The 261,490-nt window shown below is 42.8% G+C and overlaps 4 protein-coding genes across 9 annotated transcripts; 2 read left to right on the forward strand and 2 right to left on the reverse strand.

The window, feature by feature from the left end:
- Window positions 1-4,324: 4,324 nt before the first annotated feature.
- On the forward strand, window positions 4,325-6,816 carry LOC138413717 (outer dynein arm-docking complex subunit 3-like). The gene is made up of 2 exons (XM_069539287.1): window positions 4,325-4,481; window positions 4,733-6,816. Exons 1-2 carry the CDS (start codon window positions 4,448-4,450, stop codon window positions 6,265-6,267), a joined length of 1,569 nt encoding a protein of 522 aa, XP_069395388.1. The 5' UTR covers window positions 4,325-4,447; the 3' UTR covers window positions 6,268-6,816.
- Window positions 6,817-8,082: 1,266 nt separating this feature from the next.
- On the reverse strand, window positions 8,083-84,460 carry gfra1a (gdnf family receptor alpha 1a). 3 transcript variants are annotated; one of them, XM_069539288.1, is made up of 11 exons: window positions 84,341-84,460; window positions 80,767-81,060; window positions 79,816-79,896; window positions 68,161-68,316; window positions 28,048-28,226; window positions 26,899-27,071; window positions 25,534-25,643; window positions 23,751-23,885; window positions 17,209-17,390; window positions 12,358-12,405; window positions 8,083-10,990 (listed from the first exon to the last, which is right to left on the reverse strand). In XM_069539288.1, the coding sequence occupies exons 2-11, from the start codon at window positions 80,993-80,995 to the stop codon at window positions 10,838-10,840; spliced, it is 1,446 nt and encodes a 481-aa protein (XP_069395389.1). In that variant the 5' UTR covers window positions 80,996-81,060; window positions 84,341-84,460; the 3' UTR covers window positions 8,083-10,837. The 3 variants fall into 3 exon arrangements, with proteins under 3 accessions (XP_069395389.1, XP_019943125.1, XP_019943134.1); XM_020087566.2 differs by lacking the exon at window positions 84,341-84,460 and adding an exon at window positions 81,463-81,980; XM_020087575.2 differs by lacking the exons at window positions 68,161-68,316; window positions 84,341-84,460 and adding an exon at window positions 81,463-81,978.
- ccdc172 (coiled-coil domain containing 172) lies at window positions 84,455-221,088 on the forward strand. Of its 4 annotated transcripts, none has more exons than XR_011246142.1 (8): window positions 84,459-85,164; window positions 85,485-85,570; window positions 87,511-87,627; window positions 87,942-88,107; window positions 89,154-89,255; window positions 90,114-90,216; window positions 210,450-210,589; window positions 220,820-221,088. XR_011246142.1 is itself a non-coding variant. In XM_069539289.1 (8 exons), exons 1-8 carry the CDS (start codon window positions 85,086-85,088, stop codon window positions 95,331-95,333), a joined length of 777 nt encoding a protein of 258 aa, XP_069395390.1. In that variant the 5' UTR covers window positions 84,466-85,085; the 3' UTR covers window positions 95,334-95,751. The 4 variants fall into 4 exon arrangements, 3 of the variants coding, with proteins under 3 accessions (XP_069395391.1, XP_069395392.1, XP_069395390.1); XM_069539289.1 differs by lacking the exons at window positions 210,450-210,589; window positions 220,820-221,088 and adding exons at window positions 94,999-95,086; window positions 95,298-95,751 and having other exon boundaries at window positions 84,466-85,164; XM_069539290.1 differs by lacking the exon at window positions 210,450-210,589 and having other exon boundaries at window positions 84,455-85,164; window positions 220,820-221,082.
- Window positions 96,959-98,757, reverse strand: LOC109631857 (uncharacterized). Its single transcript, XM_020090886.2, has 6 exons — window positions 98,605-98,757; window positions 98,298-98,383; window positions 98,066-98,180; window positions 97,570-97,682; window positions 97,340-97,454; window positions 96,959-97,163 (listed from the first exon to the last, which is right to left on the reverse strand). Exons 1-6 carry the CDS (start codon window positions 98,651-98,653, stop codon window positions 96,994-96,996), a joined length of 648 nt encoding a protein of 215 aa, XP_019946445.2. The 5' UTR covers window positions 98,654-98,757; the 3' UTR covers window positions 96,959-96,993.
- Window positions 221,089-261,490: the final 40,402 nt, after the last annotated feature.

Genomic DNA, 261,490 nt, shown 5'->3' on the forward strand with positions numbered 1-261,490 from the left:
ATTTTTATTTTTGACGTGTTCACAGAGACGAGACGGATGTTTGTGATTCTGCAACTTCAGGACGAGATTTCCAGACATAAGCTCAACGTCTAGTCTGGAATCACTTTCATTAGTAAAATCAACCTCAGACACACACACACACACACACACACACACACACACTCAGTGCGTCCTTCTCAAGGACTGTTCAGTAATAAAACTGATTACGTCTCCTGGTTACAACTCGTCCTCTGTCCCTCTCCGTCCACCTCTCTCTCTCTCTCGTTCTCCTTCTCATCCTTCCCTCTTTCTCTTCTGTCTGCTCACTGTATCTCCCCCTCTCCTCCCCCTCTCCTCCCCCCTCCTCTCATGGAGGACTCAGGGTCAGCTGAACCACGTCCTTGTGATTGATGCCTCATCCAGGCCTCAATCTTTATGCCATTACGGGCCAATTACAGCGGGTTATTCGGGCCGTGGTCTGAGGACGAGTGACCGGGGGAGGGGGGATGGACATGGACACGCTGGATTACAAAGCACACTGGTGTCCTACACACACACACACACACACACATCCCAACAAACCACAAACCGCTCAGCGCCCTGTGACGCCGTGAAGAATGTCACCCCTGCCAGTATCGTCCTCTACTGTATCCCAGCATGCACTGCTCTGTCATAAGTGGCCTTCTGCCCCAACAATGAGTCTCTTTCTCTCCTCGGAGCTCAAAGTGAGGGATGACAGAGGAAGAGGAGTGAAGATACTGACGATCGATTATTAAACGTTAATTGTCATGGACGCTCGTAGGAGGGTCAGTCAGCTGACGGGCTGAGGTGACCAACTTCCTGTTTAGTCATAGTGTGTGTGTGTGTGTGTGTGTGTGTGTGTGTGTGTGTGTAAAACACCAAACATTTAACTCATCGGTCAAAATCAACAAGAACATGTTTATATATAATATAAGTTAAACACATTTGGTTTATATATTTGTATATATTGTGGTGTTGGAAAGTTTTTATACTTAATATTGGTATTGGCTTAATATATTTTTACGTATTATATATCATCTTATATTTATTTACTACAAATCCAAACGATAATGTCTGTGAGAGAAAAGTTTGACGCTGGAGGTAAAAGAGTTTCTGCTTCATGAAGCTGTGACGAGAAAACGATGTTGTTCATCGTAACGTTCACGTCAGAGTTCGCTTCTCTACAAAACAGCTGTTGTCATCAAACTACGATGTTTAGGAAAACTGAATAATAAACCTGAGTGTGTGAAATTCTTCAGATAAAATGAGCGAGATGGAAACTTCAGCAGCAGAGATTTAAAGAAAGATTTAATTTTCAGGTGAGACAAAGTTTCCTTCCTCCTCCTGAGTGAAGTCTTCAAGCTGCTGCAGGTGAAGATCAGTTCAAACATCCACTGACGCCAGCCTGAGAGGAAATAGCTCTTTAATGACTCTTGATAATCTGCAGCTCTGCAGGTTCACTCACTGACGGATGCAACGTCTGACTGACGTGTCTGTTGTTAAGCTCCGGGGGTTTGATTCCTCGGTTCTGTAAGTGACACTAAATCTTTTCTGGGGGGGGGGGTAAAAGAATTACTGTCTCATAAGAATCATTAAAATACTTCTGAGTGATTCTGACTGAATCTGAAGTTCCAGCTGTAAATCGTCTCTTATTAAAAACAGGAGTCTGCGTATGAGCCTCGGAGCTGCGGAGTTCTTAATTAAAACTTCCTTTGTTGGAGGTTTTCAAGATGGCGGCGTAGAGGACGGACGCAGTGAAACCAGCTCCTGTACATATTCCTACTTTTCGCTCCAGACCCGTGCTAATCTGCCATAGAAACGACCACCGTTTCGTTCTATAACTAAACTAACAACTAGAAATGCCGCCGAAAAAAGCTGATGTGGGGGCGAGGGAAGATAAAGCTGGAAAGTCCACTTTATCAGCAACACCTGTTGCTAACGCAGTTACTAGCGTTAGCTCCACCAACGTCAACGCCGAAGGACCGCCGACATGGTTTCATGAAGAAATGGCAAAAGGTTTCGACAAAATTCAAGTCCTGCTGGACCAAAAGCTAAACCCTTTAGCCGCCTCAGTGGAAACACTCATCAGCGACAACCGTGCTCTAGGTCTACGTGTCAAAGAGATTGAAGGCAAGCAGGCCGACTACACTAAAAGTCTCGACTTCCTACACAACGACCTCGGAGATCATAAAAAGAAGACGGAGGAAGAAATTAGCGATCTCAAAGATAAACTCGACGACCTGGAAAACAGAGCCAGAAGGCAGAACCTGCGACTGGTGGGCTTCCCAGAGGGAGTAGAGGGGAGCAACGCCACCACTTTCTTACAAGAATGGCTCCCGAAAATACTGGGGCTGGAGCCCGGGGTCCCTTTCGAGATCGAGCGGGCTCACCGTACACTCCAGCGCCGGCCTGATGAGGGCGGCCGCCCCCGGGCCATGGTTATTAGGCTGCTCCGCTTCACAGACGTGACGAGGATCCTTGACGCGGCACGGAAGAAAAGTTCGCTCCTGTATGGTAACTCCAATATAATGATATTCAGGGACATGTCCACAACTCTCTACAGAAAGAGGAAAGCCTTCGCACCGCTGAAGAAGAAGTTACACGACCGCAAAATATCCTTCAGGCTCCTCCATCCTACTAACTTGGTGATGGATCTCCCGGAAGGCAGACGCGCTTTCACCTCCCCGGTGTCAGCTGAGAACTACCTGGGAAAGCATCACCCCGACGTGCTGACTTGAGCCCCTGAACGCATCCAGCTGAGGTAACGAAAACAACCGAGGCTTCATGCACGAAATAAGACGTCATGGAAATCCAAGTAAGACGGACTCTCCTTTTTTCTTTTTTCTTTTACTGTTGTTATTTTGCTTTGCTCTCTCCTTACTCGCCCCTTTTAATTTTACTTACCTCATAAAGACTATCTACTGAACAGACAAACTGGCTGTGCCACAGTGCCGGATTGAACATGTGGGCAACAGGGGCGCTTGCCTGAGGGGCCCATGGCAATAAGAGTACAGGCTGAAAATCTGTATTCCTCTGATTTTACATGAACATACCCTCTCTAACGGCAGTAGAATACCGTCTCTTATTTTCATTAACCAAATTTTATTCAACATTCCTTTTTATTCCTTAAATTATTTTTTTTATTCTGACTTTTTGTTGTATTATTATTACTATCAATATCATTTGTAATCCTTTTATTTTGTCCTGCAACCTCTGATCTCTCGATGTCCAGTGCGTTGGGATACTTAAGGTCCGTCCGTTGGTTGGATTTCACTACTAAATCTGTTACCTACACCCATTACCTCTAACATGGTCTATGATAATTAGCCTCCTCAGATGTTAACTATAGAACTTTTTGAACCCTTTACTGTTCTGAATTTTTTAGTAATATGTTCTTTAGTTCCTCGCCCGTTAGCCCACTATCTGGGCTGTTTTGGTGGCATCTCACAATGGGGTTGTTTCTATCTGTAACCTTGGCACTTTACTTTAGATTAGGTAGTCTGGTTTCACCTGGCAGGGATGAAGGCAAGAGTTGGCCTATGGGGTCTGTTCTGGGAGGGGGGTGGGTTTGGGTGAAACCTGAAGTTCTACTGCTGTTATTGACGCTGTGAACTGTATATGAAAAATGCAAATAAATAAACTGTTTAAAAAAAACAAACATTACTAGGATGGCGAGCTAAACATTACATATCGTTCTCTAACTAACATGGTTGAGCTTACTCTCCAAACACACAGTCACCTTCAGTTTAAAAGTATTTTCACCATAAACTCGAACACTCTCATGTCAGTTTAATAATTGTAGTAAATTGTAGTGAACAATCAAACTCTTCTTTTAGCATTACCATTACAGGTGGTACCTTGCCTGGAGGCTAACCCAAGGCTTAGTCATTAGCTGGCTGATTAGCGGAGCTAAGCTAACAAGAAACTAATAGGACATCAGTACCTGTTCATCACTGCAGATTTAAAATAAAATACTCCATTTTACTTGCCACAGAAACTGGAGCAGACAGGTCTTTGACTTCTCTGTCAGGTCAATCAGCCGTACAACAAACTACATTATTCATCTGATATGTGAATGAAAACCTGTCATGTTCAGTGACAAGGATTAGCCGGTTAGCTCAGATAAAGCCAAGCAGTCAACAGGCTAGCAGCCAGAGAAACAACTAATGGTAAGATCCCCTTTCAATCAATTGATAATTATGCATAATTTCAAACCTCTGATTTATCTAAACAAGTAACAAAGGATGACATCAAAGAGAAAAGATCAAAACATTCCTATTGAGTTGGTCATTTGTCTTTGATGTTAGGTGATGTCTATGTCTAGTGCAAAGCTTTCTGTAAATAATGATCTCAAAATTCACTGAAGAGATTCAGAGACCCCCAAGAAAAGTTTAACTAAAAGTAAGAGAATTTGCCACAGAGTATCAATTTCAACATCCATACAACAATGGCAACTGTTAGCCAACAAGACAAGCCCTCAAGTGAGTGGAACAGGGGTTCATGAAACCCATACTTAACCTTTTATGTTGAAATTAGCATTGTTCATTAGGGCCCAAGCACGACACTGCATGGACCCTATTGAATCTGCTCTGATTATGTTATTTTGTTATTAGTGTGAATGCTGAGTCACCATTCACACTAAGAATAAAGAACAGGACAAGTTAGTTGACATCTGTAAATTAATTAATGATAACACTTATGTCTATGTATTGTTGATCTAATGGTTATTTAGATCCACCAGGGAGCACAAGCGCAAAGGTCTCTCAGGCCACCAGTGTCGTGAAGAAAGATCAGAACATCAGCAACACAACAAAAAAAACTGTTTGCGCAAAGTACATCTTGGAAGCAAAGATGCAGAGCTATCAGGCCACCATCAAGGCAAATGATGAGTGCGTACGCCAGCTGAGGGAGCAGAACCTAAGTCTATCCAGGAATCTGTCAGAGCGGAAAACTGCTGAGGAACGCATCTTCAAACAACCCTTTCCTAACAGGTGCTCGGACGATATTGGCTATCGCATGCCAGGAAAGAAAGCAGAGCCAACACTTAATAATAAATTGGATACTAAGACAAAGCATCTCAATGAGATGAAAAATACCACTCAGAGATACCAGCAGGACCTCGACCTGCTGTGGAAGGAGAGCCAGCGACTGAAACATGAGAGTGACCATTATCCAGCACCTCATAATTCTCACATTAAGGAGGATGAGGAAAGAGCTACGGAACTACGGACAATGGAGATCCAAATTGAGATGACCAAGTTTAAGTGCAGTCAGGCTGTGTTCAACATGAGGGATTACCAGAAACTCAAAAGTCTTATCAAGGAGGAGAGTTTGGCCTGCAAGCGCAAGTCAAAAAATCTGGATTCATTGATCCAGAACTACAACATGTCTCTTCCCCAGCTCCAAGCCAAGAACAATGAGACCCTGCTCGCCAACAAAGCTCTTCAGATCAAGACACAGCAGCTGGAGGAACTGTACAATAAGGAGGAACAAGAGAGGAAGCTCAACCTCATCGCCCACATAAAAAAAGCTCAGGCGGCTACTTGCAAAATAGTGCTCCCTGAGTCTGAATACGATGATCGAAAAATACAAATATTGAATCAGGAGGTCGAGGACATCAACAAGACCATCGCAGAAGTAGGGGATGCTACCTTCACTTTGGAGGAGACCTTGAGGAACAACAATGTTGAAGTCTCAGATGACCGGAAGATAGTGGGAACCTGGGTCACAAAAAGGGAACAACCCTCACAGCTGGAGAAGCTGAAGAAAGAGAATGACAAAGTCCTGCAGAAGTTGAGGAAACAGAGGAAGCTCCTGGTCTCGAAACTCGAGGAAGTTGATTTGTCCAACAGTATCAAACTCGACAGTGACCAACAGGAACTGGCAGAACATGTGCAACTCCTGCAGACTCAGCAGTCGAGGTGCTCTGCTGCTGCTGTGGAACTGCATTTGCATCTTGCTAAGTTCACCACTATTCAAGAGGCGACTGAGAACTTGGCACACAAACTGCAGCACATCACACTGAGCGAGGACACAGAGACAAGGGCGTCTACAGACTCATGTGGGCTTGTGTTGGAGCTGCTGTCCAATTGCGTGCAGAAGCTGCAGATACTCAAGGACAAACTTAAGGGGGAAGATCTGGCCACTATTAAGAGGGAGATGAAGCAGTACAGCATGGAGGAGACACTGCCATCCAACAGCAACCTTATCAAGCTCCCTGAGCAACAAAACCTGGACCACAGTGACATCATGGAGGAGGACTGCTGAGAACTGTTGATACCGAAAGAGAAAGAGAATTGAATGAGGAGTACAGAACAGATTCAACTTTTCTTTTCTAATAACATATAATTAAACTTAAACTTAAAAGCAGAGGTGGGACGTAACACAGTACAAATACTTTGTTACTGTGCATAAGTAGATTTTTCAGGTATCTGTATTTTTCTTGAGTATTTATTTTCCTGACGACTTTTTACTTTTACTTCCTACATTTGAACACAAATATCTATACTTTCTACTCCTTACTCTCTGCTCTACTATTCTCAAAACTGTTATGGGGGCAGGGACTTCCCTGTATAAAAATGATCCAGGTACTCATGGAGGACCTTGGTTCTGTTCAGCCTTTATTATTCTGTGGCAGCAAAACTAGACTTTGTCCATTTTTTCCCTCTGTACCAGCTCTTTGCAGGTTGTTAACAAAAAAGGAAAACTATCCAGTTTTGTTTGCCTACATCTTTTTCCATTTTTACTTTTGTACGTAAGTACATTTCAGAGCTTGTACTTTCTTACTTTTACTTGAGTAAAGGCATTGAATCAGTACTTTTTTTTTTGCCTTTAGTCTTTTTTTACACAAGTATCTGTACTTTTACTTAAGAAAAGATTGTGAGTACTTTTGCCACCTTTGTTAAAAATTAAGCTGTTGTCAATATTATTTTCTTACATGGACATTTTTCAAGTTAAAAATGTTTTTTATCTCAGCAGATTATATTTACTTTTATTTTATTTTTATCATTGGTATTTTGATATATTGCATGTTGCTGTTTTCTTGTTGTACCTTTTACTTTGTGAAGCACTTTGATTTAGGTTGTGTGTACTAAAAGAGTTCTACCCATTAAAAAAAAAAAAAAACTTCCTTTGTTAGAATTTCATGGGAAATTTCCATCAGGAGAATAGAAAAAAAAAAACGTGTGTTTGGCCTCCAGCTCCAGTTTCTTTGTTGATCGTCACCGACGCAGACGACTTTTTAACACGATGAATAAAACTTTCATGCAAAACAGAAAAAGGGGAAAATGGTGACATGTCCACATCATGGAGTTCCAGATGAGTGTGACGGTTCTCACAGTGGTCTCCATCATCCACCGACACGTTGCAGTGTGGGATTAGAGTCATGAGTCGAATATTACGCTGCAGCACAATAACAGAGAATCTGCTTTTAACAAGAGTCTGGAAAGTGGCTGTAAATACCACTTAACTTGTTGAGTCACTGTGAATAATGAGTACGTTATACTTTGTAGGATCACTGATTTGTCTATAAGTTGGAAGTTATTTTTATTTTCAGTGGTTTTTCTATTTCTTATATTCTTATGTTATTATATATAATAATGATATTTTATATTTTTCCTATAAAAACAAACAGATTCTACATTCTGTCTATTTTTTTAAATTATAAAACGAATAATAACAAAAAAGGTTAAAGTCTCAAGAGCTTGATCAAAACCATAGAGAGTAAATAAAGACGGACGACTGTGATTCATGTTTCAGTTCTGGACCAAGGCTGAGGTGAAAAAATGATTTTTCTAAAGGATGAACTTCAACGATTCTTCCTGTTTCTCTTCGTCCAAACATGAGAAACTTTCTTTATCTGCTCTCGTCTCTTCTCTCTTCATCTTTCTTCTCTCCGCTCTGTGACCTGAGGTCATTGACATTAACTCACGCCGTCTTATCGTCGTCTCAGGATCACGCCGCCTGACCTCGGACCCGCTCTCATCCTCGCCGCAGCCTGTCCGTCATCCCCCAGGCGTCTGCAGCTCATTTCTATTTGTCCCCTTTGTTCTGGGAAATAAACACCACGTGCAAACAGCGTCGGTGATTTGACAGTTTTTAATTATAACTTTTTGTACAATAGATTTTACATTTTCACAAGCTAAGAGGTTAATGAAGCCAGAGTGCTGAGGGAGTCTCCAGAGAAGCCATGTCTGGTGTTTTAAAACGACAGATGGGACGGACGAACATATCAACCATCTTTTTTTATTTTCCTAACATCAGGAGGAAGTGCCCCCGTTTGACCCGAGGAACTTTAAACCATCTCTTATATTCCAGCGCCTGTGAAGACACGACTCTGGGACTCAAATATAAAATCAACAGTTGCTTTTTAAGACACAAGAAGAGAAATTTGTCCTGAAGCGTCTCGTCTCTTTAGCTTCTCATCCACACATTCAGTCTGTGGGGTTGAACCCACTCGCCCACCTCTGGTCAAATACACCTTAAAAAACCTTTTGAATGTTATGGTATAGAATATATTTATCTTTCCTTCACAGTCACCATGCAACAACAATCGTCTCTCTTCTTCAAACCATCGTTATTTCAGCAGTAAAACCAAAGTAATCATTTCCGACGGCACAGTCTGTAAAAAAAAAACAACAAAAATCAGAGGAGCGATTTAAATCAGAGCAATCTGGGGCCGGTCCGTCTCGTTCCATTCATCCGCAGTAAACATTCGTAAAAGATAGAAAAATAAGTTCAAATCTCAGCCGAAAAAACCAAAAACAAGACTTTAGTTAAGCAGTGTGGTGAACGGGGCTATGGTACAAAAGTATAAGCTGAGGAAATACAGCCGTGTTTAACTAGAGTTACATTGATATCCTCGTTCTCAGATGCAGTAATATTCCATAATCATGTACATACCGGGAGAAATATACATATTATAGGTTGTTGTAAAAAACAATATTCTGGCGTATTCAACGTAGTATCTGAATGTCAAAATAGCTCACAATGCTCTGGAACAGAAAATCATCGGACATTTATTTGTCCGATTTATAGTTTCAGCCAAGTACATACAGTGCATATACGATGTTAACGCTCAGTAAATAACACAGAAGTTCTACGATACATTAACCGTGTTCTGAGAAGCTACGTAAACTGAAGCAGCGCGCCGCTAATGCTCAACGTCGACGTACGTTGACGTCCCGACCGCAAAGTTCGGATTTCCTCCGAGGGGGAGAGAAGCTGATGACAACAGACGATCGTCTTTGTCTGAGAATCAAACGTTGAACCGATGCTGTGGCGTTTATATATTTTTCCCAGAAGTCACCGGGAGCAGACGTACGATAAAAAACGAAAAACTGAAATCACGTGTTTTCGTAGTTTTCAGAACAAGAGAAAAGTTAATATTTGACCATTTGCTATAATAATAATAATAAAACAGCTCTAATGTTTTCACTTCGTACAATTCGACGGTCACGATGTAAAATTTAACTTCTGTCTCCTGAACTCTGCCGCAGGTTCAACGGTCAAACTGCGTTGGCGCTGCAGAGTGTCTGGACGGTGACTGAAGGAGGCGGAGCCCAGCAAACGGCCAACTCAACGCGATTGCTTCCAGAAAAAAAAACGTGTCGACGGTTTCGCAATTGAGGCAATGAGTCGTTACAAAGACGCGAAAAATGAAGAAGCTTCGTTTCCACTGAATTCACTCGACGACGGGAAGCGTCCGGGCGTCCTCGGCTCGTGTCTGGTTCGCGACTCGGCGCAGCGAGATACATCAAAACTCAATAAAAAAGACGACACAGGTTGAGGTGAAGTTGCAGCGGCAGCTTCACTTCTCATATAGAAACACTGAACATGGCTTTGACTTCTAACAGTTACACGTATGTACAATCACTAATGAGCAGAGCGGATTCAAACGTCCACAGCAGCGCGTGATCGCAGAGAGGAATCACTCTGCCGGCTAAACAGTGCGTTCAAAAAGAAGGAGGGCCCGGCGGTGTGCGTTCCTGTGTGTGTCTGAGTGTGTGAACGTGTGCGGTACGTGTGTGTGTGGGTCCTCGCCTGTGTGCTTTTGCCAGAGGCGACGTGTGTTCAGCTTGAGCTACGGTCTGGGCGCAGATGTTTCTCTGATGTTTCAGGTTCGTTGGCGTTCACCCTGGAAACTAAAAAAACTTTCGAGTGATATTTTTAAATTTCAGGTAAATATCGACGTCGACCTTTCGTTCGGCTCGTGGAGAATTTAAAACATCACGTCATTGACGAAAACAATCACGAACCACAGGAGAGAGAGAGAGAACAACACCTAACGAGTCGCCCGCGGGATGAAACGTAGCCGATACTGACGGACTGTGACTTTTAAGCGAAAGATCCCACCTATAGCCTCAACACACAAACAGACGGGGGGAGGGGGGGAGGGGCCGATTGGACGACTGTGAAGATCAATGTGAATTTACATCGTGTGAACCGATCCGAGAGCCACCAGCTGTGGTTTATTGGAATGTTAATCCTCGAGTACTTCGTCATTTCTGCCCGAGTGAGCAACACGAAAGCTCTGAATCCCTTTTTGTTTTTTTTTTCTCAACTAACCGAGAAGGGAACACACAGCCAAACCGAGTAGATATAGTAGATCACTGCTTCAGCACACAGCTGCGATGCAAAGAAACAAAACCCATAAAACAACGAAGCTTCTCAAAGATTCATAAAAAACAAACAAAAACAAGGTACGAATCAAAGTGGACACAGATTCCAGAGGGAAATAAAAGTACAACAGGTTTTACCGAGAAGAAAGCATCGAACTTCTTGTTTTGCTTTTTCTTTTGTACAAATGTGTGTTTGTCAGTTCGTTGGAGCGTCGAGGCTACAAGTCGCCCGGGGGGGAGCGTGACGGCAGGCTGCAGTACCACAGCCAGAGCAGCGGGGGCAGCAGAGAGGTCAGGGCCCCTGGCCGTCTGGAGGAGGCGGAGTCTTTCAGGATGGCGTTGGACGTACCCGGACTGTCGATCTGAGGATTCTGAGGGTCAGACACGGAGAGGACACGATGCTCCATTAATTAACAGATACAGGAAATGAAATCGTGTTTCATAGATCTTTGAGCTGCTGGGACAGAAGCTTAAGCCTCATTTCAAGTTTTATATTTTATACTTTGCATCAGTAAAGTTTATATTACATTGAATATGTAGTAAAATTGAACATGTATATATTTATTATTTATTATTATTATTTATTTCTGTTATTTGTCTTTTTCATTTCTGGAATAAATGTTAGTTGTGGTCGGGTCGTTGGATCCAGACTCTGAATCAAAGCCCTCGTTTTAAGACCTGGTCTGATTTTCCAGATTGTGACGTAATAAAGTTTCACAACCGTTTGATGAATAAAATCAACTGCCATTGTCATTCCTCCAAGTAATAGGTCAATTCAGTGGAACGGCCTGCAGGTCTCAATCACACGTAATTATTCAGTGCTTTCAGGACATGTCAGCATGATGTCTGCCGCAGAAGCTGAGTATCGAACCACTGATTAGTGGACCACCCGTCCAACCCCCGGTGCCACAGCCGCGTGAGAAGACATTAGGCCTCTTAATTGAATAATATCATCCATAAAATCTTTAATAAATTCATCTGCTGTGACACGGTGAAAAATCAAAAGGTTGTTTCTGTGGTAAAAGGCCACGGCGGGAAACTAAAAACCACATTTGTGAGTCTGTGTGTGTGTGTGTGTGTGTGTGTGTAGAGCCTCAGCCACGGTCTCTGGCTCGCTAATAAAGCAGCGAGCTCAGGGCTGGGTCATCTCCTCGAGACCTGTCGCTGCTTCTATTAAATGTCAGTCCAGTGCATAACGCTGCCTTATTATTGTACAATGACATTTGCAGTGAACTTTAAAAGCCAGCAGATAAGCAACAATCCCATTCCAGCCTCAAAGGAACTACAAAGACCAGGAGTTTACGAAGGAGGCAGGAGGGGCCGCGAGGAGACGCAGGATCAGGGTCTGTGATGATTTTATAACTCAGACAACAAGTCTTTTAATTTACAAGATTTTATGTTTTTCTGTGGGTGTCTTATTTTGGCGAAGGTCACACAATTTGAGATTTGAGTTGTGAGATACTTTTGTTGACTGGGATAAGACCATAAATGTGATTTAAGACCAAATTCACATCAATACTAGAAAACATAATTATAATCCAACAGTTTAAAGAGCTTTGAAATCATAATTATGACTTTTCAGGGCCTGAAATCAAGATAATTGTATTTCACAGTGAAGTGTTTTGTCCCCATAGTTTTAAATCAACCAGAATTTGTTCTCTTCATTTATACATGACCTTTTATTCAGTTATAAAATTCCCAAAATGTATTTACATCATACAATCAACAAAAAGCTTACCACGCAGAAGACGTCACCCACACTTGAGTTCGACTTCAATTTCTGAGCCTGAAACAGAAAATCAAAGAATCACGTGTTTGAACTCAGCGTCCACAGTGAATAAGTTCATTTCATCACAGATCATCTTTGTTTCAGGAACTGAACAGCAGCAGAGGTTTGGAGCTTCGGCCCGCGGAGACTGAACAGCGACTCGACAGTGATTCATTTGCTTTGATCAACAATCAATGGAGCAATTAACAGACTAATTACACTTAAAATATTCTGCCGACACATTTACACACCAGGTACAAACAACACACAGACACCAGCGTTCAAACGCTAAACGACTAAAATACCGATAACCATCAGTGTGTGTCTGTGTGAGTGTGTGTGTGTGTGTGTGTGTGTGATCGGATCACCGAGGCAGAAACCAGAGCTCGGCTGAAAAAACAACAACGGTAACTCTGGAGATTCTTTACCCAGAGAGCCTGTTCAACTTTTACACTCAGAGACGAAGCGAGAGGCTCAGCCCAGAGAGACAGAACCAGATTTATCATTCAGTCACTGTCACACACTCAAACACACACACACACACACACACACACACATAAACACACTTTATTTTTGTGGCCTAATAGAAGGTCTTTTTATTTCCCTTTGCTTCTGATGACCTGTGAAGGTCATCCATCATCCATCAACCCATTTGGTTCATGCTGTAAGTGAATGTAACTCCAGCTTTGGTTTCTGGGTATTCGTGTGTGTGTGTGTGTGTGTGTGCTCAGGCTCTAGGTGTGACAGAATAATAAATGGCTCCAGTGCACACTACAGTGATTCCAGACCTAAAACAGGGATGTGCAGGATGTAGCGGCCATGGAAATTCAACGAATAAGAAACCTTGCTCTGTTAATGCACCTCTGCTTCGTAGAAATCCAAAGCTTGTGTGGAACGATGTCTATAAATCATGGCCTCTGTACAAAAGACCCAAAGTGACGAACAAGCCAAGAATTCTAAGCGTGGAAGCAGAAAATATAAGTGGTCTGAGGAACATGATGACTAAACACATCAGTTTGTGTTTCAGGTTCCATCTGTGTTTGGAGTCATGGTTGGGATGAATTAAACATTTTCACCTCTCAGACACAAACACAGAGAGAAGATAACGATAATAAACTTTCACAGCTCGTTGCTGAAAGTCTGAAATCCCGAAGGCGCTCCTTGTTTGTGTTTCACAGCCAAAACATTCAGAAATTGAAATTACACAAATGTGATCGTTGAAACTGCGATTCCCATTCAGACTCCATCTGCCGCTGCAGCGAATTCATTTTGTTTTTAAAACTAATTCAGCGATCAAGAAGCAGGAACTTAGAAGTTGTTTCCTACTGAAATAACAAAAGATAATTAAAGCAACAATCTGTGACTCCACAGGACAAAAAAGTATCGCACAACTTTAAAAATACACAACATTCAAATAACAGGTCAAAAAGTTTATTTACAGTCGATGGTTGAAAGAAGTTCTAAAAACTGTTTACACTTTGTTCTGAGGATTATTCAGACTCATGCAGTCGCTGCCGGAATTCTGAAATGTTTTTCTTTCCAATCACCGCAGATAAGATTCCATTGACCTGCGTTATGTTGGGGTGGAATCTGAAATATTGCCTGAGACAGACGTTGACTCAAACCCTGGTAAATAAAGCAAAGACTACGTGCATGAGATCACAGGGAGAAATGACCCGTTAAATCACATCACGCCTCCTTCACTCGTGATTACATTAAATCTTCTAAGGATTCTATAGTATTTTAAACAAACCGATGCTTATTTCCACTTCAAAAAAGCATCTGGACAAATTTAAATGTGCATGTTTATTGCTGCTTTGTGTCCATTTGCTTCAGATTTGCCTAAAACCTGCCTGTTCTGAAAAGTCACATTAGCATGTGGTAGATTTCCATATTTGTCGCGGGCACTTCCTGCCTGCTTCTGGAGTCAACGATATTCATGAGAACAAGCCGACGGAGCCCCGGGCTTTGCAAATACATATAGATGTATAGAGCTGTGTACGAGTGCGTGTGTGTGTGTCTGCATTCATGCATATGTTTTTATCTGTGGCGGCTTTGCTGCGTGCCCAAGCTCAGCTTCACTCTGCACAACATTCACATCACAGAGCCACAACACGGCAGAAGAGACAGTGAGAGAATGAAAAGAAGAGTAAAGAACAAAAGAAGATGAAGTAGAAAATCTTCAAGTGTCAACCCATCGTGACGCCACCCGTTGATTTCTGAGCAGTTTGAAGCCTCAGTTTGACACTGTCTCCAGCGCCATCTTGTTTTTTATTAAAAGAGAAATAACCATATTTCAAAGAGAAGGGGGTGGAGCCCCGACTCGGAGCTCGAGGACGCTGCACGCCCACCTGCCGCCTGCAACTATTGGAGGACACTAGGCGTCAATCACACCGGTGTGGCTCGGTGCTTTCTGGTCTGTTTGACTCTAAATGATCAGAACTTGATAAATGAACATCAGCTGAGTTGAAGAAGACGTGAAACTAGAGACTGAGACAAAAACTCCTGAGGACAAAGTTAACTGACGTCATAAAGTGAGAAGTCTGAACACGGGTCTGAATCTGTTTCACCTCCAGTTCCTGAAGGGTTGAGGTGAGAGTTAGAAGATATTACGACAATGAGTGTCCTCACTGAGATACAAACATGCGTGTGTGTGTGTTTGTGTGTTTGCATGCATGCCGTTGCAATGACACTCTCAGGGGACAGGCATGTCAGAGGACTCCACTCTGCTCATTGATCTCTTTCTCTCTTTCACTCACTCACTCACACACACAGTAGAAAAGTGGTTCAACACAACCTCTCCCTCATTAACTTGTACTCGACGTGTTATCAGAGCAGAGCCAACAGCACACACACACGCACCAGTACACCAGCAAAGCTCATTATCAGTGCAAACTGTGTGTGTTTGACTAAGCGAGTGGGTGTAATCGCATGTATGTGTATTTGTGTGTGCAGGCATGAGTGTGTAATTGCATTTCTAGACATTATCAGACTGTGAGAACTCAACTTACAGTGTGTGTAGGTGTTTGTTGGAAAACTAATATTAAATTCTCATCTTGTTTTGATAAAAATAATCATGGACATGAAGTCAAAGTCACAATCTGTGATTCAGGTCTAAACAAGACTCGTAAGATGATTAAGTTGCTGTTAAAAATATAAGTACATTATTATAATAAGTAATAAGAAGTATTTCTCATGCTGTTCGCATTTTGCATCCTACAGTGTCACCTGTATATCAGTATTATATATGTTTAAATATATACATGCATCAATATGGAACTGATCTTTGCAACACATAACGATTTGCAATTTAATGACAAGTGAAGCATTTTAAGATTTGCAGTTTTAGTTTCAGGTGATCGGCTGATAAACAGTGAAAACTTTTATTCGGAGAAGTGAGTAAATTAGTTTCATATGTTTTTAATGTTTGCGTGAGTGGAGCTGCGGACAGTCTGTGGGTGTTCATGAACAATAACAAAATGAGCAGAAGACGTGGAGTTGATAGTAAAAACTGCTGTTTATCCGAAGGTGGATTTCAGCTTGAAGTTGCAGGAGGATTTTATGTGAGTGTCTGTAAACAATTAACAACTTCAGTGGTTTCATGATGCTGCATCAGGTTGCCGTAATATTATTGGGTGAAGCAGCTCTCGGAGTCTCGCTCCGCTGGTAATGACAGTATTATCTTCACTTCCTCCCAGACCCGGGAGCTTCCCCACACCAGTGTTCAGGATTGCTGTGGATAAGTTGAGTGTTTCATCATCCACACGGCTGTTTGTTCCTGTGGAGCAGCCGCGGAGGCTCCAACAGAGAAATGCACTTTAAGAGTCTTGCCAGGTGCAAAATATACTAATTATTATAAATTATGTTAAGGACGAATACCAGAGAAAAGGTTATGGAGAGTTATCGGGAAAATCTCTGTGCTGAACCACTTCAAAATAAACATTAAGAAATGTACCTTTGCTTTCATGACATTATGTTTTTAGTGTTGATGACCACAGTTTACAGATCCTGCTGTTCAAAGACACGAATAACATCTGGGAATATTTAAACACTATTATCACGAAGAAACCAAATTAGACTAAAATATGTTTTCAAATATTTACCAGAAGGTTTAATGTGGTTTTAATCGTTTATTACTGCAGCTCCTCTCTTCAGCCTCCGTCTGAAATACTTGGTTAAAGCTTTTTCAGCTTCTGACTTTGCAGAAGTTTTGCATTTACAATTGTTATTTAGTTTTTTTACAAACCAGTAAACCTGGAACCCGAAACCACAATTGTGAAATTTCCCACAGAACAGATATTGTCCTGTTCTATCAAACTGTTATTACTTGTATAGAATAATAGAGTAACAGTAACATTCCATTTAAGTTCAGTATTCACTTCCCATCGTCTCTGCTTTGCTGAATGTTTCACTGCTACGTTTTCCTCCCAACAACTCTCACTTTATTTGCAGCATTTAATTCACTGCTTTGACTGGACTGGATTTTGTATTGTGACAGCTCTGGAAAAAACAAATCAGTCTGCCTGAAAGCAAACAGAGATGGAGAGTGAACCCGAGGATGAAGAGGCAGCGAGGTATGCAAAAGAAAAAGAGAGCAGCAGCAGATGAACAGACACCGGAGACACATTATACAGATAGAGAGACGTATAGAAAAGGATGGAGAGGCGAGCAGCTCGGATAAAGAGCAGCGGAAACTCTGACACCTGAGTCGTGTGTGAAATCTTTTCTTTCTACAGAGAAAACAAACTTTCTGAAATGTTTCTTTCGGATCCGATCGTCCTCTGACAACAGAACCAGCCGGAGCCGGTGCGTGAGCCTCACCTGTAGGCTGCAGCCGAAGTGGTAAATCCCAGGGTCTGTGTTGATGTGGTTGTCAATAGTGTTGGGTTTGCGTTCGTGGTTCCTCTGGTAGTGAGTGGTGGTGGAGGTGGTGGTCTGGACGGGGGACATCGGCTGCCACACTCCCACGTCCGTCCCGTTCCCAAAGGCCTGAATGGCATTACCTACAGAGCGGGGGGGGGGGGAATCTGTCAGCTGTGGTACTCAAGTAAATTCTGAAATAAGTACAGAAATGAAAAGGGACAAAATACCTGTCTACCAAGAATGGTAAAAACTTTATGGATGTTTTAACAGGGGTTAGATGTGTGTGTGTGTGTGTATACTATGCTAGTGATCTTTTTTTGTGTGTAAATATTTTCATTGTAAAACTGTGACAGGGAAAATATGGTAAGTAGTAAATATAAATAGTGTTTACACAGTATAGTATAGTGTGCATGTTTCTCCCCCTCTGATACTTTTAATTGGTTCAAGTCTTTCTTACGATCCAGAAAAGTTACGATTCTAACGAGTCTCTCGCTGAGACAGGTTAAGCTTTTCTTTCCAACAACACAAATACTACGTCGTAATTTTCAAGCAGGTCCCTTTAGCACCAAACTGGATCCTATCGTGAATCATGCGCTTGTTAGTCCCCATGTTAAAATAAAGCTTTATATTGCAACGGCCTAAACCACAATTAAAGGTGAGTTAGAAGGTACTTAGGGTTTGTTATCACTTCCCTCCATTATAAATTCACCACACAGTCAAAAACCTGAGTGCTGATGTGGCTATTTACCATTAGAGTCCATTAGTGGCCCTATTAATAGCTTTCTATGGCTTTGATGTAAAACACACACACATACACGCACGCACGCACACACACACATCAGAGGGAAGCTGAGCTTAACAGAGATGCTTTGTGAACGTAATGATATTCTTCCCTCCAACAGTGAATTATGACCCTGATACTGTGAAGGGAGGAAGAGACCATCTGCATAATGGCTCCTTTGACCCCACATACGTGTGCAAAGACACATGGATCTGTCTCCATACAAGCAGAAATATTCACCCGTCTGTTGTTTTTCATTGAACCATTCGTCAAATCTGATACAAAATGTATTAAAAATCCAAAGTTATATGTTTAATCATATGAAAACCTGTGTTTAGGAATGACTGTGGACAGACGTGATCATAATACTGACAGACAGATCCTGAGGGAAATGTAGGCATCCAGTAAACACAAGAGCACAAGAATAATAACTTGGATTTATACGGCACCTTTCGAGGTATACCAAATTCTGCTTTACAGAGTCAGGTAATAAAGGAAATTAAATTAAAATAAACCAAGAACAGCAAATAACAATGAGAGTGTTTGCTGCAGGTAATTTACTCCAGGGATCAAAAGATTTTGTAAACAGGTGGGTTTTAAAGTCTTGCACAGATGCTGCAAAGCAAAATCTTTGTTTTTTTTGTCTTTTCCAGTTGTACTCTTGATATGAAGTCTTGGTGAGTAACTGCCAGTAACACTCAACACTGACTTGTCCGTCTCTTTGTTCTCTTTTGTCAGTCTGAAGTCAACAAATCTGCTGATTTAGGTCTGAACCTCAGCACTGTGACGTCCTCGAGCCATAAAGTTTCACCGCAGGGTCGAGGGAGCTGCTGTAGCACAACTGGAAACATAAAATCCCTCAAATGTTCTCAAAGGATGATTGATTGCTCTCTCGTCAGTGACCCTTTACTTACAGTCTTTTTTTTTTCCCTCTGCACATATGCCAGCGTTCCCTTATTCCTGCTGACCTAGTTCACGATGTTTCCTAACGAAAGAGGAACCGGGGTTTTCGGAGAGTGCACTTGGCATCTCCAAACTCAGTGTCAACAACAGCTTAGCGTCTGATTGCAGCTCTGATTGAAAGACATTAGAAGAACATGGATTTCCTCGAGGAGTAACTTAAGGTTGCCCGTCACTGGATTAGTGTTTTTTTAGACGAGACATCGTGTTAATTGGACTGAACTCAGTGGTGTTTGAAGACACTTAAACACATGTTGTTCAGAGCCACAGAACACAGCAGGGTCTCGTCCTCCTGCTTGTCTTTATTTTCCTTCCCCCTGCAGAAGTGGTTGTGGCTTAAACTTGTCCCGACCTAGAAACAACCTCTGAGTAAGGTTCACTTTGCACATTTAATAAACGTTACTCTTAATCTTAGACAAAGTGGAGTCCTGGTGTTGCTGAGTCCACCTCTGGAATGACCAGAACATATTTATTCACCAGGAGTTTGGTGAAAATGGGATCATCACTGACAAAGTTAGGACGGGAGCTCTTCGGTTTCACTGCTCTACACACAGATTAAACTTCAAGAAGGGAAGGACCTACTTTAAGTACATTGCACTAATCTTTAAAGTGTGTTTGGATAATAAACCCGAGCGCATACTGTGGAGTTAATGTCTTTTCACACTGGATTCAGTGCCGAGGACATGGCACCTCTGCTACTGTTAAATCAGAATTAATAAAAATGATTTTGCGGCCACTGCAGACGGAACGAACACACTATGCTGTACGAGGAATATTTAGTGTACTGAGGCTGTAATCTCCAGGATCACACAGAGGACGTTTTCACACCTGAGAGTCTGAACCACGCTTCGTGTGCTTGCTCCACAGTTCTGGTTAGTTCTGGTTTCACTTGTAATTTAGGGACTAAAGAATTTTGTCTGACATACCTACGTCCTGTCGTCATAATAAACATACTTGACACTGATCGGTTTGTAGAAGGGTCGTGACGTTGGCGTGTGGTCAGGTATAATACGCCAAAGTACAGTGATAACACCCACTTATATGATTGTACTTCTACACGCATGAAATCCTTGCCCACTGCATCTTCAGTATGAGTGTTTAAAATGAGGTCCATCAGTGGTTTAAAATCTGATCGGTGGTGTTTAAAGTTTAAAAAATGAAGACAAGGATCACACTCAAATCGTGAGGTTCTTTTTTTAAATGTCTCACTGAAGCCAGTAAACCAACGATGTAAGGTGATGCGATGCTCCTCTGGGAGCTGCATCATCGATTCTGAGAAAGGATGACATCAACACATTTCCCCTGAAAAGCATTTTAGTTGACTAGCAACAACAATCATAATGGACTGAGCTGGGGACATGAAACACAGACCTGTTAGCTGATGAGCTGTGGGCGACTGAACTTCCTGGATCAAGAGAAACCGAGAAGCCAAACCTCTGACTAATCCTAAATTCATAAAACCACCACGTGTCGACCCACGACTATCCTTGCTTTAAAACTCTGAAACTTGGTCGTTGAAAGATAAAAACTCCAACACACCTTTTTAAAGCTCCAAACCAAACATTAATTTATCCTTCACCAGTGCAAACAGCGTTTGAGCAAACATGATATCATCTTCCCACCGCTGCAGATATCTGGGTTAGCGGTATGAGTTTGCCTCACGCGGATGTCTACCACTTTATCTCACTTTACATGAACAAGGTTTTCTGTAATACTAGAATTATGATCCTGTTGGATGCTGTGACCTTTGCATAGTCAGTGTTATTCTAGAAACGAGGAGGCATAACACTGGACGAGCTTTGAATACATTAAATTATCGGAATACCAAATGTGTTCCTGAGAATATTAAAGCAGTGGGTTGAAACCTGGGGGTGGGGATGCCTCCGAGAAGTCACACGATGACAAGGAGACGCAGGAGGGGAACATTTGGTTCAAATGAACATAACCAATGTTTGGGGGTTTTAATTTCTGTTTGCATCATTGACTCCGAAGAAAGATGGACGAAATGACAGATGTGACGCCAAATCATCAGGATCACCCCCTGGTGGCTGGTTGCAGTATAGGTCACAAACCCTGCCTCCTCCAGGTTGGTAGATGGGATATGGAACAAACTAAAAGGTCAAAGTACTTTCCCACTATGTTCAAGTGTTTCTGATAAGGGTGCGTTCACACCTCTGCAGAAGAGGATGCTGATATCAATACGTTTCCATTCACAGTACGATCTGAAATGAAGCGCCAGCTATATCCACCCAGGAAAAATCTGTTAACAATGATAAAAAAAATATAACAGCCCTCTCTCTACTCGTCTTTTCTCATTCTCTCTCCTCGTCTTTTCTTTCTCTCTCGTAGGTTCTCTTTAGTCATGACCCTGTAGCCGGCATGTGTCAGGATCTTCAGAGTTGTCAGTTCCAGTTACTGCTGAGCAAGCTTAATGAGAGCAGAAAGAGGGGGGGGGGGGGGGGGGGCGTGAGAGGAGGGAGACAAAGAGATGGGATGAGCAGGAAGAGGTGAGGTGAAGCATGAGCGGGAGGAGAACGAGTAGAAGAAGGGATGGTGCTGGTGGTGAAGTAAGGAGGCGGTGAAAGAGAGAAAAGAAGTGAGGCTAATTATGAGAAGTCAGCGGAGGTGTATTCCTCTGCTCTGCCATTCGCTGGGCTCCCCACAGCGAATCAGAGCGGAGACCAGATATAAAGAGAGAACGTTTTAACCCACATTAACCCTCTTTGATCGACCACATCTCACACACACACACACACTCATATGCATAAAATCATCAGAACATTTCAACCCACTGAACACGTGTGTCAATAGAAAACCTCACAACTCGATTCATTAGTGAGGCGATTCAGCTGCTGCGAGTTTGTAAGTGGACGTATTGCAGTCGATATGTTCTAACACTTTCCTTCTCAGTCTATTTCCTCATCTCCCTGCCTCCTCATGCGAACATCACGGTTAGTATCGAACATGTGGGAAGCAAACAGATCACCTCGAGGCAGATGTTCACCTGGTTAATGTGAGACGTCCGCAGACAAAACATCACGCAGTGTGATTCTATTCTTAGGACACGGTTTGTATTTCAGCCTTGAGCTGCTGTTTGTGTGTCTGCGGAGAAGAAGAGTTTCTGTTGTGACTACTACTGCGCCTCGTTTCATTGAATCTGAATAGAGTATGAAATCTGCTCATAAATCCAAATCCATTATTATAATAATGAAAAAAATATAGGAATGAAGGTTTATCTGAGAGATTCCACACCCAGATAATTTTTCCTATCATTGGTGATGTTGAACTGAAAAACACGAACGTGCTGCTGAGGGGTTTGAGAGTGCTGATACACGATCGTTGGCTGACAACAGACGATGGGTTGCAGAAAGCTCATTAAGTCGACATCAGCCAAGTTTCATTTTGGCCTTTGGTCAAGTTGTTTATTGAATTAACAGTGTGCAACAGCTGATCAGTTTACCAATGTCACTGCAGCTAATGAAAGTGGCTAAAGTGCTGACTGCACAGCAGCCTCCAACCTGAATGATCGTGAGAGGGGATGTTAGGTTCGACACGAGGCTACTCCCTGTTTCATCCCTGGTTCCACTGACGTCTTTCTGTGTTGATGCTCTCAGCGATTCTGAGTTGGCTCTCACTGTTTTTACCCCTCTCTCAGTTTAAGAGCAGGATTTATTAATCTCACGTTCAGTTTTTGTAAAACTTTTAGACGCTCAAATTTTGGACAAACGCTTGGACACATTTTCTGTGCTTTGGCTTCAGCTCTTCTTCTCCTGCTCACGCTGCCTCTGTGCATGTGTGATATGCTCCCTCTCACAGTCCAAAGACAGAGACACTGTGATCAGGTCATGTCCTCATGTCTCCTGAGGACACTCAAAGCAGCGTAGATTGTCGATGATAATGAATTAATCATATCTAAATCCAACCACCACAGCGCCAATGAACCGTTTACTGACCCTCATACCTGTTATCAGCACGGTAGGATCACTTTTATATCTCGAGCTAAATCTTTAGTATCAACGTGGATTTTCAACCTGGAAAAAGATTTGTTGAAAAAGAACTTTGGTGCATCAAGATCCGACCTGGTAGTCGTCTGCGTGTCAGCAAACATTCTCAAACCAGATCCAAGCTCAGGTGATTTATTCAGCGTAGGTGTCCTTGAGCAAGATATTGTTTATATGACCCCGTGTTCTGACCTCCGTACGGGAATCAATGAGGAGTCATCTTACACCCGAACTCTGCTGTCGACGATTGCTAAACTGCGTGTAGCGTCAGAAGCAGCAAAGTTAGCTCTTATTACACAGCAACACTCACTCGCTGTGGCTCTTATCGCTGCAGCTCGGTAGGAATACCCTGAAACCCATTAATCTTGGCTGGAAATACAGTAGGTGTGTTTGTATGTGTGTGTGTGTGTGTGTGTGTGTGGGCTGTTAATTAAACAGTGCCGGATGAAAAAGAGGCTTTCTGCCCAAGTTACCACGCAGGAGATGTGCTGCAGCTTTCAGGCACGCACACATTCAGAGACTGTGGCGCAGTATGACTGGTTTCTTTATGATGCAGAGGGATAACAATGCCAGCACGGCAATGGGATATATTTGGTGCGAAGGGGAGACCGCGAGAGACAAGAAGAGAAAAGAGAGGATAAAAGAGCAAAACAGGAAAAGGGCCCGCTGAGCAGAGTGGGATGAGAATAAACAGAGGAGAACTCAGAAAGAGGGATAGAAAACAGAAAAGACAACAGCTGGTCAGGGGGATAACTTACGGAGGCAGGTGTTCTCAGTGAAAAACTCAGTTAACTTGTCACACTCATCCTTGTTGTTCCCACTACTGCTGCAGTCGCAGTACGGAGACACGCTGATCTTGGGTGAGCGCAGGTAGTTTGGAGTCATCACGGTTCCTGCAGCAGGTGGAGGGAAACAGTTTTTTCATTCATGCATTCATACGTCTTTGTCAAGGCAAAGAAATGTGATCCATAAACAAGGATCATCTGTGAATTGTTGCTGTCAAGAGCCCCAATGTGCTGCTGGAAAAAGAAGATTATTTAAATCCTCGAGGAGACAGTTATCATCCTGCATCTGTGTTAAATGATAACAAAGTTAAATCATTGCTGCATTTATTTTCTTATCTCCGCCCCGTGTGCACAAGTGGAGCAGTGTGCCGGAGTTTCTGCAGGAAGCAGAATGCAGAGAAGCCGGAGTGAAGAATAGGCTTTCTCTCTGCGAGGGAAAGTAAATAGCTTCAGTCAGTGATTTCTCACTCCCTCAATGGATTGTTCCCTTGTGCTGGCTGCGCTCCAGAACAGGCCTTTTTGTTTTGCAGTCGGCAGAATGAACTGGTGCTGTGTGGACAGAGTGTGTCTGTGTGGTCTGGTTCAGCGACTTGTGGGGACTAACTCCTCAGGGGTTGTTGTGGTGGCGAGGACGTGACGGGGACAAGGGTTACAGCCCGAGCTACATGACAGGAGATGAAACATGGGCCTTAGTTTCAGCCATTGTTTTGACGAGTAATGACCACAGACTGCAAATAAAGATGGATGTCTCCCACTCCAGAGATGAAGCAAAAATACCCCTGATACGAACACTGTCATATGAGGCCAATGACGTCATTCGGAGCCAGACTCTGCACAGTAGCGATCGGGGGATGGAGCTGCTGTATCATGTCCCACCATCATGGCGTCCATCTTTATACACAGTCTATGGCTGCAGCATTCGGATGATCAGATAAGTTTGAAATTACATTATGACTCACGATGTCTGTCGTCAGCACAGTTTACAGTCTCACTGCCTGCCTCCACTTTGTGCACATTCCGTTTTTTGCTGCTAAATGACAATTTAACCCGGGCGCTCCGAGGTTTGAGAACCCACTGAGATTGCCAGGCATCAAGAAGTGCTATGTTTACATCCATCCGGTATCAAACTTTGTGGTTGGTGCTAGATCGGATCAACTGGAGGGACAACGCGTCCACAAAGATGTTACGATAATGTTGAGTGGTGTAGTTTTGGGGGTTTTGCATTGGAATTGGACACTTAACTGTAAATCTGTGCTTCTACTCCAAATAAATTTCTTCATTAAACCTGGATGAACTGTTTGTCGGATCACGTGCCTGCTCATGGTCGGAGTCATGTCAGGCGACTCGTGCTACTGATGTCGCAGAATTGACGAACGTGGTGTGAGCTCCACTGCAGTTCTGTGGAAGTTTGCAAAGGGGAACTCTCCGCAGATGCTGAATTTTACATTTTACAAGCTGATACATTTCCCAAGCATTCCCTGAGTAGATTTCAAAATTGTTTTTGCTCGGAGACAAATATCAGAAGCTCCAGTACTCCATCTCAAGCACTGACCTAATTTCAGCAACAGCTTCTGGATTTGTAGCTCTCAGTTTTGTAGGTAGAAATATTTAGAAGCAACAGAAACAATTTGTAGAAATAAAATGCAACAGAATTATCTTTTAAATATGCAAACAAAAGAGAATTAACGACGATCCACAGAGACCTGGAGTAAACACAAAGCTGACCCATAATGATCGAGTGTCCGTGTGAACTCACCAATCAGACCGGAGTATGCCAGGAGGCAGTCTGCGTAGTTCTCCTTCAGACAGCCTGACAGCGAGCGAGGCTCCGGCTGGCAGTTGACAAAGAAGTCAGCCAGTCGTGACCTGCAACACATCCGAGAAATATGTCAGAGCCAAACATGATTAGAGCTCCAACAGATTCAAAAGGCCAACGTGACTCCAATGTGCATCGAAATGCCCGGGTCCAAACGAGCGTGCGCTGGAAGTCATTGCTCTCAATGCAATTAGCTCGTTAATGGTCGTCTTCAGTGGAGTAAGATGACCCTCTTACGTTGGCTGTGGCTGGTTTATATCCTGGAGTGAATGAGGCTGAAGGCAATTCTCCACCAAGTCTGCTCCATTTCATTTACTGCCTTCACAAATGTTTGTTTACACTTTGCCACAGGTGCAGCGGCATGTGAAATTGAAATGGGGTTCAGGTTCCAGAGAAATCCCCCGTTTGAGGAGATATTGAGTGTGATGTACCGGCTCTTTGACACAAAGCAGCAGATCCCTCTAATGTTTGGACTCCTTTATCTTCCTCTACATGCTTTGATAACCTGGATCTTACTCTGTGTGTCTGGATCCAGGTTATTTTCAAACCTGAACCCGGGGAAGACCTCATTCATTTTTGGAGCAGAGGCAAGATTTTCACTTTCTTTAAAACATTTTTGTTAATTCCTCAAGAGAGAAAGAAAGTCAATACATGCATTTGCCATATGTTGATGAAGTGGGTGTGTGTGTGTGTGTGTGGCTCCCTGGGATTAAATGGAAGCATTGAGCATCATAGATTAGCTCCATTTGCTCTGTGGCCTCAGGTTTCCCTCCCCCTCTTCTCCTCACCCCCTCTGTCGCCACTTAACAGCAGCGACGGTAAATTCACGCTACAAGTTTCTGTCCCTGCCTCCCCCCCCGTCGTTTTTCTCTTCCGTAGTGCACTCTATGCATCAGACATATGCTCAAGGCTGAACAACAGGTCTCAGTGCAGCGCCGCCTCCTCCCAGTCCATTTGTCAGTTAGCACAGATAGATTACAGCCGTGCTTTTTTCCACAAGCTCCCTCGCCATATGTCAGGTGGAGTCTAGTGGCTGCTGCTGACAACTCTCACTGCGCACCGCTCTGCACCAGCCTGCTGTGATTAGTCAGTGCATATACTTGAGAGTGAGGGCGTTTGTGTTTGTGACTGACACTGAAGTCTGCTCTCATTCAGCAGCCTGTGACGAAGGGTTTTAGACTTAAACTAGGAAAGCAGCAAAAACCTCATCTGTTTGTTCCCGTATTTCATCTCATCTTTACCGTCTAATAAAGTTATAAAAATGCATCACCGCAGTTTAAGGGTGAATCGCTCATTGTTTCCTACCTGCAGATGTAGTTGGTCTTGCACGAGGCCTGCAGCTCCAGACAGTTGGGTTTCTGCTTCTCTTCGTACGAGCAGACGGGGACGATGGTCTGACGCCTGCGCTCAGAGCAGGCCGTCTGGTCGCTGAGCGGACACGAGCAGAACAACATGCCGTAGCTGTACTTAGGTGGAACCTGTTCGGCAAAAGATTGAAAACGTCGTTAAACTGAAGTAACATGAAAGATTTTCTATTTTATCTTCAGCTCACATTCCTTCTATGGATTTTTTTCAGGTCTGTTGCATTTGCTTCAGAAAATTAAAATGTTTGAATACAATTTAAATTTCAATTCAATCATTTGGACAATTGTTATTGTCTGATGTCAGATCAGCCTTTATCTTTGCCTTTTGGCTAAACTGCACAACACTGAGCCTAAATTAGATTTCTTTCTTTCTGAAATAAGTGTGCGATACAAATGTTTCATGCAGACATTGGCTGATTTATCTGCATTACACGTTTTATATTCGAAAAAACCCACGTCGCTTTGACTCTACTCGACAGTTTAGCATTTATCATTCAGAATCTGATAAATCAAAATCTAAAGTTGACGTTAAGACAGTTCCAGTTGAAAGACAGTCGGGCGACAATAGAGGAATGTCATCATGGTTTTATCTCCAACACAAAGAAACTCACAGCTCAGAGCTGTTCCCTCATTTCTCTGCCGTGACAGAGAAACATCACACTAACATTAACAAGGCTGCGTGTTCTGTGTAGTTTCCTGTGTATTTGTATCACTGTGTACTTGAAGTGGTCCCAGTACAGGGGACATCACAGGAGCCGGGTTGTAATTACACTGTTTCACATCAGTTTTTATATGAAACGACGCCGAGAGTGAAAACATCTTCTGTGTTTGATGACGGAATCAATGTCAAAGTTAAGTGCTGCAGAATCCGACCCAGAGCAAAAAGGCCCACATGATTATTTATTGTGATTTTGACAACCCCTTTAACTCCACCACTTCAAATCCTTCTCCCCTCTGAAGCCAGTCCTTTGTGATATATATACGTTCAGCTTTTATCACACATCAGTTGTTTGTAAAACCTCCAGCGTCTGTTCTTTCTGATACATTTTTCTTCGGTTTCTTTGATAAGCCCGCGTCAGATGAGCCTTGCCTTGTCAAAGAACTGCCGCAGGGCCTTGTGACACTTCCTCTTGTTGCAGACTTCGGCGGTGGAGACGCGGCTGGTGCAGGGGCTGATGTAGGACGAGCGGTACTTCTTACACGTGTCATTCAGGTTGCAGGCTTTGGCAGCGTTCAGACAGTTGTTCTCTCTCGCTACCGCAGGCTCACCTACAGACGAGAGGAGGAGGGAAAGAGAGGGTGAGAGTGACGCAGAGTTTATCAGGATGGTGACGTGTCAGTCACGGTGAACAACAAGTAAATAAGTATTATATCAGATAAATAGGCACAATTTGGGAATTTCTAATATGCTTCAGAACAACTATGTCAGACATTTCATCAATCTGCAGCAAAGATCCTTAGACAGTTGTCAAAGCCTGAGTAGAGACATTACCGATGCAAATGGGAACTGTCAAGAAAGAAAAGGTATAATTGGTTATTATTTATTAATTACTGCGGTGCCAAAAGACGCAGTGAAAAAAATGTGGGTGCACCTAAATGAAAAAAGTTAGTCCGGAGCCCTGACACGAGAAGTTATGAATCACTATCAGTTATTTCCATGGACTCATTTCTCATAACAGAGGTAACTTCTTTACCCCAAGAAATAATAAAAAATACAGGTACAAATGTTAATAACGGGGGTTTTGCATGAAGAAGAATACAGGTGGGGCTTCGGCAGACAAGTTTGAAAACCACTGCTGCAGGCTAACCCGGCAGACGTGTGTGTGTGTGTGTGTGTGTGTGTGTGTGAGGAGCTCCTGCAGTCATCACTGTCTCCAGCGCAGTGTCTCATCTGTCAGCCTCCACTAATTGCCAAGGTTCTCCTCAATCCGCTATTAATTAACTTTTTCATAGACTTCAGCTCCATCTTGCCTTTTGGAGAAAAATTAGTCAAAAAATATATATATATTTTTTTTTTTCCCCTCAGTCTAACAAGCACCAATTTAAATGGGGGGCTGCCGGTGGGGGAGGCAGAGTAGATCGGCTGATGTGTTGTGCAAAGAAAACAGCATCGGAGAGATTCAACGCTTCGAGTGAAGGGAGGAGACGACGATTAAAAATGGACATGGAAGGGTAAGAAAGTGTGGGGGGAGTAGATTGTCCAGTGACGTATTAATCAGTGACAGAGACGATGCTGTTATTCTGCTAAGGAGGAGGAGATTCCTTCAGATGAATGTTTTCCAGAACCTCCATCGGCCCCTGAGGGAAACCTCGGCCGGCTCACATCGTCTATTTCATTTCTTAACTCCCCTTTGTTGTCCTCCAACCATTTCACCTCACTTTTCTCACATTTTCCCTCCAGCTGCTCTGCTTCCCTTCACTTGCCCCCCCCCCCCCCCCCCCCCCCCCCCCCCCCCCCTCTCCGCTCTCCGTTTGTCCCGCCTCCTTTGGTACACACTTCCCTTTCAGCAAACGCCGTGGTGGCGTGCAGAATCAAAGGAAAGCATAATTAAATCCTATGTAAACATGAAGCTATTCAAAAAAGAGAGTAATAACAATTCAAAATATTCTGTTTGTACAAACGGCTGGAATCCAAAGTTACAAATAAAACCAGGGTGAGTGCAAGTGTCTATTCTATGTTTTCATATTCATTAGGATGATCATATTTCATTAGAATAACAGTAAGAGCAGTTTCTCGTAAATGTATGTTTAAGACATTTGATCTGTTTTAATATCACAGAGCTGACACAAGGTAGGTTTTGCAACAGCTGTGATAGTCAAGTTGTTTCAGTGGTTTTAAGACACAGGAGCATCGTTCTTTAAATGTTGAGCTGTGGAAGCTTCTATTCATTCACTGATTTTGCTTTTTCTTTTAGCTTACACTTGATCTGCTGTCATTTTTACTGTGAGAGATTTAGAGGGAAGCTGTAAAGTTAATGCACTAACATTAGCATAATGACAACATTTCAACGCCATTTGTAATTTCATTGATGACAGTTTGTACGGGAGCACTAATGAGGTTTTTGAAAAGGGTTTTTCTGTTTATGACAGTCTGCAGTACAGAAACACACACAGAGAGAATTCTGGTGTTAAATCACGTTCCTTGAAATATTTGAAAAACTTGTCTGACAGCACAGCATTAAAACTTCAACACTTGTTTGGCCCATAGCTGGTTCCTCAGGCAACGCATGCCCATAGATGCTTGATAGAAAAATGAATTGCAGAGCCACAGAAATTAGGCCGACTGAAATGCATTGTAGAAAAAACATAACCACCGAAACTCATACAAACAAACAAACTTTTCTCATTCTTTCCTCGCATCAAAACCCTCTCAGACATTTCCAATCCCGACGCACCTCTCCAACTTTCCAGCCCTCATGTCTGCCTTCGATCTGTCTCTTCTTCTCTGGATCAGTTTATTCAGGGATCAGATTCGTAAACGAACGAATGAATAAAAAAGCTGCCTCAAGACTGACGGACTGACTCTCCTCTGTCGACCCCGCAGACCTCCTCTGAGCGGATGAACAAAGTTTGAAAGGAGTCGATCAATAAAGACACGAGACCGAATACAAGGTGTAAAATCTGCGGAGGAAAGCCGAGTGTCTTTGTTTGACAGCAGCGTCGGCCTTTATCGCCAGAAGTTGACGTCTCTGCCTGAGTCTTCTATATGTTCACGTTGGTCATGTGTCGCTGTGATCTCTCAAGAAAAAACATTCAATGCAGGAAGAAAAATGGACAAAGGAAAGAAAAACTTGGGGTTGGAGGAAGAGTATCGAGAGTTTTTGAAGGGGTCACAACAGGTAGACATTTTAAACCATAATGTCTGACTAAGGCTTTACTTTTTCTCCTTACTCTGCCTGAGTGCTTCGAGAACATCTTCTTTTCTGTGACCATTTATCTTCGCGAGCACCTAAAGGAGTCCTGGACTTAATGTACGTGAAGCTGATCGAGCACTTGGCCCCTCCATCCTTTTTATATCACGAGTTTTGCTATTATACACTGCACTCGCTCATCCCCGGCTGACAGCAGCTTGACACACAGCACATCAAGAAAGCGTTAAAACGGGTGATGTACAGTCTCCTTCACTCACACAGCAAACTGAAGCCTCCTGCCTGGATGTGAGCAGCACTCACTGAAATATGGCACCTGTTCAGAAAACATCACGTTTCTCCCAAACGGTTCTGAAAAGATCTGAGGTGAGAAACAGGTCGTACTTGTATAAATCAGCTTTAACATCTGTGAAACATTGTTTATTTGTCACTTTCAACTCTCAGCAAATTAAGCTGTCATCTGAAAACTGAACTCACAACCTACTGTGGCTTGTTGAGGCTTAATTTGAACTTAACTGAAGATGAACTCTTCACGTGGGAAAGCTTCTACAGATGAATACTGACGTCCACATCTCCTCTGTAGAGCCCAGTTCAATCTTATGATTCTTAAGATGTCCATATCAAACCTTATGACAAAGGAACACAACGGAGGCTTTTTACAATTTAACCATCGACCATCAACTTAGAAATAAAACGAAAAGAAACTCAAATATATAGAACTTGAATTACGAAGCGTTAACGAAGGTTCACATTTTATCTGCTTAGTTCATTCTGTGAATTATAAGTTTTCATATCGACAAACATAACTCTGTGAATTTGGGCCACTTAATCAAAACCGTAACAGAAGAGCTTGATGTGGTCGTGAAGCAGTGAGGGATCATGGGAGTTGTTGTCTTCACCATCATTGCCAATGAACATCTACCACCGAGATGTTTTTAAACGGATGAGGTGAAGTATTAACGTCTTATTCGTGTGACGCAGCCAACGACACTGAATAATCGTGATCCGTTACGAGTGACCAAAACATTTTGGATAACACGGCGTCTTTACTCAGCCGTGGTGGGAGTTCCCCCTCCCACTGGCGTGCACACACACAAACACGTTTACAGTATGTTGTCTATACACTACTGCGCCACCTAGTGTCAGCTAATACATCTGCTGAACTCCCTTTGCACTCTTGGCAGATGGCATTGTATCTCAAACACACACACACACACACACACACACACACACACACACACACACACACACTGCTCTGACAGGACACACACAGGGTCGGGGCTGGGGCCATCTGGAGGCCTGGTAGGGGGAACGAGGCCCCCCGAGTGGCTCATGTTTCCGATTCAGCTTCAAATTGATTATCATGTCGCCTGCTTCCTCCAGTCGCTGCTGCCCCTCCACCCCTCCCCCGCCTCCCCCACCTAATTTCAATTACCACGGGACACCACAGGGTCGGATCCTGACCTCAGCCGCCTCTGGACCCCCCCCCCCCGGCTTCGAGACCATCTCATCGTCTTCTGGTCTTTTCTTCCTTCTTCTCCTCTGTCCTTCTGTGACTCCTCCAGACTTTTACAGCTCTCCCAAAAAAAAATTTCAGTTTTTCTCTCTGTGCTGCTCTTTCATGTCTTTATCCATGTGGCTCTGGATGTCTTCCAATCATTACCTCCCTTCGTCTTTCTTCGTCATCATCATCCATCTCTAAACTTCTCTCTTGTGGCTCTCTCTTGTTTCTTCCTGTGTCTCTGCTCCCCTCTGCCATCTGCCCTGTATTTATTTTTTTTTCCTATGGGGAAAAGTGGAGTCATTTAACGGCCTTTCAATGCTGATTCAAAACTCCCAAATTATCTAAACTGGCAGCTCTGACAATTTATCAATGTGGTTTAATTTTACCCACCGTGGTTTCTGTGTTATTCTTTTTCTGTGTCTTGGGTTTTTACTCTTCCCAGTGCAAAAACTGACAATAATGGATATTGAGTACTGGAGGAAAAACCTGAGCGTAGCAGGTGACAGCAGATCCACGAGGCAGAGAACAGTCTTGAATGATTTACAGACAAAGTGTTTCACATTAAGTTACGTGTCTTTACTTCAACTGTCTCCGAAAAGGTTTTTCCTTCAGTATTTGCTGTTTGGAGGTAGCATGAACGACCATGGTTCAAACTGCGGGATCATTCTGAGTGTAGTTTGCACGTTCTCCCAGTCTCTACTTTGGTTTTCACTTTGATTTTGTCTTTACCGTGACCATTGCTATAGCGGCACTATGTATGTAATTGTCCTTTTCATAGCTATTTTAAATATGATGTCACATCATTGTCACGTTTGCCATTAGACAGATTACTTGACTTCTTCCAGCCAGTTGAGGATCATTGAGGGGAAACTCTGACGGGTGTGTTTGTTTCCACTACCCACTACACTGTGGCAGTGGAGAGAGCGGCTCTATGTGGAGTCACCGGGTGAATAACTAGAATTCGAAACCTCTTTGTTTGCTAAGTACGACAAATGTGCGGGGATTTGTCCCGGTGGCGTGGCTGCAGGGGATTACAGAACAAACACGCTGACACTCGCTGCAGGGGCAACGGCGCTTCACATGCAGAGAGAGGGGTAAGTCTGAAACACACCGCTCAGAGGCTGAGCTCTGAAACTGCCTTTACAAGAGGTTGTGCTAAATTTAGTGGTTTCAACTCAAAATGGAAAGTGCAGTGTTTTAGAAGTGTGTATCGCCTTTTATTCAATGTATGTATAAAAATGCATAAATCCTACGAACACTAAGAAGATGTGAAGTAAATCTTAAACTTGTTTACGTTTGTGTAGCTGCGTTAATCGATGCTCACAGAAGCAACACACTTGCCGGAGTAATTTCTTGCTAAGGATTATTTCTTCTTGGCACAGGAGTTTTTTTTTTTTTGTCTTTTAAGCAGGAAACCAGGAAATATATTGGAAATCAAAAAGCTGACCATTGTTTCATTGTGCTCATATCCGTGGCGATATTGTTTGTCCCAATTTGAAAAAATGTGGCCACAACCCGCTTTCCCCTCTGAACTCGTGCAAATCGTACTAAACGTTCCCCGTCCTCGTCCACACAAGTCTGGATTATTCATTGTGTAAATTAAGCTGCTTGCACCTCCTCCCCACTTTGAGAAATTACAGCACAGTCAGATTCAATAGAAAAATCTAACATAATAAACGAGGCCTGGGGTCTTTTCCCTGCGAACCCGCTCTCTCTCTCTCTCTCTCCCTGTTGATTATCGGTGGTGAGTTACACTGCCGTCCGCTCTAATGGGCTCCACGCTTGAAAGTGCAAGACAAGCAGAGCTGGAGAGAGCAGGGGGGCCGAGAGAGGAGAAGCGCTGGGAGAGCCTCCACGTTTTCTTTGTCTCTCGCTTTCCATGTCCTCTTTCTAAACTCTCGTTCTTTCTGTTCGCTGCTTCACTTTCTCCGTCTTTCTGTGCGGTTAATAATCTCCCTCTTCCCCCAACACTGTCCCAGAGCAATAAAGCCACATGGTACTCACAGTTCCTGGTAATTGATCCCTGTAGTGCAACAGACTCTTTCTCTCTTTCCCTTTTCTTTCCATTCCATCTATATCAACTCCTCTTCCATCACCTCTCGTCATCTCGACTAACTTCTCGCTTCCAATTCCATTGAATTCACGGAGCTTTTATTGGCACAATGTCCAATAAACACCTGCCAAGGAAAATGATTTCTGGGTTTCCCGTTGGCCGTTCGCTGCTTTCAGCCTCCTGACATCTCATCCCGTTGAAGTATTACACATCCACCAACGAATCCATTCAACTCATTTCAGCCTCATTTCAACAAGCCACCGAGGCGCTTACCTGAATACAGGACACGCTTTCAGGAGCTCATCACTTCTTCCCATTTCATACATGGAACTTATTTTCCTGCTTGAAATTTCACGTTAGATCCAAATTGTGCTGGAACTGATTGAAAGAGGAGAAATACAACTCCAAGGCAAATTCTTAGTGTTGGCACAAGTTCCCCTTGCCTCAGCTTTATGTTTTCCTTCTATCTCATCCCAAACCTACTACTTTTTAACTCTGTGCTCTATTAGCTTTTATTTGGTTCTCTCCTGTGACTCACCCTCGGTCCTGTATGCTTAGGAAGTTAATGCTCCACTGTCATTGCTTTGTAAACGTGTTCGAGACAGTCGGACGTCATTCTTCATCCGCAAGGTGACGGCATCCATGTCCGTAACATGTAGGCTTCAGTTTGATGAAGAGGACGCTTGTCGTCCATCTCTATTTACGGTTTTTAGTTAGATGAGCTGGGCTGATAAGATGTGATTTGAAACTGCTGTGACCAGAGAGCAGAACCGGCAACGAGCCGAACGCAGTCATGCTGCCGGGGAAAGAGGACCGACAAGATGCAAGCTCATGTCTGCTCAGTTTGAGCCAGATGCACTGCAGCACGTTCACCAGACCAAAACTGAGAGAGGGAGGGAGAACAAACTTGAGAAAGAAAACAGGGAGAGGAGAGTGGGAGGAAGAGAAGGGCAGAGGGAGAGAGTCGCCCTGGCTTTCCACAGTGATGAATCTCCAGCAAGGCCTGTTTCATTACCCGTCTGCCAGCGTGGAGATCAGCCGGTAAGAGCAGGTCCTGTGGGGCTCCAGCAGAAATATATGGCTCTTTAATAATCTCCGCAAACACATTCCAGTACAGTATTGTACGGTACACCGCCCACCACACTGCTCCCCGGCCCTACAGGGGCCACTATCTCCACTCCTCTGGATTTAAGCCTGTGACCACAAGTCACCTGCAGCCAACGCACAATTTCTTGTCATGTGCAGAATTAATACTTCTCAGGAGGTCAGTGCTGCATGGGTACAGAGGGGGAGATATCAAAAATGTATAAGGTCCGAGAAAGAAAATCTATTATAAGTTACAACTTTTTTACGTTTCCATAAAACTTCACAATAAAAATAGCGTATTAGTCTTGTTGTTGTATTTTTCACAGCACTGAACGCTTGAGAATAATAATAATAATAATATATATACTTAATCAGCAGCCGTATTTATAATGATAACACCGTGATGTTTCCTTGGCTCAACACCATCAGCAACTATTGGTTATCTACTATTTACAATGTCTGCAGAGAGGTCAAGCACCGTTTTTTCCCCCCCGATGTAGAATTTATGGATCAAACACAGGGGAGCTGTACCTTATCTGTCCTCTCACAGTGCCTCTCGGAAACACTGCTATCCACTGGTATCTGCTTCTTGCTCAATGCATGAACACAGTACAATGAATAAAATATAAAGTTTGAAGAGCAGTGCATCTTTCAGAAGAAATGTCCTGGTTGTTTTTTTTTTTTTTTGATATTCAAAGACCTTTTCACTGGAGTTTGTTTATGCTGATGATAAAGTTAAAGCAAGTACGAACTCACGCAGACTTACTAACACAGCCAGGTAAACACTGTTGAAATTCTGTGTCTTATTAGAGGGTAAACATCCTAAGCCACATTTATGTTCCCTCTAATGTATGAAGAGTTATGTTGAGAATTTCCGACAATAAGAAATGAAGGCAATTTTGATGATGAAGCTTTTAATACAGACACAAGCTGTGCTGTAAACAGTGGGGGTCTCTTTTCACAAAGAGAGAAATTAACGACCAAAGCTATTTCCAATACTTTGTGATGCAGGTAACGAAACATAAAATAGATGCCTGTGGTTCTTACATACTTGCAAAGCCTTTTGGGTAATTTGTTCCTTGAGTCAAGTGGTCTTGCTATTTGCTACACTGCTTCCCCACAATCAGCGTCAATGAGTCTTTAGAGTGACTTGGCTGAGAGACATGCTGCCAACCGACCGACCCACCGACCAATCAACACTCGCCGTCTTTCCGAGGCGCCAGGGACCGACTTCACAGCTCACCTGGCAACAACACAAATATAATTCCTCTCTCACCACTGCTACTGACCATAACATTAAAGGTGTCCAACAAACAGCAATAGTAAAACTTTTACTATCAATGCCCCAGATCCAAATCACTATCTTAATATCAGGCTCTGCGGCGTCTGACTTCTCAGTACCTCAAAGCTAATGTGTCATCTCACCGCCTTTCCCCAGCTGCCACACTCATATCTGGACAAAACCCTGAGAGCCCATTTCCCCCTGTTTAATATATACAGCCATTCTGTCTGCACCATCTCTTACCACCGGGCCCCACCTCAAATCGCCCGTCCCCGCTCCCAAGACTCCAATATCTCCCGACCCTGCTGCCATCACCCACCTGCGGTCCCTCTCGGAACATTAAAAAGTCCACCGCCGAGATGGATGTGGACATCTAACAACGGGATGGCCTGTTTACTCTTCTGTGAGTACAAGTTGCAGCGCGAGCAAATGGCACATGAATGTATTCAGCAGCTTACCTCGGAGTCTGTCAGATTGATTTACAATAGTGGCAGCAATGTGCCAGTGAATTTATTATGCAGCCAGGAGTGGAGCTGGGTATAGGTGGGTAGGTTTGGAGGGGGGGGAGGGAGGGTGGTTGGGGCGTTATTGTTTATTGTTGGTTCATAATTAGTCCTGCAGGTGCCCTTGCAGGTGTGCATGTGTTCGAGAGTGGCGAAGAGACAAAGACAAAGACACAGCCAGGAGAGAGGAGAGGCAGAAAGGGGCCACAGTTCCCGTGAACATTAAACTGTTGACACTGTAAACACTTGAGTCAGCTGCAAAGATGGAGAAAGACAGACCAATAAAAACACCAGTGAAGATCAGAACACTGAGGACAGTAACACTCCAGCCTTCAGCCTTCAGCCTTGTCTTCTCTATTTCTTTTTATTAAAGCAGGGAGGACTCTGTCCAGCTTTTCATTTATGACAGGACGAGCTGACGGCTGCTGAAAGTCGTCTGGAGGCCCAGGAATTTCAGATCGATACTGAGGAACAGCAGTGGAGAGAGAAAAGAGAGGGAGACCGTCACTGTCGAGTTCCGATGAATAGATCAGAGGGATTACAGGCAGTCAGATGTGACATCTGATCTTAACCTGCATGAGAAATAGTTAATAACTTATATAGATCTGTCTTCGGGGATAAAAAACTGATTTTTGTGTCAAACACAGGCGATTCACTGACTGATAAAGTTTAACTGAATGGACGGACAGATGATTGGTTACAGAGACAACCAGGTGAGCTTGGTTCCATCCTTCAATACGTCCTGCTGAAGCGCCCTAGAGCAAAACACTGAATCCCTGTTATTTCCTTCTGTCAGCTGTCAATAACTCTCCAAGCTTCTGTCCCTCTGCATACGCAGGAAGGTCTTGATTACAATGGCACAGGAAGTCCAACGCAGCAACACCGATGCTTGTTAAATCAAAAATGTAATAAAAGATCCACCACGTGAGGCAAGTGAACACAGGGCCACAGGAATCTCACTTGTTTAGAGCCGCAGTCTGTTTTCACTGTGATTAAACACATACTTTATCCACTGGGAACATAATTTCATGGAGGTTTGATAATTAACCTTTAAATCTCCAATTACACATTCTATATACTGTGCAGTGTCAGGACTTACTTTGCGTTCTCTCCCTCCATCTTGTTATGATAAACCTCCTCTCCGTCTATGCACATGTTCTCCATCTGTGTCTTGAGGTTGATCTCACATGTTTTTCTATGTTATCACAAGACAGATTGCGGGAACTCCAAATCCAGCTGACCCTGCGCGTTCCCTCATTTATTATCATTACTCTACCGATGAGATTTTTCAGAATAAGAGAGGCTAAGTTGTTGTCATCGCCTTGTGAAATAAACAAAACATAATCGTGTACTGCATCGTGTTGCGGACAGCAGTGGGAGAAAGGTTAGAAATCATTGCTGTTAAAGAACAGACAAGAGGCGAAACTAAATAAATACATCAAAATCAAAACTTTTGGATCAATGAGCTGTTGAAGTGGCTTTCAGCTACAAACTTGTTGTACAAGAAATGTTCCCAGGATTCGCAGACAAAGAGTCCGTGTATCGCATCTGGTTTGATGCAAGGACGAATGAAAACGTCTTTCTCAAACACATATGCAGCGTTATTAGTCTCATCACTTCAAATATGATTTATCTCTGAGGAAGAAGACGCAGGCTACCGCTCAGACAATCTAAAGACCAAACATCAGACGAGTGACAAGTGTCTTTTATTGTCTCTGACTTTGTGCTTCTTCTTGTTTTTACATGCATATGCATGATTCACGCTAGTTTCTGTTTTGTTTTCATTAAAAAAACTGCCGACGCTTTATAATTGGCTGTAAAGATGGCCGACGTCAGAGCGCGCTCTCTTGTCTACAAGCTTTTGCGGAGACGCAGGAAGCTTTTGATGGATGATGTTCATTTTCTAGGCTGTGTCTTAGACACTTTAGGTGCATGCAACCCACTTCTTTTGGGCTATATGTTTTTAATCTAACATCCAGGCACGTCAAAGTCTGGCCTGAAGATGGATGAGAACTCCTCTACCTCTGCTGGCAGGTTGAAAGTGGAAAACACGGTGGGAGGGGTTGAGATGTAGCAGGGGGGAGGGCGGGATGGCCAGATAGTGTATGAAAGCTGCCTTATAAGGAGAAAAAAAAGAGGAGTGCAGCAGACACCGTCCAGACTGCTGACAAAGGCGGATGAGATGAGAGGAAGGAGAAAGAAATAGGGGAAAAAAGGCAGGACAGAGAGTGGGAGAGAACTTAAACAGAGAGAACAAAAAAGAGTGGCGTCTGGGGAAGAAAAGCAAAGTGAGCGAGGGGAGAACAAGGGGAGACAGACAAAGGTGAGGAGGAGCCGCCATCTTTCACTCACAGTGAATCTCAGGTAGAGCTACAATCATTTTGAATTATTAGTGAGTTCGTTTCCACTTTAAACACCACAACATGTCCATTTCTCTACAATCACATATTAGATATGATCAGCTAATAATGGCTGCGTCGTTATTAACTGTTTTGTGCGGATGTTTATGTCCCATTTAGACACTCACTGCCTTCACACAGGGGAAATTAACGAAGGAATCAAACATTTAGGCTGTTAAAGGAAGCTGCGTGTTTCATGTAGTAACCCCCCCCCTCCCATCATGGGCAGTAATTATCTGTGCCTTCAATGTCAGTAAAACAATCTCCACAGCGCTGGATGGGGTCTGGGGGCTGGAAGGAGGGTGAGCGGGTGATGAGGTCATGATTAAATGAGATTAGTTAATGATTACTTAATGACTTGACAGGCGACCCCAGGCTCATTTACTGACCAATGACTTCCCCTGCACGCTCGTTATTTGGCAACATGAGAACAACGGGTCAGTGTGCTCAGATGTGGTCTAATTACATTGACTGAAGATTCTGTCTCATCTCAAACCAGGGAAAAGAAAAACGTACCGTTGCTCGTGGAGAAGCTATTTTCCAGGTTTTGAAGGAGCTTTATTCATAAAAGATGCTTTTTTTGGTCTCCGGATCTAATTGTGTTTCCTCACATTGCTGCAGGTTTGCCGTCCTCCGCGTTTTACTTTTAGTCTTTCTGCGTCTCTCTCATTATCTTTGCTTTGCCCAACAACTCCATCCTATATATTCAATAAAAATAAAACCAAACAGAAAGCACTCAGAGGCAATAAACAGTGGCCTCCAGTACCTCGGCCATTCATTTGGCCTCGCTGCTGCTGCTGAAGCGCTTCACTTCTACGTACTTTATAAGTCCGCCCGCTGAGTGAATCAGGATCTTTGAGCTTTTTATATCCATCACAACAAGGTGGGAGTACAATTGTCAGAAAGTGAAGCAGAAAAAAAAGTTGTCCAAAGTTGTATTAAGTGCAAACAAGTCTCAAACTTGGACTCCACACACTGAAAAAGTGAAGGCAAATTATATAATGATCGCCCCCTGGTGGCCATGCTGCAGTGTAGTTCAGCAGAACTTCCTCCTCCATGTTAGCGGCTGGGATTTCTGGTTTCTGTCATTTTAGGTCAGCTCTTACTACAATGAGGTTTGTTCAAGTTTTCATGTTTCTGATAAATGTTGTTTTTAGTAAGTTATATTAAAACGAGGTGAGACTGATTGACAGCTGAAGTGATTGACAGCTAAGACTGACTTTTGATTGGTGTTGATGGCATTTATCGGCAGGACCGAGATAATGTGGCTCCTTCAGACACTTTTCGTTGAAATCTGTGTTGTGTTTTCTTTGTGGTTAAACTGTGTGTGTGTGTGTGTGTGTGTGTGTGTGTGTGTGTGTATGGTCAAAAGTACATTTGCACCCTTGAGGTCTGTGCATCCAAACTTGTGTATGTGTTGTGACTGCACCTCGTTGTGAGTGCAGTCACATAAATATGTGTGTTTGCCTTTATGTGTCTGTGTGGCTGCTGAGTGTTGTCCAGATCCCTGCCTGTGGTTTATGGATATTCATTACAGAACCATTACAGCAGAGGTTACACGGGACGGGAGGGATGTTTTATCTGCTAATGCATAAAACACACACACACACACACACAAACACACACACATGTCCATATCTCTTGACATCTCAGGAATGAAGGCATCTATCATCCTGTGTGGTGGATCGACCCCTGTGTCAGTGGCGCTGTGTATTGAGATGATGAGAAACAAATCACCCAAACACGTTCCTATCTGCTTGAATCACAGGAAGTCACAGCGGCAAATCACAGCCTCGCAGGGGGCGCTTGTAAAGACGACTCACTTTAATCGAGCTTTCTCAAAACGGGAGCACGTCAACAGCGAGCGGATCGTAGTCCCTGTTGGAGTTCAGACCAGACAAACTTTCATTACGCTCAACAGCCATTTCACTTGGTTTCCCCTCGTTGTCGGATCAATCTCATATTCTGCACCTGATCAATGACATTGATCGGCATAGCTGACCGCTTCGTGTGATGGTAACTGCCGGCTGATGCCTTGCCTGAGGCGCTGTCAGTCGAAACAGAGGGGGGATTTTATTTTACCACTTAGTCCATTAACCAACCGAGTAAAGGTTTGTTTCATACGTTCAGCTTTGATGGCGATCATTAGAAAAATAGACGGCACGTTAAAGTTGTTGCGTGATTATCAATATGATGGAACACTGCACCTCGAATCTGTGACTGACATAAATCAGCCTTTAAGTGGAATTTGTCGATTTGCACCAGATGATGTTCCACGAGAAGCAGTTTCTGACAGATCCTTTAAAAGTACTGATCAAATATTATCCTGAAATGAATAATGTAAAATGTTTGTGAGAAAAAACAATAACATGGGTTTTAGTTAAAAGCCAAAACAAGCAGAGCCCATTAATTATAAGACGCAGTTTCCTGAAAAGTGGGTCTTTCAAATAAAAAATACTTTGAGGTTCCTCGTTCAAACTCAGCTTTGGGGTATTGTTCCTTACATTCAGCTTTTTTTTTTTGTATTTAGCTCTTTGTTTGAAGGAAGTTATCACCAGAGGGGCTGAGCGTAGTTTCAGTAGAAACGTAGAGAGAGGGAGCTCCCCCATGTGCTCGTGTTGGGAAGATAAACACAGGACATTAGCTCCAGGCTGGATGAGCCTCAGGGGCGACATGAACTAATCTGCTGTAATCGACAGCACACATTCACTCATTACAGCCAGAGGGCTCGGCACTGGTCACCTCATCACTGCTGCAGCTACGCTAAGACTCGGGGAGTTTGAGGTGAAAGAAAGGATCAGACGCAGAGAAAACAGGAGAAGAAATGTTCAAAGTTAACCCTGGATAAGGAAATTTCAATCAGGGGCAAAGATGCAGTGATTTATTCTTGTGCTTTGATAAATACTCAACACACACATTTTAAATACCTGCCAGGGAAAAGTCTCTGTGGTCAAGTTAATGAATTGATAATGAAGCCGGATAATAAATATTTACGCAGCTTGAATCTTAACGCTTCGACTGAAAACTTTAGAAAAAATATAAAAAAGCAAAAATTATTAACCACTTAATTACATTATAATTATTCTTTAATGAGATATTTACAAACAGAGGAGCTGAGTATTAGCTTCATAAACAAATATAAATCCACATAAAAGCATTGAGGAGCAAAACCAACATTAAAAAGAAATAAAGAAATAACTCAACGATAGATAAATAAATAAGTAAATGTCGACAAAAATATACTCAAAAACATATATTTAAATTTGTTTTAATGCAATTGGTGATGAAATAGGGCAAATAAGTGTTTTAAATGTCTTTGAATTTAAGGTGAAATTTGAAAACTATTATGTCGTGCGTATGTACAGACAACTTCTACCATTTCCTGGAGCACAACGAGAAGATAATTCAGATTTTCTCAAAGTGAGCAGAGGGAAACTGAGGACTTCACCACGAACGACAGCTGTTAGCATCATGTGCAACTAAATGAGAAGCTCTGCCGATCCGTCTTTGACAAACACGATCTCAGAGGGCTGCAAGGAGAAGTCAGTCTTCAGTGGGACCGCTCACAACTCAAACACAATCCCAGATTCTGACAGGGAGAGTGGCAGACGAGGCCTGCGAGCCGTGTAAGGGTCACTTGGCTGAAAGGTTTTAAACGGCTGCCTCGTGTTTCTCTTAGTTTTATTGTGAAAGGGCACGCAGTCCCGCAGACAGCTGCTGACACGGAGACGTATGCTTCGCCCTTGTACCAGAGACAAGCGACAACAAGACTGAGACGCAGAGGGACAGGGAGACAGACGAGGGAGAGAAGAAACGGTGTGCGGGGTGTCCTTTAGAAAAGATCAGAACTTCATCTGAAGTGTTTAACAAATCAACATTTGATTTCAGTCTGACTGTGCTGCTGACCACGGAGGTGATTTAAGTAGAGGGCCCATTGAGCATCTCCGCATCCATCTCGCACTGAGCCGAGACCCCCGCTGATAAACCTGCCTGATTACCTCGCCGCTAGATCCGCTCGCTCAACAAATCCCACGGAGGCCGAGGCCACGTCGCAGATTTGTATTCATCAACGCACACTTTACCCAGAGTCGGTCTCGGCGGCGCTCGCTAATCAGGACCTTCAGAGCTGCACCGGAGACTATTATGCAGGACTCAGCACAGTCGAGCCCACTCCATTTCTGAGAGCACGCCTGGAGAGGCACCGATGGAGCCATCACCTCTGCCAGCTGTTAATCCAATCCTTTTCACGCTGTCGCTCTCGTCGCTCTTTAAGTCTCTCTCTCTGTTTGTCTTCCTGTTGCTAACTGCTCCTCAGCACCTCACTCTCTCCACTTCTGTCTCCCGTGAACCTCCCCTCGGCCTATCCACACTTTTATTGCCTGTTCCTTCCATTTCCTCCGGCCTGTGTCGCTTTTATTTCGATACGTTGCTGCAGGAGACTGAGTCGAGTGTTACATCATTTATCAGGGACACATGGAGCCATTCCAGAGGCTCTGGGTCCTCTACTGAAACAATTCATAATTGACTGAGTTAGTGAGAAAAAACATAAACTCACACAAATAACAAGTTAGTTCACCCACGGATAAACTGGGCTCTGCATGTTGAACTTTTAAAACATTTATTTTTTCTAATTTCTTTTCAATCGGGTTTCGGTTCAGCAGTGTTATATGATCTGGGGGCGTCATCGGGATAATTATCTTCCGTAGCTCTAGAAAATATGATTTAATGACGTGAAATTGAATAATCTTCCCCTGATTTGGTTCTTTGCTCTTTTAGTTGATAAAATGTAAAACTTTTCTTGAGATTTGATACAAACTGGTTGGATTCGGCGAAGAAATGAGCAAGAAAAACTAAATGAAGAAAATGAAAACTTCCAGTGAAACAGTGTCGGGACTGAAGGCAGATGTACTGCAGACATCCACCCACCGCCCCCGACACAGCAGCCTGTCTTTCCGCTGCATCATCTCGCTGATGATTCAAAGTTTTTTATTCATTTTTCTGGTTCTGTCTGCTCAGTGGGGCCCTTTCGTGGACGTCTCTCGTATTCGGTCAAACTTTTTATGCGCACCTTTGGCTTCAGCACTCTGGTATTTGCATTTTAAGACCTTGTGCTCTTCTCAAAGAAGAAACTCCAGGAGACCAAACTGAAGGAAGACAACTTGGAGAAGTTCTATAATTGTCAGTGAGTAGATGTGGTGGAGGTGATGAGGAGGTGATGAGGAGACTCAAAATGACAGACCTGGGAGGACGTGGGTGTGAGGATGACTGTTTAGATGAGTGAGCGACTGCATTTACTGACTCTGATGTCATGAAGGGGCTCAGGTCTCCACATACGACCCCCTCAAGTAAACTTTAAACACAAACAAGACCACGACAACTGAAGGGATCCTTCAGCTAATGAAAATTTAACAATAAAGACAGTGAGCTGCTGAGGGAGAAGCTCCGTGTAGATATTCTTCTTCTTCCTGTAGCATCTCTGACACAATCCTGCATCTGTCCAGTGATATTCATGCAGCAGCCACAGGCACTTTTCCCTCAAAGGTCACTGCCCTTTTGGTTTGTTTTGCTGATGAACGATTTTGATTTGTATCCTGAAGAGCTGCAAGCAGGCAGAACTAAAACTTCTGCGATAGATCTTTGGTTTTTATCTGCTAAAGAACTTTAAAGTGATTCTGGATGCAATAAATAACAGCAGCAATCCACGCTGTGAAAGATACCAGAGTCTTATCTCCATCTTGATGCTTTCGTTGCTGTCCAACAGGTGGAGAACGGCATCAACACGGTCAGAATATGAATCGTCAAAGCTGGAAAGTTTTATACGAACAAGAGTTCGACCATCAGTGATTCTCCCCAGATTACATGTATAGTTTTATACATAGATTTTTAAAACTTTCTTCACATGAGAGTTTAACTATGTCGTTATAAACATTGGTCTCAATGTTTAAAACTATATATTCTTGTTTTCTACCTAATAAACTCTCTCAGTATGTTATAATAACTGATATCAGTGATGATGGAATCAAATATTTAAAAAAATTAAAAATGCATGTTCAACTGCATTAACTAGAAACTTCTGTCATTAGTCACCGAATAAAAATCTCTCCTGTCCAATATATAGACAACTGTTATGATGCTGAAGGTCATAAAGGAACGAGTGACGCTCCACAGATCTAACGTCTACATACACCTGGAGACCGTCACACTATAGATCCTCATCTGTTTGAAAGGCCCCCCACACACACACACTTGGATTCTAACTTGTAAAACCTGCTCTCTCATCCATCAGCTGCAGCCTCGTCCCCTGACAGTGTTATTCAAACAGTGTCCTGAAAAGCTCTGTGACGACGGAGCAGCGACCGCACAGTGAACCCTCCTGTGACCTATCAACCCCCACAGTCACACCAGATAACGGAGAGACTGCCCACGTGGTTTGCTGCTTTATTGTTGTCGACAGTAAAAAGACAAATCGATTCTCGGTGCACTGCAGAATATTTACCTTTCGTTGCTTTTGTTAAAACGGCTGGTGCACGTATGACGTATTATTCGACTTTGCATCACTTTGATTTCATATCTACTATTTAAATGAACAGTTTGTTTCATGTGATCCAAGAAAGTTATCAAATAAATATTCTCTGAGGTGATTTCCTCCAACTTCCGCAGGATTCCCTCGAGGATTAAGGTAAAGATACTGCTGCTGCTACACGTTTACTTTTACTTGTAATCCGAGTTATCCGAGGAGAAACCCGTCGCCTCTGCCAACATATATTCATTCCTAACTCCTCCGTCGTGTGGAGACGCTCCAGATGTCAGACGCTCCACCCCAGCGAGCAAAAAAAAAAAAAAAGTGTTCCCGAGTTGTAAAGATGATGGAGAAGATAAACAGTGTGGTGTTGGGGGCACAGAGGCAGCAGGAGAGAGCAGAGGTCCCCTGTTGTTTTGCTTGAGCGGCCATTCATCAGGTGCTCAAGCTGTTGGGCAATCTATTTCTCTATCCTTTTAGCCATGTCGGTGAGCTATGGCCTTGCAGACTTGTGGGCAAAGGAAATGAGCTGTCTGTCTGTTTCCTTGGGGGAGGTGGATTTATTTTCTACAGTTGGAGGCTCAGAGAGGATCCGACCAAACCCAGGGACTTTACCGGAGCAGGACTGGATGAACCGAACAGTGGGTGGATTTTGCTCAATGGTGCAACTGATGCAGAAAGAGGCTCTGGGCCTGAGCACGCGATGGGAAAATGTACTGTGTCGGTCATTCGTATGCACGAGCACGAGCGTTAGATAAAAATGCCTTTGAGCAATCCTGGCTGGAATCATTACTGTGTCTAAATATCAAAGGGAGGGTTGATAAGATATTATAAAATCTATAATGGAGGAGATGGCATGAAAAACATCACATTAGTAAAACTAGTGGTTTGGTGCTCTGCTTAGAAGAACATTGATCTTGTGGAGGAAACCTCTGAGGTACATGAAGTGAGTTTGACTATAGCTTAATACGCCGTGTTGAGGTACATGTAACTTCAGATCGGGCGACACTGATTGATTCACGTAAAGTAAAGGCACCAGACTGGAAGCGGTTGACCAATCACAACAGAGTGGGCTTTATCAGGAGGTGGGTCTTAAAGAGACAGGAGCTAAAACCAAGTGTTTGAGACAGAGGCTGAAAAGAGGAGCTGCAGCAATGAACTGTCTGAGGAAAGGGACGATGGTGAGGAACCATTTCTGTTGTGTGGGAAGATGAAAAACTCTGATATGAGTAATACTGGAGGATTTACTAAGTACTAAGTGATATCAGGCTTCTGCCCTGTGGGCATGAGCCTCATTATTTGCCTGAACTCTGAGCCTGAACATGGACGGACTTTAAAAATGAAAATAGCCTAATGACAAGTTTTGTGTTTTTACTAAATGTTTTATAAATGCCTCAGGTGAGGCAGCTAGTGCAAAGTTCTTCTGCACAGAGAAAGGTGAGATAAGTGACCATGAGTCAACAACTAAAACAATCCTGCTTTTAAAACAAGGCGATTTTATCCAAATCAGATTTTATGCCTCGAGGAGGATTTAACGCAGACGCAGAAATTCCTTTGGAAACACATCTGCATGTTTGTCTATGTGCAGACAGCGTGTTTCAACCGTCAGCGTTTTTGATCAACGACTGAAAGTGAGAGAAGAAAATAAAACTGCAGACCTGGGATCCACAACTTCCAGCTCTGACGCCTGAGAGGGAAAGTTTCATCAAAAGTGACGGGCTAAATGAAATGTCAGAAGCCGTGGTGCTCGTGAGTGTGGCTAAAACACCTGACTTATCACTGCACTTCAGCAGCACTGGGGTAGCACTTAAATAATATGTTTCCCTGGACCATTCGTAAAGTGGGAGCTGCTCTTGTTTCTCAGACATAACATTTCCTGACATGGTTTCCAGCTGTGAATTATGACTTCAATTCTATCTGAGGTAGAAGTGTGTCTACTCGACCCTTCACTCCGTCCCTCTACACTTTGCCTCGGAGACAGATGGCAGCGTCAGGGGGGCTGTGATTGGTGATTGAAGTGGAGGAAATGGAAGTGGCATCTGACGGTTTAACCCGCTGGGCTTTTTATGTGTTTGAGAGGAACATGGCGGCTGAGGGGGAACAACAGAGGTGCTCTCCTGTGAACTCTGGGAACTCTGGAGGAGGCCGACGTGTGATTAAAGAAAAGGTGAGGGCTCTTTCACCTGGGAGCGGGCCACAGTGACGGGTGGAGGCAGACATGGCAAACAGCAACAAGGGTCGACACATGGTGCAAATGTGAAAGACCTTAAAGATAAAACGCGGACATAAATAAATAATAATCTGAAGAATGCAGCATATCACAGCAAACACAGAGCTCTATTATATTCCTCCAGTTCTCTTCAAGCTACTTATGTGAGAATGCTAATCAAACTTACCTTTTATTATCCAGTTTGGCTCTAATATTCACTATGAGAAGAAAAAAAAATCTATTTGAGCATGAGCAGCTTTATTTATTCAATTAAAAGAGACAATGTCAGAGCAGAGAAGTAATTCTCTTTTAACTGCTGCCAGCACAATATGGCTCAACCGACATCCATATTAAAGACCCCAGTGCATTAATTAAAATCGGAAGCAACCAGTGCACTCAACTGCAATTTGAGTACACAAAAGAATTCATTCGTTTGGCCTAAAATAATCACTAAAAAATATCCTGTTCTCTAACTCAGTGTTGAGTTTTCTGTTATTTATTCATTGAATGTCCATTAACCTGAAGGCATTTCACAGGGAGGCTAATTTATTATTCAATAAGGTTGATATTGCAGCGCAGACACTCGGAAACATTATGCACTGGAGACAAATGTGAAATAAATCTCCGATTGAAAGACTGGGAGATGGCAGCGGCGACGGAGAACGAAGGGAAACTTTGAGAAGATGTAAAAAAGTAAAACCATGGGAGAAGTGTTGGTTTTACTGATTTAAATGTTCACACAACAACAACAACTCAGACGCTGTTCTTTTTGTCGGTTCCGTGTCTCCAACGATAATGTGATTTTCCGCCTCCAGGCTAAAACTGACCATTGCATTTTCACAAGTTATTGACTGTCTAATTTGGTGGACACGGTCTGACCTTGAAAAACACACACAGATCTGGGTCAAACAGCTGCACATGCTTACACACATGCAGCATACACGCAAACATTAAAACAAATAGTGGTGAGGCCCCAAAACATACACTCCCCCTTTCCTGTGACCAGATTTTAAATTCTAGATGCTATTCAACGATCTTTACTTCCTAAAACCTTTTGGTAAATACTCTAATATGTTGTTTTTACCAAATTCCATGCACGTGCACTCTATGCATCTATGCTACTTGTACATATATTTTGCAGGAATTCACTAAACATCTCTGTGACACTATGAAACAACAGAGATGATATCATGAGTGTTTTATCAGCTCAGTCCTAGTGAGACACAGAATTGTGTACAGCATTAAAAAAACACCGTTAATCAATCTTTCGCAGAGTTTCTTTTCTCACGGTGTATTATTGTTAAACCAGGGGAATAATCACACTGAAATACAGAAGTTCTAGTGGAATTCAGTAATTGCTGAATCACAAGTCTATTTAAATAACAAATAACAGTCCCAGAAATAGTGTTTGTCTTGCAAAGTAAAAGAGGAAGAGGTTTAGTGCAGAGCTAAAAAAAAAGAGTCAAACATAGTCTAAAATGTAATATATGACTCTATTATTCGTGGGGGCTGCATGCTTTCTCCAGCCGAAAGGTTCAGAGCATCAAAAGTCCACATATCCTCCCAGTGATGGAAGGAAAAACTTCACTTTCTCCTGATCATCCTTTAATTGGAACAATCCAAGCAAAGAGCTGAATTGTTTCCCAGCCTGAGGATCACAATGCCGAGGAAAGCAAACAGAAGCTTTAAACCTTTTCTTCAAGGTTCATCATAAAGACGTACAAGTATTGACTCTAGCATTGTGTCAGTACAAGTATGTGTATATGTGCCATGTTACTTTGGACATGGTATTTCTGTGGGTTAGGTTGTTGAAGAACTACAGCAAATGAGAAACTTCAGCTTCACGGGGCACATATCATACTATACTGGGTATATTTAAGGGTCATTAATGGATGTGACTTCTCATATATTTTTTCATACCCATGCATTATCTTGAATTTACAGGAAATGTTCTTATACTAACTTTCAAAAGTACCAAATCCTCTGATTCAGAACGAGCTGTACAATTACACTGAAGGCTATTGAAACAAATCCCCCTTCTGCATCTAGGCTGCAATTATCCTCCACCTGCACTGAATCGGACTCCACAAGCCATTTTTCATTCCTCTAAAAAGAGCTGCATTCATGTATTGTAAAAGAAAGTGGTAATCTTTCAAGCCTCGTACTTTTAATAGCTGGAAAAGGCTTAAATCAAAAGTCTTTGAGGTAAAGTAACAGTGCAAGCAGAGTTGAAAAAGTGGAACTCAGCACTGGCTACAAGTTAAGTGCAATCCTTATCATTTTTGATAGTTTCCTTCAGACAGATGCAAGTCATCCCACCCAAGTGCACTCCAAGTGGACTGAAAGAAAAAAAAAACAACCCTGCCTCTCAGATTCCATTACTTTCTTGGCCGTCGTCCAGCGTGTGGATATTTTTCAGCATTTAGCGAGGGAAGATAAAACAAGCACACACCAAACTGTTTCTGTCAGATTTCCATCACGCTGCAGTATGATGGCTGCAGGTGTAGAACACAGCCAGCGTGTTTCTCTCTGGAAATCTTCCTGTTTAATTTCCCAGTCCACCCGCCCGCTCGCTCGCCCGCCCGCCCGCCCGCCCGCCTGCCTGCCTTCCCACCCGCCGCCTGCTTCCCTGCCATCCTGAGAGGATATGTTAAATGTGCTTGGCCTGGGGATGTTTGATTTCTCTCTGCTGTGCTCCCTTCCATCTTACAGATTGGAATAATAAGGGGAGCTAATTGGAGAGGCTGCTCGTATGCTGATTAGATGTGATTTTTTTTAAACAGGCATCCGCCTCTCTCTTTCTTCCTCTCTATATATTTATGTTTCTCTCTGCCTCTGTTTAGATTTCACCCGCACTGTGTCTCTGGGTTTTTTGTGAGTGTGTGCCCCTATGCAGCAAAGTGTGTGCGTGTGTTCCTGCCTGCAGATTTGTGTGTGTCAGTCCATATCCTATATGTCTTGGGCATTGCCTTGACTCACTCCAGCTTTCTCCAGCCAGCTGATAACAGCATATCGGGACACATTTCCAATTTCTTCTGCTTAGCATTACAATGCCTCTTAATCTCGGGGAAAATCAATGGCTAATAACCTATGAAAATGTACATTTGCTGTTTTACCATTGCCAGAGGCCTCGTCTGGCGTCCCCTGGGCATTCTGCTATAAATATGCCTGCATTAGTACTTAGAAAAAAAACACAGGACCAAGCTGAAGTTTCAGCTGATACTGAATACCCCAGCTAAGTGGAAGAGAAGGAAAGAGAATAGCTCCTTTCGTAGCTGAAGGTGTGGGAGAGCTTTCTGCAAACTGCTCGAGTTTCAACCTTGTGTTTTACTGTCTAAGAGTGGATGTGTGTGTGAAAGGAGCAAAGAGAAAGGAATCACTCATCAGCACCCGGAGTGAGTCTGCTAATGCTGCTGTGTAGCCTTTAAAGATGGAGCCTGCACGCCACTTAGAAATAAACCCTAATACCCGAGCCACTTAGTTATCACACATTTAAAAAGGGAAAAAAAACAGTATTCTACTCTACTACTAAGCATTATCATACCAGCAGTCCTCAACTGAGCGAGAACAAAGACCACACAGATACTTCAAAACGTGCTTCCTTCTCCGCTACACTCCTTTCAGCTGCATTTTCCGAGCCCCTCTGTGTGAGCTCTCTGTATTTTTTTTCGAGTAGCTTCTCTCCCCGGCTTCTGAATTTAACAACCAACGAACAATGCCTCCTCTGCTCCGAGACAAACAAAAGAAGATTATGTTGTTTTTTGTTTGTTTCTTCCACAGGCTTTACACCCAGGAGTTTACGTCTGTGGTTTCCGCCTAAATGGAGTGAACATTTACTGGTGTTCGGAAAAACTTTCCACATGGATTTGTCTTTTTTTTTTTTTTTTTACGTCGCCTCACGGTGTTACTGATGAAGGTGTGACCTCCGTTTGCCTTCAGGAACAAAGAGTCACACGGCAGATGAACTTACTGAAGTCTTTATGTTTTCTTCTTCAACGAGTACTGGAGTTTCATTGCTGATTAAGTTTTATATCAGTAGACTCACAGTTTCATCTCTACTCGTTTGCTCTTCCTACAGTAATGAGATGATTTCCTGACATGCGGCTGTTAGTGGCTCTATAAATAATATATGTTGTCACCTTACACTGTACATAAAGATGGACAACATGATGGCTCCCCCAAGTGAAGCGTCTCAATCGCCCCCTGGATGCATCGTCCATCTTCATAAACAATCTGAGAGGCAACGGTGGACGCACGCTGATGTTTTAAAATCAAATAAACCTTATGAGGAGCAGGTCCAGTTAGGTGGATGTACATCGTAAGCCTTTACTGCAGGAGTGAGCCGTTTGCACTTTGTCTCCTTTTAACAACACTTAAACATTAAGTCTTGGCTTTTTGCGACTAAATTTGCCTGAGCTGTGATCGATGGTTGTTCAGTTTGGAGAATTTGTCTTTCCCGGATGGTTGTTGTCCCTTCTCACCATTTTCTTTGATTCTTTGCCCAATATAAATCATTTCAACTCATTATGCAGTTCCGCACAGACAATTCATAAATTCTGCCAATTTCACATTTTCAGGCCACAGATTAGGATGTTTTTTCCAGACTTTGCCAGATTTCTGTGTGCGTGTGCTATGTTCTCTTATAGCACACGTGTGTTTGTATGTTCAGGCCTCTGCGGCAGTTTATCTGGCAGCTTGGTGAGCTGCAGGACAGATTGACAGTGGCAGGGCTGAGCAGGGAAGGTCTGACCCAGCTGGATGTAAACAGCATCAGATGAATACAGGGGCTTAGCAGGCAGACTGGCTGGAAGGATGAATGACTGCACAGCTTAGCTACGGCCTCCATCAACATACCTACACACACACACACACACACACACACACACACACACACACACACCACAAATAACTGCAGCCACTCCTGTGACCGAAGCTCTCCATCTTGAGAGAGGAAGTTCAATTCTGCTCAGCCCTGCTCTCTTGAATGCATATGGACGTCGAGTGCAGCCCCGAGCTGATCGCTAGCAGCCATGATATTAAATCCATCGGCCCTGCCTCTGCCTCCAGAGGAAAATGCGGAGGCACTTTCCCCCTTCACACAATCATACACCAGGTGACATATTGGTTCACCCACACAAACAACGTGATGGAAAGTTTTGCTATTTTTCTTCAGCTTTCATAGATTTAACAATTAACCAATAATGAAGCCGATCATTTGCTTCAAACCCCAACATAACTTATGCATGCAAAGTCAAAGTTGAAGAAAACTACACGTGTTTGTATCTTATCCGTCATCCGATTCTTGGCGCCCACCTTGCCAAAGCGTCTTTTTAATAACGCTCATAACTTGTGCCCGGCAAGAGCACTTCTGCCTGGCCTTGACAACTTCGATAGCTCTCTGGAAAATCAATGCTCAGATTGGACTGAATCAGAGCCTGAGGGTGAAAGGGAGAGATATGAGCCGAGTGAAGGGAAAGAAAAGGTAGTGAGGAGATACAGGGGGAAGAGTAGAGGAAATAAGACAGAAGAAGGAGGAAAAGGAAGCAGAAATACCGATCTCTTTATAAAGCCATTCATTTAATTAAAATCAATAAAGGTCTGTTCTTGATAATAAAAGAAACCAACTTTACAAAGAGGGAACCTTGATTTTATGAGGCAATAAGTTATTTTAACACTTAACCCTTGTAACAGCAGTGGTATGTTTAAATTAATGTACAAATGATACGACAAGCATAACAAAAGATTTACGCTACAGCTTTCAAATCTTAGTGGTCAAAAATAGTTGACGACCAACTGAATCTCCTCCCAAGGTTTTATACATAAGCCAAATATCGGAATCAGCATTGGTGCCAAAAAACTCCATATGAATTGGGCAAACTTTATATTGGTCCGACTCTTGTGTTCTGTGTGTTTGGTAGAAAAAGGAGTCTGCTTTTCTTGGATGCAGCCACTGAACTGGAATGCAGCTTATCACAACCGCCGAGCTGTGTGGTGTTTGCACAGCAGCTGTGAGACCTGTACCCATGGTGAGTAGTTGCCGGGGGAACCAATGATTGTTGCCTACAGTTTGAAATTGTCTTTATTTGTATAATCTCAGACAAACCTGGTTATTGCAACAACAAACCAAGCTTTTCAAGTTTTGTATTTTTTTTTTTTCCCTCATGCATTTCTCAGTGTAACAGACGAATAAAAAGTAATTAAAATAGTCTAATTAGCTCAAAGAAGATTGCTGAAAGTCTTGCTTTGAACAACGGAAGATTTTTTTTTATGACAGACAAGTGCAAGGAGAGGGAATAAGTGCTGAAGGGAGAAAGGATTTATTTCTACTTAACGATCAGAGCCGAGTGAAGCAAGTTGAGGGGGGCAGATGTAAGAGATGGGGATGTAATTCAGCTGGGAGCGAGGGACGTGAAGTATTTCTTGAGAAGATGACAATTCAGATTGGATCAGGGAAAGGGAGGGGTCAGGCCTGAACAATGATGACCTGAGGACTGATGACTACAGGTAGCAGAATCCCAAACAGCGGTTTTTAAAGTTCAGCATCCGAATCATAAACTAAGCATCTATAACAAGTCACAGGACGCAGGATTAACAGACGAGGGTCGAAGAAAGAGTATCCAAGTATACAGAAGATATAAAGATTGATCTTCATTAAAATGGTTTTAAATTTACACATTTATCCAAATTAAAAAAGTCCCAACCAGAAAGGCCCCGCGGTAGACTTGCTGGAGGGGTTACATATCCCATCTGGCTTAAAGTAAGGAATATAATATACTGCAATTATCTGTGGAGAATAATAAAATAACCATTTACACTCAGGAGGTGTCGTCTGTATTTGACTGTTAGTTCCTTCAAATCCACTGGAAAATGTGAAATTTCATAATCCTGAACTTACGCCTTCATTAATCCTTTTCTGTCTTCCTCTCTTCACTAAATCTTTTCAAAAACCAACTCTGACAAAACGTGGGGCAAAGATCCACGAGACAGTACTCGACAACACAATATAAAGCGAGCGCTAATTTTTCCATCAAGCCAACACGCAGAAGTGCTGACACGCTGATGTCCGTGACACCGTGGCGTCTTCGGGATGAGGAGGAAGAATAAATCTCTGCTCTCCAGGAAGAAGGGCGAATGCTAATTCTGTCAGGATTTCACAGCATCATCGATGAATGATTAATGACCCAGAATTCACTAACGGTGGGAACTTCATTTTCATACCAGGGAACTGACTTGCTGAACTAAATGATCAGCAATTAATCAATGTCAAAGCTTATCAGTGATCAGAAGGGTTCAGCAAGATAGATCCTTCCAGAAAGCAGTCGCCACTTACACAAACTGTACACGACAACAATTGTAATCACTTTAAAATGTGAGCCAGGTATTTTAAGAAGTGCAGAGGTTGAACAGGTTGATGTTTCCGATAACACTGACATGCAGATCAAAATATGTTTTGGCATCTAAATGAGTGAAGAAAATAAATAACTCTCAGTTACAACAGCATTTAAATGACTACTCTCTGTATGTTTCACTGTGGTGAATTGTTGTTGGGATAGTTTGGACTTTTTGGATCAATCACAGGAAGTAGAGACAGATTAAACAGTAGAGGAAGAAAAAGAAGAGGAAGCCGCTGCACTCTTCACCTCCGATGATATTTAATGTTTGAACCACGGGGACGTTCATTTGAACTGGTGTTGAGTACTGTAGTACTGTGGAGTACTGCCCCTGAAGGTGCTGATGCTGGTAATAATACCATAATGATATTGCTATAGCAACCAAATTACAGCTGTATTCAATTTCTCATTTCAAATACAAAGACGACTGACAACACGCCCACGTCTGACGGCGTCTACGAACCAATCAGAGTCAAGTAGAGGTAGACGCAGCCCACGCAGGTGATGACGACAGAAAGTACGTATGAATTACAAAGTGCAACGTGAAAGCAAAGCTAACCAGATCAAATGTGTCGACAGTTGTTCCTGAGAGACATGTAACTGTGTCTTTGTAAACCCCTAATGCTCCTTATCCTTGTACAACCATTGACTAAGTGACTTTTAGAGCAATTGAATGAGGGGAACTTGAATTATCCGCTGCTTTACAAGGTCATGATTGAGCTGTTGACTTGAATTTTTAAGCCAATGTCCTTTAAGTCCTTTAGGATTCTTGTTAGTAGCATCAGATTTAATGCATATAAATGAATCCTGCCACAGCGCCTGAAGGGACAGATGCAGCAACTCCAACTTTAATTGACACTTTGAGTGGGAGAGTGTGCATGTGATTGTGCAATCGAGTGCCCGTGTGCACATTTACACGTCTGTGAATCCGTGTTTGTTTGTTTCATGTGTATAAATCCACCTTTTCTACACGTTCACACCACTGTGCCCACACAGAAGTAAATGTTCTTCTCTCCATCCGACTGTGAGGCAGCTGATTAGATCAAGTGTCAGCGCCTAAACAGATTACTCTGGAAAGAGGCAAGCAACAAAGCAATAACACACTCCCCGCCTCAATCTGTTGCATTAAACTTCATTTGGGAGACACACTCATCTCACTTTCAATATCTGCACCAGCATCACAATTCAGCTAAAAAGCACCGAGAGCTTTTATTGGATGAATTGCGCTACCGCAGCTCACTCGCCCCGTCCCCCAGAGGGGTGAGAGTCTTCAACGAAGGATGAAATGTTTGTGTTTTCTTTTGAGAACATAGGATCTGAAAAAAAAAAATATATATATGTTCATTACAACTGTCCTGTTTGGCACATCTTCAGCATGAAAGTGAGTAATCATCTCCCTGACGTGTGAAGTGTACAGGACAGGTTTACAAATCAATGAGCTCACAGGGCAGCGGGTGTGAACATTAAAAACAGAGTCTATAACCATAACAGCCTTCGAGCATCAATCAATGTCCACATTGTTGAGACCAGCTAATAGAAAATAGAAAAAAACTGAGTGAAGCAAAACATCTGGGTGTGAAGCAATCCGTCAAGAATACACAATGAATCTCAGTTACAAATACAACATGTTATCAGAGCAGAGACATGTTTGTTAGAAATATTATTTGTGCCACTATTCTGAAAATGCTGTTTGTCTTTTGAACATTTGATTGCAAAGAAGAAACTAAACTATAAATAAATGTATGTTTCTGTTTAACAAATCTTCTCCTCTATAAGTCTGAAGGGGGTAAAATAAATGATTCAATAAAATACACAAGTAAAAGTCTTCTATTGTTATTTCTCTGTCTCTATTTGTCTCCCCCTCTTCTTTTATTTCCTCTTAACCTGCTTCCTCCACCATGTGCTCAGACTTTGCTGCAGCGTGGGGATAAAATGGTATTTGTGTGGGTTTAAGCGTTTGCAAATGTATTATCACCAATAAATACTGAGGTGTGCTTCTCGTATATTAACATATATATCATTCTAGATATTTTTCACAAGTTTTATCTTTAGATTCTGTCCAGTGAAATCTAAAAATAGCCTGACTCCTGCAGACACCACACGATTATTGCCTGATAACTGCCTTGTTTACTTATCTGCCTCATATATTGATGTGGAGTTAAAAGAAAATAGAGTGAAAGGGGATCAGACAGACAGAGTTCAGTTGAGCTCTATAAACTAAACTCAACCAGAAAGCCACAGTATGATCTCTCTTTGACGTGTACATGCTATTTAGTGTGTTCATGTACACGACCAGATGCATCTCGAGGGTAATTCACAAACTTGCTGTGTACTACGAATGTACTACTACAGAACTCAGTTCCATTCCCGAGCAACAATAGATCCAACCTTTCCCAGGATGCATTGCAAGCCGGTGATGAAGTTAATGTTTGATTCTGTTTTGTCTTTGCACTGCTGCACATTTAGGAGTGAGAGAATTCAGGATTCAGATAAAACTACCGAGGGCTTGATAATATATACGTTTCAATAACTCATCAACGGCTTCATCATCTGCTGCTCTTAATAGGCTTGTTGCGAGAGTTGTGTTTTTGAATTGGGGTGAATTCTCCATGGTATGCAGCAAAATAATGATGTTACAACTTTTATATTATACCTTTGAATCATACTGAACAAATGAGACAAATACTATATAAAATAGTAATGAATCTTTTGAGCAAATTTACTAATGAAGGCAGTTTAAATCCGAGCCAGAGAATCTGTCTTTATTTTGGTCCCGCTGTGCTGCGGACACAGAGGTGCAGTTTCCTTATTTTTGTTTTGGCAACATAATTCTGCACCATAATCCCAACACCTCCCACTCCTCGTGTCAGGCAAAGCTAAATTCAATCCCTTTAACTCGCAGCTGCTCTTTATTTTCCTGGATATCACTTTTCATTTGTCACAAACAGTGTGATGTGTCTCCAGTGAAAGCATTGGGTTCTCTCACTAAGATGGACAGAGAAACTGTCATCACCAGCAGCGGCCTCACGGTAAAACACGACATAACAAAACTACGCAACAGAAAGAATTTAATCTGTGGGAGCTGAAGGACAAAGTCCCACGACGCTCAGACTGAGTGAGGGCACACAAATGAATTGCTCATGTGAGACGTCACGCTGGCTTACTGCAATTAACTTCACCTACGTCTGGCTGCAACCTGAGCTGCTACATGATCTTCAATGTGGACAATAAGATTAGATGCAGTCACAGCGAGGCTGGTCCGACTCACATCTGTTCTCTTCGTCCTGATTTACGGTTTCGAAATCAAGCCCTGAAAGATGCAGTGAGGAGAGATGCTTGGATTCATCGACTGGTTTCTTATCACAGATGTTTAAGACTTTGAGTAGCACAACATAAAAGAGATAGTTGGAGTGCCCTCTTAAATTAACTAAAAAAATTAATATACACAGTGGGCTCCTAAAGTCTGACACCACTTCATGTGAGGGGGGGGTGGGGGGGTCATTGCCTTCTAACCACACACAATCCAGGCAGCATCGATGAGTTATGCTAACTTTAAATTCTACAGCAGCAGACGAGGCTGCAAAACATGAATAAAAAATCATTTCACAACACTATAATTTAAACACACGCTTAAATATCAACTCAGATTCACACAAATATCTGGATTTGAAGCCTCTTCTTTCATAATTTAACATATTAAGCATCAGACACCTTGAATTTGTCAAGTTTTAAACTATCGATACATAAAATAATGAAAAGGCTGACTGAGGTAGTGTCTCCATGCACATCACAGTTCATGTTAAAAGATCTCATTAAAGTTCACATGTGAGGACAAAGCTAAATTGCATCAATGACCTCAGACTCCATCGGGATCAAATTCGCTCTTTTTCAGCAAATGAACTGATGCATAAATATATACGCCCACATTCAGTGAAACCACTGCAGCAGCATTTAAACACTTTGCCTTCCTCTTATCTCCGCAGCAACCCAGAGGAGCGCTTCACATGCCGGAAACCTCTGACACAGGCTGAAGTGGTTTACCTGAATGGAAGCAGTACAAACAAACAACAACATTAACAGCCGAGCCATCACAGAGCGACTGTTTAATTCGAGTGTGCACACAGAGATCTAATTCTGTCTCAAAGTGCATCAGCCAAATAAGCTGCGGACGAATTAACTCATCACATCTGAGTCTGGTTATTCCAGAGTGTAAATCTCTAGTCAGGAAAACAAGTCAAACCTGTTAAGATGGAGTGTGGTTGAGTGTGGGAATACATTACTTTGAGTTCCCACTCGTAAATGAAATTGGTTTCCTCGCCAGTCGTAAGCGCATTTGCACTGAGTACATTTCAACCTTCACTTCCCCAAGTTAAGATGCAGGAGCACCAGCGCTTTGCATGTAAATCTTGCAAGTTTAAGCACACAGCCTACGCTCACTGGCTCTGTCTGTCTCCTTTCTATAACACACACATATATAAATACACACACACACACACTCGCTCTCTCCCACACCACACACAAAGCTGCACAGCAAATCCAACTCTGACTTTAACTCTCTAAAGCTTTAGAACTTGTATTTCCTGTGAAATGCACTGTGGGCAATTCCAGAAGGAGCCACTGGCAGAGACCAGAGTTCAAGTGTGCACACAGTCGGCTTACACACGCACACAGACACACACACATTCTCATTAAATCATTAACACCGCTGCAAAAAAGACGCACAACACCACCTACACAACACCAGTCTTCACCTCTAACTAGGCGGACGTGTTTTTCTCTTTCCACTAAACATCTTGTCCTTCGAGCAGAAGCAGACAGAAGCAGAGCGGGTGCATACTTAATTTTCTAGACATGTGGGGTTTTGCTTTCAGAGGTGTCACAGGTTCTGGGTTCAAACCTGCCGGTCCACCAGAGCTCCTGTGTGGAGATTTCATGTTCTCCCCGCGTCTGCGTGGGTTTTCTTCGGGTACTTCCTCTCAAAGTCCAGAGCTGTGTAGCTTAGGTCAACTGGAGATTGTAAATTGCTGCATAGGTTTGAATTTGTGTCTCTGTATGTCAGCCCTGCAAAGATGGTGACCTGTCCAGGGTGTGGACATCGGCTCCTGTCCTGCTACAACCCTTGAAGCAACAGTGGTATAGATAATGGCTGCTTGGGATGGATTTTATTTAGAAAATGAAAAGACTGAGAACTTATTGTCCTTATTGAAGGTCCTGTCCCATCCATGACCGGTGAGGGAAACGTCTCCTCTAACGATGTTTGATGGTTCTGTTGAAATTTCAGTGGCAAAACCTCACCGTTACATAAAAGCCATAAATTACAAACCCGACCCGGGACTTTGACCAACGCAAATCAACAACTGGTAAAAGTCTCAACAACTTCAATCTGACACCATAAAAAAAAAATCTGGATTCGATTTGTAATCCAGGACCACACACACATCACATGAAGCCAAAGAAAGCTCCTCATGTTCTGACTTTCACATGTCTGGAGTCCAAGTCCAGACCAGACAATGAATCCAACCAGCACATGCAGCATAATTGAAGTGTGGTGCAGCTGAACGACAACACTAACGGCCCTAATGTCCAATATTTACATCATTATCTCCGGTGTTTTCCACCGAGCTCACTCTGCCTCACAGCGATCTGGCACAGGAGTCCTGCTGTCCTCGTGTGCTTTTCAATGACTTTTAAACACTTGCCGAGCGATTTCATGGTTTTATTTTTGCCGTTTTTTGAAACTCGTATGAGCTTTTTTAAGTTCTGCAACCTTCTGTTGTTTTCACAGGGAGGCTGAAACAAAGCGAGACTGACGAACCCAGTGTGTGTGTTTGTAGCTGATATACAAAATGCAATGTTGTTATGACAGAAACTGGATGAAATTTAAATCTGCAACTACCTCTGTTCTCAACAGTATCTAACCTTTATTCTAACCCTTTCACAGAGTCACCAGAGTAAAAAGCCAGAAACACAACCGGGTCTTCAGATATGAAACTGAGGCCAATTTTTCAAACTACGTACTAATTTTATGCAGGTTTGCAAATAAACTAAGATCACCAGCCTGTGGTTGTGGTTTCATACACCGACTGTCGGGCCTTGGCGGAGGTTTGCTCTCAATGTGCTATTGTATTTCACAGATTTTTCAAGTACAATAAAACAAACACTCTTATGTTAAAAAGAAAGAATGTCTATGGTCCAAACCTAAATTACAAAACATTATCTAAATGACCAAAGTCATATCTTAACGTACAGTTATTTCAGGTACACGACTGTTAGCTACGGAAATTAATAGACTTAATGTTCTTCCAGAAGAAGAGAGACTTTTTTAATAATGTGATTTAGGTGAAAGTGAAGACAAGCTCTATTATCTGCTTTACTGCTCATTATATCATTATTTAAAGGCTACGTTTTAGTGAAATAACTTTCATCCCTGCAGGCTTCCTATGATTGGAGGTAATATTTCATTACAATAAGTCAAGTTCTTCTTTGGCAGGTCTTTCGCAGCTTTAACGGTGTATTCCGTGTCCTATAGATAATATATGTGAGCACTTAAAACTCCAAATCAGTTAAAATGTCAACACTTCTTTGCAGCAGCAGCTCTCACATTGTCTCCACCCCTCGCTTGTCCTCAGGAGCGCAATGTGCCGAGTCAAAGCGGCTTTGCCCGCCAGAGTCTGAGCCCCCGCAAGCTTTCCACTATCGCTGCGTACTGGGAGCAGTGGGAAAGAAATGCCCCTGCTCATTTTTCAGTCCACAGAAAGGAGCACTGTGTGTGTGTGTGTGTGTGTGTGTGATAACAGCAGTGATTTTAAATGGATATTCTCCACAGGAACCGCAGCAGAGTATTGTGAATCACACATCAGGACACCTGGCTCTCTGCAGGATGCACGACCAGGCCAGCTCTGTGCACTCTACACACACGAACACACACACAATGTACATAAGTGTGTTTGTCTGTGCGTCCCTCTCCATGCTCCCGTTCAGCTATACGTCTGCCGCTCTCAGTCAATGTGAAGCTGTGAATAATGAATGAAGTATAAGTTGTGAGCAACCACAGCAGAGCGCTGGAATGATGGACACAGACAAAGAGAGACATGGGGGGGGGGGGGCAGCTGACATCTGTCTCTGCCTCTTCTCTCCCGTCTTATGTCTCTGTTCGGCTCCGTCTTCATCTCCAGCACATCAGCAGGATAAAACATTGAAAACAACAAAGAATCAGGTCCCTGAGAACTTCTCTTCACTCAGCAAGTTGTTCTGTCGGACCGCCTCAAGTGCTTTGACCCCGGGTCGGTCAGCTTCACCTCTTTACAGTCGCCTTTGACCTTAAACCTGCTCGCACCACGTCCATCTCACTATGAATAATAGCGACGCCAGAACACACACACACACACATCGCTCACCATCCCCTTGAGGTTGCACGGTCATGCCAGCTCCAATTCTCATAACGCTCCGTGGTTCTATTTCAAGCCCCTCCTGAAACGCTCTCCCTGTCATTATTGTTTCTTTTTAGCGTGCATGTGTAGGAAACACACACGAGTGCGAATGCAGATGTGCGAACAGTCGGTGTGATGTTTTGCGAGGCGTTTCCAGCTCAGTGCCGGTAACCTGTGGGGTTAGTATCTCGCTCCTTTGAGGCTCACGCCACGCTCAATGACCTGTGCTGCTCCGCTCGAACAAATACGACAGGGGGAAGTGAGCAGGCGGACGAGCGGACACGCGTCATGGGTTAAAACAAACATTGTAATGCCACGTTATTGACCCTGCCTTGTTATGTGAATTTGCCTCTGGCATTTTCTGGATTTCTTTAACTTCTTATATGTTTTCTGTGCATGTCTTATTTATATTCCTCTGCCTCATTATCACTATTATAATTATTTTCATAGAAATATGTGTTGCAGATTTTAAATAAATAATAGATTATATATAAAACATACCTTATAAAAAATAAATACCCATTTTTGTCATTAAAAATGAATTATAAGTATATTCATACATGTTCCATGTTTTATTTTCAGCCTGAATCTTAACATCACTGCGATCTTGATGTACACTTATTGTGCCTCCTCAGTGGAAACACGTATGTCTCTCTCATGAATTATGAACAACAACGATAATGTCCAGGTTTTGTGTCTTATGACTTTGTCGTGTTTCCTCCTGCTTCACACCAGGAAAATGAATATCCCGCAGTAACTGTCACAGTTTGAATGACGTTCAATGTCATAGAGTGGCTTTAAAACACTGTGAAATATTTAATCTTCCCGTGTGTGTGACGGCTTCACCTTTTTAATCAGGACATCTCTCATGTATCCCTCCTCCCTGTACGCCACGCTTATTTTATGCAGATTAGTAATATTTGTCTCAGGCATTGCAGTAATAAATGTGCCTACTCAAACAGAGCTAAATAATATATTTACCTTACAGCTCTGTTTCTAATTAATCATCAGTGTTTTCCATTGAGGCTGTAAGAATGGAGTGAAAGTATAAAAAGCTCTGGGCGTGGCCCCTCATAAGCTTCTCTGAACGCTGATTTGAAATAAGCTCTCTCTCTCTTTCACACAGTCATGACTCATTTGGTTCAGGAGGAGATTTTTGTCTGAGTCATTTAAATGATAACAGCTCATCCGAAAGGCAGCGGGTCGGTGGCCAAATCTGCGGAGCTGACGAGGCAGCAAGATGGTGACATTATGTTCTGGGTGGTAAAGAGAGAATAATCAGGAACAGGTTTTTACATACATTTTAACTGCTGCCAGAGGTTGACTTGATCTGCTCTGTTGACTCTACGAAACTTTTTATCTATACCAGGTATCCTCTTGATGGTCGTGGGCCGAGCTGGAGCCAGAATTCAGAAGTTAAAAATGTAAAATCTATATCTAAATCTATACCGACATCATGAAAACACATGCCCCGTGTATGAACTATTAAATACTTCATGTTCTTTGTCAGTTCTGTGAAAAAATACAACTGTGTTTTGTTCCTCCGCCTTTTTTCACTTCGATTCTCGACTGTAGAACTCAAACACTTCTTTTGAAATGCTTCCTCGAAGAAAACACGACGTTTCACATCCTTTCACTGAAGAGCTGCACAGTTCTCGGCTTAAGAAAACATTTCGACCTGCCTGGGAAACAAAAAAGCTCAGAGTGAGGCCGCTTCTCCAGCGGGCATCTTCTTTTAATCTGACATGAAGCCGTTCTCCACATCGCAGATATTCTGGAAAGGAAAAAAATTATTTCCTGGAGGTGGACGATGCAGTTTAAAACGTATCGCTCTCTCAAAGGGTTGCACCATTAAACCATCTTTTCACAATTGTGTGTCAGGGCGTCCTAACTGAGATTAGAGACACTTCTGAGCTATGATCCAAACCAGTGGTTCAATTTTATGATATTAAAAGAGTCTGACTTGTATGAAACATCCTGTTGGATCATAATCGTCGATGTACCCAGCTGGTTTTGCCTGTGGTAAGAGTAATGTTTACTGTTTATGCGCTTTTGATCATGAACCCTGGTTTCTGAGTTGGGTAACACAATCACGAGGCCTCTGGAAACAACGTAAACTGTTCATGATGTGTCGTTTGTTAATGGAGGGAGATTTCGAAACAGTTTGGAAGAAAGGCAGCTGCAGTTTTACTTTTTTTAATCTCTAGACATTTGTGAGCTGCTGTTTTGAAGCTATAAATTTGGCATTTCGTACGGTGCCATCTTGTTTTTTAACCTGAAGTAACCATATTTTAGGCGTGACTGAGCGCTTAAGGACATTGCACGCCCACCTACACGCCCATTGGACGGTACTAGCTGTCATCACACTCTGTGTAACCACGCCCCCAATACCCACGGTGCTTTCTGCTCTATTTGACTCTGACATTTACTAAATGAACATCAGCTGTATTGAAGAAGCCTTGAAACTGGAGATTGAGACACAAAGGAAAATGTTTACTGACGTTATAAAGTGAGAAGTAGAGTCATTTTCTCGTACACTTCTAAAGAAACTACCAGTGGAGTCGCCCCCTGCTGGTCATTCAAGCTGTCAGATACTAGTATCTTGGCTTCACTTTCTGAACCCAGAGTCTACATCCATTTGTTTAACAGTCTATGGTTTAAATGCACAATAACAATAATGTTTGACAGATGCCCGTAACGTGAAACAAGTGATACTCATCAAAGTGTAAAAAAAGACAATCCATTTATGTCCTCTGTTTCACATCCTCACTGCGGCGCCTAGTTGGAAGAGCTCGACCTGTGAATGAACAATGTTGTATAACTTGTTGGGACTTGAAGTGGGCTGAAATAGGGGAAAACCAATTCCCACTTGTATCCTTATCTATCCAAAAAAGGACATGTTCATGCACTCACATCCCAAGTAAAGACTTCCAGAAATAAGAAACACACGTGCACACACACACACACACACACACACACACACACACACACACACACACACACACACACACACACAATAGTGGGAAGATAGAACACTCCCCATGCACTTCAAGTGCAGACTTCTGGTAAAGGGAAACACGCATGTGCACACATCACTGCTGGCAACGATTTGGTTTATCAAACAGTATAAAAGCTGCAGTTGATGTGTAATAAACTGACCCATTGCACTTCTGCCAGCCTGCACTCTTCACCATAAATCTTCTCCAACACGCCTTAAACAACAATTATTATACCTGAGATGATGAATCTTTTTAAATGACAGTTTTGGTGAAACTTTGTTTATAGTTAAGCCTCTCCAGCAGCATCCATATTCCTGTCGGGGAACACAGGGACTGGAGTTTTTAATTAATCTGAACACCAGCTTATCAGGAAACACTGGCAAAATACTCACTCACTCTAACCCACACACACACACACACAGACACACACACACACTGTACAGACCAAGTGGCACAGCAACATATTGAGCTTTACATAAATGTCTTCCTAGGAACCTGTAACTAGCACCAATGTGCAGCTATGTGTAGATTCAGTAGAGTTTATATGTGTCTTAAATAGTCTTAGAACTATGTCCAAATGAACGTGACGGATTTGGTGTAGAGTTGAAGGGACAATTTCATTCAAGTGTTTTCTTCCCAGATTGAAAATATGCATTAACAAGGTGGAAACACTCCTAATCCAATCAAGAGGGATGATGGTTGGAGTCAGAACCCACAATTCAGTATGATTCAACCTCACAATCCTGTTGATGTAATCCCCTTCAGCACCGGCTGCAGGAGAAAACCTGTGTGCTTGCTCGTGAATGTGCATTTCTGTGTTTGCTTCTTTGGCCACTTGTGCTCACAAACATACTGCACCCACACATGATGGTGTGTTTGTATACAAGCGTTAGTTATTGAGAGATGCTCCTGTCTGCAAAAATAATCTATTAATACGACATGCCTATGTCTGTGTGTGCACTCAGGGGGTAATGTATTTCTGGAACAAAATGTAAATTACGAAATAAACTGCAAAATAACCGTCTGATTTATTGACAAAGACATTCCAGCAGGTTGTGATGCCAAATGAAATATTTCCTTTGCACCATCACAGCCTGCAATAAGCTGTTTTTGGCCATAAAACTCATGCAGCAGACACGGACATTGACTGCCCTCTAAAATGGAAATTCAAGACAAAACGGCACAGTGGGGATATCAAAATATGACATATCCTCTACTTCTTCCACTCCCTCAACCACCCACACTTCTCTCCGTCTCTCGCCGCACTCCATCCCTCCGTCTCTTCTCCAGGGTTTGTTCAACAGAGAGCACATCTGCTGTAGGAACTCTGAAGGACATGTCAACCCTCTATGACAAAGCTGAGTGAGCAGACAAACGGACGGACAGGCCAACAGACCGACCCCTCTCTCAGATTGTCCCAGTGGACTCAAAATCTATAACCTCGTCTTAATCTGATCCCAAGGAGGCTAAAATACGAGTGACCAGTTCAACAGATTTCAACAAAGCCAGTCTCATATCTCAACCATATCTGGAGTAGATGCAATAAATTATCTTGTTATTGCCATTTCATTTTAAATTCTGTCACATAAACTGTCTTAACCATGTTCTGTTCTGACCATAGATTGTAAATAAAGATGGACGCCAGGTCTCCCCTTCCTTCCCCTATCTATAAATGAAGCTAAAATATCACAGATATGAACAGAGCAAGAATAGTTTTAAGTATAGCCTACTGAGATTTCTTTAGTTTGGTCCATTTACTAATATAGAGGAGGCAGGGTTCATGACCTATACCCCAGCCAGCCACTAGGAGGTAATTGAGACACCTTGGCTTCACTTTCGGGGACCTGTTATATCGTCCATCTTTGTTTACATTTTGTGGGTGCGAGTCTAACTTAATCTTAAGAAAACAATCATGCATGATGAAACACACACAGACAAACACAGCTCTATGTCGTTACCCAGTATGGCCCAATTGGGATGAGCTCTCCTGTTTCTACTGGGGTCCAGAAGTTCCGTGGAGGAGGGGCTCCCACGGCCCAGAACGGGCTCTCTGCCCTGGGCGCCCCCCCTGCCTGGAGCCGAGGTTGCGGAGCTGCTCCAAGGTTCCCCACCCTCTGCAAGAGATGCGCTTCATTCAGGACCACCAACCAACAGCCATCAGGGGTCATCGGGGAGCATAAAGGTCACAGGGAGGTCAAATCTCCAAATGTTACTCAGGTGAAAAGGGGAAAGGTCAAAGAACCGGAAAAGACAGCATTCAGATCATTCAGCTAAAGGGCAGAAGTCACATTCTGGGTGTTTTCCAGGTAAGGCAAAGGTAAAGGCACACGAGGTACACGGGGGCAAGGTTTCTAATGATGCCCGAAGAACTGTAAGATGAGCCAAGTATGCTACAGAAGAGAAGAGGGAGAGAGGAATCTTTGTCTGTAACATCACTGAGGGAGTATAGTTCTTATCTGCAGCAGACATTGTCAGTAAAAGCCCAATGCTCTTTTAGTGTCAATGTCAATCAAGAAAGCACCAACTGGTCCAAATCATGCTCTAAACCAGCTGAGAGGTTTTTCACAAGCTCCACAACTTTCCCATTGTTCTTATAAACCCTTATATAAGACTCGGGCCAGAGCTGCCTGTGCTCTAATTGAAAATAAAAAACACTGCTGCAACAAAGAACAATTTGTGCTGCATTTTCATAGATTACTCTTCGACAAACTTGGGAAAGATCACGATATAGCCCACTTGTGTGTGAAGAGAGTGTGTACACACAACTGAAATCGATCAAACACTGTGCGAGACTCTCATGAAGCGAGCCCAGAATAGATGCATCTGAAGCTGCCTGGCAAATTGGGGGCACGCAGTTATAGATTTTTAGTTAGGAGGACAGTTGTTGATGAAACAAATGCAAATTTATGTATCAGTGCCCTCATTTAACATCTCTGAGAGCAAGACTGGCACGGAACAAGAACTCAGCTGGATACTGTTTGTGTGTTTTTGGGTGCCAGCGGGCGCATGCATTCTTGCACATGTGCGTGCGTGTGTGTGTGTGTGTGTGTCAGCGCTCTTGGCTTTCATGTGTGTGCCTGTTTAAAGCTGTGTTTGCTTTTCAGGGATGCTGCTGTTCTGTGATCAAAAGGAGATGCACAAAGGGAGAAGAAAGAGAGAACAGGGGTAAAGCTATTATTCTCCAAAGAGAGGCGTTTGTTAGTTAGAGACACGGCTTTAATCAGACGCACTGGGGCTGTTGACAAACACGGTCACGGGGGACAGAGTGTAAATTCCAATCGACCAGTGGGGACCTTCGAAAAGATGCTAAGCCAGAGAACAATATTTATCCTGCTGTTCTACAAGAAAGCCAAAAAGTTATTTGAAAATCGCAATGAACTGGAAAAGTGTTTTCTAAATAACCGTGTGAAGCCACATCACTAAAAAGCTGTGGATGATAATCAACAACCAAATCATTTTCAGATGCATCAGCCACCGTCTGCAATGGAAACCGGAATGTGCTACTGACACATGTGACAATTACACCGCCACATATTCAACAATTTGGATGAAAGCCGATTGCACCAGCGTACAGAATAAACGTGGGCCCAATGAAGCAAGTATATGAAATAGCATCATGACAACACATTTTAATCTTTTTTTATTTCATGTGTGCAACAGTCATGAAAGTGTGGAGTTAGTTTTTTATGACTCGGGAAATCAAGACTGCGACAAAACTAAAGCAGCGCTTTGCAATTCGACAGGAAACAACCAGATGTGGTGACAAAAATAAACACTGCACTCCATTAGTTTAACAACCATGGCATCACATGGCTGCACGGATTTGGAACCACCACATTCAGTAAATTAACAGTCCTGGCTGGTAAAGTAGAGAGTAAGTAAAAACACGTAAAAAGATAAGATCTCACCCCGGGGACACTCTTATTAAAGGGGTTAACAAAAGAGCAAGTGAATGAGAACAAACAGAGAAATAAAAATATAACGATGATATATACAGAATATACACTTTTCACTACAGACACAATGCAAGGTAAAGCTTTCAATTTACTAGTCATCTTACTCTGTTGTGTAAAAGACAAAATATACGTTGAAACAATCAGTCGAAGGATATTTCACTAATCTACAAAGAACGCAACGCTAATTTGGTCTCTGTTGGCATCTTAGACTTAGAATTAAGACATGTCAGCTATTTCCAGAAGAGGAAGAAGCATATCTCTACTAATCCACTTCTATGAAAGAATGAAACTGTATAGCTCAAGGTATGAAATTCTATTAAGACACAACAGCATCACTGAAAGCCCTGACGTTTGGAGCCTATGGACGAGCTAATCCTGGGAGTTAACTGAGTGCAGCTGAGGGCTTAGAGCAGCAGCTTAACACAAGGCCGTGACTTGGACACACCTGCCACTGGTCAGCCTGCACGACCAGCTGAGCAAAACACATGACCGGGAGATTGTTGTTTAATTTGATGTAAAAAAAAAGGGGGGATTAATTGTTTTTGCAGCAGAAAGGTTTGTGTGTTCTGCCTCATCAAGTTAAATGCTGGTGATGATGTTATCACGTAACGTGTGCTACTAAATATTCTGATCTGTTAATGTAGCACCAGAGAAAAATGGGCATATCTCAAAAACTAATAAAATATATCATCCATGTTTCTACATAGAAACCTTTGGATCAATCAGTCCTCTACCTGTGTAGGTGCCTGCAACTGTATGTGTAAAAAGTTAATCGTCCACATTTGCATGCAGTAGAAAGCAGTGGCAGGAGGCAGACCTGGCACATGCTCCCTCCTGCTGATTTGAGCTGTCAACTGTATTTATTAACTATGATGAATCACCGCCCCCCCCCACTTCACATCCAATCACAAACCCCTCAGAGGGACTCAAATGTGGTCACCTTTAACTAAATGATTTGCTTGGCTCATGGTGTGCCAGTCTGCGATTACGACTGGCAACCTGATGATATGGCTGCTGTTAGAATTATTCTGCCAACGGTCCCACAGCTGGATGAGTCAATTTGAAACAGTGGGGTGAATTAAGAGGCCAGCTGACATGTTGCTGCACGGGGAGGGGTCTTCAAATGTCTGGTTTGGACAAGGAAAAATAAAAGTCTGTGAGACATGGAGTATAAAGATGTTCTTACACCCTACAGGACCTTAAGTCTGATCTAAGTTTAGTCCTTGATGCATAATATAATAGACTTTGCAATGCAAGCTGACAGCAACCACTGAGTTTGAATAAGCTCTCTCACACAAAGTATTCAGCCTTTTCTCCCAAACCAACAACAACTTCATTCCATCTATATTTAACTAAAATATCCCCATAAATCTCTTTGGATATAGTTCCCATAACAAAATCAACTGTACCAAGATGAGACAAGGTCAATGAAAACACAAATCCCCAACAGGCCGTGTCCTTCTCCGAGAACAAAGCAGCGGGGCTCAGTCTGGAACCGAACACCTCAAACCTTGCTGAAGGGTAAAATCTTTTGATCCTGGCCTGAGCGGAAGAGCTTCGGCAGAAAAGGAGGAGGGAACAGGGGAAAAAGAAGGAAATCAATAGATTCTTGTAGACACAGCCTCAAGTTTCCAATCTAACACGGTACTGTATTGATTAGGCTTCATATGAGACAAGGCACTGGGACACTAATGTCAGCAGTGGACTTGGAATTCTTTTAAAAAAAACAAACTCCTGTAGACGGCGAGGTCTGTTGGAGCGTTACAAACACAGAACTGTAAATGAGGCCTTGGACAACGGCTGGATCCATAGAAGCAGATTTAGAATGTGTATCAGAAAAATGATGACTAGAAGAGCTGAGTAAACAGTAAACATCTGGGTTTATGTTAAAGTTAAATTTAGGACCTTTTTAAGACCATAACATAAATGTAATTCCTTTGTTAAGAACAACACATATGAAGGAATATCCAAGTACAAGAATTACTTAAACTTTCTCATAATTGAAGATTAGGTGAAGTAGCTGAGTTGAGAATAACTAATAATAATTATCTCAAATTAAAAAACATGTTTGTTGCACTGGAGGAAAAATCCCTGAAGTCATCACAGCCAACCTCCTAAAGTTAGGGAATGTCTGTGCCAAAAATGTGTTGCAGTCATCGTTGACAGATTCTTTTCAGCCAAATGTGTTGTGACCAACAGATGGACCAACTGACAGACTACACAGTGCGATCCTTACACCTCGTCTGTGCAGGAGACGCAGTCTGAGCAGCACGTTAGTCGAGGAGCAGCTGCTTCGGTGTGTCCACACACGATGAGTTCAGGCACAGTGTTAAGTGTGGGCCATCTGTGTGAGCTCAAGGCGCAATCGCTGCCGTTAAACATGCAAAATGTGAGAAAACAGACTTGAATCATGAAAATTACTTTGGGTCATGTTTACATACATGTAGCATACGTATAGAGTAAATCAAAGCCATAGACAGCTGATCAAGACATTAAAATTGCAGCTTCATAGTTTTCTGTGTAGACACAACTAACATTGCTAAACCTTCGTGGCACACGTCCAAAGGTTTCATGTTCTTCAACCGTGTATATTTTGCCAGATGGGTTCTCCGAGCATGTGTGTTGAATGGTAAAGTCAAAGTATTGTGATTGTTTTGAAGCATCTTGTGTTTTTGCTAAAGGGAAGAAAAACAAGTAAGGAATGAATATGCAAGACACCGAGTGTATGCAAGAGGAAAGTACTCTGGATGAAACTGTCTGGAAAAGTCTTTCAAATTCAAAATGAAACATGATGCGAGTCCGAGTAGAAGTCGAGCTGCAGCTCTTGTGTCTGATCGGCATGCAGAAAGAGAAAACCATCTCTGTAAATGATGCAGCTTGAATGATATTAGCTTCAGGCAACTGAGTCATTTAGCTTATGAAGATGAAGAAGTAGTTTTCAAAGAAATGATGCTAAAGGGTTTATAAGTACGCCGGTGAGGTCAGAAGTGCATGATTGCGATGCCAAAACTAAGCCAGGAAACTCACGACCTCATCAGCTGCACGTTCCCAGAAGAACACAAAACTCACTTAAGCAGGGACTCTTTTTCTCTATTTAATAAATCTATTTGTTTTATGTGTCTCTGATAAAGTCACCGTTCATCCTTCTCTCTCTGTGTGGGAGGGCCTGCTGACTGATGACACAGTGAATGTACACAGACAAACATAACATAATCTAGTAGACTGGCGCTGAAGATCAGCCCGATGTTCACAGATATCTAAAAAGAACTTCTTCAATTACTTTATTTAACGAGGTATTGGAGTCAGAATCGACCAATATCAGTATGGAATCAATGTATTTCTACCAGTGTTAAGAGAATAACAATGAACACACACTACCTGCTGCTCTAATGGTCACAACTAAAACTTATTTATAATCACTGAGGAACGCCCACTCTTTCAACAACAATATTCTATAGAGTAAACACTAAATCTGCTTGGTGGCAAACAGCGTGGGACAGTTCATATCCAGAGCAACTCCCAGCAACAAATACATTTGACCGAATAAATGTGAAGCACAGAGGAGAGTGAGCGAGTGTGCTCAGTCAACCGATGAATAAAGTCAGAGAAATAAAGTTAAGAAAACATCCAGGCAACTCTTTATCCCGCTCTCTCCATAAGATACGGCACGATAAATGATTTTTCTACCTCTGTAACTCTGCATTCCCTCACTGACTCTATCCCACACACAGGTGCACACAAACGCACGAACACGAGAAGGGAAAGAGATAGCGGTAGACACTCTTATCTCTAAACAGTGGCAGCTCGTAATGAGAATGACTTCGTCTGCAGCCAGTGGTTGAGAGGTGCTGACAACTTCTCAGCCCTGCATGTCAGCACAGGGAGATTCTAAGCACTGCTTTCGGCTTTGACAGCCAGGCCAGGCACTTACAGATGTTTTCACACTCACAACACATACACGTGTACATGCACTCACTGCAGCAACTGTGCTCCAAGGTTGAGTTCGCTATAGCGGCATGGAGGGAGGGAGGAGGACGAGGGGGAGGAGGACAAGATGCGTCTGATGGCTTGACACATGGAAAAGATAAAATATTGAGCTTTGGCATATTGGGGCTTATGAGTGGTGAGTGGGTGATATACAGATACCAGCCAACTGGGAGGAGGACAGAGATTAAGGGGAGAGTTTAAGCCAAACAGACATCGATACACTATAAGGAGGAAAATTCATGTCAAGCCAGAGAACACGGTTTCATAGAAAAAAACATGTATTTACAGGCTGGAAATAAATAGCAATACACTGCATAAACTCTGTCTCAAGTGAGTTAGATTTAACTTTCACTTCTTTATGCCCTTGACTCGCAAGAACAAAGAAAAACAAAGCATAAAGGGTTTGGAAACATTTTTAAATTCCATATGCTGTTTACCATAAAGTTTTGAAGTCCAAACTGTAGTTTAAGATAAGTGCTGCCAACCTCAGCGCTACATTATCACTACTGTTTTCTACTTTAAAAGGTCAGTGTGGAAACCATATAGTGTAAACTCATCTTTATTCAAAGGTCGCACCTCCTGGATGTTCTCATCCATTTTCACCCACTACCACCCCGTCATTTCACCACAGCTGTTGTATTTACATTTAGACGTTTCTGGCTGCGGCCCAGGCTGTCGATTTTGTCCCCGTCACTTTTGCCCCGCCTTACATTTCTCTCCCCTCTAATCACACTTGTGCTAAATGACAGTTGGCTCACACTGTCTTATCTGTAAACAGAAGAATCATGCACTTAAATCTTTGTGGCCATATGCCAAAAAACCTTCATGTCAACCGTTCCTAAGATGTAGAAATGTCAAGAATAACTCAGTTGTGTTTTGCGCACGCCAGAGGAATAACAAATGAGAGGTCAAGATGATCAGGAGCGCTGAGGAGGAAATATATTCCAGATATTCAAAGTATCAACATAACAAGACGATGCAGAAAGGACAAGGACAAGAGGGAAGAGGGCGAGAAAAATGATGGAGACAAATGTTTTGAAAGGAGGCAAAAGGTACCTTGAAGAGAGAACAGAATATGGAACAGCCCAGGATGTGTATTCATCCATTTCCACAGCTTTGATTTTCCAGCAGCCGGGGACAAATGGTGTGGCAGTAATTCTAAGTCAGCTTGAATCTCAGAATAATGCTCTCCCTTTCTGTATTGCTCCCTCCTGCATGGATCACTGACTCATAAACATGGGCAGGAAGGCGGCCATTTCATCTAAACTCCACTCTCTCCTTCCTCTGAGCTTATATGAAATCATGTGGTGTGGTTTCTGATTTACAAAGATAGCATCTTACAAAGCTTACATCTCTCCAAGTTCACATGAGGGTTGAATCCAAATCTACCAATGTAAATGCAGTGAATTTGAAGAAATGCAGCACACGCACTAAAAATGTGTCTTTAGTTCTTCACAGCAGACACTTGTCTGTGTCTTTGTGTGTCATTATCACATGTGCACAATGTAAAGTGACATAAACACACTTTATTTTCCATTAACAGTGAAGCAGTGGTATCAGTGCCTTTACCAACTAACTGAGCCTTTTAATTAACAGAGACAAAGACATCAATACAGGTAGAGCGGCTGAAAACAGAAAAATGAATACAGGAATATTTTTGGTGGGCTAGGGGCTAAGTAATCAACAGCTTAAAGTAAAAATGGTATAGAAATTAAGAAGTAAAAACACAGGTGTGGTTTTGACATATCCTCACACACGTCTTTATCCCTGACACCACCACTTCCTGTGTGCAGGTCACGTTCACAGGTTCCATATTTAAAGCTGTCATCACTTCTTTGCAATAACAAAATGGCAACTATAAAAAGAGGAATATAGAGTATGTGATAAAACCATTTACTATGCTCAGCTGTGAAAACATGACAGGTTCGACCTAAGCATAAAGTTATTCCTGGTTGTGTGCGTGAGGTGTGTGCATGGAAAGCAGAGGAGTCTCCCATGTGTCAGCGACATCAATTCAACCATGGACGACACATCTCCACTAGCCAGAAATGAAGCCAACAAGCCACAGTTGTATGCTACCAATTGTTATATGGCCTATTGCTATTGTTGTGATTGGTACCACCCCTTATAACTGAAATCTTTCATGTAGTAAACGTCGCTGTTTTAGTTGTGGGAGTTTCCAGCGTGAAATATCACCAAGTATCGCTGCGTAACACTTAAAACAGCTATTTCTAAATAGTCATACTCAAATCTAAAAATAACAAATGTTAAATACTGTGCAGCTACTTTTGTAGTTACAGTAGATAGTCATTTTATTTTATTTTCTGTCTCTAAAGGCACCAGTGAGGAGTTAACCACTGCAGACTGCTGCTCTGCTACAACAGTAGTTGCTCATTTTTAGTGCAGAGGAGCGCGATATTCACTGTGACTCACCGGACTCTGCCCCAGAGGTAAAAGCACTCTGCCCCAGGCAAAGATCTGAAAATAATTAGCTAAATTAAACCAGTGGAGCTGCTGCATGTTGTGTGCGCACATCAGCCAGAAGGTTATATTTAATTTTTTAAATAAAAATGTAATGACATTTCTTTAGACATGTGTATTGCACATTTCCAGAGATTTAAAGCGACTCATAATGACAATGACGTGAAGAGGAAAAAGAGATGGTAAATGTGCAAGATACATTAAAACTTTTGGGATTACTCTCAGCGGTATAAGCTTTATTTCTATTTTACATGAGCACAAAGAACCGAGCACTGATCTTTTTATTACCAACATGTGAAAAGATCCCGACGCAACTTCCTTCACTTTCTAGAACAACCTTTGGACTGATTTCTAAAGGACTTAGGACGAACTTTCTAGCAAAATTCATAGGATGTGACATTTAAGCTTGTTCCCTTGTGCTTTGCCTCAGTGCCTTTCTCCTTCTCCCCTATAGCACAGTGTAACACAGTACTGAAGTTTAGCATTGATATGGATTCTGCTAATGTCAACAAACAACCAACTCTCAGCACAAAACCAAATGTTCGTTATTTAGCATTTGGAACTCCACTGACAATTAGTTTTGGATGATTGACATATTATGTTTTGCTGAAAACTGGACTTAGCAAAATGAGAGTTGTTTACAACATTAATATCTTCTAGTTTTGCAAACTTGTTATCATCCAGTAACTTTAGCACTCCTGATTGCAGGAGCCTCTTCACAAGAGCCGGACGAAAGCTGACCAGCTAGCTAACGCCAACATTCGTGAATGATACAGAACCTTTAAGTATCATTTAATGATTTTCTCTATGTAAAGACATTGCAGAGGTCCACTTCACGTTCACATACAGGACAACACCCTGGATGTCTCCATAATGAAATCAGACCGACACATATGGGCTTGTCATTGGGAACAGGTGTCCAGGACACAGCAGTGTGTGTGTTTATGAGCATCTGTGCATCTGTGGACTGTATGTATGAGTGTCACTAGAGATTAATGGCTTCGGTCAGAGACACAGGGTTGACTATGGAATTACAGGATCGCAGAGGCTGGGTATTGTTCCTATAGCCTCTGTGATGTACTGCCTCACTGAAACAAGCATCACAGATGTTCACAGAGCCTCCTGAAATAAATAGGGGGCTTGACCACACGCTGCAGACGTGATCTAACAGGAACCTGAGACATTTGACAAATCTGACCTCATATTTTATCTTTCATAAAGAAGTCTAAAATAAATCTGTAGGTTATGTAAGAGTTATGTAACAGGATGTATGTATACAGACAACAATGAGAACAACAATCAAATTTTACTGAACTCCTTTATCACTATAAGGTTCTGTGTGAAACAAGACTTAATTACCATAGTGTAAAAAGCAGTCAGTGATCAAAACAAGCTCTTAACTTCCACTTCACACCTTTGTCTGTCACGTTGCTTTTTAATTCAATTCTACAATTGTATTCATGATCAAAAAACACATCAGAGGAGGCAGAGTAATCTCATGCTTGCTGCTGCTGCTTCACCCAGCTATTCACTGATTAACCCTCAAACATCTCCTCAAATCTCCAAATGTATTATTCTCCTCACCCAACACCGATCTGACGTAAGAGAGATGCAAAGTTGTCAATCAAAATAAAGCAGATATGTGGACGTGCTGCAGAAGTCTGTTAATAGAATTGCCTTTGCTAATGTACACGACAACGGTCTCTGAGCTAAAGAAACAGTAAGTGTAAAGTGCACTCAAACATCGACTTGTGTATTTTACTCTTCTCTACAGAAAATATCCATTTCAAGGACTCCTTAGTCATTTGAGTCTTTTGGATAATTGATTCCAACTTCTTAAATGTGCATATTTCCTATTTCTTACTTTAATAAAAATAGTATTTTTCTGGGTTTTGGACTTCACTATTAGCTCTGAGATATAAGACACGCAAGCACACATTTTTGACATTGTAAGTGATAAATAATACATCAAGCAAAACAAAACATAATGTACAGGTTAAGTAAAAATTGGAAGAATCCAAAGTTGGCACGTCACTCTCCGTAACTGTATTCTGCTGATCGCTGGTGCTTACAAAGAGATGTATTGTATGCATATCAAGCCATCAATCAACATAAGAATGAGGAGAGGCTGTAAGAATGACACTATAAATCTGTCTGTCCCCACACTTATTGGCCTGTGAGTGTCCTTCCTGAGACTAGTCGGCAAATAAACTGAATAATGTGACGTGGTGTTTTTTTTATCTTTCAAAGAAGGAGGAGGGGAAAAAAGGCCTTACCAAAAACAAGCTGGCATCTCAAACTGTGTTTGTTTAGAATCAAATTGGTCATGAAGTCGATACCCAGTCCAAGATTTGGTTTATTTGTGCATCTCACCACACACATTATGATCCCTCACGGCTCTGGGAGAAGCACAGGTTTAGAGCAAATCAGCCTATTGTGAGACAGAATACGACGGAGGTAACAGAAGGAAAAGGCGCCTCTCTATCAAAAAAGGGTCAAAATATCTGTTGTTTGAGGATGAGGAGTCAGAATGTGTCTGTTTGATTTGAACTGGCTCTCATCACCTGCAGTGTAACAGCAACAATCCAAGCAGCACCACATTCACAGGGCAGGCTCTCAAGTACCCACAGCAGTCTCCACCACTGGACCACAGAGTACCTGCGTGGCTGTGAAGAAGGGAATAACATCGCCATCTAGAGGCACGGCACAGCATCTTCCACCTCAAACAGCTCTGAACAGAAAATTGACTGTCATGCTCTCTCCCACATTACTCACAGAGCTGCTCACTCACTCGCTCGCTCGCTCTTTTCAACAAGTGGATGCAAGCAGCCATGGGAGGAAGCTGTCCAAAACAACAGCCAAAAACACCACAACAACAGAGAGCCGCCGCTTCTTTATCTGAAGCTTTTACCCGCTGCTCGATGAGACTTAGAACTATAGCTCCCCATGCAAGGTCAGGTCCAGCCAGCATGCAATATTTCTGGGGCGAGAACGAGGGGAGAGAAAGACAGATAGAGGAGAGATTGAGGGAAAATAAATACTTGACACAGGGATAACCTTCGGTGAGAGCATGCACAGCTTGGAGCTTTAACCACCTCTCAACTGAGACAGGCAGCCAATGAAACAATGAGAACAACAAATAGAAAGAAATGGAGAGAAAGCCTCCACAGAAGAAGATTTTGTTCTTACCAATGATGGGAGCCAGGCGAAAAATGTCAGAGAGACGACTGTTCACAGGTTCGTACGGAGAATCCTCCAAGAAATCATTGCCTGTGAGGAAGGTAAACAATTGTTATCAATAGATATATGTAAGACAGGCAGATAGATAGATAGATGGATTAACCCTTTCCTGTTTGTTTATCATTTTGCACCCCTCACATTGGCCTGCATGTGACATGGGTTATTTGGGCCAGTCGATATCCACGCTGGCACACTTCCACATGCTTGATTAGGCAGGTTGGTCAGCTGTGTTGCGCAACTGGAAGTCGACTCGCTGGCAACGGGTTGGATGCAGTTTAGGGACTAAAAGGCCTCCCCCTCCCGCCATGATCAACACTTTAAGATGGCAGTGCCAGCGCTGAGGAGCTTCACGCTCCATTACCCTCAAGGGATGTGATTTAAGAGGTCAAAAGTGGGCCCAGGCTCTGCAGGACCATTTGCTGTGTGAACCCAGTCAGGGTCCAAATCTGAAGGGAAGTTGAGTGATTGTGTTTGATGACATTGTACTGGTAATAGATACAGAGCTGTGTGTGCTAGATATTTTTTTGTGTGTTTCTGTGTTTGAGGTATAGGAAGGGTAGGGGAGGGCAACAGAGCTGGAGGGGCGAGGAGGGTGGACTGATGCTGACCCCTCCATACAGTAGTGGGAGGAGCAGGCACAACTAATCATCTCACCCTTTAGATGAGAAAACGTTTTCAGAGAATGTGCATTTCACATGAACTGTAGCTGCAGTGCACAGACGCAAAACAAAGACCGAGAGGGATGTTGTAGAGAATTACCCAGAGAGAAAAGCTGATATACTGATATACATACTACACACATGAAAACATATACACTTGTGAGAACATTACCAAATTAAAAATAATCTCTGCTGAAGGGGCTGACAACTTTAAGACCCACAGCAAGCACTAAACACCAACCTTGTAATGTCTGATAGATCCCCCAGTAAATGCGCAGACAGTTCTTCTCCTTCTTCATGCCCCTTTTACACCGGCAATTGTACAGCGGGCTCTGCTTGAGCGCGTCCATGGCGCTCCGGCACTCGTCCTTGGCCTCCAGGCCGGTCACCATGCTGAAGTTGCTCTCTTTGCCCCCGGCCACGCACTGTCTCATCGTGCGGTACTTGGTGCTGCACCCCTGCTCCTTCATACACTGCTCGCTGGCTCTCACGCAGTCCAGCCGGCGCAGGTTCTCCTCGGCGTAAGACAACACATCTGCACACACAGTATTAATCACATCATTAATAATCATAGTATATTAGGATTTATTAATCACTTTGCAAGCTTGTTTAAGGGGAAAGATGACAGGAATTAGCTTTTCTGTACAACATGAAAAAACACATCGACCACCACAGATGTATACAGAGGATACACAGTAAATAAACACTAATTAAAATCAGATTTGAACTGAATGAGTTCCATTATGCAGACTTTTCATTTTCGAGCAGTTTGGACTCAACACGTTTCCAACAGTGAGCAGCCTCTGCCTCTGCACGACTCACACATGTTATAAACTACAGCTCACAAAAAGCACCAAATAAACATGTATATGCATCCACGGGATAAATTCGTGTCAAAACAACAGAGGTCGGTGGGAATTACTGAGGTAAAACTTACCCAAAAGAGGCAGGAGGACATATAACCCTGCGAGGATCATTGTCTTCGTCTCCATGTGAAAAATAAACCCTTGCAAAGAACGAAATGTGCGAACTAAAAGCAACTTAAGAGCAGTTTAATTCCCAGGGTACTTCCACCGCTTTGAAATCCATTGAAAACACGTAGCAGCGTGCGCTCCTCTGTGCACAACACATCCAGCTTCGCCTCCTGCGAGAGATAATCCCCTTCCAGAAAAGTGTCCGGTCCCGATTATGCAGTTTCTCTCACTATCTGTATACTCTAGATGTCTTTACTTCTTTCCTCCCTGTCTTCTCACCGCCGAGAGACAGAAAACAAGAGACCAGCGCAGCGGTGGAGGCGAAGCGGGCGAGTGTCCTCCAACTCCAGCCAGTGGGATGGATGCTTGCGTCTGTGCGTCTGAGCGCACACAGCCAACTGGAGCCCCACTGCTGTCTGGCGCATTCAGCAGGAGGAGAGTGCCAGCTTCCCCCCCTTCGCACTGAAGTACAGTCATCGTATCATGAATTAGCTATAAGATATATCACAGCAAACTCACTCCAAGTGTTGGTACATGATGCAGTGAGAGCACCTACATTCAAACAATAAGCGCAGAGTTCAATTAACTCACTAATGAGCCAATGGGTGAACAAAAGCACGGAGATTATTTTGCGCATTAACTGCAAATCTTTGTTTGGGTTATTATGATCTGGTTTATTTTTTTTAATGTTAACTTTCTCCCTAAAGTAGAAAAAAAGAACATAATCACTTATCCAGTTCATTAAAATAAACACAGGCAGTGCTACGTAACCTCAGAGGGCATGTGTGGTTGTATTTAATACGTTTTGAAGTCATGGAGTCTGCATGAGTGTGGGCTGGTTTTACATTTCAGTGTAACTGCGCTGACAGGCAGATGGCAAAGAGCAGGACTCCAGTGCATTTTTATGACATGATTAATATAGTCGGCTAAACCTGTAGAGGAGCTTACAATGCACATTCTAAAGTGGGTGCCACTTGAGTGACAAAATGAATGGACATATTTCAGCTTCATGATGTGCTCTGGGTGTTTCAACCGCGTGTGTGGCTCCTCCCTGTCTGCTATAATAGTAAGTAGTTATGCAACAGTAGCTGTCAACAGTAGAAGGGACTATAAGCTGTTGGGTATGAGATGCTGACACACACCAGGGGTTGTGATGTAAAATAAAGTCTCTGCAAAACACGCTGATGTGATACTTGCCAGCCAAAGCAGCGCTGCACTGAGGTAAACCTGCCCCCACACAGGGAGCTGGACACTGTGCGTGTGTCGCCATCTGTTGGAGGTTTACAGGTAAAGGTCACTGTTATGAATTATGATGTGCAACCATATAATGGTCGCACTTCACACAGGATGCTTCGTATGAAAATATGAGCATCATATTCTAAACACCTTTGTTTGATCAATATGTAGTAAAATGGGAAGAAATAAAACAAACAGAATATGCTTGTAATAATACAGATGATGCATCCTGCAGCTTGTAACTCTTCCTATAGCTCATTGATTATCTATATGGTCCATTCAAAGGCTAATCCACTTGGCTAAATATGTGGAACCAGATAATGACAATGAACCTCTCTCTGCATTAAAGAGTGGACTGAATCAATCAGGGATGCAGGCGTCCGGCACAGTAAATCAACCCTAACACATAAAGAGAGAGCTGCTTCATTCAATGGCTCATTTGAACATCAGTGAATAACCCCTCCTTGAAAAGGAAGCATCCAGAAAGGTGCAGTCACTTTTCAGAATGACTTTTAGTTTTGCTAAATAGAAATATATGCGAGTCTAGAGAACACGGCTGGAGAAGAGACAGAAAATGGGCACAAATGAACGACAGGCTACTATCTGGGCTAATTGTCTGCTCACAGTTCGATGACGTTGCTGTTCTGAAGTCTCCGAAGGGAACCATGCCAGTCAGGGGAAGGCTCAGTCTGGTGATTTATGAAAAGCCACAATCAATATGTGATATTAATTTTGAAAATGAATGTCAAAATGATGTACTCCTCGGGTCATTTAACGTTCCACGCAGTAATGTGCTTCATGGCACCGGATCAGGGGCTTTTCTTTCTCATCCTGTCCAAATGGTGAAAAGAGAAAATTGGTGAAGGGCAGGGATTGTGTGACAGATATGGGCTCAGTGGATAAGTGAGAGGGCCGAGTTGTGCCGATGCAGCACTTGATAAAAGTTCAACACCATCAGTCTGGGCTGATTAGTCAAAGTGTACTCTCACAGTGCTGTGAATTATTAACAAGATGGTGACTCAAAGAGGCTAAATGCTTATTGAAAAATGACACATCTGCAATCATTTACATTCTGCGTCCAGTTGAATCCCTGCTAACACTTTCATAAAATGACTAAAGACGTTTTGTCCACCAGAAAGACGTGATTGGTGTTGAAGCGATTTAAAGATAGCCTTACACATTCCTAACCAGTGTTAGCAATGGTGCTATGTTAGCTGCTAGTCAGTGTTGGACATTATGCTAACCATAAGTTCCAGTGCTAGCAATGGCTTGGTTTAAGAGGTTGTTAAAAACTCAACTATTTCCCACACATTTTAACTTGGTCTACCTCTTATGCCTCCATCGTTTTTGCCGTGTGTAGTTTTTACTCTTCTATTGTTTGTGTTTTACTCTGTTATTTCTTTATTTGACGCTAATGCTAGGAAACTAAAGTTAGCTTCACATAATCACAGGTGCCCGCAAATGCCACTAACCATAAGCACACAATTGAAGCTTCCACTAACTAACCAGGAGCCTTACTAGCTATACTAGTGCTAGTAAGGATGTTAACCATAAGGAGACAGTTCAAGCTTATAATGGCTAACTGGTTAACAGCCTTAAACAAACCTGATAGGTGCTAGTTATGATGTTAACCACAGGGACAGAGGTGAAGCAAAGCTAGCTAACTGGTTAACAGCCTTTAACAAACCCGATAGGTGCTAGTTATGATGTTAACCACAGGGGCAGAGGTGAAGCAAAGCTAGCTAACTGGTTAACAGCCTTAAACAAACCTGATAGGTGCTAGTTATGATGTTAACCACAGGAACAGAGGTGAAGGAAAGCTAGCTAACTGGTTAACAGCCTTAAACAAACCTGATAGGTGCTAGTTATGATGTTAACCACAGGGACAGAGGTGAAGGAAAGCTAGCTAACTGGTTAACAGCCTTAAACAAACCCGATAGGTGCTAGTTATGATGTTAACCACAGGGGCAGAGGTGAAGCAAAGCTAGCTAACTGGTTAACAGCCTTTAACAAACCCGATAGGTGCTAGTTATGATGTTAACCACAGGGACAGAGGTGAAGGAAAGCTAGCTAACTGGTTAACAGCCTTAAACAAACCTGATAGGTGCTAGTTATGATGTTAACCACAGGGACAGAGGTGAAGGAAAGCTAGCTAACTGGTTAACAGCCTTAAACAAACCTGATAGGTGCTAGCGGTGATGTTAACCATTAGGACACAGTTCAAGCTGTAGCTAGCTAACTGATCAGACACACCTGGCAGGTGCTAGCATTGGCTAACTAGCCTCCAGCTAGCTCATATACAGTAGATATACACTGATTGGTCGTTTGTTGAACCAGCTGTTGACTCGAGATGAGTCTGGACACTCTCTTCCATCAGATACTTGTAACTGAACAACAGCTGACTGAGCAGACAAAGAAGTTTAAAGAAGGTAAATAAATGGAATAAACTGTAGCATTAGCTGTTAGCTAAGGAAGGCTAGTCTTTTTTAAAACAATTTCAGTTCACAGTTCAATTTTTCTTCTGCTTTTAATTAAACTTACTTATTATACACTGACCTGTGACAGTTTGTTCGATGTTTTACAGTCTTCTGCAGCTTCATTAGCTAATGCTAGTAAAGATACATCTGTATAGCATATTCCATACAATATACATAAACACAAAATAGATTAAAAATATATAAAACATGTAAGGAGGAGAACCGTAAAGTCAATCCTGTGTGTAACTAATGGATTTATTCTTTATTTACAGTGAAAGTTGCCATCATCAGATGCAGGGAGAAAATTAAAGGCACCTCTGAAAAGTATGAAAAGATCAATCAGGAACTTGATGAAAAGGTGAGTGTATATTTCTCTCCTTTATTTATTATTTATTTCGGTCTGCTGCTGTCTGGCGGACGGTACCGCAGCATCCGGACCAAGACAACGAGACTCAGGGACAGTTTTATCCCACAGGCTGTAAGACTGTTGAACTCCTGAGCTCTGTGGAAGTCACTACATCTGTTTATAGCAACATATTCATTTAAACATTATAATATTCATACACACAAAGAACTATATTTACTTATTTAGTCTATAATAATTCTTTCTATTCATCATATTTCTAAGCTACACAAATATAAATGAGTGCAATAATTCATATCTGTTCATACCTCCCCATAACTGCTGCTAAATCATGACTGCACATGCTTATATTCACCTTAGCACCTTATAATGTTTTATTGTGATGTTTATTGGCACATTTTAATGTTTATTTAATTTTTTTGCACTAGTTAATGACATTGTACTTTCTTGTTTATTTGCACTAGTGTATTGGTATTTTGTATTTTTAGTTACTCTTATTTTATTATCTTCTGACACTATTACATGTTGAGCTGCTTGAGGTGCCTGGGATTTAAGATTTGCAGATTTCAAGATTGCAGATGACAAATAAAACCTGAGAACCTTTGAACCTTACTAATGTTTGTTTCATGGCAACAGTCTGTGACTAGATAAGCAACCATGACTCAACACAGATGTTTGCATTGAAGGCTGCATTTCAGTTTAATTTCAGTCTAACAATTGTGTTATAAAATATACTTTATGGTCCTGGGGTTGTTAACATCATAATAACTGGTTAGTAATTCTGATAATCTTCCGTCCACAGTGTCAGGAGGAAAACATATTTTACTGTTTAGGTGGTAATATGGCTTTTATAAGACAGATATATATTTGTAGTTTTCTTTAAATATAGCCTACACTATAAATGTAGGTAACTAGATGTCATCTAGTTACCTTGATCTGGCATGTTGTATTAGTGGAATAGATTCATGAGGTAAAGAAGTGCATATTGGCATATTGATAAGCTGATCTGCTTTATGATTTAAAACACTTAATCTCTACCATTCGTTTCAGCAACTGTACACAGGATCGACAGCAACTGCCACTCAAAAATCAATGGCTAATTTCCACCGGATAGCATTAGTGAAACCTTTTAGCATGTGTGAGGTTTGATGTCAAAGACAGGACAGGCTTGTTGAAATATTGCTAACTTGTTCCTGTACTGATAAAGAAGGTTGCTGAACACAACACCACATCTTTCTGAGTAGTATCTGCCTGTCAGCACGTGTACCTTGGAATATAAAAACTGTTTACATCACTGAGATATGCAGTTTTTTTCCCAGCATGCTGTGTTTACAGCTCGCAAGACGTAAAGTCTTACGGTTTATAAGAGCTGTCTTAGGATAATTACAGTGTTTAGAAAACTTGGAAACTGATTGCACTTGCTGAAAACACACAGGGCTCCTCGGCTACTGTATAAGAAACAATAAACTCACAGCCTACTTGACAGCTCGTCTCATAGACTGCTGAAAGTCATGCCTGAGGCAACGCTGAAAAGCATCCTCGGTGAATTTACCTTCCTATATAATTTAGCAATTTTTCTTTCCTTCAGTATGTACCATATAATCACACAGGATGACGAAATCAAGAGAACAGGAACTAAACACGAAACGTTTGAAAGGGAATCATGTATATAGTTACACTGCAAAAGTGTAGGTTTTATAAGTATTCAAAGATCAGTTTTGTTAATCTTTTCTCAGGAAGGGTCACTAACATGCCTATCTTGTACAGTATAGAGTACATAATCAGCAGGCTACCCATGCTAGAATTTTCATCTTGTTTCTCCTCCTCTCTGATCAGGAACATATATCTCATGTGAAGTATCAGTAATTTGTCTCTGTCTCATCTGACTGTCAGACTGCAGGTCTTAATTTCCCTCTCATGTATTTATGCTCCAGGCTCAGCAGTTGTCCGTGATGAGGCTGCAGTATGATCTGATGAAGAAATGTGAAGACCAGATATTGAAGCAAATTGAGGAGCTGCTTTGCCAGAAGAGTCATCTTATGGAGCGTCTAGTCAGTTGAAGCCTGAATTGATATTTACATCTCATGTACTGGTGGTTATGTGTAATACAGGAACCTGGATTGTTATCTACTATATAATGTCCATAATATGCAAACAATGTGAACAAGAATGTAAACTTGCTGAAACAATTAATGCCAAAGGTGAATTTATCACTCAGTGATTTTAAGTTGTGATTTTGTTACAGTTATATTAATACATATATATCACTAGCAGTAACAGTAGTGTAAGTTGCCGTAGCATCAGCAAACAGATGTGTTTGTGTTATTGTTGGGAGCATTTTCTCTTATCCTTCTTTTCTTACCAGGCCAAGATAAAGAAGGAATCTAAAGAAGAAGAGGAAAGCTTCCTTCAAGAGATCTCAAGGTTCAACAGTGACTTCAGTCTTCCAGGGAACAGAGGAACAGTGTTCGAGAGCCAAACACACACTGAGTTCCTGGACCTGGAGGGGGACGTGGAATCATTATACAAAGGTCATAAAACACTGTTTATTGTACTGTTGTCACAGGAGGCACATGTCGTATAATTCAGATGTGGCCCTGCCTGCACATTTCAAAATTATCATTTTAATCTCGGTATATTATGGAGTACAAGTAGATGAATAAATGGTTGTATGTAGATGGATTATAATCATGGTCAGAATCTTTGACACTGATGCAGTGGAGAATTAGTATGATTTCAGGAAGAATCTGATTTTAAATTACAGATAATGGTGAAGAGTGAAGGTAAATCTGATGTCAGAACTCATCACCGAATACATTTGAAAGCTTGTGTTGTATGCATTAGGCTAAAAGAAGCTGAAACGTTTTGGAAATAAAAGAGTTTATCATTTTGGAAAGAAAAATAGTTAGAGAAACCTCAAAATTCCTCCATGTGTGAATAACTGACCATCTGGTCTCAATGGAGGCTTAAACAAATATATAACATAAGTCTGGCAGGAAGTAAAATAGTTTATTGAGCAGAGTGTAAGTTTTGTGGTGAATGTTTCTTTGCCAGTATTTTTTTTCTCACATGTCAGTGCAGCAGGATTCTGTTAAATGCATCATTGTAAACTTTATTAGATGGATTTCTCTGTAAGAATGTTTGCAGAAAGAGACTGATTGGGTTTCAGAGACACAGCTTGAACTAAACTGAATAAACTGCAAAAGTTTAGTCCTTTAAGACTTTTGCTTTTAATCATGAAGTTCAACCAACAAATATGTAGTGATTTCCTGTAGGGAAACTTCAGTGCCAGTATATTGCATTTTTTGCGGCCAAACAAACTACACTTTGATATTGTTGTAATTCTTTTCATTAGTTCCACACGACTGAGGCTATAGCTCCCATCGGCTGTGACAAAGAACATCTCCATGTTACTCTTTGTATTTGGGCTCAAAGGAACACAGTTATCTGATTATCTGATTGTGTGCACAGTTAAAGTGAATTTCAAACATGCTCACATTGCACCTTTGCAGCAGATGATTTTTCTTCAGCAGCGCGAGTTTTATATCAATCTGTCTTTTCTCCCTCTTTCAATCAGAGATGGAGCTGATGAGCCATGGGAACAGTCACATGATCACTCTGCAGGAGGAGAAGCGAGCGCTCCAGCTGGAGCTCCAGGGCCTGGATGATAACCGGAAAGGTGAACAGTTTATTGTGTGTCAGATAAAGTGGTTCTGAAAGAGCATGTGCAAGACCGCTACGTTATTTTTACACTGCAAAGTGACAACACCCTTCACAAGCATCTTTTGTAATTTCAAATACTTTCTCACACCCTATGAAGAACCATCACTTCCACTTCCATCTTGTTATTGATGCCCTGTCTTTGATGTCTATGGAAATCAGAGCTTGGGGGGGGAAAAAACCGTCATCTATAAATGTATCTGCTGCCAAGCCAGATAAAATTTGAAAATTCAAGCATGCTGCCAAGGCCGGTGAATCTTGAGGCCAGATGTTGATCATAGAGTTTGTTGGCTTCTGGCTCAGTTGTTAGGTTGGAAGGGAGATCAGTGATGTGAAAAAAAAAAGATTCTGTGTGTGTTAAAGGGACTTTTAGTACACACACACATATTTAGTATGTAGCTACCTGGGACAAATATATGTTAACTTGCGTTTAAGAGCTGTTATTTCCCCCTAAAATCAAGTATTAAATAATTGATAATGACACACCCCACCACACTTGACTCTGCTCCACTCATCTCCTCCGCTCCGTCAGTATGGTGGAAAGCTAACAGGTGAGGCAGCACATTTATCATCATCGAAGAGTAAACCAGCAGTTTTGTACAAAGTCGGCAAACCTTTGTTCATTACTTTTCCATCTATGGTGTAGAACACAAAGCCAACCACTGAGGCGTTCATCTTTATTTTCAGTCTGTGGTCAGGAGAGAGAAAACTCAACTTTCTCTCAGATGCCTCAGCATATATCTTAACAGTGCTCCAACAGTTTGTGTCTTTCTTGTTTGAGCGAAGTCATTGTGTAATTTTTTCCTCTTCACTACAGACCTGGATCAGCAGCTGAGTTTGGCTGAAGCAACGACAGAATCTCTGAGAGCAGAGAGCCTGATTGTCAGTCAGAAACCTCTCACCGACAGCACCTGTCTGAGGTTAGTACCATCATCTGTCTGGAGGCTGAGGACGCAGACACAGTAACTGATTCACCTGCAGTTTCTCTTATAACCCTCATGAGACATAAAAGCAGTAAAAGCTGCGGGAAAACAAAAGCAAATAAAACACAGAGGAGAGAAGTAGAATAAAATAAAAGGTAAACACAGCAATAAGCTGTTAAGCAGCTCATAAAACATGTTGTTTCACAGATGTTTCCTTTGAGCTTCCTGATATTTTAAATAGTCCTTTGCTGAGCAGCTGTGATGTTGTATTACTTGAGCGCTCTCTGTTTGTTGCTGTCAGGCCCGGTGTGTAAAAGCATGACTGTCCTCGCATCAGAGGAAAGACACAGTGTTAACAACACAATGCAAGCCACCGTCCCGCACGCTTGTTGATTAAAGGTGTTTTTCACAGAGGGTAGAAGTGATTCATTCTGTGAGAAGTGCTGAATAGACCAGTTAATTCCCGCTCCCGTCTGTGTTTCTCTCTCCGCATCGTTGTGGCACGAGTCCAATCCTGGAAGTGTAAATAACAGAGCATTAAGACCATTTGGCTTAATTAAGGCTTTGATGTGCAGTGTATTTCATTCAGTCAACAAGTGTAAAAAAGAGGCTAATGTGATAGATGCAGGGGGAATGAACGAGGGGCGGAGAGTTGCTTATCCACTGACTTCGCAACAAATAAATACAGTTGGGTTTTGTTGGAATCATACATCACGTTTGAACTGGGAAAAAAAAATTCTGAACTATTTCATAGCGTACAGATGAATCATACATTTAATTTTAAGTTGCGTACAATAATTATTTCTATAAGAATTAATAGAACAGTAGTACTGTACTTACAGACATAATGTAGAGAATGGAGACGACCCAAAATCTGTGTATTGGTAAGTCGGCTCTCTATGAGTTCAGGTGTGTGAGTGTGAGAGACAACATGTATGTAGAAAAGTGATGATGCATTCAGAACAACTCTGACAAGTCTTTGTCATTGTTAGTTCGCTTTTTTCAGATTTATAAGATACTGGAGGGGAATGTTATTGTGGAAACCTGTTAATATGTTAACTTGCTTTAAATATTGAGCCTTATCAGGTAGAGCTCATCTTTTCTCAGGTTGTGACGGTCGTTCTGATAAAGATTTCCTTCTTCTCCATTTCTTTTATGTTTTCTCTTGGAAGATTTGACTCTTTTTGAATAATCATCTTCATCATGTGGGATGGTTTAGATATTACACATTTTGTGAACTGTCCATGCAGGTTACTACTGAATTGACAAGGTGGACATCCACATGCAGCAGGAGGTTTATGTCTGATTGGACTCTATAAGCCAACTGCACATGTGAACAGGGAGTTTGATGTAGAGTAAACCGAACCACATGTTCACTCAACTGTCGATTTTGGATTTGATCCCGGCCTTTTAAGCTCCGAGGATCGTATCGGCTAAGTTATTTTGGGCTCAGCTTTGTGAGGGGAGGCTTGTTAGTATCTTTCCAAGATGCTGTTTGTACGTCTTGTGCTGTGGTGGTTTTGAATAACATCACCGTGTCAGTGATTGCTGACTAGTAAGAGCTTAGTTACTCTGTAAAATCCAGCGTGAATGTGTCTCCGGTGACCAATTGTGATTGGATCTCACTTCCCCGCTCTAGATGCAAATAATCACATATGTCATTTGTTCTTGCTTGGACCTAATGATGTTGTTTTTCCCAGTCAGACTTTACAGATGTCAGTGAGTCACCTGTTCTACAAGTCTATGAGGCTCTGTTGGTGGGATGAACACTATTCTTCCAAACAATATGACATGGTGAATGTTGTCCTAGTTTGGTCGTTCGTGGTTCATTCACATTGGCTTGATCTAATATTTGATTTCTGCCTGTAATTGGGGGAAATCATTGTGCTCAGGTCGGGTTCGGACACAAAAAACAGAACGCCTTTCAGGTTCCTCTCAGAAAATTGCAGCCCGAGCCGCACACTCTAATATCATTCACATCATATCCATCCTCATGAAACAAATAATGTTTGTCTTCTGGCTTATTTTGAGTTTTTTTTCAGTATCTATGAAAACAAACAGCAGCATCTTTTCTTCCGAAAAGGTTATGAGACGCGTCAATCATCAATTCTCAGTCACTAAGTCAGCCGCAGCAAATGTATGTGTTTTATAATGACACCTTTTGACTATATGTCTGAGAACAAATCAGTTTTGTTTTTTTTACTTGATAAAATTATAAAGATTTTATTTAGCCTGTGTGTAAATGCTCATGTGTCCCACATGTCTTTACAAGTGCTGTTGCTGTATGTCTGCTCATCACAGCAGAATATTAACTAAAGTAGGATATTAATTGAGGCTCTGCTCTATTGGAACACGTCTGGTAGGTGAACGCTGACCCATATTGTTTCCTCACAAAGAGACTTCCTTTATTAAATTGAAGACTGGAGATCAATAGTGTTCCAGGAAGGAAGGGTCATTGTTATTGCTGATGCCACCACTTTGGATAATGTCTTCTGCCAGACCTATTTAGGCTATAACGTTTTTAAATCAAAAATATAACATTCATTTATTTATTCATATTTCCCAGTATTTAATTAAATATGTCCTCATCATATCTGCTGTTACGTCAAGATACAAAATAGTCAATCATGGCTCAGCTGCATGGTTTTCCTTATATTATTCATTTATTTTTCTCTTTCCTTCACCCCCCTCTTCATGCTCTGCCTTTCTCCGAGTCCCTCCTCCGTCTCCCAGTCGTGTCTTAAATCATGCATGTGGGTAACATGTCTTGTTCATCCGTCAGCCTCATTAAACATACCAGGTCTTTCATTACTCCGGGCTTATTAGCCTCAGGAAGTGCTGAGGATGTGGCTTTGGAATGAGAGAGCCCCTCCGCACCCCCTCCTCGCTCGCTCACTCATTCTTATGATCATCCATTCTGAACTGAAACCATCAATCCCGTCCTCAGCAGCGTCTCTTTAAAACACATATTTTAACTCTCCGCTTATTGATCGCTGGAAATTGAATGCACGTCAATTTGAATGAGTGCTTCAGTCATTTAAAAAGTGTTCAGTGTGCAGAGCAGGGGCGGTCACTGCTGCGGATCATTCACTTCCACACAATAGAGAGATACCTTTAAATATTCAGTCCATGTGCTCGGGATTGATTGATGATTTAGGAGTTTGATTTGTAGTATTCATTGATATATCACTGCTACACAGTTAGTGAAGGCTCATTGAAAGATGCCATAGCAGTGCAAAAATCTACTAAAACCTGCAGAGAACAGAGTTTTTAGAGAATATGTTTCATTAGTTTTTATTATTATGTAGATTTAATGTTTTGTTTTTCGTACATAAGTTGTTTGTCTGTTAGTTTGCAGAAGAAGAACCCATCAAATGTTGGTGTGGCCCCAGATCAGATGTTGCTTCTCTCTGGAACTCGTCCCTCACCCACATCTTCAGGCAAATTTAATTTTTAGCTGCAGTTACGTTGGGTTTTGGTTTGTGTTGCATTGTTTATCGTGGTTTTTAGTTTTAACTGTCTTGTGTTTTGTTACAAATAACCTTTTCACCGCTATAATAACCCTACCAGAGAATAACAATATCCAAAATAACAAGCGAGCATCTGAACTGCTACAAGCGTCTTTCCTCTGTGACTAAACGCACCTTAAAAATCCGATCAGTAAGCTCCGCAGTGAGAAGTAAAGTTTAAAACACCGCTGTCTGTTTTCAGACTGTGAAAATACAGTTTAAGTTTGGGTGCTTTCATTAACTTTCAATAAAATAAAGAAAGAGGTTGCATGACTTAGATTGATATTTTGCACAGACACAGACACACACACACACACACACACACACACACACCTGCCATAACAGTTAAATCACAGACGAGGCATCAAGTAGCATGGACCCAAAACCGATGGTTTTTCCAGAGGGAAACTGAGCAGAGAAACACAATTCATGCATGTTTATGAAATTATAGTGTGAAATGTTTACTTTGCTGCCATAAGAGCAGACTGAGGATCAGCAGTCTCACATTTCCCTGTGTTGTTGTTTATGGCATTGTCTGATATATTGTACAGATTCTTTAAAAACAAACTAAATATATAATCCAGGTAATTGAAAATGCATTATCATTAGGTTTTCTGGAGGAGAGATTGTTATAGAGTCACTGCTGCATGTTAATTACAATCAGAATCAGGTCGATTTGCTCCAGGTGAGTTTGCACTAACAAGGAATTTGGTTCCAGCCAGTGGTGACGGTTGCTTGTATAGATGTGTTCAAAAAGATCCATGAGTCCAAATCCGATTTGTGACCTTTATTTAAATACGACTTTAAAGAAAATGTGACAGAAAATATCACTACACCAAAACTCGTCTTTATCTTGTCCAACCTGCCAAACAATTGAAAATGTAAAAAAAAAAAACCCACCCATTACCCAGAAGATATAATAACAACACAAACATCTGTTGCTTAAATAAATAATCACCAACACGGACAAAGTATGAATTTTGGCTTCTACTCTGGATATTAACTCAACTGTAGAAAGGTACGTCTTTTGCATGCCTGGGCGTTTTGTGTCATACACAGGAATACTAAAGTAAAAAATACACTTGAGCTTCCTTTAGTTTTGTTTATTTTCTCAGTGATCATAATAGCAAGGCCCTAAAACACAGTGATACACACACCATAAGAGAAAGGAGAGGAAGGAAAATATAGGAGGGAAAAAGCTGAAGTTCTGTGATTCGTTTTCTTCGTCCAAAAGTTTCCGTAACTGAAGCTGGTGTCATTTGTTCACCAGACTCAGGCAGGAGCTGGAGAGGCATAAAAACGGAGAGCTGGAGCTTCTGCGAGAGACGCTCAGCTCAGAAATCCAGTTCCTTCAGACCGTAAGTGTCTGTGTGAAGTCTTAAGTTCAAGTTTAGTTCAGACATGACACAGTCATTTATTTGCAGGATTCGTCAGACAAAAGCAGCTCAGGTGGAGCACAGAGTTATTTTTCTTTTTTGTAATTTTTCCATAGGTAACAAAAGTTCAAAACTCCAGTCTTTAGTGTTTCTTTGTCGCCTCTCTCTCAGTTTATCTTTTCATTGTTTGCAGAAGCTGGAGAGCAGCCAAAGAGCTGAGCAGCGTTAGAGCATCGTTAACACCCATTCACTCATTGTCTCTTCGGTTAAAAGAACAAACATAAGTAAGAAAGAGGACAGGAAGGAGCAAACTGTGACATTCTTAACTAAACCCACTGGATTAAAAATATAGGTTTCGTCCTTGAGAGGACTGTTTGCTTTTCTATTGAAGTCTTTAGAAGTTTCAACAGCAAGTTTCACTCTGACTTTAGTCAGTCGACACTGACATGTTAATCTTTAAAGTTATGTACCCTGTTGTAAACTACAACAACATTTCAGTTAAATCTTCTCCTTCTCTTTTACTCTCAAGCCCAAAATACATATACACATATCTTGAAATGGATGTTTTAACAGTTGAAATGTGAAATATCATACTTTGCATTTTATTTATTTGTGCAATAGTTAAACATAAACACTTACAAAGCAAAGTGAACGTTTGTGTGTCTGTGTATTTTAGTAGTTGGATATAAAGAGAACATTCAAAAGTGGATCTATACTGCCCTCTGTTGTACAAAGAGTAACAATACAATCACTGGGGCTCTTAAACGGCACTGAACAGTATGTAAACATAGATAAACAAATATACATATACATGAGTCCTGACTCACGTTTGTTGGACTTTTAGGATAGAAAACAATGTATTGACAGTAAAAATGAAAGGAAACACTGATCACATGAAAAGTCCACACACTCAACTAATACACTGAGTTTAATAAAATCCTGTTTAGTCAGGTTTATTTATTAAACACATTTACACCAGTGTTGCCCAATGTGCTGTACAATTAAAACAACATGGAGAGAGGTACATGATTATAATAATATTAAAGACAAACATTGAATAAAAGTGATGATACTCACTTATTTTGGTGAATTATTATTAGAAGCGTGTCTGCTGCCATCTAATGGGAGACGTTTGACATTACCGAGTATCACCATTAATCCCTCGGTCCACTGAGGTATCTCAGTAATTGATGTTTCGTCTAAACGAGATGGGTCGTCCTGCGGGTCAGTTTCTCTCAAATTGGAGTGATTCCTAATGCAATGAGTGGAATGTCAATGGCTGCCTAATGAGAACCTGCGTTCTCATTCTGACTTTTTAACCTTGACCCTTGACCTCAGCGAGCAACATCTGGATGCGTCGGCAAAAGCTGAGAGAGCAGACAGGGCAGAGTGGTTAACCTCATTTTAACTGCGGCACTCATCCAAATCTCTCCATCGGGATCATTTTACTAATAGTCTCTCACATTAATAGTGAGTGGCTGTTAGTAAAATGAAGTCAGACTCAGAGCAGAGGAGGCAGCAGTGAGACACGTGCCGGTGTGTTCTTCCTTCTCTTATAAGTGTAGATGCAGAGATGCAGTTTGTTTGTGCAGGTAAATCGTCTTTAATCAAGTGACCGTGTCTCCCTCTTAAGACTCGACAGGCTGCGGCCCTGATACAGCTGATGACATGACGGACATTACTGTGTCTGCTGTGCCCCCCTGAGGTCAGACTTCAGGGTGGCACAGGTTTTCGTTTATATCACTGAAACCACATGCACCACCTGATCCGCTTTTAATCTTTTCACACAGATTTTTTCACAACTTCCAAAGCTTTATTTCAGCTCAGTGGACCCTTTACACCCCAAAGCTCCCACTATTTTATTTTTTTATTTGTTTTACACATCATGGTTACCCACATACAAAACAGGCATTCTCTGGATCTCCCTGTATTCCTTTGCTCCGCAGCTCAGCGACAGCGGTTGCGATGACGCTGTCCTGCATTTGACTCTTGGTCATCAGGCAGTCACGATCTTCTGGAAAATATGCCGACTGTGCTCCAGAAATTTGAGTCAACGCCCCTAGAGAAGGAGGGACAGTACGTCAAGTTCATCTTCACAACATCAGACAGTTTAAGACTTAATATAATAACTTATTATAAGATCATTTGAAGGAGGCTGGATCTTTGTAAATTAGATGTGTAAACCAATTACAGCTTTGACTTTGAAATCAGCAAATAGTGATTAAAAGCTGTTACCATTGCACACAGCCAGTGTGTTTCCTCCGATGTACTGAGTGTTCCATTTATATCCTGTCTGCTGACTGCATTCATCAAACAAACAAGACCTCCTCAGGAAAGCAAAATCATAACCCTGTGATAGAAGAGTCAGGTTATATCACTCATCCCTTTCCCTGTTTGTGCAGAACCGTGTTGTATAGATGTACGTAACCATTCAGTAGATATATCAAACTGCACATATGACTCACGGAGTTGCACAACGGTTTGCAGTAGCGCTTGTTGTCAACAGTGACACAAACCAATCCTCCATTCTGAGGGACCTTGGCCGCGGGACATTTCTTTGGCTCAGCATGTTGACATTCTACACATCAGTGAACAGACTTTATGTTGTAATTACACATTTCACTTGTTACATGTCATTTTGATGAAATCTGGAAACACATGCACGGGAAACATATTTATCTTTATTTTCAACAGATGTGGATATTTGCCTTCAGCTTCATGGGTTGGTTAAAAAAAACCATCACAGTAAATAAAATAAAATCTATATTAAAAAAACAAAGTTATTGTTCTGAGGATCTGAATGTTCTTTGTTTTGTAGCAGCTCTACAGCGCCCTCCTGAGGGCAGCTTTATGAATTATCTGAAAAAGCCTTTTTTGAGAAATGGATTCGATCTGAAAAGTGCAATCAAATAAGTTTCCCCTCACATGTCCACACACACACACACACACACACCCTCTGACCTTTCAGCTGGTGTTGGTGCAGTAAACCCGTCAGATTCCTCATGGAGAGCAGGAGTGCAGCAGTCTGCTGAGAAGTCCATGTTGACAGCAGGTTTTCACCGCACTCTGCTACCTCCTGTCGGTCAGTAAGAGACAGCACACTTGTTTTGTTTCCCTTCTGATAGTGTTAACAATAAAGCAAGTATTTCCTTCTGCTGGTTTTAAAGATGTTAAAGCAACGTTCACAGTTCACCTTCAAATCCAAGGATAGACGATCCAAGAGCTGAGATTGCGAGGTGCAGTTATCAAAGTCAAGTGGAGGTTGAGAAACCGACACGGCTGCAAACACAGATGTTTGACTTCAGAGGAAGTTACATCGACTTACATTGATTTCCTGGACACTTATTCTGATCGAACTTTTTATATTTTTAGCCACAAGAATACAAATTGTTGTACTTTGGCGATATTCTCCATTTCACTAAGAAAGAAATGTGGGATTAGATAGATAGATAGATAGATAGATAGATAGATAGATAGATAGATAGATAGATAGATATTACCTGCTAGTGAGAACATCCAAATCAAAGTTCCTATTGAGGCCATGGTCATTGGATCAGATTTTTCTTTTTCTGCGACACAGAAATCTGTGGCAGGCAAATTTATTTACTCAGTCCTTAGGGGCAAAGTTTACAGAATTGGCTAATGCTGCCTGTCTGTATTTTCCAATAATATAACTAGCCTCTTGTGAAACATGAACTTTGTAAATTTTTGTGCACACTTCAATCACATATTTGATTGTGCGCTGATTTCTTTCTTCAGGTTTGTCTTGAATTTTTTCCTGTGTGTGTGTGTGTCTATCCTGGCTTAGTGCTGATGGGGGAGCTGGTTGTACACGTTAAACTGCTCCAATTAGTCTTTGCACTGTTCTTCTTCACACAGCATGGCACTACTACATCTTAGCTGGGAGCCCACTGTGGTGCCAAATGAGACACACACACACACACACTCACACTCACACACATCAGACACACTGGGTGACTCAGTGTCAGTCAGTAAGTTGTCTTACGAAGTATGACTGTGTAAATAATTCACTGTGGATGGAATTCATTATGGATGTCTGACGTTCTGGAAGCAGATGAATTATTGAAGCTTTTAGGGAGAGTGATTGAGCTCATTAACACAGAGAATTGCCTCTTTATGTTTGAGGAGCGAAGATTAGTCGTCAGACCTCGAGAGCCGTCGTTGTCTTCTCACCAACGCTGCACGTCTTTGGTTCTGGTCTGAAATACTTCTCTCATTTTCCACAAATCCACACAGCATGAGTATCCACAGTTTATTGGATAATCACACTTTTTTAAAGAATGAAAATTACAAAAAAAATTATGAATAAAGGCTTAAACCAATAATATTCTGCATGTTGCTGTGGTTCAGAGGATCATTTTTTGTGACACAGAAATCTGTGGCAGGCAAATGTATTTACTCAGTCCGCAGGGGCAAAGATTACAGAATTGGCTAATGCTGCCTGTCTGTCTGTATTTTCCAATACTTCAAATCAATCACATATTTAAAAAGGATACTTGAGAGTACTTGGTTTGAATATTATTTGCATGGTAACTCCTGTTATTGTTCACAAAACACACTCAGTTGTGTTTTGTGACAAGTTGGTTTTTCTTGGACAGTTGAACAACTGAATGGTGGTTTGGTTTGACCATAGGATTATTTGTTGGTCGGTTAGATGGATGATTGGTTGGTTTGATGATTTGATGGGTGTTCGACTGGTGGGGTAGTTGGTTGGTTGGTCTGATGGCTGGTGTGTTGGTTGGTTGTATATACGTTGAGATTATTTATGGTGTTCTTTCCCGAGCCATCCACTGACATGTAGTCGATGCTCATCACACTCTTATTCCCCCCTTGGCATAGAATAACATGAAGTGATATACTTCCCCTCTCATGCCTGTATGTTTTATATGACGATGCAACAAGCTGATGGTGGTAAGCTAGCTTTAGCTTAGCATAAATGATGAATTGGGCTAAATTCAGATTAAGGCTTTACCTCCTGAGCCACAGCTCCACAGAAGAGTTGAACAGCTCGTCTGGTTCTGTCCAAATGTAAAAAAAACTCTTCTCCCTGCAAACGTCTCTAAAAAGATCATTTGTATCTCAGATTTTGTTTTATCCACATTTGTCACTTTTACACTCAGGCTTTCAGAGCAGGTTGGTTAAGATTAACAATCATGCTAATGGTGGATCAAACCTGACGTGTTTCTACAGTTTGTCATCGTTTGAAATAAATTGCGAGCGGTCATTTGTCAAGCTGACAACACAAATTCACTGTCAACAAAAGGCACATACTCATTAATCAATTCAAACCATTCCACCCTGATACCTACACACACACCACACAACACACACACACACACCACACACACCTCTGTCAATACAGAGGCCCTTTGTGACTGTGTGGTATAAAGGTGATGATGAATGGTGGGTATGATAGCAACACACGCTCCTCTCTGTCTAACCTTTCCCGAATACTCGTGACATTCTCCCTGTGGCGCTCCCCGTCCCCCTCCCGCAGCAGTTTTGCCGAATTAGCCGGCCATGGAAATGATTCGCATGGATGAGCCGCGTAAAGCCGAGCAGTCGGGCACTAATTGGTATTCAGTACGACGCCGCGTTACCTGTTTCAAAGACTTTTCCTGTTTGGGAGGATCACTGGTGCCTCCAGGGAAACTTTGAATGCAATTGCAGCTGATAAATAGCTAATAAGGTCTATTAGCTCATTTTAATTACTCTTTTGCTTCTATCACAAGGCTGATTCATTCCCTCTCGCACACAAAAGCCGCGGTAGTTGCGGATCGTTTTAATAGGCGCAACAGACAGTCCTGTGAAAGATCTCGGAAGACTAATCTGCAAATGCCTTCAGAAGCATGCATTTAACACGGATATTAAATTTTGAGCTCGTCTCCACGATACAAACTGATCTTGTCAAATGAAAAAGGATTCTCTGTCTAAACAAGAGTCAAAGTAAGGGGTGACGCTTCAAACACTTGAAGCTCAGAAGGAGGCTCCAAAAAGAGGCTTTCTTCTCCTTGTCTCGTCAAACCTCATACGCTAATCAACCAACATTAACGGGGACAGAAATGTCTTCTGGCAGGACGAGAACGTTCCATGAAAAGGGGGAAATATAATGGTCGAGTGACGACTCCACTCATCGTTCATTTCCTAATCTCCAAGTCTTTCTCTTCTCCTCTATTTTTAGTGTACACTAAGAAGTGGATCGTCAGAGAGGTGCCACTTACAGAACATTTTTAATGAAAGACCATTTTCACCCTCTCTGCTTTCTAAACGCTTCCCACAGTCACTTAGTCATTCAGTCCGTCAGTCAAATGAACGCACGGATTGCTCAGCGCATACAGGAATGAAGAGAACATCCACGTACAGATGCAACAGCCCACAGCTCACACCAGATGGAGGAAACTATTCATCGATCCAATATTTATAAGATGCAAATGTAAATTAAAAAAAGAAAATGATGCCGCTGTCCCCTAACACCTGTTCCTCTGCCTGCGCACCGAGCTCTTGTTTACCACTTGTCTTCTTGCACACTTTACTTCATACTGAACACCAGCAGGCCCGGGACCTTAACTTGTGTCTCACTGATTATTGCTTTTTACCATCAGCTGTTTGGTTTGCGTTCCTTTTTCAATATCGCTCACTGTATTTACCTGCCTGCCCCAAGCTTCCTGTCTTTCTGTTGCTTACTTCTGGTTCAACATGTACTTTGATTCTAGAAATCATGCTCATGATTTATGTGCCCCCCGGACGATGATTAGATGATTGAAACTTTGAAAATAAACCCTGGTTGGATGACTGGATGGTTGATTGGATGTTTGATTGGTTAATTGGATGCTCGAGCAGCCTGGGCTCCATGTTTTCTGTCTTTGTCATGTGTCGTGTCACCATGTCTTGATTTCACTTTTATGATTTGGACATTTTGAGTTTGGGGCATCGACTCATGAAAATGCTTCATCTGTGGGAAACCTGAAGATAGCTGTGTAAGAAACTCATGGACCACCGATGATGTGTCTCAGAAATTAAAAATTAAAATAGGCTCAGATCGTACATAAAGGGGGGGTGACAAACCTCCAAAGTACGGAGGTTGGGTTCTGACTCGGCCTTGTGCTGCTCCTGTGATGAAGGCTAATGACTGTCTATGTATGAACTTGTTCACTGAGCCCGTTTAGCTGCCATCAAATCCTTACTGCACTCTGCCATATGAGGAGCTTCTTACATGTAGGTTGAATTATTCAGCTGATTTTCTGCGTCAGTTATTTATGCTCAACAACTTTCTGGGTCAATGCAGGACATAGTGTGATGATTTTATACACTGTACACTGATATAATCATAGTTTCTTCACAATAATACCAATTAAGGTAGAAGTAATATCAGGAACAGCCCTCAGGGTTCAACACCACAATGAAGTTTATGAGCGTCACAAACTGCAGCCTCTTAAATGGCTGCATAGATACCTGGAAGGTGTTTTTGTTAGAGGTGGGGATACGCTCTGCGGCTTCATTGGAGACGGTCAAACAGAAAGGTTAAGAGTTCATTGTTCACGTCTTTTAAGGGTCAGCACTGCTGCCAAGAGCTGACAGGAGACCAGACCCCTGCTGCCAGATTCTCTTTCTATTTTTTAAAGAACAAAAACACCCGACGTGAAGGTTTTCAGAAAGGGCAAGAGAAAGATTTGTTTTTGATCAATTAGTTTAACGTTCCAGACCTTTCTACTGTCATAACTCTTGCTTTGTAAAGAATTGCCAACATACACATTTTCTTCAGTGTCAAGTAGAGGTAGACGCAGCCGACAGGATGTACCTATGTCATACAACATTCTTTAGTGCGCTCCCTTAATTACAAAACTAATATTGACAATACCTTAGTAATTTCATGTGGCATCTTTTCAAGAAGACGGAAGAGAACAGGATGAGAAAACTCAGAGCCTTCTGAAACCAGCCCATCTTGAGGACTTATTCAGCTCCAGGGAAAAATACATTTGTTTGCTTTTAATCTCGCTGAGGCCTTTTTGGCGACCGGATTTGGCACTTCCTGCGTTCTGTCGGATCTCAACTGGAAGTTTTCCTTCCACATCAAGCTACTGGGGAAATGGCCTTTAATTTAGATGCCACCAAACATCTGTGAATTGTAAGAAACAACTGGCAACCGTTCAGCTGCGGTTTTTATATTTTCCTCGCTCACTAACTCATTTGCTGTTTCTCCTGAGAGACTGATTCTGCTAATGGTCCCCAGGATGGTAAAAGGATTTTCAGATTAGTGCTCCAAAAGAGGCTTGAGGATTCTACCCAGTCCCAGCATGTGGAGCCCCCCCCCCTTGTTGTGGACTCTGCAGAACATTTCCTGCACGAAAGCTAAAGCTTCTATTAAAGCATAATCAAATGTTGAATCGTACTTTGTGGTGTGAAAGTGTGCGTGTGTTGACTTCCAGGCTTCAAGTGTGTCGGTGTGTGAGTTATGGGTTTAATTTTCTCTTTATGTGACTGTAAACTGACGCTATTTGATTAAAGCTACTGAGGCTCATAAAAGTGTTGAGATAGTGGATCCAGTTAAGTTCCTCACATGTGAAGCTGATGATGAGAAGATGGTTCCTCCTCTCGTCTCCAAGTTAGATCAGTTATGATCTTTATAGTCCCACTCAGTCCATGATGCTTTTTTCTTATTCTGCCTTTTTCTGTGGCGTCGCTCTTAAAACTGACCTTAGAGATCAGGAAAAGGAACTGGATATAAAGTTAAAGCACAACGTGGGCGGAGGCCCAGTCATCCACATTTTCACTTCATCCAGCCCTGCAGCTAATTTATTCCTATTACTCATTTGATTTCTTTTTCAGACTGTTAGAAAAAAAAAAAAGCATAAAAAGGAGCTCATTCCAAAGCCATATATCAATTCACATATATCAATGCTGGGGAGAAATTTGGCTGGCTGACATTCATAAGCCAATTTTTCTCAAACAGATGATTATAAATCCAGACATTGAACCAATTTGTAAGGAAAAGTCTTAAGAATTACTCAACAGTAAGTCTTTGGAGCAGTTATTATGTGGGCATTAAGTCCTGATTTATTCATACAGCCTCATTTTGGATTGTAAACGTTGAGATTTTCCACTGTAGACGACAAAAAAGCAGCAGATTTACTGCAGTGTACACAGCCTTTGTGTTCTTTTACATGGATGTAAGTCCGCCGGGGTCAGGAACATACATGCCTGGAACAATCATGATAATTTAATTGCATGAGGGAAATGTTGAGATCACATGACGCTATAGAAAGGAGGACACACGTGTTTACATCGACTTCAGTGTTCACATTAAATTTGCATGTCTTGGCCTGCAACGTGAATAAGTAACATGCAAGAGTTTTTAATGTGCACTTCACCTCAGCGATATGTTTCTAAATGAGCGAGCCACACAGTTAGAATCCACCTCATCACAACATCACGCTCCCTCCATCATGATCTGATCACACTCCCTCTGATCGATGGGTTTTATCTAGAAGCTGCCTCAGGACATTAGTGGAGATTTAAAAGCAACACAGAAATAAACTCGTATGTCATTTAGTAGAGCTCCTACCTCCACCAAGGCCCAACAGTGGGCTCTTCCTCGACCATCCTTTCACCACGTTTTGTGCTAATCCATCCAACATTGCTGGTAGTAATGGTAGTGTTACTATTACTGGATTAGTATACTTAAGTGTGTTGTCCTGCTAACTATTAGTTAGACAAACATAACATTGGTAAAAACATGATTCTGTTCAGATAATTATGTTACTGGTTTGTTATTCAGGCCCTCTGCCTACTGGACCAACACTGCTGTCACTGAAGTTTAAAAAAGTCCAAAAAAACTCAGATCAAGAGTTGAAATCTAATTTAAGCCTGAATAAGTAATATAGTGCATTCCTACGTGTTAATTCTGATTAAATGTGATTAATATCAACATGTGATGGTGTTTTAGACTAAAAGCAAAGATTCTCGTCTTTTGGTTCATCTGCTATTCGTAACATCTCGTACTTTCAGAAGCAGCATCATTAGCATATGAGTCAGAGCACCAGAGGGCGACACATGCACCGACGTTTAGTCTCCGTGCAAAATGTGCAGAACGGAGAAAGACGGCCGACTTGCCCGTCAGGTGCTATTTACGTCAAAGTCCTGCTCTGTGCGAGTGTGCTGGTGCATGTGTGGGTGCAACCGAGATGTGAAGCATCTGCGTATTATTCCTCAGAGATGTGCTTCTTCAGTATTGTGAAACATTCTTCTGTCCACTGCGGACGCCAGAAAGAAGTTGCTGCTGTTTAACATCGTGAATGTGATGTTGCTAAAACGAGCGTTCAGCCGCACTCAGCCTGTGGATAAGGCAGCTGGTATAAAAACAATGAATAATAATCTCATTAAACTTTACACAGCTGCACTTTCACTGTGTTTAACTCTATTCATCAGCACAGTAGATATTTAGTTTTGACATAGTCACAAGTCTCCTGCCCATCACCGTGTGTGTGTGTGTGTGTGTGTGTGTGTGTGTGTTATGTGCAGTGTTTGTGGCACAGCAGTTATTTTAACCTCTGTGGGGGAAATGTGTTGAATGACTGAATCTGCAGAATGAGCTCGTGCACAGATGATCGCTCCACCTGAAGCTTCGTGACTAATTAATCGATTGTTTGTCAGCCAGCGACGCTCAGCTGGTGTGAACTTCAAGGTGAACACGTTATGTTTTTGAACACATTGTGACCCAGACTCTGCCTCTACACTCACACTTAGAGTTTCACAGAAAACATTTTACAAAAAGCACCCTACAGTATGAGAAGTTACATTATCTATGCTTGCTAAAGCGCTTCATGCTAACTTGCAGTGTTAATTTCGCTTTGAGAGAAGGTAAACACGGACTCTGACAGATTCTTGCACACCCGTTTTACTCAATTAAAAATGTGACTGTGCAAATAACATTGTTACCTGTTTACCGTCTGGACCCGCGCCTCCTGCTACATAATTAAACTACATTAAAATGGACAATACACTTTTCTTTGAGCCTCATTGAACATTTTCAGAAGCCGGGAATCAGACTGTCAGTTTGACTTTAATTAATATGTTTTCAGCTCAGGAGAAAATGAAGGAATTTCTATTTAATGAGGAATAAATTGCATCCTGTCATTGAATCATGTTGCAGATCCAGTGGTTCGACTGCGTGGTTGGCCCTCAGGTGGACCATCTGTCCAGACAGACAGATGGCCAGATGGCCTAACATATTTACTGGCCCCGGGGCCCCTGCACACAGACAGGCTGAGAGAAGAACTGGAGGCTATCCACATCAACCCTGTGCAAAGCAAATACACACAAACAGACGTTATGTCACAGATGTGCACACTAAAAGCACACACTCACACACATGGAACGTGGTTCTGTCACACAGACATTAATATCATTAAATAGTAAGAGATGAAATGAGACAGGAGCGCAGAGAACCGTAAAAAACCTGAACTAGGACTGTGTAAAGGTCAAATATGTGAATTTATCTGTGGGGGACAGACACCAGGTAATCACAGGTTATTGTTATACTTGTTATCAGCACAGACATCATATAAAGTGTTTCGTCCTTCACTTCTTAAAATGAGCAAAATCAGCGTTTGTGACAGCGTTCTGCTCAGACCGGCCTCCTCTCCGTCGTCTGACCTGTGCTCAGTCTGACTCACTTTCTTTCTCTGAGCTCCACTTGTACTTATCTCGTCATTTTCCTTTCAGTGATTCTGTTATCAGCGTCTCATCACCGCTGTCTCCGGCTCACTCTTAATAGGTTTCCCTGTGGCTAATACAGCTCCTCGTGTCTGTACACCATTAGCCTCTTTAATGGAGGCACGACCCCCATCCCCGCTTCCTTCACTCCCACTCGGCCCATCTCGAGCTCGAGACACCACAAAGGAGAGTTGATGGAAAGTGTCGCCTCTCGTCTTCTTATTCAACGTGATATTGGCGGTTACGGCTCCTCCGAGGCTCACGGAGCTTGTGCTGGAGTCGGTGACTGAAGCGGGAACGATTTGGTCGTGTTGTAGCTTTGTTTCCTCCAGCTTGTGTTTGTGATTTTTATTCAGGATCATTGTCGGAGCTGAACTCGCAGAAACGTGCAGATTTTGATCTCAGCAGCTGTTGCTCGTGTCACTAAATAGATGATAAATGAAATCTGTTTCTCCGTTTACTCAAGGATAAGACACATCTGACCAAATTTCTGAAATGAATCAGGGTCAATCGTGGCACCATCTGATGACCTGAGCCGGGATTATTTAACAAAAAACTTGTTTTCACTCACATAAAACTACATAAAACAGTTTTTATGTACAAGCTGGGCTGTAAGTGTTTCTACTTGAAAAGCTACAGCGCTTTGCATCGTGCACCTTAAATACCGAAATAGTTCAGACCGCTCTGACAGGATGTGTTGGCATTTAATTTGACGTAAAGCAACGTATGCTTCATTATCATTTTCAAAACATTAAGTTCAAAGCTGCATCGTTAATGATTAATGAAGCGGAGACAGGAGTGAACCTGAGGAACACTAAATGTCCCCACATTTATCTTCAGCATCCTACAGGCAGCAGTTTGGTGTGAATGGAAAGTGCAGAGAGCAGCAAGGTCTGTACGAGCGATGAGTGTGCAGACGTGCTGTAGTGAACGGTTCCGGCAGTGAGCACGTACTGTACAAGGAGAGAATGTGTTAATTCAGAGACTACCTGCGCTGTTAAAGCAAGATGAACTTTGTCACACTATACGTGGGTGAGTCAGTGTGATGTAACAGAAAAGTCGTGCAGGGCAGAGCTGCTGTCAGTGTCTTATTCAGGAGAGCCAGGCTGTGACTACTTCCTGGAGGCAAATCAAGTCAAGTTCATTTCAATACCGTAACACACTTTACACGTCAGGTTAAACTGTGACTCAAGATGAAATGTAAAGGAAAAGTCACATATGACAAAGGTATTGAGAATAGGAATGTAGTATTATTATTTTGTTAGTTGTAGTATTAGTATTGGGAATACTTCTAATAATACAGGAATTAAATAATATGTTTAATGTTCAACACACACACACACAATTGCAGTATTTAAGTATTCAGCCTTTACTGTTATTACACATAAATCTGTGTTGTTGTCTTTGTACTGAGTACTTCTTATGCTGTATTTATTTTTGTAAATACTTGTTTCATTCAAATATATCTGTTTATATCTACTTAACTACTTCATTGCTGCTCCTGTGGAGCTTCCCAACAAAGGTTTTTCATATGATTACAATAGTATATGAATCATTTTTAACAAAACATCTTGAATCATGAAGTTTTATCTGTTAACTAAACATCAAGCTCAATTGAACTTTGCAAGTAAACATGTTTTTAGTTTTTGTGGTCTGAGTGGTGGTAAAACAAAGAAGCCACGTAGCTTTGGAAAAGCACAAGAATCAACAAAGCCACACAACAACGGAGTTTCTCCCCTTGATTGTTAGTACATCTGAAAAACAAGAATCTGGCAGAAAAAGTTCTTGGAGTGAAAGAGAAGCTTGTGCAGATGGTCGACAGTAAATCAGACATCTGTGTAAAAGTATCATAGTAGAAATCTGCACAGAAATAACCAGATCGAGCAGATTACAACATACTTGAGGTTATGATGCTCATTAAACATTAATGAAATATGCAGTCACGGTGGTTTTCTGAATTCATTTCCAGTGCAGGCCAGAGTCTGTAAAACCATTTATTTGCTTGAAACCTGTCCTCCCAGCTGTGTCATTACATCCTTGTTCCTTTGGAGCTGTAATCACCAGGACGTCAATAATTAATGACAAACTATTCTCGTGTAAGTGCTGCACTGGAGCTGTGCTTTCAAACACACAACGTCAGTAGAAATTTGTCCAAAGTGCCAGTTAAAGGAACAATAATGCTGATAACAACTGTTATTCCAACAATCGTTTTAAAAAAGCCTCATAGGAACCGACCTGATGTTTAGAATAATCCTCTAGAAAGACTCTCCGTCCCATTACTCTGCTTTGAGACGGAAGCTGTAAGTCCGAGACCCCTCGACAGTGCTGATCCTGAGCCAGCAGAGACGTTTTGTAATCCGGCCATGATTGTTTTTTCCCCCAATGATACTATTATAGCAGAATGACATTTTCCCACTAAATCCATCGTGGTTTTTTTTGAAGTTGAAATTGTCACCATAAAATGGTTCTCAGATATAGTTGGTGCAGGGACGTCTCTCACCACCCTGACCTCCACCGCCTTGCACTCAGTCATTGGGGAATCAGCCAACATGGGTCTCAGATCTGGATGATGGAGCCACCTCTGTCCCTTCTATTGTCGATTGAATTAAACTCCCTCATTCAACGTTTTTCTACAACTGTAGAAAGTTGCACAGATTCGTCAACAAAGGCAGGTCAGTGTCCGGCAATCACAGGGTTCCTGGTTCAGTCCTCCATCCTGTCGAATGTGAAAGTGTCCTCTAAATGCACCATCAGTCTGTAAAGCTCCTTTTCCATTAGCACCCAGCAACATTTGGCTCAAATATCTCTGCAGTAGATTCTGGTTTTTATCGGCTCCAATCTGCGGTTCCTGTTGCAGCGTTATGACGTGCATTGAACGTAAAATGGTCATGATTGTTTATTTACTTTTAATTCTTTGGACCAACGTGGAACAGAGATGTTCTTTGACTCGTGCAACACTGAGAGTGAGATGTGAGCTTCTCAGTTTCTGGTGCATTGAACGTGACTCACCAGGAAAGATAAAAAACACACAATGGGAAAGATGTGTACCTGCATTTTAAAAACCTCGTACCTACATTGTTAAACTTGCTGAGTGATTGAGAAGCACAGCATAAATACAGTCCATCTCTGTTGAAGGTTTGAGGCTGAATAAATGTGACGGATCAAGATGAAAAGTCGCTTGACAACTGATGATGCTCATTAAACAAACACTTCAACATCGTCTTGATTTTTTGGGTTTGATGTAACGAAAACAACGAGGCAGACGATATTCTCTTGATTAAATTCTCCTCTTTGTTAATGTTGGTTGGTGAAATAAAAACACTGAGAGGACATTAGATTCTGTTCTTCGTGTTGCATTTTAATCAGAGCAACAAAAGTAGGAACACAGGAGAAGAAACAGGACAATGATGTATCACTCTGTCTCCTAGAAACACAGTTTCATACGCTCCATCTCCCACCTTGACACCCGCCCACATCGAACACACAGATGCACACACACACCTGCCTCCATCCTCCTCATCTCCTACCTGCCTCCCTTCTTCTGCACTTTCTCCGCCCTCCCTCCATCTACGGATGCTGACACAGTGCACTAATCACCAGCTCAATAAATCGATGGCCCCGCCGATAACCATTATTTCAAATTAGAGCTGCCTGCACCTGTGAGGAAAAGCAGCTGACACCTTCATAAAGGCCCCTTTCATTAGCGGCTATCGACCTGGCCGAGCAAGGACAACACACGCAGCGGGGGGGCCAGGAGCAGCAGGAGGGAGGGGGTGGCAACGAGAAGAAAGACACAGAAAGAAAATCCAAAGTTGTTTCCAGTAAATAAATCTTGGCTGCAAATAAATTCCCTCTGCCAGAATTTATCCTCCTTTAACAGATGGGATTGGGTTCACAGCGTCTGAGAGGCAGAATTTCTATATGTGTGTGGGCGTGTGTGTGTGTTTGTGTGCGCGCGCTTGTTTTGAGGCAGGGAGGGTTTGGAGGATGCATAAAATGGCAGCCTCTCAGCGTCTTCCCTTCCTTCCATCTCTTTCACTCCTCGATCTGTCAGAGGCACAGAACTGGCACATCGATGTGGGTCACATGTAAATCAGCGCGGCGGGTCGAGCCGGCGTTGCCTCCCCCGGCGGGATGCCCCAGCTGAGACACCATGCATCATCTCAGCTTGCTTATTGTAAGGCAGCCACTCACACTGTCGGTTTATAGATCACTTATGTAAGGGCAGACTTATGTGGATTTGGTTTTTTTTTTTTTAAGGCTGGTGTTCCCTCAGTGGCCCACAGATGGCAGTGTGGGATTGCCAGTTTAGTGCTGCTGGTCATTCGTTGTGTTGCTTGAGACAGAAAACAGGACGGTTTTGGTCAACACACACACACACACACAGCCTCGGCTTTCTCCTGAGTTGTGCACGACGATAACAGCACGTATAGAAAAAGCTCTGCAAACATTAAAAAAGGGCTTTGAGGGCCGACTGTGATGCAGGAGGAGGTTCGTTTGTGATTTACCTTCTGCTCAGCTTGAGCGGGCGCTTGGTTAATTGCTGCTCTGTGCTCACGTGAAGATGCAGTGATGCAAGAGCACAACAAAAGCTTGCTTATTCAAATGCTTTAAATGCCCCCCCCTCCCACTGAAGCATCACAAATCATCTGATACTGCAGCCTGCTGTTCACACGTTATCTCCTACAGTCAGTCCTGTTGCATTCAAACCTTCAATGCACAAACCTGGAGGAGGCAAAGAAGGAAATGTTACTGAATTGTTGACAGCTTGCTTCAGATAAAGACACTAGCTATTCCATATATCCTCATGTAAAGTCTGGAGCTGCTGCTGTGGATACACGGAAGCATCATTTCTGCTTCTGAGATGTGGATCAATGCCGTTAATCTGCCAACTCTCGGACCATTACCCGGGGATCTATCGTGGCTGTGCAGGTACAATGGGCCTGATTGACTCCAGTGAGGGAACAGTGAGCTTCTGAAATTATATTTCCTAATTTTAATTTTCCGTCGGCAGTATATGGATTTTCTTTCAGGCATCACAAAACAACAAAATTACCTCATGGGATTAGGGAGTGCCAAAACTCCATGCTTGAAGTGAACGTGCAAATAAAATGAAGTATTAAATTCAGAATTTCTACAAGAGGAGATAGTGCTGATATCCACAACATACGTTTTTCTAATCAAGGTAGAAACGTTTCAGTGATCAGTCTGTGCAGTAAACCAAGTGTCGGATGTGATGAAGTCTCGTCTCCACTTTTGGTTTCTAACACGAATAAATCACCTTAAGATGGACGACGTGTTTCCACTTTCTTCAGTCGTCCAAAAATGAAGCTGCAATATCCCAGATACAGGCGCCGCCATCTTATGCTGTCCACATCATTTGGAGTCGGAGTCTGTGCAGCGGTGATCGTGTTGTGGAGCCGTGGCTCGAGTTAGTCTCAGCTGTCTATCATCGTTATGCCCCCGGTCTATAGGTGCACAACATAAAGGTTTAACCAAGAACTCTGAGATAAAAGCAGCATTTATTCTTCTTGGCGGTGATAACCAGAAACCAATACTTTCAGGGTGAGCCCAGGTCAAAACAACAATATTCTATTTACTCAAGAAAGAAAACTCACAATCAAACCAAAGACTCCACAAACACAGGAGAAAAACAGTGCAAAAGAAAATGGTCACTCCCATGTTTCACTGTTTTTTTACAAAGTCAAGTGATACATGGAATCAAATCGATACTCAATCAGAGCCAATCAGGAGAACCAGACCCTCACACTAAACAGAACATGAGGTGGAGAAAAGCCAGAAACATGGGATTCTTCTGTTGAGTCTGTTTCTCCGGTACTTGGAGATCTGGGCATTTTGAAATTGAGGAAATTGGATTTGCAACCGACAGCTCCGCAGGACAAGCCCATGGATGTGGGCCCCTTGAAAATCCGATGTCTCGTCATTTAAGAGGATTACAAGAGAACCTGAGATGTACAGGTTAGTCGAGCACGGCCAGTTAAATAATCTGAGTAAATAGAAGCAGCAGCAGATGAATTAGACATTAAACATTTACTTTTACTAATTTATATACTCTTGTGACGATCGCTCAACATCCTTAAGGGATAATTTGGTCAAATACACTCGTGCTCCCTCTCTCTGAGATGTGAAGATTAATTTATCAGATTCATGTCTGCGCATTAAGAACAGAGCTGGAGTCGGGATGTGATTAGACCGACTCGGCGTAAAGATGAGACGGAGACATTTCTAGTTAAAGTTAAACGACAAACCAATTAGCAGGATTTTTAAAGTTGATTTAATTCCATTCTTCAGCGGAGTAACATGTTAACCTGATTCTTTATGATCAACAGTGGATCTGAGCTCCCGTGCAGGTTTCCACATCTGTGGAAAGAGTATTTTGTTTTAATCTCTGTGTAGACGCACAGTGAAAATATATGTTTAGTCCTCTTCCGGCTTTTTTGTGCCAGTTTTGCGTCCGTTGTGTCGTAAACGCCAGAAACACTCGTGGGGAGTTCTGCAGACATATTCCTGCGTTATTCTCACATGTGCTCACTCGGACATTATCCAGAGAGTTTTTTATTTGGTGACTGGGTAGCTCACGCGTCAACATATTCACTCCGACTGTAAACACAGTCTGCTTTGTTCTCGAAGGAATATATCTTCCATTTGTGTCTTTCTCTCCTTGTTTACCTCTCCCTCTGTTTTTTCTCTCCTCACTAAGCTTCCAACCATTTATCTTTATTTGAGCTGCAGAATTATAATGTTAAACATAACTCAAGCCTCTAATGGAGAGGACGACCCAGTTCCCCACTGACTGGCAATATACCAGTAACTTCATCTCATCTTCCCATGCTGTCTCACAGCTAATTTTATTGATGGCACCATCTTACAAAAGACAGGAAAATGAGTCTGTTCGATTTTCCGCAGCAATCTTGTGTAATTTTTACACCTTTCTCTCCTCTCCAAGCAGTGAAAGGGAACAGTTATTATATCATGATTAAAGGGAAACCGGTGATCGTCTAATAAGAATAGAAAAAGCTGATTAAAGTAGAGATGGGATGGATCCTTCCACGTGTCCTCGTTGCTGAATGCTGGTCTCAATGAGACATTTGTGCTGAAGGTCACAGGTGGATGAAGGAGAGAGGAGCTAGATGGATCTATTTTCAACTAAAGTATTGACATTTGTATTTTACAAAAAAGCCCAACCCCTTATGTTTACCCATAATGCATGGGTACGCATTCTGTACCATACATCACGCCACTCATGGTGGTTGAAAAGCAAAGTGATGTTTTTATTTTTCCCTGCGTCATCACTTTGGTCCAGAAAAAAAACCATTTCAACATCTACTTGATACGTTGCAGTGAAATGATGTGTATTTATGGTCCCTTGAATTTGCTTCCGGCGCAGACGGCTCAATTAAGCTAAAAAAAACAGAAGGCCCAATGCTTCAAAATGACTCATCACTACATATGGAAACATAACACACTATCTGTGGTGTCTTTTTATTTTGACTGGAGTGTTTCATCCCTGGACTGATCTCTGCAGAAGGCCAAGATGTTTTTCAGTTTGCTCTCTTACAGCTTTGACTCGCCCAAAGCCAAGAAACCTGCCACATGGTGCAACTCAGACATATGAAATATGAATGCAATTTGTTTTTGTTTTGGGGGGGGGGGGGGGTCCATGTGCATGTACCGCCACGCTGAACAGCACAGAGAAACTTTATTCATTTATTTAAATCATATTCCTGCTTTTGGAATAACTTGAGATTTGATGTAAACACTGTTTAAAAGTCATTCCCTGAGTGTGTGAGTGTGTGTGAGTGTGTGTGTGCTTGATGTGCTCAGCTGGAACAGGCCGCTGTGGATGCCCCTCCCCCCTCTGAGGGTGGTGCCGATGGGATGGTGATGTGGACATGTTGTACAATGGAGGAGGTTGTGTTAGTTAAGAGGAAACGTACTGTGCCGGCAGCATCAGACTGAGGACATGAACCGTCTGGTCACAGTTGTTTTTAATAACGTCTGAATATAAAGATGGACAACGTGACAGCTTCCTGTGGAGAAGCCTAATCGACTACATGGCCCTTCAGTGCCCGGCCGCAGTATATGACACACATACATATATATATATATATATATACATACATATATATATACTGCTGATGACATATCAGTGTCTGTGTCATTAATACCTTGCAGTTGTTCTCTGCAATGAAAGGTCGGATTTAAAGCAGGATTTTCAGACGACAGGGCGTCCGGAGGCTTTTCTGACTTATTAAGCATTTTAATCAACTTTTCAATTACTGCTCCTTTGGCTACAACACCTCATAAAGGATTTCTTCCTGCTGTCAGCCAAATGATTGTGTGGTGAGCTGGACAGCAGAGCAAAAAAGCTGCGGGATATGAGGCTAAGTCCCTATTCTCTCCCCTCCTCTCCCTCACTTTATCCACAGTAATCCGCCAGAGCCCCGGATGATAATGGGTAATGGATGTCCAGACCCGTCCCCTCCAGAAACACACACACACACACACACACATATATATATATATATATATACACATTCAGGACGGATGCTGATGCTGCAGGTACCTCTGTCTAACACACTGTGTCCCTGGACCATGTATTCCATCCACGGTGATTAGCAGACTAACAGGATTACTGTGTCCTCCTCTCTCCATTCGTACATTCCATCATTTCTATCCTCTCCTTCTTTACCTCGCTCGCTACAGGTATCAGGAAAAGTGACACCCAAAATACTGAGGTGTTAAAAAAAGGGAGAAGTTTATAAACAACATTATGTGCAGAAAAAGTAAAGAATGACTCAGTTATTTTGGACTCAAGGGTTATCAACACCGTTGCAGAGCCATGTTTTCTTGTTTTAGTGGCGAGAGGCCGAATTATATTTTACAGGCCTGTGCACCAATTTCACACAAACTGTTTTATCCAGTTTTTTCATGGCAAACAGCTTTTTTCCCCAGGTAGCTGTAAAAGTATGTGTTTGTTTCAGAGCCTGAGTGGAGTCATGCTGGTTTGAGTGCGACACGCGTGGTGAGATGAGCACATAAGTTAACAGATAATGCCAACCTGAAGAAACAGCTTGTGAGGCAAAATAGCACTTGTACCAACAACTCACAAAAAAAACCTACAAAATGTTGATGCGGATCCAGAAACTTTATTTCACCATCTCTGAAACGTTTCCCACAGAATGCCTTCATTCTGTGGCGGTAGCCGTGTGCACCAATGTTGTTTATGCATACGCCACGGTGCCTGCGTGGACGGTAACAACTCTACAGACGATGGTGTCCCGTTAATTATCTAGAGTGTGTGCAATTTGGTGCTGAAATCAAATCAATCTCCAGATTCAGTGAATTTAAATGTGGGTTCATAAGAGGACTGCTGGGCCTGAGCCTCTCTAAGAACCCTTCTAGTTTTATTCTGCACTTGATTTATGTAGTTAAAAGTTAACTCAATAGTAATTGCTAAGAAGGAGACCCGTAGAGAAACTACTCGGAGCTCCTTGAAAACAACTCTTTTCTGAACCCACTTCAGTAAAAAATGATTCTGCTTTTTTCCCTCTTTACATTTCTGTGGTGGAGGAGTTGGGCCACAGAGGAAGGTTGGTAGTCGGATGAAAGGCGGCTCTTTGTTGCTGCGTTGACCCAACCCGGTGGTCAATATCCTACCAGAGACAAATCAAAAGCCCCCTGATGTCCAGTAGCCCGCGGCCATTTGGTGCATTTCAAAGCACTTGGAGCTCGAACCCTTTTGCACGGGCAAGAGCAACTCCTTTAAACCGATGCCCAGCAGCAGCAACCCACAGAGCTGCGGAATAACACTCCTCATCTGCAGTGGATGCAGATACTCAAATTGCTCTCCACCGGTCGTCACTTTCAGAGATTCATAGCCTGTTGAACTACAGCTTCCGCAAGTCTCCCTCCACCTTTGTTCTTCACTTCAGAGTCAGCTAGTCGAGGCTTATCCTTTAAATTCACCCGCTGCTGAATAGAGAAACTGTAAAATGACCTTTAGCTCTCGGTTCATAGCGAGTTCAACACACCAGTGGGGCCCTCGGGGCAAAAGGAGTTGCGATGCCCCCATTGACATCATCTCTGACCTCTGAGTGCACATGACAGCTATTATTTTTCTGCATGTCAGTGTGATTAGACGTTATTTTACATATTGTAGGATTATGCACCACGTCCGAACAGTATCGAGTAAAATGGAGGAGATGATCTTTGCGTGTTGATGTGATTTGTAATTGATCACCAGCTGCTGAATGTGTTCAGGCTCTGGGTGATAAAAAATGTTAAATCCACTACAAGACAGGACCTTCACATGAGGTATTAATGCTCGGCCAGATTTAAGACCCTTATCATTTTCACCAGCTGCAACAAAATGATGGGTATTGTTTCCTCCCAGTGTGTGTGTGTGTGTGTGTGTGTTTATATTAGTTTTTTAGCAAAATGGAGCATGAAACTTGTGGTTCTGATAACGTCACTTGTTACTGAACCACTACACCTCTTTCAAACTGAGCACTGACAGGAGGAGCCTGTCGATAACAGACTATGTGATGGTGGTTAGCTTAATGTCTAAACATCTTGGGTCAGATCTGGACAAGAAGTCTTATCACTTTTAGTTTTTTCCTTGGCCCATATCCCATCATTCCACCAAGTTTTGGAGATACTGTTTTTGTGTATTACAGCTGACAAACGAACGAACTGGAGCAGAAATATTCATTGGTGCGAAGGAGACGTTTGATGAGAGTTGGGAGTTTGGACCAAATCAGTAAAATCATGAACCATAATTAAAATATGATGAGTTGAAAGATGCTAAGACGCTCTTCAACGCAACCTAACTTACTTAAGACGTGCACTTGGAGTAAAAGCCTCTGAATGAAGTCAGAAGTGATGGACACAGTTAGTACAGGGAAACATAATGGAGCCTGAAGGTGTCGTTCTGCCCCCGAACCTCCCACATGACTGTGGGGGAGAGAACAGCTCGGATGTGTGGGATCACACGATGACAAATTCACCAAGTGCCCACGCTGCTGTTGGTGAATTGACACTGTTGACAGCATGTACACTCCGAGATTGATGAGTTCATGCTAAACTGATCTATAGAAGTGACGTAATGCACAATCTGAGACTCACCCGGCATGAAATAACACCACGCTGTCCCCCTCCATTCTGGGACGAATCATGTTGAGAAAATCTTTGCTTCACAGATTCCAGCTCAGTAGATAATAAGCATGACATTTCCCTGACAGCGACTGCTGCTTCGCTCATGTCGCGTTGTCGAGCAGAAATATTATTATATATTATTCTCACCATCACCCTGTAATTTATCCTGTCGAGAAGCAAATGTCTGCCTGAATTACAAAGAGATGGTTTTACTGTAAATATTTTAATTTCACACACATTCTGCAATTAAAGTTTGATACTTCTATTAAAAAAATACAGCTGTTCCAGCAGCACAAATACTAGTGATGCCTGCATTATATAATAAAAGTATCATGATTCAAAAGTTTAGAATTAAAGCAACTGACGGTCACTTTAAAAACACACGAAATAAAGCTAACGCACCAACAACAAGGGCGGGGCAGACTCATTTGTCAACATCTTACATTCAATAGTTTGTAGAATTTCACTATACTTCATGCAAGAGAAGCTGTTTCACACAAACTGAAGCAGCGTGAAGAGAAGAGCTGCAGCTGGAGCCTGCAGGAATATCTGAGTGCAAGCGCAGCACAAGCAGGAGCTTTTTGAGTATATCAATAAGTTTTGCTCTCAAACTGTGAGATGACACTGTTGAATCAAGAGACACTAAGGTACTGAACATCATTATCATCAGAAATTGCTCCGTCTTTGCTCTGGACTAAATTTCCATTGTAATTTCAGTTAAATTATTAATCGAGTTGGATTTCATACCTCAAAGTACAATTGATGAGTTTGATTGGAGACTCGTGTCATTTCGCAATCTTTTTAAAGTGTAAGCGACTTATTTTTTCTCAGAATTCTCAGATGTGCACTCTCTAAAAAACTTTTATAGCACTTTAATAATACATTTCTGGATTATTTCAGCCTCACAGGAGAAAGATTTCAATTTCTGCTGTGATTCAGTTTTCAGTGATGTTTGTGTTTCTGCTCCCACCCAAAGCATATCTCAACAAAAAAAATGTTTTTGTTACACAAAACAGATTCACAAAGAAAATAACCAAGTCTTATTTAGACTCTTTAACTTCCCTTGAGATCTGAGCTCGCTCGGCTTCAATAAGCGAGAGATTGACCGAAAATGTTTAAGATCGTTTATTCAGAGCAGAACAGTGAAAGGTTTTGTTATCGAGCATCATCATAAAATGTTATGATGACGGGACCTGCTCCAGAGTCTAGACAGTGTCCGTGAGTAATGCTGCGTCATGTGGAACAGGCCGTAAATACAGAGAGGGAGAAAACTCCAGGTCGCATTTATGAACAGGAGACAAATGGGACCGACCGCCGTGTAATAACACCTGTTCAATTTCCAACCATTCCACTAAATTCTCTGAGACGTGGATGAAGAATAACCTGCAGGAGAACCAATCAGATTTCACTCCTCTAAAACTAGATCAGACTTTTATTTAGGTTTAGAATAAGAGCAAAAACCTACAATTCACAGTTAATGGAAGGCAGAAAACAAACAAGTGCTGAACAGAAAACAGCAGTAACCCAGAATGACAGTCAGCAGTCCCCCAGAATTCAATGAAGCTGCAAAACATTGCACAGACATGTATGTGTGTATATATATATATGATCATAGTTTTCATCAAAATCCATTAATTATTCTCTGGGAAGTAGTGTTAAAAAGAAAAACTAGATATCCTTGTCAAAGTTTCATGAGTTCATGCTCCTCTCTAAATCTATTTGTTAATTCTGCCGATGAAACTGATTTGAATTTGTTATTGATGCTATTAAAACAGTTTGAAACTTCATGATTGGCAGCCAACAGTCGGGATTGGTTGGCTCCTCCTTCCCCCGATCGCTTCTGCACAGACTCACTCCGAATGATGATGTCGTATGTGTAACACTGCAGCGTTAGCATCTGAGATATTATAGCATTTCTGGATAGTGGGAGGAAGTGTACACACGCCGTCCCTTGAAACTGATGAGATAAATCAAGATTCATTTACGATCAAACCAAAAACAATGATGACGTAACGCTTCTCAAAAGGAAGCAGATTTCCAAAATAAGACTGTCGGGTCAAAGACAACAGAAAGCACCACCCTCCCATTCTCCTGGTTTAACAATCACCTGCTGACTGCACTCTGCACAAGTTCAGGTCTACGTGCACACGCGACTCGCACTGCTGCACCCAATCCAACAAACCTTTTGATAAAAAAAACACTGAGAAAGAAATAATGGGCATTAAAAGTATCACCTTTGTGAAAAATATCGAACGCTCGTCAGGTTCAGCTTCTCCAGAAAACTCTTCCTCGCTCAGCTCTGACCACAAACTGTTCTTTCAAACCAGCCTGTTTGTCCTCTGTCCTTCAGCCGCTGCTGGTCTTTAAATGCAGCTTGTGCTGGTCAGTATGTGTCAGTGGGACTCGAACCCCCTGTGGCCTGAACGGGCTGAGTGCATACTAACAGGTTTCTCGCGGAGCACTTAGCAGAGTGCACTGCTGCTGTCTCTGGGGCTTTGTCGTCTTAGTCAAGCTCACTTTGCACCATACTTTGTTAAACATTGGTTAAATCTAATGCACAGACTTAATGAGCCAGGAGTTCCTCACATTTAAAATGTTGCAGTGACACTGTAGCCGGAGCAGCGATACTCAGCCGAGCGGCTGGTTAGGGCACATTGACTCTGTGTGGTTAAGAGTTTAAGTCGAGATGCAGACCAGAGCCTCACAGTTCAGATCTGTGCAGCTACACAGGCGTTAAAAAACCCCCAAAGTGGAGCGTACATTTATCATATTAACATTTTAAAGCCTCTAAATGCTTCATCTGACTGTGAGAAACCACAGGATCATTTGTTACGTCTGTGCAGAGGCACAAGGTGAAGAGAAGCTGTGTATTCATTAGTGTTCTTCACTTTTAACATCAGTAAAACGTTCTTATCCATTTACCATAGACTGGAAATAAAGATGGCCGACATGACGGCTCCTCAAAGTGAAACCAAAACATTGTGTTCGCCCCCTAGTGGCTGAATGCAATATAGGTCACAAACCCCACTTACTCCCAACATTGTTTCTGATAAGTTTGGTTTAAATTTTTTATTTGATGACATATGTGCAGGATTGCAGCGTTTCTATCTGGTGTAAACATACAAATCATTAAAAAAATGAAACCCTATCCACCGCATCCAGGCGACTGATCCCTCCAGAGCCTCACTTCAAGGTTGTCGAGGTTCATTAGATAGATGGATGCACTTTATTGATCCAAATTCAGGAAATTATCAGAAGTGAATACTGATCCCTTTACTTCATGGACAAGCTTTCAATGTTAGTGTACGTCAGAAGCCAAGCCTGAAAACCGAGGGAGGAGGGGGATGTCCAGCACGTGTCACTGCTGTAGGTCCAGCTCAAAGTGCTCAGCTTTTAGTTCAAGTAAATATAATCAGTCAAACTTGCAGATCCTGTCATTGCATTGATGTAAAACATGGAAAGGTTCAATTTAAAGCATTTAAAAGCATCTTAGGAAGATGTTGCAGCGTCTGACATGCATCGTCCCTGACAGCTGACAGCACTGATGATGAGGTGTGTGTGTGTTTAAAGAGGCTGTTTAATGATTTAAGAAGGTTGCAGAGCACAAACCAGTCACTTTGATGTGCTGAAGGTTGCTGTCAGAGTGAGCAGACCTCTGTTTGTCTTTCAGTCAACCAAACATCAGACAGAAAAACTAATTCCGGCTGCATGCATGTTGGAAACACTCTGAAAAAAAAAAAAACTACGGTCCTGCACAGAAACTCATGCACGTGCACGCAGGCTCGTGCGCGACCTGTCTGAATGAGATGACTGCTTCTGACATAACAGTTTGACCCTGGCTTCTCCAGGGTCGCTGGCGTCGTGGCTACAGATGTGTGTGTGTGTGTGTGTATACGCCTGCGTGTGTGAGTGCGGTGTCAAGGCTAATGCAGCGTTCGGTGACATTCTGATAAATCTCCAGGCGGCCTCCGCTCTGCCCTTTCACAGCTGCTGACTATGTTAATTGAGAGTGGAGATACAGGGTCTGCTGGGTATCTTCCTGTCCCACCCTCTCTGCAGACACTTACACTATCTGATATTTTCAGTTTGGTATTCGATGCAGCCTGCAGTCGCACCTGAGGGACGGAGCCTTTAGTTTAGTTTAAATTCGCTGTGATAGAAAACAAAATTGGTGGATGGATATTCCTGCACTCTGCCCAAAAGTATCTGCTATATGCCACAGAAGAGGAGGAGGAGGAGGAGGAGGAGGAGGAGGACACTCTCCTCAGAGTGCAGACAGCCTCTGGTAAGAAGTCAGTTTGCCACCAGTGGAGAAAAAAGCAGATATCTGCAGTGTCTCCAGTCACTGCTGGAAAACAGAATTCACAAGCAGCTCATTTAAAAATACTCAAAATTATAAATGCTTCTTGTGGATGTCTCTTCACAGATTTTAAACCCGACAGTCATTTCATCATTTACACCTCTCTAAATGTTAAATGTCTCCTGCTCTCTCATTCTCTTTAGTTTCATCTCTCCAGGTCTTTTTGTTGCTTGTCATACAACACTGCACACACTCACACACACACACACACGTATGTAGTTTATCTTAAATCATATAAACAGTTGATGACATAGAAGAGAATGAGCAGATATTGTTCTCTGGGAAATTAGTGTTGTTCCTAGATCTGTTCCAAAATCTAATGGATTCTTTACCAACACATGTCCCATCTCTTTCTTCTGCAGTTTTTTTTTTTGTGCATCATTTTGCTTACAAACAAAAATGAAAATGTCCCTAAAGATCATAAACAAAAAGTAAACAAATTCAGGTGCTTCGGTGGTTCGATCCCCAGCTCCTCCAGTCTCAATGCTGAAGTGTCTTGGGCAAGATACCGATCCTCATATCGGCCCTGACTGTTGAACAGATCTACACTCCTCCGGGACATTGGAAGAGAAAGAACTCATTTCATTTGGGGGCAGATGCAGATTGTTTTATCACATTCTGCTTTTTGACGTTTTCACTGATTTCCCAGGGAATCAGGTTTCATTTATTGAGATTTGAGATGTCAGGAAGACCCAACAGAATATAAGGTTGTAGTTTAGAATTCATATCTTTTTAAATCATAACATAATACCAAAAATAATCAGTAGTAGTTCATGGATCGTGTTCGGCTCTGTTGGACAGTTGGGCCTGTTGAGGTTTGACATCTTCTTAAAGGTTCAGTGTATAGAATTTAATGACCTCTAGTGGTGAAGTATCATGTTGCACCCTCCTCTTCCCAACATGAGAGAGAACCTGCAGAAACCTTCAGTTGTCCTAAAAACCTTAAACGTGTTTAGCTTGTCCAGTCTGGGCTACTGTAAAAAACATGGCTGCCTCCGTAGAGAGGACCCGTTAAATAAAATCCATTTCCTAATCCAAGCTGAGATGTTTCGATTCAGCATTTCGTTAGTTAATATATTATTTCTTTAGTGACAGTTTTGGCTTCCCCTTTTTTTCCAGATCAGGGGTAAAAAAAACAACAACAGCTTTTATAGAGAACCAGTCGATGCAGATGGTCAGAAGTGTCTGTAAACACATGGAAATCTGTGGTGAGAGCTGCTAAACGACCTTCTGCGTTTTTAAAGGATCACTGGGGATGGACGCTTCAGGAGAACAGATGTTGAGCTCTGTGACTGTCGCTGGGGTTAAGGCCTCGGTGCAGCGACTGATCCAAAGAAACCTGCAGCAAATTAGTTTATTCAGTGACAAAGAGCGGATTCGGTTACATGAGGCCCAGAGACAAATCCTTTATTTTACACATGATCCCTCTCATGTTCATCCCTCCTCTCTCGTTCCTTTCTCTTCTTCCAGCTCCACAAACACGTTTCTTGAGCAAATGATCCCAAAAACACAGCAGAAAACGCCTGCATGGATTTAACCTTAATGTTTACAGATGACCCTTCCCAGCAAATGGAGGATTGTAGCCAGCAGCAGCATCCACCACGGCCTAATGTGTCAATAATGGAAAGTTGTGTTGACAAGGGTAATTAGTCACCGTGCAGATTCTGCTGAGAGAAAAGAGGGTGAAGAGTAACAGGAAGGAAAGTGCAAGGAGACGAGATGCTGGAAAAGAGTGCATGTGATAAAGATGGAAGAGGGGAAGGAATGAAGAGGCTTAATGGAAAAGAAGGACAGAGAGAGTGGAGGATAATGAGATGGAAAAACTGAAGAAGGAGTAAAGCAGTTAAAGGAAAAGAAGACAGAGGAGGAGACATTAGATGTTTTTAATATGAAAACAACTTGAATCCTTGAGTATTTTTTTTTATTTGCAGCCATAGTTCAGTGTTTGAAGTTTGTTTGCTGTTTTCTCTTGAAAAGTCAGTTCTTAGATCATAATTACTTCTAGAGACAAATCAATGTGGATTTTATATCAACTCAAGAAGTAGGAGTAAACTAAATAAGGGCGCCGATATATAATTTATAATATAACAATTAATTAAGAACTATACCTGTTTTTTGTCCACTTTTTGTACTCACAGTGTCCAACACTCAGGGATCCCCAGTTTTATTCAAGGTAACTGGATGTTAAATGTCTGTCTCCTTTGGATTGAGTCATCATTCTTCAAATAAAAGTTTTCATACCTGCAAACAAATGCTGATACCAATATGTCTGTGAAAGACCATTTTTAAATCAGGCTCTAATTGTTTTCAATGTGCAACAAAACACAACTCGATGATCATCATTAATGTTGCACGGAACAAACAAACTCACAAAGAAGGTTGCAGAGGAGCTCAGGCTTGTTGACTCGTCGGGGATGTGAATCTGTGTTGTACCGTATGTTCATGTGCTTCATCTCTCAGGAGCGTCACTTCACGTGTCTGTAGAAAACAGATCGTTTACCAGGGAAACAACAGGATGTTATTTTTTCTAGCTATAAAACTCCCGACTGTCAGTTATGTTTTATTGGCATGTGGATGTTTATATGGTAATTTGTACTCTGTTTATTTAACAGGCTGGGGGATGAAATGAGGGATTTTATTTTGTGATTTATCAAGCTGCAGAAAACCTCACGTTTATACGTTTGACCCCTTTTCTTTGCATCATCAAAAGCAAAAGTTTTCCACCTCTCAGATCCCGAAGAAGCAACTGGAAAAAGAATTTGAGAGACGTATTGAGCTGTAATCTTCACAGAAGTCAAATGTGACGCAACTTTTTCAGAACTTCTGTCGTGTTTCTCCGCTGAGCTTCACGGATGTAAGCACTCCAGGCTCTGGTACTTCACCTGAAACACCTCTGAGGGGTGAGAAATGAATGGGGCGTGTCTTCGCGTGTGTCACACGTCAATGTGATTTTCTGAACACGCTTTTAAAGATGTTCTGTTTATGTGTAAAATCTGTGAAGTGTCTGTTCACAAGTTTAAAGTTATTTAGAGGGCGGTGGCCCCCCACCAGAGTTTCATAATGAACTAACATTTCTGCGTTTTGCTTTGTTGCTGCATTGTATAGCTGTGTGCAGCGTGGTTTGCTTGCTCAGTTGTCCGTCCAGTTTTTACCGTCCATGCAGACAGACCTCATAGTTTCCGCTCCTCATGCTTATCCTCCGAACTGAGGATCAAACCACCACTGAAATGCGTGGTGAAATATGTTCCCTGCCTGGTGAATGCACACATCTCTAGTTTGTGATTCAGGTTTCCCCTGAGGATTTTTGTCAAGTAATTAACTCAGACTTGAGAAAGCCACCGGAGATGAGCTGCGTAACAATCCACATGACAAGTAAAATATGTGGCGTGCACCATTTTAACTGATCTGTCATCTTATTTGTTGTGGTTATTTGTGTATAAACCTCATTTTACCAGGAGCGAGATAATTCTCCTCCAGTGAAGACGGGACTGAGCTCCGAATGAAAAAGAAGATTAAAAGACAGGCAGTGGGAGCCTCGTCTTCAGTCTGTCTCACTGTTTATTACGGAGCTCAATGAAAGAAGGTGGCAGACGGTTGAGAGGCTTCAGTGCTCTCAGATCCTGCACCATTCATCTGCATTAGGACCACTTATTGTAGAGGCAGCCATTTATTTTATCTGGCACGTTTCTTCCTGCGAGGCTGAATACGTGAGGGAGAAAAGAAGGGAGAGGAGGAATTGATTTTGGGGGATGTATAAAGCTAATGCTGTATAATATTTATCGCCACCAGATTAACAAACCACCGGGTGCCTGAAACAAAGAGAAGCTTAGTTTAACATCTCCAGCATCCCTCTCTCTTTCCTCTAGCCATCGTCGGCTCAATGTGCCCTTTTCCCTGCTTCTCTCTTTTCATCCCTCCCTCCTGCCAGGACTCCGACTGAGCAGATGAAACGAGCTGCAGTCGTCCGAAGATGGGAATAAATACAAGGTAAATAATGGCGCCTGAAAACGTTGGCGTTTCTATTAGGATTGGCGCCATTTCCAAACCGATCTGCATTCAGTGCTTTTATCAAGAACTCCAATAAACACACACACACACACAGTGTAAATGTTGCTCTAATGAGACAGGCAGCAGCCTTTCTGCTCACTGCTGTACACTGAACACACACCTACACATGCAACCGGCCATTATAGATCAACAGGCTCCCTGAACACAATCACCACACCAGAGCTATTTACAGCACACACACATACACGCGTCCATCGGAGTCTGTACATGTAAGTTATGAGACAATTAATTTCTGGAGGCAACTTTGTGACGGATCTGTAGGTTGCAATTCATTCCAGACTTTCTTGTGAGATTCGTTATCAAGAAACAGATTCTAACACTGGGCTGCACAGATGTCAGGTTTGTTTTCTATCATCCTCTCTCGTTCCTCCTTGTAAACCTAGAAAGAGTTTAGTGCATTATCATGACACAGATAAAAAAAAAAAACAATGTGCAAACAAGACTCTGTTCTATAGAGTCCAACAAAGGGCCTCAATACAGAAATGCTTCCTCATCACTAGTGGAGTTTAAGCTCAGCTGCAGAGTTGTGTATTTTCAGCTTTAATGACAGGAGGTCGAGTGTACAGACAATAATACTCCAGTTCCTGTCATCCATCTTAGTCTCCACTCTGCTTCATCAGAACTTCCAGCAGAGTTGAGGCCCTGCAGACATTGTGTGTGTGTGTGTTCTCCTTCTTTCATTATCTGTACATATTGTATGGTTGCTGGAGGGGGGGTGCAGTTACATATCTTGCAGCACACACACACAAACACTTGTTCTGTGTCTGTGGGGACCAGTGAGAGGTCTTGCCCTGAAGACACAGAACATTATCTGCTTCTTTACCTCCTTAAAAAGCTGTTTGCAGGGTTGAGACTTGGAGTTTCAGGCTTCAGGGCAGAATTCAGAAGAATTAAGTTAAAGATTAGGTTTAAGTTCAGCATGTGTTGTCATGGTAATGGATTAAGGAATGCACTGTGTCAAACAGGGCCCCTCGAGTGTAGTGCAAGTAAACAACCACTGCACGAGAGAAACTCGGCACGGCAACATGATTTCTGTTTCTCGCTGACCTGCGGACTGAGAGTCTTCAGAGTCTGAACAAAAAAAAAACAATCACATCCCGTTCACTGATACGTCAAATGTGAAATATCATGGTCAGGGGCCATAGGTTACGTTTCCTTTGCTATTGTCCCTGAAGCAACCAAACGCGGTGCTTGCGTCACCCCATTGTCTCCCGCCCCGCCCCCACTGGATATACTTTGATCACACGTAACGAGGGTTTCACTTATGAGAAAAATATACAGTCTCTTCAAGAGGTCTTTGTTCTGACTCCTGCATAAACACAATTATGTTGCTGTAATTACTTCATTTCATGCTGCTCTGGACCTTCTGAAGTGCGAGACCTTACGGGCTCCACAAAAACAAAACAAAAAAACAGGTGAAACTCAGAAGCAGAGATCTTAGACTCAATGAAAAGACGGTTTCAAGAGTAAACAGCGTGGAGACAGTGCTGCGAAGCTAAATCACCAAACAATACGACCAGTCTGCAGAAATACTCTCAACACACCCACAAATCTGTCTTTGTTGAGGTGAAAAATGTGATGCTTCTGGTTCTGCTTGTGCCAAGAGAGGATGATGTACGCAGCTACGACTTCCTGTAACCCGAAGACACAAAAAGAGGGATAATCTGTGTTGGAGTAAATCTCTGCATGTCCCCTCACCTGTGGCTCAGGAACGTTAAATTTCACCTGATGTTTGTGCCATCAGTGAGTGTGAAGAGCTTTGAGTGGCCAATTAGACTTGAAAAGTGGAATATAACTGCCGTCCATTCACCGTCCTCACACAGTCGGTTTGTACCAGAGTCGTTGAATCTCCGAAGCGTGACATTTATTTAAACTGACTACATAGTGTGATTGACCTACAATTAATTTTAAGTAATGTGTTGTGTTTGACAAATAAAAAAATATCTTCAGAAAGGACGTTATACATGTGGAAGAGGAACACAAAGAATATTCTTGTCGCTGTACCACAGTTGGCCACTGGGAGCAATTAGCAAGGCTGTCTATCCGTTATCCATGGACGACATCTCCCAAAAAGTGAAGCCAAAGTCTTCCGATGACCCCCTGGTGGCTGGTCACAGTATAGATCATAAACCCAGCCTCCTCCATGTTAATGGATTAAAGATTTTAGTATAGTATAGGTAGTACTTTTTATTTATATTGGGGTATATGTGAATAGCCCTCAGCTGTAAGTACTATATGATGACTCACTACTGCACAGACTCTGGTTTCCTGTGACGTCATTGACACAAGATGGCGGAGTTCGTATGCAGGATATTTTTGCTTAATTTCTGCACAGTGGGAGGAAGAGGAGAAGAGTCGTCCGTCTTTATTTACAGTCTACTCCATTAACACAGGAGGATCCCATAGGGAACGACGTTGGACCAACTCAAGACTTCCAAACATATTTGAACTGACCTGAGGGATTGTTTCTACATGAGAGGAGCAGGAGGAGGTTGGCTGGGGAAAAGGAGATTTACACTTGAGTCCATACTCTGCTGCAGCTGAGACTGAGACCTGGGTAAGCAGCCTGAAATGGATGGATGGATCTGGGGGAGTGGATCCATGCAAGCTTTGATAATCTTTCCTTTGCTTCTGTCAAAGCTTTTACTTTTCTCACCTCTTGAGCTTTTCCTCAAAGAAAAGAGCTTTTAGCCTTTAGAGTGATGTTGTCGTCTGGCTTTCCTTCACTGGAGAGAGGCCAAATTATATTTACTGTGTTTTCTCTCCGTTCCTTTTGGAAATAGTTGAGTGAATGAAATTTACCGTGAAATATGAAGTGGAGAGGGAAGGGTGAGAAGGTCGGCATCAACCTGTCTCTTCCTCAGCTTTGTTGTGGGTTTAGAGAAACAGGTGAGGTTACTTGATGAAAGACCTTCATTCCAAAACACTTAATACAGATTTATCCTGATTCTTACAGTTTCATTTTTTGTATCGTCACATAAACAGTATACATATATTCTAAACACAGAACAGAGACGTACTTATGGCATAGTTTCTACCCCCCAAGGAGGTAGTGCTTTCAATGGTGATTTGCAAAAATTGCATTGGAACTTGGTGGGTGTGGATCGGAGAAGAACAAATTGAATGATCAACTTTAAAACCCACGGTTGCGAAATCATACGGTCTGAAATCGGCTGTGGCAGAGCTTCAGCTTCACGTTGGTTCTGGAAATTCACCAAGTGCCTCCAAAATCAGCTCCAGTAGCTGATTAACCTCTGAACTCCAGCGCTGATCTCTCCAGCTCTGGACTCAGTCAGCTGGGAGGATGTTGCTGCAGCTCACTGAACTGAGGAGGTCTGTTGGCACCAGTCGTAAATGTGTGTAATTTCACAAACCCCTCAGTCGTGTCTTTTATCGCTCCATCATGTACTGTGCTCATCAAACACACAGGGAGTTGTTCACTTTGGCTGAGTTGTGCAGAACGAGGATGTTTTTGAGACTTTTCCTTCCATAAATAACAAAGTGGCTGCACATTCCCAACACTGGTATTTAGAGCCTCCTCCGACTCCTTCTGTTCCCAAAGTGGAAATAACAGCATTTACACATATTCCTTTTTTTTTTTTACTTGATCCGTTGAAACTGATCACACCAGCAGCTGGTTTATTTAATTTATTATGCTTATTCAGACGAGACTATTTTGGTTGAGACTAATTCATAGACCAAAACCAGATTATCAAACATGTGACCTCTCCAATGCGATGGCATGAAATCCTGTATCTGATGTCAGATGGTAGTGATGAGGATACTAATCACAGCTGTAATGCTTCTGCACTTTTGCACATTGATTTCTTTGTGGAATTTTTTTTACCATGTACTTCTGTTTTAATCTGAGATTCTCTCTCGATTTGTATTCTGTGTTTTATTGTGCTTGTCCTTTCCTGCCTGATTACACTGGGACAATTTGTCCCTCCAAACCAACTTGTCCTTTACGTCAGAAAAAAGGAATCGTGTGTTACCTCCACAATGAAAGAAGGGGACCACCCTGTAGAACTTGTAGTCCCTTTTATGGCTTTTTTCTTTTATTACCAAAAAAATCTCTGCCATGAGACAATAGATTTTGCGGCTCAGGTCAGTCCCCCCCCCCCCCCACTGATCTAAACTGTCCAGATCTTCCAGTGGAGTATCAGCTGTAACCGAAGGGAAATATGTGAATGGCCCTCAGAGCTTAATATTGTTTTCAAAGTCTGCCCCCTGGCTATGGAGGATAAAGGTTTGATGTTGGCAGTACAAAGCTCGCTGCTGACAAAAGTAACCTTACTTCTCCTTGAGTTCAATATTTCAGTATTCTGTCGAGCTCTGCTCAGCGGATCAGTTAAAATGCACTGAATGTTACCGTCTGTGAACGTTTCTGTAGATGTGTCAATAAGCCGGCCTCCTCAGTATCCCTCAGCGACTGTGAGCAAATTGTTTAATACTGTGTATGTTAACAAAAGCCTCAGTGTTTTCTTTGGGTGCATCTTCTCAGGAGCTCTGTGTATAATCATGCACTTTTAAAATGCAGGTTAAACAAACATTTTTCTCCAGTTTTCTGCAGCCGTGAAAGCAGTAAATTACAAAGTCTGAACGGCATCTTGAAATAATCTTATTTTGCACAACTCAACTATTGATTGATGATAGAATATAAGTTTTTATTGCCCAAGAAAAACAAGCATCAACTTTGTGCATCGACATGAAATCAGACAACAATTAAGAATAAAAAAAACATAAGGGTGTGTGTTTGGTCTGAGTCCAGATCAGTTTCCAGCAGGAAACACTTTTTTGGATAGTTCAGACTTTTGGCTCAATCACAGGAAGTTGACAGAGCATTGAACACAAGAAGAAAAGAGGAAGCAGCTGCAGCATTGATTCAGACTTCCAAAGGAAACATCACATAATAACGTGCTGGTGTAACTTGTTGCTTATTGTAAAAGCTTATTTTTGTTTAAGCACAAGAACCCAGCAAGAAGTGAAAGATTCAAGAAACGCACATATGAAAAAGTTGCAGTTGGATGAAGACGTTTCTCTTCAGTGTATTTTACATTTCACCAAAATGAAAGTATTTAGTTTTTGCTTTGCTGTGACTCATTCTACAGACTGAATCAGTTCTTGTCTTATTTTGATGGTGGAACCAGCTCAGATGCGACTTCTCTTCCTATTTGCTGCTGTTTTTCACAGTCTGAGCTCCTCTCTCTGTTTACACATGCGATGCTGAAGCAACCGCATCCATCCATCTTTGTTGCCTTGAAGGCTGTTGACCTCGGCCTCTCTCCATCTCCGTCTATCCCCCCCCCTCCTCCTCACACCTTCCAGCCGTCCATTTCCCTGCGCTGCCCCCTCACTCCACCCCTGTCTAACCATCACTCCGGGCTGCCAGAGGTATAAAGATTTCATGTAGTGCGTGTCCGCGGGGCCACACATCCCCCTCACCGAGAGTCCCATCGCTGTGCAGCCTCGACACCCCCACCTCTCACCCCTGCAGCTGTGCACAGTCAGACAGGCCGAGCAGGGGCTGCTGCTGATAGCTGGGAGTTAGCACACGAGGCTAACTGGACTAAAGATACCTTTGACACAGCAGCAATTTCAGAAAATAAGAGCTTGAGTCAGAGACGAGTAGTATCCGACGAGCTCCGATTCGGCTTTGTGATATTTGTCTTCGTACATTTTAAACTGTGATATGATCTCATGCAAGAAGCTCAAACACCATCACAACCATACATTCACCTCACCAACCTGGAACTGCATTTGAAAAACATTTTTAATGGGTTCACAGTCGATTCAAGTTTAGCTCGTTCAGTTAAATGAGGCTTGTGACCAGCTTTTGGTTTGGTGCCATGAGGGATATCTCATCACTAATGGTCTGTGTTAAACCTTAAGCAGCCTGATTTTCTGGTAACCAGCTGAAGGGGACATTCTTAAAAAGATATACTGAAATACATTTTAAAACAAATAGAATAACTTTGAAAACAGATGATGCATCAGCTTCGAATCTGGAATGCAAATGAACCATGTGAGAGTCATGAGTTCAGTTTCCCATAGTTCTGATTTTATAACCGAACTTGTGTGTTTGCTGTAGATTTACTTTCATAGACCTCTCACATTTATTTTCTATCCTGCTCGTTTAACGCAAGGTGACATTGACATTGTGAAGAGTTTTATTTTATTAAGTACACACTTAATCATTTGTTCGGTTAGTAAAGACACAACAGATCTGATCCCCTAACACAGCACAGGAACATCCGTGGTTCAGCAGCAGCAGACGTTCAGTTTCCCTACTGTTCTTCCTCTGTACCCACGAGCAGGAGAAAAGAAAAGAGCCATGTGAAGCATGAAATGAGTTCAAGACAGCTGTATAGACAAAGTCAATATGGACTGAAGAGAATTCTGCTGTGTATCAGTGTGTGAGGCTCAGGCAGCGAGACAGTAACTCACTGCCCCTGTGCCCCGGGCGAGTGGAACATGTCTGTGTGTGATGCAGACAACGTAATGTTATCAGGTGCTGGAAATGCACCGATGCTCCTCTATAGAATCACATTTCACAGCAGGACGACAGGATGTGAAAGATTTTGTCGATTATCTTGTTAACTGCTTTAAGATGATACTGGTGCACGTGTCCTAGAGTCATTTCATGCTGTTCAGCTGCATGAGTACAGGTATGGATTTCTATTAGAAACAGACAGGAGGACGTGAAGAAGCTGAGAAAATTGCATCACAAATCGTCAGCAGCACAGAAAAGAGTCCGTCCTTCTCCACGATGTGACTTCAATCATGGATCCAGTGAAGAAAGTCCACTTTCATTAGACAAACGTAAAATCAAAACGTTCTTCTTTAGGCTGCAAATGTCACGTAAACTTTGATTTCCTGGAGAATGATAAGTATTGACATGTTAATATTTTCTCTTTCAGCTTCTGAAATGGTTATTTTTATGATTTTCTGCAACAGAGTCCAAAAGAAATATCTCTGCTGCGCCTAATAATTTTTGGCAATTTCACAGGACAGTGATCTATGATGGAGAGGAACTTAAATCATTCTCCGGTTTGTTCCCTGATGGAAAAAAGTGGCTCGGGTGAAACTTTCCTGATGCTGCAAACCGGTGGTGAAGCGTCAAATGTGCAATGAGATCATGAACAAAAACCATGTTTCCCAGTTGATCTTAGGATATTCACCTAGGCAGTCACATTGGCACCATTTTGGATTCTTGCAGCCAGGCTCATTCATTCACAGAACATGTGCAGTGTTATCATTAACGCCAGTGACGCCATCAGCACAATCCAGACAACCACAGATTCTCCAGCTTGAGAGTCAAGAGTCACTTTGAATGAAACAGGCGAGCAGCTCTTTGTAAATTACCGCAGGAAGCTGCAGCCAGCATCACCACAGAAACAGGCAGATTAAGAATAGGTACTGCAGTACTGCAGTAGTTTGGAACATTGTGTGCAGTGTTATTTGAAATGGGAAGTTTTTTGTCCGTCTGCTGATGGTTATTCTGGTAAAGCTGCATGGAGGTTCCATCCTCGTGTTACATAATGTTTTGGTTTGCTACTGAACTGTGTGCAGTGACTCATGATCTCACATCAGGAGGTTCAGATAACAGCTCAGATTTTTGAATGACAGTTTTATTCCTTGTTATACGGAGACTGGTAGTATTGGTCCAGAGGAAACACAACATGCTGCCATTCCTCCCTCGCCCCACAATGACCGACTGCACAGTGACGATGCAGGTTTAAAGTTTCACATCATTATAAAAGCTCAGACATAAGCAGCGTCCAACAACAACCTACAGCTCTAAACTTCCCAAACTAAAAACTAAACACAGAACAAATGATTTAAACATAAACTGCTGAACAGAGGAAAACACAATCATCAACAAACAAACAAACACCAAACTTCTCATCACAACACACACAACAAAATGCAGCAGCGTCTTCTGAAAGTGTGGAGGTTTAAATAGAGCCCCTTCTCCAGTTTGTCCAATCCAGAGGCAGCAATCGCTTCAAAAGGACCAATCAAAAGCCACCTCCTGCTGCACATCACGCTCACACACCTGCACACACTCAGTATAATCAACACAACCCAGGGTCGTCTCATTTATCCAGAGTCTCAGTCTCTGTGCGTGTTCACAAAGACCGATAGTCCCTGAGATGATGATGAACGTGAATATACAAACAAAGAAAATGTAAATGTGAAGACTTAAAGAAACAATAGGTCAAGAAGTTGCTGGATTTTTGATTTTCTTGGTGCAGGATGTGGGTGGAGTGGTAAATGACAGATAAAGCTGGAAGAGGTGAAGAGTGGATGATGACCTTGAGTGTGTGTGTATAAACAAAGTAGAGTCAGAGGAGGTGGTGGAGGATGTTGTATGTTCCTAACTCCCAGATTCCACTGCTGACTTCAGTTCTTTACTTTGAGAGACATAAAAATAAAATAAAATACCTTGTATAACAGCTTTTATTGACTTTTCCTCCGAACAAAACTTCTGCTGATAGAACTCAGTAAAGCATGCAAGTCCCTTCAATTAATTATTTCATCCACTTATAGAGGTCAGCTCTTGAAATAAGATGTTTTTTAAAATCAAGATCCATAAATTATTCTCTGGCAAAACTGTAAACATGTTAACTATCTTAGGAAGGAAATTAAAACATATTCCTGCATCCACACCTTTGATTTTTGAGCTTTTAATGAGCTTTTCCCTGAGAATCTGTTCAGTAGTTTTGACTGTAAATCCTGCAAACAAAAAAAATAACTGATTAGATTACTAAAATTAGATGAGAAAGAAAGAGACTTAATTGGCAATAATTTAGTCAGTAATTGTTTGGAAGAAAATATGCTTCATTAGATAGATGGATATATAGATAACTTTATTCATCCCCAAAGGGAAATTAGGGAATTAACGCTTGTTCCAGCTTCTACAACGTGCGGATTCTTTTTTATGAAAGAGAAATTTAAAGATATTTTTGTGTTGAATCCAAGAAGCAGTTTTTCAAGAAATCACCTTGAGTTTGAAACTGTGATTTTCCAATGTCTTGACACATGAGGTGGATTTAATCATAACTCAGAGGTGTAAAATATTATATCATATACATCATTATTATAGCAACAGCATGGATATATGCAAGTGAAAGATCTGCATTATTCATCCGCATTCATCCTCAGACTTCACCCATTTCTCTGTAATATTTTCTTTATTCGTCAAAGGGAATTTAAAGTCTTGTAAAAATGAAAGTGCACAGCCTCTCTGTTGACCTATGGAGCACGAGCACACAGCACAAGAGCCACGAAGTCAAGACAACATGTGTTTGTACGTGTGCGACGACGTGTTCACAGCCTCACATGTTCACCCCCCTCTATTCTGACGGCACGCTGCTGCACAGTCACTCAATAATCTGACACTTCATTTATATTCAAATTAGCAGCCTGATCTATACTTCTGTGCGTCTGTTTAGTAAATGCCGCCGCGTGGTTGTTGGGAAATAAGCGTGATGAAAGCCGCGGGGGGAACGTTTCCACGTGCCGCACAATGGCCCAGAGAGCGTGCAGGTGGCACAGAACAAAAGATATGAGATGAATAATTACCCCCTTCATTTTTAATTGCTGTAATCCAAACGTGCGCCGCGTTCACCTACGCAGCCCCTTCCAGGTGACATAAATGTTTGATTTCCACTCACACTAATGCGCTAATGATAGATTTTCTTACTCCACAAGTGGTAATTCAAGTCACCGGGCACACAAGCGAGTGGATGTGCTCGTCGGCGCCACAATGAAGCGTTCATCTGACTCGCAGGAGTATTCAATTTCATACCGGCTATTGAATTTTAAGAGGATGCAATAAGCCTCTGGTTTGGTTGAGTATTTTCTGTTTGCCAAGAAAATTGCTGATATGGGTTACGAATGGCTGCAGAGCGCTGGAGACAATTGTGTTGATATCCCTGATCGCATTTGCTGTGCCATCTGTGTGAGGGAAGTGGTTGAAGGGCTTATAAACGCAGAATAAATGACAAACAGAACTCCACTGTGGTGTTGCGTTCTATTAAACTGCACATTTAATGATGACAGGGCTGGAGGAAGATGCAAATGCTACGAGGCTTTCAAGAACAAGCTGTCGGTTCATTCATTAAGACACTTAACAAGACAGCAGAAATCATGCCCACGTTCTCCGTCCTCTGTTCATTCCTTCGGTTTCTGGCTGGATTTTCTTTGTTTGTTCTGATCCGCATTGTGAAAAACTCCTCCCACTCCATCTTTGACTGTTGTAAACTGAAAGTATTTTGCTTTATTTAGATCATTGAGAAAAATACTGAGGGAACAGAAATCAGAGATGGCTAAAATCACATTCTCTGTGTTGCGCTAGTGCATCTCCACTTCCTGTCGTACAGAAATGAGGCCAAAACCTCCTCGACGCAGGTATCGCCACCTTGTGGTCATGACGTGAAGCCGGGTGTTGTTGTCCTGGTCAATCGTTGTGTTTTTTTATATCATCAAAAAACAAAGTAACATTTCTGCGATAAGAACTTTAGTTTGGTCAAGGTCCCGTCTGTAAACATGGAGGAGGCAGGTTTTACTGCAGCCGGACACCAGGGGATGAGCAGGATACTTACTCCGCCGAGCTCCTGCTTCTTCTGAACATCCTGCTCCGTGTCTCACGTCTTGGCGTTTGATGATCTGTGTAACCCGCAGCCCTCGTGCTGTAACATCCTCAGAACAATCTTCAGCAGCCATGTTGGCGTCTGACAAACATCCATGTTGCTGCACAGTCTTGATCCCAGACGCTTCAGGAGAGGATGGATACCTTCAGGAAATCTGCTGCACGGCAAAGCAGCATTGCCTCTAAAGGGCATTTTTGTAAATAAGAGGGTTTACCTGACAATCTGTTCCACGCCTGTTCCTTCACGCTCCACCTCTGATCCCTCCATCGCTCTCTCGTCGTCTTCCGTCCCTCAGGTCATCAGGCTGCTGGGCAAACTCTTTCTCTCCACTTCCCATCCGTCCGCTGGCTTCTAAGGCTCAGTGTGTATTATGAGGATTGACACTGAAACATCTTCTCCGATGCTTTTTGCTTCAAATACTCACACACAGAATATTTCAACTAGTGCTTTTTTAAATCCACGTCACTGAGTGTAATCTGGCCATGGCTCCACATCGGAGTTTCCACACAAACATTCTGGAAAATCAACGTTTCCGTCCCCGTTTTGTCCTCAGCAAATGTTTACCACGCTGAAAACAAGCTCTCTCTTTCCTCTCCTCTTGTACAAACGTGTTTTTGTATCTGCAGGTTCAACGTCCTGCTTCTCCCGAGGCTTTCTATTAAAGCTCTTGCTCTTGATTTAATTTATTCAGTCAAGGACCCTCTTTTTGTATTTATACGTAGGTATATTCTGCCATTTGTTAGAGTCTGTGAAGCAATTTGTTCCCAAGGCTTTGAAAAGAAACAAGTTTCATTTATTTTGCTGGTTATAGAGAAAAATCCACATAATTTTCTGACACAACTCAATGATCGTTTTAATTATCTGTGTTCATATGATATTTTTACATAAAACCCGCTCTACACTGAAAATCCATCAGTTGAAGATCAGTGTAATCGCTGAGCGGAGTTTTCATGCACGATCTGAATCACAGTTCTTTAGGTTAAAGGTTATTTTGAATAAATGTGCATCAGTACAGGAAATATATAAAAAGAAAACATTTAAAACCATGATGGTGATTAAACATATTGCTGTTGAAGTGAAATAACTCATTAGACTTGTTGTCACTGCGCCTCACTGGTTCATTAATGAGTAAACAACAAACAGACTAAAGCAGAGGAACTGAACTTAATGTATGTGGATGAAGAACCTTCACCAACACGCATGTAGATTTATTACGCGTCAGTTTCATTCGTGGTCCATTGACACCGAAGCTACATGTCCTTTTCTCTGAGTCGTCCAGCTGATTGACACGAGTTAATTCATGTTTGTGAGAAGGTCTCACACAAATTTAAAGATGTTATCCATCGAGTGCACGAGTGTGAGTCCGTTGGTGTTTTTATGCACACATGCAGTCTATGATGTTTCGGTCTTTTCATGAGCACAGACACAAAGGACTCCATTGAGACGGGCCACCGCATGTAAGCCAAGCTGGGATTTGGATAGTATTTCAAGTTGTGATGCCATGATACGGCTTTTTACACAACCCATAATTTGATCAAAGTAGCGACATAGTGATGTTAATGCGCATGAATTTGTGAACGCCAACATCATTTGTGCCTCTTTACCTCGTTATGTTTTGAACAATGTAAACAGAATGTGAGATTGGCCACAGCTGCATGGATCTGCACATACAAGTACGCAGAGTTTAGCTGGCGTGTCCTCTCTCTCTCTCTCGCTCGCTCTTTCTTTCTCTCTATCTCTCTGCCATACTTCCATTTGCCAGCTTAACATAATTTTTTGCAATCTTTGACTCATGGAAAAAAAAAAAAATGATGTGTGATTATTCAGACCAAGGTGATGTGAGAGAGGAGCTTATTCCTGTCCTGCATCTCATCTAAGCTCCAAAAAGCTCTGATTTACATGTAAATGAGGCTTGTTGCAGCTTGAAACCCTGTGTGTGTCTGTGTGTGTGTGTGTTTGTGTGTGTGTGTGTGTGTTTGTGTGTGTGTGTCGCACTCTGTCTGCCTGCAGCTCATTAAAGTCCCGGCGTCCATTGATTACCATCATGTAGTGAAACAACCCGTCTTTTCTTCCCCTGTTGATTAAAGACACTGGATGGAGAAAGTCTTGATCCGTCGTTATATTGATGCTCATATGAAAGTGGAGAGGGAGGCTGTGAAACAACCTCTTCATCTACATCAGACCCACAAACACCACCTCTGCACACACACACACACACACACATTTACATTTTCTCTGCCCTCGCTTCCTGTTCTGTGTGCGTCAGTTCGGATGTTTGATGGAAATTCAGTGACAAAGCATCTCTTCTACTGGCCCGACTGGGAGATAATCAAATTCAGTAATAGCCTTGACTCTGCATTATTTGGTTCTCCCTTTAGTTTATTTCAATACTCTCTTACCAGATGCCTCTCTCTCTCTCTCTCTCTCTCTCTCCCTCTCTCTCTCGTTGTTGCCAACTTGGCGACGGCTGCGTCCTGCACAGTTTGTTTCAAAGTCCGTGCTGAATAATTCAAAAGGTTTACGTGACCCGCGAGGACCTCCTGACACACACATCTGCACACACACCGCGTCGGACCACGAGCCAAGTCCATCACACGTTTCATCCAAACATGAGTTCATGAAAATTATTTCTGTCTCTGCAAAAACCAAATAAAACCCAAGTCGTGCTTGTGCAGTGGTTTGAACCTGAAACATGTTGTGAAGACTCAGGTTAAGTGTTTTTCTCAGTGGGATGTGGGAACATGTAGATTTAGATTCTTTGCCCAGGTTTTACACACAGGGATTTTTTTTGCCAACATATAAATTAAGGTTTGTAGGATTAAAACAAGATCCTGCAGAGATGGTGGCAGCTCCGTCTGTACTTAGCCACAGTGGGAGATTTAAGCTTTGAGCATCTTTCGTGACTCTAACGACTGCACTGACATGCTGAATCATTAGCACGGTGACTGAGAGCTTACGAAAACAAAGACAAGCCTGCACACTTGTGTGACAGAAAGTTTAACTAAACAAAGAGTGGGAGCTTCGTCAGGTTCTGCATGAGTGTGCAGGCTCTTCTTTGTTTGTGTTAAATCACAATCCAGAGTGAGAGAGAATAATCGGACATCTTGGTGTCGTGACCCTTTAGGTGAGTTTAATGGAGCTTTAATGTTTTTGTAGTGGTTGTTCACCTCGGAGTGCTCAAAGTAAATCAGCTGACCGATGCCTGTTTACTTATTCTCATTATCTGCGTTACTCCTGCATCCACAGCGACGCATCATGTCAATGCATCATTGAGGATCGACTCCTGACAACTGCCACAGCAACGTTGATCAAGGTGTGTTACTCACTTCTCCGTGTTGTACCTCTCATGCCACACCGGAGCTGAAATGATGTGTCGAGCTTCCCATCAGCCAGACAGTGCCAGGCTAACTCCGGCTCCCCTGCCAGCATCCGCCATCATCCTGTTGAATAATGCAGGGCCGAGACTCTCGCTCACTCTGTCATTCCGTCTGTGCGCGCACGGCAACGGTGCCGAGCGTGGTGCGCTGCCATCAACATGCTAATTGCATGCAGAAAGGTCTCTCCGTGGCAAACGCTTTAAAGATAGGCCATCTCACAGGCACTGACTCATTCATCATAAGCAGGTTACAGAGCTTAGAGGATCAATATCAGTACCGTGTGAGCATTCCATCAATGTCGCTGTTAGCACATTAATGGCACAGAACATTTACACATGTCCCCTGACGCACACTCACACACACACACTCACATGCTCACGTGCACTCTCCTTCCTAAACCCTGGCTTTGAATCACAGCTTTAGTCACGGTGGTATTGACGATTCGTCCCTTGGTAAATATCCCGTCTAATGAAGAAAAAGACACAGACGCACACAAATTGATTGTTCATCATAAACATCTGACACGTGGTTTAAGTGGAGGAGAGAGAAGAATGATGCCTGGAGGTGATTTTCTTTTATGGTCATATCTCACAACAACTATAATTCAAAGATTGAAGCGAAAAATAAAAGTAAAAACCAACATAAAGGGTCGGATAAGAAGATTTGTTCCACAAGAAAACTCCAGACCAGCTTCAGGACTCTTCTCCATGTCTCTATAGTGAAGTAAGAACAGCTCCTGGGGATATTCCCTCGTTCAGTGATGGTGGCGGGGAATTTTTTTTACTCATGAGCGATGTTAAAGACAATATTTCATTACTTTGCAATGGACAAGAACGTCTTTCGATTCTCAAATGAAAACCACCAACCATGAAGCTACTTAGCAGCATGGACACACTTTCTGCTGAAGATATATAAATATATATATATATAATAGTTTATGAACTCACTAAACATGCATATGAACATTATGCAGAAAAAGGGATTTTTAGATGTAATCACAAGTCGCAAACTTTTAAGATCCACCTCTCAATCGAGGTTGTGTCTGTTTAATATCTAAAACAGCTTTGTATTCATCCTCTATACAAATTCCTTCGGTGTATCTACTTTATGTCATTTGCAGTATAATGATCCTTCGTCTCCATCCAGCTGAAAATCAAAAACTCCATTAGAGGTCGTCCAGCAGCCCGGTTATTAACGTAGATATAAGGCTTCATTATAGATGAATCATCTCCTTGTGGAGGAAGCAGACAGTTACTGAAAGGGATCATTGTTGTTTCTACGCCGCGAGTGCATTTTGCAAATGACCAAGGAGGCTGGGTTTTATTTGTCACTTTATGATGCTGTACAGGCTCATAATTGAGAGGCCTGCATTCTGCCATTAAAGTGTTCTCCAGTGCTCGTGTCTCCAGCAAAGATAAAACATCCCCTCTTCCCTGGCATTTCCATCAGCAGCAATCTGAGCATTGGGGTGATCAGTGGTGCCAAAATCGTGGGTCATTAACCATTTCATGCTGTGCACACATCAGTGAGAAGACGCCTGCCTGGGGGGGGCGCGGTCTAGCCAGAATTCAGATTTTCTGTCCTGCCCGGTCTTCTCTGGGATGAGCCAGCCTTGATATCACACAGTTTGAGGTCGTCTCTAAACATGAAGATCACAGAAAGAATTTTTGCTTCAATTAAATTAATACGGTTTCTCGTCTGGACAAGAGGCCGAATAAAGAGGAGTCAGCTGATTCCCCCGGAATGCATGCTGATGAATAATCCATCCTATTGTGCAGACTTGTACGAGCGTCCCCAAAGCTTTGAGTATCTTCACACTCGCTCCCACAAAGAGAATGAATGATCTGAGCTGTAGTGGGTCGCTCACAGACACATGTTAATATGCAAACAAATATAAAATACACATGTAAACACCGACTGTGTGCAGACAGTCCTGAGCTCGTGCTGAAAAATACCCCAGCAACCGTCAGTTTCCTGTCTCGCTCTCTGGCCCAGGGTGGTGGGCATCACACACACCCGTGTCACCTGGCAGGCGGTTTTCTAAGCCATCCCTTTATGGAGCACTCCAGACACACAACAGCACACCTTTTTGTGAAAGTGGAAATTTTACAGAGGGAAGAACCGTGACCAGCAAACAGAAAGCAGAAGATTGGCTTTTTGCTGCATTACCCGACACAATGAGCTGCAAATACACGACAGTGGAACACCTGTAAAATATAACTCAACCGGGTGCAAGTAAACAGAACCTCCGCAAGGATGAACGGGTGGCAGGTGAAGAAGTCCTTCGTCCTGCAGTTGAAGGGACGCACACGTTTCTTTGCAGTTTGACCGTGTCCAACATGAGACCACATGAATATTCAAACAACAATAATCAAAACACGTTAGTGCTTCTGTAGTAGAAACTAGATACTCAGCCTCTGATATTGAAATCATGCCACTTACGACGTAATAACTTTGATGCTACACAAACTTAAAATAAGGAGAAGAGCGTTTCCGTCATGCTAAAGCAACAAGTCCGTGAACTTTGGGCGATGAGGACAGACAGGTTATTTATGACTCTAGTTACGATGGATTTTTTGATGAACGCTGATGTGAGTTTTTGTGACTGAAACCCACCGTTCTCTGCAGCTATATCAAAAACACCCCCACAGTCAACAAAACCGCCATTTGAACCGTTACTCACGGGTGTTTTTAAAGTGGTGAGATGCAGGATTCTTCCACTTCTCACAGGTCAAATGCTGCTTTTTTGCTTTAAATCCACAGCTTTAACAAAATACAACAGCGGCTCTCGGTGCAGCAGGCTGCCATTTTCACCGACTCAGAGAGCTCATTGATCATTCCTGTGAAAGTCATAGCTGCGGGATCTTCACCAGGCGGGTGGTGGTCCTGACACTGCAAAGAGGGGTGTTAGCTGATGTGGGCTCTGCTGGAGCTGCTTCTGTGCATCAGTGGTGAGCTGCTGCACAAACACACATTTTACTATCTGCGGACTTGTTTTTATCATTAAATTGTTCCTGTCAGTACAGGGAACACTGAGCGTTATTTATTTAGGAACTTTTATCCTTCCTCATTTATTTATTCTTTGTCTGTGATAGGATGTTGTACGACTGCCACCCGCGTGTCGAGATATTACCTCGACCTAATTATCGGAGTTATTAAACTGCAGCATTTAAAATACAATATATGGACAATTACATTTATTTAACAGCTAATTAGATTCTTTACTTCACTTTTCTTTTCCCATTCTTTCTCACCTTTTGTGATTAGTTGAAAAATGAACCCATCTTACCGGCAGCTTTGTGATCAAGGTTGATGGATGGAAAGGAGGAAATTATCGTGCAGACAAAGCTGCAGAGGCTTGTGTGCTTTCAAATGCCTCATTGTTATGTAATAATTACAAGTGGTATGAAAAGTTCCTTATAGTTCACTTAACTTTTTGCAGTAATTTAGCAAACTGTCATTCAACATGAGGATATGGGCTGAAAGTAGAGTTGAACACTCAACTCACGGTTGAGATGTTTGTGTCCACATACTTTTCTCTTCCTCCAGCAGCAGAGTCTTATGACTGTGATGGTGTATTCTCCTCTACCTGAAGAGACTCCGCATTAATACAGACTTCCCCTGCAGACAAAAATAAAAATCTAATCATGAAGACTTTTTGATTTGAGGCAATTTATTTGCTTGTCCCGCCGCCTCCTGCTCTTTCACATGAGCTTCTCCTCCCCGTCGCAGTGTCAGTCATGTTGATGAGCGGCACCCAGCCCGAGGCTAAGGTAACTAGCACAGCTTAGAGGAAGCAGATGGTGAACACGGACCGTGTGCGATAAACCAAAAGTGATGCTTATGTCTGCTGCATATTTAGCACCACAGTCGAGCACTCGCCTACAGCCAAACATCACATATACGCTGAAGAGCCAATTTTAGGCAAATGGGACAAAGATGAATAATGTAGTCATGTAATGAATTCATATTCCTGCTCGTTTAGTTATTTCTGATATTACCGTTTAAGATTTGAAGATCTCAGAGTCCATTGACAACAACGATAGCGTGTGACTACTGTGCGTCCGGTTCAACTGTGTTTCAAGGTGCTTTGTAAATCAACTAAATTTGAGCGTAGAACGTAGATCGACTGGTAAATCTATGAGCTGTGGGTTTGAGCTCGGGGGAGAGTCACTGCTGCTTCTTGTCAAAAAGGGGACAGATGAAGGGGTTTAAGTATCTGATCAGGATGCCTCCTGGACGCCTTCCACCGGATGTTTACCATGAACGCCCAACTGGGAGGAGATTCTGGGGTCGACCCAGAACTCTCCTGAGGGACTACACTTCCCATCTGGACGGGGAACTGCTCTGGATCCCTCAGGAGGAGCTAGGAGCTAGACTGGGGAGAGGGATATCTGGAACATCCTGCTCCACGGCCCGATCTCAGATTAGCAGAAGAAAATGGATGGATGGTTCTTATATCATCACCGCTCCTTCACCTTCTGCATCACAGGTGGGAGGGTTGAGTCGGGACATTGATTATGGATTAATCTTCACACTGGGATCCTCCGCAGGTCTGTGCTCCGCTCAGCGTATGGGTCAAATAGGCTCTCCATAGGTGCAGGAGGGTTAAAAAGGCCCATCATGACTGGTTGAGCACAAACAAGCTTGAGTGGTTTATAAAAAGCAGGGTTACAATAATCAAGACGGATGATTTGCTTCGAAATCTCTTCTCCACTGTGGCGGAGCTGCCTCACCTGTTGCAGTGCACATGCCTCAGTAATCAGCTCCCACCTTCAGATCGTCAAATTTCCGTGCTGCTCAACAATTAATTTCCAAGCAGTAATTGTGCTCATGATTTTCCTCGTCACAATCGATTAGATCAGATCAAGTGAGATTCTGACAGTTGCTGCTCCAGTGCATCAAATCAAACGCTCCCCTATGCACAAGTAAACTCTCTCCTCAATCACAGATGATGAACTGGTTTCATGGCTTCAGGCAACAACATCTCACTACAAACAAAAACCCGAAGGTGTAATGATAACTGCAACTTCAATGATGAGTAGAATTACTTTTGCTTGCTTACATTCTGGGATTACACTGTTAGAGTTGGTTAGTTTCACTCACAGATTTCACATTATGGAAGCGTCATCGTGAATTTTGTGGATTTCATGAAGGTTTCTGTGCAAATCACACAGACTTATCAACACAGACGCCAAAGTTAACTTCTGACTTCAACCATTAAAGCTAAAGATTTGGATTTTTCAATCAAATGTACATATTGATGATATCAACACAAACTGTAAAAGGTGTTTTAAAACGACCGTCCGACCTTTCCTTTAACACATTAGGTGACTTTTCAGATCAGAACACATCAGCCTGAGGGAAGGTGGAGTAAATGAACACACTCTTATGGTGCATGAGAAAAACCTTCACTCAGACATTCAAACTTCTAACAGATCAATAAAATCAGGAAAACATCGTCTCCTCTCAGATGTGACACTTAAAGAATGTGATCAAGCTTCATTTCAGATTTGTATATTTACAGAGGCGAGTGCATACTGCTGACGTTGAATACCTTATTTTGACCCATGTCTACAGACGCCCTCATGTTGCACAGCTAATCACAACTAAAAAGCTCTGATACTCATGACTGGATTTTAAACTGCTCGTCTGGAAACTTCTTGAGAAGAGCTGTATTTCTTCATACGTGAGAAGCTGTCAGCCTCAGCTCACTATACACCGTGCAGCGCTCTCATCCCCTGGGTAAAGCAATGCATAACAATGAGAGTGTGTGTGGTAAATTTATGAGGCAGCCAGCCTGGCTGTGCCTGCGGGCCCGGTGCAGATGACTTTCCTGTGCTCCTGGGAGGAATTACTCTGACAGGGCAGGAGAGGGATGCTGAATGGTGCACAAACAAACGGCTGGAGGAAGAGAAACAGACAGAGGGAGCAAAGACTTTGCTGTGGCAGCATTAAAATGACCTAATGAGCAACACTTGACTTTCACAGACACAAAAAAAACACAGGTGTTTACTCTCTTCCCCTTTGGCCTGGCATCCGATGTCAGATGGTAGTGATGCTGATTCTACTCGCAGCTGGTTCGGGTCAGTTTTGTGGATCTAAGTGGATTCGTGATCTCCTCAGAGGAGAGAAATCCTCCGACAGACTCTCAGTTTACAGAATTCCAGCAGAGGCAGGTTGTTGTAGCTTCAGTAGCTCGGAGCTCATTGTTGCGTTGCAGCTCAATGATTTCAAACATGCTCGGTTCCTTTTGTTTACTCTTCATGTTTCTGAAACCTCAAGAAGCTGGAAGGAGTTTTGCAAACTCACCTGCAGTCTTATATGTCGTAGCAGGTGTTTGCGTCTTTTGCAGAGTGGGGAAAATTTTTTACAATTTGACCTTATCTGCTTCTAACAGCTCTGCAGAGGCTCCCTCACAGATTCTCCTGCTGAATGAGATCTTAGCTTCTTGGCTATTAGCACTTGCTCACTAAAAACTAACCTGCATTGTCTATGTGGGAATGAAGTCTGATGAAAGTTGCTTGTTGGGTTCCTGGACTTTGCTAAAGAGCTTTAACTCCAAGTTTCGTCGCATGTTTCGAGCTTTAACAACAAAGAATGGTCCGGTTCTCTTGTGTGCGACATCCTGCATCTAGTTTGGTTTCGTGACAGTTTTAAGTTGTTTTCTTTCATCGCAGGGGAAAAGTAGGTGAATCACTGAATCGTATTTATGAATTTCGTTTTATGCATTTACTGATTATTTCGTTGGTCAAATCAAACGTGCTCTACACCGCTGCATTACGTCTACAAAATGATATGAGCGTACATATTTCATATAATTCATAAATCCTGCAATAACCCAAAAAACTACTTTAGCATATATATATATATTTTTATTTCTGCTCCATATGTCACATAAATAAGATCACAAGTTGTAAAAGACAGCACTAAAGAGGATTTCTAATGTTCACGATCAGAGATAAGAGGAGATGAAGACTGACAGAAACCTGTGTTTAAATGACACCTTCACATAAACACAGGTATTCAGAGGATCCTCAGAGATGACGGCAGATGTGGAGTCACATTTGAAAGAGGTTGAAAGCTTTAATATCCGATCTAACCTTTTGGTTGATGGGTCGAAGTTAATGTCAGACTTAAAGGCCGAGCGATGATGAATGGCTTGTGTTTGTCTTGTGTTTGAATTTCTCCAGGCCAAGTTTCAATCCTTCGACAATTCTGTCACATCTTGTTCTATAAAACACTCACTTGTGATTTCATTTAGTAAATACTTTAGTAAAGACTTCGTATTGTTTAGATGCCAGATGTAGAGTTCTGATGGTCGTTCAAACTGATCATCATTCAGCATCATTCTGCACGTGTCTTTTTATTTCAACCCTTTGAGTCATCTGTTAAAACAGTTAGAACATTCATTCATTTTAAAAGTTGTGTTCAAAGTTTATTGAAAGTGAGCTTTGTGTTCTGTATTTAATCACAGTACACAGTCTACAATCCCAGATGTTTTACCCAGCCCTGCTCCACGAGGATTTTTCGTGTGTCCCATCAGACTTTGTATTTAAGACTCCAAAGCTAACAGGATTGTTTACACTCTGAAGTTCCTGCCGGAATCGACGTTCCCTCAGAAGCTAAAGCCAGCTGGGTTTTGGAAAAAGTTATTTCAACAAGGATTTGTTCTGAATCCTTTAAAAAAAAATAAAAAAAAAAGGAAGCTTCTTTGTGTTTTATCCCATCCATCTGTTTTGTTGGTTCAGTCACAGTTTGGTGAGAAGAACGTCCCAGATGTGTGTTTCTCCTGCAGCTTCCTCCAGATGCAGGACTGAGGACGGGGCCATCTGGGAGATGTAGTCCCTACAGATCCTCCCCCGAACCTCTGGGCCTGCCCAAAGGTTTTCTCCCATTTGTTCATTCCAAAGGAAGGCTCTCCTGAGGATTATTATTTTCATTAACATCAACTCTTTGAGATACAGAGGGACAGATTGTGTTTCATATGAAAGCTGATGGGAGGTTATTGTATATCTAAAAATATTAAACTTTTACTGCAGTTGTAGTCGGCTGCTGCAGAGTTTTCTCGGCCTGCCCCATAGTCGAGTCTGGATAATGTCTGAATGATCATGTGAGAAAACAGGGAGATTATCTGGAGGATTCACCGTGAGAACATGTTGTGATGATATTTCAAACACGTAATGGACGGGAAACAAATAATGATAATACAAATACATAGAAGAAATATTCATTCAGTGTTGATATGATAGTAAGTTCTGTCCTCTGCATGGACCCTTCACCTGAACGCTCCTCCAGAGAAAGTCTGGATCCCCTTGTGCAGACATTTTGGACATACACACATAACATGCACTCTGAAAAGACTTCATCACTTCATCAACATGTGGGAAATATGTTTACCCACTTCTTTCTCATTATATGAAGCTGTAAGTGGTTAGAAAGCTTTTGTGTCTCCATCTTCCTCTCCTGTTGTTTTCCCTAAATAAGACGGATCGCTTGATTGCGTTGTCTGGTTTGATTGTATTTAGCCTGAAATGGTTTTCCCTTCTTCACAGTGTCAGTCAGCTCAGTCTGGCCGCGGTCCACAGCTTCACCGATCATTCTCACTCTCTGTGTCTGTGTCTCTTGTCACAACGGAACCTGCCAAAAAACTTTCAGACAAATTAACTCTCCGGTTTGGCAGCGATTATCATTTTCAAGCATATATTGAAGAAACAAAGCAACTTAAACTATCAGGTGCTTGAATCAACGCTCCGACGAGCTGAGATGAAGGTTTCACATGTCTCCACCTCTCAAATGATCCTCCATCACCGATCCCTCGGTATGAATCTCCTGAAGCAGCATGAACACTAGACACTGAGCGTGTTGCCTCATTTAGGACGATATCGTTTGAATTCAATACTGAAGTGAAACATGCTTCGATAGTGAATTTTAATTTTAATTTCATGATGCTTGTTGGAGTATGCTTGTTGCTTGTTGAATAAATAATTTCATCAGGTTGATTTCTCCTCTTACTGTTTATTTGTCCACAACGCCAGTGGCCGGAGGCTTTATGTTTTCAATCCCGTTCCTGTGAACACGATACTTCAAGAGTTCCTCTGGGAATTTCTGTACTCGTCAGAATTTGGGGGTCAAAGGTGAAAAGTCAAGGTTGCTGTGACCTCAACACAACACATCTCAGAGAAACCTTTCAAATCTGAAACACAGCACTCACCTCAGACTGAAGACTGACCTGGTGAGTGAGCGTTTTATCTCCAGCGGTGCAGCTTGATTACATTTTCCAGTTTAGATTCTTTTTTTCTTGAAGTATCTGCAAATCACATACGTTTGTTTTCCTTTTTATGTTAACACAATAAAAGTAATAAGAGAATATGTGTATAGCCAATGATGTACAGCAGGGATTTAAGAATAGATATAGGTTGGGCTGCTTTACTGCTCCTCAGGGTCTCGAGTCCTGTGTAATCTTCAGAACTGTCGTGTTTAACAAGGCTGTGGTGGATGTCTCCCTAAAGACAGACATGACCCTTGGAGGGTCTGTTATACATTGTGTGAGTTTGTGTACATGTGTGTGTGTATGAGACACACCGGTGTACTCAGGTGCATTTCTGGCAATCACTCCCATTGACTCTGTGCCAATGTTGCCGCTCGCGCTCGGCTGAACATTAAATCTAGTGAAGGGCTGAGTTTATTTTCTTTGCTTTGAAAGGCCATATTTATCGTTTTCAATTATCTGGGATCCATAAAGACTGACCCCTGCTCTCTGCTGCACCGTCTGAACTGCTGCACGAAGAAAGAGACCAAATGGAAGCCTAAACTGTGCTCGGGTATATTACAGTATTTTCAGATTTGTCTTCTTTTTCTTTTCAGTGTTCGTGCACTCGTCCATGTGCACAAACATGCATTAGTGCCCTTGAATGAACTGAGCGTTATTTAATGCCTCTGACGACCTGAAAATCCAAACACACATCAATATTCACACACCCACAAGTACGCCATCGCTCTCCATGCAATGGTAACAACACTCCTCTGATGTTAATAGTAAATTAATCACAGCCTTGATGTTAAACTCTCATTATCTCGTCATGAGATGTGCTGCTGGCCCGAGGGCGCGCAGCCGACGACAGTTCCCTTTGAACGGGTTGTGTATCAGCCAACCCCCCTCTGTTCGCCATTTTCAAGCCGCGGCTGCAATGGGCAGAAAAAAATGTTGCCATCAACAGGAGAGTGTGACGCCCACGCTCTCTCTGTGCTGAATGTAATCTCCTTTTTATGTTGATTGTCTACACTTGTGATTATGAGGTCAAACAGCGTGTGTGTGTGTGTTTGTGTGGTCGAGGTATTACTCATGTTGTGGGAACATGAATCTGTTTGGTGTCACATTACTGAGACTTGTTTGTGCAGGTTTATGAAACTGGACAGAGTTCATGTGGAAATGCTTTTACTCTACTGGTCGTTTCTATGGAAATATATGAGAACAGGACTCTCTTTATAAAATTCCACCTCGCTGAAAATGTATTTAACTGCAGTAACTCATGATTTGCTTTTGCTTCACTGCTCTCAAGCTGTTCCAGAATTATTCTTCCTCTATAATATACAGTATAATAATATAATTATTGAGAGAGAACCTGTCTTTATATTTAATCCAGATTAAATCCTTCTGGCAAATCTCCATTCTTGATTCCCGGGGACTCACTGAGACACAGGAGGCAAGTTATGGAGTAAAAAGGCGGCAGATAGACGTCCTTATTTTTATCTCCGTCCTGCAGTGACACTCCTCCTCGCTGTGAACAGTAGCTCTTGGAAAGAAATCCTGCCTCCTCCACCTGTCAGAGCTTCCTGATTGCTCTGTCTTCCTCATAGTGTCACCGTCCCTGCCGACTGACGGGATCTGTCCCCTGAGCAATCTGCAACAACCCCCCCCCCCCCCCAGTGAAGCCGCTATGGGAGATTCTGCGAGAGACGAGCGAGCAGCTATTTTCTCCTCGCGGTATTTTGCGCTGGTAATCGTAGGTGCTCCTCCGTCGGTCGTGTGTTTTCCCTTCAGAACGAGGGATAGTTTGCTGGAGAGTAATTTGCCAGCGTGTCCTGTCTCTAATGGTGGAGCTGTGAACTTTCCGTGGAGCCGCAGTCACCTCTGCCTTCTCATATTCTACCAATTACCAAGTTCTGCTTAGTGTCACCACATATTCCCCTCACCGCCCGGACCACCGCCACCACCACCGCCGCCCCCCTTCGCTCCGCTGTCTCCATGGTTACCTCTTCAGAGGCTGACAGATTGTGGAGGCAGACTGAACTCAGGGATTAACATTTGACAACAATGGCAGCTCCTTTTTTTAGTCCAGCCAACTGCACCGGGCAAACTTTATTTTAAAACATTATCTTATACACGTTCACATTTTCATATCATTTCGTAGCAATTATATAATAACGTTATTTATGGCAAACAAACGTAATGATGAAAATCTACTTTCAAACGGTCTCTGTCTGGAACATAATATCTGAGAAACGGAGAGTCCAGAAACATCACCACAAATGTCATGAGGACGGGAAGGTCACATGTTACCTGGAGTAAGACGGGAGTGATGTCCGCTGGTGATTGAACTTCACGAATCCCCATCAGCCCACAGCTCCATGTCCACAGTCCCTTAGATACATTTAAAATTACCTCTCGTCACTGTGTGTTCACGCTGGCAGCGCTGTATCCTTTGTTGAGCCCTTAAAACCTTAAATACATAAATGACAGGGCTGAAGTTGATCGCTCCAGAGTGTGCGGAGGAATAAAAACTCTCTTCAGTTTGAGTCTAGCTTCTTCTTCATGCACCCGTTCGAGTTCCAACGAGACTTTGGGAACAAAATGAAAACTATGCTTCAAACTTTGGTCAGAGATTTGATCACAGAGTCGGTCAACTCACGATATTTATGCTGGAAGTATACGTTTTTATTGAATACTACATGTCATTCATTGATCATTTGAATGGATCGTTAAATGTAGTCATATCTTATCATGACCTCCGACATCTCAGAGTTGGTACATCAGGAGGATTTGGACGAGCTTGAGGACATGTCCACGCCCTCTAATACACACAGACGCACTCTTTGATGGACCATCATTAACAAAGGGAACATCAGCTGTGAAGACCTGAAACTAGAGACTGAGACATAAACTCCTGAGGACAACAGCCAGTGGTGTCGCCCTCTGCAGGTCATTCAAGAGACTACAGGTTAGAGATCCAGATTCTACCTCAGTGTAATAGTGAGTCCAGAACTGATTTGATTGGTTTAGTGTTTTCAGTCATTCCCAAATGCATCTCTAAAGAAACTTTAATGTAAAAACAGATAAAAGAGGGATGTGGAGATATAAACTCTCCAAACATCTTTTTAGCCAGGCTATGACAGGGACGCCAGTCAGTCTTTTTTTAATATTTAAATATCACTGCTGCCATGACGCTCTGGATAGACAGCTGATCCCTTGGGGGATGAATCCTGAGCCCCTCAGGCATCACCACAAGGTTGACATGTTTTTGGTTTTTCCAGGGAGACGTCTTGGCACACACTTATTTTTTAGGATTGACATCTGTCCAGGAACCAAATAAATAGCTTGAATGCATTTATTAATCTAATGTATTAATCCCTGCTAATAAATCAACAAACAAACTGAGTGAAGATTTAACGTGATGGATACCGAATACTGAAAACTTTAGTGATGGTCTTCACGTTTCTTCAAAAAGCACCAGGTTCATGTGGGCTTAGATGTTATTGACATCAAATGATCTCTTCTGCTGGAAAGACTTTAAGTTAAGAGTACAAAGTTGTTTTCTGGATTTAAAAACCATGTTCTCCATATTCCCCATGTGTGTGCATGTGTGTGTGACACGCTGACACTGTCACACACACATGCACACACATGGTGACACTCTGACACACACAAACAGACACACACACAGGCCAACACTCAGAGGATGAAGTGTGTTCTGCTGAGGTCCACTGGCAGTAAAAGTGACTAAAGAAGTGAAAATAGTTAGAAACAAAAAGTGGCAGCTAAGTGTGTGTGTGTGTGTGTGTGTGTGTGTGTGTGTGTGTGTGTGTGTGTGTGTGCGTGTGCGTGCGTGTGTGTGTGAGGAGCAGGAATTGATTTGGTCGATTGTGCCGCACTGCGCTGGGTGAAGGACGACGGGAGGATTAACAACACTCGTTTGGTTAATTAGTCTGAATGAAAAGATCAGATCCACTCTCAGAACAGAAGCTGTTCCTGGTTTAAGGTGATGAATCTACAGAAGAGTTCGGACAGAACGCTCCTGTTACAGCAGTGAATCTGGAGAACATGGAGGTTTTTTCCCTTTAAAACCAGTTTCCCTGTGATTTTAGTTTGTCACAGTAATTCCTCTTCTCTCTCAACGTGATGCACTGAAGCCGCTAGAAATTTAATTAAATCTGCGGAATAGAGATCAGCTCGCAGGTACAGTAGCTGAGAGGATCAATATGGTGAAACTATGAACTCACTGAATAATCAATATGACGCCGAGATCACTTGTCATCTGGGAATTAATGCAAAAACATTTTCACATTTCTCACTGAGCTGCTTCTTCTTTCAACTCGTCGGTACTTTTATTACTTCCGATCTTCATGTAGACAACAAACAGAGAGAGAGAGAGAGAGAGAGAGACGTTTATATTAATATTAAATTGTAAGTTTCTACTGGATGATTATGAAAAAATATTTTATACTGGAGGAAGCTTGTAGACGCCTGATTGGTAAAACACAGTAAGAGTTTTCATTATAAAGTAAAACATATAAAAGATTTACGGTAGAAGTTTATACTAAGAAAATGTTCAATAGGATAAAAATATAAAAAAGTTCAGTTGTGTCCAAATCTCCGACCGAACGCCCGAAGGTCCAACGATCTAATCTTTAACTTAACTTGCGTTCTTACATCATCCAGAATCCTTCCAACAATGATCCGACCCAGAGAAATCTCCAGTTTGACTATGGGACAAAGACGAGTTACCAGGTCGGCTGTTTGTATCGGTCAGTGCTGGATCGTTACCAGTATCGATTATTCTTTGTCATTTGCAGCGTAACGTGAATAAAACTTCGTCACGTCATCTGTGAACTCACGATGTGAAACACTACATCCAACCTCGACTCCTGAAGGACGAAGCACATCGGTGATGAGTGTTTGCATCAGAGCATCTGCACCCACTGAAAGACGTGATGACCGGAGGACACGCTGCTCTGCTTCAGTATATTACTTTCATATTCCTCAGTGTTGTGGCGTCATGAAAGACCAAATGAGAGAATCCAGGTTAATGTGTGTGCAGCTGTTAACAGACGTGTGAACAGAAAGGTGGCTCATCAGGAAAACGTAAACACGACGGGGTCACATTTGTAAATGTTTGAACAAATGATCCATAAAGTGGAACCTGTCTGCTGAGGAAAAGGTTTTCAGAGCATCAATCTTTAATGGAGCCTGCAGCCTTAGCAGGTGCCGGCAGTCACTTCCTGCTGCAGCAGCTCTGTCCGTCTTGTGGCCGAGCTGCTCGACTGCAGTGGTTAATGTTAACACTTCTCTCAGCACAGCTTGGCAGTAGTTTCTAAAGGGAGCGGAGATCATTACTCATTCACTTCTGCTCCGAGTCGTGCAGCTGCGGCCCGGGGATTACAAGTGGTGACTTTTTAAGTCGCAGGCCCATCGGACCCTCAAATGAAAATGAAAGCCGCACTCGCCCAATTGGTTTCGACATCAATTCCGACATGCGATTTTTCACCGATAACATCCACTTCATCAGAGTGGAAACACTAAGTGGACTTCATGATGAAATATCTGGAGGAGAGGCTCGTTCAGTCCTCTCATCTTCTTGTCACAGAGCGGTTGACACTTTTCAGTCCTCGGGCCACGTCCAATCTCTCCGCCCGGTGTTCGGTTGTATCACAGCTTTCGGCCGGAGCCCTCTCAGCTGTTCTCCCGTCAGTGTCTCACCCCGCTCTCCTCTCTGTGTCGGGACATCAAACGCAGCTCGACCTTCAGGTGTTGACTTTGCTCTGCTGCATCTCAGCCAAAGACATCGCATAAGCTACCTGACACCAGGTTTATGTTCAGTCTTACTCTGAATAATAATGTCTCACAGGTTGAATAACAGTTTGTGTGTGTGTGTGTATAAATTTACTGTAGGAGAGCAGTCTGTAAACCATGCTGATACAAATGAGCCGTGCACTAACAGGGGCCATTAACCCTCATCGTGCTTTTTGCCTGTATATGTGAACACACACACACACGCACACACACAGCTCTGATAGTGATGAATGAGTGTACTAACGGCGTCTAATTAGTGGCCAGCCACAATAATATGCTTTGTTGATGGGAGTGAGACAGAGATGGTGTGCTCACGAAGGCCGAACGCCTCGGCTGCCTTCCTGTTTACGTTGTTTCTGTTTTACAATCTGCTCATGGGAGCAACACATTTCATTAGGTCCTAATCAGTTTACTATAAATGGCTGTGCACTACTTCTAAAACTGATTTTATGGAGTTTTAATATTCGATTTAATGTTCATTGGTGTTTACCTTTTACTTCACGTTGTCCAATAGTAGATATTTATATGTTTCCCCACGATTCCTCAGCTACAGGACATTATAACAGTAGAAACAGTAGAAATGCTGCTCGTCAAACTGCATTGTAGTTTGTGCTGCGTGTGTTTTGCTCGACTTCCAGCAATCAAATCAGGTGAATGTGAATACAGGTCCAGTCTGACACCACATGTTAGAATACTCCTGCAGGGACGAGGCAGCTGGTGAACCTGGGGGTGTTCATATGGTCGTGGAGTTTAGCACAAATGGTGCATCCAGTGTCGAGCGTCAACACAAACTCTACCTGTGAGTCCTCAGTCAAACTGTCGGCTCGGCTGCAGGAGCCTGACTGATGCAGGACATCGACATGTGGGAATGTGTTTTATGTCTCACACCGTCAGGATGCATGATCAGTGTCACATGTGAGAAGTGGGTGGTGATGGTGTTTCAAACATTAGTGTGTGTCTCTGTGAGCTCACATGTTGAATAATGACGTTTTATTAACTTGATTGTCTCTGAGAAGAAATGGTTTCATAGGATGAATGTGAACATCATGGTATTTGAAAGTTGTGAACACACAGACTTTGAACCAGCTGAACAGATGTGTTTAGTTTGGATGCAGGTCTCAGCTGAGGTCTCAGCGGTTCTGACTCTGAGTTGTTTCCCTCCTGCTTGTTTGTGGAGCTGAATTTCTGATGCAAATGACTTCAGCCGCTCCGCAGCTCTGTGTACTGTCTGTACGATGTGGCCAGGGGCGCAGCAACAGGGGAGGCAGAGCAGGATATCGCCTGGGGCCCAGAGCTGAGGGGTGGGGGGGTGGGGGGGCACATTAGGTTTGGTTTGATGTGCGGGCTCCCCAGGTCCCCTTAGCCTGGGGCCCCAAAGTCCCTTGAAACGCTCCTGGAAGTCACACGGAGGAAAAAAAACTACTGTGCATAATCTAAGTTGAACTGCAGGTAACCATGGCAACAATACAGTGGAGCGGCTGTGTGCGAGCAGATGAAACGTCTCGGTGATAATGGACAGAATCTTGAATTAAACCGAGGACGAACTCACTGAAAACAATTGTGACTTCAACAGTCTGCTTTGTTTTTCCTTTGGGAAACTGTGTCCGTGCTGTAATCAGGAGAATGTTCTCTGCTGCACATGGTGGAACCGTCCATCTCGTTATCAGGACACGGCGTTAATTCAGAAAACAGTGTCAGTGTATCTGCCACATGGAGCTGGAGCCTTCTCTGCACTTCTGCACCTGCAAGTAAAATTGCGTGAACGCCAACGAACTGCACTCGGATCCATATGCCTCCGTCAAGGGAGTGTAGTAATCCTCAGTTAAATTCTTAAAGATATGAAAGTGTGCACATTGAAGAAACAAACAAAAGAGCACAAGAGAAAAAGCAAATAAAAAGTGAGAGATAAAGAGTGAGGAGGGCACAGGATGTGATATGTAGGATGTCGATTTAATGGTACAAGTATATTATTGATCGCACCGCTCTGTCTTATCTCTAGACACGAGGTTCAGACTCTCAGGTGTGAAAACGTCCTGCGGTTTAGTTTTGGGGAAAAGATAATTCTCCTCCTTAAATATTAACAACATCAGGACGTGTTGAAGGCCAAAAAGATTCCAGGAATCCTCCCCGCTCTTAAGAAAACTTGGCCTGTGCAGCAGAGCGAGGACGATATTGCAGAAGAGAGAGCTATCAAATTCTGTCCCCACGTGAACCAGACTTTTACCAATATAAAGCGTTTTATATGGAAGCAGCAATACCCAGAGAACGAGGCACTCAAACAGATGGCTCACAAACACCAGAAAATCTCATCTCTACCAGCTACGGCCAAAAGAAACTGAAAACAAACGCCAGCGGTGAAGAATCTTAGAGAGAAAACCAACAACGAACAGTCGTGTCACAGCTCTGAATAAATGTTCTGTAATTAACTTAATACCTCCATGGCTCCGAGTGTCCTGATAAACATCAGCATGTACCGATTCAATATCTGCAGAACACGAACGCCACCGTGACACAATTAGTCAAATGCAGCCTCTGCAGGACGCAGGTGGGGACACAGCGTCTGCACAGATCGTGAAGCAGAGCTGCAGTATCTTTATTTATCTAGTTATTGCATCAAATAACTAATAACCAAACTTATCAGACACAGGAACACTTGATTCCTAAAATGACAGGAACCATCTTTGGGAATAATGTATTGGACGTGTTTTTACCCATTAGCATGGAGGAGGCAGGACGTATGACCTATATGCAGCCAGCCACCAGGGGGCGATCGAGATTTGGCTTCACTTTTGTGAGCGGTCATATCGTCCAGCTTTACATACAGATCATGTCGTGGACTGAATTTGTCAAATCTTAAAATAATAGACTGGATTTATTCAGTATTCAGATCAGGAGACAACGGATTTAAATGTGTGTGTGTGTGTGTGTGTGTGTCTCTGCCTGAGCCGCAGCCCCGAGCATCACGTATCACAGAGCTGTTCAGCCTCACAAGAGGTCACTATCACACACAAGGTAATCCTTCTTAAGAGATTAGTCGTCAGTATTTAAAAAGCTACATTATGCGTTTGACTGCCGACGGACTCAGGAATTAACTTGTGGCCTTTTATTAAAGTCTGAGGGTTCCGGTCAGCGCGGCGTCCGCACAGCAAACATGATATACATGTATAAGGAAGCAGGACGGAGATTCAGCTGATAAAATATATCCTGTTCCTGTTTCACCATTTGTTCTGGGTGCTGTGACATTTAAGGCCCCTGACGACGCACACACTGTTTATCCCAGACTCCGTCTTCCTCCATCATCGAGAGGGAAACGCAGACATCTGAAGGTTACTCCTGGCAGCAAGATGATGACAGTAGCTGTTACCTTGGGATAAACTGTTACATCCTTAAAATCTAAATTTAAGCTCGGCAGAGGCTGCAGACTTCCTGTTTTGTGACTCATTTAACGCGGACATTTATCCAGAGTCCGTGAAAAATCACAGATGGATTAACAGCGCTTGGCGGTGGCATTTGCAATCTGGTGAGACGCATCAGTCCAAAGAGGACACTGCAGGAAATGTGATATTATTTTTCAATTCGGAGGTTGGCAGTTCAAGACAAAAACAAAGCACATCGTAAAATATTGGACTCAAATCTGCGTGATTTTACTGTCACTTTGAATAAAATGTATGAGCAGGGGTTTGCACTCTCTTCTATTAAACAAATGGATGAAAGAAAACCAGCTCTCAGACTTTTAGTTCTCACTGATCTAACCTCATCCTGCAGATCTGCTCAGACTCCTGCAGCATTATTGTTTGGAGAAGGATTGAAACTCCTCATGCTGTTGAACAGGATCCTTGTTAAGCTGCTGATTCTGTTGGTTTATTGTTTCATTTCATTCCTGCTCAGTTTGTAGATTCTGAGCCTCTCGTGTTCCTCTCGTTTTAGAATGAATTGTCACTACAAAGTAAAAGCACAACCCTCGTGTTATTGCTGCAGTGCTTTAAATTACAGAGCTTTTGTTTTTAGAAGTTGTGCATTTGGGCATTGTAGATTGCTTAATCAACACACTCCGGTTGATTATGGTCAAAGTCTTCACTGCGGAGAAACCAGGTAGGATGAACGGAACATTGCAAACAGACAAACACTTGTACTGATGTTGTTTGAGCGTCTCTGCTGACGACCAAACATTAAAAACCAGACGGTGCTTCCTGTCCGTGTGCAGAATTGGCAGACTTACAGAAAATGAATAAGGGGCTCCGTGCCTGTTTATCCTCGGGCATGTGGAGTTCAGTGATGCTGCCCCGAGGCTTCGTGGACGAACGGGGGAATCTGAACCGGATTCTGTGGAACCTTACGGGTGGACCCTGGAACTGGGCCATTAAGAGACAGAAAAAGACTGAGGCAGAGATGAGGACATCACACTGTGAAGCTGCTGCTGGTCGACTTCTGCGAGCTGCTGATTGTGGAGCTGTGGGAGTAAAAGAAAACAATAGTGGAAGGTCAGGTGGAAGAAACAGTTGGAGCTGCAGGTGTGGTTTCTTGGCACCACTGCAGGGACCTGCTGTCTTTCTTATCAGCAGCACCTGTCCAATGATTATATACAGTGTTGAGTTTGATTTCAACCCCGTCTGAGAGAGTTATGTCACCGACGAGAACAAACTTTAAAGAAACACTGAACCAGTGCAATGAATCAGGAGCTGGAAGGTTGAGTAAAAAAAAAAAAAAAAAACTAGCCGACAGAAGGTAAACAACAAAATGGACTTTTATAGTTGAAGCAAAGTTTAAATGTCCGTGAATGTTTTTCAAAGTTGCGTCCACCTTCAGAATTTGACATTTAGTGTTTTACCTTTGTGTTAATCCATGAACACGTTTGTGTAACGCTCAGTATCTGGGTTGTGGTTTGGAAATGGGTTTGGATTTTGTGATTTTCTCAGTGGAACCTGATCGGATGCCAGTGTGCTGCATGTTGTTGTTGTTGTGTTGTTGTGTTGTTGCACCACACCACCCAGAGCTGCCACCTTCAGTCAATATAATGCGTCTACCAGCGATCAGCGTTGCGCATTAAAGTGTATTTATCAGCAGCGACTTCTTGTCTTGACACGTTTTCCAGCGTCTGTTCTTTGCTCAAAGGGTTCAACCAAACAGACAAACTGACAATTATTGGAAACACTGGGATGTTGTTGATGTTCGAAAATATGTGCATCACCTTTTCAACTCCCTCTCTCACATTTCACTTAATTGGATTTCCTTCTTTTCCTCTCTGCTCCTTAAGCAATTTGTCAGCGTGAAGGCTTTCAACAGTATAATTGTATAGACGAGTGCAGCTGCGTGCTCACGGAGGAGGATTGATATCCAAGTGAGTCATATTCTATTTACTGTCAGGATGTAGGCTGAGAAGTCTGGGGAGTTAATGTGGATGTCTGGTGTGTGTGTGTGTGTGCATGCATGTGTGTGTGTGCGTGAGTGTGACGGGCAGGTGAGGGGAGGGTTAGGACGGAGAGAAGAAGAAGTGAAAGAAATGGACGACAGGATGGTGACGAGATGACAGAGGGAACTGAGCAGAGGAAAGAAATTTGGGGAAAACTGAAGAGATAAAAATAAAGAACAAAGAAAAGGAGGGAGACGATGAAAGATGACTCTGAGAACATAAGATGCAGGTGACGGTGACAACGGGGAGGACGGATGAGACTCTGTCCCAATTCAGTGGCTGGAACCTCCCGAGTTTGTAATAAGCTGACTGGGCTCCTTCACACACAGAACTCTGAAAACAGAACCAGACTTTTAGTTTTCAGCTGTGAGATGATTTATAAAAGTAAATGTAATCCCTGCTGTGCTGGACGTTACCAGAATATATTCAAAGTGCAGTATGAGATAAGATGATTCTTTATTCGTTGTTACAGAATGAATATTGCAAAGTTAAGAGGGATAAACATCACAACTGAGCCGTCATGACGACTGCAGAATGCAATGTTTCTTATTTGGAAAAGAGATTAAATAGGAATATTTTGCTGGTTCCTTCAGTCCAGAGTAAATTACTTATATCACAAGTCTTAAACGCTCTATTATTTCAATCTTCAAAGGCTCCTGGAAATTCAAAAGAGCTGCACCAAATTATTTCTTTTGTCAAGATTCATGAATTATTCTCTGGGAAATCTGTGACAAGGTTAAAAAAAACGAGTGGAAACGGAAATTCATCGTGGTCCTGTGACCCCGAACAAACCACAGCCTCACACCAGGTTCAGAAGTTTTAGCTCAAAGCCGAACGACTTTTGAAGAATAAAAAACACAGAAATAAAGGATTCATTCCACGTTTATTCTCCTCTGCTCAGGTCCTTGTTCTCACTGACATGGTGTCGTCGGATGCTTCAGTAAAAAATACCTCTTTTTATAAATTAGTGATTTGGTGAAATGTAAATACATCGACCGAAATGAACCAGAGCCACAGACGATGTCATTAGTTTCACTTCTTCCGAGACAAGTGAAAGCGTCGGCTGTGAGAAATGTGTATTTGTGCTTCGCGTACACTCTCAGGGAGAAAAGAGAAGTTAAAGACTGTTTCGGAGACCAAGGAATAACCTCACGAATAATAAATATATTTCTTTTCTGCTCCTGCCTCGCTCATCACTGAAGTAGCTGTTGAATTTCTGTGCAGGACGGAGAAGAAAAGAGCGGCTTGAAGACACGACTCAGTCGACCGCGTGAAAAGTGGGAAAAAAATAATTGCATTTCATGCCGGCGTCACTTCCAGGGACTTGGTGCTCGGATGGATCGGAGCCATCGTTTCTGATATTGGACACACCTGAGCTTTGAGCGCTGCAACAAGTCAAAATGGCAGCTGTGCAAACGGCCGATTCAGTTTGAAAAGAGTTTTAATTTGCCAGTTGTCATAGCACATTAGTTTTACTAAAGGTTCTCACCGCAGTAATTAGCCGGCGAGCTCCTGAAGTGTGAGCGTTTTAAACCTGAGTCAAACTGCGTCTGTGTGAACGCAGTCGTCACGTGGGTTGGTTTTTTGAATAAGTTACAAAAATCTGGTGCTGATTTGAGTTTTTCCATGAAAATTCAGTTTCTTCCTCAGCCGTCGCACGTCTCTGAGTTTTCTTCATTACGTCGTGTCTGTTGTCTCAATGAACATTTTTCATGCATGCTCCACAGCCTTGGTTTAAAGAGCTTTAAACAATTTCCTCAAATGTATTCAGTGGAGAGACGCACACGTGCAACTGTCTCAGCTTCAGGTGCGTTGGAAAGTGTCATCAAGTCCTGAGAAAAGCAGATTTCCTGCTCTGCTCTCACTCAGCTTCACAATTTATTGATCATCAAACGTAATTTCAATACCTCCATGAAAATCCTTCTTAATACGGCTCCTCACTGCTTCTTCTCTGTTCTCTATTCTATTCCTCACTCCACCGGTCCTCGTAATTACTTTGCCGGAGCCGAGTCACAATTATGCCCAATAAAATAACAGAAAGAATAAAACAGAAAAACACCTAGCATAAAATATCTGGCAGAACTGCGAGTGATAAATCGTTTTGTTTTTCTTTTTATGTTTCCTTTGCTCTCACTGTCAACCCCTCCCTCCCTCCTCACACTCATCTGCACCTCTTCCACTCGTCTCTCCGTTCTCACTCTCAGTGCGACCTTTGACACCCCCCCCCCTCCCCCCCACACGTTCTCTGCCTGGCCACACTCAACTCCTCGACGTCACCAAGCCTGTTTCTGAGTCTTCTTCTGGGTCCACGCTAATTCTAACAGCACCGGATTGACGTGCAGTGTGTGTGACGGCTGCGTCACTGACCTGCTGCGTCTCGCTCAGGTCCGTTCGGTGGTTCGTGGTAAAACTGGTCTGTACTTTGTTATATTCATGTCCGTGATATTTCTCTGTGATCGTCTCTGGTGCACACATCTTCCAAATCCTGTGAGACTTGACCAGAAATGGCGGCTGAAGTTCAGGACGGAGGAGGAATCAATCTAATAACAAAATATAAAATTCGACTGCTGCAAACAAAGGATGCATCTTCAATCAACTGTTTTTTTATTTTTATTCGGGCAAATTAATTCATGAACATTTACAGAAGTGAACCGATGTGAAATCTGTGAATCTTCTCATCCTGCAGCTTTAAAATGTCCCCGACATGGTGACTGTGAACAAACGAGGAATTCAAGAACATCCTTCCAAGCACATGATCTCTTGAGTGTGTATCCTCATGTGTGTGATGTGTATGGAGACTTTCATTCAGTCTCACAGACTGAGAGCACGAGAGGAAAACAGCAGCTGTCCACGTTAATATAAAAGTGTCTTTGTCCACAAACTCTTCTTATCTAACTTCCACCGACTCCTTCTCCACATTCAGGACGCTGATGTCAGAGCCTCGATTTATTAGATTATTGAATAAAACTGAAACTGAAGGAATGAAATCGACCCCGTGATGCAAAAACCTTCTTCACACAGTTCACCGACCAAACAGTGTAAAATAAATGGACCTCATTAAAGAGTTTTCAAACTCGCTCGTCATTGATTCAGGACAAATCTGTTCATCAGGGTAATTTTCCAAGAATTGTTCTCTCACACCGCAAAACATTTCTCAGCTCAACAGCTCCCTGTGTCCCCTCCGCTCTGATGGATTCACGTGGTCTCCTCTGGTGCGATCGCTGCCTCTTCAGACAATACCACTGACTTCAAATCAAATCCACAACTATTCAGAGTCCAGGACGGAAACTCTGCAGTTTGACCCTCATCTCCGCAGGCGCTGTCTCGTCCCCTGTGTCTCACTGATGTTTGGCTTGAGGCTTCACAGTTGTCCTCTGATATCTTCACATTCACGTCCACACTTAAGGAAACACGCCGCACACGAGGGGAACGCACTTTGGAAGCTCAGTCAAACAAACCTACACTAAAGGAAAAGCTAAATATTGCGACTCGACCTCTGTGGCCACTGGTTTGTGTGATTTCTGCCCGGGGGGGCAGCAGAAGTGTTTTTCTACAAGTCCTGTTTGTGGATCTAGTGAATGTGGGTCGACAACAAGACCCACATGTTGAAGAAAATCTGTTTCTGCTGTTCCCAGCGAAACATTTCCCACTGCCCTCACTTCACGTTAACCAGACGCCGCTGATCACCTCCACGACCGACCGGAGTGGACGACCTCGGTGCTGGAGCCTGTGAGCGGGAAACTAACCAGCATGCTTCAGGGTTTTTTTGTCTTTCCCTTAGTCTGGAACTCGTCCATTTCCTCAGGGGACGGACGTTTGAAGTGTAAATTTCTCAGCAAAGACATTTGAACCGTGTGACCCAAGACCTGTTTCCATGGAGACTCTGAAAGCAGCAGCAGCACCTGGGTGACAGTAATTGTTGCTTAGTGTGTCGTTGCCCGGTGATCACCTCTGACGGCTCGCTGTGCCGCGTCATGATCATATTTGCAGACTCTACCGTGTTCACGTATATTTAATTCTTGAACCAGTCGCCCGTCTGACTGCCTCTTCTTCTTCTCTCGTCACGTAACTGTGGCATCTGCAATTATCAGCTATTTATCACCACTTGTGATTCCTGCTCATAGAAAGTCTCTCTAATGTGAAACAGGCGCCGCCGCCACCGCCGCCGCCGCCACATCAGCTCCGTCTCGTAAGACTTCACTTGAGTTACATCAGGATCAGGACGCCAACTTTTCAAGAGTTTAACCCTGCGGGAGCCTCTGAAGGACACATTACGAAATCTTCATGCAAGTCTAATGAAGAGTTTAAATCAAAGGACTCAACCGTTTTCTCCACTGAGTGAAATCAGACGCTCGTCTGCAGGAGAGATGTTTGTGTTTATTGATGTGTTCTGAGCTGAAGATGAAAAAACCTTCAGGTTTGTTTGTCTTTGATAAACTCACCTTCAAACAGCTGAACGCTGTCGAGGTTCCGGGTTGAATCTTCTGTAAAATGAAAATCTCATTATTGTTCCTCGTCGTTTGTTTTTGCAGAAGTTTCCAGATTATTTTCTTAAACGAGGATATTTAGGTAGTAGTTTGTATTGTAAAGACACAAAGTGACAGTAAAATATCAATATTGCACATTTATAACATTAAGAACTGTAAAGAGAAGAAAACAGAAACGACTGAAACACAAAAACCCCGTAATCCAATAATAGTTTGAAGAGGAAGGAAAGTTTCAGCATCACTTTAAGAAACTGAAACTGATCTGTGACTGTGTCGTGGTTTCCTGTGTCGTGTCCGTCTCCGTCACGAGAGGAGGAAGAAGAAAAGTAGTGAAACAAAGACGTGTGCAGTCATTTGTTTGCAGTAAGTTTTCCTTGTGAGGCGAATGAAGCAAAATAAAGAAACAGCTTTGCCCTCAGTCCCTAACAACTCTGGCTAAACTGAAGGCAAAACGTGTTTGTAGTGACTGGGACTAATTAAAGTGGATAAAACAACAGACTCAGACAAATGAACCCACTGTGAAAACAGCTCCAACTTCCTCGTCGGGAGTGAGATCTGGTCATTATCATCCCCTGCTCCCCCGCCGTGCGGAGCTTTAAGTGTCGGCTCGAAGGGAAACGACAGTATCCGAGCCACGATCACTAAAGCTGCATCATCTCTGCGCACGTTGTGTTCAGGCATTCACTCGAGATATTAATCCGTTTCCACAAATGTCAATATTTGTTGGTCTGGATGAACTGACGGCAGAATAATTAAACGTCTCCTCCTAACGTGCTCCATGAAATGCTGTTTATCTCCGTGTAGGTGTTTAAAAACAGCAGCGATGGATCATCGGAGCGAGCTGCTTCTTAAAGGAAGCGTTTGTTCATTTGCTCAGAGTGAAAACTGGAAGAAAACAAAGCACAGATGAGCATCTCTCGCGCGCTCACACAGAGAACGTGGAGCCAACAGCAGCACAGCCGGCGACTGCAGTAAACACACAAAGACGAGGCTGCGGCCAAACATTCTCGTGTTGTGATTGTGGATTTTACAGCTGTGATTTCTCCAAACAATCCTTTTCTTGTGAATTTGTGACTTGTTCCCAAAGACACCTGCTTTTATAAATGCAACGTTTTCATGGTTTCATGCACGTTATTGAGACACAAAGCCGATGGGGCCTCGTACGCTGAGTGAGAAACAGCGCAGAGGATTCAATACTTACATCTGTGTCTTCACTGGTTTACTGCATTTGTCCGGTTTCAACCAGTCGGGTCACAGAGCCGATGCCATTTTTGTTTTTCAGCCTCTGCAGCAATGAAAGCTTGAAAACCAAAAACTTCCGTCTCATCATCTTCATGAGAACGAAGCTGCTGCTGCTGCAAATGTAATGTAATGTTTGTTTTGAAGGTGAGAAGGTTCCCTGCAGCCCGGGGGCTGCATGTTCAAATGATGTTTACACAAAGAATACTTCTCAACCGATATTATTTCTATAGTAGTACACAAGCAAAAACCACTGACCATCACCTGGTTTGTGTAAAACAGTGAGATGAATTCAAATAAGAGAGAAATACACGAGACAGATGATTAAAGAACACGATGTGTGAAAGCTCCTGTGAGGACACGACATCAATCCAAAGAGGTTTATGCATCGTCCCATGGACACCGGAGACCTTTACTCACTGGGCGTGGTCATAGACGACTATTCTGTCATACATCTCGGTGACAAACACTCGAGTATTTCCATATTCTTAAAGATAACATGCCATCAATTTATAATCAGGACGCTACCAACTAATAAATTACTCGTAGGTAAAAAGCTATATGTTCATATAGTAAGAACCGGGTTTGTCAAACGTCATTAGTGTAGAATCCAACAACGAGGCCTGTGCAGATGTGGACATGTGTAAAAATATAGGCTTCCCTTGCCGAAGCCTCCAATCTGCATGAACCACCGGCGCGGCCTGGTGTCAGTGAGACCCTGCAGCGCGGCTGTCAGTGTTCATCTCGGCGCCCAGCGGTGGGAGAGCCTCGCCTCTCAAATGTCACGGTGCTCAGAGTAATGTGGGGGCAGGGGACGTGGGTTCGTTTTTCATATTTTTCGCTGAATTCGCTCGGTCCAGTTGGAAAACCAACAATCCCGTCTGAGCCTAGAATGGAAAAATGAAAATTGAGCAGTTGTGGTTTATAATAAAAACCGTGAGTCATCCAGGTTCATGTCACTTATTACACCCACATGTTGAACAGATATACTGCACAGAGTGAAGCAGTAACACGTTTAAATGCAGAGATAAAATATTTAGTTCCTTCGTTTTAAGGGGTCAAAGAACCAAATGCTACTTGAACAAACTGTCGACTCCTGTAATGTGATTATTGATAAAGTTTGAATGGATCAATTCTGGTGGAATTTGGCTCAATTTACATTTTAAATAAGACGAGTAAATTCAAGGCTAATTCTTAAATATGTGAAATCTGTTTCTCCTCCTTTTTAAAAATGACTTCATGACATAGTTACTCCATGAATAAATTTTTTCACCAGAAACCATAAAGTAATAATGCAGAAATAAAGACGCATGTGGAGCCAAATGAGAGACACGTGACTCAATCAATCAATTAACGAAAATGAAATACAGCAAATGTCCCTAAAGACTGAGCAGAAATGTGTGAGTACAAATACCTTGATCAGTGCAGATGATCCACTCGAAGAAGAATCGACACTGCAGCATTTAGAAGTTGTTTCAGGAATCCCTGAGATAAAGATAATGAAAGAATACTACCTGTATTTAATACACCACTAAAGACTCGTACATATCAATACTTATAATCCCTCTAGATAAACATTTGAACCCAATTCGAAGGATTTATTAAACCGATGTTGTTCTAATGGTTTTCATACACACACATGAATCGGTCTTCTCTGTTTCTGGACGTGATCTCTGCAGAAGTTTCTTCCACTCGGGCGACCACGGTGAAATTTCCTCCGCTCCGGCAAACAAGCCCGAGGGTCGTTTTCAAAACTGAATCCAGGTTTTTGAACCGAAGTGAGAATGTTAGGAGTTCTGCCCGGCAACAGTGAAAGATGGGAACACACAACAAATCCAGTTTGTCTCTTTGGCAGATGACACACGTGATAAAAACCTGTAACTCACTCTAACTCATCATTCTGCAGTTTCACATCACAGCTCACACACGGAGCAGGAAACTGCATCTGTGACAGTTTTCACCGAAACGGAACATTATCTTTACGTACTTTCTGCAGCCTCCCGGCTTCAGCTGCACATTAAACACAGACTGATTTTAAGATTCCCACTCACGAGTCTCTGCATGTTCACACTGCTCCGCCGCAAGATCACAGAGGGCCGCCTCAAAGCCTCTGATGAGGCGTTTCGGCGTCCCAGGGACCAGATTACAGTCGAGTAGGAATGTTTCTGCCGTGGCCCCTAAACCCCAAACACTTCACATTCACATCAAACTACTTCACTAAAGCTGCTTCACGCAGGACATTCGTTTAAAGTGTTACCGGACCCAGAAGTTCTGGCTGAAAGCGACTCTCCCTGGAAGATGCACCGATCGGCCTCTCGCCTCCGGAGTCGTTGAAGAACAACTTGTTAGATCGCTCAGGCAACATCTGGTGCATCTGTCCTCACTGTTCGCTCAACACATCCACACTGTGATGACAACAGCGTCTCCAAATATAACTTGCATCAATATGTGTTTTGTATTCACTGTGAGTGTGTGTGTGTGTGAGTCGTCCTCCCACAGTCGTGACCCATCTCGACCTAAGACAACAGAACACATCCCACCTCCTGTCATTTATTTTAAACGATACACGATGGTTATTAACAAACAGCACATCTGCTGCAGCCTGTGAACCATCCCGACTCTTTTTATAGACAAGTACAGGAGCTGAGAGGGAGACGTTTCTCTCCCATTTACTGAAAACTACCAGTGTGAGTTAACAAGCCCAAGGTGAGAATAAATTGACTCCACGAGGTTCTCGGAGAGAGAAGATTTAACAACCTGTCTGAATCCCCCTGTTATTTACACCTGTGCTTATTAAGAAGAAAACAGTCGATAATAAAAACAATCTCTTATCTCCAAAGGGTTTAACTTTTTATCCCAACACTGTTTTATACAGAAAAAAAGACCTTTAGCTGCTGTGTGGTCAGTGGGAAAGTCAACAACAGTCTCTGCGGGCTCACAATGACACACACACACACACACACACACACACTCCAGATGTGACCGCGGTGACATCTCAGGATCTCTGGTGGGAAACTGCCGAGTCGAGTCAGGTTGGCGTGATGATGTTTGTTTACAATATGCCTGCGGGCGTTGTAAGTCTACACACACCTGAACTCCCTGTAGTGTGTGTGTGTCAGTGTGTGTGTCAGTGTGTGTGTCAGTGTGTGTGTGTGTACAGTACTGTGAAAAAAGTACTCTGACACCAGGAAATATAAAACACAGGAAACTGAGCATTTAGACTTATAATTATTCTTTTTATGTGAAAAGGAAGAAAGTAACCAAAACGCCCTCGAATGACCTTTACTCACGTACTTTACTTACTTTGCGGGGACGTCGTGTTTTCTCGTTTGTTTGACAAAAACCTACCGAGCAGATTTCCACTGGACGTGATGGACGGATGAGACAAGGCGTCCAGAAACAACTCATCATATTCCGACGAGTCGATTCAGATAAGGGGCGGATTTCAATTTGCGAGACAGGACTTGGTTTCGACATTTTCACAATTCTCCCACATGGATCCTGATGAAAGAGAAAAATCAAACGTATCTCGGGGATTGATTTTTTTTTTTTTGTATTTGTACGATTCTAGTTTGAAATATTTGGCACCACACGTTTAACTATCCACTCGGAGATCTCAGTTCTCAGGAAATTCACAAAACTGATGTAAAAACTCCCCGTCTCGCAAAATCTGAAGAGACGAAGGAGGAAACTCCTGGAAACGGACGTGCTCATTGTGACCGGAGATAATTTGGATTTCACATGAATTCAAATGGAAATCACGGGCGAAGGTACGAGTCAGGGAACAGGAAAAAAACACCAGGGAAAGGAGAATATTTCTGCCACGCCCCTTCTCTTAGTCATAGCCACCTCGTCCTGTGACGTTTGTCTGGTTGACATTTAATCTCATGATTTAAACTGACGTCATTAACGATCCTCTCAAGACGGATCATTGTGTTATCAGAGGAAAGCTAACGTCAAAATACTCAAAGTCCGTCTTCTCTCAGAGTTCTTCTTCTCGCTGAGCGCCTCAGCTCATTATCCATGTTTGTCAGTCGGTGGAACACAAACACTCTGAGGCGAGTGTTCCCTCTGTCAGCTGTTTGACACGTTCTCCGCCAGTGGAAACGACGCCCTTTATTTCCATGGTGACACTGAACCAAACGTCATGTTCACTGTCTTTGAACAAGAGAAGGAAACCACTGACACACACTTGCTTATTAATAAAAGCACACACACAGCGAGGGTCCACACAGACACACACACACGTACAAATGAACACACAGGGACACGTTGTTTTAATTGCCTCTAATTGCCAGCATGTCCATGTTTCCCTTGTTAGCTCGGGCCTGTGAGCCGCAAACGGGGGAGGAGGCAGCGGAGCAGAGAGAGACCTGCTCACACGGTCATGGTGTGAAACAAAGAAATACATACGTGTGTGTGTGTGTGTGTGTGTGTGCGTGTGTGTGGATTCGTTTGTTAGGATGGAAGCATCACAACATCTGTGTTGGCCCATTTCATGCGTGGCCCACTTCCTTCCCTTCCTGAGCCATGAAGGCTCCAACAGGTGGATCGTCTTGGGCGAACATTTCCCAGAATTCATTCAGTTCAGTTTAATGAAATGATATAAAGATGTATTTATTTAAATATATAGAAATAAATCTTTAATATGTAAAACACTGATCAAGGATGGAGGGAGTGTGTGTTTGTGTGTGTGTGTGTGTGTGTGTGTGTGTGTGTGAGCTCAAACTTATTATCTGGCTTCCAGGGGAGAGATGCACGACCTTAATTCAAATAGTTTTTTATTTCTTTATTTCGAGACACATTTCTTGCGAGTCGGAATCAATTTCTCTGCGTGTGGCTGAAGCACTGAGGTTCAGACCAATCAGAGGTAATGTGATGACAGTCAGCATCACGTCCTGAACGAGTTTGCAGAGACGCTGCTAAAGCATCAGAGCTGAAGTTTGTCCTTGTTGACACTGAAGACATTCTGTGTCCTCCACTCTGGACACATAATTACGCTACTTGTTATTTTTATTTCTGTTTTATTGAATAAAGACAAATTTCTCTGGGTCGCAAAAAAGCATTAGCAACATTTGTGGACACGTCTGCAAAACGCACAGAGCGCTGCTTAATGAGCTCTGCACGTGGAAACTGTTCTTCTCCGACCGGTTTTTAAAAACACACAGTTAAGAGGTGGAACTGTGTCTTAATCAGGACGGAGGAAGCGTGAGGATGCAAAGAGTTTTAAAAGTCAGAACATCCTTGTTTCTGTTACTCTAGTGTTATTATGTGAAAAGGTTTTCCATCGCTGCAGCTCCTCTTTTCAGCCTCTGTATGAAAATCTGACAGAAGCCAAATATGTCACGAAAACAACCTGTGTATTTTTTAAATTTCTTTGCACATTATTATTGCCATGGGTGCATTACATCACAATGCATGGTGCAGCTATAAACCTATAAAACACGAGAGAGAGAGAAGAAACATCTTCTTTAAAAGTTCTCACCAGGGATAGTTTGATATTTTGGGTAAAAAATGCACAGTCATGTTATGATTCGGAACAGTGACGAGTCGTGAAAACCTTAACCGGGTGAATTCGCAGGTTTGTAACGTCGGACCAAGACAACCTTTGAAATAACACGATTCTTCCCGACTGCATGAGTAATGAGAATTAAAGCACAAATCTCCAGCAATCAATTTTTTATGGCCTTCCCGAGTGATAGATGCACAACTTCAGAGCAGTTAGGTATATTAAAGCTCGAGGAGTCCAGGAGCTACAAGGCATCAAACTGATTTTCTTTTTAGATTAGCCTCCACAACTCCTTCATGCCAAAGTGATGTATAACAGCAGCTCCCAGCACTTGGAAAAGCAAGAAAATAATCCATTATCATGAGCGCTGGCATCTCATTATCAAATGTTCAGCTCATTGGATGTAGCATAACGCTAACACCTTCAGCTGCCACTTCAGTCAATTCAATTTCCACCAGGACGGCCCCCCCCGAACAAATCTATTGCTTTGCCCCGCGCTGTGAGTCACGCTGGTTAATAGCACCGCGCCAGATAGCGTTAGGTTAACGTCGGTAAGCAGCTTTAAATGAGACAAACAAGTTTATTGTTTCTCTGAGTGACCACGACTCTCACATCTCTCCGAGCACAAGAGGAAATCTCGCCGAGGCGAAGGCATTGATTCGATAACTGTCTGAGCCCGCGGAGACGATGATGTGGCGGGGACAGAAAAGTGCCCTCGGCTAAATCGCTTGAATCTCTCAGACCAACTCGTCCTCCACAAACAAACACAGACACACTAGTGGTCCGAACAATAAGTGTGTGTGTGTGTGTGTGTGAGAACAGTGACCTCTACGATGACCCTTTCTTAGGTGTGGATGCCCAAAAGCTCTGAGGAGGATAAATGGAGCCACTTGCTTCAGCGCTCATCGTAGATCTCACTGCACCGTGACAACAGCTGCACGCCGTCACTTCACGCTTACACAGATCTGGAATTAGCTTCCTGAAACCCACCTCACTGTGAGGATCATCTTCATCCACCCGCTGAAGAGAAGCTCGTGGCTTCTCTCTGCCGTGAAACTAATTGATTCCTGTGCAGAATAATACGATCACAATTATACCGGTATTCATCAAATATGAAATATAATCCGATTCTAGATGCGTCCGATGTACAAAGATGTAAAATTGCTGGGAGAATTATATAAGGTGGACATTTTGTGGAAGTATCTGCTCTGTGTTTTTTGTAATGTTTATCTCTTTGTGCTTCTCTCATAGCGGATTGTCGTTATTTTCCTCTCACTCTAATCGTTGGTTGTAATTTTGCATCTCTTCGGGGGGTTGTTTGATGTTTTCCTCAGATGCTTTTCCAACGCCGTCTCCTAAAAACTGCATTTCTATACTCAACTAATTTGCAAACAACAATTTTGTCGGAAAATGTGATTTTGTCGTCTGTTCGACACAATGAGGACCTGGTGTGAAATCGACAAATCTGGCGAGTCACAAAGACGTGGATGCCGAACAAATCGATGACAGATTGTCTGAGACAACATTTTTAGTTTTCCATCCGATGTAGCGGAATAATAATAACATATACAGATGTTTAATATCCAGCCGGAGACTTTACAGCATGATTAGTCGCTCACTGGTTGAAGGTTAGTGACAGATCTGGTGTTATACAAAAGTTTCAGACACATTTAAAATCCCCATCTTTCTTTACCACGGTGCTTCTGCTGCTCAGTCTTAACCACGGACAGGAAAACTCTGGTGTGACAGTCGTAAGCTTTACCCATCATGCACCCTGACCACCTCCTGGTCTCTGCAGGGACACAATATCAAAAAGGAATTTGCTGCAGTATCCATTGTTGCATCTATACAGCTTCTCCTTTGAGGCGGGACAGGTTGATGCAGGAACAATATAAAGACTGTTTAGAGTCAACACTTTCCACAATCTGCATATCTTTGCATGTGTTTAGATCGTGGGAGGAAGAGAAGCTACGCAGCCGCTGAGAGAACGTGTAAAATCTTTACTGAACTTTGAGCAAATGTTAGTTTTTCTTGTCTGCGGCTGGTGAAGGAGAACTATCAGGAGCTGCTGACGAAATAGAAATGTATAAATAAATGAATGTACGGATGGAAATAACAATAATGATCTCTATATATTTAGCATCTCTCATAACATTAAATGCAGCAGAGAGTGAATTACATAAAACGGAACATCAAGACAGTAAAAGATGCTAAAATAGGTTTTGAGCATCTTGTGTTTATTCCAAATCAAACTGCAAATGATCAGAAAGCTGCTTTCACCTGTTTTTTGCATGAAGAAATGCCCCCCCCCCCCCTCAGCGAGATATGAGCTGTGTGACGGCTGGAATCACAGGGATTATTATTGGGGCTGTGAATAGTAGGAGCTAGTGTGAAAACTTATCTGCTCTGGATCAGCAGAGAGAAAGAAGGAGCGACTGTGAGATAGAGAGAATAAAAGAGGCCGGCACAGTCACTTTCAAACCTTCCCTGCCCCCGCAGCCCGTCCCCATTATCAGCTGCCCATCGCAGCCTTTATCTAAATGATCCCTCAAGCTGAGTAAATAAAGATGTCTTTCACCGGGAGTCCTGCAGTGCCGCCTGTGGCCACTGGGGGCTACTATTACTGTGAGAGATAAAATCCCTGCAGTGCATCCGTCTCCATGACTCCCCTCAGTGGGTGTGACACTTTTTTTTAAGGTGGTGTAACGTGGATGTGCAGGAACTTGTCGACGCCCTGATGCAGAATGGATCATGAAGACCTTAGTTACTTACTGCTGCATTAAAACATCAACATCTAAATAAATATAAAAAACTCTTTAGTCAACAGAGTCACATGTTTGACCTCCGTCCACATGAGACGTCAGTAACAACCCTCCGTCCCTGACGCACCTGAACATGCACTTGACCGTTAACGTGCACTGGGTATGTGCATGAGACATGAGAAGGAAAAACAGTGCTGAAAAAAGGTCGATGAGGGTTTTCTGATGACTGTCAGATGTCCAATGTGCTAACATGGAGAGGACGGAGGATAATACACACTGCAGCCTGCCACCAGGTTCACGTCTGTGTGGAGCCGTCCATCGTGCAACAGACTTTGGTTTGAATGAACGCGATGCTGTTCAGAAACATCTCTTCTGTCCGCAGCTCAGAAACAGAACACACAGTCACGGGATGTGACGGGATTTACGATAATAACAAGTGACAGGTGGAGATGGAATAAAATGAGAGGGGGATGAAACAAGTGAACGGAACAGAGACGAGCGGAGAGAGAGAGAGTGAGCTGGAGGATGGTTCTGTGTTCTGCTAAGCTCTCACCTCTCTCTGTGCTCTCCAAGCCCCGTCTCTAATTTCACTAAGGTTCCATTTCCTTTCTCCTCCTCTTCCGTTCCTCTCTTTTACCTTTCGCTTCAGCTCCCCTTTATATTCTATCTTGTACTCCATTCTGTGCGACCCCATCTTTATCGGCCCCACTCTTCTCTTCTCCCCGTTCTTGTCGGTCTCTCCGATCCAAACTGCAGATGGCAATGGCAATGAGCTGCATATCTCCAGGAGCCAGAGGAGTTCTGATCTCACACCTCCTGCCGACTGAGGTAGACTAAGAAACAACTAACAAATATACTAACTATCTGGATCTACCAGAAGAGCCGGACTCGGTGGGGAGCAGACAGAGTTTAAAGATTTAAGTGGTGGAGGTGTGAGGGGTTACCAGGAAACCAAACCGAAGGAATCCAGGGATAAAGACGGGGGCAGATCCAGAGGAGAGCGCAGAGCTTTCTGAAGTCGCTCCAGGGGCGAGCAGCAGAATCCAGGGTGTAGTTGGGCCCGGAGCTGACGGAGCGTGACTGGAAGCAGCAGCCGAGCAGGTGGGGCACAGAGAAGTCAGAGGGGGGGGGGGCAGGCAACAAAGATTTCAAACAACACGCAGAGGTCGGTCAAAGTGTAAATGCTACGATGCAAGTATTTTCTCTTGAAACGTAGTAGTGTTCAGCAGCAGCGGCTCAGACGGTAGAAGGTTCGTTCAATCGATAAAAAACTGAAGATAATGAACCTGAAAAAACAACGTGTGATAGTGAACGTGCTGCTTTTATTTATAAAGCACATTTCATTTGAAGAAAACCCAATGTGCTTCAAACTGAGAGAATACATTCAAACTAAATACACAATATAAATATATATATATATATGTATATTACAATGGAATGAAACCTGATTCATTGTCCCTTGTTATTGTTCTGACTCCATGTGATCAGCTCTCAACTGTTTGACCTGGACAAGTTGATAATTCTGCACAAGAGAACGACGTGCAAAGGTCCAGGGGTTAAAATAACACTGAATATTTTATCTCAGTCCTCAGTTTGGTTTTATTTCACTTTTCTTTAATTTTTAAGTGGAAGGACAAATATTCAGATTCATCCATTTATTGATTTAACAAAATCATGAAAGTTGCATGAGACGCTCCTCAGCTGGACTCAGAGTATCACCGTCCTGCACGTTTACCCCCCGCAAATAATCCTGTCTGTGATTTGCTTTGCCTGAAGTTGTTTCTGATTATTTCTCACTTGTGTCCTCTCTGTTTACTTCTTTGTCTTCGCTGGTGCTGAGAGAGGGATCCCTTATTCCCTCCTCATGCATGAAGGCCAGCTCTTTATCAGTCACCCCTGTGGAGACAGAAAGAGAAAAACAAGAGGCGAGGATGGAAAGTTTTACCGAGCGTGTCGTGGGTAAACGGGCGAAAGAAAAGAAGTGAAAACACAGACAAACAAAATCTGAGAAGATAATGGAATAGAAGACATGCACTGCTCAAAACTCTGGCATTTATTTAGCCTATGCATATGAAACGAGTGCACAACAGCATCTGCTGGTGCCGTGAGCTTCTACTCGACGTGCACGCTCGCGACTGCTCAAAGCCGTCCGACAGCCTCCCTCTGATCTTCTGACCCCAACTCGGCGGCGGAATTATCAAGAGCATGTCGGGGAAATAATTTCAGTTGCAGGAAACTTCTGATGTCATTTGCGAGGATGATGTTTTTTTACGTGCACACATTGGAAAAACATTTGAAGATAGATATTCCCCTTAGAGAGAGATTTATATTTGTTTAAGCTAAGTAAAGATTGTGTGATTGTTAATCCTGTGAGAACGGGGGGGGAAACACAGGGTAAATCAAATCAATTGTGGGTCCCCAGATAATACTCATCCCCTCGGAGCAGGGCTTTACAAGACTCTTTAGATAAGTAAGCATTTTAATCGAAGGAATCCCAACGAAGGAACAAGTTGCAACACTTCAGCTTCTCTAAATCTGTTTCATCACGTCCCACCTACGCTCCCTCCTGTCTGCTGCAGCCTTTTATGAATTTATTAATCCTGCTGCCGGAGTGAAGCGCTGCGGAGGGAGCAGTGACCTCACACCTCCGGGTCACAGCTCAGCTCCGCGCACACACCAGCCGCCGATCTGCATTCTGACAGCGGTGGGATTTTTAGCTCGTGTTGCCTTTCGACCGCTCCACGTTCCTCGACTCGTCCTGCTCCCAAATGCTGAGAGGCCTGAAGTCATTCCTATCTTCTGTGTGGGTGGGGGGGGGAATGTAGCCTAGCCTCATGTGAGAAAGTTATGAAAGTTTGTTCCATATTTTATCTTTAAGGCCAAAAACACAAATCCCAGAATAACAAATACATAATGTTCCCGTGTCTTTGTCCGCCAGCCGCTGTTTGAACAGGCCTCTCGTAATGGATCGTCTTAATGATCGACATCTGCTGCGCAACGTGAATAAAACTTTAATATTTGACTTGATCCACCAACAAACTTTTGTTATTGTTTCAAATTAAAAGCAGGTCTTACATTTTATGATAAAATCATCAGAACCTTTAAAGATAATGAGTCTTAGTCCAGAACTGGAGACATTGACGTTTGTGTGGTAACAGAGGAAATTAGAAAGTCATTTACCCGTAAGAACTGACTGACAGGGCGACCCTGCATGTTTTGGTGTATTCTGGGAAAAACACAATTTTCAATCACCACAGATGAATTAAAAGAACCCTCGTGTGTCCATATTTAATTTATGATCAATTAAGAGCAATTATTTCATCTTTTTCTGCAAATTCACCGTCTGAACATTCGGATGTTTTTGTTCCTCGTAATAATTGATGCAGTTTTGTTCACGTTCCAAAGTGAATTAGCTGATTTTTAACTGTGAGCAGTTTGTCCTTCACACGTTTCCACATTCTGTGTCTCACAGGAGCTTTTAGTGGCTTTTTGGAGTTTGTGAACAGACAGAACACACGGCTCCTGGTTGGCGGGCGGAGTGTGTGTGATTTCTGTTGGAGAGCACGCACAGGGAACACTTGAGAGAAACAGACAGCGAGAGAGAGAGAGAGAGAGAGCGAGAGAGAGAAAAGAGAGGTTGACTGAGGGAAAGAGAATGGAGGGGCGAGCTGGCATTTGACTGAGCACTGGAAAAATATTCTCTGCAGTGTGTTGCCTTTCCATCCGTGGAGGCCGGCCCTTAATCTGCTGCCTCTGTGGGCACAGACAGAGGGGGAGACGTGGTGGAGTGAGGGAGCAGGAGGCAGAGTTACCTGGAGTGACCTGGAAAATTAAGAGAGAACAGAAAACAAATAAAACCTGAAACTTCAAAAAGAAGAAACAGGTTTTTACGTCCCTTGAATACTAATCATCCAGACAAAAAAAAAAAAAGGTTTAATATTATGTGCACAGTATTTTACAAAGAAACTTCATTTGAAGGAAGGTAATTTAAGAAAAGCTGAATTTATAAACAACACACACACACTTCTGAAGTGGAATATCTCAGCACCAGTGCCGATGGCTTGGAAAACTATTTTGATTTCAGTACGAGGCCAAACTATCAAAATAATGGCTATTTGAATTTTTTATTCTCGGAAATGCGAAACAAAACTGGTGTTTCTCAGGAACGCCAAGGAGGTCGTATCTCTGCAACCCCCCCCCCCCCCCTCCCTGTAATTTAACAGTAAATACAGACAACTCATTTTAAAATACATGTATTTACTTCAGGAGTCATTTGTTATCTTGAGGGTTTTAATTTCTGTCCGTTGGTTTGTTTGTCAGCAGGATTTACACAAAACCCATCGAACGGAAAGTTCCAAGAAGGAATCCATTGAAATTTGGTGCCAATCTGGAAAGATAATAATTAACACTCAACCGTTTAGTCTTTTACACATCTGACCCAAGGAAAGCGGCAGAAACTTCACAAGGGATCACTTTCCTTTGCTGTCATGTAGCTGACACTCGTGCACCACAGTGGTTTGGATCGTGTTGCGGGAGATAAACATGACAAAGACAAATGGTTTGACGGATTCTGCTGTTTCTGCAGCGCTCTAATAAACTGACATGTTATCAAACCAAGAGTGTTTGATAAAACCGCTTGAAGAGGATCAGAGGATCGACACATCTCCTCCGTCTGTGTCAGCGTCTCCGTCTCCTCCGTCTGCGAGAGCAGGAAAACAGTTTTGTACTCGTGCTCAGTTTGAGAGATAATTGCCTAAACCTCTGTAGTCTGCTTCCTGAGCCTGTCTAAAGAGGATGTAGTCACAAACACACACACACACACAAGAGGCTCCATCCTCAGAATCAGATGTGTTGACATGTCTGATGTGTGTGTTACTGCACAACACACACACACACACACACTGCCAGTGTCCTTGCGTCTTGTCGACTGTGACAGAATCCATTCACCCGTCCTGCTCCTCTTCATCATCTCAAATGCAGAGCTGTAGATGAAGGGCAGAATGTGTGGCCGCTCACACTCTGTCTCTCTCCTGCTTTTCTTTCTCTTGTCTCTGATCCCTCTTTCTCTTTCGTTACGTCTCCATCTGTTCCCCCTCCTGTTCCTCCAGCCTCCCCGTTCTCAACCATCCCTCGTCTCATCTTCTCGTTTCCTCTCGCCCCCTTTTTCACCTTTCCCCCTTCTGTCTGTTTTCTAACCCTCACTGTTTCCTCCCTCCTTCCTTCCCCTTACATCTGTTGTTTCCTTTCCTCTTTGTTTTCTGTCCTTTTTTCTCTTCTGAGATCTCCTCGTCTCCTCTCGTTCTTTCTAATCTCTCCTGTCCTCTTGATGCCTCCTCCTCAGCTTTCTCCCATCTCCTTATTTCTCCTCCTGTTTCATCCTCCCACTGCTTTTCTCATCCTCTTGTTTCCTCTCCTTCATACCTCTGCATTCTCTCCGCGTATTCAATTACTCTGGACTTGATTACATGCTTAAAATGCGACATCGAAGGGTGAGCGGCTACTTACTCTCCAAAGGAAATCTATTGGCATCCTGCTTACGATGCTGCGAGGTTTCTCCCAGCTTTGGTTTTGTTTACACAATTTCAGAAGTGGGTCTCCTTGTGTGTGTGTGTGTGTGTGTGTTTCTGATGTGACGGTCTCCGTGTTCCGAAAGTCTTTTAATATCTGTTCATTACAGATAACACTTTTAATCTCACCTGGTTACATGGTGCTATTTAAGGTGGATAAGAAGAATCAGTGAACGTGTTATCCGCTGAACGATGCAAACACTCCCAGGTGACCTCTCTCCTCACACACACACACACACACACACACACACACACACACACTGTCACACAGACATGCACATGCACACGTAACCAATAAACAGTTTTCATTCATGGTTTGACAAATAAAGGTCAAACAGAACAAGAGCGTGCAATCACCATGATTGAAGACCTTAAAGATCAGAGAGCTGATGTCTCATGTGCAGAGTATTTAAAACCTTCTATATTCAATGTCTATCTAATAAATCCAGGAATCTCCGTCTTTCATATCTCAAGAACCGTTCATCTGATTTGCAAACGTAAACATGCAACACTCATGTGAGAGAAGACGATTACAATGACGTCCACTGATTCTCCAGGTCAGGGTCCTGCTTCACTTTGAACAGACGAGACAAACCTGCAGGTCAGCCTCGCTCTGCAGCAGCGGGGGCTGTGACTCACTGATGTAGGCGACGTCACTGTTTACAGCGATCGTGATGACGACTTATTCTCCAGGTCGGGGTTCCGTGTGTGAACTTTAGCAGTCAAGCAAATCTATAAAAACACGACACTAAAGAACAAACGGGACCTTTGTGGAGGCTTCTCTCGCCCGGATGGCGCATGTGTACGTAAACCATGAGTCATAATGTGAGGTGCAGGTCAGACCATTCGAAAGGTTGGCGATGAATAACTCCGACGTGATGGGCGGATGAGTGGGAGAGACGGAGGCGGAAGCGACTCTGTAACAATGTCGACGTTATTAGTTATCAGTTTAAAACGGGGTCAGGGCGGCAGCGGGAGTTTGAGGCCTCGTCCTTGGTTGTAGGTGAGTTCGACTCAGTGCGTTGGTTTATTCATCCCTCCCACGGGCGTGATGGAGAGCCTTGGCATGAATTATTCTCATTTTCATTTCTTGACATTGAGACCATCCCTCGTGGACCTTCAGCGGGGACTCGCGGTGAAGCGGCTGTGGCGACGGGGATGACACCGTATCATAAATAATGTTTGGAAATATTCAAAGTCAAAGTCAAGTGCATCCTGGATGGAATTGACAGATCTTTGTGAGAATTAAGTTTTTATAAATAGATGACGTGCGGAGGCAGGTGTAGCTGAAAATAAACACCGGTGTTAATGAGTTTGAGTTTTGAAATGTGTTAGCGGTGTTTGTCTTTTAATTACTTGTTGCCAACGAGACAGTTATTTTTAGTCAGTTAAAAATTCTCTACTTCTAATTATCCATCTCATTTACAAAGTGAGTTTCCCCATCTGAGCGGCCGTGTTTCACTTAATGCTGTTTTGTAATATGCCGGGGACAAATATCATTCTCAGAATAAACCCATCTCACCAATTTATAAACTGATGTATTGTCGAATGTCAGTGAGACCTGTGGGGAAATCCTCCAAGATGCTTCTCTTCATGAAGTCAGAGTTGTTTTAGTGTTTAATATCTGACTGTTGTGTGTTTTTAAGAGCCTCTATCACTCACAAGCACAATAAACAGTTTGAGCATGGAGGTAAATATCTTTCCAAGTGTGTTGTTCAGGAACAGAGGAAGTGCAGTGTCCATTATGGTGCAATTTGGACTTGATCCCTGCCTCATTCATTGAATCATTAGCAATTTCCCCACAAAGTAAAGCACGGCGTTTGTTTTGTTGCTGCAATCCTTCTTAACGAGCTGAATTACTGAGCTTTTATTTTGAAAAGTTGTGAACTTGGGTCTGTGGATTGTGTGTTTTATAATTCTGGAGCATTATCACATACAAGGTACTGCAGTAGTATTTTAGAATATCCTTTAAATACATTTGTTTTAACGCTTTGTAAAATTGGTTTGAGCATTAGCAAAATCAATATAGTGTAGTTTTACAGTACAGGACATTGCCAGGCACATTTTCTCAAACCACATAAGTAGCATTATGTTTTCCTCCTGAATATATTTATATATTATATATAATATATTTATCTACTTAACCCATAGACGTCAAACAACTGGATGAACCAGGATGTGACTTGCAAACCACCGGGTCAGAGCCACTGAAACCCCTCGACTCACACGTGGAACACCAGAGCGACGTGAACCACCAGTTTGACTCCGTCTGTGATTAGCTGCGGGTGGAGGCAGAGGAGGAGGTGTGATGGCGACTCACACACACATCTACAGATATGGATGTGTGCACGACGTACATCCAGCGAGTTATTTGCGCACACAGCTGGCCTGCACGCTGCTCGGCTCCCGGCAGGCTCGCAAATCTGAGAGGCGCGCTGCTAACAGGACTTGAGTCACACTGTGCTATGCACCTCAGGCCCACTCAACACACAACTCATCACACCTCAGTACGCACACGTACGCACACGGCAAAGTATCTCTCAGGAGTGTGGTGGCAGCGCAGCGGGCTAAAGCAGATAGCAGGTACTCACCATCTCAGGGGACGATGGGATGAGAGTGGCTCACAACCATTCTTGCATGTCATCTCCAAACTCTCTCATGCACGTGCTGTCGCTGCACGCTATCCAATAAATATGAACTGGCGCACAAATGAGTCTAAACACTCAAGAAGCTCTTCATCCTCACATGTGAACGATTCGATTAAAAACATATTCTCCTCTCTGAGCTCATCGTTTTCAGCTTTTCTTTTTTTTTGGGGGGGGGGGGGGGGGGGGGTCGTTGGTATCTCTTTGTGTTTGCACTGATACTACTATTACAGCCGCGCCCTGTTCTGCCTGAAGAGAATGCGTCTTTGAATAAAGAGGCTGAGTCAAAGACAGTAACATCATCCACTTGTGCTCATTCGTTCTTTCATCCTTTGATTTCTGTTTCGAGAGACGTTCCTCTTATCGGAGGCTCGCACAGCAGATTGTGCATGTGTTGTGATGTGTGTGTGTGTGTGTGTGTGTCTTTATACTTAGTGGTGCAATAACTGCTGCTTTAACCGAGGCTTCCTCAGAGTGCACTGAGCATCTACAGTCACACATCCAGCAGAGTGATGGATAGAGTGTCAGGGGTGGGAGTGAATTTCAAATCCTAATGCTCTGGATGGTGTGTGTGAGTATACGCATATATATATATATATATATATATATATATTCATCCTCACCGAGAGGCCTGGGAGTTTGGACACAGACCTGCAGCCGGTCTGGGCGTCACAACTCCTAATGTTCCCATAATGTTCCTTCGGCCCTTCATACTTCTTCTCACGCTCCTTATCTTCCAGACGTTGCCACGTCTATCACAGCTTCCCTTTCCTGCTCTTTGTCACCCACCACTACGTCTGGTTGTGTGTGTCTTGGGATTTGAGCATTTCTGTTGCGTATCCTTATGCCTCTAGCAAGGACACTTCCTTGCTGTCTCAGGGACATCCTTGAATCGGTTGCACCTTAAATCGTGGCAGCTTCAGTGGTGCTATGATGATGATCAGGCCAGCAAAAAAAAAAAAAAGAGGGCATTGGCAGTTGGGTTCAAAATCAAAGGTTGTGGGTAAAAAGATGTTCGGTGAAAAAGGCTCTGATCAGACTGCTCCTCCAGCGGCGCAGCAGGCGACTAGATGTTTGCTTGATGAGGAACAGGAGCATCGGGTAGTTGGTGCGGAGGAGCAGGAACCGGAGGTCACACCCAGCAGGCGGCACACTTTAACAGGGGTTAAACTCAAGAGGTGTCCAGAGAAACCCGACCAAATCCATAATCCCAACAGAGGTGAGGCAAATGAATCACCTGGACGCTCCCTCCGTGTGTTTTGAACTGTGTTTCAACTTTATGATGTATAGTATAACATAAGAGCAAAGAGGAGTGAGAGAAAATGATTTCAGGCATGAAATGGAGCCATGTAAGACATAGTTCTTGACTTGACAGCAGAAGGAAACAACCCTGGGGAAGAGATTCACAGCAATAACTAACCCACACACTCAGGATGTGTGTGAATATATGGAAGAGTCACTCATGCCTTTGGGGAAATTACATGTTTATATGGAGGCATTTATTGATGAGGAAATATAAAATGACACCATGGAGTTGAGGGGATGTTTATCTTAATGTGTTGTGGTATGTGTGTGTCTGTGTGTGTCTGTGTGTGTTTGTGTGTGTGTGTGTGTGTGTTAAACAGCCCTACTACAACTTCACTGCCAGACACTAGTCATTACTCTGAAGCAACTTTACATTATTTATGAATCATAAATATGTGGAATTACAGAAACAAACACATTCACAAAATAAAACTACATAAAATGCTGTCGTTGCAAAGAGGAATGGGGGTGAGGGGGGGGGGCGACACCAGAGCAACTGGAAGACAAACCCGCAGGGAACTCGTGCAACGTTCATACAAAAATAACTTTATTTGTTTAACTGTCATGGAACAGAATGAAACAGGAATGGAAGCTGCTGCAGCATTTCATGTTTAGTAGATCGGGACAGATCTCAAACATCTGCTGTTCTTCTGCTCCATATGCAGCGGGAGAGACCTATTTTTATTTAGATTTACATACATTCACTTGTACATGCTGCCGCCTCATTCTGCTCCCACTCCTGCACCTTTGGAAACCAAGCAGCACTATTTCATCTTGACTTGGAAGTTTTCGAGGCAGTCTGGGGGTTTGGAGCAGATGCCTGAATTTCATGAAGATATATATATATTTATATAAGCCTTCATGTTTCTGTAGGTCTCTGCATGCATGTTTAACATCAAACACACGCTCAATATCTTGCTTCGTGCTCTTGAGTTGGACGGAAACAGCAATTTCAAATGAAACAGTGATCTGCAAGGTTCAAGACAGATACACTGTGAGTTGTGTGTGATGTAGTTCAATCTTTGTAAGGACCTCACAGCTTCAAACGCCGGTTTGAGGAGTGTGAACACCCGACCTGAGCCCATCAGGACACTTCAGGACCCGTTGGATCAGCTGCGGACAAACGTTTGGAAATGATATTCAGGTCTGGATCTGGTTGGTCAGGTCAGCTGTGCTCTGTACTCAGGGTTTGGTTTGTTAGAGGTTTAGATCAGAACCTCGAGCACGACTGCGTCTGCGCTTGTAAGTGTTGTGAGAAGATAATTCAGAGCAGCAACCAGAGTTCTCTCGCTCACACAGAAACCTGTCTTCTGCCACAAAGTGTATGTGTGAGTGATAGAGAGTTTGTGTGTTTGCCGGCCAGCTCACAAAGTTGTCCTGTGTACACAAGAGCCAACAAATAAAATAAAAGCAATCCAGCCACAACCATTAGCCCACGCCAGCATCAATGTGATTTTCCCCTGCAGGGCCATCCCACCACCATGTCTCCGTTTATGACGACTGGAGCCTGATCACCTCCACATTTTTATGAAGTCAATGATTGAGCTCTTTGCTCTTACTGGTGTTAAGAGATTAGCTTTTTTTTTTTGAAGCACTTCTGCTCTCTGCTGGTCTCATCGTTATCTGAGACCCGCGCTGTGGCATCATCGTTGTATGAGTGTGAAATGTGGCTTGATGCACAGTCACTGGTGTAAAGTTAGAATAGAAGAGGGCTTATGACGCAGCCCTGAGGGACACCGAGGCTCGGTGTTAAAATAGAAGAGTAATGAGTTCCCATTCTGACTCATGCAGAGGCTGAAGACCGTGTTTGAGCTGAATCCTTCGATGAACCTTCGATGAACAGAGCTTAAGATGAATCAGAGGGGTTTGAAGAGCAGTCGATATTCGATCATGTGGATCTGTTAGCTCTGTAAAGAAGAACAACTCACGCAGCAAACAGGCAAAACAAACCTAACGAGAAAAAAAAGGAAACATCAGGGAACAAGGAACAGGATCTAACAGAAATGCAAAGACTGACAGGGAACAGGAGAAATGAACCAACAATGGAGACTGGGGAGCAGGAAGTAATAAGAGCAACAAATAATTGAATAAAGTAAAACTGGAATTCATAAACTTGAATCCAAACTATCTGTTAAAAACGAGAACACAATGCAAATCCTAACCTCCTGGTGTTGTGTGTTGTTCCCTTGACGGATGGTCTGTTTATAAGTGATCTGTAAACTGGCACGAGGAGAAGCGCGATTTGTTCTGATTGACCCACATGGGTGGAATCTTTAATGTTAGAAGAGACATTTTGTCCTCTTGTGGGAAAATTAACATACTGATGAAATACAGCCATGTCTACATCCTTACTCCACATTGCTTCAAACCACAAACAAGCATTAAATCAAAGATGCATGAACGTTCCTCAATATCTATAAAAAGCTTTCTCCTTTAAGAAACATATTTAACTTGCAGAATGATGTGAGGTCAGAGGTTTGTGAGGACTGATGTTTGGTATTATGCTCTCAAATCTGTCTCCGTCCTTCACGGTTTCTATCTGCTTGAGACAATCTTATCATCATGGTTCTATTATTACCTCCTCATCCCTCTCCTCACACAGTGGCCCTGTGTCACGTCTTCTGTAACCCCTAGAAACCCTTTGTCCTCCGGCCTCCAGACATCTTTGTACATTACTGGGTCTCTTCATGTCCCTGCTTTCATTCGCGAGTGTGCCTGCATCTGATTAAACATGAGAACAGTTCTCTGCCATCGAGTTCAGTTTTTAATATTCCGACTTCAACAAGTGCTGTGATTTCATCTCTCAGACGAGAGGACACTTATCCTGACTTTTAGGTGAGAAGGTGAAAGACGTCCTGTATCTCGACTGTCACGTGTCTCTGAAGACACTCAAAGTAATTGAAGGTTTGCCAAAGGTCCCGTTTCAGTGAAATCTTTATAGATGACAATCATTTGCAGAGGACGAGACTGACAGTGAGGATACATTCTGACACCGCTGCAGTGTTATCGAGCGAGGAGACAGAAAGATCAGTTTCTCTGTGGCCTTTGCAGAGAGATCTCTCCGGCTGAATGAGATATTCCCTCCAAAGTGCAATTCATATTTATATCTTTAATGCATGAAGGAAAACTTAATTACCTACGTTTAAATTGCTGAGGAATATTTCCATAATTACACAGCAATCAGACAATGACAGTGTAATTATACAGCGGTGTCTTACAGCTGGTTATTCTGTTTATGACAGTTTTTACTCAGAGGAGCAAGATTTTTCTTGTAATTGTAGGATTTGGTTTCGTGCAGGACTTTACCTGAGGAAATTCATTTGATGATATTTGATGTTTAGGTTAAAGGTTTTACGTTACACAAAACCTCATTTGCATTTCAGTACCTACGTGTCAGCATACAGTTATTCGCTGCCTCCAAACAATAATTATGTGTGTAGTAAATGTCTCACATGGTTTTAATGAGCTACAACTTGTCAAATTAGTGTTTTTCTTGGTTTAAAGAGAAAATCTCATTTGCACTTATAGCAGTTGAGTGCAGATACCACTTTGCGGTATAGCTCTTAGCTTGACTGATATTGTATGTTTGAGATCACATTATCTCAGAAAAGCTGCAGCTCAATTCAAGGTTCATTTACTTTTGTGTTTTCGTCATAAATGACTTGATTTAGATTATATTCAATGCTTTCATTGTGTCTTCAAATCAACCTCTCATATTTCATAGGGAGCCAGTCACACTCCCCGCAGCCTGTTGTGATTCACTGCCTGTAGAGGAGCCTGTAATGGTCAAACTAAAACAGGGTGGGGAAGAAGTTTGCCATCCAGGATTTCTGCCAGAAAGCTTTTCTCCTGAAGGTGGATGGATAGGTCAGTGCTATCGACCAGAAGACTTGGATTCAATTGAGTTTTATTCTCTGACTGAGTTGATTTATTTATTATTTTCAGTTCAGGTTCAGCCAGTGAAACTACTTTTTTCTCTCTGCTAGAAAGTCTTAAAGACAAATTTCAGCCGTGTGCAGGCCAACGTGCAGTCACACATGATTAAGGAAGGGTGTGGGACGGATATTCAGTGTGTTGCAATTGTCAAACTCACCACTAGAGGCATTTAAATCCAGCACACTGGTCCTTTAATAATAAAGAAGGAATTCAAGAGCTGAAAGTCTCAGTCATTGGTTTTAAGTCAATGCAGTTAATTAGTATGAAATAAATAGCAAAAGAAAATGCTAAATAAAGAATCAAGTTAAACATCTCCACTGTACTATGGACCGTCAACGTTACGCTAGCTTACAAATCCCTGCCACAAATAACTGAGATGACCTCACAGCTTCCTGCACGTTCACTGAAAACCGAATGACTCTTTTAGCTAAACTATGTTTTCTCAACAGGATCAGTGTTTAACACTTGAACACGGCAGGAGATAGAGTATAATACCTGAAACTATGCAGCCGCAACCAACAACAACACAAATTGCCAATATGCAAACGAAAAACAGGAAGGCGGCGGTAATGAACACCCCCATCGTTCATCGTGTGGTTAAATCCGCTTTATGCCTGTTCATCTTGTTGATTGTTTTCAGCGTTAGTCCAAGTAGTGACAGAAGCACAAGGTTTTCTCTCTGTTTCTCTCAAGCACTGCGGCCTTGTGAGGTTCACTGGTCCACTCCATCAAGGTAATGTGATTAGTTTACTCGGCCTGGGACCTGGACAGGTTCCTTCTTGCTGCACGTGTGTGTGTGTGTTTACGTGTGTGTGTGTGTTTGGGCCCTGCCTGGACACTGTGATGGATGATGAAAATGAACAAATCAATACAAAGGGCCTGTCATTGCAGCTACATCCCAATTTACCTCGCCATGTCTGCACTGTCCGTCAGCAGCCAGAGACACAGGAAGCCAGAGAACGAGGGGAAATAACGAGGAGGCGATGGGCACGTTGAGACGAGAGGATGGGGAATAGCAAAGTGAGGAAACAAATGAAGGGAAAAGAGGAGGAGAGGGACTGATGGGCAGAGGGAGATCGATAGAGAGAGGATATGCAGGACAAGATGAGGGAAGGGAAGTAACATGAATGATAAAGATACAGTGAGTGACTTGGGTATTTTCCCTGCTGTGATATCAATCAGATTTGGTGCTTCGCCTGAAAAGGTCACACACTACAGTTGGACACCTTGAGTAATTCAGTCACACACATGCGCGGAGAGACGAGTGTACGCACTGCGGCGCGGGAACAACCGCACGTTCATCCAATCCCAAAAGAGCGTCTCTCGTCTCTCGCAGGAGATAAGAATTCTAACCCTAGACGGTTCAAAATGGATTAGGAGCGTCTTGATTGTGAGTCAATTTTCTCTGAGCTGTAAGCCTCAATGTGAGTTTCAGCACCAGTGCTCTGCTTTTAATGGTTCCAGCCTTCAAATTTAAGTAAGGAATTAGGTTATCTAAAGGGAAATAACCCAATGGAAACATCACCTCGTTGTCGGCCGCTCTGTCTTGTGTGTTCATGTGCGTGCGCTCTATGTGCGCTAAGCCTGCAGCTGCATTAAAGCGTCAGTAATGACCATAGTTTCCACGATCCCGACACTTCACTGCTCTCGCTTCTGTCTTGTTCACGACTGACAAGCCAACAAAGTACTTTTTAAATTGTTCTCCAGCTCAAACTTTACGGAGACGGCCGTGGTTATGAAAGAATACGAGTGCGTCGCAGATGTGATCGGCGAGGTCTTGTGTTAAATCAGTTTTCCTTTAACGTTCTTTTCTTTCGGCAGGCGTCATGTGGATGAAGCGACAGGTCTGATGTACAGTGGAAGCTGCACTTTCCTTTTACACCTGGTTATTTTCTCTGCACTGAACAAAAGCAACAATCTTTTCCTTGCATTGACTGGAGGTGTTTTTATTGCATAAACCCAAACAAACCAGTCTATACGCGCTTCATGTATAAGCTGAAGGTCTGTGGCCAATAATCATAGCTCAACCAACAACTACATGTCCTTTCTATACATTCCAATCAGAACTATTCAAATAGAACTGCTTCACACTTTAATAATGTTCCCAGTGAACATTTCTCAGAGCAAATGTGTTTCCACCAAAACGCATTTGGCAAATCCAATTAGAAGTTCTTAAAGTGTAATAATAGTTTAATAATGCACAGGGGCAGGGATGAGACACAACTGAGGACGTCTTTCATAAAGATCCCACTGCTTGTGTGGAAACTCTTTTTCCTTAATGCTGCCCCCCGCTGTGAAGAATGTCCACATTTAAATAACTCACCCCCTTTTGAAAAACCAGCCAAAATGATGAGCCTCCAGTCTTGGATTATCTTGTGTGTTGTTCCTCGGGAGGCTAATCAGCGATGGAGGGAGGCTGGAGGAGCCAGAGTCCACATGGGAACAACGTTAACTCCAAAATCCCACTAAACCTCGCTCCTACGTCATATCTGAAACATGTATGTAACACTCATCAATCCAGCAGCTGGCACTGCACGTCTTCCGTCCTGCAGGTATAATCAGCGTCATTATCGCAACACGGAGCTCAGTTTGAACTGGAATCAGAAAAGCTGATTGGGATCCAACCCCTTAAATGATAGATTACCCACCACCTACATTTAAAGGCAACATTGCTCACGCTTAACACGTTCCACGAAAAAAAGGTTGTGTGTTGATTTTGTATCAACCCCAAGTTGCATAACGGAACATTACAGAACACATGAGTCATACAAGTAGCCTGGAGGACATGCAACAGCTCTGTTGTACAGCTGCAGTGCAGCCACCTCGCTTTGCTCCACTCACCAGATGTTCGGCCTAATGAAGAGGTTATTTCAAATCTGTGATGAACCTACTCTGAACTTACAGCGCCACAAATTTCAAACAATGTTCCCGTCCTTGGTCGTCCCGTCATGAGTCACGACTGTGAGTGTCTTGTTTTTTCGTTGGAGGACAAATTCGTTTTTTTCCCGTCCGTGCCGCTCTGCCCCTCCAACCTCCCCGCAGTCCGCTCATTGTGCCGTTTAATTGCAGGACGTTCACCTTTAATTGGTGTGATGGCCTTCCCTCTACGTAGCCGCAGTAATGACACCGTAGCTTCCGCTCCCGTTAGCAATGTGACGAAGCATCCTCACATGAGACAGAAGTGAGGCAGGCAAGACAAATCTGGGCAGACGGGGACCGAATCTGTCAAAGCATCATTTGAGCAGAGACTAACGTGTACAGATGGACAATGCAATGGGAATATAAATATTCTCTGGGTGTTTCCACGTGGAGATAAGTGTGTGTGACTGTGAGACTCTGGAGAACCTGCTCGCCAGCTGCTGTGAGGGAAATCTACCTCCTGCGTTTCTCAGGCCAGTCGAAAGACGACGTTAGAAACTCACTGTCCCAGCTGAGAGTATTTTCAGACTTTCAACTTCACATCCATTATTGACGTGACAGATCCGGATGTCAGAGGAATCTGCAGAGTCTCTCAACCTGACACATGCACAGATACATGGAGAAGAATTCTCAGAGGAATCTATATGCAGCTAATTGCTCTTGAGATTTATATTTGAAGAACATTTTCTTCCAAATTAACACAAGAACATTTGTACAGATCAGTGATTATTAGCTCATGTTGGAGATCAGAAACCCAGATTCAGAGAAATAATCAGCAGTGAAATGTTTCATTAATTCATCGTAGACTTTACTTAACTAACTGACTCGGCTGCTTTGTGATTTATAATAATCTTTGACATCAGTACACTTTTAATGACACAACGGGGAAAGCTCATACGCTTTACATAAATGACACACAGCGAAGAAAAGAACTTCATGTATTGAATGTACTGCTCCAGGAGTGGCTCAAGATATTTTTGCACCAAGAACTAGAAGAGCTCACAGTGGAGAACAAACAGTTCCCTCATGAAACCACGTTTAAATTCAGATCCTGGTTTTTTATTTGGATCTTCACCATTTTGCACACGATCTGATATCAGTCCCCTACACAGACCAGATCCTTTGTGCCATGTTATTGCCGAAATTGAAATTTCAAGTTTAATATGTTCTTTCTTGATCCATCATGCATCTGTCTAATTTTCATGGTAATCCGCTCCAGTAGATTTTGCATAATTTCAAATAACTGTCAAACAAAATTCCAACTTTAACTAAAACTTTAAACCTGAAACCTCAACAACAGCATTCAGCATAAATTCTGCAGCCGGGTGCAGATACACAGATGCATCATGTTAATGTATTATTTAGTGTTTTACCTACAGTTCAAGTTCTATTTGTAAAGCACCAAATTATACCTTAATTAATTTAGGTTGATTCATCTCCTGGTTATCAGTCCAGGGTGGAACCCGCCTCTCGTGAATAGTCAGACAGGATTGGCTCCGGTCTGAAAGAACAAGTTGTATGGATGGATGAGTGAATGGATAATGGACAGATGGATGGATGAGTGAATGGATAATGAACAGATGGATGGATGGATACAACACAGCGACCAGCCACAACATTAAAACTGCTGTTAGTGCTGGTTTGGGCAAACGACTGCAATTCCATCTGCATTAGCTGATCAGCATCGGCTGTTTCAATCATGCTCCACAATCACTGGCTGTAACCACATAAAGGCAAACCGCTGCATATCCAAGCAGTGCTTCAGATCCATTAGGTTCTGCAGTAACTCTGATCACATTCAGCTGCAGCAGCTTCAGCCAACAAACCAACTCTTCTCCATCCATTCAATCACAAGAGCCTGAAGTGGAAGTTCTACAAATCCATGTTGGACTCTTAGCACACGTGTGCAGCTCTGTAAATCTGAGGCTGAGGTTTGATCAACAGATCACATTCAGGAGCTTCTCAGTAAAAGGAAGCTGTAACAACAGAATCTGTCTCACTCCTTTTCAGATCAGTGGAGATTTACTGACATTCCTGCTTTAGTCTCATTAAACGTTGAAGCCCTCGGAATTAAATCAACTTATTTATTGCTGTAAGATGACATCTAGCATTTAATGAATGTTATGCATGTGTGAATACATCCATTCAGGCTGGGATGTGCAACAAACACATGTGCAGCTGCCAGCCACATACACACACACGTGCACATGTGTTATTTGAGAAACAAGTGCCCATATTCAGTTTTATTATAACTTTACACACAGTATATTTGTGTGTGTGTGTGTGTGTGCAAATAAACAGCTGCTTGTGGAATACATTTGTTACCCAAAGCAACGCATCCGTCTGCAGGAAGGAGGGAGCATAAATAGCACAGTTCAGTACGAGCGTTCCCTCTGCTGCCTTTAATTTGATGTATGTCGAGTGCAATTACATGCACCCGGTACAGTGGGAGGCTTGATTCAATCTTGTGAAAACGTTCCCGAGCTGCTCCGGTGCTTCCTGAGCACAGACAACAGGGCGGTTGTATCTCAGCTCCTAAATATGCACGGGATAGTTCATCAGGGGAAGAGAGTGACGTTATGGAGACGTATTGGACGCAGTGTTGTACACAACCTACCCGCCGCTCACTCAGTTTCTCCTGGAAATCACAAAGAGTCCAGGAGTTGCCACAGAAGCTTAATACAGATGTGACTGTTGTTGTGATGAAGGTTTACAGAATCACATCTGTCCTGGTCTGTCTGGTCATAACGTGTCCTTAATACTCTTTTTCTACACTTCCCACCGCTCAGGCTGAAGAAAATTGATCAGACCAGAGAACTGCTTTCATAAATGATAATGGTTTCTGAGATAAATTACGCTCGGGTTAGCTCCGGTTCTCTTAATGATGTTTTAACAGCTGACAGTGGTCGTTTATCTGTTTTACTTCTTTTCTTTTTTACAGCTTTTGACGAAGCTGATCACTTTATTTTAAATGAAACCTGTAAATGAAGAGTGGACGATATCTGCTGTGTTTAATATTGGATTTATAGCTTTTCATTCAGGGACTTTTCTATTTCCATACGTTCTGCCTCCGTTCTTTCAGTCACAGGTTTTCTCAGGAATCAATCATGTGACCTGCATCATAAGACTCTTACAGCCAGCATTAGGTCACATCGTTCACAGCCTGTGATCGTCTCACTGCAGGACTGTTGCTCTCACCGTTATCCGGGCTTGGTTTGTGGAGGTGGCAGGGTGTCCCCAACGTCCCTCTGCCCAGCTACACTTCTCCACTCTTATCCCGGGGGATCCAGAGGTGTTCAGATGAGTCGCACCTCCAGGGTTTGTCCTCCCCGTGCCCAGGAAACATCCGGGCTACTTCCTCAAACCACCTCAACTGTTCCATTTGCGGAGAAAACAGATTTTGGCTGTTTGTATTTTGTGATCGACCAGTTATTTTTTGGGCCTTAAGCTTCTTTCTGGCCTGAAGCTTTTATTTAACTAGCGAGTTGAAAAGGAGACAAAGAAGAAAACATAAGATAAAATCATACGTAACGCACCAACACGGACTAAACCGTACCCATGATGAACATTAATACCTGTGTGAATGTAATCTGTGGAACTGGAATAAACTGGACGGAATCTCTCGTCTGATGGAACGATCACAATCACAGCTGCAGGGAGAAGTTAACAGATGAGCTGAGATGTAATTTTCTTCTTCCCTCTCTCCATCTCCACATCTCTCCTCAGGTAGAGCCTCCTCATTCAATTCATTACGTTCTGCGGGTCGTACTTTCCATTTCCATCACCTCTCCAGCCCACAGGCGCTTCCCTCACCACTCACCTCAGCTCATATCTGCCTTAATTGAAAGCGTCATTGCCTTAATTGCTTTAATTAATCACCTTTGTGGTAAAGCCTTTGTGGGGATTTGTAATAGGTGATGACATTGGCTTTTCATCGAGGGCAGCGGGAGAGGGAATAAATATCTTTACTTTGGTAAGACAATGGCAGGAAGGATGGGTTAAAGGACACTTGAGCAGAGATCTGATGGATGTACAGAGTCCTGAGAAACTGACTCCTGTGAGCAAGTTTTCAATCTGTTCGTCTTCTGCTGGTTGATTAAAATGTATTTGTAGTTGGACTTGAAGCTTTAAAAGATATTTAAATTAAGGGAGGGTGGTCACACAGCGGCCTGCAACTTTACTGTGGCTTCAATCTGGGAAGACAGAACTCCCACATATACTGTAAGTTGATAAAGTGAAAAATACACAACATGACTAATAATATTATAACCTTGTATCGTGCAGGTTCAGTAAGTTGTTTTTAATTAGTTATTGTGTATGTGTTGAATAAATTGTTCCTCCACAGCTCCAAGCTCCTCTCTACTGAATATCAATACTTCTCTGACAGTCATCGACAACAAAATTGACACTGAGCTGTTTTCCTGTCAGTGAGGTTTGAGGATTATCACAGAGAAAGCACGACCTTGTGTCTGAAGAGGAAAGTTTTTATACCATCCAGCTCAGTGAGAGAGACAGTGAAGGTGATTGTGGAAATGTTAAAGAGCAGTAAATCTGGAACCTGACATGAGAAACACAGCGAGATCTCCTGAAGCATTTCTCTGTTCGGATTCTGCTCTTTTGTTTCCTGACGTCCTTCGATATCTGAGATGCTTAGTTATTTTCTTCTCACTAAGAAAATAACTTTTATGAACCGACACTCCAGCCTGCATGAGAGGAAATCTCACCGCTGGAGTCTCAGAAAGACAATACCATCATTACATTCTATCACAAGCCCGTTTCCACAGGATGGTAAAAGTTCAACTCGTTGAAACTTTCTCACAGATGTCTGATAACTTCTTTAAAGGAATCTAAATTAAAATCCTTCGCAGCATTTGTTCCTCTGCAGCAGGAAGCTGAGGCGTCTGTCTTCCACCTCATCAAGTCGTACGACTCCTGATGAAGTATTTCATGGATCTTCACATCTGGTGCGCGTGGTGGTGCAAAAAATAGAAAATATAACTTATGGAGTGTTTTCAAATACTTTCCTTCTTTTTCTTCATGTGTTCAGAACCATTTTTGAATCCACGTGCTTTAATTTTTATTTTTATTTAATGAAAAAACATTTCTACTGAGCTCAAATGTTTAAATCTTTATTAGAACTTTGTTTGTGTGACTCTCGTCTCTCGTATAGTTCCGTGAAAAGGAGCTTTTAATCGGAGTTTATACTGAGGAGATTCATGGTCATTAAGAGATCACCTGAATAATATCCGAGAAAACAAGTGAGAGAAATAGAAAGAGTGAACCTCAAATAAAGAGACAGAGATGTTGGTGAGTGAGGACATTAGACGTGACTGATCAGAACTCCTACAAAAAGATTCTTCTTGTTTTGTCCACTTGTCCATAGAATCGTTGTGGTTCTAGTATAGATCTGTTTCGTATAAATAATTTGACGTGTATTGAAAAAGCCGGGCGGCCGACACCTAAACAGACCATTTGGAAGCTCAGATTTGAGAAGCGGCTGCTTGGACTTTGGCCTCAGGCAGAAAATGTCTGGATGGAGTCGGTCCTGCAGGAGCCAAAACAAATATGGCAGAGGCATGATGTGTTTACTGTGGGAGGGAGCGGGCAGCGAGGGGAGCAGGATGAAATATCATGTTTGAAAATAGAAGAGGCTTTTATTCTTAACTCTGCACTTCGAACTGTTTCTATTTTCTTCATGGATCACCCACTCGTTTCCTCGCTCATCCTTTCTCGGCCTCTGATTTTCCGATTGTCCCTCAAACCGTCCACGTCAGAAAACGCACTTGTCGTGTTGCTTTTATCGCTGCGGTTCAAGTAGCAAACAAAAAACAATTAACACGACTGAACCACGGAGATAAGATGCTTTTGTCTCGTCATCCTGCAGAAAATGAGCGTCAGTCATCATGACAGGCATTATCTCAGAGATAATAAGTGTCGGCTCTGATCAGTCTGTTTCCAAAAGAAAACACTGTAGATGGAAAAAGTGTCTCATTCAGAGAGGATGAAGAATCGTTTCTCTGTGTGTGGCTCCAGTGCAGCTGGTTTCTGAATTCTTCCTTCAAAGCTAATCAGCAGTTTAAAACCTTTAGAAACAGAAACTTCTCGGCTCTGCAGCGTCTTGATTACACTTTGTGTCATTTCAGCACAATTTAAACCAGCAGGTCGTTCTGTCAGGATCATAATGAGATGAGCGAAGAACATCTAAAATCCTGAACACTGTGCAAACTGTAAACATGCAAATGTAAAACAGAGCATTTAGTTCAAATGAAAAGTGCTTTTGCCAATAATTTGTGAAGCAAAACAGTTTTGCGGCTGAAGTGACTGTAAAAGCTCATTAAGGTAATTAATTCCTGTCAATAAAGCCTCGTTTAAAGTTTGATTGAGACAAAGCTCTGCAACAATTTGTCGACTTTATTCACACAAAATAATTTAAACCTTTGACAAGACAGTGTTCACCACCCGGTGACCGTTTAACACACAGTATCCTCACCTTTGCACAGATGCACGGGGGGGGGGAGGACAGGACGGGCCACAGCAGGGAGGTGAGATAAATGACGTCTGTATTTCACCGCTTTCACCCGCCACGTCAAGCTGGGCGCCATCCATCACTGACCCACAATGACACTTTAAATTGGTTACGTCAAATTAACCTGATGTATCATGGCGCCATGCTGGGGGTTTCAATTCGTTTTGTGGCCTATTATGAGCAATGGGGAGGCGTTTATCACGAGTGGCTTTGACTTGTCCCCAGGCAGGTTGTGGCGTTTCTTCCTTAACCCCCGTGACCAGTGAGGATCTACAGATATCTGTGAAACTGTCATGAATGCATCACCTGGCGTCACCAGCTCTCATCAACGGAACGCAGGTTGATACTGAAATCACATGAAAGTCAAGAACATGCGTTAATAGCTGGTCTCAGTGAAGTATTTATTAAGATGGTGAAACCTTTAAAAAAGGCCTTTTAATCACTGGAATTAGTTTTTATAGGGTGAGATGTCAGACACGTGCTGTAAATCCACAGATGAGACTGATTTCAAATTAAAAGCCGGTCACATAAATGACACAAGCTACATTTATGTCCTGGTTCTTTCACCGTCGGAAACATTTTAAGAGACGTTGGATATATTTCAGACTTTTACTTTGAAACTACTGTCCTTCCTCTCTGGTTTCCTGTTCCTGTCCACCTGACGCGTCACACCTGAGTTCACTCATCTTCTCTGATCTGTGTCGGTTCTATAAACTCTCTGCTCCTCGCTCTCCTCTGTAAACGTCCCTGGACGTCTCGTGGTTTTTCTGATTTGTTAGTTCACCGTCTGAAGTTGCTGCTTTATTAATATCTGCCTTGGTATCTGTCCTGCTTTTCAGTTTTGCTAAAAAAAAAACACAAGATGTGACAATTTATATTGAGGTGAAAATGAAACAACAACTTTGATGAAGCCGTCATGTATAAAAACAATTTAGCAACTGCCTGAAAGCTGTGGTGAAATGATGAGGTGTGTGCCATCGCACAGTCTGAGGCCTTAAATAAAGGTTGATGAGTAAATAACTACGTGATCTGTAGTTTACTTCACGATGGTTAGTGCAGTTCTAAATGCTTCACAATTCACTGATGATGACGAGAATTAACAAAACCGGCAGAAATGAGACGATGAGATCAGAAAAATCAAATAAATAGATTTTATAGAAGTCAATAACCTGCACGTTGAAAATATTAAAAGACAGAAAATATAAAACAGATGCAGTAAAATAAGGCATAAAAGATGTGTTTAGACTTTTCAACACCTTCAACTGATTCAGACCAGAGAACGAGGGGATTCCATGTCTCTGACCGCGACAATAACAATAATACACAAATCACTGCATCCCAATGGAAACAACAGTGCAGCATCCATGTGATGAGTATCTTTGGAGCACGATGCAGACGCTGGACTCCTCCACAGCCTCCCCGAACCTCCGGAGCCGGTTGAGAAGAGAGCGCTGTCACTGGACACGGATACGTTGTGTAAACGCTGATCAGAAATGACACAGCTCGATGATCCCCTTCTCACACCTCTGCCCAGGTGGAAACTGCCTTCACGAGCCACACTCCAGTTTAACACGTGTTTACGTTTCTTGGCACTCGGTGAAGGTGGTGTCTTTACCTGACAATCCAGTAAAACTCAGAAACAGCAGGACGCGTCGTGACAGGAGCGCTCAGCTGCGTTGGATGTTTGCAGTCCAGTTATTCAGACCAGACAACGCCTCGTCTGCAGTTTCGTTTGCACTCACGGGATCAGGGACATTCGTTTCTTCACAAACTACACAAGTTGAGACTTTGTGGAGCTCAACCAGATCTCTGGGTTTAGAGCGAGGTGACGTGATCCCCTCGCTCGCTGTGAGGAGGAGTTGGAAATGACACGATAACATCAGCATGTCTTACGATTGCAAATATATTCATGCTCTCAGCTACTGTGAGGATGCACATCCAAATTCTGCAGGTCCCAGTGATACGCAGGTCTGTGAGTGGGCGACATCAGGAGCCGAGGTTAGTTTGGCCCATCCGCTAACATGGAGGAGGTGGTGTGACATTATCTACCGCATCCAGCCACCAGGGAGTGATTCAGATGCTTTGGCTTCTCTTTTTACACATGTGCAATTCTTTTAAAGCAAAGAAATGAACATGAATCACAATGAAGGTCAAACGTTTTTTACTCATTTACTTTTTTTAAATCAAAGATGCTGCCGTCCTCACAGCGTGAGATATTTCCAAAGAAGCACTGACGTCTGCTCGAGTGTCCTTCATTTAGGAGATGATGCCTCAGTCACTGATTATTATTCTCAGCCTCCTCATTATATTAATGGTCTTAAAAGTCACATTCACTAAATGGAAATGTGTCTTTTTTCAGAGATTAAAACACAAGGGCCTGTTAACCGTCCTGATTTAGCAGCGAGCGCTCTGCCCAGGGAGACATTGACTAAAAGTCAGGAGACTCTGTGGAAGGTATTTGTTGCAGACTCCGAGTCTAAACTATAATTATCTTTAATATGTTTCCCTAAAGTAAAAAAAGAGAACTCTCGATTAATTTTTCGAAATGAACAATAATGAAATCTGTGCTCACATTAGTCTTCGCTGCTTCCGCGGGTCTAACTCTATTATTGATGCATCTGCAGTTATCAGCCAAACAAATAACATCCTCAGATATTCTTCTGTCTTACCACACATCCACGTGTTTGTTCCCCCGGACACTGTAAATTATAATTCAGTTACACTGATTCAGACCAGAACTCAGTTTGAGGTGTCCTGCTGTTTCTTTAACTTTACCTCCAGACACAGAGCTGAAGTCTTTTCTACTCTTCCTGATGTGTTTCGAAGGGGAGTTAATATTATGCTAATAAAAGCTGATGACCCGTGTCTCTGGTTTTAGAGGTGCACGCTGTTGAGTTGTAAACTGACGTGTCATAAAGGACGTGGTGGATGAGGTGTGATAGAACTTTGTCTGCCGGGTGAGTTAAACAGGAACATCCCGTCAAGGCTGAGATTTGAACCGGTCAACATTCATCACGTGACACACAAACTATTAAAATAGTCTAAATAAACAAGTTAGCTATCACTACTTACACCAACCGGCTCAATGACTGCAGGTCGCTTTTACACTTTCAGAAAGAAAACCCTTTCAACGGGCTTGAAGGATTAAATACGCCAACGTGTTTGGGACTGTGCCTTCATCAGGGTGTACCGTGTGAGTGTAATGAAGTCAATTAATAAGACTGAATTACTAACGTCCACCTGAGTCTAAAATCGTTACAGGAATATTAACATTTGTTCTGACCTCTCGATGTGTGTCCACGTCTATGGGAGGTTCAAATCTCTCCAGTTCCCTTTGACTCAAGCTCTGAATTCTGCTAAACAATTATCAGAACAGAACAAAACGGACATTTGAAGAAATTAGCAGACGTTTGACATGAAGTGCTTGATGTTGACAACCTTGATGTTGGTGTAGAGAACACAGAAAAAAACAGAAAACTGCTTTGTGTGTGTGTGTGTGTGTGTGTGTGACGATTGTTATCCTCCTCTACTCCTGACCTATTTTTTTATAAAAACAATTTCATGACAGAATAATCCCCATTCCATGACTCCAGTCTCACTCCGGCTCATATCAACATTAAGTTTGTGATTTGTAACCTTTCTGTCAGCCCAGACAGAAATAGAAACATCAATTGCCTCCTCAACTGTGGCAGCTGCTATTATTGTTGTATAGATGGAGATATCAAAAGTCAGATCCATAAAAGCACATTGTTCTCTGCCGTCTCATCCGTCAATAATGGCGGCTTTTTCTCAGGAGTTAATTGGCTCCGAAGATGTGAAGGAAGTCAATATGGAGAGACATTGAAACGTCTTCTTTGTTCAGTAAAGAATCTAATGCAGGAAAAGACGAGGGAGTGAATGAAAGTTCAGCCGTTTGAATGTGGCCTGGTTTGTGTCATGCATTCATCTGTTGTTTTTGTAACACTGAATCTGAGCTCAGGACAAATTGCTTCAACACACGGGTCCTTTTTTAGAGCGCGACACTGATTAACATGGAGTTCAGTGTCATCCTCGTGGACACAACGCTGTGGAGAAGAGAAACTGGGGTCAGAGTCGTAATCCTTACAAACGTTTGAATCGATAAAGGTTCGATTCAATGAAAGACTCACAACCAAATCCTTTTCTGCGCGGCAGCAGCACATGGTTCACAGAGCTAAATCCTGAGGTGTTTTGGGTGTAACATGAAATAAAGCAACCAGAGGATCCATCTCTCATCCCCTTTAAAATCAATGTGCGTCTTCGAGGTGGCGAGGGAGGACGCTGGTCTGCGGAGGAAACGTTTCTGTTTAAATACCGCTGTGACTCGATCGGTCAAATAATCGCCCGAGTTAAGTCGTCATTACTGTTGAAAACCTCCGTGTGTGTGTTTGTGTTGTGATTTACCATCTTGATGGTTAAAAAAATATCAGTGAAATACTACATCACTGATTCCAGACCAGATATTTCTGCCTTTTATTGAGAGGATAACTCAGTCGCTCTCTGCCTCCTCGAGATAGCGGCGCTCCAGCAGCGCTCCTGATAACATCTCACTGTAACACCAGAGAACGCTGACCTGCATATGAAAATATTGTTGGTGACTTAGCTTCGAAAGGAAGAACGGCCTTTTACTTTTTGCTCAAATTTAACTTGAATTGAACTTTAAATCACCGCTGCTTTGGGTCTTACAGCGCTGCCGTCCACCGACAGGGCTCAGGAAGTGTGAAGCAGAAAAAAGTGAAGAGTTCTCTTGTGAACTCTGCTAAAAAACTTTCCGGGCAGAGTCGCTCATTAGCAGAAGCTTAAAGGGGGAAAAGATAAAGTCTGTCTGCCTCAACTGTCAATCTGTGGTTAGCGTGTAGAGCAGAAAGTAAGACGAGGGGAAACAGGGAGAGAAAAGACAGAATGAGGTTAACCACACAACACACCAACTAACAGGTGAAGGACAAGGCCCAAGTTATCAAAATGCTAATGCACTATAATGGACAACGCCGGCTGTGTTTTTCAATATACACGCTCCCTCTTAGGACGCCCTGCTTTCTTCCAAGTCGAGAGGCGTGGACGTTCTGGGAGAGGACGAGGGAATTGAGTGATGATGCACTCCATGTTCGCTGACCTTTCTGTTTCTGTGGCTGGCGAGCAGCAGCAGTCTGTCAGGAGAAATCTCCGCCTGGAAGACATGAGTCTCTCCAAAACTAGCGGAGATGTCGAGTGCGTGCACATTGGGAATTTGCAATTGAATGCATGAATTTATGCGTCTGACGTAGCTTCCTGTGCGAGCGCAGCTTTATCGGGAGCCTCCAGCTCGGAGCGGTCTTCCTCCATCATGTGAAGTAGCTGCCCGAGCCCGTTCAGGTGGCACGTGGCGTCTGTCACGCTTTGTACCGCTGCCACAGGAGAGAGGCCTCGTCGTTGATACTGTTTGTTCAGGGTCTTCATCGGGATTTCAAAGCAGCCGCTTCCCTTTCTCTGATATCAAACCAAAAAAAAGAGGGTTTGTCCTGTTGTGAAGACCAGAACATCTTTCTTGAACTGGATATGTCAAAAGTGAGTAAAGTTTTACACTTAGTAGTTTTATTTTGATTTCAGTATCAGACTCGTGTCTTCGATTCGAAGCTCCCCTGATCTCAGGCTCTGTGATCGTTGCCGTGCGGCAGCCACATATGTTGATTTTCAGATCAGAGCACGAGGTGAGGACAAATTAAAACTCGCTCCAAAAATAGTGAAACCCACATCATCCACCGGACGCGGTGTGAATGTGTCCTGCTCGTCTCCCTCCCCGAACAAGCAGGATGTTAATCACCCATCTGTGGGTGAGATGTAATAAAAACTGCATTTCAAAAGAGCAATATATGCTACAAAAAATAAATGAGCATAGAATTCTATCGTGCCAGGCAACAAAGACATAAATGTATGTGAAGCAAATCTCAGACCTTTTGAATTGAAGAGAAATTACGTTCTTGTCGTCATACATACGTATGATTCTCCAGATAACCACGACTTTAACCCAACATTCACACTGTCACAGATACTTTGCTCCATGTTTATAGAATGTGAAACAAAACAGAATCCAACCTATGAGTTCTCTCTCCAAGTTTCATGGAATCCCTTCTCTAGTTTTCTGTCTCTCTGGGATTGACTGCTGACAAACAGACCGACCAACAATCAGACGAACTTATAGACACGGGTGAAAACATCACCTCTTTGCCGGAGATTTAAAATGACCCCGTTCTTTCTGTTGAAGTTTCCATTACACATCGTAGTTGACGTCTGGGGTCTATCTGGTTACTGTGGTAGAGGATTTTAAAACGTGATAGAGCTCTAACATCAATCCCTCGTGAGCCTGGAGGCCAGAACAGAAACCCGAGAGCTTGAATGATGTGTCGAGCTCTCTCCCAGAGACTGACGGTTGCATTGTAGACAATGAGAAAAGGTGTAAAGGCATCATCTCCTCTAACTGTGCAATGTGAATAGATTTTCTATAATGTTGGCGTTTTTATTCTGTATATTTACGACTGTAAGAGCTCAGCAGTGCTTCTCTTGTTGGACTGGAGGAACTTGTTGACCTCCCTTTGAATGCAGGAGGAGCTGCCGCTGCTTCTCCCAGGTCTCTTGTCTCTATGAATTTTGGTCTGAGGAGCAAAGTGCTGTCCTCAGAGAGTTTGAGCGATACTTTGGTCTTTGTTTCAACTGACATATATTCTCATTTCTGTCTCTAAACGTCGAATGACTGTCGCTTCAGTGATTTCATTTCTCGCTGTGATGCAAAAAGGCGTCATTTAGAATCGGCAGTTGAGTCAGTTGACAGAGAGAAACTCACAGTGCATGTTCGGAAGTCGTTGTTGCTACTTCAGTCTCTAACTTATCTCTATAAACGGATTCCTCATGTGAAAAAGACGAATCTGGAGGCGACAGACACGACTTGGATGAGGGCAGCTTCTGTTTCTGATTTCTAGTTTGACTAATTAATGGCTTTTTAATTTATCTGCATTCATATTCCAGTCCTGGCCCAGAGATCCGCTGTCTACAACCAGAGGCCCCAAAATATTGGCTGTTGCTGCCAGAGGCTAATTTGTTGTCAGATTATAGCCGACGGGCTCAGAAATTGGGCTCAACGTTATTGAGACATTCACCAAATATCTTCCTTCATCCTTTGTCCCTTAGTAAACAGGACCTAGCAACTTAATGCTAGTAGCGCTACATGTAACATGAATGTTAATTTAAAACATTTTTAGTGATCTGTCTTCACTAGAAGCACTTTAAGCTTCCGTGGACTGGATTTCCTAACATGCACTTAAACATTCAAAGGTGTTTTGCTGTTCAGACATCAGCAGCGACAGCAACGACTCAATTCCAAGCCCGCACGCCACATCTCAACCTTCACTGACGACCGAGCAGCCCGTGGCCATTCAACCAATTCTCCAGCCCACTCGTCTCATTTACATAACAGTGCGCTCAGCGTTATCTTTCCGCCCGTGCGGACACGGAGGATTAAAAGGCCGACATGTAACACGTTGTGTGATTCCACCTAGAGTTAAAAGCCGTTTAGGAGGAAGTACAAAAACTTTAGTAAAAGTGTCCCTGCTGTAATTTAAATTGTTCGACCCGATGGATAATATATTTTTAAGGCTTACTATAAAGAAAAATCTATATCTTTGAAGAATACGAACGATGTGTCTCTGAAGCTCTCGCTTTGTGTTGGCAGCTCATCACCGCAGACACTGAAGAAGTAAATGTGTTCGTGTATTAAATGTGCAGACTGGCCTGTGGATCGTTTACAGGTTTACTGTTCATGAATCGCACATAATATTCTGTGTATGAGCCGTTCCTGTGCAGCTTTAGTGGTTTTTTTAAAAAGCTGAAACTGTCACGTTGACATAACAAATATAAAAAATGAACAAAAACACTAAAGAGATTTAAGTCTTCATCTCACTGAGCTGAATTTATACATCTGTAACTGTCATAGCTTAATTTTAATTTGTGAATCTAAATATTAAATAAAGGTTCTTGCTCAGGAGTAAACCATTTAACAGCTGATCACATGGCGGGCTCTGTATATCGTCAACGACTCCCTCTTTTAAAAATATTGCTTTGAATATATATATATATATATATATATATATATATATATATATGTGTGTGTGTGTGTGTCTATGCATAAACATCAACACATCGGATACAAACACGATCCCTCAGACCGGTGAGTTTAAACACGCGTCAGTACCGTAGATGAGTGGAGGTCAGACGAGGCGTCTTGTTGATTGAATCAATTTCCCTGAGAGGATGATCAATCTGTGACAAGCTCCTCTGACACGACCTGTTCAAAGGAAGCCCCGTGTCTTTATTTCACCATTTTAAGTGAAATGTTTTTTTTTCCACAGCTCCAAAACACTTCGTAACATCTGGAACAGAAAATAAATCAATCGCCTTTTTCTAAAGTGTGTTTTAAAAAAACCTGTGTACGCCATCGTTTTTGTGTGAAAGAGGAAAAGGAGAGCTGGTGTGGTGAGAATCCGAAGCTGTAGTTACACGACACACCTCAGCTTCTGGAACGCAGACATGCAGTCTGAAGCAACACACTTGTTTTTGTTCAATGTGCATTTAAACAAGGATCTCTGGATAAAAGTTGCTTGTGTAAAGTTGCTGACCAACACCTACGTTGTCCTGACACACAATGTGAAAATGGACTCATGACCAACAAGCTCCTCTCCTGACTGATAACACTTATCTAACGGTACCTCTGGTGCAGCGATGGCGTGAATACGTTGTTGTCAGCAGGAGGGACTCGATGATTCATTTGAAAAGTGGAGGAGAGGAAAGATCCTCCGTCAGTGTGTCACAGAACAAGTTGAGTGGTTGAAGTTTGACGGTAGCCCGCAGCGTTCAGACGAACCAGCAGATGCTTCACCATAAAAACTAAAACATCCAGACACATTTAAAGTTTGTACCAATAACAAACAGGTTCAGTTCCAGTCCAATCTGAGAAAGATGAAGATAAAACCTGTTATAATAATAATAAAAATAATAAAAATGTGAAATGAAGGACAGATGTATTTGAACAGGGCTCAGGATACAAAGGTTTCTGTTGGAAATCTGAAGGAAGATAAGTTAATTGCAAATGGTGATTGGTTGGAATGACAAACTGTCGCAGCTTTAAAGAGGCTGCTCCGTCTTTTGGTCGATGTTGAATCAACCCTGGATGTCGTGAAGGTTTTAAAAATTATATTCAGTCATTTTGCTCACACTGATGTTGAATCATTCCTGTGTGCTTTATGACGTGTGCATGATTCTTGTGCTGGAACGTCTCTGCATCGCTAATAACCTGGAACCAAAGATTGTTCAAACGAATCTGCCTCTTTGGAGATTGTTGTTTTATGGATGTTTCATTATTCGGTCGATGAGACTTCCAAACACTAAATTGAGCCAAAAGCTGCGTCTTAAAAAAGCTTTTCTTTTTGAAACAATAGTCCAAAACATCCACTTTGCTACGACACGTGACTCACATGTGATAGAATCAGCAAATGTTTGTCAATTAAAGGAAATGTTACATTTAAAATCCGTCCGCTGACGGTTTTGGGAAAGCTCGAAGGTCTTTTAAAGAAATCAAACTTCATCTGCACTTTAGCACAAAGCCTTTTTGAGCAGGAGTCATCCTCACGGAGATAACACTGTGAAATAAAGCAGGACAGACAGCCGGAGCTGAGAGGCCATGCTTCACGCTGAGTATGAAAAGAGCCCCCTACAGGAAAGTGTTGAATCAAGAGAATCACCTTGTTTCTGAATAGCGGGAGGAAATCTTATTAAGGAGGGTATCATGAAGGTGAGAAGACTGTGGGAAGGAGAGCGAGGACAAAAGAACGATGGATGGAGAGAGAGAGAGAGTCAGAGCCTGATACCATCTCGCTCTTTTAACATCTGTCCGCTGGCTCCTAAAACCAGAGAAGCAGCTGTGACTCGTCTGCTGTTTAGAGCTGCGATCAATCACTCATCACTGCGTGTGTGTGTGTGTGTGTGTGTGAAACCACTGGATGCATGTCTGCAGTGGAAACAGTAATTAAACAAAGTTATATCAACTCAAATGTTTAGTTTTATTTTGCAGAACCAGGCTGCGTTCAATACAAATATGTTTTTTGTTTTTTTAACCGCAGGATTTAACCGCAGGATCTCAAAGACTTTAATTTAATAATCAGAATTTAAAATCATTTAAAAAGGTCTCAAATAATTGTAGGTAACATTCGTGCTCATGTCTTTGTGTTTCTCAACAATACAGATATTAACACTGTAATAAAACAACGTACAAACACTCAAAAAACTATGAACAACTACTAACGCAGCGTATTGAGGGTGATTCTGTTCACGGAAACTTCACCTTATCTTCAAATGTGGGGCTGTGCAAGTGTTTCTGAGCCGTTAATTAACTCGAGATGATTGAAAGAAATACTAAATAAGACCTGATGACTTCACAGTATTTCTCCGAGTGATGGAAAAGCTTTTTTTAAATGATGGATTTAAAGACTAAGTGTAGAAAATTGATAATTCCTCCCAAATTATGAACAAATATTTCCCCCCGTCAACATCGGGTGATTCCTCAATCTGTGGAGGTTTTGAGACGAGGGCTCTGTGTCCCTGTGTCCCGCTCTTTAATTAAATGGGAATGAATGAGATTTGAAAATGTAGATATTGTGTCTTCACCCTGGATTATCTTGGAACACGCCCTCCGTGGGTAGAAAGTAGTTCTGTTGAATGTCTTCTCTGTTGAGGCCGAGCAACGATTTTCTCACCGGATGATTTTGATCGATCCTCTTTGACTAATGTAGAACAATCCATCGTTTGAATCCTGCCTCTTGTCCATCGTCAGCAGGAACCGGCTCCAGTGTAGATATCTGACGGGTGGAGGCGTTTTCTTTTCAGCAGAATAAAAAGAGGAGCCATTAATAGGTTTAACAAGCTTTCTGCAGTTAGTCTCCACTTTGACTTGAATGTCTTGAGAAACAAACGAGATGAAATATAAACTTAAACGAGGCTTAAACAATCACGCATTTTTTATGTTTCTCAGCTGCAGTGATTAGGTCACATAGCTGTCACCTCCTCTCGCTCTGAGGTGTGTCAGTGTTGGTGCTTCCATGTTTTATGCGGTGCACATTGATTTAAAACATGCAGAGGGGACTCAGTGATAATTCTCATATGCATGATACGTCAATGTGTATTTTCTGTGCAATAATTTTAGTCCGATACTAATGTTTGATGAATCTGCCCTCTGAGTCATCTGCACACTGACACAGTCAAAATAAACAAATCGTGTGTAATCATGTTATTTGGAAAATGTTAAAATTGGCCTTTTGCTCTCTGCCGGTAGTGATTCTTCTGCCAGCAGCAGGATTCTTTCTCCGCTAAACACTGAATCAATTAAGAGCCGAGACGTCTCTTTGAGAAAGTTCAGACTCAGACTGTGTTTTCACTTCAGCACAGTTCAAACCTGGTTCAGATCAAATCTACAGTCTCAAGTCACATGACACACTCGTGTTCTTGTTTAGTCAAAACAACAACTCCAACATCCCTTTTTGTTTGTTAAATCGTTTTCAAATAATATCATTATATTATGAAAGCAAATGCAGTTTAATTTTCCTGTTATAATTAAATATATACTCATGTGGGTGTGGTTGAACTGTGATATAAAGAAATCTCTCTCTCTGTCTGTATGTATGTTGTTCACATATCTCAGCCGAGTGTGTGTGTGTGTGTGTGTGTGTGTGTGTGTGTGTGCATGACGAGTAGGACAGGCAGCAGTTTTATTTCTGATTGTTCATTTTCCAGCTCCAAACTTGAGAGTTTCACATCAGTCTTCTCTCAGAATCTCATCCGTGCATGTGTGTGCACCCGCCTGCATGTGATTTTGTGAGTGTTCGCGCACACCGAGGTTTGTATTTGTATGTGTGTGTGTGAGTGTGTGTGTGTTTGTGTGTTTGTGTGCACGCTGGTTTGCAACTGCCTGTCTCCAGTTTCTTTCTCTGTCTGGAAAACATATTGCCGAAGGAGACAAACACATCTCACACTGTGCCCACATGGTAACCAGGGAACAGAACAAAAAAGAGAGAGGGAGAGAGGGAGGTACAGGAAGCTTGGGATGCAAACAGATGCTCGGGGATGAAGAGAGAAAGGAAGAGAGCAGTGGAAACAAGGCTGCATACGCTTGTCGAGTCGGATTTCAACACATCCACTCACTGGCTCCGAGCTCTCTTGTTCAAACATGTAATGTCACACATTTACAACTGAAACCCAAAAACAGAAACTCCAGCCATGAGATTTGGCTCCTGCGTTCACATTATATAAAATGTGTTGCAACATTTTACTGACGCCTATATTCTCTGGTTAGATCTATTCAGGATGTAATGAACAGTCGATCTGACATTAATGAATGGATGATTGCACCAGAAAAAAAAACTCTTCTATCCGGTTTAACTCTGAAAACATAACAGTTCCACAATGATTTGAACATAGTGGAACTGTTTGTCATATAACCATTAAAACCTGCTACTTGATTTGGAAGTGAGGACAAACTGATGGTATTGTTTTTCCATCAGAGGGGCTGTAATCTGGATGTGTCAGTGGAAGGTTCCTCGGACCACGGTGTAGACCAGCCGACCAGACTTAAGTCCGACCAGGAGGTCTGGGTCTGAAAACACTTATCAGGAGATCGTTAAACATCCGGTTCAGCAGGAAGGTGAGAAATAAATAAAGAAATAGGTTAAACAATTTCTGGTTCCGTTCCTCAGTGGCAATGAAATCAAGACATGAAGCTCGGTTTGGTGTCTTTTAGTAAATACGTCTTGAAGCGAAAGGTCAATGGACACACACGCACTTCAAGAAGCTTCTTGTGCGACACACTGGTGCAGGCAGTAGCTTGGAGTCACACATCATCCAGGTTAGCTTCTGCTTGTAAGGTGTTTGACAAATCTCTAGAGGCCGAACATGAGCTGGAGGTTCAAGGAATAAACTATCAGGAGATTAACACTCGTTAAATTCAAGATCCAAACAAGTCGTGTGTTGTTAGCAGTGAATGGACCAAACTACAGCAGCACTGCAGCCGGAGGGGTTCAGTGCTCAGTGACCCTGTTAGTGAGGTGAATACAAATCAAAGCAGGAGCGGATTGATTCTGGATGGAGCAGGTATTCCTGACAGCCATCTGTCCTCTGCAAGAGAACCAGCCGCTTCCTCTGCCTCTGTACTGCAGCTGTTCCCCCATCAGGCCTCACGTGTGTGCGTGTGTGTGTGTGCACATACATAAAAAGTTCAGACGGTCATGCATGTTGTGTAATTTGCTGTCACACAAGGCCTTTAATCCCCCTCATACTATAATCCCTTTGATTCTGGGGCCTAAGTGGCATCATTTAGAAGAGAAATCTGCTTTGTCTCCCACCAACACGATTAAATTAACCAGCGGTTCACGTCCACCGTCACAAACTGTCTCACACGTGTGTGTTTGTCTATTGTTGTGAGGACCCCTCATTGAATCGTGTCAATGATCAGCAGCCAAAACTCCATCTTTGTCCACACAAGCCTCAGTGCTGCATGAATTCATTGCACTCTGAGGACCTTGTGCTGGTAAAGCAGGGATGTGTAGAAAATCTGCAAGGGTTGTGAAACATAACTTTTGCTACACACAACACAGTTTGACATCATCCGGCAGCAGCCAATGAAATACGAGTGCATTCCTGGTTATTTGTAATGCGACGAACATAATTCTCATGTTTACCTCCAGATATTAAAGGTGGAGAAATGACTGTTTGACAAACTGTGGCTTGTGTTGCATTTTCACATCTGGACCTGAAACACATGTAAGGGACACTGACGAATGTGTGTGTGTGGGGGGGGGGGGGGACACACAATCACAATCAGCAGGGAAATGTGCAGCGGCAGCCCTATCAACAAGCGCAGCACCGCTCAGGTTAGCTCCAGAATTCCAACAGAGAAGTAAAGAATTGGTCCAGGGTGACTCAGACCTCTGGTACACCCCTATAGACGTGCACACACACACATATACACACACATATACACACACACTTACACACACACAGCACACACACAACACACACACACAAGCCCAATCTTGCTCCAGCTCACGTCGGCAGCTGACAAAATGTCCCACTCAATCATGTTCTCTTTTTCTCCCCGTCGTTGTCACTCTGCTCTGCTACAGCAATGCTGCAGAGACAAAAACCCCCCTCCCCCTCCCCCCCCGCTCCTCCTCTCTAAGTACCCCGATTATAAAAAATGCAAACAATCCATAAATTCAAATAAGACTATTTGTCTCCGTGTACCCGTCTCATCACTAAAACATCTTCACCGTGGGTTTGTTTACAGAAGCTGTGCAGGAGCCGCTCTCATGTGTTTGTGTGTCTGTGGAGAAAAGTGCACGAATCGTAATTGTTTGCACCACTCCCAGAATGATGATAAGGAGCAAAGTGTCAACAATGTTTAGAAATGGCGGAGACTCGCTTACGCAGCCCATCAGCGGCTCAGGCACAGAAAGCTCTTTTCTTCCGATGTTATTTGAGGATAAGAATGAGAGCATTGTTTTTATTCTCCATCTCGGTGAAGAATGCCTCCAATTTAATGAAACTCTCCTCATTACCCCTCCGCTATCACGCTTCTATCAAGTCACTCACAAATTTGAATGTTTTCTCTTTCTGGCTGCACTCACACACAGAACTGGATCTGGACGGGGGGGGGGGGCGACTTTATATGCGCATTAAAGAGCTGGCGTATAAAAAGACCATTTATTACCGCTGTCATTGGATTGCTGGGGGAACACAGTTGAGAGCCCTCCACAGCACACTGTTAAAAATAGATTATAGGAGCTGACAGGAAATGTTAAAATCTTTTTGGTTCCTTTCGAGGTGGTTGCCGTCGTTCCCTTTTATTCATAATGGGATTCGATTGTGTGAGAGAGAAGCTTATATATGTCTGGCAGATGTTCGTGGGGTTGTTTATCGTGTGGGAGGGAGGACTTCATGCTGTGCTAAGCCTTGGATTCAAAGTTTTGTGCATTTACCGTAATTGTGTAGAAAGTAGGTTTAGCTTTGAACTCACATGCTCTTGTTTTTTCTGGTACGCGAAAAAAAAACAATGAAATTTCAAGTGCTCGTATTTTGCTTTTCCTTTATTGAGTCATATGGTTTTTGTTGCATGTAGAAATTCCTCTAATTCACAAAGATCAACAGAAGGAAGTCCTCGTCTCCCAGAGAAAACCCCCGAAGTGCTGGAAATATCTTCTCCTGCGTTCCTGAGCCTTTTACCCAACATGTCTCATACCTGCCTACGAACAGTGGAGCGATGACACAGTTACATATATTACACATGAGATGTTAGAGAGCGTAGAAATAAAAACACTGTGAAACTGTCATTGTCGCTGCAGCCACCTCGACACCATGCAACTTATTTCTCTTAGACTATCAGCTTCTAAATGAGAATGTTTCCTCTGTCACTCCCTGAACATCTGTGTCACTTTGGTGAGTGGGTTCGATCTCCTGTGAGAAGAACCGACCGATACGCAACACGATCGACTTGACTGAAAACAATTGTTTTGTCACTGTTCTGAAGTGTCACATTTTTCAGTCCTCCCTCGAGATAAAACACAGATAATATGGAAATACAGTCAAATCTCTGCTGTTTGTGAAATGATGCATTTCATGTCATCTGCTGGACGTCAAAGACGGGAATCAAATTCACAGGAGAGTGAATATTCACGTCGTCAGGTTTGTTGTAAAGTTGTAAATAATTCACACCCTGCTGAGATTTAATTCTTGTGCCCAGATGAGCTAATCAGCGCTGCGTGTTTCGAGACTTCTCACATGCTTCATAAAGCAAAAGGCACCAGAGTGACATTTTGTTTTCTTTGCTGTCGATAAAGCAGCAGAATCAAGGGGCGTGGCCGACTCTAATTCGTAAACATGTCTTCCTTTGTCCTCTTGGAGACTGAAAGCTTTGCTTCGAGACTTGAATAGCCCCATTCTTCACTTTGATTAGTTTCCAATGCTACAATCAGCACTCTCCTAAAGCTGATTAGTTCGTTTTCATTCCACAAACACATTAGGGCTCATCTTCTCGGCCGCCGCTCGCAATTCTGCCTCGGTTGCGTGCCACACGAAATGAAACTGTCAAGTCCACACGCATGACGACAACGAGCACAACCACCCGGCAGAATATGGAGATTGTTACAAAAACAAGTGCTGAGGTGCGTTGTAGGTCAGGTTAGGAGGGTTAGGGTTACTATAGGGGTCAGACGATTTTTATTCTTCTTACGTTTCAAGAATAGAGTTGAATTATCAAGAGCAAAGTCAAAATATATAAGAAGAAACAAGTTTTATTGCTCATAAAGAGAAATAATTTGATACTTGAACTTATTCTGAAATACAATTTCAACAATTCATCTCCAGCAGAGTTTAAAATTTAAAAAATATCTACCTTTGGATGCGCAGCTGCTTTTTTTCTGCTGCAGTATCGCACAGTTTGCTTTAGGTTGGTCTCAAAATCAGAGTCAAATAAACAGCCCCACCATGCCAGTAATATTTTGGCATGAGATCAGAAAAAGTTTGCGGAGTGTGCTGAACACACGGATCCCAGACAGGTGGATTGTGCTGATGATGCCTGCAGGAGGCGCAGGTTTGACACTGGAAACGTGGCTTTTTGAAGGGGAGCCGCTTCAGGGTCTTTTCAGTGTGTTCCCAGAACAGCGTGAACCGTGCGCACAAATGCAGAGATGAAAGGAGACATTAATACTAAAGATGTTATTTGGTCCAAGGAAAAATTCTCCAGAGGAAAAAAAAAACGTTTCATTATTCAGACACAGAACTTTAAGATGTTTATTAGTTTGTGCTTCTGCATCAAAAGTCTGCAGACCAACATCTTCCTCTTCACTTTTAAATCTTCCCTTTATCACCACACAAATAGGCATAAATGTGCAGTAGCACACACGGCCACATGCGTCCGTGCACGCAAACACACACACACACACACACAACATCACAACTAAAAAGCTTGTGTCCTATAATCCACAAAATCTATTTTATGTTCCCCTTTATCTTTCAGTGCACTTTTGATGACCAGTCATCTGTCGGCTTTATGTGATTCTGTCTTTTCAATAACTCACCCTCATTACCTCCCGAGCGCTCCGGGCTCGTTTCTCCCCCCCCCCCTACGAGATTTAGAGGCGTCTGTAAGCGACGTGTGAAAGACTCATAGAAAGATTCCACAAACATCAACAACCGGCCCTTCAGTGTGAATGCAGGGACATCTCGGAAAAAGAGAGAGAGAGAGCGCCGCATTTGGATGGAATATGTTGCCGGGAAATTGTGGCAGGAGCTGGCGGGATCCTTGATTCCGGACACATTTGGGTTTTATAGGCGCAGTGAAGATGAGGGAGGGGGACTCTGAGTGCAGAGACAGTGTCATTACCAGCTAGTTCACCTTGAGGTTATGCGTATTCCTCTATAAATCCTGCGCCTGCTCTCACCTTGGCCAGGTGCTGCACACTCTGAAGCCGTGCAGGGGAATCGTTCATCTCGTGAAATGTTTGCGGGAGCTGGGATTTGAAGGGCCGGACAGACCGCTCAGAGTTATTCTGTAGCTACAGCTGCATTTGTCAGTTTGAATTTGTACAAGTCTGGTTATATATCTGCTGTCTGGGCGGTTGTTAGGGAAAAGACAAACAGGGTTACACACAGGGACCAGGGAAATAGAAGCTGCAGAACACAACGAGCTTTCAATAAACACCTTGTACCGTCAATTCCTTCTAGTTCTGAGGTTATAGTTTAACTCCACGTGTTATTTCATCATGTTTTGGGAGCGTTTTACTCCCTGTCCACACGAACACGTCTGAATGTACATCGGGCAGCGGTTGTTACCTTTCGTGAAGGCTCATGAGTGAAAAGACCCAGTCAGCGAGCGTAGGGAGTTAAACCGTTTCTACCCGACCGGACTTAAACGCAGCCCTGGAGTTTTCAGACGGGACCAGGAGCGTTTGCAAACTTTAAAACTCCGGAGTAACTTGAACTGCAGCCTCAATTAAAACTGAAACTGTAACTGAGGGAAAAGAAAGTCTTCGTGCATCCATCAACCTTAATCTCCTGCATGTGATATAAAACCGCAGTAGAGGGGCATTGCTTCACTGTGACATGTTAAATGTGGATTCTAAGCTGCTCGGTAGAACACCGTCGCTGCCAGTTTTGTGCAGATAATAAAGCTGTTGCAGCAGCTTGATGGTGAGAGAGGGTCATTCTAAAAATGTTCCATTTTCTGCTGCAATCGCTTCTGTGTTAGCCAAAGGCAGAGCCATGCACATTCCCAGTTGTCTCACATGTAGCAAGAGCTCCATTTGCGTGAAAGTGTTATTCATGAATGTGCACTGATGTGCAGAGCTGTGATAAACACATGCACACATGAAATACGCTTGTATCCGCTCACAGTCGCTTGCTTAAGAGAAACCAACCAGCTCCCTCCGGTTTTTTTGGCTGAGGCCTGAAGCTCGGTGATTATCTGGCTGCCAGGTATTGATTTTTGAATCGCGGGGCCAAGCACTACTTTGGACCGAGAGGTGCTGTCAATACAAATCTTATCGCTACATTGACAAAGTGAAATAATTTCATTAATTCTACTGCAAAATGTATAGAGGGAGGGAGGGAAGAATTATGTGGCCTGGCCGCCGCTTTGTACACTCGTAAAGGAGAATGTTTCTACTCAGGACATTTTGTGCCAGATGGAAGAAACGGAAGAACGGAAAACAGAAACAATAAACCTGCAGAAGTCGTCAAGTTTGAAATTATATCATACAGTTGATATCAGCAACGTTCCACGTGTTCAAACTGCAGCAAGAACATCTGGACTCACATGTTCTTTCACCTTACTGTCGGCGATAAACAGTCTAGTAACATGAGTGCTGCTCCATCCATGGACAAAGACAAAGACGTTCCCCAATTGAAATGAAATAAGATAAATAAAGATCATCCTGGATGTGGAGGGATTTGATCCCAACAGACCAAAGTTATATGATTTACAAAGACCGGACGATTCCAAACATCAGTGCTCTAACATTCACATCATTTATTCCACACGATGACTCAAGGACAGTTTTTCAAATACCGCTTCAGCTTTCACCTCATGGTGGATCAGAGGATGACAGGACACGGGTGAATAGAAATAACGCTTCAAGATATAGAGAACCCGAGACCACTATATGCAAATCCGTCTTTCTGTCAGCAGTGTATCTTCCTGTTGAGATTCTATTTTTCAGCACTATATTTTTCCACATATGACGTCAAGCATGTAATCTATAACCCTGAATTCAGTGGAGGCCTGAAAACCTCAGATGACTGACGGATTCAAATATCACACATCCTGCACCGAAGCAGCAGCTTCCCCCTTTTTCTCCCATTTACCTTTTTCCATAATTTATCATCTATAAATGTTTATTTATTCATTGAATTAAATATTAAACCTTCACTTCCCAGAATAGGCTTTTCAGATTAGCCTTTCTTAATGTCCTGGATAAAATGGTATATAAATGCAAAGACGGAAACACAACGGAACGCTAAATTCAAACAAAAGAAGAAACTAAACACTGCGGATTAAAATGCACTGCACTCGTAAACTGTTCATAGAAGCAGCATTTACAGGAGAGGAACTAGAACCGAGTGCAGAGTCTGAAACTTGTCACCATTTTCATGTCTCACACAAAAACAATAGACCTCGGCACAGAATTGGCACTTGTGCCCGTCTAGTTTGTCTCATTTAAGTGGTCCAGAGACGTGTCTCGACTGCAGGGTGAGTTGTGCCAGACGCTACATTTCCAACACAATGCATTTGCAGTCGGAGCTCAGTGCAGATGAGTTGGAGACGGAAGATTAGCAGCATCAATCAGGGAGCAACAGGACAATGGAGCTGCTCTGGGAGGAAGGGAACAGTTTATCGATGTTCTGTAGTTTAAGGAATGGATACTGGACTCCAGATAATCCCAGTTCCTCTTCCTCGTTTGCCTCCTCGCTGCACATGCATCATTCACAGCGTCACTGGTGTCACTGTCACTGAGCGTTCCTCTGCTTCCCGTAGTCAGAGATGACACCCGGCTGTGGGAACAGCTCTGGAAAACGTTCATGGCTTCAACACTCCGTAAAACAAAGAGCGATTGTTCTTGTGTGCAAATACCGGTGCGCTATCACTTTTACATTGTGTTGTGTAATTGTAATGAATGGATGAAAAGCTTTGGAGCTGCAGGGGATTTGTTGTGATGTATTCAGGGAGCACGCAGGGACTGTGCAGGTGTTTTCATTGAATTTCACTGTAAATTGCACAAGTTGCAGCTTTCACCAACTTTACAATCAGTACATGAGATTAGCTTTGTGTGCGTTTGTGCAACACGACAACAGTCTTGTGAGTAAAATATCAAAGTCCCTGAATTGTTTTTGTTTTCATGCATTTAATAGTTTGTTAGTTTGCAGGATTATGCAAAAACATTTCCACTGATTTCCATGAAACTCCGTGGAGGGGATGGGTTTGACTAAAGAACGTTTTGTTGCAGATGTATGAATCTTTTCTCACTTTTTTCTTCTCAGAGAATGATTCGTGGTTCTGAAAGGAAAGAAATCAGGAATGTTGAGGGGCCTGTAATTTGGTGCAGATCCAGATAAAGATCTGGATTCATTTAATTTAAATGAGGTCTCTCCACAGGTCACAGATCTGTGTCTTCTGAACCTTCCTCCTGCCGCTCACGAGCCTTTTGTCACAAACAGTTGAATGCCAGACACAGATCCTCGTCTTAATGAAAATAACAAAGCAAAGTGACGTGCTTACAGTCCCCTCCATCTGCCATCATTCTCATTTCTCTTCCATTTGCATCAACTGCCTGCAGAGCTGCCAGCAGCGATCACCCTGAGATGTTGACTGTTTGTTTACCCTGAGCTTCTGTTAAAGAACGGCTCTCACAGATAAAACCTCAACCCTTCTGCAAAATGAGTACAGTGCTGACGAACAGCAGTTCTCAAAGAGGCGAGGAGAAGAGCATGTTGCAGAACATTAATTAGTCAGGCTGGATGAATTCATAATTTATGGATGCTAAAGTTGTCAGAACACTACAACCACACCGACACAAACAAAGTAAGCGCACAAATACACACCGCTCACATCCGCATGTTCACACATGAGCAAACACCTCGACACCACAAGGGAAATAAAGAGGTAGCAAACGTTTCCAAAGACTTTGGATGTTTCAGTGAGAAAAAAAAAAAAAGATTCACAAAAGTAAAACTTTAGATTGATTCTCTCCTCACACTGATCGAGCATTTTATTAACCAAGTTATATCAAAAATACGAAATCCTGACTCAAATATGTAGAATACAGTTTCCATCAAACTTATGCTGGTGACCTAATGCAGCCCATGTCTCCCTTTGAAAGCTGTTTGATTCTATAACACGTTTAACACACAAGAAACGAACCTGCATACAAACATCATTCACTCGCAGAGGACCAATAACGAACATGCGATAATCAAATTATTTAACTGGAAACTTCAAACTTTAAACTCAGATCCTGAGATATTTAATGTACATGAAGTCCATTTTAGTGGCTTCACGCTCGGCTTGTCTAAGGAAGTGCAGTGTTGAATTTTGGTGCTTTATTAGTAATAATTGAATGAACAGAACTACGTTCTGGTGATTTCCATTCCATCGATTGAATGTCCTCTGATTTTATTTTATGCTAAGTCATTAGGATTCCTTCGTGCAGGCTCTGGTTCGTCTCTGTTCCAAGCTTGTTGCGGTCCATCCAGCAGTTGTTGAGTTGTTGAGGGTAAAAGTCAAAGTAAAGTATCTCTGCTGCCTCTAACTTGCGTCGTCAGTCTCAGTATAATAGAATTACTGTGACAGTAATCCCTGTCATCTTCTTTCTGTTGTACATTTCCAGCGACTGGAGAAGCACAGAGGGATTGAATATTGAGTTTCTGTTTCCCTTTTCATGTTAATTTTAATAACTTGGAGCTCGGCATTGTTGGAATAAATTGCATTTAGGGAGGGGGGGGGGGCTTCATTGAGAGTTATTTCAGTGCAGGAAGAGCGTGGTGATGGCAATCCGTGTCACATGTCTCATAAATTCACAAAGTCCTATCAGGGAAAGTCACTGGCTGCTGCCTGCAAAACGAACATGAATGATGGGAGCGTTGGAGGTGGGTCAGGGTCCTGCGAGGACACAACGGCGTGCACGCACAAACAACTCGTAAACACACGCACACACACACACGCACACACACAAGCAGACAGGAGAGGAGTTCGCTTTTTGAAAGTAGCACACGCCACCCAGCCCCACAGGCCTCAGGGGCGTGAAAGTGAAAGTGGGATCTCACTGAATCCTCTGAATGTCTGGGGCTACAAAACAAAAGCAGCATACAAACAAACAACTGGGCATCATTAGCAACTTCCAGACACGTGTTAACAAGGACGTGAATGGAGCTAAAGCCTGTTAGCCCGCAGCTAATCCACAAACTTCCCTGGTAAACATGCAGATGTGTTTTTCTCCTCAGACTGCAGGTGAGCGTTTGTTGTGTGAATGTTGTGTTCTCGAGTCCTGCGTCCACACTTCGCAGTTATTCCTTGTCATTAGTGAGTCGTCTCAAACTCCTCGTCACGGTGTTTGTGTGCAGAGCTTTTTAGAAACAGTCTGGTGCAGAGTGAAGTTAGAAAACTTTGTGTTCATCCTACCTGGTTTATCTGCACTGAAGATTTTAACATCTGTGTTTTTCGTCAAATTAATTAATTTATTTTATCACTGTTCACTTGTGTGCCTTATTTACAAGTTTGAATTATTTTCAATTGTCGACACAATCCTCAGACCCAAGTTCACAACTTTCCAAAAATAAAAGCTTGATATAAAGCAACAACAACTAACAATGTGCTTTTACTTTGTAGACAAACTGCCAAACAGGAAGTGATCTCTTTGGATTTTGCTGCAGTGACAGAGATCAGCAACCGACACCCGAGAAAGTGTGTGAGTCCGAAACGGTGAAATAAAAGTAATCAGATTACCTGGCGGTGATTCTAACCCATTTTTTGACCTAGTGGTCGAACACTAGTTTATCTGTGGACGTAGAAGAAGAGACGTTCAACTTGATCAAATTTTATCTTCTCTGCTTTTCACTGGACCAATAAAATGTCGAGTAAGAAACCTTGAAGTTGAACTGATTTCATTTTTATTTCTTATTAGAGTTTTTTTTTTTTTAAACTTCTATCTCTATAGTCAATGATGACCAGTAGTTGTTAATGAGCTGATAAAATAAAGTCCCTGGATATAATAATTTGGCTCAACATGAAAATCTCTGTCTCGTTGTGTCATTTTTGCTCCGTGTGCAACATTTCAAGTAGAAATTTCCAAATTAAACGGCTTCACTCCTCGAGAGAAAATCACCTCATGCAATCAGGAGTAATCAAACCTTAATTAGTAATCGTTAATTAAATGCATTTTGGAAAGTCGCCTACCGCCGAAGGAAAGACTCAAAGAGGCGTCCGGAATGAAACACTGAGTGAGGATTAATGGCTTCTGTCCAGGGAAAATCCTCCTGGGTGCTGAAAATGTTTTCCTGGAGGTCACCGGTGATCAGGGAGAAAGAGGGAGGCAGGCGGAGGAGGACTGAGGGGAGAGCCAATGAGAGAGAGATAACTAGATGAGTGCTGAGTCCAGGAAAACTAATCTTACCCATTATTCTCCTGTTTGTCAGAGGAAATGGACTTCCACCCACGTGTTGGCATCTGCTGCCGTCGCCGCCGCGGCCAAACAAGTCGCTCCGCACTTTTCCAATCCCCAGTTCACCTCCTCTCAATCACCTTTTTCCTCCATTATTTTTTTTCCCCCTTCCTCTGCAGCCGCTGCACATGCACACTCCCCCTCTTCCTCCTCGCAGCGTGTTGGCCGGCCCACGCCTCGGGCCCGCTGCTCTGCGGGTGTGTCCATTAAAGCTGTGGCAGGGAGGACCATTAGTGCTGCGCTTCATTTACTTCAGCCCGGCCTCTAAATCAGCTGTCAGACACCAGCAGCCGTTTATACACAGTCACAGTTCCAGCCCGATGCACAGCCTCCACACTGCAAGTCACTTCTCAACTGTCCTCACCATTCCCAACGATTCCCCTTATAACTGTGTCACTTCTTTAATTTCTGACTCATCTAACTTTAGATTTCTGATTCCCAACGTCTTGACATTTCCATTTTATTCTTCACTTTAGTATTTTTCAGTTACGTTCTGTAAATCTCATGGAAACAAACTCCTGCTCACAGAGGTGTCCGGTTGTTAATGACCCTGTTTTACTTTATGTTCTCACTCAGAATCTTTTTTTTTAAAATTGATTTGGTATTTAAAAGATGATAATCTAAACATCGCCCGTAAGGATTTGTAAAATATATCAAATAAGTCAAACTTTAGGACGTAGACAAAGAAATCACAGCTAGCTTACTTTGTGGAACCTTCCTCGAACAAACAACCTTCAGATTTACACTTGAATCTGTTTTACACTTGAACACTAATATTCTGAAAACATCTGCAGGGTTGATTGTGAGAGCAGCACCATGTGACGAATGAACTGTTAATAACATCAGAACAAATATTTTATCTTCTCATCTCCCATCATCTTCATTTGAATTACTTGTACCTTCTAAGTTTTCGTCTGCGGAATTAAAAGTAAAGAAGCAAATCTAAATAATGTTATTATTATATGTATCACAAACAGAGTTTCAGTGCATGTACTTGTACTACGCTATTCCTTGGTTTAGTATTTGGCTCAGAGAAGTATTTGACTTCCACACTTATTGATAGTCTTCTGTTGCACTTAATAACTTTACCATTCCTTTCTTAAATTGCTTCCTCTTGTGTACAGAATTATTCTCAGGCTGCAGACGCTCTGATTCCGTCATTGTCTCTCTTTGGTTTTGGTCAGAGAAGTCAGTTGCTGGTGTCGTTGCTGTGGCAATATGCATCCATGAATTTGGGGGCTGAGGGGAAGGGTGTGTTTGTTTGGCTTCTGATTTCTCTTTGAAATCCTTTGCTCCAAAGTCATGCGTCTCATTGAAAAGCAAAGCGCTCTGCACGCAGGAAAGAGTTTTCAGTGGGAAATAAATGTGAATCTATTTAGAGATTACAAGGCATAATGATGGGTGGTTGGTTGTCATGGTTGCCTTTCAGCATGGCCGTGTGTTTGTGTCGCTCTGTCAGCGAGCTTAGTCATTTAACCTTGGCAAATTCAAACAGTTTAATGTGAGACACAGGCAGGTGAGTGGGCTACATTACAGTGGTGCTGTCTGTCCCTTGATAAGCCTTTATTAAAAATTATTACCTGAATAGCTGGTGAGAGAATCGAGGGAGTGGAGAGAAGGAGTGTGGAGGAGGAAAATGCATTTATATATGTGTGAGTGTGTGTGTGAGTGTGTGGGGCATTCAAGATGGTAATTTTCCTGTCAGCAGCCGGCAGAATGATTTGATTTCTTGGTAACAATAAGAGATTCATGTATACAGATTGACTCAGTGTTCTTGAGCATGCGAAGGTTACAGCTGGAGTGTTTGGACGGATTTACGGAGAAAATGAATGTGCGTGTGTGCGGGTCGGGGGGTGGGGGGGGGGGGGTGTAAAAGAGAGCGAACGAGTGCAGGAGTCAGAGCATATATAGGCCGAGGAGAGAGAGGCGACTCTTAGCCCGTCTTCATTATCATTTCACTCAGCAGCCAATGCGGCTCTTCACCGGGGCGGGCTGCTGAGTGTAGGTGAGCGACACAGACGCAGAGGAAGGCTGAGCAGGTGAATCCGAGGGAGTGTTGTCACGATGATGAGCAGTTCCAACCTCCGAGGTGTGGAAGAGGACGCCAACACTGATTCCTCTGCTGTGCATCATGTTTATGGCCAATGATGAGACCAGGCTCCCCACCCAGGAGGCTGCCTGCTGCAGCACAGTGAAGCCGATAGGTCTTGTTGTTGTTTAGCCGGATTGTTAACATGACAAGAAAACAGTTTTAGCTGCTGGGGGCACAGTCTTGTTTACAATCACACATTTCGTCTGTTTCTTTATTATCTTTATTATCTTTATTCTTTAATCCAGAATCAGATGCAAGTCTGAAATGAGAACTCTGGTTGTTCACTCTGAGAAACAGATAAACATGTTGACATTGCTCTTTCAGGGACTGTGGCTCATGCAAACTTAATTCTTCCAGTTCCTCAGAGACATGATGATGATGATGATGATGATGATGATGATGATGATGATGATGATGATGACGATGATGATGATGTGACCATTTCATTCCATGTCGAAGAACTGGGAACGTGGTTTTAGCTTCAACAACACAATAGACGATCTGCAAATAACAGCAGATAAAATTAGTCAGTGAAAGTACGTCACTGTTCTCAGAGCCGAGCGACTCACCATTATAATTTCTGGTTGCCTCATGCTGTTCTACATGTGAATAGACCGTCCCTGTCCAATCCATCGACCAGTGCAGGCTCCTATTATTATCCCATCAGAAGATTACACACACTGTCCCGGGTGATAAATGTTTGGTCAAAGTGAAGTCTGCAAACTATGAAAAATGGCCGTTCAGCGATGCTGCAGCATCTACGGCAGTTTGAAAAGGTTTTCTGTCTCCGCTGCCTCTCGTACAGGGCTCCTTTTGTGGGCTGCATAGGTCACCTGTGTTATGAATCTGAATATCAATGTTCTCCATTGTTAGCGCCGCAGATAAAATCCCTGTGGCCTCTCACTGCTGCAGCTGTAACGCTCAGCTCAACACTTTCACAGTTCCTGACACGTTAAAGGACCATTGTGAAGGATTTGGTTCATCTCACCTGCGAGTGAGTTCATCTGCTTCACACATGAAGAACGTGTTGCACGCTGGAGTCCACGCTGTCCAGAGATCCAGAGATCACGTGATCTTATTCACGGCGCATCTGCAAAAATCCCCAAATCGAATCTCGTTCTGTTTTCGAGTTGACAAAGTAGTTCACAGCTTGACGTCTTTTCATTCTGAGATATTTATGAATTCATTTATTTAAATTCAGTTATTCATTTTTTTTTATAATCTCCAGCTGGTTTCTCACATGGGCTCATTCAGACATCATGCAGACTTATTGCTTTACCGAGAATGAACGGAGCAACTGACTGGGACGTTTGCGTTTGCATGTCTGAAGCAGCTTAACAGAACCTATGGTGGCCTACAGGTTTAAAAAGCATAAATTCTACTGCAGACATGTTACTCACTAAGATACGAAGGAAAAGAGATTAATTTGAACGCATGTTTATAAATGATTTTCTGCCAATCCCCCACAAAAGCACATTTAATTATTTGCTGCACAGACAAACAGAGAGTTCCACATTTCCTTTGACTGCTGTCACAGCGACAAAACATTAAACCTCTAAGAAGAAGATTAGCTCCACACACACAGAATTCTTCTTCTGAGACAAAAAACAAATGTAAGGAGAATTTCAGAGGAAGTGCAAATGTGCACAAAGTTTACAGGAAGACTTGATTTAATGCAATTTCCTCTAAGGCAGTTAAAACAGACATTAAGAGAAAGAGTCCACACGAGAACAAACAGACATAAAAGAAAAAACTTATTGAGAGCATTAAAAAGCCTCCTTCAGAAGTACGGGGGAGGGGGAATTAAGAAATAACAAATACATTTGAACGAATAAACACGGAGAGGTCAAATCTGCTGAATGACAGGATGTTGGAGAGTTTTATATTTTTACACCTTCATGAGTTTGTGTCGTGCACAGCCAGTTTAGATGCATCGGTTTATCTTCCTGCTGCTGGAAACACATCAGGTAAACATTCTGATGTGAGGACAGGAACCACTCCAAACACTTCCTGTCTGTGAATCAAATCCACCGGACACGGAGGATGATTCGTTTTCTCTTCCACCAGTTTATTTCTCCTCGTGTGCACGTGAGAGCACATGCACAGCGACATGTAGGAGAAATACGAGGTGTGTGCGTGTTCAGCGCTCATTCATACAGGCCGACGCCCACGCTCTTCACGCCACACATGCCCACACACACACGTAGCCGCGCTCTCAAATTCACCGGGAGATTTTTCATAGCTTTGATGTTTACTGGTGATCCAGCGTTCTCTTCCTGCGGCTGCCCGGCTCATCGCGGTGCTTCTGTTTGAAGTTTGAACACTCATTTGGGAAGCATTCTTCTTTTCCTCATAAGCCGGAGACAGTTTTTTGCTTTTCGTCCAGCGGCCCTGCTGGGACGCATTAACAACACGCCGCTGCTTTACATCAGATGTAGGACAGACTCCTTCTGTCGTCGGTGTAAATCTGCTGCAGCGTGTCGGGAAACGTCGCACAACTGGTCGAGCCTCGGCGTCCACACACACTTTTATCAGTTTGTTCTTCACGTCTCTTCAGAATCATCATATGTCTCCGTGGGCAGTTTTCACATTTGTCAATAAGACAAAAATGCAACATGATCAGATTGTGAAATCGTTTTCTTAACATGTCGACAAACGGGATCAATAAAGTTTTTCTTTGGAGTAAATCACACAATTCTCAACGGGCTTCAGAGCTCCGAGCTGTTCTCGAGGGAGCTGCATCACAATAAATGTGCTGACATAATTTATGATGCAGCTCGAACACATGGTTAGAAGATACGACTTAAAAAACAAAATGACAAACACATCAAGGTCAATTAAACATCAATTAATGTTCGTTGAGAAGAGTCACGAGTTCTTCTGCATTGTTCTCGTTGGTGATGAGTTGAGACTGTAGCTGTGTCACATTCGTTCACTGATGACGAGTGTTTACAAGTTTCTACCTTTGCTTCTAAATCTTAAAATCACATCACGATGGTTCATTTGTAAAGTTTAAGTTGTCGATGCTGCTGCTCTGGTTTCTTTCTTTATTCCGTACTTTTTATTCTGCTAAATAAAAGCGTCTTATGAGCCTGTTCTCGACTCGGTCACTTCACTGAAGTTACTACATGATAAGTATCTTGGCGTCTTGTTCGGGGGAGGATGGAGAGGGGGTGCAGCGTCAGCAGTAAAGCTGCCGTCCCAGACTCTTGAGGTGAAGAGGGAGCTGAGCTTTCAATTTGCCAGTTGATCTACGCTCCGACCTTCACCTGTATGGTCATGAGCTCTGGTTAGTGACCAAAAGAAGAGGATTGCTGAAATGAGTTTCCTCCGCCGGGCGTCTGATGGCCTGAGAGGAGAGTCGCTGCTCCTTCACAGAGAAAAGGGCCAGATGAGGTGGTTCATGCATCTGATGGAGAGGCCTCCTGGGCCCGAGCCTCTGGAGGAGACCCCAGGGTGGAGCAGGATTATATATCATGTCTGACCTGGTAAACATCTTGGGTTAGAGGAAGAAAATGGATGGATGGACAGAAGTGATAACATCCCAGAGCGGTACATCAGAAACCACTGTGCAGTGCTGTGGTGTCTGATAACTTTAAATCCATTCTAACTTGTTTCAACTAGTAAAAGTATTGTTTACTTTTTGCAAGTTTTATATGAATTGTCCAGGAAATAGCCAAACGCTCACACACACACCGTAAATCCAGCTGTGACTTGTTTTCTGTTTCTTCTTCGTACTCTGTCACCAGACATCAGTCGTAAACAAAAGCCTGAGTGAACTTTAGTGATTATTTACATCTCGTACAAATAATCATCTTTATGTTGCACATACTGTTGAATAATCTGTTTTTTTTAAATAAAGAATATCACGTTAGTATGCGCTGCACAAAAGATGCACAGTACCTTTATATACACACGGAGGGAAAATAATACTCGGACATCCTGACACCAGCTCCTCACCTGAAGCCAAATGTTCACAGCTCCCTGCATTTTTAATAGCAGGTTGTTGTCAGGCTGAACATTGTCTCTCCCGAGTGAACCGTCTGCTGCAATTTGATATATGCTGCTGTAAACAAGGAAGAGGGGATTGTGGGAAATGTTTCAAGTTCTTTGTGGATGTGAATCAATTCTTTGAGTCGTAAAATGACAGAGAAAGTGTGTGACTCCTAAAAGGTTCCCTCCTGTTCTTCCAGGTTCACTGTGACAGATTTCATTCGATAGAGGAAATTCAAAAAAGATGTTTTAATCATAGACTGTATGTAAAAAGGTTTTAATGTACACACGTCTAACAACATGGCTGACTTGCTGTGTTTATATGTAAACGAATACAAATATACAAAACCCTCATCTGCTCCGAACAACTTGAAAACAGGGTCACGTGCATCAAAAGGGGAAAATCCGATTTTTCCTCATGTTTGCTTTGTGTAAGAGCGATCACTCACCCAGACGCTCATTCGAAGCCAGCGGGTGTCACAGGTGCATGCGTGTGAGAGCACATGTGGGGCCACGCCGCTGAGGTCTGATCTAATTTCAGCAGCTGGGTAATTTTGTAGAAGGGAAGGAGGTTGACTACAAAACCACACGTCGACTTTACCAGAGTTCATGAATATGTAATTCTGAATCTTGCGTCGGCTCTGCGCCGTTTAAATCAATTAAGCAGGAATATATAGACTTAATGTGATATCAGCCATCCATTCAAAATGTACATTAGCATGTATTTCACATTCCTCTGCTCCTGACATGTGAGAGCTCCCTTCACTACAGACTCTCTGCAGAATGCATTAGAAGAAAGAAACACTTCACATGATAGTTTCCTATATAAACCAATACCGCGTCCTCTGAAATATTCAATACACAGTTTGTGCGCATACAGTTGAGTCTGGTGTCAAACACACAAACACGGCCTCTCGTTTCACAGGGAGAATTCTGCCAGTTAGGTGTGTTAGCTCTCCGTCCTCCAGGCCGACAGTAACAGTATGTCATGTGAAACTTTTCTGATGAACAAAGTGTTCTCGATCCAAAGCCTGAGCTGTGTTCCACGCCGCCCATTATTCCACTCAGCAGAGTTCACCACCAACTGGCAGAGCGGCGCCTCCTGTCCTCGCTGGCAGCTGCTGCTGGGTCTGCTGCTGAATTCTTTCATTCTCCACGGAGAGAGAGCGAGGACGGTTCTGACTGTTCCCCATCTCACCGTGATGGATTCCATTTGCCATTCACATGGATGACCACCAACTACGATGGAACCAGACTTCTGGAAGCATCATGGCAGAAGACACCTCCTTTTGGGGGGGGGGGGTGACACCTTCAGGGGTTGACACACGCTATGAGTCAATTATGGTTATGATTTAAGCCATGCCCGGATTAGCCCGCTCAGGTGCCGTGGGGGAAAATGAGCTGCTGAGTCCCCATTAACCCACCGCTCCTCCTCTCCTCTGCAGCGTGCACAGATTCTGTGTGGCAGGATATTGCCTGGCCTCAGATGTGGCGAGGGCTAATTTGGCTTAACGTGTTTATTTAGAAACATGTAACATGCGAGCAGAAAAATCCGAAACTGAGCAACAAAGTAGATCCTCAGGCTCTTGTGATGTTATTGTACATTTTATAAAAAAAAGGACAAATGATGTTGAACCAAATCAAAGTGCGGACATATGTCATTGTGGAAAAAATGGGAAATAACAATTAGCTGAGGTGTGACTTCATTGAGGTGTTAGGAACGAACTGACACTCTACATTATTAACAATAATAATAATAATAATAAACCTTCAGTAAATCAAAGAAAGAAACTAGTGTTATTCAGTCAAGCAGGGAAACACGGTTATTCTTAAGAGATAATGGAAGGTACTTTTCTCAATCTTACTATTCTCATCATGAATATTAATTTCATTTTTTACTGCGGATGTTTCAAACTCACGAGAAAGAAATCAGGACCCTGCATTGTGCACCTAATGAGCTCATTTAACTGTCCCTCCCTCTGCTGCTGTCTAATTATGGTTTTAAATAAGACCTGATGGAGCGAGTTTTCACTCTGAATCTCCAGGTTTGAAATGAAAGCAGTTATTTCCACAGATAAAACTAGAATCTAACTCAAGGTGCAACAAGCGCTGGAAACAGACTTTGTGCGAATGAGACAACAGCAGCAATTACAAACTAATTATGCTTCTTTTAAATCACAATCAGTGATTCACAAAGAAAAGGGGGAATTCTAAGAAGTGTGCAGACGATGCTTTCTTATCTGGTCAGCTCATAATGCCACCTGGTGCCGGTGCAGATTTAAATTAGCATCCGATTCTCAGTCGTGTCGTTGTCGTCACGTTCAGGCTCCGTAGAAGTTGCAGGTAGTCGATAACCTGCAGTGTCATCCCTCCGAGGCACGATAGAGACGGCGTCGTTGTCTGAGTCAAACACTGCATGTAAAGCAGAGCCAGATATTTATATATATATATATTTCCATTCAGGTATCGTCCGACAAAACTTGATTACAGGTGTCAGGCGGCTGAAAAGAAGGATTTAGAGGATTTTAGTAAATGTAGGAATCTCAAGGTTGCACTCTTAATGGATTCCTTTCTTCTCCTGCTGTGATAAATGGGAGCTGTTGTGTTTCTCTCTATAATACTGTAAGACCCTGACTCTCTCTGTGAAGAGCCTGGAGATAATGTATGTTGGGAAAGACATCTATTGCTAATGGTCCTTTATGGAGGTGCTGATGAGACAGAATCATCTATAAAACCCTCTTGTTTGTATGTGATGGGAATTGCAGTTGCATCCTCCTATAAAAAAAATCTTTTTGTGCAAAGACCTTCCTCACCCAATGGATTTATTTCATGCAAATACTTGTATAAACGAGTTTCCACCGAGTGCTTATGCGAGTGATTAGCCAAACAATTAGCAAATGACTCTGGCTCTTTGCTATAGCAATCGCAGATAACGAAGCCATGATGCCACGACTATAAAAGTATGTGCCACTCAGGGACGATAAAACACAATAATAAGTCCTGACACATTCCTGCAGCCTCCGATCGATTCACAGTCATTATGCAGAGGAATGGTTTTCAGGAGAGCGTGCAGAGACACACGTTTCAAAAAATGTGTTCATGCATGTGGAAGTACGCACACGTGCATATTTTTATACTGCTTGTAACTGCAGAGATATCTCTAACGCCCCTCTCCCTGGGCCGGCCGGATGTTCCAGAGTGGAAATATTAGCATGTGCGGAGGGGCAGACCTTCGCTGAGTGCCGTCTGTACAATCCTTATCAGCTCGGTGCAGGGTCTGCTCCGTGGAACCCGCCCAGCTGCGCTAATGCCAACGCCAACGCCACTGGGTCGGGCTGGGAACGCTAATGCTCTGATCCCACAGGCCGTTCTTAATGTATATTATTACCACTTGTGTGTTCGGGTACGGAGACTCAGCGTAGACTTACTTGATGATATGACACGTGAGACGCACACACACACACACACTCACACACACAGCAAATCCTGACTCAAATCCATAACAGCCTCAGACCAACATGGTGTAAGAACGCAGGAGGTTTTTCAGCACAGCTGATTAATCAGAGATACAGAAATTGTCAGAAAACCCAAATACAAGACGGAGAAAACTCCCCGAACACCTTTCAAGGTGTATCACATAACAAATGGGAGCAAATCACCTGTTAGACCTCCAACATCCCGTCATGAGCTGAAAACCACACCAGCCTCCTTCAATCATGCGGCCCCACCTGTGCCGTATCCTCTGCCATCCACTAATGTCGTTACGCACTGTTCAGGGTCACGTCTAATCACATCCTGCCCCGTGTGTCACGCCGGCAGAGGAGGCGGGGGAACATGGAATCCGGCACTCGCTCCGACGTTTGCCAACTCAGATTACGGCGCCGATTCAAAGTTTCCCGCTGATCAAGCTGTAATTTGTGATTTACAAGCTGCGTCTCTGATTCGTCACGAAGCACTTTGTCGGGCCGCAGTGTTTCCACTCTCAGACTCGGGGCCTGCAGCTGGATTCAACCCGGTTTTGATGCATTTTTACAAGTTCAAGAGGAGTTTGGAAAATATTGATAAGAAAAGTGCGTTTATTGATTTGCTGCTTTAACTGAGACACTTTATTTCCTCAGTTCACGCTCGACACCCACATTTAGTTCATATATCAGCCGTGAAAACGAAGCTCGGCTTATCTGTGTTTTGGTAACAAAAGAAAAACTGTGAGGTTATTTAATGTCACTGGAGCTTTTTGAAAATGTAAGATTATAAGGAAATGTTATGAAATGTTATGAGGACCTGATGTCTTCATTTGGTCTGTCTCTTAGTTTGCAGGGTTGCACAAAAACCACTGGATGAAATATAACTACTAAATACTAAATTTAATCAAATAGACTCAAAGTAAGCAACACAGTTTGTTGCTTGCTTGAAGTTGTGATACTTGTAGAAGAATGATATACATGGTAAAAACTAAGAAAGGCAAAGATCTCTGTTTTAAAGTATCCCAGCATGTTTCACACGTTGTACGAAACATCCTGCTCATGTCTGGATTCTTTCCCTCACAGCAACCGAGGCTCACCGGTCATCTAAATCTTGATAATTAAAAATCTGTGAATGTTCCTTTACACAAAGTAAAATGGCGACGTCAGTCTCTTTCTTTCAGAAAAGCAGCTTTATCAGCACTTGCTACCAATCCATTTTTTTTTTTTTTTCCTGTTTGTAAATCCATTACACGACGGCCTATCTCTGCCACTGGGACTCGGGGATTTGAGGCACGGCTGGACTTTACTGGAGAGACAGGATGTGTGAAGTGATATGGGCAGTGATGGCAGCAGGTGAGAGGAGGAGGAGGAGGAGGAAGAGGAGGAGGAGGAGAGGAGAGGGAGTCAGAGTTTGTCTTTTTCTTTGGTTAATGACGATGGGGACCAGGAGCTGCAGCAGTTGTTTAGTGCATTTAGGTATAAAGAATCTATTTAGAATGTTAGAAAATAAATATAATATCCCTAGAAACTGCCGACCATGATGTTTCTCTCATTTCGTTTTGCACATCGGCTGTTTTTTGTGTTTTCATCTAACGCCGCTCGGTTCCAAATGTCAGCAGAAGTTAAAATCTGCAGCAGAGTTTGAATCTTTGCAGCAATAACAAGAGCACACTTCTCCACGAAACCAATTATGTAAACTGGTTTAATGTGGCAGATTTGACAGCAGCCACGAACCTGTGGTTCCTCTACTTAAAATTTAACATCCCATGATGCTTTGGAGAGACTGCAGTAACGAAAGAGGCAGAAATCCAAGTCGGAGAGAGAGAAAGGAAAGATTGTGGGTTTACACAACAAGGTTTGAGGAGGAGACAGAGGCTTCATATCAAGACCTCAGGTGACCTACATCAGGTTTTAATTAGAAAATGGTGATGAGTGTCAGGCAGACGATTCTGACGTCTCTGTCTTTAACGGCACGTAGTGTAAGAACATACTGTATTTCACTGTGCTGCAGTTCTGAGGTAATCTGCACTGACCTTGGCAGGCAGAGCGCTTTTATTTATCACCTTCATGAGCCAGACGCTGCAGTAAGATGAGCTTAAAGCAGACTGCAAAGATTTTAAAATGTGAAACAAATGTGCCCTCCCGTTTGTGTCTCAATAATAAAACCACAGGAAGCTGTAGGGCTCCGAGGGAAGCAGACAATTACCACAAAAAATGACTTGACTCTCCCAGTTTGTCCGCAGAGATTTGACTCTAATCTTTCTCACTGAAACCTGTGGTGTTGCAGCTGTGGTGACTCACACGCGAGAACTCATCGGCACGACTCAAGGCTGGAATCGGGAGCCGGACGGGACGAGACACATGTGCAACACATCGGGGCGGGACAGACAATCCCAGCAGCAGGAAAATCACGAGATCAGAGGAAGTGATGAAGATATAAAACAGGAAATAATCGAAATGTTGCAAAAATAAAGGAATCGATAACGAAGCAGAGGCGCTGGATTTCCAAAAAGACATTAACCTCGTAAAATAAAATACAAGAGGATTTAGAAATGACGACAATAAGAAATTTTGATTCAACTCAAGGCTGTTTTAAACTTTCTGTGTGTGAACAAACAAACTACTGAACCAGAGTCTGAGATGAACACGTACAATTTGTGTAAAAGCACATAATTAAAACGGATCGTTCATCATCACACCGTTTTGTTTCTTCTTTTATTTACTTCCACAATAAAAAGCAGACAATCATGTCGCACTCGTTGTTCGGCCTCGGTGGAGGCGTGCGCTTTAGTCAGAGAAGCGGCGGCTCGACAGTCCAAGGCAACGAAGAGAGGACACAGACAAAGCTGTCTGCAGAAAATAAAGCAGAAACTGTGGTCGATAAACAGCTGTGGTTGGTGCAGACAGGACTGGGTGTAACAACATGGCCGCCCAGTGTCGGAAAGAGAAACCCTGGAGCTTGAGATGAACGGTGAGACTGTGAGGGGACGTGAGGGCAACTTGAGATTATGATAAATGATCAGACGGTGAATTTGTTTTGGAATCACTGGCTCTGGTTGTGTCTTTGTGAGGATTTGTTTTCACTGCAGCACAATCACTTATCACAAAATCTACAATACTTTCATTCTGAGGACAAAGATCAGACTCACTGATTCCCAGTGTAAACACATAAGTACACAGAACATATATACAGAATACGCAGAATACAACATTCTGAATCATTGATGCTTAAGATAATAATAACACAGGAGTAAATATGAAAGTGGAATGAGTAAAGTCACATCTTCTAAGCCTCTCTGCAATGAAGAAGTGATTCAAAAGATTAAACCGGTTTTACCACGCTAAGCTTTTCACACAGGGAATTGCAAAAACCCAGGGCGGCAAAAAAGTGGCATTTAAAAAAACACTTCAAGAGCAAGTCGGAGATTAAAAAAGCCTTGTTACATCAGCCAGTGTCGCCAGTAATGGAGAAGAGTAGGGAGAGAAAAATGAAGGGGAAGGAAAATAGAAATAATCATCAAAACACAGGATGTTTTATCATCACCCAGCTCTCTGCAAACCACTCTGAGAAAAGTGTATTTACATTTGCTGTAATAAAGCAACAGAAGAACGGAGCGAGACGTGTGAGAGTGACAGACAGAATAAAATATGTTGGCGAATATCAACACAGAGCGTCTGCAGCTCTGGAGGAACAGAAAAGCTCCGAAGCTTCCATTTCACATAAGCTGCTGTTTTATTCCACCACACAAACGCAATCAGCACAAAAGCCACTGGTGACGGAGGAGTGACACCGACTGGAAGCAGACGAACAAATGTTCCAGGGAAAAAAAAGACAAATTAAAGCGAAGACGTGACCCCAAACAATAACGAGGAGCGTTTTTCAGCTGAGGAGACAAATCACATGTCCCGGTGTGACTCGCCTTGAAGACCGACTCGTTCAAGGAGAAGGTAAAAAAGGAGAAGAAGGAGGAGGAGAGAGAAGAAGAAGAAGAAGGAGGAGGAGGAATAGATCTGCAAAACCCTGGGTTCACTTTCAGCAAAAGATTTTAAAAGCATGGAATTTATTTAGAACTTAGGAGAATCCAGAGTCATGACTTTGATTTTACAAGAGGCTCCAACACACAGACAAAGGTTTTTTCTCCACGTGTCGGTGTCTGATCCTCTATTTAACCCCAGCCTCAGCGACGGGTATTTCCATTTCAAAAGCTTCCCAACTCGCTCTTCGCCAACGTACAGCAGGGTTCGCTCACTCGTCACCGCTCGTTCATGCAGACGCACAGATAAAACGCACAGAAGGCGAAAGTTTCCTTCCGACTTTAAGAAGCTTTTACGTTCGGTGAGTGTGCGACAGAGGTCGTCGTCGTTTCCTGGGTTGAATCCGGTGATGGATCCGTCCGTCGTGACCATGCATGGGTGCTGATTTCAGATGCTGTCGATCGGTTACTGCGGAAATCTGTGTCTGCTCGAGCGCATCGGTTCACGACTTGTGTTGTGTGTAGTAAAGCTATAGTGCGACAGATGCCTGTGTGACAGACCTGTCCCAAAAGGTCCTGTGGGAGTTGAGAGTGTGTGTGTGTGTGTTTTGTGTCTCTCTCTCTCTCTCTAATGATGGTTGTGTGGGTTTTTCTGTGTAGGCGAGTGTGTGTGAATGTGAAGCTGAATATAACGGCGCTGCTGCTGCTTTGTGTGTGTGTGTGTGTGTGTGTGAGAGTAAGAGAATGTGCAGAGGAGTGCCACCAGTGTGCTTGATCAGCAATCCTGCTGCTATCCCATTAACTCTGCAGCCGCGGGGCATGCTGGTGCGACCCCAAGGACCCCGGGTAACAGCAGGGCCCAGTGAAGTCATTTCCATTCAACCTCCTCACTCCCACCACCAGCTCACTGCCGCTGCACCATCCTGTGTGAGAGAGATCACGACGCTCACACGACAACTCAGAGTCTAAGAACATCCACACAGGAAGTGATGTCAAGATCCAGAAGAGGGATGGGTGAAGGGGGGGGGGGGGGGGGGGGGGGGGGAGTACCTGCACACATGGTGCCAGGCTCAGGGAAACATTTGTCTCCTTAAAGAAAGAAAAAGTGCAAACGTCCTCAACTTGATTCAATGAAAGAACAAACAAACTCTGTGCTGCAGCGTGCGAATACAATCTATATTCACAATTTCTATTTCATATTGTGTCTAATTTACAAATTATCAGTTGTCTCTTAGGGATTATTCATATAAATGTAAAATACACATGTATACAAACTATTAATGATATTTTTCATTTAGGTGTTTGTGTTGGGTTTATCTTTTGTGTTTATTTATGTGAGTCACACACTGCACAGTCATAAAGCATGTGTATAGCATGTGTATAGTATGTGTATAGTATGTGTGTAGTATGTGTGTAGTATGTGTATAGCATGTGTATAGTATGTGTATATGTTCTCAGCCAAAAACCAGCCTCATTACAGTTCACTCACTTGACAGAGGCTCCTCTGACCTCTTGAATCCGTGGGTTCAGTGTTGAACACGCACACGAGAGGATCTGGAATCGATCGAGCAGCAGATCAATGGCGGAGCTGCTCGATCAGCTCCTGCACAGCGGGGCCTGTTGATCGCCCTGTCAGCTGAGGGAGAGTTTTCCTCCACACATCAACACTGATGGACTATGAACTGCTTGATTGCTTTTTATGCGGCTGATGATTAACTGCAGCTCATATCGATGCGACGTCTATAATTAAAGACAGATATGTGCAAGTTGCAGTTTATGAAAATCTTTTCTGTGATGCTCAGAGCTTTTATACGTTGTTGAGCTCCATCTGTTTTTCTGGCTGCAGAGCCACAACACAGTCATTACTTAACCCACAGAGGTTTAAAACTCTGACAGTGTGATAACTTTGCCTGAATAGGGATGTAAAGTTATCTGTTTTGCACTGTGGCTATCAGAAGATCTCCTCTGCTGGAAGAAGTCTGGTCTCCTCCATCGCACATCGATGATGAATAAGTCAAAACATTTTAGGAAACAAAGCCGATGTGATATTTAGCTGCACAGAAATATTTAATCAAACTGAACCAGAGGGTCAAGAAATGTATAGTGGTCGACAGGAAGTGGACAGAGGAGACTTATAAAAATGAAAAAGGGCCTCGAGGTGAAAACAAGTTCTGTTGAAAAACACTAGCTTCTTAAAGTTTTTGCACAAAACAGGATGTTTAGAATTAAAGAGAATCAGATTATAATCACACAAACTCATGAACACACATTAGAATAAAATAATAATTTGCGTTTCAAACATGTATTTTTCGATCTTTTCTAATAAAAGCTTCAAACCACTTTGCTTCATCGTGCGATGTTAAAGTGATGAAGCTCGTGGTGCAGAGTAGGAGTTCACTGATGACAGGTGGTGCAGGCTGCACAGCAGCAGCTCGTCTTCTTACAGCTCCATCATCTATCTCTCTTATTCACAGCACTTTGGTGTAATTGGGTCAAACCTAATTGCATCATTGTCCTTTGGCTCAGGTTGAAACGAGCGTTATTAGCCCCAGGTCACTTTCAGAACTGGTCTTTATTAGTTCATGTGCATCAGGTTCGGGTGGAAGAGGCACAGATCAGATTCAGAACGGTTCAACACAAACCACCACAATCATGAAATCATGAAAATATTAAAAAAGACAAGTATTTATTGAATCGAGAACATGTGATGGAGAAACAGTATTTACGTTGCAGCTCATCTATAAAACCTCATCTCCTCGCGATGTCAAAATGTAGATGTGATAACAAACAGATAATATCAGATTCCTGATCTAAATAAAGGGGCAGACTTCACATACACCTATGTTATTATTCACCGGGGAGTCAAACATGTTTCTAAATTAAAATCTGGAAGCAGGGAATTTAAATGTGGTTTCATTAGTGGCTCTCGGGCCTTGGCGGCCATCGTTGCTTTTTCACAGAATCATCAGAAATATAATTTGATCTCGGATGAAGGGAAATGAGCAGCACAGTAATTCACAACAGGACATTGGATTCAATTTCTAACCTGAATTTTACGGTTGGACATCGATGCCATCTCGTCTCGTCTTCATCAAAAACTAACTTGGTCACAGATGTCGTGATGACTCTATCTGACGGTGTCGTCTGTACCTTCCCCCGGGAGAAACCAGGGGACTTCTTCAGAGAGCTTAGTCTCTTTGTCTCCTTCACACTGAAGCTTGTTCTTCTGGGTCGAGCTTTGAATCCATTCGCACATAAGCTGTGATTGAAAAAAACTGAAACGTGTGAGGAGAGTGAGTGTAGCCGCGGGCCAGATAAAGCAAGTCCCCATTTCCTCAGCGGCGATATCGGCGCATTTGGAAGTCTTCAGGGTAAAGGTTATCAACAGAAGCCTCCTGCGGCTCAGGAAGATGACAGACTGCCTGTCCTTTATAAGCCTCTAACACCCGATAATATCCCATCCTCCTTTAAAAGAAAGGCTGGCTGGATATTTTTATTATTGAAACACAAAGAAGGAACTACAACTACATTTCTACTGAAAGAAGAAATCCTACAAAAAAACACTTTCACGTTTTGTAGAACATTTTCCAAAAGTACATTTTCAGACTTTTTTTTTTTTTTTTTTTGCCCTGGGTCCACATCTGCAGCTGCCTGAACCTGTTGACAACATCTGGAACAGGCGGACAGGACGACTTGACGTAGTGGAAAGATTTAACCCCAGAGAACACAGGGACAAACAGGAGCGCTCACTCTGCAGCTCACAAAAACAAACATATATATAATGGAAAACTGAATGTGAAGAATTTTCAGTGAAATGAGAAGGAAGCAGCATGAAAATCACAGACGGCCTAAATATAAAAGTTGTCATTGGATGATGAAAAAACAATGAGGAGAGAAGGAAACAATAAAGAGCAGAAACAAAAGCTACCAAAACTGTATTGGACAGAAAAACAAAGATGGGACACAGCGTGATTCAAATGTGGCATCTCACATTTTTCTCTTCACAGATTCTGCACCTCATCTATTCCAAGGATGCGTTGTATAAATACACAACACCACAAATACACTTTACTTGAGAATAATGGACGGTGCACGTAAAGAAGCAAATCTCAAATCCCCCGCAGCCGTTCTTGTGGCATTTACCTGCAAATACCTAAGAGACGTTTAACCTTTGTAATGGACGGAGGTTCGAGCACAGAGCTCAAACAGTGGTGTCTTATATTATTTGTTCTGAAAGTTGTGTCTTAGGGGAGGGGGGGGGGAGGGGGAGGCACTGCAGCGTGTTGTGTTTGAAGCTCAACTTGAACCCACGAGAGCCGATACTCAAAGACGTTTAGCTGAGCCAGCTAGGACATGACGGCCACAGGACCAGAGAGAAAAGCACACACACGCACAAAAGCTTTTATTACTTACAGAGCTTATTGACATGTCAGCTGCGAGGACCAGAGGCCAATCTCATCCCTGAAGATTTGTGCCATGGTGGACAGCCGAGCAGGCAAAGGTCACAAGTCTACAGGCAGCTGGTGCCACATAATGACACGAGGCGCCGTGACGAACTGCTAAAGGCCAAGTCGCTGTTCGACTCTGTCCGTCCTCACATCTGTCATTTTTAAACTGATAATTTAAGGTAAACAAATTACATGATGCTTTAAAAAAATTGGTTTGTGTTTTTCGATGATAACTTGTGTGTGTGTGTGTGTTGTTTGTTGTTTTTGCATCTGTGTGTTGCAGCGAGCTAAATGTACACAATAGGCTGTGGACTGTCAGTCAGCCGTCAGCGTCACGGAGAGCGTGAGGTGAATGCCGACTCCGTGAGCAGAGCAACACGCTGCAGAACAAGACAGGTGCTGCGAGGGATCGGCTGAGAAATGGGGGGTGGTAAACTGGAAAAAGGGGCAGGAACAGAATGATGGGCTGGTGAGTAACTGCTCTGAAAGTCGGAGCCGGGAGTCGTTCACCGGCTGCGTCTAATGCGCTGCGGTTGATCGACTGTAGTTTTCATGGAAGCAGGTTCAGTCGGGCAAATCAGAGATTTCTTTCATTTAATGCTTTGGTAAATAAAGACTCTAAAACACAAAGACAGGAGCTGTTCACCGGCTGGAGCTTCACACGTGCGGCTGATGATTGTCCTCAGTTTTTGTGGATTCCTGTATTGCCAAACAAATCATTGGTTTCACTTGTTTATTGCAATTTTTATTTGGAGATTCATCTTTTCTTTTACATTTCCTTCATCGAGATGATGGTTATGTTTGTGCCTGGCTTTGCAGGATGACACGAACTACTGGAGGGATTAGCAGGAAACTTGGTGGTGGTGTTTGAATGAGGCACGGGTCGGGGAAGAACACGGCTCGGTGTGGATCCAGGATTTTTTTATTCACTTTCTTTCATATTGCAGCTTTTTGTAGATTTCTCTGATTTGTGCTATTTGGTGCAGATCCAAATAAATAAAAAAAAAACAGATCTAGTGAATTCAAATGTGGCTGCATGCTGATCCAAGTTTTATTCTGGATTAAAGAACTATTCCGTTTCACACGTGTGTTCTTCTTTCGTGGTGCGTTCAAGTGCGACATTAGTCTTGAAACAGGAAGCAGCAAGAAACAGTCATCAGTCACTGTTTGTGAAGTGTTGAGGTCACCGCCCAAAGACAAAGCATTTATTTTAATAATCTGCAAACTGACTGCGAAGGTGACAAGCTGGAGCAGGACGGATGAGAGAAGGACAAAGGAAAAGTCTAAAAGAACGAATTCTGGGAATCAACCACGTGACTCGACGGAGCAGAATTCCGTTCCAGTGAGCGCTCGGTCGGACCGATGGGAAGGGACTGACGTGTACTTACCTTTTGAAGGATGCTGTGACGTTAATGGACGGATTGGAGCAGGGAAAGTAATAAAAGGTGGTCAGTGCAGTTGGGATGAATTCTTTTGAACGGTGGCCCTTCACCATATTCAGGAATGTGATTGAGAGAGAGAGCGCTTTAACTTTCACCCTGGTGCCTGGTTTTTTAACGAACCTGAACATTTTTGCTCATTGGCTCATGATTTTAACAAACCCAGGTGTAAAAATGATGAAATGCGCTGAAGAGCTGTGTGTGATGGAAGAATCCGCAGCGAACTCGCAACATACATTGGAAACGACCCAATAAATTGCACGTTTTTATTAGAGCGCCCTCAAGATATTCGAAGGATTGGCACTAACAAGCCTGTATTTCATATCTAGGGCTCCGGGTTTCTCTCGTCCCAGCACCGCACGACAATGTTTTCCGCCACACACTAAAATAGACTGCAGGTGAGGGCGCCTGTATGAAATATATGTGCTGCAGTTTCACACGCGTGTCTGCTTGCACATGCACTCAATACTTGCCCTCATTAAATTGGTAGAAACGCAGCTCTTGTTCCAGCTAAAGTTCAGTTTGCACGTCTCTGTGAGCTTGTTAAACTGCGAAGGCAGAGCGAGTGGGTGGAGGAGGAGGCCTTGTGTTTGTGTTTGTGTGATTGTGTACTGTTTTTCTCGTGTCCTTGTCAAATTGATCAGCTTGAATGTTTGTGGTGCTGAATATGCTCCCCCCCCCCCCCCCCCCCCCCCCCCCCCCCCCCCCCCCCCCCCTAAGGAGAGCTGGCACCGCTCCCTGACTGATGCCGTCTCCTCCGTCTCCTTCTCCATCTTCCTCACTCTTGCCGTGAGGCTTCCCAGGGGACGTAAACAAAGAGCGATTGTGGAGTCACTATTGGCTCTGGGACTTTTTATGTTGCATTGCACCGACCGTGTTAATTTCAAACAGGGTAGAACTCAGAGGTGCCTCAGTGCAATCAGTGCGTCAAATTAAAATCTGCCACAACATCAACTCGTTCTCCTTTAAGTCACTTTTGTGGATGTGCTCCATTACCGCGAGAGGGAAACCAAGCCCCTTTGAAACCTGTAAGAGAAGTCATGAGGATTCTGCAGGTTTGAGGGAAGTCTTCATACCTAAGCAACACAAGAGGTTGTTCATCTGGATATTCTCTTGAAATGTTCCCACATGCAGACACTGAGGCGGCAGTGCTAACCACTGCGCTCGATGCAGAGATGCTAAGTGATAATCCCCCGCTGATACAGGATGGTTGTTTTGCTTGTTGATGTGGCTGTTGCGAGTTATTTCCTCTCAAAGCTTCCTCCTCCTTCACCAAACAGTTTTCCATAATAACAACCAGGCCTCTGACTCATCTTTTAAGCTGTCACCCCCTGAACCGACTCCGCTGCAGCTCTCCCAGGGTTTGACTCAGATTCCGTTCAAAACCCGACGGAGAGTTAAAAAAGCATCAACAGCAAGATGAAGTTTTTACTTTTCCATCAATATCCAGTGAAAATCTCAATCAATATTCAATTACAGCAACATCTGGTCCGACTTATGAAAGCTGTCATCATGATAAAAGATTTAAGAAGGTGCTGCAGCTAAATGCTAGTGATGGACGCTTGCACTGTTTCTTCAGGACAGACTGGACGGTATGAAGCCCTGCGTCTTCTGGTCCCACAATAACAATCAAAACCTTGTTAGGACAAATAAAAGGATTCAGTAAACAGGAACGTGAGAGTTGCTTTTACTTTGAAACAGCTACAGGAAGTGATAGACACATGGTCATGTGGTTAAACCGTGATGACAGATCATATCCACGGCTCAGTCTGCTGTGAACCACACGTGTAGAACATGGAGGACGAGGTAGTTCAGTTGTTTTAAGATCTTAATTAAAATGTCTACATATTAAATCAAATCCATGTCACATCTTAACTCTGCACGTTTTTTTATTTCCAGCATTTTATGTGAAAAAAAGTCTCCTAACGTCTCTTGAGTTGAATGTATGTCGATGCTGGCAGTCCCACGTTTCCCCTGGCTCGCCAACACAGCTTCCTCCCACTCCCGCTGCCAATCTGCCGCATTAGTTTCACTGGAACGAGTCCCTGGATCCTCCTCGTCTTTTGTTTAGAGTGGCTCGTAAAAAAAAAAAAGGAAAATGTTTTTTCTCCTGACGTCTCTGGCAGTGTTTGTGTTTAATGATGCCACCCTTTAAATCACTTATTAAAATGTAAAAGCAGTGAAACAAGTGTCTCTTCACTCAGAACAGCCTCTGAGACCGTGATGACATTTCCATGCAAGCCACATCTGTGTTATCCTCCACGACTCGACAAACAGGAGTGAGACTGAGGATCAAGGATTCAAGAGAAGCTCAGTTTGAGGGTTCGGTGAGATCAGGGGAAGCGTTGTCATTACGTCTGCGTAAGAATATTACTTCTTGTCTCGCTGCCTCTCAGAACTGTTGCCGTACAAACACTCGTGGTGTTGAACAGATCTTTGTGATTCTTTTTCTTTTTATCTGCATCATCATTGGTCCGACTCGCTGAGCCACATTCCTCCAGTGAGCAGTCCCCCCCCCCCCCCCCCCTCGTCTCTAATCCCTCCAGTGAGCAATCTTCATCATCTTTAATCCCGTGACACTGCGTGAACTGTTCGAAATCCTGCACTCCCCATATCTGCGCCATTTGTGCCGGCCGGCTGCCAATCAGACAACACTAAGATAAGTGGAATGGCATGAAGCAGAAAAAGGAAAGGAAGGAAAACATGGAATAAATGGGACCAGTTTTGAGTCTAAGTCCTGGAGATGAGCGACAGAGTAAAAAAAGAAGTTTAATGGAGTGGATAGAAAGAGGACAGCAGTACTTATGTGTTCGGACAAAGGTCCGACCCCTTTAAAATGAAGGAATATTCAATTTCCTCTTCTCAAGTCTTTGTGGTCGTGGGCTGTGACCGGCGACATTTCATTCTCACCTTCTCAGATTGTTGAATGTTTTTTAAACTCCACAAAGAACAGGACAATAAATTCATGAGGAGAATAATTTAAAGATCCCTTTATCGTCCTGTGATATAAAAAAATCATGGGGTCTCTTCTGGAATCAAGAAAATAAAAAATCAAAAATGTAATTGTGGATCTACATGAGAATATAGAAATCTGAAGTACATTCATGTCCCGGCTCATCTATCTGCACAATCCTAGTAGGTTATTAGTATTTTTATGATCAGATAAAATAAGCAATAAGCAATGTTGAAGTATCTTTATTGACATTTTCCAAAGTTTCTATAGATGATATCGTTATTTTCATTTCTTTTTAGCAGCGATAAAGGTGAATATATGATATTTTGACAGCCGTACTTGACGTGTATTGAAGTTTGCTGTGCATGAAGTAAATCTATTCGTGGAAGAATAAATATAAAAAGGCTTCCTCCCACTTGGTGACAGAACCCACACAGGCTTCTTGTGTGTGACGCTCTGAGCTCGTCATGGTGAGCTGGGGGAAAGAAGCCATTTCATTTTGAGCTGAAAGCAGTTTTGTCGATCTGAGGGTGTTAAAAATCATAAAAGCTTGTGTAAACGCTGTTGTAGGATCCAAACGGTTCGAGGGGCATCGGCCCGGGACTCTCTTCCTGTGACCTGTGGTGCACGCCCCTGACGTCCGCTCCGCCTCTACGCTCAGATGTGTGATTTCTGTTGTTATTATATTAAGAATGAATCCTGACAGTGTCGGAGGAGATGTGCTCTTTTTTGTTTGTGTGTTGTTGTCAGTCTGAAGGTCGGTCGAGCTCGATGAGATAGACCATCATAAAATGTTTTGCAGACTTTTAACTTCCTTCAGAAAATGAATCCTGACTTTTTCGCCGCGGCAGCATCACCAGCGTGTTGAAGTTTTCTCTTTCCCTCAAAATCCAGTGAAAATCAAAAGACACCACAGCTTATATACAAATATGTGAATATAAATCAGGCCTAACTATGAAAGACTTGGAAAGGATCTATAACTAAGTAGTAGTGATGTAAAGTAGTTTACCTGACAAAAGAAGTGCTAGAAAAACATGTCAAACAAGAGGCAAAGTCTTCTCATCTAGAAAATCTAGAACATCTCCCCCTCCAGGCTTTTATACATCGAAACACATATTTAGAGCAAACGAAGGAGCATCCTGTCAACCTCTCCACACCTGCAGGTGGCGCTGTGCAGGTGGGGAGACAGAGGAGCAGGGGACGGGGACTTATAAGAGAGTCACAAGTCACAACTTGTTGACGGAAGGCAGAGTAACATTTAAGTCTGTAAAACCACGAGGAGAGTTTTCACAAAGCTTTGGAATAAATAAAATAAAGAAGAAAAGAAAAGGAGTAAAAAAGGGTCAATAAGCTACGTAAACTACTCTTTATCTTTATTATGTAGTATTGAGAAATACTCACGAGTACTTGTTTCACAGGAACATTTCCAGTTGCAGGTTTTTCTTGGTCATTTCAACAGATTCACGTCAACAATGTCGGCAATCTGCATTTGATCCAAACGCAGTCGGATCTCGAATATTCACGTCCGTGTGTTGAACCGACATTCACAAACCATTTCCATTCATCACTTAGTATCGATGCTTCCACCGGACAGGTTGTAGATCACATCCTTTCAATTCAAGTGTCGAAAACAAGCCTCGTTCTCTCGGCGTCAGAAAGTACAGAACGGTCACGTGCAGCCGCGACACTGGAAAACTATTTATGGGGAATGGATGCATCTGTCTGCCATCTGCCACCGATCAGGTAATTGGTCCGCTCACACTGGTTGGAAATGCTTAATGGTTTGATTCAGAGGGTGAATTGGAAATGAAGACAGACTGATTGTGAGAGACATCTGGGTGGACTTGATCTTTATTTTGAGAATCTCAGAATAAAATCTAGTGATGATCTGACGTCGTTTGCTGAAAACTCATTGTGTCCTTTTCTTAGTTCCCATGGCAACTTTTAAAACAAAGCTCCTGTAATTAAACATCAGTAATCCGGAGATAAACATCTTATAATTGTGAGACACCTCATGAGACATTAATACTTTTTCATTTACGGTGAGTTTCTGCAATTAAAAAAATGTGGTTAAACCAAATATCAAAATGGAATCCTTCCATTAAACTTTCCTGCGTGTGGATCCCTCTTGTTTTGCGGTGGTGGGCTGCGGGGTTCACACCACAGGGTCATGTGTTCGAATCCCTGCGGAGTAATTCAAGATAGGTGAGAGGAAAGTTTACTCCCACCCTCATTATCACAGATGAAATGCCCTTGAGCAAGGACACGACTCAGCTGCAGTGAAGCTGAACCGGCACCAGCTGGCGAGTTCATTTCATCTCGGTACATTATCACACTGACAAGAAAATAACGTAGAAATATAAAAAGCCACTCGTCGTGTGTGTCGATATGGAAAACACAATCATTTTCAATAAAAGGTCAGGTGTTCTATGATTTTCTATTTTAACACTTTCAGGTGAGGAGAATTGTCGGGTACATTGAAAACCTGGTTCATCATCAGGATGGTAACATATACGTCGACATGCACTCTGCTAGCGTATCTGGATTTTAAAAGAAATAGGAGACAACACTCTCATTGGCTTATTGCACACATGTGATTCATTAAGCCTCAGAAGTTTTTCCCACTCAACCAAGTTTCTGTCGTGGTACTTCCTCGCTCTCGTTGAGGGTTTTAAACCCTTCAGAGAAATAGGCTGACTGTGTGGGCACCGCACTCTGAACACAACCGTCTTCATGTTTTAACAAATCGCACACAGACACATGAAGGTTGTGCTTGACAACAAGCAAAGCACAGACAGTGTGAGGCTGAATGTACAAGCACGATGTCTCCCTCACAAAGCTGTCAGAGGGTTTCAGCCTCCTGAGCAGCGTTCAGTCGGAGCTTCGCCGCAGCTGGAGGTAAACAACGCACCAGATCAGACCAGGCGAGGAGGGACTGAGCAGAGCGACAGAGCCATTTGGAATAAAAGGAGTTCGTTCAGAAACACAAAGTGGTGAGATGAATGCAGGGCGGAGAAAAGGAGAAGGCCTCGGGTCAACTCCGCAGTCGGGACGGGAAATAGCAAACACTCTTTGTTCATTCATCGATAATCGCTCCAAGTGGAAAAAAAATCACAATATTTCAGAGGTCAAAGGTCACGGAGAACTTGTTCTGTTTGTGAATACGCCAGGAGAAAGACAAAGCTCAACCAACGAGCCTCACGAGTTCGTCTGTGAAGTGATGTTGCTGAGCACCATGGACGGACTTTCTGTCAGGTGAATGAATCGATGACGACTATGATGAAGATCCAGGCTGTCATCGGATTGTGAAAATCGCTTCACGCTGCTACGCCGACACGTAAATGTGTTGTTTAGAAAGAACCAGCGAAATCAATGTAACTGCCTCATTTTAAAGAATTAAAGTTGTCAAAGTCATCAGATTTAAATCAACGAGAAAAACCACGTCGTGGAACCTGAAGTGAAGGAACGAGAATCTCTGCTTCACCAGACTACATGGCCTCAGTGAGACAGAGGAGTAGAGTACAAACGAGTACATACGAATAATAAGAATAGTATTTGTACTTTGTTTGTGTGGCGCTTTACTTTGGAAGTAGTCTCCCTCTGTTTGTGTGGTATCTGATCTCTGGTTAAATGATGTGTTGAACCTGTTTGATTAAAAAGGTTGTGTTGGTTTGATGAACACAGGTCAGAATGTGTTCACATGTTCAGAAACTATAAATCACAGAAATCACTATGTGCTGTTGCATTTGATATCATTTCAGATAAAACCAATAATTCAGTTGGTTTCCACAGTTTGATTTGATTTACAACACATGCTCACAGGACGATGAGATTAAAAACCACCTTCGCAGTGTTTCTGTTTTCAAATGTACGATAGTTTAGAATAAAAGAAACCAGAGAAAATGGCTCCTCACTCTCTGCTTGTGAGTCAGATAGTGTTCCTGGAGCAGATACAAATCTCAAATTAAATTAAATGAGTCAAGTACTGAACCTGGCCTCCTGGTTTTGCGGCTGCCTGAAACATTATGTTCCCAGCGGGGCCCCCGAAGGGCCCGAGGTGAGGACGGGCTATTTTCAGCAGCCACATCGCAGCGCTTGCCCTCTTCCCATTTGACTGACAGCTCACTTTGAGGGTGGGGGAAAGGCTTCATGTCGCCTCTGGATGATCTGCCAATCACCACCAGGCCAACTGCTGTTGTTGGCACTGTGTGTGTGTGTGTGTGTGTGTGTGTGCGTGTGTGTGTGTGTGTAAGCTTGTCTGAGTTGTGTTGTTTTCAATAATCTGCATGATTCACCTGTTGGTCTCACAGTGACGAGAAAGCTTCAGTCCTCTGGAGCCGTGAAGCCACAGTCACAACACTGACAGATTAAATCTGAATTCAAGCGTGAAACAGATTCTATACAAACAAAGTTAGAAAATCTAAAAATAAAGGTTTTCACGCTCTACTGGTTTTCTTTCCCGAAGAACATTTAGTGGTAATTGTTTAGTTTTTGACTTCTTGGTTCAGGTTGGAGACATCCTTTGGTTTCTTAGTCAAGTAATTCTGAATATTTAATCTTTGAAAATATTTTAGTCCTAGAATAATATTTGTATAAAAAAAGATTAATTTCCTCTTATCCTCTCTTTTTTTTTGTTTCAGTTTCCAGTTTTCTATCATTTTTATAGAAACTACTTCACCTGAACACACAAGTTTTTATACATATCTCCACCCAACCCCCTCGATCACATCTGACATGAAAAACAAACACACACACACACACACACGTATTCTGTTTAACACGCTGGCTGCATGTTGCAGGAAACAGGAAATCCCGCCCTTCAGCCTCATCTACGAGCCCACGTGTAAAACTCTGGCCGAAGGAAGCTGCGGTGGAGAAACGGAAAGTTTAGATTAAAAATCTGAATTAAACCGTGACCTTCTAAAATCATGTGTGCTCCGGGTTCGACATATTACTGTGATATTAATAACATTACAAGGATTACATTTCTTTTATCTTCCAGTGATATATATTCTTTCCCCTCCCCGAGCCTTGATTACTGTAATCTCTTCTACCCTGTTATTAAAAGCAGGTCAGTGCAGTTTGGTGAGATTAATATAGAAAAAATAAAAAAAACCTTCATAATCCTTTAAAAAAAGGATTTAAAGTATAATCATAACACTCAATACAAGGTCAGGTAGCTAATGATTATTTTGTCCTTTGTGAATGTTTAATGCATCTTTCCATAATCCTGCCGTTATGTATCAAAGTGTATTTTTAAATTAATATTAATTAACGGTTAATTAACATTCCTGTCACACAACAATCATCTGCACTCACATTTTGATTCAGTTTGAAACTTGTTCTTTTAGATTTCGTTGCATCTCAGGATCAACTAATTATGTAGCTCCAGAGTATTGACTCAAACGTTATATTTTCTTTGAGCTGATCCAAGAACTTCTTCTTCTGTTTTTATCTAAATAAGAACATTAAACCAAATAACAGCAACCCTGTGTAAGTCCAGTATCCAGGATGTAGTGTGGGGACCTGAGCGCTCCAATAAAATATAAAAATACGTTCAGGAAAAGAAGTCTGGATAATGTACTGGTGTTTACAGTAAAAAAAAAAAGAAGATTATTCGGAGTTTTCCCTCGCTGCCTGGAGAAGTGGAAGTTTATTTGCTAACCGGACACTAGGGACACTTCAGACGTGATATAAACCGCACCGTGTGGTCATTAATTATTATACATTATTATTGTGGTTATTAGTTATTATACATAAATACATCCGGTCATTATACAAACTCGGACTTTAAATCCTCTCATCAGCTTTCAGGTATGAAAGAGATGTTGAGCTGGTTTATGAATCACTTTCAGCACGGAGCCAAAATACACGTTTGATATGCTTGAAGAATATAAACCAGCCCGTCCCTCAGATCTTCAGGATCAGTCAGCGAGCTGTGCTTGTAGAGCGAGAGACGGACTCAGATTCAATGCTGCACACGTAACTTCCTCATGATGAGGTTCAACTTTTTCTTTCAGATATTAAACTTTAAAAAAGAGCCCAAACACTTTCTCCTTGTTTTTTTCTCTGTCTTTGATTCATTTCTTTTCAGCACTTTTATTTACTTTTTGAAACTTTCTCTTCCATTAGTCACTTTTTATTTATTAATTTCCTGTGTGGTTGCTCTTCACCAGCTGTGACAGGCAATACTGTGATAATTCAGAACGACTGGGGGGTAATTGTTTTTCAGATCATGTTCTCTGTTACAGTGATTCTGCTGCAGATGTAGATGTCAGACTGTAATAAATGAGGAAATGTCGGGTTGTTTTGTCTGCAGGTTGAATGAAAATGGCTCCATTATCCAGTCATCATCAGCCTGTCCATAAAATCAGAGCTTCGCTGCACTGAAAACACCCTCGACTCTGCCTCGACCCACTGGTCAAATCGTCAAATCGCTTAATTTTGAATCACATGTGAAAGCAAATTATCTGCTGAACCCGTTGTCCCTCAGACGCAGGTTTAATGTGCAGCAGAGCATCAGTTCGCCGGCGCTCCGTCACCTCAGCTGTTTGCTTGTGACCCAGAAGAACAACAAGCACAAAGAACCGGTAGGGAACACTCGCTGACGTGTAGTCGTTCTGAGTAGTTGTAGCTTTGGATTCATCACGCTCCGTTGCCTTGTGTCCGTTTTATTGAGGTTCTCAAATCCAACTCATTATTTAATCCTCAGTACCTCAAGAACCTCGATGCACGAGTGAAGGACACCGAGGGCGCAGGTTTTCACTCCGGAAGCAAAAAGTCAGTTTATATTTTGTAAAGTTTGTGTTTCAGTTTTATTTCACCTCTAAGTTTTCCCCTCGATCAAATTACACTGGCCTTTCTTCAATCGATTGTTTTTAAGATTTTAAATAAGCTGTCACCACTTTATTTAAGTTCCGAAGCTCTGAGGTCGACCAACACGACGTCCTGAGAGCTGAGCTCAGAAACCAAGGTGACCTTTGCGGTGGCTGCATCTAATCTCTGGAGCAGACCAAATTCAAATCACTGGCTTCTTTGTTTGTTCGTCAGGTTTACTCCCAAAAAAATATTGAACCGATCTCCATGATAATTTGAGGAGTTGTGGCTCACGATCGGAGGAAACAGCTTTTAATTTTTGATCGATGAAAAGATCCAGGAACATTTTTCTTCTGTAACATGGAGAGATCTGAACTCTCTGAGGACCTTTCTAATTTCATCTGCTGACATTTAACATTTTGTTGCTTTCATATCATTTCAAAAGTAACTCAACTCCAGCTCAATACATTCAAATCTTCTTTTTTTTCTCCACGTGTGTACTTTGTGCTTTGAGCCCGTGCATCATGTCCATCAACTGTGTTTTAAACATGCTGCACAAATGAACTTGGACTCAACATCAGCCTGATGTGATGTTTCTCTTGTAGCTTCTGCTTCACACACAGAATAAAATGTGAGGCCTCAGCAACAAGAGGAAGAATTTCAACATAAGGAGACATTGCACCAGGAACTTTAGTCGTCAGTCATCTCTGAACACTGGCCACCACTGTGTAGTCCCACTCCCTCACACACACACACACACACACACACATTTAAGACACATTGGACCACTTTCTCTTCCTCCGCTGCCAAAAGCTGTCGTGAAGATCAAAGTGAGTAAATGTGTTTGATGGAATACTCCACTTCCTTCACTTAACACTCAGACGGGCTTTGACTTGAAAGAGTTTCCATTGAAATGAACTTGATGCCGGAGTGCCTTTTGAAAACCGCAGAGGATACTGGGAGTAAAAAGATGGCAGATAGCTGCGTGAGCGTGCCGAGGCCGCTCCGCGCTTCCCTCTGTTATAATTGGTGGTATATCAGCTCTCGGTACAAAGCAAGGATCAGTATCCAGTTGAAAGATGGTGTAGATAAGCTTTTACATCGATAAAACAAATCCCCGTTCCGCTCCGATATCAAACGACGCAGGTGCGATGGATGTGATATGATTCAGCGCTAACGTTAAAAACCCTTCTTTACCTTTTCTCACCCCCCCGACGTTCTCTCGCTGCTTTCTCCCCTTTAACAAATCGATTCTTCGCCTTTAACTCGTTAACCACCTCCACTTAAACACCAACTCACCTTCACCCCCGTCTGAGACGTCACGGCGATGTCGCCCCACCCCCCCCCGTGGAACATGTGAAGTAAAGGACCCTCGGTCATCCCTGAGGGTAATTAAGTGGGCGGGCTTAGCATGTCGATGAACAAACCCCAACTGTTTCTCCGCTTCATTAGTAAAACTTTGACATGAGAAGTAACCATGGCAACCAGTGCAGAAGAGCGCCGGTGTCACATGAGCACGGGAAGAAAAGAATCCACAGTGTACTGTGTGTGTGTGTGTGTGTGTGTGTGTGTGTGTGTGTGTGTGTGTGTGTGTGTGTGTGTGTGAGAGGGGGCAGAACCAGCCCCTGAAAACCAGCCCACACATCTCCTTCGGTCTCGCTGATCGACAGCTTTGATCGTCGTTAACGGGGAGTCGAGAGTACGAGTGCTTTATTTTGAGTTCAGTGAGGAAACGGGACAAATGTTTCAGCTGCTGCTGTTTAAACTTCACTTGACTGAGAAAGAAACTGTCCAACTACTACATTTCTCCTCAGTAACCCAGGAAACACATTCACGTGAAAAAACACCAAATACTCCACAAGTAAAAGTATAAAAATAAACTACAAAATACAGCAGCCACGCCATGTATCGAAGTACAATACTGCATTAATACTTTTCTTTAGACCAAAAAATAATCAAATACAATTACAGAATACTATTTGGTATTTCAAACATGTAAATAAATACATGTATCTTACATACCACCCATCCCCGGCTTTCCAGGATTTCTCATTGAATAATTCATGTCCTGATATCAGACATGTTCAGGAGACTGATATTTGGTTGCAGATCAAAGTAAACATCTGGATCTCGTAATTTAGATGCTGGAGGTATAAACACTTCTAGTTGTTGTTTTCTCTGTGTGTGTGTGTGTGTGTGTGTCAGTGTGTGTGTGCTACTCCTGTTCGGTGTGTGTTAACTGGGCGCGGCCACCGGGGTCCTGCATCTCATGCCAACACCGCTGCAATCAGTCATCTCCTCCTCAACACTCAGCTGCACTGAAGGAGCAGATCCACCTCCACGTCTCTGCCAGAACATCCCGGTGGATCACCTGCATGTCTGGTCGCTCCACTCGGCCCCTGAGCCTCCTGCCCCCTCCGCCTCGTCTAACCTGCGGCGCCCTTTCTTACTGAGGAGTGGATCCTCTGCAGCCCGTGCTTTGACTTTCACCGGTTTGTCAGCACCACACTTGAATATTTTTTGCCCCGTCAGCACGTTGTCTTTTCTATTTGTTTACTTCGCTCTCTTCCTAAATCACGGCTCTGCTCGTATTCTGACTCCAGCCTCTCCTGACAACCTGAATGCAACCGGCTTCACGTTCATCCACAATTCATGCTGATGAAAGTGTATTTTATTTATTGAGTCAGAAATTACAGCAGCGCTCATCTCTCTGGCACCGAGGACGTGTTCCCATTAGTATACAAGTCCAGAGCATTTCATAGTCAAGAGTGTGAGCTGGATTGTGGCTGTAATAGCTTCCATAGGCTCCCTGTAGCGTATTGTAAATTTAATTATCTACACTGTAGCTCTGTGGCTGTTTAAAATACTTTTCTTGTCTGCTGTAAACTCATTGTGCCCTGTTTTCTTTCATTCGAGCCCCTGAATCGCTCTCAGGCTGCAGCTCTTTGTCTTTGCCTCAGTGCTCCCATGTGCTCTTTTGATGCTTTTTTTGCTTTTGTCGTCGCACCGGTGAATAACATGGCTTAAAATAAAGCTGACAAACAGGACGCACATGCAACAAATTCACATTTATATTCCAGTCAATGTGTTGTACTGGTTCGATGGGATCGCTCAGACAAAAACTGACGATAGCCTTGAGTTGTGTGGTTTCATTCAGATGTGTGATCCGCTCAGCGTGAGAGAACAAAGTCTGAACATGTGGCTCTGACAAGTTTTTTTTTTTGGGGGGGGGGGGGCAGCAACAACAAGACCCCCCCCCCTCCACGGACCTCATTTACTTTTTTAATAGAATTTCTAATCAGAGTTAAAAAGAATAATGGAGGCTTCAGGCAGCTTGACTGTGTGGAGGGTGTAATGAGATAACGGAGTATCTATGCAGAAACAACACCAATTTTTGGAGGAGAGGAAATGACTGAGATGGGGTTGGGGGAGGGGGGGGCAAACAAATAAAACGAGGGTGAAGGAAATTCATTCTGAGGTTGATTTGTCTGCATATTAAACAACAGGCCAGGGTTCAGGACGTGTGTTGTCTCTGACTGATGTCGAATCCAGAGATATGTCTCGTTTTTTAAATTACAAATCAAAAACCAAACCTCTTAGAAACACTTGAAACCATCTCTGTCCAATCCGCGAACATGGAGGAGGCAGTATTTCTGACCAGCTGGTGATCGAGACACTTTTACACACAGTGAATACACAAATCAAAACCTCCCTATTTGAAGGAGACGCACGAACAAACTTCCTGTCCAGAGTTCGGGACTTCGGCCACTTACACTACAAGACCGCTGCTGAAAGTATTGAACACGTTTGATAACGATCAGGAATTCGCAGTCGAGACCTCAGGGAGCTCCGAGCGGCAATTAGAGGAGGGGGTGCTGACCTTATCACAACAAGACAATCGTGATGTCCACGTCCTGAAACACAACCTCACACCAGATATTTCATCTGCTCCCTGATTGTGGTCGAACCGGAGTCGTAGAGCTCCACATCAGACAGGCTCAGGAACACACCTCATCATTTTCCGTCCTTCGATTCATACATGACATCACGCCCCCCCCCCGTGAACGGATTCTGTGAAGCTGTGACCGAACCTCCGATAAGTCTGTAAGTCTGTGCTGCTCACAGCTGTCTGGCTCTGCTAATGAGGTTCACGGTGGGGGGAAGAGCTCCCAGGGGATTCGTCTTGGTTTGTTCGCCCTCAGTTGAAACTCTCCAGTGATCCCTCTGCTCAAATCCCACTTCTTCTTCTTCTTCTTCTTCTTCTTCTTCTTCTTCTTCTTCTGTTGGATTGACAGGTCCTAACAACATCCACGACTCTAACGGCTCCAAGCTCTATGAGGGAGATGCAGAGGTGAGTTTAAATCAAGCTGAGTGACGAGGGACCTTTTTCAATTCCTTGCGATGATTCTAAGTCCCGAGTGTTGAAGCTCTGGTTGAAGATTTCCAGGACAAAGAACGTCTCTGTAGATGTAGATGTTTTCTTCAGTAGCTGACGTAGCTGCTGTGTAGCTGCTGCTGCTCGTATCTTAACGAGAGCTCTGAAATAAAGAATGTACAATGTACATATACTGCAATACTAACTGTGTACATGGACACTAATATTCCACCTGTTCATCTTGTAGGTTTTCCTGTTCACGCCTCCAGTTTCACCCCCGACATGAAACACAGCTCTTAATGGCTGAGCGAGCTCCACGCTGACCTCTGACCTCCCTGTTTTCCACGGCAGAGTTAATGTTTGTGGGCCTCTTCATTACGTCTCCGGGGCCGGGAGCTCAGACACCATCACTGTGCCGCATTTGCATTGATTCAGCACAAATTTGCATTCGACGTCGAAGTGGTAATTGAGGAAACTGCTGTCGCCAGTGCTACGAGCAGAAGGAAGGAAAAAAACAGCCAAGGAGAGAATTTTTAAGCCATTGATTTTCTAATTATAAAACTGTCATAGCACTGGTGAATATTTACAGTGGCTGACATTATTTACATGATATGCCACATTGGTTTGGTGCAGGGGAAATGTCCTCTGTCTATTTCGCACTGTCACTCAGAGCGGACTCTGAATAGAACTGCGGAAAAACTCAAAGGCTCCAAACTGTTATTTGAGTGAAAAGGGAAAACAAACCTTATACGAGAAAATGTTTTTCTGCAAAATAGAATGACAGAAAACAAGGGGGGGGGGGGGGGGGGGGCTGTGCATAAACAGTCAGAAGCCACACAGAACCCGAGCAGTGAGAAATATCTGTGTACATGTGAATGTGTGTGTGTGTGTTTGTATGAGACTCACAGGTTTGAGTCCCCGGGGGCTTGACCCTGCCAGACCCAGGAGACGCTGCTCCCATCCTAATGAAAGACGGACGACATTCAGCTCCGTCCTCAGGTCCTGACTCATAAACCATGTTAGAAACCAGCACTAATCTGAGAGCAGGGGGATCGAACCGCTGCTGGTGTTGGAACAGTCCCACCGAGTCTTTATTGAGTCCAGTAATGACGTTTTGAAAAGACCCGTGTCTAATAAGCTCAGGTCTTTTATTAGTGTCTTCTGTCTCTGAGGTTGGTGATAGACACGTTCAGCCCGACTGAAATCTGTTCTCCAGCCAGAATCCTTGTTGCCCCTTTAGAGCAGTGAGTCAGAGCAGGAAATCTGAATTAAGATTAAAAAATGAAATGAAAATAAGCGGGAGATTCCCATGAGCTGAAAATAAGAAAACCCACTGTGCACCAGTTTGGGCCTCTGGCTGTCGAAGGCCAACGTGAACTGCAGTCGCATGAACGAACGAGCAAATACACCAACTCCCAAACAGCACCTCCTCCTCTCGGGAATGAAAACAACCAATGAACTCCTCGTGTTGATTCATCCATGAAGTAATAGATGATTAGTAAAAAGTTAACAGTGTAGAAACAATGAAGCAACAGTGAACACGTCTCAAACCTCAAACAATGAACGATACAAGCAGCACAAACACCTGCAGGCTACGTTTTCAGAAACATATATACTCCTCATGCAGTTTGTTGTATCTGGAACATTTTGAGTTGGTAGCATGACTTGTGTACTTTCCATCATTAAGTGGCTCCAGCGGGCTCTCACTGTATTTGTGATTATCACAAACAACATTCAGTCTAATTGGGAACGTTCGTCCGTCGAGCTGCTCGAGGGTGAAAAGGTTTTTCCGAGAAGACAAAGTTAAGAAGATTAAAAATAAGAGTCAGGAATGGAAAGAATTTCACAATTTGTTCTGAATGAAGAATTACTCCATGGACTCAACTTTGCAGCCTGTAGTTGTAATGCAGGGATTGATTTTGTTTCTGTGGTTTAACATTCCTGGATGATCTCATTGAGCTGTTATTCTACTCTCATGCTCAACATTATTACTCTGGATGAACAAATATAACTCTGACCTTTTAGAAAAACTGTGCACGTCTTGCGAGTGGAGGGAATATGTTCATTTGCCATTTAATTAAAAAAAGCAGTTTGTGGCAGGTCTGGTGTTATGAGCAAGTTATGTCATCAGGCTGTAATTTTCTTTTCAGCCGAGTGTGTTGATGACATTATTAACTTGACGGACAAAAAAACAAATATCTCAGGGTGAAAAAGTGGAGTGACACACGTCAGGAGAGGTTTTGGTGATCTGCTCTGTTTGCTGCTCCGTCCCTCGACTGAACGCTCCAGAGATTTACATGTTGTGGTGACGGCGTGTGAGCGGAGAATCTCCTGCTGCCTTGTTCATGTGTGTAAAAGTCAGTTTGGCAGTTTTTCCTTAAGACACCTTGTTAAAGCCCTATGAGATAAAATTGTGATTTGCGAATTCAAATAAAAGTTGATTGATTGATCGAAGACAAACCGGGGAGAAATCCTCCGGGTTATAATCTGATGTTGTGTCAGAGCAGAACGTGTGTGAGTGTGACTCCGGCGCTCTTTGCTTTATTTTCTGCCGATCGAGACACATGGATAAACAACGGGCTAAAAATAATAAAGATATTTTAAGTTGTTCGTCTGAGGCGGGGTTGATATTGTGTTTTTATATATACATATATCCCAGAGATGGTCATACACAAATATACACATCCTATATAATGATATATGACAGGATTATACTGCTTGATGGTAAACAACAGATGGGGAAGCGATGCATAAAGCAACGGTATTAAAAGTGATATTTACAACCACTGCACAAATGAGTAATAGAGAAAAGGCTCAAAATAAAACTACAAGTCTAAATATAATCCCTGCATGGTGACGGGCAGTAAAAGATAACTGCAGGATTATCAGACAAACAAAAACATGATACTTAAAGGCTTGAAATATCAGAGAGGAGACAAAGGATTTATAATTTAATGTTGATGTAAACTCAATATCTGAATTTTGATCAGAGTGTGAAGAGCACATGTTTAATTCTGCTCATTTCATTGGTTTTTGGAATTGTGTAAATTAAAAGTTCATTAATTACAACTTGTTTAGAACTCGTTGTAGTTTTCTTACACAGACTGTACGACAATCCACTGATTATGTTGTGTCACTTTACATTGTCCTTGGAAAAATACAATAATTTCAATAACACAAATGTGTTTTTTTTTCAAATTCATGCATAGTGCATCCATCCATTCATCTTATGTCTGTACCTTGTTATTATGCTTTGTGTTTGAACCTGTCCCAGCATGCACCGGGAGAGATGTAAAATACATTAATAAAACACAATGCCGATGGGTAATTACTGCATTGCAGGGTTTCATCAATTCATCACAATATATTGTTTCCCTCTGATGTTGTATCCATCAAGTTGGAGCCGTGGATCAAGGGAGCATTATCAGTGCATCGACCCACACTGAGCCACAACCTGTCAAACGTCTCCATGAATACGTCTGTTGGGGTGTGTTTCTTTAATTTGTACTTTTTGAATTGGAGTTGTTACCACTGGATTCCACTGTGTGCACGTATCTCACACTGAAGGTAAGGACAAGTAATTAATCCAACATTCTGCACAGCCCATGATACATTATGACATCATAATTAAGCACAGTTGCGTCTCATCTGCAGATATTTTGTGCAGTCAAATCAAAACTGTTCTCAGTATCTTCTGCAGCTGCGGGTCAGAGAAGGACAACGACACAATTATTTACCGAAACAGAACAGATGAATGCACAGGCGTGTGTGCAACCTGAATTTTCATTTTATTTAAAAAGATACAAATAGACGTGGATCTGTATCAGTGCGTCTGTATCAGTGCGTCTGTATCAGTGCGTCTGTATCAGTGCGTCTGTATCAGTGCGTCTGTATCAGTGCGTCTGTCTTGCGATACGATCGCATCCAAGGAAACGCACCAGACGAGTGCAGCCGATTGTCGCAGTGCAACAGAGGATATAGTTGTTGGCAAAGTTTTACAGAAAACATCTCGAAGCTTGTTTTACACTGTGCTGTACACTGTTAAACTAATTAGGACGGAGGCTGGAGTTACTGAGGCACAGCCATTCAAACTAGCTTATTAACATAATAGTAAAGGTATAAGCAGTGATGTGAAACTCACAAATATTATTAGTCGGGTTTTCTGCTGCACTATGCTCTTTTTTTTGTTTTTTTTCATTAAATGGTTTTAGAAATAAAGATAAAGCGGTGGGGAAACATTAAGACGAGTTTAACTCCCCCGATCAAACAATAGTGTTCTACCGTGGATTGTACGTGCAGAGGACACACCCCCGCGTTAAGTGGAAATAGCGGCAGATTTTTGAAGCAGTAGAATCTGAATTTAAAAAAAAAAAAATCAAGATGCAGAAAAAAGCAGGACGAGAGATTTGAAAATGTTTGTTTATGAGAGACGGTGTTTAATACCTAAAATAGACTGGTATAGATCATATATAATACATGAGCATTCAAAACGGCATTAAAGGTAAAAACACTCGAGTTTGTCCTGGTGGTGAAAATCTATCCCTCCTTCCTTCCCTCCTTCCTTCCCTTCCCTCCGTCCGTTTCCTAGCCTCTCGTCTAATCCTGTGCAGTGGGCGGGACCATGTGAGTGACAGCTCTTACATTGTGCTCCAGCTCTGATCCGTCTGGGACTCGGGCTTCTCGCTGGTAACTGCCTCGTCTGCAGCACTCTCTCTCTCTCTCTCTCTCTCTCTCTCTCTCCCTCCTCCCACCTCTTATCTTTATCTCTACGCACACCTCCACACCCCTGTCCCTTTTTCTTGAGAGTTTTGTGTATCCTCCCTTCCTCAGGTTTCTGTATGCATTCTGCATCTTCACTCATCCCCCTCCCTGCTAGCGGAGGTGGGCAAGCTTCCCAGTGCTGGTGCATCTAGCAGGTGCAGCCTCTTTCTCTCCTCTCTCGCTCAACCTCTCTCTCCCTCCCTCCCTCCCTCCCTCCCTCTCTCTAGCTCTCTCGCTCTACCAGTGTGCACACTCTGCTCTCTCTGTGCTTTTTTTATCATTCGTTCTCTGCCTCTCAGCGGCAGCAGCTCAGGGAAGCAGCCGTGTTTGCATCTGCATCCCAATTGCCACAGGTAAGGCAGCTGCATTGTCGATCGATGCCAACTCCAGAGAGGGCTTGGGAGCCTTTGCTGTTGCAAGTTATCATCCCGGTGCGGGGCGCACATTTCTAATCATCTCCAGGAAGGCATCCTGGGGGAAGGACGAGCAAAGGATCCCAGCGACCAGACCAACAAATCACAGGCTGACTCAAAAGAGTGCAGGCTTTCAGGAGCAGAGGAGAAATCACCACTCAGAAAGAGAGAAGGGACATTCAGTGGGATATTTTTAAAACATTGTGTCCTGCTGGTTGTGATTTTCCTCTCATCTCTTGCTTTCTGCTCTTTCTTTTTCAATCAATTTCATCCCCTCCCTGCCTCTCATCCTCTCTCATTGTATCCCTCTGTGGCGGAATGCACCTTGCAAACAGATGAGAAGATGCTTTCTAAGCGCCTGCTGCAGTATTAACGGACAGTGCACTGAGACAGCAGGGCGCTGAGCGGACAGCTTGGGGAAATCTGATCCACCGCCGGCTGGAGAAGGAGCAGGATCACGCGTCGCAGTTGCAGATTTATCCGCCCTGTGATACCACTGCACGACAACACCCCTCATTCTGATTTCTCTCTCTCTCTCTCTCTCTCTCTCTGTGCTCATCTGAAGTGTTGCTTTTTGACTGGATCCAGAAAATTAATTGGATTCTACTGCTTTATTTTTAGCCTCACTGGAATTTGGAGCACACACAAAGGAATCAAAGTGTGTTTGGATCCAAAGCGTGATAAATACAGAATCTTCAGGCTGATTCGAAATCAAAGACTGACAAAGATATCGGATAATCCTGGGAGAGTGTTGGACAGACGCCTGAAAGACAGATCTCTCTGCTTTCGCTCTCTTTCAGTTAAAAAAGGAGGATTTTTTTGGAGCTGAGGGACGCTGACTCGACTAAAGCTGTAGGAACGGGCTGCACTGGGAAACATTTCTCCTTTTTTTTGGTCCAGTACAGGGTGGGGAAGCAACAAGACCCACCCTGCAAGTTTCATTCCCCTGATTAGACAGTGATGCACTGTCGTGGGTTGCACACAGAGGGGACATCTATTGCATGTTGAGTAGAAATCGCTGTGGATTTTTGATGCAGTGGCATCCGAACAGTGATGCCATGGATTCCACACATTCACAGATGTAAAGCTGTTCCTTTTCTGACCATCTCTC

The sequence above is a fragment of the Paralichthys olivaceus genome, chromosome 14 (assembly GCF_024713975.1).
Source record: "Paralichthys olivaceus isolate ysfri-2021 chromosome 14, ASM2471397v2, whole genome shotgun sequence".
NCBI classification, from domain to species: Eukaryota; Metazoa; Chordata; class Actinopteri; order Pleuronectiformes; family Paralichthyidae; genus Paralichthys; species Paralichthys olivaceus.

Bases quoted from the DNA above. Each gene is read 5' to 3' on its own strand.
- LOC138413717 (XM_069539287.1), top strand. From the start codon at position 4,448: ATGGCAACTGTTAGCCAACAAGACAAGCCCTCAA. The intron at 4,482-4,732 runs GTGAGTGGAACA...ATGGTTATTTAG, and splicing joins CCAACAAGACAAGCCCTCAA to ATCCACCAGGGAGCACAAGC.
- ccdc172 (XM_069539289.1), top strand. From the start codon at position 85,086: ATGAGTCTGGACACTCTCTTCCATCAGATACTTGTAACTGAACAACAG. The intron at 85,165-85,484 runs GTAAATAAATGG...CTTTATTTACAG, and splicing joins GACAAAGAAGTTTAAAGAAG to TGAAAGTTGCCATCATCAGA. The intron at 88,108-89,153 runs GTCATAAAACAC...TCTTTCAATCAG, and splicing joins CGTGGAATCATTATACAAAG to AGATGGAGCTGATGAGCCAT.
- LOC109631857 (XM_020090886.2), bottom strand. From the start codon at position 98,653: ATGACCATGGCCTCAATAGGAACTTTGATTTGGATGTTCTCACTAGCA. The intron at 97,683-98,065 runs GTCAGAGGGTGT...ACTGATGTGTAG, and splicing joins GCACCAACACCAGCTGAAAG to AATGTCAACATGCTGAGCCA. The intron at 97,164-97,339 runs GTAACAGCTTTT...CTCCTTCTCTAG, and splicing joins CACACTGGCTGTGTGCAATG to GGGCGTTGACTCAAATTTCT.
- gfra1a (XM_020087566.2), bottom strand. From the start codon at position 81,517: ATGGAGACGAAGACAATGATCCTCGCAGGGTTATATGTCCTCCTGCCT. The intron at 28,227-68,160 runs GTAACGACATAG...TCTCGTCTGTAG, and splicing joins TCCCAATTGGGCCATACTGG to GTGAGCCTGCGGTAGCGAGA. The intron at 27,072-28,047 runs GCAAGGCTCATC...TTTGCCGAACAG, and splicing joins TGCGGCAGTTCTTTGACAAG to GTTCCACCTAAGTACAGCTA.